Raw genomic sequence first — 288,358 nt, 5'->3', positions numbered from 1 at the left:
AACATGCAAATTGGTCAAGAAGATGTAAAAGGCAGAAACTATAACCAAGTGAAAATATAATTCTGATCAAAGATCACAAGGTTTGTCAATAAAGACTGTAGGCTTTGAACAAAAATAGAAATCGTCAGGGATCTCCAACAGGTCTGTGATGAGAGAAACAGAGTTAATGTTCTAGGTTGATAATGTTTCATTCAGAACATTTCATTGTCATTCCCTTTCTTTCAGATGCTACCTGACCCGCTGTATTATCTGAATTTTTCTGTTTTTAATTCAGATTTCCAGCCGCTGAAGTTTTTGCCTTTTCAAAGACTTGCAATGGTCTTCCAGGGACACAGTGGATATTGTGTGCCCCCCGTAGCACTTTTGTTTTCCTCGGATCATATCCTGCGATTGTATACATCCAAGTAAATGGGCAACCTGGAAGAGTCATTGCGCTAACCTGTCTGAAAGGTGCCGGTTCCAACAAAGCAGAACTCCATCCCTTTGGTATTCAAGCAAGTGGAGAAGTTTGTTGGCCTTCTATCTTTAGGCAAGGAGGTGACATTTGGAAAAAAACCTAAGACCTGCACCTTCATGATACTTTAGAATGTCTCGAAGTGCTTTACGGTCAATGGATTGAGAGTGTAGTCTCTGCTATATTGAACATGGCAGCCACTTTGTGTATAACTAGATCCTACCAAAAGCAACATAATAACGACCAAATAATTTGTTAGTCAAGTTCATGTACAAATATCTACTGTGGGATCTTTCACAGCCGTATGGAAGACCCGATAGAAAGCCCTCTGATTTGAAAAAGTGAGAGATATCACTAAGCCACACAGTGCAAGAACTGTAAATTGTAGTGAGTTTCCTGGTAAAGCTTGGAGTAAAATGGAGCACTGTGTGACTGGATAAAATCTTCACGGTGTGAAAAATATCTCTGAGGGATTCCAACGTCGCAAACTCTAATAACAATCACCATCACAGCATTGGACATCCCACAATCGTTTTAAATTCTCTTTCACTTAGTTTGGGGAAGTATACAAGAATTTTTCCATTTTATTCCAAGTGTTTTTCACTTGATTATGTGCCCCTGCCTTTTACTGATCCTTTTGAAGATAGATACTGTTATGATCTATGATCTATGTGTGCTTTTGGATGTTCTGAAGTATATAAGGGCATTGGAAATAGGAGCAGGAGGGGGTCACTTGACCTTTTAAGGTTGCTCTGACATTCGTTAAAATCTTTTCTGATTTAATACCTCCGCACCGTTTTCCTCCAGTATCCTCGGATCCCTTAAATAGCTTTACCAGGAGATTCACTGCAATTTACAGTAATTGCCCTTGGAAAGCTGTGTAAGTGATCCAACCAGTTAGCACACATTTTACATATAACCAAATGGTTGTGGTTTAGCTGTAGTGTACCTTTGATAACTTGATACGTTTATCACGATGGGGTTGTGTTTGTAAATTTATGATGGAAATGTCAGTTAATTCACAATCACACTGCAGAGTCAGCCTCTGGATTATCTAACTGATACTGGGATATAATTGCACATAGCATCTAAACCGATGACACCACAGGTATTCACGTGTGCTTCCCGCCTATGTTATTCCATTACTGTGGTCAGCGAGTCCATTATGAAAAGTGATGCGCTCTTCCTTTTTTCCTGACCTGTAATGAATTTCAAATCTGCACATTTACATCAGGTGACTATGAATGTTACAGTCAATGTCAGGTGACCACCAATGTGACACTGTGTCAGGTGACCACCAATGTGACAGTTGTGCCAGGTGACCATCAATGAGACACTGTGTCAGGTGACCATCAATGAGAGTTGGATGAGTAAGGACAGGATTAGTGATTTAGTGCTTAAAAGCAAATTTGTTTCAATGATTCAGGCACAAAATGTAAGCAGAATTATTCTCACCAAAATATGAAAATCCTCCTAGACCCTCGTCAAAAGATGCAATTAAATACGACAGTACTAAAGTAACAACCCTCCTTTTGCCCAGCCAGCATTTTCCCATCAATGCTACTTTAAATATTTTAGAAACATAGAAACCTACAACACAATACAGGCCCTTCGGCCCACAACGCCAGTGCCGAACATGTAGTTTCTTGCAAGTGCCTGAAACCTTCAATTGTTTCTAAAATAAAGCGACAATAGGATTTAGAAAAACACTCGTACACAAAGCACTGGAAATATAAGCTTTAGTTAACCTTCATAGTCAAATCAAAACTGAATAAATGCCTTCTCCTTTTCTTTCTCTCCGTTGTTAAATTAACATGATGGTCTGAAATATACAAGTATTGGAAATGTGGCTGAAACTGTCCATTTTGTTCGCAAATTTATGGTCTGTGATTTACTGCTCAACAGCACCAAGCCAATCGGGCCTTGTAGCTTCCAGCAGCTAAACAGGAAACCAATTAATTATAATGACTTCTTACTCAGAATAAGGATGTGTTTGTGTTCAGGGAGAATGGCAGCATTTCTGGGGGGTGAAAGTGCGTCGGAATACTGGAAACACATTTAGTCATTAAGCTTGCATTCAAAGTCACAAAAGGATGCTTTAATGCTGAAGTGGCCTCACAGCTGTGCAGTCAGTATCAGTATGTACAACCAGCCCTGAGGTGGCAGCATTCTACTTTCTCCAGTTGCCTGATAGGACCCGCTCCCTGACTTCAGTTAGTGAAGCAAATAAGTGCTGAATGGACACATTGGGAACTATCTTTAATTTGCAGAGGTAGCACTTCAGAACTTGGAGTTTGATACAGATCAGTAAGACTACAATGTGGGGACTTTAATTGAACGGCAAAACTGTTAAATCTTATACGATTTGTGAATTGTGTTGTATCCAATAAACGGCAAAAGACTATCTAGAGTAGACATTAATAAAGAGAGCGAGAGAACCCAAAGGAATCACATGACTAATTATCAGATGCATGTCATTCATTATGCATGCTGCCATAAGTCAAAGAGGGAGAGAAGGGGGAGGGGTGAAGAGAAGGCCCCGGATTTACCCAAGGCAAGCCCACCTTTTCCTGATGTAATAAGATAAGGTTAAATCCTCGACTGATTACATCAGTAAAAATGGATTGGTGATCCAGGAAGTTAGTTGCTTTTTGACTCATTCGTCACAGTTAATCAAGTATCAGAAAGACTCAATATTACCGTAGTTGTATGATCTGTGAAAAAATTAGAGCCATATTTTATGTATGAGTCACTGATATAAGAAAATCCTCCTAATCTCCATTCTGAATGGATGTCCTTGTTTCTAAGGCTGTGCCCTCTGGTCCTAGACTCTGCACACCCATTATAACCCATAAGTTTGGCAGGAATCCCCAAACCCTAAGGACTTTCTACAGGGGCACAATTGACAGTATCCTGACTGGCTGCATCACTGCCCGGTATGGGAACTGTACTTCCCTCAATCACAGGACTCTGCAGAGAGTGGTACGGACAGCCCAGCGCATCTGTAGATGTGAACTTCCCACTATTCAGGACATTTACAGAGACAGGTGTGTAAAAAGAGCCCGAAGGATCATTGGGGACCTGAGTCACCCCAACCACAAACTGTTCCAGCTGCTACCATCTGGGAAACGGTACCGCAGCATAAAAGTCAGAACTAACAGGCTCCGGGACAGCTTCTTCCACCAGGCCATCAGACTGATTAATTTACGCTGATGCAATTGTATTTTTACGCTATATTGACTGTCCTGTTGTACATAGTATTTATTACAAATTACTATAAATTGCATATTTAAATGGAGACATAACGTAAAGATTTTTACTCATGTATGTGAATGATGTAAGAAATGGTCAATTCAATTCAATATCTAAGCCTTTCAATATTTAGTATGTTTCAATAAGATCCCCCTTTAATCTTCTAAACTCCATCGAGTACAGGCCCAGAGCCAGAAAATGCTCCTCACACATTTACAGTTTAATTCCTATGGTCATTTTTGTAAAGTCCTCTGGACACTCTCCAATGCAAACACTTTCTCTCTTCGATATGGGGTCCAATCTGCTCACAATACTCCCAGTGTGGTCTGACCAATGGTTTATAAAGCCTCAGCATTACTTACTTGCTCTAATATTCTAGTCCTCCTAAAATGAATGCAAACTTTTCATTTGCTTTCCTTACGATGACTCAATCTGCAAGTTAACCTGTAGGGTATCCTGCATGAAGACACCCAAGTTCCTTTGCATCTCTGAGTCCTGAATTTTCCCTCCATTTAGAAAATACTCCATGCTTTGACTCCTTCTACCAAAGTGCATGACCATACACCTCCCTACACTATATTCCATTTGCCCAGTCTCCTCATCTGTTGTTCTACAGACTCCTTCCTCAACACTACCTGCCCCTCCACTTATCTTCATATCATCCATAAACTTGTCCACAAAGCCATCAATTCCATCATCTAGATCTTCTTCATGTGCCTTGTGTGTTACACGCTTGGGGATCAAACAATCCCTCGCAGCGTCAATGATATCTCGCGCACTTAGGTCTGTTATTTCTTTCACAGTGTCCATATATTTTCTTCTTTGCCTTCCTCTTCCGCGTTTCCCAGGCATATGGTCTTGTAACGTAAGGCATTCTATTTCTCCCTTTCTGATGACATGGCCCAGAAAATTAAGTTTCCTCTCATTTAATGTTCTCATTAAAGATCTTTTTGTATGGGCACGTTGGAGTACTGTCTCATTAGTTACCCTATCTCTATATGATATTTTCAGCATTTTTCTAAGAAACCACATTTCTGTTGCTTCTAAGTTTCTTTGTTCTGCTGTTATAGTCCAAGTTTTGGAAGCGTACAGCAAGACTGACCATATGTGACATTTTATTAGCCTAAGCCTTGTTGTCATAGAAATGTGTCAGTTGGTAAAAATGTGTTTCATTGTTTGGAAGTTGGTTTTGGCAATGGCAATTCTTCTTTTTATTTCTACTTTACTTCTAGCATCTTGTGATATAAAGCTACCAAGGTAATTAAAGCTGGTCTTTTGTTCAGTCTCTTGGTTACCGATGTACAATTGGCAGTTGGGAGTATGCTGCTGTTTTGATATAATCGTACATTTTATTGTTTTGTTTTACAGTTGATGGTTAGACCAAAATCAGCACTTATTTGTACTACTTTGTCTAGAAGGATTTGTAGGTCTTCTGCAGCTCTTGCTTTTAGGGTGGTATCGTCTGCATATCTTATATTGTTGATGTTAACACCTCCAATTTTTATTCCATCTGGGTCTTCTATTTCTCCGAGAATCATTTCACTATGGATATTAAATAATTCTGGAGAGGCAACGCATCCCTGTCTAACTCTGCTTTGAATTTTAGTCCAACTGCTTATACTATCATCAATTTTTACTGCCGCCATTTGATTCCAATATAAACTTTGAAGCAGTTGTTGGTCCCTTCCGTCAATGTTTAGTGAGAATTTGAAATAATTTTTCATGTTGCACTTTATCGAATTCTTTAGTGAAATCAATAAAACATAAAGACATCATTTTGATATTCAATTGCCCTTTCTGAAAGCATTTGTAATATGAAAATTGCATTCCTAGTTCCTCTATCCTCAATAAACCCATATTGCAGTTTAGAAGTTTCTGTCCTTAACTTGTTTTTAATTCGACTCAGAACAATTCTCAACAAAATCTTTAATTTGTAATTCATAAGACTGATTGTTCTATAATTTTTGCAGTCAGTAGTTCCAGGAATTTTTGGCAGAGTTATGAATTCTGATTTCAAGAGATCATCAAGCAATACACCAGACTCATATATGCTATTAAACAGTTCAAAAAGAATATCTATGCCCAGATCTTCTAGGGTGGTGTTACCTAAAATCACTGAAGTCTTCAGCAGCAGGGAGATGGATTCCAGGCTTTGGTGGAGGATTGTCTTTGTACAACAACAGCAAAGGTTGGGCGATGTCTGGAGTATGATTCCCAACTGGGAACACCAGTAGAGGTCAAATGCTCCAGTTAGATGAGCACTGCAGCAACAGAAGGCAACGGCAAACCACTGTTGAAATTTCTGCCTAGTCAGTCGTGGAAAGAAACAATAGAAGGAAAGCAGAACAGCGTGAATGGGGTCGATTCTAATCAACAGAACAACACCTTGCTCGGTAGAGGTAGGCATGTGCTACAGGTGACACCAGACCATCATCCAGAGACTGCAAGCAATAGGGAAAGGCTAAGGGTAGCAACATGGAACATTCGTACACTTTACCAGAAAGGGAAGTTGGACAACACATTAAATGAAATGAAAAGGTTGGAAGTTGATATCTTAGGCCTGTCAGAAATTAGATGGACCGACAGTGGCAAATTCACTAAGAATAGTTCTCTGATAATGTATTCTGGAGGTCAACAGCATGTATGGAGTTGGAATTATTTTAAACAAACAAGTATCAAAATGTCTTATGGGATATTGGGCGATATCCGACCGGCTGCTTTTAGTTAAATTAAGGAGTAACCCTTTTAACATTAGCATAATCCAAGCCTCTGCACCAACAAATGATGCGGATGAAGAGGATATCAATAAGTTTTATGAAGATCTCGACAGTGCTTATGAGCAATGTAAATCTCAGGATATGAAACTAGTCATGGGAGATTTTAGCTCCAAAGTTAGACAGGAAAGGGTTGATAACATCATAGGACCTTTTGGATTAGGGGAGAAAAATGAAAATGGAGAAAGATTTACTGATTGGTGAGTCAGAACCAACCAAGTGATCACCAATACTTGGTATAAAAACCATCCACGTAGATTGTGGACGGATTAGCCCTGGAGATAGAACAAGGAATCAAGTAGATTTCATTACCATCAATGAACGTTTTAGAAATAATATCACAAATTCTAAAGCCTACCCAGGAGCAGACTGTGGTTCAGATCACTATCCAGTAATAGCGACCATCAAAACAAAATTAAGGAAACTGAAACGTGGAAAAAAGAGAAAGAAGTATATGTTGAGAGAACTTAAAAATGATAGCACACTTAAGCAACAATATGAAACAGCTGTAGAAGAACACCTCAAAGAAAATGAAACAATGCCTATTTGGGATAGATTTAAATATGCGATACAGCAATCAGCAGAGGAGATAATCCCAGTACAAGAAATCCAACACCCCAACAAGGGGTGGATAACCCACGAAATTCCAGATCTGATGGAACAAAGGAGGTTAGTGATGAATAATGAAGTGCAATACAGAGAGCTAGACAGACAGACAGACCAGACAATTGTGCAGTATTGCAAAGGAAGAATGGCTGAATCAAAAATGCAATGAAGTAGAAAGCCATATTAACAACAGCAAAGAAATGCACAAGAAAATTAAGGAAATTACTGGAATTAAGAAAACCTCCTCCACAGGATGCATAAGATCAGTAGACAGATCCAGACTAACAGATCCAGATAAAGTATGTGAGAGGTGGATTCAGTATATGGAGCAGCTTTTTGAAGATAATAGAGTGGAACCCCCAGATATTAAACACCCTAATTCTGGCCCACCTATTACCAAAGAAGGAATAACTAAAGCAATGAAAAATCATCTAGATCATTAACATGTAACACGAAAGGAAGTGGACTCAACACTGAGCCTTGTGGAATACCACAGGTCCCGATCAGCCAACCAGAAAAAGCCCACCATATTCTCACTCTTTGCCGCTTAACAATTTTCTGTCCATGCTAGTATGACTCCTGCAACACCATGGATGTTGTCAATAATATTTGAGTAATCTTGAGCGTGCGTGTGTGTGTGTGTGTGTGTGTGTGTGTGTGTGTGTAATCTTGGGTGCTTAGACTGCACAGCCTAAACATTCTTGTACTCTTGTTCCTTTAAAAAATTCATTTTGGGTTTTATATATATATATAAATATGTGAATTGCATACGTCATCGCATTATCACGTGATAGGTGCACGCCTTGCTTAAAGTATATGTGAAGTTAGACCCGCATTTTGGACTTCTGTGTCTTTCTTTGAGTTAGTTTAATGTTTTGCAGTTACAAAACATAACATTGCCAACGAGATATTTTTATGACAAACCTGAGGTGGCTATCGACCTGTTGAAACACAGTGAGATGTTCAAACTTGAAAAAAATACAGTGGGGGAAATAGTGCATCCCAGCACACGCAGAGATCATCAAGCTTCAAGCAAAAAAGCAACGTAGTTCATGTTATTCAGAAGGGAAGACACAATCGAGTTTAAAAAAAGTCAGAAAACTGAAGAACTCACAAGTTTATAAAGAACAAGGAAGAATTCATGGGTTCCATAAAGAGTGAGTACTGGGTGATAATAGTCATTTTGAAAAAGCAGAAGTGACTGGCTATGATGGAAAAATTGGTGCATTTTATAACACAATGAGTAATTGGCTTGCATATTTAGCTATTGGAACAGTATTTTGAAGCAAATGAAATAGCCGATGTGGAGAGAGTGCCAATTTTGCTAAGTACATTGGGTTTAAAGACATACACTTTGCTTTGAAGTTTAACTACTCCAACCAAACCAGCAGAAATAAGAGGTGTCAGAGGTTACAGTGGGACATCGATAGGATGCAAAACTGGGCTGAGAAGTGGCAGATGGAGTTCAACCCAGATAAGTGTGAGCTGGTTCATTTTGGTAGGTCAAATATGATCGCAGAATATACTATTAATGGTAAGACTCTTGACAGTGTGGAGGATCAGAGTGATTTCAATTACTCTTTTGAATGTAAGTTGTACTTCAGTTAGGAGCCGTTCTTGAATGCTTTCTTCTAATATTCCACAAACCAAGTGATCCTACATTGCATCATTAAGCCCATAATGACAATCCTCAGATGATCAATTCAGACACATACTCAAAAATGGACTCTCCTTCTCTTTGAATCTGCTTATGAAACTTAAGGTGTTCAGCAATCAGCAATGGCTTCAGCTCCAAGTGTTTCTGCATTACTTTTACAATAGCACCAAAGCTTTAAGCTATTCCTTAATCCTGTCCACCAAGGCCTTCTCATGGCCCCTTCTTCTGGCTCTCCTAATTTCATTCTTAAGCTCCTTCCTGCTAGCCTTATAATTTTCTGGATTCCTATCATTACCTAGTTTTTTGAACCTTTCATAAGCTCTTCTTCTCTTCTTGACTAGATTTACAACGGCCTGTGTACACCACGGATCTTGTACCCTACCATCCTTTCCATGCCTCATTGGAACGTACCTACTAAGAACCCCACACAAATATCCCCTGAACATTTGCCACATTCCTTTGGTACGTTTCCCTGAGATCATCTGTTTCCAATGCATGCTTCCAAGATCCTGCCTGATAGCCTCATATTTCCTGTTACACCAATTAAATGTTCCCCTAACTTCTCTGTTCCTATTCCTCTCTAATGCTATGGTAAAGGAGATAGAATTGTGATCACTATCTCCAAAATGTTCTCCTACTGAGAGACCTGACACCTGACCAGGTTCATTTCCCAATACCAGATCAAGTACAACCTCTCCTCTTGTAGGCTTATCTATATATTGTGTCAAGAAACCTTCCTGAGCATACCTATCAAACTCCACCCCATCTAAACCCCTCACTCTAGGGAGATGCCAATCAATATTTGGGACATTAAAATCTCCCACCACAACAACCCTGTTATTATTACTCCTTTCCAGAATGTTACTATTGAGTGGTCTATAAAAAACACCCAGTAGAGTTATTGACCCCTTCCTATTCCTAACTTCCACCCACAGAGACTCCATAGACAACCCCTTCATGTCTTCCACCTTTTCTGCAACCGTGACACCATCTCTGATCAACAGTGCCACACCTCCACCTCTTTTGCCTCCCTCCCTGTCCTTTCTGAAACATCTAAAGCCTGGCACTTGAAGTCACCATCCCTGCTCCTGCACCATCCAAGTCTCTGTAATGGCCACAACATCATAGCTCCAAGTGCTGATCCACGCTCTAAGCTCATCCACTTTATTCATGATACTCCTTGCATTAAAATAGACACATCTCAATCATCTGGTCTGAGCACATCCCTTCTCTATCACCTGCCTATCCTCCCTCTCGCACTGTCTCCAAGCTTTCTCTATTTGTGAGCCAACCTCCCTTTCCTCCATCACTTCAGTTCAGTTCCCACCCCCCAGCAATTCTAGTTTAAACTCTCCCCAATAGGCTTAGCAAACCTCCCCACCAGGATATTGGTCCCCAGTAATCCAAGTGAACCATAAGACATAGGAGCAGAATTAGGGCATTTGGCACATCGAATCTGCTCTGCCATTCAATCATGGTGATCCTTTCTTTACCCTCTCCTCAGCCCCACTTCCCAGCCTTCACCCCAGAACTGTTGATGTTGTGGCCAATCAAGAACCTATCAATCTCTGCCTTAAATACACCCAATGACCTGGCCCCCACAGCTGCCTGTGGAAACGAAGTCCACAAATTCACCACCCTCTGGATTTTCTCCCTGCTTAGAAAATAGTCTGCACATCTATTTCTTCTACCAAAGTGCATGGCCATGCATTTTCCAACGTAGTATTTCATTTACCGCTCTCTTGCCCATTCTCCTAACCTAAATCCTTCTGCAGCCTATTTCCTCAATGCTACCTGCCCCTCCACCGATCTTCATATCGTCTACGAACCTGGCAACAAAGCCATCTATTCCGTCAGCGAAATCATTGATATACAGCTTAAAAGGAAGCGGTCCCAACACTGGCCCCTGTGGAGCAGCGCTGGTCACTGGCAGCCAACCAGAAAAGGATCCTTTTATTTCACTGGCTGCTTCCTACCAATCAGCATCCACTGACTCTCTATTTCTCACCTGCCAGTTATTTCCTGAAAGAATTTCAACAGTTTTGTCAGGTAAGCTTTCCCTTTGAGGAAATCACGCTGCCTTTGGCCTACTTTATCATCAGCCTCCAAGTTCTCCGAAACCTGATCCTCATTGATGGACTTTAACATCTTACCAACAATTTTCTATCTTTCGCCTCCCTCCCTTCTTAAGGAGTGGAGTAGCACTTGCAATTTTCCAGTCCTCCAGAACCATTCCAGAATCTAGTGGTCATTATTAATCCCTCACAATCTCTTCAGCCGCCTCTGACAAAACCCTGAGATGTAGTCCATCTGGTTTAGGTGACTTACCCACCTTCAGACCTTCCGCAAACACCTGTGAAAAGACTCTTCACCTGCGGAATCTGTCAAGGTCAATTATTGTATCTGGTGCTCCCCCGCGTACCCTCCTCTACATGGGTGAGACCCGATGTAAGTTTGGGGACTGCGTTGCGAAGCACCTCCCCTGCATCTGTCTGAAGTGAAATTTTTCAATGGCCAACCAATGGCATCCAGTTCAAGATGGCCATAAAGCCCTTTGAGTACGAGTCTTCAACTTACAAAATAGTTTTTCACTCTAATGAACAGGGGGCCATGCTCCGCATAGATCAAAACACAGTATCAAAATCCTTCATAATGTTTTGAACTTGATGAAACATTTTTCAAGAACACTTTACTTTGGTAAATCAAGGTACTCTACATTGAATGACTTGCAATTCCCTATTTTGCTTAAGTTCAATAGAGTCAGAGAGAAGTACAGCACAGAAACAGGCCCTTCGGCTCATCCAGTCCATGCCGAAACCATTTAAACTGCACCAGAACCACAGCTCTCCACATCCCTACGATCTATCCTAACTTACATACACATACTGATATACGTGCCTATCCAAACTTCTCTTAGGCATTGAAACCAAGCTCGCATGCACCACTTGTGCAGGCAGGTCATTTCACACTCCCACAACTCTCTGAATGAAGAAGTTTCCCCTCATGTTCCTCTTAAACTTTTCACCTTTCACCCTTAATCTCGGACCTCTGGTTGTAATCCCACCCAACCTCAGTGGGAAAAGCCTGCTTACATTTACCCTATCTATACCCCTCATAATTTTGTAAGCCTCTATCAAATCTCTCCTCAATCCCTACATTCTAAAGAATACCTTCTTAACCTATTCAATCTTTCTTTATAACTCAGGTCCTCCAGTCCCAGCAACATCCCTGTGAACTTTCTCTGAACTCTTTCAATCTTGTTTACGTATTTCCTGTAGGTAGGTGACCGAAACTGCACACGATTCTCCAAATTAGGCCTCAGCAACGTGTTATACAACTTTAGTATAACATCCCACCTCCTGTACTCAATACATTGATTTATGAAAACCAATGTGCCAAAAGCTTTCTTTACAACCCTATCTATAATACCTCTTTCACTGAATTATGGACATGTATTCCCATATCCCTTTGTTCTACCATACTCCTCGGTGCCCTACTTCTTGACCAACCTGCCATCGGGGACCTTGTCAAATGCCTTCCTAAATGCATGCAGACAAGATGCACTGCACTGCCTTCATCCACTTTCCTAGTAACTTCTTCGAAAAACTCTATGAGATTGGTTAGACATGTCCTACCACACACAAAGCCATGCTGACTACCTTTAATCAGTCCTTGTCTATCCAAATACTTACATACCTGGTTCCTTAGAATACCTTCCAATAACTTTCCCGAAACTGATGTCATACTCTGTAGGGTAATGTAATTGGTGGAAATGTACAAAATTCATGATCACTGATATTGAGTTGGGGTTTCACTTTAAGAAGCTGATCTGATGTGATGATGTAATTACGTAAAGGCTTTTTTAGCACGCTTTGCGCTCAGTTTTTTGGTGTTCAATAAGTATGTTGCTGCGGTTTTTCTGAAACCTGAAATAGCTCCACTGTTTTATTTGCGAAAACCTACATTGGTGACCCCGATGCTCTAGGATGATTCCGGAGTTATTGAACATGTCGGCCAACACAATCGCTTTGAAACTCTGGAACATTGGGTCAAAATGCCATCGCTTGGTTTGTACAAGCCGAGGCTCAATTTGCACTGTGAGAAATCTCCGCCAACTACAAATATTTCTATGTTATAGTGTTGCTCAGCAACTCCACAGCTGCGAGAGTGGTGAGTCAACTAGAACAAGATAAATACTGATCACTGAAGGTTCACCTTTTACAGATTTTTGGGCTGTCAGAGTCTGAGCATGCCAAACATCTGTTCTCCTTGCCTGGCCTTGGTGATGATAAGTCTTCAGAGCAAATGGACCACATGCTGACTATCCTGAAAAATCACCATTCTTGTTTTATTTTTAAAGAACTCTTCGTGTAGCAAATGCCTGATCAAGTTCACATAACCCTCACTAATTCAGCAAGGGAGCTCACCAAAATGGCTGATAGTCTACATTTAGCCCCAGACAGCAGAGCATCACCCCTCCTCCTTTCTCTACCTCAATAAACCCGGTCTGCAAGGCCCCTAGCATAATGACACCCACTGCTGCAAAACAAACAAAGCCAGATCTGTGCTTTTACCACGCTCGCTCTGGTCTGAACGTTAGGAAGCGCTGACAGCCTTGCAGCTTCGACAGTGCCAGCACAGTGAATACTGCGGGTTTCAGCTGCCAGGGATGTCTACTGTTCATTACGGACACTCTTTCAGGGCGACGCTTCCTCTGTGACATGTGTGCTCAAGTGAGTGTGCTGCCAGCATCGCCTGTTGATGAGAAGGTAAAGAGCAACGAAACCTCGTTGGTGGGTGCCAAAGTCAGTAAGATCCAGACTTACGTGACATGATAGGTGGCACTCTGCTTCAGTGGGTGACGTTACACATGGCACTTCGTCCTGGCCAAGATGGTTAGCCCTCTGCTCGGTGCAGATTTCCTGTGTGCCCAAGGACTGTTGGTCGACTTTAAGAACTGCCAGCTTGTGGATATCAGAGACTTTGGGTCATTACCCTGCTCCCGCAGCAAGTTCCCCACAACGACTCTGTCAAGCCCGTGCACCACCACATGTGAGTTTACTCAACTTCTGGATGAATTCCCAAACCTCACCAAGCCCACATTCTACACTACAGTCACAAAACATGGGATTGAGCACCACATCTCCACAACTGGCCCACCAGTCCATGCTTGCAAACATAGACCACATCCAGAAAAGCTGGCAACTGCGAAGACTGAGTTTGCCAACATGGAAAGACTTGGCATTGTACGCCAGTTCAATAGCCCCTGGGTTTCACTCTTCCATATGGTCCCGAAGTCCAGTGGTGGTTGCCGCCTGATTTTTGATTTCTGATGACTTAATGAGGCCACCACCCCCAACTGTTACACGGTCCCACACATCCAAGACTTTCAGTGCATTTAGCCAAAAAGTCAATTTTTTCCAAAGTCGATTTAGTTAGGGGCTACCATCAGGTGCCTGTGTGCTCGGAAGACATTGCCAAAGCGGCTGTGATAACACCATTTGGCTCCTTTGAGTTTCTATGCATGCCATTTGGGATGAAAAATGCAGCACAGACTTTCCACAGGCTGATGGACTCTGTATTAAAAGATTTAGATTTTCTTTTTGTTCAGCTGGATGACGTATCTGTTCCCAGTGCATCCTACTCCGAACACGTATCTCATCTCCGCACACTTTCGAGTGCTTAAGCCAACACAGTTTGATTATTATTAATGCCAGTTTAACCATTTACTTTCTTGGCCATAGCATCTCAGCAGAAGGTGCAAAACCCCTCCCATCAAAAATAGTTGTTATTATGGATTTCCCATTGCCCTACACTACCAAAAACAACAGAAGTTTTTAGGCATGGTGAATTTCTATCACTGCTTCATTCTGTGAGCTGCGGAACTTATGCTTCCCCTATGTAGTGTGCTCAAATGTCCTACCCCTAATCACAGGCTCAACTGGTCAGTGGACATGAGCAGGGCATCTGATGATATTGAGCGAGCTCTATCTGACTGTGAGCTTCTTGGCCTCTGCCTGGCCTTCTGCCATTTTCCTTTTCTTCCAGACAGTTGCTTTCTCACAGGCCCCTTGTGCACACAATGGCCGAAATATCAGACCCTTGGTCTGCTCCGCAGCAAAGACAACTGGCCTACATATCAGAGTTCGCAACTGATATTCAACATATCAAGAGGAAAAGCAATGCCATGTCTGACGGGCTCTCACAGCCAGCCGGTGAGGCCATACACATCCGACCTAGCTACTGACCCAGAGGTCCGGGCTTACAGAGCCACAGTTATGGGCCAGCAGTTGGCTGACCATGGAAGTTGGGGTTTTTCTCCTGTCGCCCTTGCCCTATCATGCCTACAAACCAGAGGTGGACTGTTTTTTTACTCCATACATAGCTTCTCACATCTGATGCACCATCAATAACTCACTCTGAGACGTAAGGCGAGATATCGGCTTTTATTAACTGGAAGAAGAAACAAGCAGTGAGTGACCATCATACTACATCCTGGAGACTGAGAGGCCGGGCTCAGGCCTCGATCGCCTTTATACCGGGGTCTGTGGGAGGAGCCACAGGAGCAGTCAGCAGGGGGCATGTCCAGACAGGTATATGTAGTTCACCACAACATCTGAGCAAGAAGGCCTCACAGAAACTGCTTGCGCTAAAGTTTGTGTGACTCGGCCTTTGAAAGGACATGCTTGATTGGACTGCATCCTGTGTGGAGTGCTGGCGGGCACCTTTTGAATCCCTGAGTGATGGTTTGATCATGTCAATGAGGACCTTCTTGGTCCTCTTCCCTCCTCCTGTGGTTTCACACACCTCCTTACCATGATGGACCACACCGCCATGTGGCCGGAGGTCATACCCATAGGAATTATGATGGCCACAGATGTGACTTGGGATTCATCAGCACCTGGGTTGCTCAGTTTGATCTGATATTTCCTCTGACTCCTGTCCCCAGTTCATTTCAAACTTCTGGGCTGTGATGGCCCATAAACTTGGAGTTAGGCTCCATCACAACACAGCTCATCACCCGCAGTCCAATGGCCTCTGCGAGCTGTTTCACCGCCCCTTAAAGGCTGCCCTGAGGCTTCCCTGACCGATGAGTGTTGGCATGATCATCTCACTTAGGTCCTGCTGGGGCTCAGAACAGCTCCAAAGGAGGACCTATAGTCATCTGCGGCTGAGTTGGTGTACAGACAGCCAGTATGAGCGCCATGTGATTTCATTCCTGACACTACTATGGCCTGGTCAGCCTCTCAACATTAATCACCTTCCTCAGTAAATTCAATTATTTTTCCCTTATTCCTACCTCCCGTCATGGCATTCAGCACTCTTGGGTTCCAATTGACTTACATCCCATCGTTCGTTTTCATCCACCATGATGCACACTAACATCCCCCTAGGCCCCCTTACAATGGCCCATTGCACATTTTGGAATGGGGAGTACAGAATTTTTATCATAGGTGAGAGGAGTAAACCTGAATGTATTTTGGTCAATTGCCTTAAACCAGCCCGCTGAGATTTAGAGGATTCCGCTACCACACCCCTGCTCGCACAACTTGACCATGAGCGCCAATGCACCTCTGGACGGGCCAGTGGCATCTGCTGTTCCTCCACCCTCGGAACATCGGACCTGAGCCGGGTGGCTCGTCCAGGCTCCGAACAGGCTCACAATGCTGGTTTTAGTGAACTCTGGGGGGGTGGGGTGTTTGGGTGTGTAGGGTAATGCAATTGGTGGAATTGTACATAACCCACAACCATGAACATAGAGTTCGGGTTTCACTTTCAGAGGCTGATCTGATGTGATGCAGCTTTCGGTGTTCCATAAATGAGTTGCTACGTCCTTTCTGAAACTTAAAACACCTCCGCTGTTTTATTTGTGAAAACCTACACCAAAGGCCTATAACTTAATTTCCTGGGTTATGCTTAGAGCCTTGTTTAAACAACAGAACAACATTGGCTGTCCTCCAATCCCCTGGAACCTCTCCGGTCACTAAGGATGATTTACATATCTCTGCTACGGCCCCGACAATTTCTGCACTTGCCTTCTGTTGGGTCTGAAGGAATATCTGGAGGTTTATCCACCCTGTTTTGCCTCAGGGTAGCAAACACCTCCTTCTCTGTAATCTGTACAGGGTTGATGAAGTTGAGGCTGCTTTACCTCACTTCTGTGGACTCTGTGTCCATCTTCTGAGTAAGTACAGATGCAAAGATTCATTTAGGATCACCCCATCTCTTTTGGTTCCACACATGGATTACCAATCTGATCTTCCAGGGGACCAGTTTTGTTCCTTGCAATCCCTTTGCTCTTAACCTATCTGTAGAATCCCTTAGGATTCTGCTAGAGCAATTTCATTCCTTCCTTTAGCCATCCTGATTTCTTTCTTAAGTGTTCTCTAGTATTTCTGGTAATCCATGGGCATCCCATTTGCCATTTGTTAAAAATTTAATATCATTAAATTTTTATCACCAACTCATTTAAATTGGATACAGTCCAAAGAGACTCACCAGATTAATGCCTAGAATGAGAATAGTGCTTGTTCATGAGCAGCTAAAGGGATTCAATCTATGTTCTCTAGTGTTTAGAAGAATGAGGTTTGACCTTATTGAAACATATAAGATTGTAAGGAAGTATGGCAGACAGAGAAGATATTGAGACATTTCCACCGGGGGGGGGGGGGGGGGGGGGGGGGTTCCAACGAGGGAATATAGTTACAAGATGAAAGGGCATTTCAACGGAATCATGTAAGAATTTCTTCTCACAGAGGGTGATGATTACCTAAAATACTTTATCACAGAGCTGGATGACTGGGGTATTTAAAGAGAAGGTAGACAAATGTTTGAAAGATTGGGAGAACTAGGGTCCTTAGGGAGCAGTTCAGCAGAGGAGATAAGATCTGGGGCACATTAGCCATGATCATATTGAATGGTGGGGCTGAACTGAGGGACCGGGTGACCCACTCCTACCATATTCCTGTGTTCCTGTCTATCTCCTTGTTTCCTTCTCAAATAAAAATCAGTCAGTTTCATCACACCTTATTTTCCCTCAACAATTCTGTACTGAATGCTCTTAAACTGATCAAAGTGAACAAATCCATCAAAACCTTCTGCAATAATTTGTTCACAATTGGCATGGAGCTGTTCTGGTGCAGTTATTTGGTCTAGTCCTTTTTAAACAATGATACCACATCAGCAGTAATACTGTCCACCACATCTGTAACCAACAGCTAGAAAATGATGTTCAAAGTCACCTCTAATTTCTTATGTGATTCCTTTCCAGCACTTGGTTACATCTTACCTGGGTATTGCGACTTTCCCACTTTCAAAGATGTCAAACACTTTAATATTTCTTTTCTCTCTACGTTCTTTACATTCAGTCCTCGACGATCCATCTCCCTCCATCTCTGGATCATCACCCTTCCTGTGAATAGAGATGTGGAGGATTCATTTAGAATCCACACCTTCCATTTTCAATTCAGCTTTTCAATCTCTAATCGATCCTGTCTTTTCTTTAAAAACCTCTTTCCTTTGATGCATTTTTTAAAAGTACATAAAGTTTTTTTTAATTTTAAAATCTATTTTTTAGATTTCCTAATTTGGCTTTAATCCTACCTCCACATTACCATATTCCTTTCAATAATTTTGAACTATTTGTCTTCTAGTTTCTTGATTGTAAAGCAGCCATCTTAATTGCAGACCCCACCCACCCCGGGCATTCTCTTTTCTCTCCTCTTCCATCATGTGGCATTATCGCAAACCCCACCCACCCCAGACAGTCTCTCTTCTCCCCTCTCCCATCATGTGGCGTTATCGCAGACCCCACCCACCTCGGACAGTCTCTCTTCTCCCCTCTCCCATCATGTGGCGTTATCGCAGACCCCACCCACCTCGGACAGTCTCTCTTCTCCCCTCTCCCATCAGGCAGAAGATACAAAGGCCTGAAAGCATGTACCACCAAGTTCGAGGACTGCTTCTACGTTGCTGTTAAGCAGTTCCCTGGTTTGATAAGACGGACTCTTGACCTCACTATTTACCCCAGTATGATCTTGCACTTTACTGTCTACATGCACGACATTAGCTGTTACACTTTGATGCACCATCAATAACTCACTCTGAGATGTAAGGTGAGATATTGGCTTTTATTGACTGGAAGAAGGAACAAGCAGTGAGTGACCACCATACTGCATCCTGGAGACTGAGAGGCCGGGCTCAGGCCTTGATCGTCTTTATACCGGGGTCTGTGGGAGGAGCCACAGGAGCAGTCAGCAGGGGGCGTGTCCAGACAGGTATATGTAGTTCACCACACACTTAGCTATTGTTTTACCTTCAATCCGTTCTGTAAGAATTGGACCTGTATGAACAGAGTGCTAGGCAAATGTTTCACTTTACCTCGATGCAAGCAAACCAATTCCAGTTCTAAAGCCATTCTGTTTTGGCTTGTTTTACCCTGTATCTTTCAATTGGCCTAGATTTGGGAGTTCCCAACCTTCTTCTTAAAAGGAAGTTGTTCATTATAAGCTTTTATTATCTATTTTGGAATGTCTCCCAGTAATTTGACATTGATTTACCTTCAAGAAGCTTCCATTTATCAGCTCTTGCTAAAGCGCATTTCAGCTTCGTAAAATTGGTCTCCCACCAAATCAGAAGTTTTATTCCTGGTCTGTTTTTGTCTGTGCCCATGATTCAGACATCCAGAAGATTATACTTTTTCACTCGTCCAAATTCATTCCTTAAACTAGGCCCAGGAACACCCAATTGGACTTTGTCATGAATTCTTTACAAAAAACTTGGACGTATTTCAATAATTCTGTACTCTCTTTAGCTCTATCAGGGTTTCTTCTGAAGTGATGACATTGAAATCAATATACTGGGCTAGAAATTGTTTGAAAACATGATCTCTGCTGAATCCAATGCTTCAAGTTAATGTTAAACTAACTTCAAGTTAAACTAACTTATGGAACTAACTTCGTTAGTCAGTCTGAGGTAGGTTTTACTTTGAGCATTAGATTGGAAATGAGACAGATGGTACAGATCTCTGATGGATTTGGGTTTCTAGGACAAGCCACTAAATGATTAGACCCCAGTTCCAATAAAAGCCTTATCTGCGTATCATATCCATGGAAGATAAGATGCTTTATTTCAGGAGCTAACTCCCAGCCAGCAGTTCATATGAGAATAGGCCCTTTAAGTGATGTCTTCACTCTTTAAGACCTGCTCTTGAAGATCCATGCTGTTCCTTAGACAGATGTCTGTTTTTAAATGATGCAAAAGCCAATTAGTGATACTGTGGCTGCACAATAGTTTCCACATGTAAGGACACTGTCTATTGGGGTGGGTTTCCCAGTTCAGATTAATCCACTGTGCAACAATGTTCCTAGGCTACTGTGTCATTACTGTGTCAGCCAGTGGTGTAGTGGCATCTGCACCGGACTTCGAGGCGAGTGGTCCCGGGTTCAAGTCCGGCCGGCTCCTTGCACACTTCCCGTTTGGGTTGAGCGTCGAGCGAGCAACTCAGCTTTGTAAAAACAGACAAATTGCTAAAGAAACAGCAAGGTTGCCACCCGATGTGCCAGAAGGCACATTACCTGTCTCATTACCTGCCTAAATGGGATTATTCCTGGTGTCTGGACGAATAAACGGTTCTCTTGCATTCATCACACTGCTGTTGGTAAGACATCATAGGACACAATTTTTAAAAAAAAATTAATTGCTAAAATAGTTGTAAATTTCATCAACTTACCAACATTATGTTTTGTAACTCCAAAACATAAAACTAAGCGAAACAAAGGTGTTCAGAATGAGTTTAACTCCATTCTTTAACTTAAGCGAAGACCCCTCGTATCATATGGTAGCACCGTGACGTATGCATTTAATTGATTTTACATATAGCCTATAATATATTATTAAATGAACAAGGATGCTTAATCAAGCAATATATTAAATATATTACTCAAATAATACTGAAATATTCAATACACAACACTCCTCCTTGCTTAGTAATAAACTCCAACTCAATATGGAATGCATCTCAATTATATACACAGTATACTATAAAATACAACTATTATACAGATATCCAGAACATGGTAAATTTTGAATTGGCGCATTCAGGCTTGAAGACTTAATTCCTGTGGAGGTTTTCTTACTCTTGTGGGATATTGTCTTTCCTGACGAGGAGGATCGCTCTGCTTGACAAGTGAGACTTGTGGCTGTGAAACAACCTCGAGTTCTGGGGCCTCCTGCACTGTGGTTGTAGGAGTTGACCCTGAAACTGCAGGAAGTGGTTCTGACAGTGGTAGCCACCTTTCTTCTCCTTCCTTTTTCTTAGTCTAGTTTGTGCATCTTGATCTTGGGAAGAGCCATTTAGTTCACTGGAGTATTCTCTTATTAATCCTTCTTTTGCTTCCTTTACAATCTGATCTCTCCTCTTGATTTCCTCGTCCACAACATCATCTGGTGAATTCTCTGTTGTCGTATCTCCATTGACTCCTTTCTTTTAGGCCTTCCGCTCTTTATACTCTCAAAAGCCGAATGTTGGCAACTTTCCTGAAATTCCTTCAACTCTCTTCCAGCTTGAAACCAAGCCACATTTCACAAGTAACTGCCTGATTACAGTAAACTGTTCTAGTCAGATCACTGCTTTCATCACTTCCATGATTCCTCTGAGCAGCATGGTTCTTCCTTTTTCCAATATATTTTCCAACCAAACACTCAGATATTGGCACCAACACCCATTTGCCATTTATTGGTCAACAGTCCATGGTGTACAGCATAGAAACAGTTGTAGCATCATCCGGTACCTTTCCTAATTTGCTTTCTGTTGACTCTGTCGCAGGTGATGTGACATGCAAGTGGTGGATGGATCTCCAATCAAGTTGTAGTTGTCTCAGCCACTCACTCACAATGCTGGTTCTCTGGTTTTTTTTCCTCATACAAGCCCAATGTGATTTAAAGGGTGTTGTATTTCACTGATACAAACGTCATTCCCGCAGGAGTTATCTTTTCTCCAGTGTAAGTTCTTAGTTGGATATCTAATTGCTATTTAGAAGAATGTGGGGTGGGGGGGTATCTCATTGTAACCTACTTAATGTTGAAAGGACTAGACAGAACGGATGTGGAAATGATGTTTCCGATGGTGGGGGTATCCAGAACTAGAGGGTACAGCCTCAAAATTGAGGGGCGACCTTGTTAGGACAGAGAAAAGGAGGAATTTTTCAGCCAGAGAGTAATGAATCTGTGGAATGCTCTGCCACAGACTGCGGTGGAGGCCAAGTCCATGTGTATATTTAAAGCGGAAGCTGATTGTTTCCTGATCAGTCAGGGCATCAAAGGAAATGGCAAGAAGGCAGGTGTATGGGGTGGAGCGGCTGTGCAGTGCATTTATTTTTGTCTGCCTGACATGCTCTTTGTATGTGTCCCACTTTGCAGCATTTTCTGCTCCTTTAAACCTGCTTTGGCCTGGTGTATGTGACCCCCTGACACACCAGCAGCAGAATTTGTTTGGCCAGGCCTGTTTCTGTTTAAATGTAGCATTCCTGTTCACACTCACGTTCATTCCTGACCACAACTCAATTGTGTCTCTGCGGTTTCCACTGATTTCGACTGCTCTTTTAAATGTAAGTTGTGCTTCAGTTAGGAGCCATTTTTGAATGTGTTCATGTAAGATTACACAAACTAAACAATCTCTCATTAAGTCCATTACTGAACTGACAACATTCAGACAATCTCTTCAATTCAGCCACATACACTGAAGTGGACTCCCCTTCTTTCTGATTCTGCTTACATACACCATAACAGGTGTAATTTTTCTTAATTCTTCTAAATAGTAATTGGGTATCCATAATTTTACAAGACCATAACACATAGGAGCAGAATTAGGCCATTCAGCCCATCAAGTCTGCTCCACTATTCCATCATGACCGATCCCGGATCCCACTCAACCCCATACACCTGCCTTCTCATCATATCCTTTGATGCAATTTAGTCCTTTCAACATTATGAAACCTAAAACATTTTCCAATCAATTAAATGTTCCTGCCTTACTTTCACAATATCAACAAAGCTCATTTTGGCTAGTTTGGTTGGTGCAGTTAAAGTTCGATGCAAACTGTATACTTTTAAACCTAATACACTCATCAAAATTGGTACTGTACTTGTTTCTCACTGGCTATTCCATTTGCTTTAAAATACTGCTCAATCCATTCAGTATATAAAATCCTGTTATCTGTTGTGTAATCAAACACATCAAACTTTCCGACGTAGCCAGCCAATTCTGGCTCTTTATTTATGATTATTATCACCCAGCATTCACTGTTTATGAACCTGCAAATTCTTCTGTTTTCTGCCTTTTTTTTAAACTCGACTGTCCCTGCACATGCTGCGCTGTTTTTTTGTTCTACTGTTCCTCGCTGCTCTTCAACAGGCCAGTAGCTGTCTCGGGTTCATTTTTAAAAATATATTGTTGCCACTGTTATGTCTTGTAACTCCAAAGCGTAAAACTAATTGCAATTAAAAAAATGGGAGTAAGGAATGTGAGTCTACATATCACATGTTGTGTCATGTCGTAAGCAATTCATGTATTTTTACACAAACAAAAACGCTTAATCAACTAATATATTTACAATATTACTCAGATATTACTGAAATATTAAGTACACAATAGCTGAAATTTCAGCTTCCATGCCAGATAAAAAATCCCTGGGAATAGATTCTTCAAACTTCTATTGTACATTCTTTTTATAAAACTTGATTTAGCAAATATGATGCAACGTCTGGGTAATAGGAATAGATCACAGCCAAGCTAAATAATTTAATTAGATTTTGACAAACAGAGTCATGACTTATTTTGGCTTTGGACCCTGGCAAGGGTGGAAAAGGCATTTACTGTGGGTGTTCCTTGCTTTTTAAAAAATAGTTTTTATAGAAAAATCTTTTTATGATTTTAGAAACTTTTGTAGGTAAGAACTTAATATAGCAATTCCCCATACCCTTTTCTGTACATTATAGAGTCATACAGGATCATACAGCATGGGAAAAGACCCTTGGCTCAACCATATCACCAATCCAATGCACTTACATTGATCCCACTTACCCCAATTATGTTCATAGCTTTCCGTGCTTTGTGATTCTAGTACTTGTCCAGACACGTCTTAAACGTAACTTAATGTCAATTATGTATGTCAAATGCATTTTTTATTTTGAAATCATTTAACTATTAAATGAGCCACCCTTAGTCGATTACTTCAAGTCAAGTCGCTTTTATTGTCATTTCAACCATATCTGCTGGTACAGTACACAGTAAAAATGAAACAACGTTCCTCCAGGACCAAGGCGCTACATGAAACAACACAAAACTAGATTAGACTTCAGACCTACACAGGATTACATAAAGTGCACAAAACAGTGCAAGACAGTACAATAATTATTAAACAAGACAATAGGCACAGTAAAGGGCAAATTACAATATAATAATAAATAATGTAAATGTAAATATAAACAATGTAAACAACACTTTAGCAGGAATTGAGAAGGAAATGAGCAAAAATTGCGAAGGGAGTGGAGCGGTGTTCAGTTGAGTGTGTAAGTTGGTGTCAGAATTCCTCTGGGAATTGAGGAATCTAATGGCTTGGGGAAAGAAACTGTGACAGAGTCCGGTCGTGAGAGCCCGAATGCTTCAGTACCTTTTGCCAGTTGGCAGGAGGGAGAAGAGTTTGTGTGAGGGGTGCGTGGGGTCCTTCACAATACTGTTAGCTTTGCGGATGCAGCGTGTGGTATAAATGTCTGTACTGGTGGGAAGAGAGACCCTGATGATCTTCTCAGCTAACCTCACTCTCCACTGCAGGGTCTTAGGATCTGAGACAGTGCTAATTTCTGAACCAGGCAGTAATGCAGCTGCTCAGGATACTCTCGATACATCCTCTGTAGAATGTGGTGAGGATGGAGGGGTGGGAGATGGTTAAAAAAAACTTAGCCCAAGGTCTCCTTCAAAATTCCTTCCTCTCACCTTAAACCTATTGCCCTCTTGTTTATGATACTCCGCCACGGGAAAAAGATTCTGACTAACCATCTGTAATACCCTGGTTTAAGACCTTGCTTTATGTTATTAATAATACTGTGGATATTTTATTTTCTGCAGATTTTTCTCAAAATTAAATTATAAAACTGAGTATTTCATTTCTACTGTTCAAAATAAAAATTCAGTTGATTGATAAGTAAGGCATGTTGAATTAGCCAATAGGATTTTCTTTGGAACATTCTAGAGAGAGCGCAAGAAAAGGACACAGAACCCATTTGGAAGGACAGTTACTGATGTCATGTAGACAATATTCTCACGGAGAATGTGCAGATAAATTTTAGTTAGCTAATTAGCAGATGACATTGAAGAAAGTTCGACGTTTTTCCCTTGGATGTTGTGTGAATATTGGTTTCCTGGGACAGGTTCTTCAATGCAAAATTGTTTCATGCTGTGAGTAAACGAAGTGAAGTAAACTAGATTAATTATGCAACAACAGGTTCCAACGATTACATGCATGATATAGATTATTATTTATATATAGGGTGGGCCTTTTCCTTATTTTGTATTATATGGTATTATTATGTTTGTTATAGTTTAAGAAATTTGTCAATATGTTTTGGATCTAAGTTTTTACTGGTGTGAGTTAAATTATTGTTTCCTGGCGAATGGTGAATTTGCATGGGTTCATACAGGAACAGCCTTTGTTTTTCCTTGGCACATACAAACTTTTATATTTGTTTATACCCCAGACATGTTTATTTCATGGAAATGGCCTCCTTCACCATTATTCCCATGCAGTGTAGAGTTATGTTGCTGTTAGGTTGAATTCACAGCAATAGCTAACTCATTATGCGCTTATGGTGAGAGGGTTACACACCCTATCTATGCCCCTCATAGCTTTATATATCCTTATCAGGTCATCCCTCAATTTCCATCGCTCCAGAAAAACAAACTCAGCCTGTCCAATATTTCCCCATAACTGAAGCCCTACACTCTTGGCAACGTTCTGATGAACCTCACCTGCACTCCCTCTACAGCAACCTTTCCCTAGTGCAGTGACCAGAACTGCACACAATACTCCAAGTGCAGTCTAACCAGTTAAAGCATTCAGTAACATCTCAACTGTCCCATGAAGACAAGCACGCCCCTAGGCTTCATCACCACCCCATCAGCCTGCAGAGCAATTTTCAGGGAACTATCGACCTGAATCAGAAGCCCTTTGGTTCATCAACATTCCTTAGACTCTACCATTTACTGTACATATCCAACCCCATGACTTCCCAAAATACATCAGCTCGCACTTAGAAACAGAAAAACTACAGCACAATACAGGCCCTTCAGCCCACAAAGTTGTGCCGAACATGTACTTACTTTAGAAATTACCAGAGCTACCTATAGCCCTCTAGTTTTCTAAGCTCCATGTACCTATCCAGAAGTCTCTTAAAAGACCCTATCGTATCCACCTCCACCACTGTCACCAGCAGCCTATTCCACCCACTCACCACTCTCTGCGCAAAAAAACTTAACCCTGACATCTCTGTACCTACTTCCAAGCAGCTTAAATCTATGCCCTCTCATGTTAGCCATTTCAGCCCTGGGAAAAAGCCTCTGACTATCCACATGATCAATGCTTCTCATCATCTTATATACCTCTATCAAGTCACTAGCCTGTCCAATATTTTCTCTGTCGCTCCAAGGAGAAAAGGCCGAGTTCACTCAACCTATTCTTATAAGGCATGCTCCCCAATCCAGGCAAGATCCTTGTAAATCTCCTCTACACTCTTTCTATAGTTTCCACATCCTTCCTGTAGTGAGGCGACCAGAACTGAGCACAGTACTCCAAGTGCGGTCTAACCAGGGCCCGATATAGCTGCAACATTACCTCTCAGCTCTTAAACTCAATCTCTCGATTGATGAAGGCCAATACACCGTATGCTTTCTTAACCACACAGTTGATCTGCGCAGCAGTTTTGAGTGTGTTATGGATTCGGACCCCAAGATCCCTCTGATTCTCCACGCTGCCAGGAGTCTTACCATTAATACTATATTCTGCCATCATTGTTGACCTACCAAAATGAACCACTTCACACCTATCTGGGTTGAACTCCATCTGCCACTTCTCAGCCCAGTTTTGCATCCTTGACAGGACTGAATTCCTTCTGTTCACACATCACATAACTTTCCATCTGTTCTATATCCCACTGTAGCCCTGGACAAACATCCTTGCTCTCCACAACATTAGCAATTTTCTTATCATCAGCAAACCTACTAGTCAGATCTCATACATTCACATCCAGGTAATTAACTACATCATATCCTCGTTATGTGCGGCTCCAGACTATGCTGGCTCACAGTTATGCGAGCTATTTCTACCGTCTCTTTATATGCGTCTAAAACTCGCAGTTACGCGAGGAGCGCTGCTTTCCCACCAATACAAGTCAGGTGCGCGCGCCTCACAGTCTCATTGGTGGGATGAGAAGCGCAGCTTTCCCGCCAACACAAGTCACTTGCACACGCCTCACAATTTCACTCCCGCCAGTCTCGCATTGGTTTTGGCAAGGTGTGGATGTGCGATCATGTGCTATTAAACTTTAGTTCGTTTTACCAACGGTACAGTGATTTTGTGCTTGAAATATTTAACTAAGCCTCCTAAGCGTCCGATGTCATGTCCTGGGCTATCAGCCGAGCGGCAGGGAACCGCTTTAACACTTGAAAAAAAGTTGGAAATTATAAACAGCGCGGCATCAGGAGAAGGTAACACAGCTCTGGGACACTACTGCCGGGAACAGAATCTTGTCTTTAATGTTCTTTTGTTGCTTGACATTTTGCCAGCCCATCCTAAACATTTGTACAGCATTCATCCTAACATAACAGTGCGTTTCCTGCCACCTAACACAACATCGCTGATTCAACCACTCGACCAAGGTGTGATCCACATTCAAGGCATATTTTTTTTTAAATGGCGAACTATCTCTCAGATGCTGCAAACAACAGACGATTTTACCAGTGGTGGAAATCGGAACACTTGGCACAAATAGCGGTGGACATGGACCCAGGTTTAGAATGGGGTCAGCATTTCAGTCGTTCCCTCCTTCCCTACGAGCAAATTTATGCTGAAAAACAAAATGCTGGCAAACAACCCTCAGCACTTTCTTCAAACCGGTGTCATCTCCTGCTGCCGGCGGTTCTAAGAGCTCTGTGAGTCTTCCTTCACCCCGTGCTGTGCTTGACATGATCCCGACGACCACAACCATCCACCTCATCCTTGCGAAGCTGCCCGACACCACAGCCACCACGCATCTCCCGGAGCGTTGGTGAGTACTGTACACTCTGGTATGTTAACTTTCTATGATTTATTACATTGAATATTACCTTAAATTGATGAAATATAATAAAAATGTTGCCTTGTGGTATTGCTTTTGTGTCGTATTGGTATGAAAATGTGAATAAATTACAGATAAAACATATTTAGAAAGACCGCTGGAACGCATCCCTATTTTCTCCATTTAAATAATTATTCACATTATGCATTTTCACATTGTGCGTCAACTGCGAGGCACGTCCCCGCATATAACGAGGATAGGGTGTATATTATGAAGAACAAAGGTCTGGCACTGACCCCTGCTAAACCATTGATAACAGACTTCCCATTAATAAAGCATCTTTGGGGATGTGGGCGACATGTTGATGGTGGTTTGTCAGACTTGTTCAAGCTGGCGTGGTTGACCCCTCCATGATGTTTGGGATGGCACTGGGGTCTTGTGACTTTTGATCATGGTGTTCTACTCCTCCTGTGCCAGCCTGACGTTTGCCAGGATGGAATGTACATCTCTACTAAGATGATGGCCAAAAACTCCCTCGGTAGGTAGAATGGATGACACTTAACTGCCAGTTGCGCCAAATCAGGGCAGTAGGACTTTGAGTTAATGAAGCAAATACTGCCTCCTCTGCCTTTACCTGATGCTGCCATCTGGACCACACAGTGGATGGTGAAGCCCCTGGACTTGAGTGCTGTGTCTGGAGTTCTGGGGTGAACTATATCTTTGTGATTATCTTCATGGGTTACAACTATGTAAGACCCTGGTCAGACCGCACTTGGGAGTACTACATTCGGTCCTGGTCGCCTCACTACAGGAAGGATGTGGATACTGTAGAAAGAGTGCAGAAGAGATTTACGAGGATGTTTCCTGGATTGGAGAGTGTGACTTATGAGAATAGGTAGAGTGAACTTGACCTTTTCCCCTGGGAGCGACAGAGGATGGGAGGTCACCTGATAGAAACGTATAAGATGATGAGAGGCATTGATTATGAGGGTAGCCAGAGGCTTCTTCCCAGGGCTGAAATGGTTATCACAAGAGGACACAGTTTTAAGGTGCTTGGAAGTAGGTACAGAGGGGATGTCAGGGGTAAGTTTTACACACAGAGAGTGGTGGCACTGCCAGCAGCGGTGATGGAGGCGGATACAATAGGGTCTTTTAAGAGATAGGTACATGGAGCTTAGAAAAATATGGGCTGTGCAGAACGGTAATTCGGGGCAGTTTCTATGGTGGGTTACATGGTTGACACAACATTGTGGGCCGAAGGGCCCGTAATGCTCTATGTTTTGTTAACTGTGAAGCAAAGTACACGACAATCAATGATGTCTCTTTACTATCCTGTGCAGCTACTTTCAGGCAGCCATGGGCTTGGACACTAAGATCAAACTTCATGTCAATACTGTTAAAGGTGCTGTGCTGTCCCTTTACAACAGGTCAACAGCAGACACCATTTTATTGGCTCTTCACTCAGCTCTGGAACACTTGGAGAGTGAAGGTACATACATCAGGATTGACTATTATTCAGCATTCAACACCTCAGAACCACTCAAAACTCCAAGACCTGGACCTTGGTATCTCCTGGTGAAACTGAATCCTCAGTTTCCTCAATGTCAGACCCTAATTAGTATGGACTGGCACCAACATCTCCTCCACACTCACTGTCACCACATGAGTAGAGTCACAATGAACCTCTTATTCAATGTCAGCAAAAGCCAAAGAGCTGATCAACAATTTCAGGAGGAACTAATCAAAATTCCATGAGCCAGTACTCATTAGGGAAGGGTCAGTAGTCAATATTCCCTGGCATCAACATGTCAAAGAATCTATCCTGTGACCAATGCATACACCTGTAAATGTCATCACAAAGAAAGCACGATAACGCCTCTACTTTCTTAGAAGAGTGCATAGATTCAGCAAACTTCTATAGGTGGACAGTGAAGAGTATCCTAACTGGTTGCAACACGGTCTAGTATGGCCAAGAATGGAAAAGGCTACAGAAGGAGGTGGATACTGCCCAGTCCAATATAGGTGAAGCCCTCCCCACCACTGAGTATATTTATGTGGAGTGCTGCTACAAGAGAACAGCATCTGTCATGAGAGACTTTGGGTATTTGATGGTTTTCTTTTTTTAATCAGTTCTATTAGGTTTCTTTATTTTGTGACTATCTGTAAGGAGACGAATCTCAAGGTTGTATACAGTATACATATTTTGATAATAAATATACTTTGAGCTTTGAACTTTTATTGGTGTTTGTCATTCTTTGTGTTTACGTGTAGTTTTTCATAAAATTCTGTTGTATTTCCTTTATCCTATAAATGCCTGCAAGAAAATGAATCTCAAGATATAATGACATATATGTAGTTTAATAATGAACTTATTTTGAACTTTGAACACTGGACAATGGATCTCCCAAAGCATAACATTTCAGATTTGACCAGATTAAGGATGGCGCGGTAGTGTAGCGGTTAGCTTAACGGTATTACAGTGCCACTGACTCGGTTCAGTTCTACTGCTGTCTATAATGGGTTTGTATGTTCTTCCCATGAATGTGTGGGTTTCCTCCAGGTGCTCCAGTTTCCTCCCACATTCCAAAGACATAGAGATTAGCAGGTAACTTGGTCACATGGGTGTAACTGGGTGGCATGGGCTCATTGGGCCAGAAAGGCCTGCTACATCTCTAAATCAATATGTAAGTTAACCTCCATCTGCTACTTCTCTGTCCACATCTACAAATGATCTATGTTCTGCTGTGAACTTTGGCAGTCTTCAACACTGTCCACAATATCACCAACCTTAGTACCACATGCGAACCTGCTAACCCACCCATCCTCATTTTTATCCAAGTCACATACAACAGGGGTCCAAGCACATATCCCTGTGGAAAACCACTGGTCATGGACCTCCAGCCAAATAAGTTCAATCGAGCATTGAGGGAGCTTGTCAAACACCTTACTAAAACCTGCGTGGGCAACATCTACAACTCTACCTTCATCACCTCCTCGAAAGACTCAGTCAATTAGCTAAGACGTGATTGCCCCTAAACAGATCATCATTTTCCTATCCTTATTTCCCTTCTTGAACAAAGGAACAAAATTAGTTAATCAGCTGTCCTCTCGGGCCTCGCCTGTGGTGAGACAGGATGCAAAAATCTTGGTCAAGGTCCAGCAGACTTACCTATTGGCTTTATCAATAACCTGAGATATATCCCATCAGGTTCTAGGGACTTATCCTCCTGAACATTCTTCAAGGACCCTACACTACCTTTATCTTTGTCTCAAAATGCCCTAGTATATTAGCATGTTCCACATTGGATTCATTATCCTCTACGTCCTTCTCCTTGGTAAATACTGATGCAAAGTACTCATTAAGGACCTCGTCTAAGTCCTCTGCCTCAAAGCACATGTTCCCTCCTTTATTCTTGAGTGGTCCTAACCTCACCCTAGTTACCCTCTTGCTTTTGATGTACATATCTATAGAATTCTTTAGGATTCTTTTTAATCCTATTTGACAAATATTTTCACAGCCCCTGCTAGCTCTTCGGTTTCCCCTGCAGAGTTATTTTCTAATTTCTTTATAACTTCAAGGGCTTTGTTTGATTTTAGCTTCCTAAATCTTACATACATTTCTTTTTTCTTCTGGACCTCTTTCTTCACCACCACTTTCATAATCCATGGTTTCCTTATTTTGCCATCCTCCTCCTTCTTTGTTCCTGTCACGTACTTTATGCAGTTGGTCTTTAAACAGCTTCCACATGTCAGATGTGGACTTGCTCAAAGGCAGCTGTTCCCAATTAACTCTCCTTTGTTATTTTCTCTGCTCCAATATTATACCATTTCAATGGTTCATACTTATCCTTAATAAAACCATCTTAAAACTTTAGGAGTGGAGATCACTGTTTTATAAATATTCTCCCACTCAGTTACCTGGCCAGGCTCATTACACAACGCTATGTCCAATATGGCCCCACCTCCCATTGGACTATCTACATATGGGATTTAAGAAACTGTCCTAAATGCACCTAACAAATTCTGTCCTGTCTAAACCTTTTGCACTAGTAGGTCCCAGTGGAAGTCTCCCACTCAACCCTTTTGGTTTCATACCTGATGCACCATCAATAACTCTCAGAGACGTGAGGCGAGATAAAGGCTTTTATTGGCTGGAAGAAAGAACAAGCAGCAAATGACCACCATACTACATCCTGGAGACTGAGGCCGGGGCTGTGTCTCCAATCGCCTTTATACCGGGGTCCGTGGGAGGAGCCACAGGAGCAGTCAGCGGGTGGGGGGGGGGGGGGCGTGTCCAGACAAGTATATGTAGTTCACCACAATACCTTTCCCTAATCTACCGAAATATCTCTTCTCAATATCCCAGTGGTCTGTAATATAACCCCATCAGAGTGAGTATAATACACCTTTCTTATTTTTGAGTCCCACCTCAGTGGTTGAGCCCTCCATTATGTCCTCTCTGAGTGCAGCTATGACATTGTTTTACTAATTGATAGCACAATTGTTGCATCTTTTTAACTCCCACTCTATCTTTCTTAAAACATGGAAACATGCAACATTAAGCATCCAGTCCAGTCCCTCTCTCAACCTAGTCTCTCTAATGGCCTCAACATCATAATTCAATGTAATGATCCATGTTCTAAGCTCATTACCCTCACACATAAATGTCCCAGCAATAAAATAAACACACTTCATCATGTCCATCCCATCGTGCCCATTTCTTCGCTCCTGCCTGTCCCTCCTTGGCATTCACCTTCCTCTCAATCCCTCCTCCTTCTGACCTCGTGCTTTGGTCCCCATCCACCTGCCAAGTTAGTTTAAACCCTCACACGGATTACCTTATAGTCTCTTAGGGTCCCACCTTTCCCATGACTACCCTCGATACATGCTTTGCTTTCTGAAAAGGAAACAAAATTCGTGCAATAAATAGTAGGATTTTTATCAGAACCCAATCTCAGAAACTTTTGGCGTGCTAATGGAACTTCAACAAATATACCACAGAAAGTTGGGAACGCATTTGCAATGTGCTCTTGTATTGAATTGAATTGAATTGAATAATCTTTATTGTCATTATACGTAGGTACAATGAAACTCAGTTTGGCTTCCTCTTTGGCAATTAAATAAAGTGGTAGATTAAAAACAAGACAGTAATAGAAAAACAATATTAAATAGATAAGTAGCAGAAAATAAGTTGCAGCAGCACCAGCATATCACAGTAATGCACAAAGTGCCGTTAGTGCAAGTAATTGAGTCCTTGTTGCGGTCACAGTTTCAGTCATTGTTCTGTGGGAGTGGTGTGATGGAGGCCACAGCTCTGGGGTAGAAGCTGTTCCTCAGTCTATTTGTTCTGGCTTTTAGTGTCTGAACCTTTTGCTGGACGGCAGTGGGTCAAACAGGGAGTGGCCGGGGTGTGTGGTGTCCCTGTAGCACTTTATTCTACCTTGACTGCAATATAAGTAATCATTAAGTATTTGATAGATCTATGGTTTCATTGTGCTTATCATTCCATTTTTAATTTGCACCCTATCTCCACAGCTGCTGAAGAGGCTACTGAAAATATGAAATATTTGCAGCTTTGTTTTAAACTTCTGGGCGATTTTCTCTTTCTATCATTTATCATTATGGAACAAAGGGGAAATAATTCATTTGCTCAGTATGAAATTAAGGAAGTTATTTTTTGGTGTTGTTACAAATAAACCATAGAGGCAGTCTCCCACCAACGGCAGTATCAGGGCATTCTGAGAGAGATGTGCATTAAATTGTTACCATTTCTCTCACCTCATAAACTATCACCAGCTCTCCTCACTTTTCTACTGGCTGCAGAGGCTGTTCTCTTCACAGGTTCGCGGGATGCTCACCACCAACAGCGGGTTTGTGCACCCTGGAGAGCGCCGTTAATTCTGTGTGTGCACTGAGTTGAGCACAGTCGGCGTAGGTGATGTGCCTCCAGTTCTATCAATGCAAAGCTCAGTCCATTCTCCTCACACCTCTGAGTGTGCAAACTATTATGCTGGAGTCATGGAATATCAGCCCGAGAAAGGTCAGCAAGGGTAACTTCTCCAACTGAGCCAAAAGTACTTGCTGCTTCAGGTTTGAAGGTCAAAGGAAATTGACCATGATATTATGCAGACTCTATAACTAGTGATACAATTCAATTGGTCAGCTGGGATCATTTTATTGATTTTTTTTATATTCATAATAAACTGAACATTGAGCTTTCCCAAGTACTAATGATCTAAACTCATTCAGTGGTAAGTGAATCCATGATCTTGGAGTTAAATATGACTTTGTACATGGACAGGAATAGTTTAGAGGGAAATGTGGCAAATAGGGACAAATGGAAGCAAGAACAACAAAAAAAAACAACCTGCTGATGGAACGCAACATCGAAGCAACATCTGTGGGAGGAAAGGATTGTGAACGGTTTGGGTTAAAACCCGTCATCAGAACAAAAAGTGAGTATTGAGAAAGGACGTGTGGGTGCAGTAGTAGGTCTTCGAGCAAGGAGTGGAAACCACAGCGAGGGAGCAACAAGACAGGGTCTCATTGAACCAGCACTGGAGCCAGGAGAAAAACATCTTCAATGTCAGGTCCTTCCTCATTACTTGTCTTTACCTACCAAATTAGGCTGAAGGGCCTGTTTGTACTATGCCTCTATAACTGGAGACAACTTACTTATCAACATTGTGTTAGAGAGCAAGTTTTCTTTAGGTTTACATCTTCACATATATCCTATATCTTCAGAGTATGACTGTATGCCATAAATAATGTAAATTGCTTTAATTATTAGATCCATTAAATCACTGTGAAGCCTAGAATTTAAATGTACAGGTTTATCAATTAAAATCTGATTGCTATTACATAGTAAAAAATTTTAAAAATGAGGTGAAATGTTAATTATTAAACACATTGCACAAATGTCTTCTTACAATATTTATTCCCTCTTTGAAAATTAGGAATCAATTAATATTTATTACTGATAACCCACGGTTAATAGTGGTGCTCAGCTGAGTGGGCAGCAGATGCAGGCTGTGCAAGGGGGTAGCAGAAGTGTGGCAAGAGAGCCGGCGGACTAACCGGGCCAGCAGCACCCTCACTTGTTCCTGGCCAACCTTTGCTCACGAGAAAATAAAATGGATGAACACACAGAAGGAGATGAGAAACTGCTGCACTCTTCTTTTCGCCGAAACATGGTGAAAGAACAGTGCGCCCAGCTCGGCATTTCAACCCGACCCAATGACGGATTGAAAACTCTCAGCTGGCAGAATCCAAAGGAGGTAGACTGTGTGTGGACGTTAACAAAGGGTGGTGCATAAACTCATCTGTAGTTAGCAGTCACTGTTCTGGGGCAATTGAGCATCCTACAATTAAATGCTGGCCACAGTACCAGCTCTGGAGTTTACTGTTGTGTTCATCATCGCTGTCTATATTCTCCCACGCGCGAACAGCAAGGGCACACGGGAAGAGCTCACAGTAATTACCAGCTCTCTACAAAACAAGCATCTGGACAGTCTCTTCATAATTGCAGGAGACTTCCATTGGGTCAACCTGCAGGACATTTTACTCAAATTCCACCAACATAGGCACAAGGGGAACCATCATAGGAACGAGGGGAACAAACAGACTATACCATGTTTAGACAAATAGAATCAGTACTTGCAAAGCCATCCCACACCCTCATCTTGGCCTCTCTGATCTCATCTCCATAATGTTAAGCCCACTGACCACTGCTGAAAATGGAGAAACCAGTCAAGAGGACCGTCACTATATGGCCTAATGAGGCGACCTCTATGCTACAGGACTGTTTTGAATGGACTAACTGGTAGGTGTTCAAGGAGAAGACACAGACTTCACCGAGTATGTCTCAACTATCACCATTTATATCTGTAAGTGTGTAGACGACGTCGGTACCTCGGGAACAGTCATCTCACAGCCTGGTCAGAAGTCCCAGATGAACGCAGAGGTGCATTCACGGCTAAAAGCCTGGGAGACAGAACAGCTCTCAGAGAAGCTAAGAGAAACCTATCTTAGGCATCCAGAGGACAAAGACCACCTACTACAAAAAATCCAGGTAGACCTGACCAATCATGATCCCCAGAGTATGTGGTTCAGCATCAAGAGCATTATGGACCACGCAAGTGAAACAGCATCGACTGTGCCTGTGACACCTCCCTCATCAAGGCTCTACACAACTTCTATGCATCCTTCAGGGCACACAACGCAACACCAACCATGAGAGCTACTCCTTTCCAGGTGAAAAGCCACTGTCTGTAACAGCAGGAAGCACGAGAAGATGAGAAGGACTCTGCAAAGAGTCAAACCCTCCCCCCAAAAAGGCTGCCAGGCCAGACAACATCTCAGGCTGAGTACACACTAGCTCACTGACATCTTTACAAAAACACCTTCAACACTTCACTCATCCAGTCCCCACATGCTTCAAATCAGCCACCTGTACCAAAGAACTCTACACTTTCAGAACTAAATAACTACCACCCAGTGGCACTGAAGACAATCATCATGAAAAGCTTTGAATGATTGGTAATGACACACATCAAAAACTCTATTCCTGCCACACACCGGATACTGACTGAAATGCTTACCGAGATGAGAATCACTGCGACAGATGCCACAGCACCTGTTATATACCTGACCCTGACCCACCGAGAAAACAGAACACATGTCAGAATGCTGCTTCTGGATTTCAGTTCAGCACTCAGTACTACTGTCCCACAGATCTTGGTGAACAAACTCCTACGCCTTGGTCTAAATACACCACCGTACAACTGGGTGTTGAATTTCCCAGCGAACATAATTATTCAGGATGCACAACCACTCCTTCCTCCCCATCATCCTCCACACCAATGCCCCCATTCCCCGGGGCTGTGCGCCCAGCTCACTGCAGTACACTCTGCTCACATACGACTGCACGGCCAAACACATTGTCGACATCACCGGACATCACCATCAATAAAGAGTCAGCCTACAGAAGAGGAGGTGGAAAAGCTCAAGGCTTGGTGCCAGGCAAATAACCTGTTCCTCAATGTCATATAGCCTATATATATATTTACAAAATCTATTTACAAATTTATTGTGTTTTTTATTATTGTGTTCTTTATCTTAAGGTGTTTTGTTTTTGTGCTGTATCAGATCTGGAGTAACAATTACTTTGTTCTCCCTTAAACTTATGTACTTGAAAATGACATTAAACAATCTTGAATCGTGAATCTTTTCTCTAAAATCAAGCTTTTAAAATTATCTCTCCATCTGTTAAAGCAGAGTACAAAGTAACTGGCAGGATACTTGGTAATGTGGAGGAGCAGAGGGATCTGGGGGTACATGTCCACAGATCCCTGAAAGTTGCCTCACAGCTAGATAGGGTAGTTAAGAAAACTTATGCAGTGTTAGCTTTCATAAGTCGAGGGATAGAGTTTAAGAGTCACAAAGTAATGATGCAGCTCTATAAAACTCTGGTTAGGCCACACTTGGAGTACTGTGTCCAGTTCTGGTCACCTCATTATAGGAAGGATGTGGAAGCATTGGAAAGGGCACAGAGGGGATTTACCAGGATGCTGTCTGGTTTAGAGAGTATGGATTATGATCAGAGATTAAGGGATCTAGGGCTTTACTCTCTGGAGAGAAGGAGGACGAGAGGAGACATGATAGAGGTGTACACGATATGAAGAGGAATAGACAAAGTTCATAGCCAGTTCCTCTTCCCCAGGGCTCCACTGCTCAGTACAAGAGGACATGGCTTTAAGGTAAAGGGTGGGAAGTTCAAGGGGGATATTAGAGGAAGGTTTTTTACTCAGAAAGTGGTCGGTGCATGGAATGCACTGCCTGAGTCAGTGCTGGAGCAGATACACTAGTGAAGTTTAAGAGAGTATTAGACAGGTACATGGAGGAATTTAAGGTGGGGGGTTATATGGGGGGCAGGGTTTGAGGGTCGGCACAACATTGTGGGCCGAAGGGCCTGTAATGTGCTGTACTATTCTATGTTCTATCTCTGGAAGCCCTCCTCCAATGAACAATATAAATAAATGAGCAAACACGAGGAAATCTGCAGATGCTGGAAATTCAAACAACACACACAACATGCTGGTGGGGACTAGACGATGAAGGGTCTCGGCCCGAAACGTCGACAGTGCTTCTCCCTATAGATGTTGCCTGGCCTGCTGCGTTCCACCAGCATTTTGTGTGTGTTGTTATATAAGTAAATGAACTGTGTTCAGTAACAGAAATTCCACATAAGCAACATGATTACCATATAATCCCACCAAGACTGGAAGTATTATGTGCAGAAAGATTTAATGACAGACATTATGTGCACAAACTCGAATGTTACTCTACAAATGTGCAATTCCAATGTGCATTTTCCACCCCTGCCGGGAGACAGTCAGATTACAATTCCAAAGACTGAACTGAAGGCAGACGGTATTACACCAGAATGAGAAGATAAAGTAATATCTGTAGAAACATCAATATTGAGGGCCTGAAGTACATGCAATGGCTTCTGCATATTCTTTCATACAATCTGATGTAAGTCCATGAAAAAAAATGCACGTAGAAGCACCACACAGGACGGAAGGGCAAGAGAATGTTAATGGGGGAATCTGGAGCAAATAAAGCAAGCTACTGGAGAAACTCAGCAGGTTAGGCAGCCTTTGTGGAGGTAAAGGGTTAAGGGATGTTCCAAGACCAGAGCCTGCAGCAGGGCTGGTGAATGTTGCCCTGAACAGTAATGAGGAAATTGTTTAATCATGCTGACCAAATATCTTAAGCAATGAAGAACGTATGTGCATGCAAACTTCTTGTCATCAATTCATTAATAAAAGTTGAAGTTTTGTAAGAAATGTATTATTAACCCAATTCCTAAGACCATAGAGGCACAGTAAAGAAAACTAACAATAATTTAGAACAAGTGGGTTATAGATGCCTTTTTCAAGTAAGTCATGCAAGAGTAAAAATACAAGGTTCAGCGGGAACTGGTATATTACTGAAGTCTTTACAGAACTCAATATTTCGTACTTCTGTATAACTATGGTGATGGAAGAAGAAACTAGAGCTTCCTGGATTCCATTTAAGAGTCCATTTAAAACTATATTTTAAAGGGAGCTTTAAAAATCAAGATGATTGAACATCCAGGGCAATGGGTAGCCTGTGATAGGTGGAGTCAAGCAATCCCACAAACAGCAGATCAGATCTCAGCTCTGCGGCCCTGCCACATCCAGTCGCGAATGGCGGTGAACAATGAAACAACTCACTGGAGGAGGAGGAGGAGGCTCCACAAATAACCCCACCCTCAATCCTAGAGGAACCCGCAGAAAAGAAAAATACCAGAGCATTTTCAAGAATCTTCCACCAGGACATGGAAGATATCACATAAAACAGTACAGCACATGATGTGCTGAATTAATTAAACTAGTAATTAAATCCCTAACTAATCCCTTCTGCCCGCGTATTATCCATATCCCTCCATTGTCTGCAGTTTTATGTGGCCATCTAAGCATCTCAAATGTCTCCGTTGTATTTATATATACATGTGTTCTTTAATAATCAGGTTGTTTGTATTCTTCGCTGTCTCTTGGTTTGATGGTCTGTTTTTGTTGCATCAATTGTATTATATCTTCAGTTCTCCATTTCTTCTTACTTTTCCGCTCTTTTCGTGGGGTGGTCTCTTTTGCAGCTTCAACCATGGATTCCCTCAGTACATCCCAGGAAGGTTTGCCTCCTTCATCCTGCAGTAATTGAAAATGGTTTTTCACCTTGACTGGTTCTACAGGAGAATGTTAAAAATAGCATGGACTGCACACATATCAAATGAAGAAGTTCTCAGAAGAGCCCAAGCAGTTAGACCACTCAGACCAACAATAAGAAAAAGACAACTCCAATTCCTAGGACACATGCGGAAAGATGAACTAGAAAAACTCATACTCTCTGGAACGATCGAGGGGAGCAAAACTAGAGGAAGACCTTGGCTTACGTACATCAAAAGCTTAGCCAGGTGGCTACACATCGAGGAAATGGAAGTCATCCAAAGAACAAGGGATAGTTCTGAATGGAAAACCATGGTCACCAATGTCCGCATCCGATATGGTACCTAATACCAGACTTTAATAATAACTTTACTTTGAACTTTAATCTTAATCAGTTCTCTGGAGCAGTACCTGCTTATTGAAAGCTATGGATTTATCCGTGTAAGGAATGTTGCCGCTCCTCCCACTTAGCTGATGACATCACGCACCAGTAGAGTTTAACTCTAGCACTTGGTAAACATGTGGCCTGTTTTCGGTCTCTAGGTGGCCGTGGACCAGATAGTGAGGGTGATACAGAAAGGTAAATGGTGGGAGTGTGCTGAAATGAAGAGGGCTCAGGTGCACACTATAGATTGTTATTTGCCACTGTTTGTGTGTGTGTGAGGTATCTGTTTTGTCCTGCCACTTCACTTGCTCAGTTTAGGGAAGTATCTGAAACCAAGTGTAACTTGAAGTGTTTACTGAATGTTTTGTGTCTGTTTTGTCTTGTAAATAAATAATTAACCTACTTACCCATAGTGAGTTTCTTCAGTCCCCACTCACCAAGCCCGCAAACCTGATTTCACACAATTGATGCAGTGAGCAGGATTCAGTGATTGAACAGAAGATGAAAATCTTTAGCAGTGACACCCCCCCCCCCCCACCTTGAGTAAGGAGTGGTAAGTCCTGGACTGGACCAACAACGGTGCAGGATTTGGGAGTCTTGTCAACCTACTGACATACTATGGGACACCCACAGACTGGTCGGACAAGTTGGACTCCCGCAGGGTGAAAAATAAGACACCACATCAGGTCCTTAATTAATGAGATACTCTTCCCCAAAAGCAAGGGGAGCCAGGAGGGAGCTTTCTGGCTGCTGGTGGCCACAGCAAGCCAATGGCATCAGGTGATCGCACAAGAGGAAAAGGCCAATAGTTTGAGGAAAGAAGTGGAATTGCTAAGCCAGCAATGAGTTACCATGGAGGTCATTGCCCGGTCAGCACAGCCCTGGTCCAGAAAGGTAGAGGATAAGAGCACAGGGATGGCCTGTTAGCTAGTAAAGGAGCAGCAGTCAGAGGCTACCCACAGGGCTAACTGGCAACCAGATCCCTTTAAGGTCCAAGCCCTGATGCTGTGGGATGGCAGATGGGGACATTTGGCTACATAGTAAGGATAGGAAAGAGAGGTTAGAAGAGACCCCCGGGGCTCCCCCTGTAAGTGAGTACAGGCCAGACTGTTGGCCATTGCCCCTCCAGCATCCATGGAATGCAGTCAGGAAGAGCATCAGGCTGGGGGAGGGGGACCTGGGGTGGATAACACTATGGGTCTCTCCAAGGTGTTTACCATCAGGGAGTTCTCCGCTAAGGAACCGGCCTGGGGAGTGAGGGCATTCGTGTGGAGGATGATGGGGAGGGAAGAGTGTTGTGCATCCTGAATAACTATATTCATTAGGAATAATAGAAGAGCAGATTATTATTTAAGTGGTGAAAGATTGCAGCAAGCTGTTGTGCAGAGTGACTTGGGAGTGCTTGTTCATGAATACCAAAAAGTTGGCTTGCAGGTACAGCAGGTTATTAAGAAGGCAAAATGTTGGCCTTCATTGCCAGAGGGATTGAATTCAAGAGCAGGGAGGTCATGCTGGTGAGGCCGCACCTGGAGTACTGTGTGCAGTTCTGGTCTCCATACTTGAGGAAGGATATACTGGCTTTGGAGGCGGTGCAGAGAAGGTTCACCAGGTTGATTCCAGAGATGAAGGAGTTAACCTATGAGGAGAGATCGAGTCACCTGCGACTATACTCTCTGGAATTCAGAAGAATGAGAGGGGATCTTATAGAAACATACAAAATTTTGAAAGTGATAAGATAGAAGTAGGAAAGTTGTTTCCATTGGTAGGTGAGACTAGAACTAGAGGACATTGTCTCAAGTTTCAGGGGAGAAGATTTAGGATGGAGATGAGGAGAAACTGTTTTCCCGGAGAGTGGTGAATCTGTGGAGTTCTCTGCCCAGGGAAGCAGTTGAGGCTTCTTCACTAAATATATTTAAGATACAGTTAGATAGATTTTTACATTGTAGAGGAATTAAGGGTTATGGGGAAATGGCAGGTAGATGTAGTTGAGTTTACAGACCAATCAGCCATGATCTTATTGAATGGCGGGTCAGGCTCGATGGGCCGGATGGCCTACTCCTGCTCCTATTTCTTATGTTCTTCTGAGCCTCTGCCCGAGTGGTTGCTGAGTCTATCCAGCAGGGAGATGGGTGTCCAGTGGAGGAGTTGGCTGTCGTCCCACCACACAATTAGCAATGCCCTGAGAGTGCAAGCAGGTTTCCAAGGGGGTGAGCAGTAATAGCAGCTGTGAAGGTCAGATATCCTTCACTCTTCGAGTAGGATTTGCAAACCCCAGGGGGAGTGGAGCCCTTCGGGAGTGGCTCTGTTGTAACAGTGACAACTCATCAGAGGATCATAGCTTAACCTCAACCATGGTGGGGTAATTAGTTAAAGCAGCATCTCACAGGAGTGGTGCAACGCAGATGCAATATGCCTTATTCCATTCATTTTTGTGAATGACTGAAATTGCTCTGCAACAAACTGTGGCCCGTTATCACGAAGTGTTCTAGAACACCGGTCCTTGAGAAGAGGCTTCTCAATACATCAGCAGTGCATGACATTGTGGTGGAGGTCATTAGGAACATTTTTGGTCACTTTGTGGCTCCATCCATTACTATCAAGAAATATCTCTTGAATTCTCTGCTCGGGCAATGCAGGCCATTCCCAGAGATGGAGAGGCATTGCTCTTGGAACCACCTGGATGTGTTGGCATCCGAAACAGTGCATGGTGAGCGCTTGATCTGCTGACCTATCCCAGACCACTAACAAAGCGTTGAGCCAACACTTTCACTTTGACCATTCCTAGATGACCTACATGTAGCTCCTCCAACACTTGAGCCCTCAGCTTGGATGGTACAACAACTCTCAATCCCTGCATAAGGCAACCTGAGTCAAGGCCAAGTTCATCTCGGCGCTGGTAAAAATGAGGGAACTGAGATTTCTGCTGCACATTCCAGACATTTTTAGTGGCCATGTAGACCTGAGATAGTACAGAGTCATTGCTGGTTTCCCTTTGATCATTGCTCCCATAATAGAGAGACTTTATATTTGCATTAGGATGAATATGTCAAGAGGAATGTCCACTTCTATAATTTTTTTCAGGTAATTCCCCTTCCAAGGGGAAACGGGATAATCCATCAGCATTTCCCTGGTTAGATGTCTTCTTGAAATCGATCTTGTGTCTGTGTCCTCCAAGTAACAGAGCCCATCTCTGCATTCCTGCTCCTACTGTTGGTGGAGCAGCTTTCCGTGGATTGAAAGCGGATACTAGTGGTTGATGATCAGCAATAAGGGCAAACTCTCTCCCCTAGTTGAAACTTTTTACACTCCAAACCTGACGCAAGGCCTCTCTGTCCATCTGTGCATAAATTTTCTCTGCAGTGGTAAGGGAGCATGATGCAAAGGCAATGGGGCATGTCTGTACCTGTACCATAAGGCAAGGCATCACAGACAAGCTTCCCTGGATGATATGGATCATAATGTGTGAGTACAGAATCTGATATCACTATTTTCTTTAATTTTGGAAAGCCACCTCACTGCTTTTTCCATTGTGATTTCTCTTCAATCAGTAGTAATGGGTTCAAGGAGTAGAGCATAGTAGCCATGTTTGGCAGGATCCTGTTATGGTATTTTAGAACAGCTTGAATCTGGTTTGGGGTGTATAACATTTCAACTAGTACTTGTATGGGAGAGAGTTTACCCTCATTATTGATCACCTAGCACTAGTCTTTTGGCCTTGAGGCATCCAGCACTGCTTGAAATTTCTAGGCACACTTGTGTAATACTTGTACATCAATGGTGTGACTACAGTATGTGATGCTTGGCTTAAAGAATTTACACGTGTTGCATTGTGCTCTGAGCCCATAATCTTCTAAGTTTTTTAACACTGTCTTGAGAGTTTGGAGATGTTCTTTGCCATCCTTATTGTTGACAATGATGTCATCCAGATAACACTGAGTGCCTGGGCAGCCTTGCGGCACCTGGTCCACAGCTATCTGCCAGAGCGCAGGTGCAGATGCTACCCCAAAAATAAGCCTATTATAGCAATAAAGCCATTTGTGAATGTTTGTTGTATTTCACTATTATGAACATCATTCCCACAGAGATTATGTTTTCTCCAGTATAAGTTCTTAGTTGCATAGCTGCAGGCTTCAGACTTCATCTTTGATATGCCATTTAAACATTTTGTGTACTGACTGAAACAGCCAAGCCACGATCCTATTCCATTTTAATTAATTTGCTGTTCACTTCTGGTGTAATCTATATTGTTTCGCTGATGTTAGTTTTCACATTGTAAATCTCAAGGCTACGCAGGAGTGTTTCACTCTCATCATGATTTTTTTCATCAACAGCATGCAGATTGCTGGACTTTTGAACTTGTCTTTTTACCCTTTTCTCTTCCCTGTACATTCCATTTACTTCTGTCTGCCCAACCTGCTCTTTTGTATGTGTCCTACTCTGTTGCATTTTCTTAAATTTTCACCTTTAAACCTGGTGTATGTGAGGCCCTGCCACAATGGTAACACAATCTGTTCAGCCAGGCAGCTTGCTGTTCAGACTTTGCAATTTTGTTCACTCTCACTTTTATCCCTGACTAGAACTCCATCGCACCTCTGTCTGCTGTTTCTATTGATACAGCTATTTCAACTGTTCTTTTAAATCTGAGCTGTGCTTCACTTAGAAACCATTTTTGAATGCTTTCTTGTAAGGTTCCACAAACCTAAAAATCTCTCAGTGCGTCATTAAGCCCATCACTGAATTCTCAAGCTGCTTTGGATTTCCTTTCCTTCTGATTACACTTATGAAACCTGAAGTATTTTGCAATCAACAATGTTTTTTGTTCTAAATGCTCTTGCAATACATTCACACTAACAGCAATTTTGGCTGGTTTGGTTGGAGCAGTTCAACTTCTAAACAAACTGTATGCTTTTCTACCTTTTGCACTCAGCAGTCCAAATGTATACCAGATAGGGTAATTGGTTATTGTAAATTGTCCCATGATAAAGTTAAGGTTAACTGGGACATTATTCCATCAGGCAGGCTTCGCCATTCACTTGCTTGTTACCATACTCCCGAATCAGACATTATATTCCAAGCTCTGTCACAGGAAGATAAACATCAGACGGATGAAAAGATCCACAGGTGTGTTCAAAGCCTCCTTGAAAACATGCATCCTCCCAGCTTCTTCGGAAACTCTGGCTCAAAGTGGAAAGGGAGCACTTGGGATGGTTTTGAGCTCTATATGTTGGGAGCATGCTGAAGTTCTGTGTAAACAGCAGAAAGTTGGCACCCAGATAGTAAAGAGACCTCACAAACCACCTCATTGGACATCTCCCTCCCCATCTATTGCAGAGACCACCATTCCAACATCAGCCTCATCATTCACCTAGGAATCCACAAAGCCAGATTGGAAGTCTTCCACAATATCCTAAATTGTAGAGGTAAAATACTTCTGTTGTGAAGTTACAATATATAAATATATATTTATATCAATTATTTATATTTAATTACTACAAACTATATGTTAAATGAATGAAATAACATTACATCACATTATATCATGGAGCCTTAATGTAAATTCATTTGCATTAAGGAAATTGAAATGAATATAATGCATTTTATGGATAATTTACTGAAAATACTTGTGTTCCTGAGAAGATCTTCTAAAAGATAATGTGTGAGCTGAAGGCAATAAAACAAGAATTATAGCCTTGAATAAAAATATTGTGTTAAAATTTAAACAGCATCCACTCCCCCCGAAGGAATTTGGTTGTAATCAAAGTCAAAGTTAAGTTTATTGTCATATGCACAAGAACATGTATGTTTGGGTGCAATGAAAAACTTATTTGCAACAGCATCTCAGACCAACAGCATCATATAAGCAGCATTCAAGAGAAAAAACGTAAATTATACACAAATTATACAGTTATTTACAAGAAAGAAAATAATTAGAGCAAAAAAGTCTATTTTAATGCAAAGTAATCAAAATGGTCTTAGTATTGCTAAGCTGCACTGATTAGGGTTTCACATAGTGATCAGGGTAAGAGTTACATTTGATTTATGCATCTGATTACATGTTTATAATCAAGTTTATGTGCTATAGTACAGCAACGCGCAGACTGCCTTTAATGCCAAAACCTTATAATATTTCCAATCATCCTTTAGCAATTTTCATGCACAACTAATATATTTTTCAGCTAACTCCTGAATTTCCTGCCATTACAGAAGCCAGACTTCTGACAATTTGATTCACTTTCTCTGATATCAAGAAATGGCTGAAGCCACTTCTTGAGGCAAAGAAATTACACAAAAACCTGGTGATAATGCTCCACATGACACACAATTCTCATCAAGCTGCAAAAGGGTTCAACCAGGCAACATGGAAATGTTAACAATTAAATGCAGCAGATGATAAAACACACCAGACAACAACTTTGCCCATCAACCATACTTCTTTATTAATCACGATTGATTGAAATATCTCACAGATTCACCATGTATTTTCAACCAAGGCTCATTAACTCTTCAGCTTCAGAACTTTTAGTTACTTGCACAGATTTTCAGCTTACATTCACGACTTCCAAGCCCTACTACCTGCATTCAGATATTAAAAGTTCTTGAAGAGCCTGGCCTGGGTCAGTCGTGGTCTCCAGAATCACTGCTGATGGTCATCTTATTACATATATATATCCTCACGTACTTCCAATACTTTACTTAGTGGTTTATTGCTTTTATACAGAAGTTGGTCTCTGTACCTAAGGAAGATTGTACTTGCATTAGAGGGAACATAGCAAAGGTTTGACCAGATGGATTCCTGGGGTGGAGGATATTAACCAGACTGAGCTATACATCTTAGAGTTTAGAAGAATGCAAGTTGATCTCATTGAAATATTCAAAATTCTTAAGGGCCAAGAACATTGACGTTTCTCCTGGTGGATATGTCTGGAACCAAGAGTCAGAATTCATAACAAGGAGTTGACCATTCAGCGCTGAACTAAGAGGTTCCTTAGTACAGAGGATAATGAACCTTTATCGAAGAAGTGTGTGGAGATTCAGCAGCTGAGGATATTAAGTTGATTTATCATTATGTAATTATTAGTATTTCCATTTGAAGAGAAATTCTAACAGCTTTCCAAATACCTGCCAGTCAAGCAGCTGCACTCAATTCATATTTATATTGTCTCATAGGTTTGTGATTGTGATTCTCGGTAAATGCTTGGATTCATTATTCTAAACTGTCTAAAACAAGACAGTAATCCAGACCTTGAACTCATACATCTTTCACAATTGCACCCCAAGTTTGGTGCAGGAAGACGTTGGCTCCATGTATTATGTGAACCTGACACATGCACTTCAGGACAATCCTGATTTATCTTTCAGCTATTTACCTTTGAATTTGACAGAGTGTGACTACTAGCTAATCGATTGGCTGTAAGTGGACACTTTTCAAAGGCTCGACTTCAGCTTTCAAGATTTCAATTCTCAATGGTTTTCTACACAAGGCTCTCAGAATATAGAGACAAGCGATCAGTGCTTTAGAAAATATACAGACACATTGCTCTTTATCAGTGAGTTGGTTCATCCTTCTCTTGTCTGCAACACCCTTTTTCTCAGCATGCAGTCATTGTTGTGTGAAGTTAGGAGCTTCCACGTTGATGTGACACCATCATAGCAAGAGAAGCCCTTTTAAATAAAGTTACACAGTGGATTCTGGTTTATTGGCCCATTGGTTAATTGGAGCAGCAGCATATTTGGGGCAACTCTTAAAGAACTAAAACTAATTGAGTAAATAGCTGCACCTCCCTGCATTTATTTGGGACAGCAGACTGTTGCTGACCAGGTTCGAACTAGTGTCAGTCGTGCACACTTGTGTGGCCGTTAGACACGCTACACTGTGCTAAGAGCGAACAGTCTTTAAATAGCAACAGTTGTGTGTGTTTGTGTTCAGAAAGCAGTGATTTATTTAGGGGACTGCTTTGTCGAGCACCTCCACACCATCCGCCACAAACAGGACTTTCTGGTGGCAAAACGTTTTAATTCCCATTCTTGTTCTGACCTGTCGCTTCGTGGCCTCCTCTTGTGCTAAGACAAGGCTACCCTCAGATTGGCGGAGCAACACCTCGTATTACATCTGAGTACCCTCTAACCTGATGGCGTGAATATCAATGAACAGGTTCGTCCCTCTCCTCTATTCCCCACTCTCACCTTTCACTTCTTCCAACCGACCTATTACTTCTCCCAGGTCGCTTCCTCCTGTTGTTCACTCTCCTCTCCTGTCAAATTCTTTCTTCTCCAGCCTTTATCCTTTCCCACCCACCTGGCTTCACCTATCACTTTGCAGCTGGCCTCTTTTCCCTCCCCCCCTACCTTTTTATTTTGGCACCTTCCTCCCTTCTGCTCAGTCCTGAAGAAGGGTCTCAGCCCAAAACGTCGAAAGTTTATTCTTTTCCATAGATGCTGCATGACCTGCTGAGTTCCTTCAGTGTTTATGTGTGTTGCTTTGCATATCCAGCATCTCCAGACTTTTTCATGTTCGTGATGTTTTTGTCAATGATAGTTGGCGAGAAGTAGGCAGTAAGACAATTCTGAGCTGTGTTGCTCACTGTGGTGTCAAGCATTTAAGCTTAGAGATGGCAGAAATAGCAGGGAGTGAAAATTAAAATTTCAACAAGTTACAAACTCCAAAGAATTTGAAGGTATCAACAATCATCTTGAATGCTTCAATGAACATGAAGATTCGGAAGATGCAGTCAGTCGTTGATCGCACTGTATGAAGGCAGTCCATTACCTACAGATGCTGGAAATCCAAAGCAACACACAGAATGCTGGAGGAACTCAACATGGCACCCACAGAAATGAACAAACTGTCAACTTTTTGGTCCTGAAAGACAGATCTTGGCCTGGAATATTGACTGTTTCCATGGTTCCTGTTTGACCCGCTGAGTTGCTCCAGCATTTTGCATAAGTCCATTATTCGCACTGAATTTGTTTGTTGCGTATACTGGAAGAATTGCTCCGATGATAACTGTCAGGAACTAATACACTGTTTTACAATACTATAGTACTATTGGCAGTGTTCTAAATTTGTTCTATATTTCATTCAAATAAATAATTTGTTACTCAGTCCTGATGAAGGGTCTCTGCCCGAAACCTTGACTATACTTCTTCCTATAGATGCCTGCTGTGTTCCACCAGCATTTTGTGTGTGTTGCTTGAATTTCCAGCATCTGCAGATCTCCTAGTGTTACTCAGTTTGTCTTTTTATACCTTTTTAACTATTTCCGTAGGTGTTCAACTAATTGGGGCAGCCACTTAATTGGGCCAAAACGTACTGGTTGCTGATGTATCCCGATTAACTGGAATCCACTGCATGCTGTCGATTGTGAGGTCTTCGATGTATGCCTACCCTGGAGAAGTGTTTATGTGCGTGTTGGGCGGTGGGGGACACGGCTGCATTCTTCTCAATGGAAGAGTGTGCAACAGCCACTCGAGCACATACAAGGGCTCTGTAATACCTGAGTGTGCAATGGCCATAGACACATAGGCGCGCACTCACACACACGCGCGAGCGAAGAGCCCGGGTCCCGGGGTGACGTCACGCGGCGGGCGCTGCGTCAGCTGCGCGCAGCCTGAGCCATGGCTTCGCCGGATCCTGAGGTAACCAGCAACTTTTCCCTCTCACCCTGCACCCTTTCCCCTCACCCCCGCCCCCACTTGCAAACGCCGCCGCCGGGTATTTTCTTACGGGGCGGAGGCCCCGGGCTCGGAGTGCGCCGCCTTGTCGCTGGAAAATACCAGCCGGCGGATCGGGTTTTGTTTTAATTAAAAGTTGGCGCTTTGTGTGTCTGTGTGCGCGTAAAAAAATAGGCTGAGGGGGTGGCCTGTTGGCCGGAGGCGGCGGCCCCGCACCCTGAATAACGAATACGTACTCGGCGTATGCGGATACGCAGCGCAACCGGCAGGCTGGGTCCCGGGCGGTGGTTAATAGAGGGAACGCAAGTCTGACTCCAATGTCGAGGCGCCTGAGGAGATTTTTGTTTGGGTAGGTGACTGGGAAGCGTGTAGGGGGAGAAAGAGAGCATTAGCTAGAAAAAAAATGCAGAAATACCTCACCATTGAGTGAGAAGAGTGCGTTCTTGCCTCTGAGGTACGAGTCTGCCCGATAGTTGCCATCACATTGAGAGGAAAGGTGATGATTTTTGTGTGGGGGCGAGTGGTTGGTGGGGAAGCGGAACATGGAGGATGGATGGACGGACACCTTGCCCAATGGTCAACAAGAAACCCCTACGAAATTCAGTTTCTGCACGCTGAAATAGTGGTCTATTGCCCAGTCCACGCATTGCTGTACTTTTTGTAGTTTTATTTGTTTACACTATGGCGATTAATGTGTAAAAGAATTTCTTTTTTCCCAAAACCAGCTTCTTCCTCCAATCTAGATTAAAAGACATTTTTTTGTTGTTGGGTTGTGCTCAGTCTGGAGTGGATTAGCTCTCGTGAGATGTCTGAGATTGTTTTTCATAATCTAGTGGTACATTAAATTGGTTTAAGGTGTGTTGTGATCTGCTCTATTGAGTTCTCAAGTCTGCTTGAATAGCTTATTGTGTTGCAAGTGGACGTCAGAGGAAATTTTACCAACACATGTTATAGATCTTGTGTTTGCTTGTTATAAATTGACGATCTTCAGGACTGAATTTCCTTTGAGCTTTTGCTCATTTGACAATAGTTATAAGAATGAATATAGGAGGGGATCCATGTACCAGATTCTGGGGTTTTAGCACCTTGTCTTCTAATCCTTTTATTCTTAGGTTTGTTTTCTTGTTCATGCCAAAATGTTTTTTTCAGCAATTCACTTTCTTGTCATCAATCAGTCTAAAGTTGAGGACCTTTGGAATATGGCATAGCATTGGATTCTGATACTGGATCAGAAAATTACATTTTTTGGTGGTGGTTGAACAGTTGTTGAGCCAGGAACATTTGTATTTCATATAGAATTTGCTTCCCTTTTGGCTGTTTACAAATTTGTTAAAGTTTGCATTCTTAATCTGCATAAAAATGCAGCACTTTATAGTTTTTTAACATGGTGAACCACTAGAATCTTAAGTTGTACTGCAACAAAATGGCAAAGCGGTAAAAATATTTTTAGAAAATATTATTTTTGATATTCATATAGGATAAAAATCAGACTAAGCAAGATTGTGGAAGTCTCATTTTTTTGTTACTGATTTTTGACTGAGTCCTTCAACTGATAGAAACAAATCATCAAAACTGATAAAGATGTCAATTATTTCTGTAGCTATAATTGGGTTTACTTATGAAAATTGGTAGTAACTGGAAGTCAGTTGGCATACATTTGGACATTAATACATATTTGTTCTTCTTCATCCACTCTTTTTGATTAACCAGAGGAGTTTATTTTTCAGAACTGAAAGAAAAGGATGTATTGGCTTGGGCATGTAGCATTGTACTTTTGGTAAATGTTGAGCCTTTCTTTTATGTTGTCAGTTAAATGCTATCTAGGTTAAGTTTTAAGTGTTTCTGAGTAAATTGGAGTTGGCATTCCATTAATATAGGATACTTATTGGTGGCTATATGAGTGTGTGCAGTTACAAGTATAATTTGGGATTACTCAGGACTAGAAATAAAGATATAAGATCTTGTTGAAGGCTGGGACATTACTATGCCTTTTAAACTGGTAACCCTATCTGGTGGACAAATTTTAGCTGCTGATGCAGGATTAGAGATAATCTTTTACCTAGTTAACAGAACCTCAATTGTTTTGAGTAATTTACTGACATCCAACCATTTCACCTAGTTAACTCAACCATGTGAACTACTGTGTGACCATTGTTTCAGGCAATTGTCTAATTTTTTTCAGTTGAGTCTGCAGAGTAAAAGATTCTTAAAATAAGCTTGGGTGTTTTAAAGTAATGTATAATTTTTCTTTTACATGTACAGGAACAAAGAGAACAATGTAGCTCTACTTAGTTATGGAATAAAACCTGGTAACTAGATAAATTGTGTTAATCCATAATGTGAATTTGCGTTCATTTTTTTCTGAATTCTAATATAGAAGTAAACTTCATGATGTCATTTGCTTGCACCTTGGCCTTTGAGGTGCCATTGATCTTTATCTGTATGTGAGATAAAACTGTAAATGAAGTACGTCTAGATTCTTCATTGTTTTTGCTTTGCTTTGTTTAAATGATGCTTCTACTTAATCTGTTGCACCACATTCGTTGATGATGTCCAATTTGTATTTACACTGAATTCAGTTACTATTCTGTATTAAAATGCTGATACAGGGTATTTACATTGGACCAGATGATTTTAGCAGTGAATTAACATGGTTTATCTTGGTAGGATGAGAGATCTGAATAAGACGTTGGGTTTCAAAATTGTATGAAGCATTGTAGTGCAAATATATAGACTGTATTCAGATCTTAATTTACAATTATATTTTCATTTGTCAAATTCACTGGAAAATGTTGGACTTAAAATCCTGAATTTGTTGATATAAAATCAATTAAAGATGCTTTTTAAAATTAAAAAAAGATTCAAAATAGTGCAGTGTATTAGATTCCAAATGGCAGGCCTTCATGTCTGCCAGCAGCTTGGACCATGAAATGGCTGAATCTGCAGTGAATTTATATCCAATGAGCATGCTCAGAATGCTGTAATTGAACCAATAGGGGGGGTTGAAGAGTTGGCTTATACACTGTATTTAGATGTAGTTGATCAAACACAACTAGAAAAATATTATCGTTAGTTGAGTAATTTGAACTTATTTCTTCCCAAATTCTTCACCTGCTGTGGTTGCAATGTTCTAGTGAGTTTTAGGTGTATTCTTCTGGTACCTTACTGGATTGGTGAAGTGGGACAATGCCAGCCTTTTAGTTGCTATTAATTCAACTTTCTGTAAGGCATATAGTGTACTTTGTTGCACCATTTCAAAATGTTAAATTGTTGAGAATTTGTGTGAAATACAGTTGTCTCTTGCAACTCATCAGCCATCTATTAAAAACATGATTGTATCTACTGAATATAACTGGTGAAATAAACTTTCTACCAAGATGTTGTCATTTAAGATGAAGCTCACTTATCCATTTTGCTGAAACACATTTGCCAGTAGTTCTGAGAACATACGTTGTACAGATTGGCAAAATAGATGGAGAATGTGATCCAAAATGACACTTTGAACAGTAGCTTGATAAACAATGTGTAATGAATGATCTTTATGTGTCATCTAGGACTTCAGTGTTTCTTGGTCAAAGACTGAAACTATATTTGATGGCAAGAATACCATTAAATATGGCTTCAGAAATTAAATTTGTTTTATTGTAGATTGATATGAACATTTTTAAACAATAATTAATTTTATAAGCCATACAAGAAATGGACTATGAATACCACTTTATCGAAAAGTCGCAAAACCATTGACTGAAGGGCAAACAATGAAATTTGGAATTTAGATTTTTTAATATATTTATAAGATATGTCTGTAAAGCTGAAGTTATCAGAATTTTGCCTGATTAAGACTCCAATTTGTTTAAATCTATTAAGTTTTTCTTTCAGGTTGAGTAGTCTCATTAGTCTCAATGGTCATGTCTTCTGGTAAAGTTGATGTTTCTATTTTATTTCATTAAACATAAGTTAAAGATTTTAGGATAAAAACATTTTGGTGTTTAGCAACATGTTTCTTGTGAACGGATTTGTTGATTTTTTTTAGCAAAAGACATTGCTGGGGAAATCCATATACTTGGAAACTTTGATTTACTTGATTTGTACAGTAGGATCATTGGATTTGTGGGGAGCACTTCCAAAATCAGAATGATAACCTGGTGGTGTTTGTGGTCATCCTTAATTTGTATTCTTGGTTGATAGATTATGGGTTTGTTGTATAGTTGCTTTGATCAAAATACTTAACCAGTAACAAACAGGAGATCATTTAGCTTTTGGGTCCTTGCTCAATTTTATTAGCCTCGCTTCCCCTGTAGCCCTACAGCTTAGTCTCTTAAATGGTCAGCATCCCCCGTTAAATCTTTTGGCATTTAAAGGAGCCATATAATCTATCAGCATATCTTTGGAACATGGGAGGAAACTGGACATATAACTGCATAACCATAAAATTCCACAATGAGAGAATGTGCAAACTGAACCATGTAGTATTTGCTTGAAACAGATATGTTTAAATTTTAAGTATCTATGTACATGATAAGGAATTGTTAAAAGTTTTATTCAAAACTGGCATTTCAGTTTTAAATATTCTGTACAATAATATGGAATGTTTTCTAAATTTAACAACCATACTTGGTGCAGCATTGAGCATCATTTTACTGTTTTCAGCTGGTTTATTTTTATTTTAGAGATACAGTGTGGAATAGGCTCCTTCTGGGTCTTCAAACTGTGCTGCCCAGCAATCCCTAACAACCCCTTATTCAAGTGCAAAATCCAAAAGCACTATGAGTAAGACATTATTTAAATGTAGTTCACTTCTATCAACATAAGCAAGGTAAAAATTAATGAAAAAATGTGCAAAAACAATAATTGAAGGAAAGCAATGACAACAAGACATCTCAACAATGAGCTTTGTTAACATATTAGACTCTTTCAGATGCTTATTTACAGTGACCAATTAATCTACTAACCGTTATATCTTTGGACTACGGGAGGAAATTGGAGTACGCATAGAAAACCTACGCATTCCACAGAAGATCCAGGACTGAACTCCAAGCTATAATAGTGTTGTACTAACTGCTATGCTACCATGGCACCCATTTTTGCTATATTTAAATGCCTACCAAAGAACATTTAGGTTTAGATTTTGGACTCTAAAGTGAAAAATGGTTTATTGGCAAATTTTGTTAATGGGACAAAGTGCCTTATTTCTTCAAAGACCAAATATGAATCATTATGTTTTGAATTCAGTGTTGAGGAACTGTTTTTGTGCTTTACTCTTGGCATCTGTTTTTCAATTTTAGAACTAAGCATCTGAAAGAGTCTGATTTGATATCAGAACTCATTGCTGAGATGTCTTGCTGTCATTGCTTTCCTTCAGTTTTGTGCACCTTTTTAATTAATTTCCACCTTTCTTTTTGGTTTTCATAATTTTGATTTAAGTGAACCATATTTAAGTAATATCTTGCTTATAGTGCTTTTAGATGTATCAACCTAGGAATAGTGTTTATGTTTGCAGCAGCTTGGAATACAAAATGGCGGTATCTACAGAGAAGTAATCTCAAAAAAGTATTCTTGTAAACACCATCTCAACCAGAAGGGGGAGTTACTTATGAAGGAAGAATAAAAATGTCCTGTTAATCATGCTGTATAATACTGCAAGTTTTTTTAATAAGTCAGTGCAGAATATAGACTCTGATGTTTGGAGTATAATACTCTGAATTTGCTTTTAGTGCAGTAGAAGATAGCCTTGGTCATTTATCTAATCTTCTGGAAGAGGGAAGGTATAGGAAGTTTCTAAGAGAAAAGCCAAAGTAATAGTGCAGGGTAGCAAAATGATAGCCAGAGTTTTATTGGGAGGAAATAGTGCATAAAAACATGAAAGGAATTGGATTTAGATCTAGAAAAATAGAAATAGACAATGTTGAAGGCTCTAACTGAGTACTTGCAATGTTTGTTGCAAAATACATGAATTAGTGGCACAAAACAGAAATTAATGTTTACAATCTAATAATCGAAGTGACCAGATTGGTAAATTAAATATTTTTGTATACTGACTTTCAGAAGTGAAGCAAAATGGAAATTGTGGTGTGGTAGCACAGTACTAAAGAATGGCATGAATGTATCAGAGAGGGAGGATCTTAACTTGGGAAATTAAAAAGTGAATGAGACTTCATGGAATTAAGAGACGATAAAAGACAAATGCATGGTATAAATCAGGAAATTGACGGGGCACATACCTGGATCATTATAATTGCAAAGACTTTGGATATAGACTTGGTAAACTAAATTGGCAATGATAGTGTGAAGGATGACTTGATAGAGAATATAGAGGAATAAGATGAATTCCTTTTTTTTTAGAACAGTATGTTGAAGAGCCAACAATTTCAGATCAGTACTGTGGAATGAGAAATTGTTAATCAGCGATCCACTAGTTAAGGGACTTTCAGGGAACAATGGAAGAACTTTAGATAAAATTTGAAGATAATTTGGTTCAATCTGAAATCAGAGTCTTAAATCTGAATAAATGAAATTATAAAATCATGAAGTTGTGAGTTGGCCAAGGTCTTTTAATCTTTTATTAAACGATTGGATAATAAGCAAGCAAAGGAAAACAATATTTAAATTTACACACACACATATATATTCTCTTTATATGGCAACAAAATAAATACAGGAAATGTTGTGTTGCTTGGCTATCAGGAAGCTAACAATAGTATTAGGTCAAAAGAAAAGGCCTTTATTGCCAAAAAAGTAGTGAGCCTGAGGATGGGGGAAATTTCAATTTTTAACCAAGAAGAACCAAAGCATCAAAAAAGGAGAAAGCAAACTACCAGTGTAGTGAAAAACATAAACAAAACTGAAAACTTAAAATCAAAAGCAAATGATAGACAAAAGTTCAGAAGAAGAATGTGATTCTTGCCTTGGGAGCCACCAGTTCTTCTGAGTTATTTGAAGTGAATATAGAGTTTCCTTTTGTACTGAGCTGGAAAAATTATATTGAGAGATAAAGAAAGAGCAGTTAAGTATTATCTGTTTGTTTTTGTTGAAGGAGACAAATCAGACCTCTTGGCATGAGGAGCTCAAAGAAATTAACCTTATCAATTTTCCCCAAAAAATAATTTTTGGCTAGGACTGAGGCAAAAAAGATTCGGATAATCTGCAATCTAGGATTTTGAAAGAAGTGGTAGTAGATATACACTGATAGTCATAAAATTCAAATTCTAGAATGGTTTCCAGAATGGAACATAGAAAGGAGTAAAAGGTATATCATGTGGAGGTATATCAAGAAGGTTAAATGAATGGGTAAAGACATGGAATATAATGTAGAAAAATGAGGTCATTCACTTTGTTTATAAAAATAGAATTTTAAAGAATGCAAGTTTGAAAGTTGTTCAGAGAAACTGGGTTGTCCTTAAATGAATTGCTGAAAGCGAATGTGCAGATACAGTAAACAATTAGGAAGGCAGCTATGATTTATTGCAAGATAATTTGCAGAAAAGAACACAGATGTCATGCTTCAACATCAAAAGCCCGAGTGACATTGAATCTTGAATTTTACTTGTAGGAGCTGGTCACTCTTAAGGAAGGATATAATTTTGATTGAAGGTATATATTAAAGATTAAGCAAGATGATTGCTGCAGTGGTGAGTATGTCATATAGAATGGTTAAGCAAGCTAAGTATTCCTTCCTGAGTTCAGTTGAATGAGAGAGATTCCTATCTAAGTGTACACAATTCTAAAGGGTCTTAATGAAATAGATACAGTAAACTGCAGGTGCCAGAGATCTGGAACAACACAGTGCTGGAGGAACTCGGCAGATCAGGCAGCAGCATCCAAAGAAGGAAATGGACATTTGACAGGCAGCATCTAAAGTTGGAAATGGACAATTGATGTTTTAAATCATGACACTTCATTCCAACTGGAAAGAAAGAAAGGAATAGCTAATACAGAAAGGTGGGAGGAAGGAGTGTTTTTTTTAAAAAAAAGTAGATGTGGGATGATGCTTTCCTAGCTTAAAATTTCTAGAAGTAGAAGTGACAGTCTTTGTATATCTTGAAGGATTCTAGGTTAGTCTGGGCATGTGACACTGAGGCAGAAGATCAGCTGCAGAGTAATTGAATGGTCGAGTACTCAAGAGGAAACAAATGGCCTTGTTCTGCTATTATGTTTTGTAATTTAGATATTGTGATCTAAATGTTCCTAGAAGAGTTGTCTGCCATAACTTAAATTTGTAAAATAATATGGTGTTCAAATGAACTCTTCAAATTGGGGCCTGAATTAAAATGAAAATGGGAAGAGTACGAATGGTTAACATGTTTTAAGAGTTTTAGACAACTAATCTTAAATGACCATTTATGTATGTGTAGTTTCCTTTAGGTTTAGGAAATAGAGGCAAGAGTAAGTTGATAAAGGAAATGGAAAACTGAATGTTGAAGTTAAACACCCAGGCAAATATATCTTCAATGGCTTACATAAATTGTTCATCCAGAAATTTCTTAAAATTCTTTTGCAGATGTTTTGTACATCATAAACTCAGTTAACATTGCCCATTGAATTAATGAATGATAATCATGGTCCTCAAAGCATGGTAGTTTATTGGAAACATCTTGGAGTTTACAACTTTGAATATGATTATCCAACTAAACAATAAAATGGTTACAAAGAGAAAATGCTAGAAGCATTCAGTAGGTCAGACAGTAGGCCCTTGGTCTAAATACTTGATGACTTACTAACTGGGTTATATTTTACCTAACTATATTTGGATAAGCTGTAGCGATAGCTTTGGTAACTCGTGCATTGTATGTTACATTATTGCTGCCTTATAAATGTAATCCAAAGCAAAAATGAGTTGTTACGCTTGCAGTATGAATGTGTTTATAAATACTCAAGCATTCATATCTTAGCTCAATTGATAGCTTAAATAAATTTTTTTGTGTTTTTTAGATATTTGAAATTTGATAGACTACTAAACAGCAGAAACTTCCCCTTCCTGAAGTCCACAATCAATTCCTTGGTTTTGCTGACGTTGAGTGTGAGATTGTTGTGATACCATTCAATCAGTTGATCTATCTCACTCCTATACGCCTCCTCATTACCATCTGAGATTTTAATGACATGTGAGTTATAATTTCGGTTGCTTGTGTTGTATGTGCAGTATCATAGTGATTTTGTGCTGTACTCAACTTCTGAAATTCAGTTTAATTGAAATCAATAGGACTCCAATTTTCATAGCTTCGAATATATTATGTGATTGGCCCAAGCAGCCTAAGATAATTTCTGGGCCTGTAATTCGCAATTATACTCATGAAGCTTTTAGATTTTCCCATCATTGTTTTCTGTAAAACTGGTATCAGCATCTGATTAAATGCATTTATGCAGTTAAATATAGAAATCTGAAATATCTGTAATATCTTGGATCTCCATATGTTGTGCTGTTGCAGTCTTCACAGAATGAATGGTTTAATGTGGACCTCAACTTTGTTATGCGCCACTCACACTTCAAAACACTGCAAGAATCACCCAAAATTGCACTTAGATATATAGTTATTATTTAGTTTAAGGTTAATAGCTTTTTATGATTTCTAATGTCTCAGTCTGTATTTCACTAGTATTATGCTGGATGTTGGAGAGTGTCAAGGGACAGAAGTGAGTGCAATTGCTATTACCAGGGAGATGGTGCTTGGGAAACTGAAATGTCAAAGTAGATAAGTCATCTGGACCTGATGGACTACATCCCAGGGTTCTAAAAGAGGTAACTGAAAAGGTTCTGGAGGCATTAGTAATGACTTTTCAAGAATCAGATTCTAGCATGATTCCAGAGGACTGGAAAATTGCAGATGTCACTCCACTCTCCAGGAAGGGAATGAGGCAGAAGAAGGGAAATTATATGCCAATTAGTCTGACCTTCGTGGTTGGGAAGATGTTGGGGCATAGGCTCAAAGCACAGGGACGTCCATTTAGAACAGAGATGAGGAATTTCTTTAGCCAGAGGGTGGTGAATCTGTGGAATTCATTGCCATATACGACTGAGGGGGCCAAGTCATAGAATATATTTAAAGAGAAGGTTGTTACGTTTCTGATTAGTCAGTGTGAAAACCTATGAATGAGAGAAGGAAGAAGAATGGGGTTGAGCGGGAAATGGATCAGACTCAGTGGGCCGAATGGCCTAATTCTGCTCCTAATGTCTTATGGTCTTACTATTGTGGTAAAATATTTTGAAAGTGCATTTAATTTGACTTAAATAAGTTAAGTGCATTTCACTTGTTTTCAGTTTTAAGTATGGTTGAGTATTTAGTCAGGCTGATAACATTCCTGCTGAATGTCATAGATCATCTGCAGAGGGCAGCTGATTTATCTCTAAGGGGCAATTTCTTGGAAGTTATTGCTAAGCACCTATAGATTAGGATATTTGCATTGCATGCTTTTTATTTAGAATTCCTTTTTTTTCAATTTACTGGGATCTGGGCATTGCTGCCAAGGTTAGCATTTATTGCCTCAACTTACCTGCCATTTATTAGCACATGTCTACAGTTTGCTGTCGAAAGGCATGGACTGGTTCATTTATTAATGAAGTTTGCAATTATCATCCTCAATTCTGAATATATATTTGAAGGAAGGTCATTGCTCAAGTGTTTAAGGATGGTTGAATACGAGTGATGTACTGGGATTGAGCTTCATCAATCACAACTGTTTTCTGTAAGCTATTCAAGCTACTGGAATGTTATCCCCTTGATGTTCTTAGATTTGAGGGAGAAAATTCCTGCCACCTTTGCCAAGACTGGGCTATGGGCCATCCCTGGGTAATGAATAGGTTCAATTTAACATGTGCATAAGTTGATTAACCCAAAATGACTCGATTATAGTAACCTTACCTCTATAGTACTGTAGTGCATCATAAGCATATAGGACAGATATGAAAGAGCAATTACTAAAATTTTGAAGAAAAAGAGAGAAAACTGCTTTGTCTTTTGTAGGGATGTACATCAGACTTCTAAATTTAATAATATTTATTCATTGTATGTAAGGGGTATCAGTAAATTGGGGTTTGTAACTTAGGGATGGCCTGTATTTGTGACTCCAGGTTAACCATAGAACATTACAGCACAGAAACAGACCTTTTCGCCCTTCTTGGCTACGCCGAACCATTTTTCTGCCCAGTGCCACTGACCTGCACCTGGACCATATCCCTCTCATCCATGAACCTGTCCAAGTTTTTCTTAAATGTTAAAAGATGAGTACCACTTCATCTGGCAGCTCATTCCACACTCTCACCATTCTCTGTGTGAAGAAGCCCCCTCCCCAATGTTCCCTTTAAACTTTTCCCCCTTCACCCTTAACCCATGTCCTCTAGTTTTTTTTTTCTTCGCTAGCCTTAGTGGAAAAAGCCTGCTTGCATTCACTCTATCTATACCCATCATAATTTTATATACCTCTATCAAATCTCCCCTCATTCTTCTATGCTCCGGGGAATAAAGTCCTAACCTATTCAACCTTTCTCTGTAACTCAGTTTCTCAAGTCCCGGCAACATCCTTGTAAACCTTCCCTGCACTCTTTCAACCTAATTAATATCCTTCCTGTAATTGGGTGACCAAAACTGCACACAATACTCCAAATTCGGCCTCACCAATGCCTATTACCGTAACATTCCAACTGTTATACTCAATACTTTGATTTTTAAAGGCCAATGTACCAAAAGGTCTCTTTACTACCCTATCCACCTGTGAAGCCACTCTCAGGAAATTTTGTATCTATATTCCCAGATCCCTCTGTTCTACTGCACTCCTCAGTACCCTACCATTTACCTTGTATGCTCTACCTTGTTTTTTCCTTCCAAAGTGCAACACCTCACACTTGTCTGTATTAAACGCCATCTGCCATTTTTCAGCCCATTTTTCCAGCTGGTCCAAATCCCTCTGCAAGCTTTGAAAACCTTCCTCACTGTCCACTACACCTCCAATCTTTGTATCATCAGCAAATTTGCTGATCCAATTTACTACATTATCATCCAGATCATTGACATAGATGACAAATAACAATGGACCCAGCACTGATCCCTGTGGCAGACCACTAGTCACAGGCCTCCACTCAGAAGCAATCCTCCACTACCACTCTCTGGCTTCTCCCATTGAGCCAATGTCTAATCCAATTTACTAGCTCACCATGTATTCCTAGCGACTGAATCTTCCTAACAAACCTCCCATGCGCGACCTTGTCAAAGGCCTTACTGAAGTCCATGCAGACAACATCCACTGCCTTCCCTTCATCCATTTTCCTTGTAACCTCCTCGAAAAACTCTAATAGATTTGTTAAATATGACCTACCACGCACAAAGCTGTGTTGACTCTCCTTAATAAGACCCTGTCTATCTAAATACTTGTAGAGCAATCTGACTCTGTAATTTCTTATCAAGACACTTAATTACTACATTACTGCTGCAATGAAATGAAAAGAATAAAGGAAGACAGATTGCCTGCCACCATGAGGTACTAAATTTGGAATATCAAAATTGCTTCTAGCTTAGCAGACGTTGCAAAGTCCTCCTCACAAATATTGAGGATTTGTTGGGAAAGCTGTCCAATATGGCAACGTTTGCAAGCTGCCCCCAGCACATCCTTAGGTTGTGTTGTTTGTTAACGGAAACAATGCATTTTTCTGTATGTTTCGATGTACATGTAATAAATACACTTGGTGGCTAGTTATTAGGTACTTCCTGGATCTATTAAAGTGGCCACTGAGTTTATGTTCGTGGTCTTCTGCTGCTGTTGCCCATCCACTTCAAAGTTTGATGTATTGTAGGTTCTGCACACCTCTATTGTAAAGAGTGTTTGTTTGAGTTATTGTCGTCTTCCTGTCAGTTCGAACCAGTCTGGCCTTTCTCCTCATTAACAAGGCAATTTCCCCCACAGTACTGCCACTCACTGGATTTTTTTTTGTTTTTCACACCATTCTCTGTAAACTCTAGAGCAGGGGTTCCCAACCTGGGGTCCATGTACTCCTTGCTTAATGGTATTGGTCCATGGAATAAAAAAAGATTGGGAACCCCTTAAGAGACTGATGTGCATGAAAATCCCAGGAGATCAGCAGTTTTTGAGAAACTCAAACCACCCATCTGATACCAACAATCATTCTGTGGTCAAGGACATGTCTTCCCCTTTCTAATGTTTGGTTTGAGTAAAAACTGACCCTCTTGATCAAGTCTGTATGCTTTAATGCATTGAGTTGCTGCCACAGGATTGGCTGATTAGATTTTTGCATTAACAGTAGGTGTACAGGTGTACCTAATAAAGTGGCCACTGAGTGGAAATGAATATGAATCTGAATATTCAAAATTGTACCTTAAGACAATTTGACAGATTTAATCGTAATCCTTAGGCATGCTATGATGGCAGCATTAGCTCTGGAAATTATTAACGTTAACTTGAGATGTCGTGAAATGTCCTGGCATTAATTCAAACTTGAGCAAAATTACTTTCTGTTTATCACATACCATCCTCTCTCAGCTGCTGAATCAGTGTTTTACATATTGAATAAGAATTGGAAGAAGCCAAGGGTGAATGGAATGAGTAGGTTCTCAAGATTGTACTCTGGATGGATGACTTGGTAAGAGCATGGTAGCATCTCATAAGTGACAGGTAGTGAATGAACCAGTATGAGAAATAAACCTCATTGTTCTTAACCTCGCCAGTCTACCTGTGACAGGTGCATTGATCGAAGTAGCCATTATGTGGAGGAGTGTTGAACTGCTTTCATTTCTCTTCTGTTAAGTGTAGGATTCATTTTCTTCATTGTGTTTTCTCTTGCCTATAACTTTTCTCCATTGCCATGATCTTTATTTCATTTTAGCATGTATTTTCGCTCCTTTCTATCTTTTCCTTGTTATCTTTTATTGCGCTGCATGCACTTGATACAACCTGTCCTTTCCAGTTTGTAAATATCTTTTTATACTTGTGTCCTTCATGCTTTTTTCATTTTTGCTCTTGTGATTATTTATTTTGTCCCCCACTTTTTCATTTAGCAACTCTTAATTTCACTAATTCCCCTTGTGCTTCTCCCCTTTTCTTAACTCTTATTTATGCTCAGTGCTCCATTTTGTTTCTTTTGGAATCTTTAACCCTAGTTTCCCTCCTAATTTTCCCAATTACTTTGAAAAATAGAGGGTCACAGAGCCTGAAGCCTACCCAGCCATTCAATATTATTATGAGAGACCCCAGCTCCTCTTCTTTGTAGGTTCCTCATAATTTAAATTCCCTCATCTTTTTATATATATATCTCCTCTTACAATAACTTCAATTCTGTAGCCTTAACAACTCTCTGGGGTTGAAATTTCTAGAGACTTGCCACCATTTGCAGTAAGAAATCCTGGCACTTTGATTTAAAATAATTGCCCCTCATCTTATATGTCCCCTAATGGAAACATCTCAATATTTACCCCAGTATTATCCCACAGGATCTTGTATGTTTTCATAAGTCAACTCTCTTGCTTGATTTTTATTCTGATCCACTCAGATTTCTGTTTTTTCTCTTGATGCATAATTGTGCATTGTTCCTTAAGCTGTCTTTGTCATCTTGGGCAAACCAAGTTATTCTGCACCAAATACTATCATGACCCCACTCACACCATTGCCTGGCTTGCTGACATTACTTCGTTCTCTTTATCCTGTCTTTTTGCTAAATTTTGTCTTGTTAGTTATCTATTTTGAATTGGTTAAGGAGGCTTTGGGAAGTTGTACAGACTGCTGAATTTCGCAAGTTCTCAAGGACATTAGAGCATCAAGTATGTTAAGTATAATTTTAGATGTGAAACATCCCTTCTCTCAAGGGCTTTCCCTATTGGTGAGACTAAACGCTGACAAGGCAACTACTTTGTGTAATATTTGTTCTCGGTCTGGCATGACCATCAAAAGCTGGTTGCTAACCATTTTAATTTTCCTTCACGTTACCAGACTGATCTGTCTGACCTCAGTCTTCACTGTCAAGATGACACTAAACACAAACAAGAGGAGCAGCAGCACATAAAATTGCTGGAGTGGTTCAACATGTTGGTCAACGTTCATGAAGGGAAATGGACAATTGACATTTAAGATCAAGACCTTTCATCTGGACTGGAAAAAGAGGGGCTTTTGCTAGTATATTGATGGCAGAGGGAAGGGAGGAAGAAGAGATGAAAAGTTGTAGGTGGATACAGATGAGAGGGTGATAGTGATGATGGAAACATGGGAATAATGTCAGAAACTGGATAGTGATTGGTGAAAGTGAAAAAGACTTGAAGAAAATAGGATGGAGAAAATAGGTAGGAGAGGATGCTGGAACATGCTGCAAAGGGAGGAAACCAGCGGGAGTGGGTGATGGGCAGACGGAGAGGGTAAGGGAGGGGGAAGAGAAAGGGTGATGGGATCAGGTGCTGCGAGGACAAAGAAGTTTGAGAATGAAGTGTTCATACCATCAAACTGGAGACTTAATTTTCCTCTGATTTGTCTTTAGCCTCAACTTAGCAGTGGAGGAGGCTGATGATTATATGTTGGAGTGTGAATGAGAAGCAGAATTAAAATAGCTGGTCAATGGGTGATACTGGCTAGCACAGTGGATGATGTAGAAGTGCTCAGTAAAGCAGTTGCCCATCCTGCATCACCTTCACAAATGGAGAAGAGCCCATAATGGAAGCACTGGATGCATTAGTAACACCACAGGGCTCACATGTGAAGAACTGCCTCACCTGGTAGTGATAGAGCACTGGATGGCGGTGAGAGAGGTGGTGTAGGGGCAGGTATTACTCTCTGCAGTTACAGAGGCACATATCTGGGAGGAGGGAGTAGGTGGATGAGGAATCACAAAGAGACAGATTCCTGTGAGGGGAGGGGAAGATCTGCCTGGTGGCAGGATATACATGGGCTATGGAAGCTCTCTATATGTTATGACTGGGGAAGGGGTTGGGGGGAGCAAGGTGAGGGCAAAAAATGCAGGAAATGGAGATGTGTGCTCAGACTATCAATAGCAGTCATGGGGGCAGGCATTTCGTTTCCTGAAAAAGGAGGAAAGCCTCATCTTTTTTGGAGACAAAGGAAGTTGTGCCCTTGCAAGTAACAGAGTGAGTGGAGGTGTAGTTGAGGTAGCTACAAGAGTCAATGAGTTTGTAATAGGTATCAGTAAGTAATTCTACCTTCTGAGATGGAGGCGAGAGATCAAGAATGAGCTGAGTGATATTGGAGATGGACCAAGTGAATTGGGGTAGGATGAAAGTTGGTAGCAAAGTTGTTGAAATCGATGAGCTCCATATAGGTGCAGGAAATGGCACCAATGCAACAGTTGGTGTAGCAGAGAAAGAGTTGGGGAGTGTTACTCATGTAGGATGGGAATATGCATTGCTCCATGTAGGCAACAAAAAGGCACGTATAGTTGTGGCTCATGCAAGTGTCCATGACTACATTTTTGATTAGAAGAAACTGGCAGGTACCAAAAGAGGAACAGCACCTTGTATTTTATTTGCATAATCTACAAACCAATAGCATCAACCTTGAAATTTGCAATTTCATGTAACGTGTTCCCTCTACGTCCCTTTTTTCCTCTCTCCTCTTGATTTATCCAGTTCCACTTATAACCACCCCAGCCACCATCACTCTGTTTATTCCTCCTTCTCCACCCATTCTGTCTACCCATCATTCAGACACTCCTCCCATTGGGTCTCATGCTATATTGTTCCCACCTGCCTTATTTGGTTCCCTGCTCCAAATTCATTATCAGATTCCATCATCTGTGACCCTCCGTTGCTTCCACATTGCCTCCACTTATTGCCTCCCAGTTTCTGTCACACTTAATCATCTTCTATTCTCCACCCACCCCCTCCAATCACCCCTCCTCACTTGAATCCATCTGGCGCTTCCCAGGTCTTACTACACCATTTTCCCTCACTCCTTTATACTGGCAATCTCATCTCTTATGTTTCAGTCCAGATGAAGTGTCTCAATCTAAACTGTCCATTTCCTTTCAGAGATGGAGTTCCTTCAGCAGTTTGACCCCTCACCCCCTCATTGATCTCCCTCTATTTGCATCTCCTCCAGACAAATAACTTATGACTGTACCACCAGAGTTGGGTTGTAAGAGATGTAGCACCTTGAGCAGCAAGTGTACTTCTGAAGGAGTTCCTCCAGCAGACTTTGTGTTACCAACAGAATAATATTACTTAGATTTCTTGGTCTTGTCTTTGTTCACTCCTTCTCAATTTAAAACATGCTTGGTTTCTCACTTCCTGGTCTGATGGAATATCATCAACTGGAAAAATATTGCTTTTTGTAAATCTGCTAGATTTCCTAAGTATCTGTATCATGTTTTAATTTCAGATCTCTTATTGTGGTTGAGTAATTGTAAATTATACTTGTTAATATGCAAGAAATAAAATTTAACATTTCGATGTGAGGACGTAGAGGATAATGGTGTTTTTCTGACTGAGTCTCTTAACAATTTGTGCATTTCTGTTTTGGGGCATTTCATGTTTTGATAACATATACAAATTACTTGAATAAGAATGAACTTGACCAAATTAGTGAGTATGCAGACAACATGAAAATTGGTAGATTCATAGATGGTGAAGAAGGTTGTCTTAACAACACAGATCAGCTGCAGAGTTTGGTGGAGTAGAAGCAGACTGAATTTGATCCAGACCAACATGAGGTAATCCACTTTGGGAAGACAAATTCTGATAAAACATTTCAAGTAAAGGTTGGGAATATTAGTGTATGGACAAACCTTGGGGTGCAAGTCCAAGGTTCTTCTGTCCATCAATGTTCCTGCCCTTATTGGAAGTGGCAACACATGGATAGAGTAGATTATGTTTTCTTCCACTGGAACATAGAGTTTCTGAAATATTCAAAATGTTAGCTTGCTGCCCGTAGCTTTTGTTACCTTTGTGAACAATGGGAATCTTTTATGCAATAGATCATCTCCATGCACTTCAGTGAAGAATAAAAGAATATTTGATGTCAAATCACAAAAAGAGATGGTTGAACAGCAAACCAGAAAAAAATCGTAAATTTAAAGTTCAAAACAAATTGCATAAGGAATTGCTTAAGCAAATAGCTTCAGAAGTGAAGTTTTACGAAAGACACAAAACTGCGCATCACTGCAGCTGGAGCAGGACACAGCATCAATTCATCACAAAGCTGAGTGAACGTTGTGAGACTTCAGGCATGAAGCCAGGCATCACTGCAACTGGAACATGCCTCTGCCTCAGTTCAGCACAGAGTAAACTTTACAGAGCAGCAAGCAGAAAAAGCCCTCCCCTTGTCTCCAGTCTCAACACCTTGGCACAACCTGGCCCGGCACTTAAATTGTCCAAATTTTGATCATTCCTTGCTCTCAGACTGCCATGGGGTCTGAACCCTACCGCCATGATTCAGCCTGTACCAATTTGACCCAGCACTGAAATTGATCTGACATTGAGACTTGCCTCACTCTCAGGGATACCATGACTCTGCTTCAATCCCTCCTCCGCCTTCAATTGCCTCAACCTTTCCCCTGCCTCCACTACCGCTCGCCTCTACTTTTAATCATTTCTTGTACTTGTCACAACTGCCACTAGCCTTTCCATTGTTAGTGTTGATTGTCATCAACAAGGTATTTAGTAGCTTACTGTGTTTAGTTTTGCCACCAAAAAGTAGTTGCTGGACGTCACCAGCATCATCTTAAACTGAAAGCAAATGAATTAGAAAACATAGGGCCTGATAGCGTACAGAACATTTTTGGGGGGAATTATTAGGAATGGGTATGAAGCAATTCGGGGAGTAATTTGAAAGCTAGGATGTGATTTGAAGAACTGGCTCTCCATTTCCCAAGCAATTCTACATTTCTTTAAATGTTTAGTTTGAGCAATCCTTCCAGAAATATCAACCTAACTCATGAAGATGGCTGGAATTTTTATTAATGCCATATTACTTTACCAAAGCAAAAGAGAAAGGGTAAGAAAGATGAGTTTAAGAGAATAATAAAATAGAAAAGGTTTAAAAAAATTGATGAAAACTTATACCAGGAATTGAAACTTGAAAGACTGAAAGCAAAATGCTGGAGGAACTTAGCAGGTCAGACAACATCTATGAAAATGAATAAATAATTGTCATTTGGGTTGAGACCCTTCTTGAGGATTAAAGGAAGGGGGAAGATACCACAGTAGAAAATGTGGGGGAGGGGAAGGAGGACTAGCTAAAAGGTTAGAGAGCTGGAGAGAAAGGAATCTGATGGGAGAGCAGAGTGGACCATAGGAGAAAGGGAAGGAGGAGGGAACTGGGGGGAGATGAGTAGAGTCAAGAGGCCAGAGTGGGGAATTGAAGAAGTGGGGAAGGGGAGGGAAAAATGTTTTTACTGGAAAGAGAAATTGATACAGGTTGGAGGTTACTCAGGTGGTGGTGCTCCTCTATTGTGAGGGTGACCTCATCATTGCGCAAGAAGAGGCCATGGACCGATTTGTTGGAGTGGGAATCAGAATTAAAATGTTTGGCCACTGGGAAGTTCCACTTTTGGCAGATGGAGTGGAGGTGCTTGCTGAAGTGGTAACCCAATTTACAACGGGTCTCACCAATGTAGAAGAGACTGTTTCCAGAGATGGATATAGAGAGAATGAGAAAGGAGAGAGGTATCAGAGATAGACCAAGTAAATTTGAGGGTAGGGTGGATGTTGCAGGCAAAGTTAAAGAATTTGACATGCTCAGGATGGGTGAAGGAAGTAACAGTAATGCAGTAGTCCTGTAGTAAAAGTGCTACACAAGTAACATGGCTTTAGAAGATTGACATCTTGATAAGTAACCCATCATTGAAATGTTTGTCATGTAAAGTTGGTACAGTCGGCCCTCCATATTCGCGGATTCAACCAACCGCGAATCGGGAAAACCTGGATGTTCTCTCTCCAGCACTTGTCGTTTGAGCATGTACAGACTTTTTTCTTGTCACTATTCCCTAAACAATGCAGTATAACAACTACTTACATAAGTAATCTAGAAATGACTTAAAAGTACAGGCAATCCCCGGGTTATGAATGAATTCCATTCCTGAGTCTATCTTTAAGTCGGATTTGAAGTCGGAACAGGTACATCTGGTATTATTTAATGTCGGTTAGTCAAACGTTTTTCTTAGTATGTAGTACATATTTTACCTTTCTATGCATATAAAACACTTAAGAAACATAGGTATTTCAATAATTAAACCACTGGATTGCTTAGTAATAATTGTAGCTTTCATCGGGGCAGGGCCTTTCACGTGCTCCATTAAAATTGTTCCGATTGTTGAGTGACTGTAGCCTAATGCTTTTCCAATGACCGATGGTGTTTCACCTCTTTCTGAGCGCTTTATTATATAACCATATAACAATTACAGCACGGAAACACGCCATCTCGGCCCTTCTAATCCGTGCTGAACACTTACTCTCACCTAATCCCACTGACCCGCACTCAGCCCATAACCCTCCATTCCTTTCCTGTCCATATACCTATACAATTTTGCTTTAAATGACAATACTGAACCTGTCTCTACCACTTCTACTGGAAGCTCTTTCCACACAGCTACCACTCTCTGAGTAAAGAAATTCCCCCTCATGTTACCCTTAAACTCTTGCCCCCTAAGTCTCAACTCACGTCCTCTTGTTTAAATCTCCCCTACTCTGAATGGAAAAAGCCTATCCATGTCAACTCTATCTATCCCCCTCATAATTTTAAATACCTCTATCAAGTCCTCCCTCAACCTTCTACGCTCCAAAGAATAAACACCTAACTTGTTCAATCTTTCCCTGTAACTTAGGTGCTGAAACCCAGGTAACATTCTAGTAAATCTTTTCTGTACTCTCTCTATTTTGTTGACATCTCTCCTATAATTCGGTGACCAGAACTGTACACAATACTCCAAATTTGGCCTTACCAATGCCTTGTACAATTTTAACATTACATCCCAACTCCTATACTCAATGCTCTGATTTATTAAGGCCAACATACCAAAAGCTGTCTTCACCACCCTATCCACATGAGATTCCACCTTCAGGGAACTATGCACCATTATTCCTAGATCACTCTGTTCTACTGCATTCTTCAATGCCCTACCATTTGCCATGTATGCCCTATTTGGATTATTCCTACCAAAATGTAGCACCTCACACTTATCAGCATTAAATTCCATCTGCCATCGCTCAGTCCACTATTCTAACTGGCCTAAATCTCTCTGAAAACTTTGAAAACCTACTTCATTATCCACAACACCACCTACCTTAGTATCATCTGCATACTTACTAATCCAATTTACCAGCCCATCATCCAGATCATTAATGTATATGACAAACAACATTGGACCCAGTACAGATCCTTAAGGCACACCACTAGTCACTGGCCTCCAACCTGATAAACAGTTATCCACCACTACTCTCTGGCATCTCCTATCCAGCCACTGTTGAATCCATTTTACTACTTCAATATTAATACCTAATGATTGAACCTTCCTAACTAACCTTGCATGTGGAACCTTGTCAAAGGCCTTACTGAAGTCCATATAGACAACATCCACTGCTTTACCCTCGTCAACTTTCCTCGTAACCTCTTCAAAAAATTCATTAAGATTTGTCAAACATGACCTTCCATGCACAAATCCATGTTGACTGTTCCTAATCAGACCCTGTCTAACCAGATAATTATATATACCATCTCTAAGAATACTTTCCAATCATTTACCCACCATTGATGTCAAACTGACAGGCCTATAATTGCTAAGTTTACTCTTAGAACCCTTTTTAAACAATGGAACTACATGAGCAGTACGCCAATCCTCCAGCACCATCCCCGTTTCTAATGACATTTGAAATATTTCTGTCAGAGCCCCTGCCATTTCTACACTAACCTCCCTCAAGGTCCTAGGGAATATCCTGTCAGGAACTGGAGATTTATCCACTTTTATATTCCTTAAAAGCGCCAATACTTCCTCCTCTTTGATCGTCATAGTTTCCATAACTTCCCTACTTGTTTCCCTTACCATACACAATTCAATATCCTTCCTCTTAGTGTATACCGAAGAAAAGAAATTGTTCAAAATCTCCCCCATCTCTTTTGGCTCCACACATAGCTGTCCACTCTGATTCTCTAAGGGACCAATTTTATCCCTCACTATCCTTTTGCTATTAATATTACTGTAGAAACCCTTTGGATTTATTTTCACCTTACTTGCCAAAGCAACCTCGTATCTTCTTTTAGCTTTTATAACCTTCTTAAGATTCTTCATACATTCTTTATATTCCTCGAGCACTTCATTTACTCCATGCTGCCTATATTTACTGTAGATATCTCTCTTTTCCTTAACCAAGTTTCCATTATCACTTGAAAACCATGGCTCTCTCAAACTTATAACCTTTCCTTTCCTTTATGTTCCTAACAGGAACATAAAGATTCTGTACCCTAAAAATTTTACCTTTAAGTGACTGCCATTTCTCTATTACATCCTTCCCATAAAACAAATTATCCCAATCCACTCCTTCTAAATCCTTTCACATCGCCTCAGAGTTGGCCTTTCTCCAATCAAAAATCTCAACCCTAGGTCCAGTCCTATCCTTCTCCGTAATTATATTGAAACTAATAGCATTGTGATCACTGGACCTGAGGTGCTCCCCAACACATACCTCCGTCACATGACCTATTTCATTCCCTAACAGAAGATCCAACATTGCCCCTTCTCTAGTCGGTACGTCTATGTATTGCTGCAAAAAACTAGCCTGCACACATTTTACAAACTCCAAACCCTTTTACAGTATGGGCTTCCCAGTCTATGTGTGGAAAATTAAAATCTCCCACAATCACAACCCTGTGCTTACTACAAATATCTGCTATCTCCTTGCAAATTTGCTCCTCCACTTCTCGCTCTCCATTAGGTGGTCTATAATACACCCCTAGAAGTGTTACGACACCTTTCCCATTCCTCAATTCCACCCAAATAGCCTCCCTAGACGAGCCCTCTAATTTATCCTGATAGAGCAGCGCTGTAATATTTTCTCTGACAAGCAGCGCAACACCTCCCCCTCTTACCCCTCCGATTCTATCACACCTGAAGCAATGAAATCCTGTAATATTTAGTTGCCAATCACACCCCTCCTGCAACCATGTTTCACTAATAGCTACAACATCATATTTCCAGGTATCAATCCCTGCTCTAAGCTCATCCACCTTTCTTACAAAGCTCCTAGCATTAAAATAAATGCATTTAAGAAATTCTCCACCTCTTCCTCTCTGTTTATCTCTTAACAGTACAAAGAACTTTACTGTTTTCTTTTTCTTCCTTCTTCCATCCATCTGTCCCTACACTCTGGTTCCCCTCCCCCCTCATATCTAGTTTAAATCCACTGGAGCCTCTCTAGCAAATCTACCTGCAAGAATGTTAGTCCCCTTCAGTTCAGATGTAAACCGTCCTGCTGGAACAGCTCCCACCTTCCCTGGAAAACTGCCCAATTATCAATAAATCTGAAGCCCTCCCTCCTGCACCATGTCTTCAGCCATGTGTTAATCTGCACTATCTTACTATTTCTAAACCCACCTGCACATGGCACTAGTAGCAATCCTGAGATTGCTATCCTGGAGGTCCTGTCCTTTAACTTGGCACCTAGCTCCCTAAACTCACCTTTCAGGACCTCCTCTCTCTTCCTACCCATGTCATTGGTCCCTACGTGGACCACAACATCTGGCTGCTCACCCTCCCTCTTGAGAATACTGAGAACTTGATCCGAGATATCGAGCACCCTGGCACCAGGGAGGCAACAGACCATCCAGGATTCTCGATCTCTTCCACAGAACCTCTGTCCCCCTAACTATCAAATCCCCTATCACTACTGCTCTTCTCTTTTCCCTCCTTCCTTTCTGAGCTGAGGGTCCAGTCTTGGTGCCAGAGATGCAACCACTGCAACTTGTCCCTGGTAGGTCGTCCCCACCAACAGTATCCAAAGCAGTATACTTACTGTTGATGGGAACGGCCACAAGGGTGCTCTGCTCTTCCTGTCTATTCCCCTTCTCTCTCCTGACAGTCACCCAACTACCTGTCTCCTCACTCCTAGGGGTGACTATCTCCCTGAAACTCCTGTCTATTTCTGCCTGTGCCTCTTGAATGATCCGAAGTTCATTCAGTTCCAGCTCTAGTTCCCTAACACAGTTTGTCAGGAGCTGCAGCTGGATGCACCTTTTGCAGGTGTAGTCATCAGGGACAACAGTGTTCGCCCTGACTTCCCACGTACTGCAAATGGAGCATTCAACTGTCCTAACTGCTGCCTCCATTACTTACTCCTAAGCTAATTAGATTAATTAAAGGAGCTTACCCGGCCTTACCTCACCTGAAGTGAAGCTCGTACTCAGCCTCTGCTCGCTATTTAAATTCTCCCGCTGCCTCACGGGCCGACTTTCACGTGCTTGCGCAGTTGTGCCCCATTCAAACCTCGCCTCTGCCTGTTCTCGCTGAAGCCTGATTGAGCCAAAGCTGACCCACTCTGACGATGGCCACTGTATATGGTGGTCTTTCTTTTTAAACCTTTGGTGCGCTACGTCACACGCCTGCGCAGTCTAGCCTCTTTGCCACGATCTGTTTAAAAAAAAAAATAGCTTCTCTACGAGCTTCTCCTCTTCCCTCTCCGCCTCTTGCTACGATGATTACTTCCACCTTATTTTCGATGGTGATTATTTTTGTGAACAGAAAGACTGCGGATTCAGAGCTGCGCTGGGTCCTAATGTCCACCACACTGAGACATATTAAATAAAGTCTAGGTTCCGCTGGGTCCTAAAGACCACTGCATTGAGACAGGCTAAATAAGGGACTTCAGCATCCGTGGGGTGTCTCGGAACCAATCCCCTGCGGATAAGGAGGGCTGACTGTATATTAGCATAACACCTAGTAAATAAGCATGTTCCAGAAAGTTAACTGTCATTTCACTTGTTAAGTAACTTAAAATGAAATGAGTAATGTTCATCCTGCTAATCGATCTTTCTGGCATGAAAAGGAGCTTTTACCAAGTATTAGGTTTCATTCCTTAGTGGTAAGAGATTTAAAAATAAAATGAAAACCTGTCAAAGTTTACTTTTCCTTTAATTTCTCTGCTTCATCCTAGTATTAATTTTCCTGTTTCTTGTTATAGCATTATGTTCATCTAATCTTCATATGGATTTCTCATCTCTGACACTTATTTCATAATTCTGCAATTTGATTGGTTAAGCGGTCACTTATTTTTCAGGTCCCCCGATACCTTTGCCAACCTGTTGGCAACATGTACTTTTCAATAACCTGCATTGCAAAAGATTTATAAACCTGCATGTCAGTCCAAGTAGCTATAGATGCTGTCTACTGCTGTACCTCATACTGTTAATTTTGGATCTTGGAAAAAATCTTTAATGCAGAAGCTTTGTCATCTTACTCTGATCTTTATTTGATTCTCCATTTTTCTAATTGCTGAAGGTAAGTGGCACTCTTGTGTTGGAGGAGAATGCAAATAGGTGTAAGAAAGGGACCAAAAGAGATCTAATCTAAGATTCGACAGATGTTCTTTTACCAGTGCTAGTTTCTGGGAATTTAAAATAAAAGGCAGAAAGTAAAGTTACTTGTAAGCCGAATTAGAAAAATTATGTGTATCAAAATGTGTAACTTTATTGCCTATATGTAATTTTGGTGTTAATCAGGCGATCATTGATAAATGAGAAGTGAAAAGAAATAGATTTAAAACATTTTCAGCAAATTTGGTTTCTTCATAATATAGAAGGTCTAATTTTTTAAGAAACTTGTTAAAATATCTAGTAATTTTAGGCAGACATTATTTTGGGTTACCTGAGTGAGAAAGATTACAGGTGATTAAATGATTTGTGGGTGATAATATTAGAACCAATTTGGAAAATAATTTTTGTCTGATTCCACTTGCACATTGTGAATTGTTGCACAATAGCAAATAGCTTTATGTGTAACAGGTATTTGGCCAGTTTAGTTTACTTTGCCCTATTTGTTAGTTTTGTTTTTCTCAGCAAGAGTATTTAAATCTATACAGGTAGTACCCGAGTTACGAACGTCCGACTTATGGACAACTCGTACTTATGAGCCGAGGAAGGAGAACGTTGTCCGCCATTTTAAGTCGTTGCTGTTGACACTGTGTTGAGTGTTTAACTTCGTATTTGGCTTAAAATTTTCTTAGGAAGATTCACCCTGACCACCCCCCCCCCCCCCCCCCCATTCTGGTGGCGTAGTGAGATCAGTGCGGGGCTGGAGAACGGAGGTTTCCGTGCCGGGTTGATGTTGATCCAGTGACTCCTGTACCATCCGTGCCAGGTGATATCGAGCTCGCAACTCGACCTCATAAAAAAACACTGCCACCTCCAGTTTAAATTCCCACGTGGAATACTGTGGATGATCAAAAACGCAAACCCAGCACAATCCCCACTTGTCCTATTCAGCTTGTCTCAGTGCGGTGGTCATTAGGACCCAGAGGACCTCGGGACCCGCTGCCCGCAGTGTTTCTGTTCCGTTCACGGTGTGCGGTGGTCCTTAAGACCCAGCGGAGCTCGGGACCTGCTGCTCGCAGTGTTTCTATTCCGTCGATGGTGTGCAGTGGTCCTTAAGACCCAGTGGACCTCGGGAGCCCGAGGTCGGGACCTGACACCTGTAGTGTTTCTGTTCCATTGAAGGGAAGCGATCGTGATTGAAAATAAAGTGGAAATAATAAAGCGTTTGGAAAGAGGTGAAATGCCATCGGTCATTAGAAAAGCATTAGGCTACAGTTGGTCAACGATTGGAACAATTTTAAAGGATAATGGATAAAGTGAGAATAATGGAGCATTTGAAAGGCCCTGCCCCGATGAAAACTACAATTATTACTAAGCAATGCAGTGGTTTAATTATTGGAATACAAACGTTTCTTAAGTGTTTTATATGCATAGAAAGGTAAAACATATACTATATACTAAGACAAACGTTTGACTGATGCTAAATAATACCGGATGTACTTGTTCTGATGTACGTACAAGTCTGACTTAAATACGGACTCAGGAACGGAACTCATGCGTAACCCGGGGACTGCCTGTAATTTATGTATGCAACGATTACTCTAGTTTATTATTTGCTGTTTGATAAATTTGTTAGTTTCTACCTCAGTCAATCACTTCTTTCAACCTCGATGATCTGCATTGAATTTATGGAGTATCCAGAAAATGGAAACGGAGTGACAAATATTTTTTTCAAAAACCCTAAATTGGCCAGCTACTCACAATAAAACTAAACTTCCCATAAGAACGAAGTACTCGCCAAAGTTCTGAATGTGAGGTATCAAATGAAAATCCTAAAGCTTCTTCTCTAGGAAAGTTTAAGAAATTAGAATTATACTGTATGGAAATTTATCCTTTGGCTGAACCTGTCCAAGGTACCAACCTGAGCTAGTCTCATTGCCTGTGTTCAGCCCATATTTCCTGTCTATGAACCCCTGTCTAAACGTCTTTTCAATGTTGTATGGGTACCTGTATCTAGCACTTCCCCTAGCAGCTTGTTCCATACCTTAGTACCTGTGTTGTGGAGGAGCTTTCACGTCAAGTGTTATATGTGTTATAAGGAGAGGCTGAGTAAGTTAGTGTAGTTTGTCTGGAGTGTTGGAGGTTGAGGGGCAACCTGATAGGAGCATAATGGATTTGGTTAATTGGGTCATATCAGGACCAGTATATTTTGGCCCAATTAAGCAGCTGCCCCAATTAGTTGAAGTTTCTTGGAAATAGTTAAGAATATATTTTTAAAAAGCCGAACTGCTGTTTAAGTGATTAGCAGAGTATGTATTTAAGTGAGTGAATAACAGAATAAATCAGAACACTACTAAAACTACTAAGTACTGTAAAACTGTATTAGTTCCTAATAGTATCGACAGAGGATTTCTTTTAGTGTATGCTGACATGTTCTTTGTTGATACCTTCAAAATCTTTGTTGTTCTGAACTTGAAGCAGTGAAATCATTTCATTTTTTACTGTCTGCTGTCTCTGGCATCTCCAAGCCTGAACACTTTAAAAAAATTTTTTTTTATTAGTTTTTCAAAACATTTTACAAATTAAAAACCCCAAATCCCAATGAGGAACATTAAAACAGTGCAAAATTAAGCATACAATAACAATATGCTACAAAGGAAGAGAATTTAGCAAAAAAAAAGCACCTGAATTAAAGACAAGTAAGCTTAGTGTCCTCCCCAAGCCCCACAACACAAGAAAAAACAACAGCAACTCCAGACCAACCACAACACAATATAGAGAGTATAAGTCAGGACAGCCAAACTCCCAGACTGTGAATACACTCAGCAACAGAGGGTAATAATGCCTTTTACCAGAAAACAAGCCTGAACACTTGAAACTGCAGTGAGCAAAACAGTTCTGAATTGACTTACTGTTTATTACTTGCCCACTATCAGTGACAAAAGTCACTGCTTTTTGAACACGAATATGGAAGTGACACTGTTTAAAAACTTCATTTTAGTGTCTAATGGCTACATGATACACATGTAACTGCCGCAGTCTCCAAATGACTGTTGCCATCTATAAATTTGCTGATGATACAACCATTGTTGGAAGAATCTCAGTTGGAGATGAGAGGGTATATAGGATCGAGATATACCAGCTAGTTGAGTGGTGTCGCAGCAACAACCTTGCTCTCAATGTCAGTAAGATGACTGTGGAAGGGTAAGGCAAGGGAACATGAACCAATGCTCATGGACGGATTAGAATTGGAGAAGTGAATAATTTCACGTTCCTCGGTGTCAAGATCTCTGAGGATCTAACCTGGTCTCAACATATTAATGTAGCTATATATCATTAGGAATCCAGGTTTCCCTGCTATCTGAAAGTAGAGCATTCCTATGAAACTATAAGCCAAAATGTCGTAAAGCGAAGAAGCGATTACCATTAATTTATATGGGAAAAATTTTTGTGCGTTCCCAGACCCAAAAAATAACCTACCAAATCATGCCAAATAACACATAAAATCTAAAATAACACAAACATATAGTAAAAGCAGGAATGATATGATAAATACACCGCCTATATAAAGTAGAAATATTGTATTACGGTGTCGTTTCACTTATCAAAATCGGGAGGACAGTGAGCCAAAATCGATTTAGAGGAAAAAAAATCAGCATGTACACGCATGCACACACAATTGCCCACATAAGGCTTCACGGTTATGGTAGCTTTTCTCGGGGTAAACACACATACAAAGCGGGCATCTTTTTTTTGTAAAAGCGAAAATCCTCTTTGGTTAGCAGAAACAGGTACTATTGTAGGTCTTCAGTAACAGTGAGCTGTCGTAAAGCAAACGTTCGATAAACAGGGGCCACCTGTATGAAGAGATTTGGTTTGTCAACTAAAATACTTAAACTTCTACAGATGTACCAAAGAGAGCATTCTAACAGGTTGCATGACTGACTGGTATGGGGTTGGGTGGGGGGGGGGGGTGGGTGGGATGGGGTTCTACATCACAGGACCAAACGAAGCTACAGAAAGTTGTAAAATTAGTTGGCTCCATCTTGGGTTACAAGCCTCCATAGTATCCAAGACATCTTCAAGGAGTGGTGCCTCAGAGAGGTAACATCCATTATTAAGTACCTCCATCACCCAGGGTAACTTCTTGTTAGCATCAGGAAGGAGGTACAGAAGCCTGAAGGCGGACATTCAGGAACACTTCCTTCCTGTCTGCCATACGATTCCTAAATGGGCATTGAATTTATGAACACTTACTCACTTTAAAAAAAATGTATTATTTGTTTTTGTACTATTTTAATCTATTCAATGTACAGATATACTTAATGTAATTGATTTTTTTCTTTCTATGTTATGTATCGCATAGTACTGCTGCTGCTAATTTCATGACACATGCAGGTAATAATAAATCTGATTCTGATGGTAACCCAGTTACCTTCATTCTGCACCTTGGGTGAAACTACATTGATTATAATACATAATATATAATCCAACATATTCAAGGGAACTGTGGCACACAAAATTTTCTGACTGCTGTGACCTCCATAGTAAATAAAGATGACAGGTATTAATCTAAGTCCTTACCCATCACCCATGATTTTGCATATTGATGACCACATTGATTTCTCCCTGGTTGACCTTTGCTCTTAATATACTTATATAGAATCTTTCAGAGTTTTATTTTGCATTATCTGCCGAAGCTGTTTCATGTCTTAATATCTCCTGATTCCTCTCAAGTGTACTCCTACGTCTCTTTTTTACTCCCCCAAGTCTATACTGGGCAAATGACATTTTTTCTTCTCAAAGCCTCAGTATTCCTCATCAACTAGGGTTCCCTATTCTTGGCCTTCATTCTAAGTGGAATATGATGGTTCTGAATGTTTTCGATCTCACTTTTAAAAGCCTCTCATTTGGTGACATCCCTTTTCCTGTTAACAGCCTTTCCTGATCGACCTTCACAAGTTCTTTAATTTGTGGACCAGTTCTCTATTTATACATAACTGTTATAAAGTTGTATGGTCACTGGTCTCAAAGTGGTTAAATAATGATACTTCATCCATTTACTTAGTCTTATTTCCCCATTAGGACGCTAAGCATTGTCAGCTTTCTAGTAGGCTTATCTACATATTGCTGGAGAAAAATTTCATGGAGACACAAGTTCTGCACTGCCCTGTCCCTTAGCACAGTGGTTGTCCTTGTTGACATCAGGAAAGTTATATCAACCCTATTATTACTACACCTTTTAGTTATTTCCCTGCATATTTGCTCCTCTAATTCCTGCTGACAATGGGTGGTCAAAAGTGCAATTTCATCAAGGTGATCACCCCCTTCTTATTTATAAATTCTATCAATATAACCTTGCTGCCCCAAAATATCCTCTTTTCAGTAGTACTGTGATGTTCACCTTTATCAATATTGTAACTCCTGGGAGAGTACTACCCTTCCTTTTCATCTCTAGAACAGTTCTTTTCCTGTTGATAATTATTTTTTTTCAATATCTGAAATTTCTCCATCTTGAGATTTTTCTGACTATAAGTAATTGAACAAATACTTACAGGAACATTGCAGTTCCAGCTTTTTAAACCCATGTGTTGTAATTCAGTGACAAACTAATTTTGATGTTGTAAAATACCATTTTATTCATTAAAGGAAACCTTAAATGGTAAATTGAATTGTAGAGTCTGGAATTAATAAAGGCAATTCTGTTTGTATGTATGTGTAATGATGTAACGTAGCATCATAACTCAGTTATGCAAGCAAATAGAGCTAACTCGGCACTTCAGGTGACAGCAAGAGGCTTTTAATCTACTAGCTTGACAATTAGTTATCTGCTTTGTTTGAAAACTGGTGATTACCTCCTTTTTAACTGAGTGATGGCAAAAGGTAATGAATCTGAATTTGATGGGAGCTTCTTCAAGTAAAAATACCTTGAGAAGAAATTAAGACAGTTACATGAAAATCATGGAATTTGTGTTAGAGTAAGGTGTCTTGTTTCAGCCAAGTTACGTTTGGCGAACAATGTATTTTTTAATTTCACTGAAGCCAGATTATGCTATTATATACTTCAAGACCATTCAGCCAATTCATTTTTTTGTGGAATTGTACATTTTAGTTTTATAAATTCCAAGATTTTTATGTAACGGCAATCCTTGAATAGTTGGCTCATCAAAAGATTTTGCATTATTTGACTTTTGGTACACTTACAGATCTTAACTATGAAAGTCTACATTTACATTTTTTTTTGCAGTATTAGTTCTTAACTGTTTCTTAGGTGCTGGCATGTTTGGTGCTTTCCAGATTATCCAAACCTGAGTCTTCTCTGATCAGAAGCTTCAGAGTCACCTTCACACCCTGGTTGATGCTAATAACCTCGTTTGCCTAGATTTCTAGTTTGCAGTGATCCTGCCATTTCTTTGGTATTTGACAATCTCAGCAAATTCGAGAAATGATGTCATAGTGGTGTCGAACAACTATGCTGTGGTTCCCTGCAAAATTTGAGCATAAGAGAAAGTATCATTTGTCTATGAATGTGAAGCTCATAAAGTGGTTTTTACTTAATTCGTGTGCCATAGATTTTATCTTTGGTCTTTAAGCAGGAGCATGAACAGAATCAAAACTCAGTGATCATTGTTAAATATCTTAATAATGAAATATTCCTGTGATAGGTCATCTACCTGAAATAATTTTTGTTCTTTCTTTTCTGGAAAAGGATCTTTGTCCTGGAACATTAGCTTTGTTTCTCTTTCTAGGAATGATTCCAGAATTTTCTAATTTATTTTTGATTTTGTACATCTGCAGTTTTATTGCTTTTTGAGATTTCTGGTCTTTTTAAGTGTGACTCGAGCATGTCTAGGGCAGTATAGTCATCGTTCACCTAATTTGATTTAGTCATATTCGGCTTGCTAAGATTTTGCCAAATTTTGAAACCTCCAAAAAGAGGTTGGATGTTCTGCACATACAAACAAGCTGGATGAACTTAGCAGATAGGGCATCATCCGTTGAAATGAACAGTCAACGTTTTGGACTGAGACCCTTCTTCGTCAGGACTGAAGAAGGAGGGGGCAGGTTTGTATGTGTTGATTGGACCACAGCATCTGCAGTGTACTTTGTGTTTACTGGATGTTCTGCAGCTAGTCACTTATCTCCTGACACCCCAAATTATTTGCATCATCAATGTTGAGCAAGTTGAAGTTATAATAGAATGATTTTTTGCATTCTTGGCAGTAGAATGCAGTTGCTCTAATGCCCAATCAAGATTATATGAAACAGAATTAAACAGTTTTTTTGATGAGCACACCATATATAACTCTAAACCAATGGCTCTCAGCCTGTGGTCTATGCGCCAAATGCAGCTCAATCAGCATATGCTATGGCTCATGTGATGTGGGAAGCTGGAAAAGAATTTCAGAGCACTGGTGGAGATAATCTTATGTCAGGGTGAAATACCAGAAGTCTAGAGGATGGCTAATATTCCCTTATTTAAGAATGTACTTATCTAAAGTTTTTTAAATATTGAAATTGTACCTACCCACTTTTTTGGGTAGTTTGTCCTATATATCCAGCACCTTCTGTGTGAAAAAGTTTCCTCTTTGATTCTTGTTTAATTCTTTTAAGACTCAAGATTACTTACTGTCATTTTTCAATGAATAATTGTGAAGGAGAACAAAATGATGCAGCATTAAGAAAAAGACAATAAGCATAAAGAACCCAAAATACACAATAAATATAAATGATGAGATTGGCTTATATACATAGTCTTAATTGTATGTACCCTCTGTCACCTTAGATCAATGTCTCTGTGCACATAGACACAACATTCATAGATACTGCCCTATCTGTCAAACCAATTTCAGGTTCTGACACTGCTGCAAGCATGTTTTTCATTTTACCTTAACTCACTGTACTTGATTATTGCATTTGACAATAATCTTGATTTCCATCTCTTAATTGTTAGTAAGTTAAAGCAGATGCCATGCAAACGTAGTGCAGGGATACAAGGAAATATTTCCCTGAAAGTGATGACGCTGATAGGCTGCTGAAGAAGGCATTTGACATGCTTGCTTTTTTGTTCAGTACATTGAATAGAAGATTAGGGATGTCATGCTACAAACATAAATTTATTGATAAAACCACACTGTGGTATACAGTTCTGGTTATCTAGTTATTGGAAGAATGTAATTGAGAAGGTAAGGGTATAGAAAAGATCTACAAGAATGTTACTGGGACTGGAGAGCTTGAGTTATAAGAGACTGGTGCAGTTTTCTCTGGGTGACTTTAGAGGTATACAAATTCAATAGGGGCTTGGGTAAGGTGAATGGTCACAGTCTTTTTACCAGAGTAGCAGAATTTAAAATTAGAAGGCATAGATTTTAGGTGAGAGGGACCTAGAGAACAAGAATTTCCACAAGAGTTATTGGGTATGTGGAATAAGCTACCAGAGGAAGTGATAGAGGTGGGAACAATTACAATGTTTTAGGCAGGCCCAAGGATAGCAGAGGTTTAGAGGATATGGGCCAAATGTAGGGCATGGGACTAACTCAGGTAGGCATGGATGAGCTGAACTAAAGAGCCTTTCACTATGTAATGTAATTCCATGATCATGTGAAGCCTTTTCCAATGACAAAAACAACTTAATCCATGAGGCAAAAAAGCAACTTCATTTGACTTCAGGATCGCCTTTGTCTTTGTGTTGCAAAAGAGCTCTAAGCTGCAAACTGGTCTAAACTCCAGTGACTGATGTTAATACTACCATGTTGAAAGTGGTTATGATTATTGGTGACCAGTTATTTCAACTTCAGGACTTGCTGCATGAATTTCTCAGGTTAGTGACAGTTCACTTGGATTCAGATTCAGATTTAGATTTATTTATCACATGCACATCAAAAGATAAAGATGAAGATAATCGTTTTGCGTTAACAACCAACAAAACTCGAGGATGTGCTGGGGGCATTGCTGAAGTGTCACCCTGCATTGCAGTGTCACAAAAGCATGCCTGCAATGCTCAACAGATAAAAAGAGCAGAACACAACAAGCAACTGAACTACAACAAAACAGACCCACTTCCTCCTTCCCATCCACCCCACGGTCCTTCAACTGCAGGCTAAGCCTCCAGTCTTTCAGCTTCCTGTGGATTCATGAACTCCCAGTCAACAAGCCCCTGATTTCCGCAATAGACTTTTGACTCGTAGATCCAGGGCTTTGGCCATCAGACTTTGACCTCTGGACTTCAGTTGAACTTTAGGCTTCTAGCTTTGACCCCAGGACTAGCCAGTGACGGGACCCCAAACTTTGTGCTCCGAATTCTGGATTTGCCAACTCATGTACCTAAAGGGGTCACTGGCCTGTGTGCCTCCTGCTCGCACGGATGTTTGATCTCAGGACCCACTGACCTGGGGAGACACGCTGACTCAGTAGGACACCAGTCCTTGCCTTTGCTGGTCCTCATCCACAGTGCTTGACAGCCCAACAACCATGGATGTATTTTGTCACCTGTCCACATCACTGGCCTTCAAGCGTGGAGCGAAGTCTAGATTCTGGCCTGACCTTTAACTTCCCTACATTTCTGTCCCTAAACCCTATTCTGACATCGGACTCTCCCACACCCCTGTATCTAAACTTTAAGTTGACCCATAACTCTCCTCTCTGTTCCCAAACCTACCCATCCCTGGGTCTCGGCCTAAAACATAGACTGCTCATTCCTCTCCATAAATGCTGCTTGACCCGCTGACTTCCAGCAGCATTTTATGTTTGTTCCTCTGGATTTCTGGCATCTGCAAAATCTCTTGTGTATCTATTATTAATGGATAAAACATTTAAGGTTCTGTATCAATGGAATTTAACTATGTAAATTTTTTGTCTAGAAAGTGGAAATTACCTAATGGAATTACCTAGGTTTTAGTAAAGTTGAAATGAATATGCTGTGTTTGGGTTTGTTGTGTTTATTGTAACAATAGAATTGTTTGATCAGATAATTCTAAGTTTAAATTTCTTTCATTTGCAGAGATTTGCATTGGTCTGAAATCAATAAATAATCTTACTTTTAGGAATATGTAAGACATTTTGCTTATTTGTTCAAAAAAACACAAGTTATTTCAAGAAACTGGCTTTTGAACAAATGACCGAACCAATTTTAAAGGTTGAAAGAGTTTGCATTAAATTAGATGGCCTTTACCAGATATGCTTGAGAAGCATAGCTACAGTATTTAATATTAATAGATAATTTCTAATCTGAATGATTTACGTGCTGCTCAGGTGTACTCCTGTCTTTGCATTGATCTTGAGTTGCGATTTGTAGTCAAATAATAAAATCCTGTATTTTTAGATCAATAGACAGAAACACCTACACTTCCTTGGACCCCTGATCTTTGTGCTATCTTTTCCGGAGAATGACTTTTCATCAGAACTGGAAATAGAAACAACAGGTTTTAAGCAAATAATATGGGCAAGAGAAAGACTGAGGTGGGGAGAGAGGAAAGAACTAAGGTCTGATGCAACTGAAGGATGTTGGTGTAATGTAAAAGAGAATGTCACAATATAACAACATAAGAGATAAGAGTTGTAAGTAGGAGTATTAAAATAGTAATAATTGTTAACAATACACCCCCTCCGCAATTATTCTATCATGTTCCTGAAGTTGATATGCATGTTTTCCTTTGTAGGTCATTGGCGGGAAAAACATGGATTCAGCAATTATAATTGATTTTTGTTTGCCCAAGCTAAAATGTGCCAGATCATTTAGTGACCTGACTCAGCTGAAAAAAGACAATTTATCACACATCAGAAATAAAATTTATGTTTTTGCTCTATGATATGTAGCAACACTTTTCCTTTGCTCAGTAGTTATTGAGAGCATGTTACAATAGTTCAAATCATGGTCTTCACAGAAAAGGAGTCTACATTTTAATTATAACTTTCTATTGTTAATAAACCAGCCATGATGGAATGGTGGAGCAGACTTGATGGGCCAAACAGCATAATTCTGCTCTTATGGTGTTAGGTTCTAGACAGTAGTTTGAGACCCAAGTTATATACTGCATCTTTAAAAATCATAAGCATGCTGAAATTGAGTGAACAGAATTCTGTTTTTAATCAATAATAACATAAAACTTCCTTAAGCTTTCTTTGGTTTAGAAAAAGTAAATCCATAAACAGTGGCTGCTAGTGAGTTTAAAATTAGAAATTTTGGAAAACACGAAATTGCTTTTCCTGTTTTGCTAAAGCTTATATTGAAGACACGAGCCTCAGTTTTAAGTACAGTTTGGCTGTTGTTGACTAGATTAAATGAATGTCGCCTTCTAAGTGCTAATATTGCTCTCCATGTTGGGGGGTGGGGGGGAAATAAGTTACCATGCATTCAGAGATGTCAAATAAAAGGAAAAATGCTTATAGGGCTGAGCTACATTTTGTATATTGATATTAAAATAGACTATTGTAAAATAGAACCTTATTCTTAATTTTTGTTTTTGTTTTTCTTATATAGAGTTGTGACCAATGCTGATAAAATTAGGTTTGTGTTGACTTGCAGTGAATATCTAATGGACTGTTTTATTTGAAATAGAGCATTTAAAATATTTTTGCCTTCCTTCCCCATCTATTGGAGAGTTTGCAATTGCAACATTTGCCTCGTCTGTCACCTTTGTATCCACAAAACTAGAAGTCTTCCTTGATATCCTAAATAGTAGAAGATGATCATGAAATAACATATTTCTTTGTTCCTCAGAGGGTAATGAAAATAATTTTTAAAGTCAGAGGCAGATAGATGCTTGTTAAACAAGTGGGTATAAGGTTACTGGGATAGGCAGGAATGTGGAGCTGGAATTACAGTCAGCCTATCATGATCTTATTAAATAGCAGGCAGGCTTGGGAAGCCAAATGGCCTATTGCTCCTGGTTTGCATGTTGGAATGCTGGATGCTACTTTAGGTGGAAGCTGACAGGACATTTTCTGACAGAATGAATGGATTCCCCAACAGACTAAAAATGTCTGCAAGCATTACAGATTCAGATCACATAAAAACAATTTGTAGTTGTAACTTAATGTTAAACTAACTGGACCATAAAGTCCTCCTTTTAGTCTGTGTACCTCACTTATATTAACATGGAAAAATGTGAAGGTGGAACAATATAATGTATAGAAAGATGTTTGCTAATTGCATGCTTGGTTTTGTTTTCGGAGAATTCAGTTCACTGAGTGGAATTGGAAGAGAGTGATATTACATAAGTAATACAGTATGCAAGAGTATATGTTTGTATTGTCTTGATTTAGTAGATGGCTGGCTGATCTAATTAAACTGAAGAATTGTATAGTATGGTGGTAATGTCATATTATGGTCCAGATTCTTCTAACACAACAGAATGCTACAATAATCATAATCATGCCAATATGATTGTTGTGTTAGTGTAGCAAATTGCAATTCCAGTTGAAATTAAAATGCATTCTGCACTAGCAGATTGCTACTTGTTTTAATATTTCTGAGCTATTGTTAATCTTCAACTGTTATAATACATTACAGTTTGGTTTGATGTATTCTGATAATTTTTAAACAATCAGTTTCATTCATCATGCAAAATTTCATACACTTTAAAATATTTATCTTAAGTTCAGGTTTGGTATAAATGAGGTAATCGGAGAAATTTCGTGATACAGAATGATATCATATGACTGTCGATTGAAAAGAGCCTACCCCGCCTAATCTCATTTTACAGCTCAGCTGTGTCCTTCTTCATTTTTTTATACATTATGAAAAATTCACACAGGTTAATGAGGTATATTTAACAGACTTCTAAAATACTTGTATATGAGTAAAAATCTTGTCTCCAGACTTTTCTGTGTTCTTGCTAATTTATTCACACAATTCCAAAAGGTCTCTTTGTTATTTGTGTGGAATGAGAATTGAGTATTATTGGATTTATTTTTTTGCCAGCTGGAGTAATTTGATTAGATGTTTACATTTAGAAATTATTGAACTAGGTTATTTCTCTGAGACAATGGTATAATTTTCATTTTGGGAGTAATAACTTAATTCCTTAATAACTTGATTAATTTTTGATTTATTGAGACTGCGGCATATATAAAATGATGCAAATTCCTAGTTTGTTGCCCCAACTGATTTGGTGGAAAATTAGTGGAAAATTATTGAACATATGTCTGCATGCAAATAGTTTCCATAAAGGTGCAAATTTCAGAGCATTGTGCATTGAGTTCCATTTGAGCATGCTCACTTCAGTGAATTAAGCCCTAATATGAAGCTGTAGCATATGATCACAATTCTTTGAATATGAGGTAAACATTAGTGATTTTATGAAAAGAAAGGACTTGAATATTAATTGTAATGATCTAATTATTTTTGTTAATCTTGATGATTGTGTATAGCCACAGCCCACTGGAATTCATGTTTTTTTTATCATGAGGGAAATTTTCTTTGTCTATGGATTTTTGTACATGTCTACATATACTGACATTTGAAAGAGCACATTTTATGTAGATAATTACCACCTGCAATTTGACTATCGTTTAGGTGCTCTAATTATGAAAGACAGTGAATGGATATAAATGTTGTGGAGCAAATGAATAAAATTTCTTTTGACACATTTTTATAAATGAGGGCTGATCACGTCTAAAGAATCTCATGCATTGACATGTTCAATGATTGGTTTATTACCACTGCATTTCACTGAGATGCTAACAAAATCTTGGCTGGTGGATTTTCTTATCAAAGGCAAAAGAATGTTGGATACAAAATTATTTCATTGTTTTTAATAAGTGATAATAAAATGGCTGTGATCGTGATGTAACAGTACTGTCTGGGCTGCAGTGCTTTCAACAATGTGCATTAGAGTGTATTGGTATTTTAGATTGGAGAACATTATCCTTTCGTCCTTCTTTGTCTTAATTTATGAATACATAATAGTGTTGTATGTTTACAACCTATATATGTATCACCATAAGATAACACCATTTTTCCTCCTTTAATGTTATTTTCAATTGCTCTCATGCACCTTAAGTGGTTTCAGGGGTGTTTGTCTTTGTAATCATTGTTCATTTCAAATTTTTGAAATTAAATACTTGTAAATTTTTGGAAAATGGGAAAGCTGTAGGAAATCTAGCTGGAAGATTGTATTTACTTGAATTATTTGAAAATCTGTGTGTTGCATAAATGGGAAAATGTGTCAGTTTCATTTAAAGTAGTGTATTTTAAAAATGTGTGTACATTTTGCACAAGGATTAAGATTAAGATTCTTCCCCCCCCCACAAAATGTTGTCATGGATTAGAACCTTTTGCCTCATATCTGCAATCTCCATTTGGATAAACCGTAACAGTTCTTCACATTTCTGCCTTATTTATAAATTGTACAATATTCTTAAGACCAACCATATCAGAAGTTGATGTAAATTTTAGGGTTAGTACAGAGGTATCATTTTGCTGTCTTTTAATGACTCGCTGGAATATTGTTCCAATTAATTATTGGGCTAATTGCAGTTTATTGGGGAAATAGGCATAGATGAAATACTTTTTGGTTAACTATTAATAATGTGGTCTATATGTTAAAAATTAAATCCCTATAACTTTTGGTGATTCAGTTGTACCATCTTTGCAAAAGTCTTTTGCCACTCGAAATTTCAGCACTTTTTAATCTATTTTATTTTAAAGCTAGTGACTTCATTTAAACTCTTGTTGCTCTCAACTCCATAGGTTTCGTATATAATTATGGCTAGGAGTGCTGGGAGTGTGAATCTCATAACTGAACTAGATTCTGACTTGCATCCATATGAAAACCTAGATCCTAAGCTGATTTTTGTCCTCCCTTGCCCATAGGTACTGGGAGGACGTTTGTAAAAACCAGCTGCTGTCATTGGCTGAAAATCACAATTCAAGTTCTCTATGATTCTGCTTAGAAATAAATTGAGTATGACAAGGTCTTTATTGTAATTACATAAATTCGTTACACCTTGAATGCCTTTTGAATGGTTTATTGTTCAAGAGAGGATTCAAGAGAGAAATAATAGTCAGATTGCATTTTCTTGAGGTTGTCTACATATAAAATGGCTGAAGGTCAAAATTTTTTTTAAGATTAAAAATATTGTGTATAGTTTAAATGGGAAGTGACCTTCAAGTATTAATTAAATGAGTGGCAGTTGGATAGACTAAGAATCTTCATGAAATACAGAACTACAAAACACAGGTCATAGTTTACTTCTGTGTTTGAGATATGAAACACTGGATAACAATGTTGTTTTCCCTTGTTATTTGATCCTGATTTGTTTGAGAGCAATAAACTTATTTTGAAAAGACCTGATTTTTTTTTGTGCAGACGATGGTTTTGCTTCATCCATTTGTTCTTTTCTTTATTGTTTTGAAAAGTCTTCGCATGGCTGAAATGCTGTCATTTTATACATGGATATTTCTATAGAAGGTTCTTATTGATATATGTAATTTATTTCAGATAAAGTACATAATCTGTAAAACATTCTTTTTACAGTTCAGTTGTACAGTATCCAGCACTGAGCTAGTGTAGAATTAATGCACTTACACTTTAACATTCATAAGCAATGCCGGCAACATTTGGAATTTGTGAGTGGTTAAAGACTTTTTTGTGTTTTAATTTTATATTGAATGACTACTTGGCTTGACAATCTAAAATCAATAAGGTATCATGGCAGTTCCTTCCATTGAATTGTATTTTGGTCATTTTGAAAATAGATTTATTAAATTATAATGAGTTCTGAACATTTTAATGAAACAAATTATTTGGAGATGTGTGAATTATATTTCATTTTTTAAAATCCCAAAAGATGGATTAGTTAAATAAGATTTCTGGAATAAGCATTTTATCAATCTTTAATGGCTAATGTTTAGAGGCTGGGTGTATTTATTCTTTTCTTTTGAATCACTCTTACGGATCTGGGATTGCGCATTTGTCACTGAAATCGTAAATTTGTAAGGAAGCTTTGCTGCTTTATATCTGGAGAAGTTACCCAGTATGTCTTGTATGTATTTTTTATTATTATGAACTGTTTAGAATTGCCATAAGAAAAAATGTATTTTGTTTGCAGCATCCCACTTTTGCAGTTCTGAAGCAAAGATCAATCTGTGCATTGCATTTTTCTTAATATGACTAGTTTCATGAACTTCCTGAGACTGTGGAGCATTCTAGCCCAAGAAGTGTGGGATAGTCAGTCACAAAATGGCAGATAATCGAGCCTGCAAGGAAACATGTTATGAAATGGTTGAACCTGCATTGAAGAACCTACATTGAGCATGCTCAGATTATTGAATTATAGCCTATAGGGGGAGATGAAGAGTTGAAGCAGCAAACTGTCTTCAGCCACAAGTAGGGTTTACAAATGCTAGTCTTTGTCCAAAGAAAGGCATCAGAATGACCTGTAGAACGCCTTTGCAGATAATTACTGCCTGCTGCTTGTGCTCTAACACTTTGAGCTTTCAAATTGGACAATAATATGCACAGGTTGTTTGTACTAAAATTATCCTGTCCTAAATTTAAAAATGAAAAACATTCAGTACTTTGAAGTCAGGTTGAGTAAATGTATAAAGTAACTTTTTGATGGAGAAACTTTATACAAGTCTTAATGTTAAATCTACATTTAAATGATTGTGTTGCTCCATGTAAGAAATATGCAACATTGATTTTTTTCTTCAAGAAGCTTTGAGAATAGAATAAGCCTCTTTTGTTTGAGATAACAGTAGATACTTGTGGATTCCCAAAATCTATTTGGAGAGACTCTAGGGACTAAGTAGATCTGTGATTTTAAAAAGAAATACAGCAAGTATGTTTGCACCTGGTTTCATAAATAATGTAACAATTGCTAACCCTATAAATTATCAGGGTATGTATCTTAGAATATTTTGTCTTGTAATAAATACATTTTCCTCAAATCCTGAGTTGCGGACATTGATGGGGCATTATGTATCTCATGGTTGAAATTGCACGATTCCTAAATCTTGCAGTGACTCATGATGTGATGGGTGACATATATTGGTTGTCAAGTGACAACATCTTTCTAGATTAAGTTAAAGTTTAAACTCATTACTTTGTTGGATCTGGAAGATGGCATATTTATTGTTTTGTTACTTAAGAAGATGCATGTTGTTTGCAATGTGGACTTAGAAGAAACCTGATCAAACCCCTCAATTGTCTGTGATTTTTTTTGCTGTGAGCAATTGAAGTAGGTCAACTTGCAAAATGCTGTTTTTAATTTTTGTGAGTTTATCATGCTTCTAGATCTTTTCTAGTTTCCAAACACATGGTCTTATTTTAAGAAACTACAGTATGTTTGCTAGATAGAGGAGAATAACTGATTTGATAGTCATTTTGTTGAGAACCCATTTTGAAAGTAGTTTAAATTTACAGAAGTGTCATGGGGGCATCTTGTATATGGGAACATAGGAATTTTATATATTACTAACAAATGATGTCAGAAGTTTACATAGAAAATTGCATCCAAGGCTTTATGTACTTGTGTTAATTTACAAATGGCACAACAATAAGCTTGTTCAACCATTAAATTTTAAAGGTGTCACAGTAACTTGTACTTCAGGTAATAAAACTGTCCACTGTTTAATTTTGATGCTTAAATCTTCAATAAATGAGCAATGTTGTGCATGGCATAAACAGCAATTCTTCATAAATAGCATTCCTGTGATTTCTACTCTGGAGTATTGGGCAATCTCTTGGGTATATTTATTGGATCAGTTAAAAATATTTTGAATAGGTTGGCAATTTGGCTGCAGTTACAGTATCCAGTTGACTATAAGCATTTCAGTGTGTGATGCCATTATTTTCCTATGCTAGTTTTGCAGATCTTAGTGCATGAATGCCTTTTTTTCTGTAGTGTCAATGGAGCCTACAGAACTTTTATAATATACAGTTCTTTGGTAATATATTCTTTGTCATATATATGCCACAATTTAAGAAACTAAAGCCTGAGAGGAACATGAGAGGCATTTCACTGACATACAAGCATTGTGGATTAAGGAAGGGTTTAAGAAGGAGAAAGGTGATGTCACATTCAGAGGGATAACGTGTTAAAGTGTAGTGACTTAGTGGAATTGGAGTAAAGGCTGAGGAAAGACTAGAAGGAGTTAGCCATGGCTACTGCAGCTTCCCACAGTGCAATGTATCAGTAACAATGTCTTGCAGAAGAAGAGTGCAGCAATGCTGCACTCTGAGACGTTTACTTACACGTCCTTGGGCTGGGAGGGCAAGGCAAAGGGAGGGATTTCATAGCGATTGCCAACCCAATCAACACAGTGACGGCATATATAAATCTTATTGTCCTACTGTAATGAGTGACTAAAAATAGAAATTTGTTTCTTGCATAGTTAGTGTTTATTTTTTTTTAACCTATATTAATTCTGTAAGAGTGGAATTGTATTCTGTATCTCAAATTTTGGATTGGTGATTTCTAAATTCTGCAAAGGCAAATTTCCATACTCCAAACAGCCACTGGTGGTTGCTAGTAATTAACGTCTTTGCATTCATTAAACTATCCATCAGCCATTGCACACTGCTTTCTCCCAGTGAGACATCAGCCCTCTTTGTGGGTGGTGTAGTGGAGAGTGAAGAAGGATGTCTACATTACAGCAGAATCTAAGGTGGAACTTAACTTGGACAAAATTGAAGTGACACATTTCAGGAAGTTACACATGTAGAAATGCACAGTGAATGGTAGGCCCTTGGGGAGTGTTGACTAGTAGTTGTAGAAAAGATTCACAAGAATAATGCTGGGGTAGTTGAGTTACAAGGAAAGACTGGATAGGCTGGAAATAATTTCCCTGTTGTGAAGGAGGCTAAGAGGTGACCTTGTACAGTTTATAGAGAGTTGTAAACCTCTTGTGGATGCAGTCTTCTGCAGGGAGGGGAGTCAGAATTAGAGGATACAGTTTTAAGGTGAGAAGGGAAGAAACATTTAAAGTTGACCAGAGGGACAGCTTTTTCACATGATGAATATATGGAACTAGCTGCCAGATAAAATGGTAGATAATTAATATCAGGTTTATTATCATTGACATGTTGTGAAATGTGTTGTTTTGTGTTAGCAGTACAATGCATTACATAAAAATTACTATAAATTGCAATAAGAAATGTATATAAAAATAGTGGTGTAAAAAGAGGGCAAAATAGTTAGCTGGGGCTCACGGAACATTCAGCAGTCTGATAGCAAGGGAGAAGAAACTTCACAAATATACTCAAGAGGTTTGGAAGCTTGAGGAGATTATGGTTTTGAACACTGAGCTGTAATTAGTCAGGGGCCTGACATGGTATTACTGTTGTCCAGGTGGTCCAAGGCCAAGTAGAGAGCATCTTCTGTAGACTCGTTGAGGCGATACAGTTACAATGCTTAAAAGGCATTTATTCAGGCATGTACCTTTAGAGCAGGGGTCACCAACCTTTTTTATGCCATCGACTCCTACCATTAACTGAGGGACATGGCCAAATGCAGGTAACTGAGACTAGCTCAGCCATGCACCTTGGCGTGGTTGAATTAGCCATAGGCCATGTTTCCATGCTGCATAACTCTGTGACTAATGTTGGTGAAAGCTGGTTTGGTTTAATAACTGAATCTGATTTTTATGCACTTTTGTCTATTGTTATCAACCTATTACATGCCCTCTTGCTTTCACACTTTCTTTTGATTATTCTTGCTCAGTTTTCATTTGCAAAGTTTAATTAAAAGTCCCCTTGTGCTCATGCCCCTGTTGTCATATAAGAACAACATAAAATATCACAGCACAAGTTTTTATGGCACATCATTTCATGTATTCCAGCAATTCAGAGAATTATATCTACTCTTAACATCTTACGTTTGTCCCCCATCCATCTCTCTATCCACACTGCTATTTTTCAAAGGTGGAACATTTTACTAAGGCAAGAATCATTTTTTGTGAGTCATCTGTGATACAAATGTTAATCTGTTTCTATTTGTTTTAATTTTCAGAAATATTTTAACATCTTAGGAAATAATTTCTGAAAATTATGTTGTTTTTCTTTTGAAAAGATTATTCTTAATCAAGAATAACCATTTAACTAAGCTCATGTTTTTCTAAGACCCTAATTTTTTTTCCCTCTCACTTGACAAGACAGGAGTGTTAACCAAGAACTGAAATGACATTAGTTAGATTTAATTTTCTCCACTATCCTCTTGAACAGAACTGTCTTAATCCTTGATTTAAGTATTTTCCAGATTGTTTTCCAAAACTTCTGTTCTTGTCTTTACCATCCTTTTTTCTGACTTCAGGTTATTCTGAATGTTCAACTTTTTTGTCATGTATCTTATTTCCATTAATATCACATGATATAAAACTAACTGTGTTTTGTTTGTATTCTGTGTGGCATTATAGGCTACAAAATATTAAATAAGGGTCACCATTTTCTATTAAGTAAAGTTTTGTTTTCATCTGTAAGTGGTCTTTTATGTATTTGTGCTAATTTCCATATGGTTTGAGCAGCAGTCATATTTCATATTCCTGTACTTCCTAATTTCAAATTTGTTTTTGTTTTCTGTAGTTTTATAATTTTAACAGTAAGCAAATTATCCTTGCTAGAATTTATGCAAGGCCTTCCTTTATAGAAGCTGTAATGATTTAATGGGAGGATAACATTTAGAGCAACAATGGGAAGCATTGAAAGAACAGCTGAAGATGGAATATATGTATCATTATCCTGAAAGGGGGAGAAAGGGCAATGGGGTGGGGGGAATACTGGAGATGTGAAGTTAAAGCAGTAAATGTTGAATAACCTCAGGTTGGGTAGCATCTGTGAAAAGAGAAGTAAAATTAACATTTCAGGTTGAAGATGCCAGAACTCAAGAGAAACAAATTAGTTTTAAATTGCAGAAAAGGTATGGAAAGATGGCTGGGACAAAGTGATTACCTTTGTTGGGTGAAGCCATCTGGTTGATAGGTTAATGAAGAAAATGAGAGAGAGGAACAGAGAAACATTAATCCATGAAGAAGGCTGCAGAGTCTGTCAATGTAGTTAAGGCAGATGAAATACACAATAATAAAAAACTAAATTAAGATCTGAAATGTATATTGAATTTTAAAATTAAGTAATGCAGTAAGAGAGCAAAAATGTGAGGTGGTGTACATGGATTCATTGTCCATTCAGTATTCATTGAACATAGTACAGCACAGGAGCAGGTCCAGCCCATGCATTTTTGCTGAACAGGATGCAAAATTAAATGAATCCCTTCTGCCTACATATGATTCATGTCCCTCCATTCATGGCATATTCATATGCCTATGTAAAATCCACTGCCGCATCTGCTTCTGCCACTATCTCAGTGCATGTTCAAGGGGATGCATCCTTGTATGAGAAAGGTCTGCTATATATTAAAAAAAAATGTCCTCTACATCTCTAAAATCCCTGCCCCTCTGCCAAGTACTTGACATTTATAACCTTGGAAAAGTGTTCATCTAATTTAAGGTGATAAATCTATGGGGATTTTGTTCTGTCTGGCAAGCATTTGAGGAGCTATACCATGAAGAAAGTATCTTATTTAAGTTCAGGCTTGTTACAGACAACAGAGATTTTTTTCAGTAATTAAGGATTGTTCAGAGTAGAATTAGGAAAAATGGGCTGTTAGAGTACTGGTGTAGAAGGGTAACAAGGACGGATGATGAGTTCAGCAGTGACTGAGCTGACCGTGTTTGGAGTCATGTGATTCAATAAAGGTGAAAGTTCAATGTCAAAGTAGTGGAAAGAATATGTGCTGCCATCACGAAAGTTACAAATCGTCTGGTTGAATTTTGAATGGATGGGAAGGTATGTAATGGAATTGATTGCTGCGGAGCAGAGTTCTGGAAAGATTTTGGATTCAAGGTAACTAATATTGAGGAAGAGCAGATAGATCTTACAAAGCTCTGCTTGTGCTATCCCTAATTAGCCCCAGCCTTTCTAAATAAATATAAATCCTGCCACTTAGAATTTTCACAAATAATTTCCCTACTTCCAATCTACAGTAACCCGGCTTATCCCAGCTGCCTTTCTGAAATCAAGGAAATCTTCCAGTCTTCGTGTACTTTGCTTTTCACTAATGAATGTGCAGAAATCTTCATTATGGCCCTAGCAATCTCTTCACTGCCTTTTGTCACCCAAATTTCCTTAATTTTGCAATCTTTTCACCCTTACTGGAACATGCTATCTCTGAACTTGATAACTCTTTAAGACTGAATTATCAAATGCTTATTTTGCTAGCATCTGCTCCCAATGCACCTTTGTCAGGTCATCTTGTGCTATTGAATTTGGGAAAGGCTGATTTAAGATTGTAATTTGTGGGCCTGTGTCCTTTTTTTTGACTAGCTTTGAAACTTACAGAACAGTGATAATAAATTTTCTTTGAATTTTGAACTTAGAAATATTAGTAGTAAACAATTTTAGTTACAATGACTAAAGTACATAATGTCATCATATGCAATACTGAGATTCATTTTCTTGTGGGCATACTCCCATAAGTCCATTAACCATCATAGAATGAATGAAAGACAACATCAACAGGGCAAACAATCTGTGTGCAAAAGACAACAAGCTACAAATATAAAAAGACATAAAAAAGGAAGTAATAATAAAAATGTAATAAATACCAAGAATATAAGCTGAAGAGTCCTTGAAAGTGAGTCCATAGGTTGTGGGAACAGTTCAGTGGTGGGGCAAGTGAAGTTGAGTCAAGAGATTGTTGTTGTTGTGGCACCACTCAATGAAATTTTCGATCTCCTTCCTATATGCTGATTCATCACTTCCTTTGATTTGGCCTACTGTGGTGTCGTTGGCAAACTTAAATATGGAATTGGAGCTGTGCTTTAGCCATACAGTAATAAGTGGAAAGCGAGTAGAGCAGGGGGCTAAGCACATAGCCTTGTGATGCATCTGTGCTGATGGAAATTGTGGAGAAGGTGTTGCTAATCTTAAACTGACTGAGGTCTGCAAGTGAGGAAATCCAGGCTCCAATTGCACATGGAGGTATTGAGACTAAGATCTTGGAGCTTACTGAATAGTTTTTGGGGGATGATAGTTTTGAATGCCGAGCTGAAATCAATAAAAAGCGCCCTGTGTATGCATCTTTGCTGTCCAGATATTCCAGGGTTGAGTGAAGGGCAATGAAATAGTATCTGCTATGGACCTGCAGTGACAGTAGGCAAATTAGAGCAGATCCAAGTCACTTCTCAGGCAGGAGTTGATACATTTCATCGCCAACACCTCACAACACTTCATCACTGTGATGTTAAGTGCTGCTGGATGATAGTCCTTGAGGCAGATTACCATATTCTTCTTAGGCACCGGTATACTTGAAGCAGGAAGGTATCTCAGACTACCAAAGTGAGAGGTTAAAGATCTTGGTCAATACTCCAGCCAGTTTCATTACCTACTGTTTCAGTTACTTGGATAAGGTGGAGTACCACTTCCATCAGTTTCATGAGTGCATTTAAGAAATCAAAGTCCTTTGCACTAAAATAATTCCAGCTAATATTTGGAAAATTTTGATTCCTCACCACTAACCACTTTTCTCTCATACCTTTAAGATTTGTTTACATGTATGTTCCTCTAATTCTTGCATACATTTGTGAGTTCTGTAGTTTAACTGCAGGAATGTGATCACCCTTATCTTATTTAGTTCCACTGTGGGATATTCTCTTTGGATAGTACTGTTATGGTCTCCCTAGTTAGCAGTGTGACTTCCTCTTGCATAGCCCTCTCATCTCAAACCACTTTTCTGGGTTACAATAATATTGTAATTTTTGCTTTATCACTCTACTTGATATGATTTTCGTAGTGGAGTACGATTGAGGGCCTACTCTCTTGTTTCTGATGTTTTTATTTCAGTAATTTTTTAAACTACTATTACAGAACTTTCCTGCCATGATCACTGGGTCATGACTTTTTCTATCGGCCACAAATAATAGTGTAGGTTACATTTCAAGTAATAGACTTGTATCAACCTGAATTACAAAGGGACTATTGAAAATGGTGAATTAGTCCCTAGATCTGAACTTCTAAAGTATTGCACTAAATTTTGATGAGTTTTTTGTTTTCAAGCAGCAGATCTTCTTTTGAGATAATTTTGCATTGTATACCAAGATATGCCAGTCCAACAAATCTGCTGCGTAGAATATTTGCACCTCATTAATACAAAGATACGTTGAGAATACATCTACGTAATTTCTTCTGTGTGAGTTCCTGTCTGTCATTCTATCCTGTTTGTCTTATTCTGTTAATGGTAATCCACTAACTTAGACAAAGTTAAGTGGATGTATTAGTAGTTTAGGAAGGAGTTACAACTGCATGCTTGAACGGTGATTTCAAAATAAATAGTTTCATCAGCAAGCTTATACTGAACTCCTTTGGCAAGAGCTCAGGAAATGCGTGTTTATATTAATGCATGTTATATTTTCTACAGATTTTATGTACTTGATCTAAATATAAAATACAGGAATAAAAACCTGTAAATTGATTTCTGCAGTAAATATCCATGTTGTTTCATGTACATATTTGTTTCTCAGTCTGCAGGCATGACTGGGGCAGACACAGCCGTAGAAGATGGGAAACGGGAAGTAGCAAAGGAATCATCCACTACTGAAGACAAAGGTGAATAATTATGCTGGCCCAGCCTAGAGGCTTTGCTGTTTTTTGAATGTTTTGTACAAACATTCAAGTTGATAATTAACAAGATTGAATGTTATTTTAACTGAAGCAGTTTGAAATTAAGTCGATTAAAGAATATGGATTACTTAACTGTTTTGTCAATTTGATAGACTTGAAACTCTGCAAAAGCTATTCCACTCCGAACTTCCTCAAGTAATCATGAGTTCTATATCTGCTCAGCAACGCTGTTTGGGATCTTGCTCTTACAATTGTTACGTACCCCGTAACTGGGTCACTTACCAGCAAAGATAGAGAGGTCCGTTGAAGTCTGATGGTACTATTTTTAACAGTATTTATTGATAAAAATACACAAAAATAATATCAATGCAAACATACAGATAATATACGTCGCCAATACTAAATCTAAAAGCGCGGGTATAATAATAATCGATAAGGAATAGCTCTATCATTGTCTAGGGCATAATGTATTGTCCGATGGAAATATAAAAGTCACTTTAGTTCATTCAAGCTGCAGCTTTTTGGTTGGAGAGAAAGACAGGTTAAAACTTGCCCATTCCTTTTATGATGTGAATCCTTCGAGAGTCGTTGGGAGTTGATTTCCCTGTTGTTAGCTAAAGACCGTAAAGGCTCACCGATTCCGGGGCAGATGGAAATGGACGTACATGGCCTTCCCACCGGCTTTTGCTATTACGGGATCGCTAGCGTTTCTTCTGGTGCGTCTGAGGGGCTGTTCCCACAGACCCTCTTTTATCCTGACTCACAGGGTCTCAGATGTCAATCAGGTTGGGATGATGCAATCCCTCCACCAACCAGTCCACTTTGCCTGAGGGTTTCCACGAAGCACAGTATTTTAATACACAATTCTGTCTCCAAGAGACAATGGCCGTTTCCTGTAGCTTTATATCGCGGGGGGGGGGGGTGGTCAAGACATTCCAAACGTCTCTCTCTCATTTCCTGGGTCTCCTGACCCAAATCAATAGCGATCCTGCGATTCTCAAAAAGGAGGGGGCTGCAGGCATAACACAATGTACATTTGCCCTATCGAGATGCAGCACCTCACATTTATCTGGATTAAGCTCCATCTGCCATTTCTCAGCCCATATCTGCAACTGATCTATATAGTGCTGTACTCTTGGCCAGCTTTCTACACTCCATAACTCCACCAATTGTGGTATCGTTCGCAAATTTACTAACCCAGCTACCTACATTTTCATTTGGTCATTTATATACATTACAAATGGCAGAGGTCCCATCACAGATCTCTGGAATTATACTAATTTCAGACCTCCTTCCTAAAAAGCCCCTTTGACCACTACCCTCTGACTTCTAGTTCTGAGTTAAAGAACTAGTTCTGAATTAAACCAGTTCCGAATTAAAGAACTAACTCACTGTGGATCCCATCCATCTTAATCTTCTGGATTAGCCTCCCATGAGGGTCTTTGTCAAATGCCTTACTGAAATCCATGTGGACAACATCTGCTGCCCAACCCTCATCAGTATCTCATTATCTGTTCAAAAGCTCAAATTAAGTTGGTAAGGCACCACCTGCCGCACACAAGTCCATAGATTTCCAAATGCTGATATATCCTATTCCTAAGAATTTTTCTCCAGCAATTTCCCTACAACTGACGTGGACTCACTGGTCTGTAGTTCCCAGGATTTCCCATGTTCCCTCCTTAAATAGAGGTACAATATTAGTCACTCACCAGTCCTTCAGGACCTTGCTTGTGGTTACAGAGGACACAAACGTACTGGTCAAGGGCTCAGCAATTTTGTTTCTTGCCTCCTTCAATAACCTGGGGTAAATCCCATCAGTACTGGAGACATCCATCTTGATGCTCATTGGGAGGCCCAACACTTCCTCCTCCTTGACCTCTAAACACCCTTAGTTCAGCATTGATCTCCTGGTCCTCCATGTCCTCTTCTGTGGTAAATACTGAAGCAAAGTATTCATTAAGTACCTCACTCACGTTCTCTGTATCCAAGCAAATGTACCCCCTCCCCCTTTATCCTTGGGTGGTCCCACCCTCTCCCTGGTTATTCTCTTACTTTTGATGTATGCGTAGAATGACTTAATCCTACTTGTCAAGGACTTTTCATGGCCCCTCCCGGCTTTCCTAATTCCCTTCTTCAGTTCTTTTCTGACTTCTTTATATTCCTCATGTGCTTTGTTTGATTCTGACTTCCGAAGCTTTATATACTTTTCCTTTTTCTTCTTGACTAAATTCATCATCCCTCTGGACATAAAAGGTTTTCTTATCTTTTCACCCCTGTCCTTCTTTCTAACAAGCATACCTTTCCTGTACTCTGTACAATTGATCTTTAAACACCCTCCACATGTCTGATGTGGACTTGCCAGAGAAAAGGTGTTCCCAGTTAACACTTCTTAATTCCTGCCTAATGCCCTCATAATTTGCCCTACTCCAATTTAAAACTCTCCCACAAGGACTATACATATACTTATTTGAAAGATAAGGAGTTATGGTCACTATTCCCTAACTGTTCACCCACTGAAAAGTCAGTCACCTGGCCAGGTTCATTACTCAACACCAGGCCCAGTATGGTACTTATATGGTTTTGTACTTACAGGTTTCTTAAAATACATATACTTAACAAATTCAGCCCATCTAAACCCATTATGCTAAACAAGGTCCCAATTTATATTAATGAAGTTGAAATCCCTCATGACATCAATTTTTACACATTTCCTTAATCTGATTATTTATCTGTCTTGGTGGCTATTACAGGGTCTGTAGTACAATTCCATCTGTGTGATTGCACCCTTACTATTCCTGAGTTCCACCCAAATGGACTCATTGCCTGACCCCTCCATTATGACTCCTCTGAGTGCAATTGTGATACTGTTCCTGAACAGTAGTGCAACTCTACCCCCTCTTTTACCTTCTGTAGCTTCTAAAACTTTGAAAACCTGGTACATTTATCACTCATTTCTGTCCCCCTCTCAACCAAGTCTCAATAATGGCTACAACACTGTGGTTCCATATACTGATCCATGTTCAAAATTCATCTCTCTTGCCCATAATACTCTTAGTATTAAAATACAGACACACACTCAAACTATAGGACACATCATTCCTGTTGTTATTGATTTTGTGTTTCAATATTTACCTTTCAATACCTTTTGGTTTGACCCTTCCTTTATTGACCTGATGCTCCTGAGTAGCATTAGCAAACCTCCAGGATGTTGGTTCCCTCCATTTCAGGTGCAACCCATCCCTCTTGTATTGGTCACCTCTTCCCCAGAAAAGGTTCCAATGATCCAAGAACTTGAAACCTTGTCCATCTCTGCAGCAATTTATTCATCTCTGCTGTCATCCCATTCCTAACTACACTAGCCCATGGCACAGGGAGTAATTTGAATATTACAATCTTGGAGGTCCCACTCTTCAGCCTCTTTTCTAACTCTATATACTCATGGTGTTGGACCTCCCTTTTTCTGCCTATGTCATTGGTGCCAATATGCACAACAACCTCTGGCTGTTCCCTCTGCCCTTTGAGAATATCCTGCAGCTGCTCCAATACACCATTGACCCCAGCACCCAGGAGGCAATGCATCATCCGGTTTCTCTATTTTGGCCATAGAATCACCTTTCTGTCCCCTGAACCATCAAGTCTCCTTTCACTACTGCACTGCCCGACTTCCCCTTTCCTGTTGAGACTCCGAGCTGGCCACAGTGCCACCAGCCTGTCAGCTGCTCCCATCAGTCATCCCCCCAGCAGTATCCGAAAGGATGTACTTGTTGCTGAGGGAAATGGCCATAGGTGAACCTTGCACTGACTTGTTTTCCTTAACCTTTCTTTTCCTGGTGCTCACCCATCTACTGTCCGAAGCCTGTATTCTGGATTTTACACTTTGTGTGTTTTCCAACACTAAGGCTGTTTATAAGTTAGGGGACGAGCAGCTCTATTTTGTATGGAAGGTGAGATCCTTCAGTGTGTGCCGCAGGATGTTGGAGATCTTTTGCCAGTATGCTGTAGTGAGTGCAGTTTTCTATGCAGTTTTATGCTGGGGAGGCAGCATTGGTGCTGGTAATGCAAAAAGACTAAATAAGCTCATCAAAAAGGCTGGATCCAAATTTGGCTACAACCTGGGCTCTTTTGAATTAGTGGTGGAGAGGAAGCCACTAAACAAATTGTTTTCCATTATGGACAATCTGGCACATCCTCTCCATGGTCTACTGACTAAGCAGTGGAGCACCCTTTCGAACAGACTCATTCAGCTCCTCTGTCACAAGGATTGTTATTGAAAATCTTTCCTACCAAATGCAATAAGCATATACAACCGTTCATCTCTGTGCAACAGGAGTACACACATCATAGTGCAATATATTATTATTATTGCACATTGGTACGTTATTATTGTGCATGTTATTCTGTACTTTAAGTCTGTACACTAAGTGTTTTTAAATGCTGCTGTAACAAAAGAACTTCCCTCTCGAGATCAATAAAATACTTATTATCTCTTCAAAAGTCTTGTCTATAATATCTTTAGCCTCCTGAATACATCCACCTCTAGCTCCAACTCCTTGACCTGGTCAGTCAGACGCTGAATTTGGGTACACTTCCTGCAGATGTAGTCATTGGGGAAACCTTCAGGTATCCCAAATTCCCACATCTGACAGGAGGAGCAATCCATCCTGATGACTCTATACCAAAAAGGAAAAGGCTTGCACCCTCTTCACACTCTATCAGAGGTACATTCAAGCAGTGGGTGCTGCACTACCCTCCTTTTATTTGCAGCTGAGGTTAGGCCTTTTATCCAAAACTTTCTGTGTCTGTGCAGTCTTGCCCTTATCTGCTCCTTTTATCAAGTCAAGTCAACTCAAGTCACTTCTTATTGTCATTTCGACCATAACTGCTGGTACAGTACACAGTAAAATCGAGACAATGTTTTCAGGACCCTCCTGCTCCCGCTATCTTTCTTCAAGGTCAAAATTTAAAATTAAAATGCCATTGTATTGTAAGTGTCCGTTGTATTGGACATTTCAACCCTGGGAAAAATATACTTACTGTCTAGTCTAAACCTTTAAATTTGATAAACCTCTATCAGATCTCCCCTCAGCCTCTGCTGCTCCAGAGAAAACACCCCAGTTTTGTCCAAACTCTCCTTACAGCACATGCTGTGTAATCTAGGCAGTATCCTAGTAAACTACATCTGTACCCTCTCCAAAACCGTCATATCCTCCCTATAATGGGGTGACCAGAATGGAATGTAATATGTAGTCTACAATCCATAATTCAGCTTTAAGGCTCCCAGACCTGAAATTTTAACTGTTTCTTTTTCCACAGATGCTGCCTGACCTCTTGATTTTTTTTAAATTTTAGAGTTCCTTTTGATTTTCATTTACAATTTTTGTGTGATTGGGAAGTAATGAAGCTGTTGTGACCTCTTCTACAGGAAGTGACCTCACAGCTGCTAATTTGAGTGTCACCGAAGCGCCACTGGAAATTTGTGAGATGTTTGCAGATGGTGAAACCAATGGTTCTTGTGGAGAGAGTGAAGAAGCATCTTCAACCATTAATCATCAAATGTCAATTAAAAACACTCAGGATACTGTGAAAACTACATTGCAGGATTTAAATGAACTGAAACAGATCAATGAAAATGGAATATTAGAAGACAGTAAGACAGTTAAAGCAACTAGTCATATGAATTCAGATGATTTGACACTAGCATCTGTGACCGGAAGTAACGGATTTGTTTTAAATAATAAACCCTTATCGCAGGTACAGACTGGGTCTCCTCCCTTAATTGGACATGCTGCCAAAACACTTCCTTCATCTCCCAGCAAGGCTGGGGGAATTAACAAAGTAAAAACCTTAAGTTCAGTGTTAGCTGCTGAAGTTCTGCAAAATCAAGCCATGAAACCGCTTACTCTGGCATCAGCCAGATCAGGAGAAGAAAACCTCGAAGAAAACACATCTCAGGCTAAAATATTCTCACAAGGCCTCAATACTGAGGTCAAAGTTCATAGAGCAAGGAAGACAATGCCCAGGCTCAATCCAAATCAGGTAAGAAGCTTCATCTTCAAAAGTTATTGGTACTGGTTATACTTTTCTGCACATACCCTCTCAAAATTGCTTAAGTTACTCAGGATTAACAACAGTACTAATGAAGGAATTGTTACTTGTGGAACAATTTGGCATTTTGTTTTGGAAAAGAATCTAACTATCCATTATGCACATATCTGAAGCCTTGGAATCTTCAGTAAGATTTATCTTGATATCATTTTAGTAAATTTTAAAATTAGTCTATGAGCCTCCATAAAGTCTGTTCAACCAAAAATCAAAATTGGTGTGTGGAGCAGTTCTAAACTGTATTGATGGCTGTGTGGATAAATAAGGTTAACAAAAGTTGAGCACACTTGAGTTGCTTTGATTCAGATTTGCATAGCACAGAATCGGGTCCTTTGGTCTATCACATCCATACCAAACCTTTTGCCCACTAATTTGGGCGCATTAGAACCTTGTCCTTTATACCTTACATATGGGTCTAAATATCTCAAACATGGTGATTGTGTCTGACTCCACCATCTCCTCTGCAGCAAGTTTCAAATAATGACTGTCCAGGTGGGGAAAATAAAACAACCACAGATCCCATTTAAAATTCTTTCCTCTGACCTTAAGCCTGTGTCTCTTGTTTTTGATTCCTCTTCTGAGAAAAATAATTCTGGATCTTGTGTTACATCCCTTGGCCGCCTCCTCTCTAGGGTAAACAAAGGCAGCCTATTTAATCTCTTCTTCCCATAGCTAAAGTCTACCAATCCAAGCAACATCCTCATCTATTTCTTCTGAATTCTCTCCAGTGCAGTCCGATGCTTCCTGTAGTATAATGAGCTCACAATACTTCCAGTTGCTGTGTAATTAGTGTTTTGTGGCATAAAATTCATCTTACAGCTTAAGAGGGAGAAGCTAAAATCAGATGTATCAATATTACATTTGAGTAAAGGTAACAACAGAGGCATAAAAGAGGAGCTGGAAGGAGTCCCTGACAGATGATGGTAGAGCAGTAGTGACAAGAGTTTCTGGAAGTAATTTGGAAACTGCAGGATCCTTTCATCCCAAGGAAGAAGAAATATTCTAAAGCCAGGATGAGGCAGCCGTAACTGAAAAGGGAAGGCAAGACAGTGCAAGTTCAAATGTCATTCAGCCAAACACGAATACCCATGAATATTACCAAATGAAACAGCATTCCTCCAGGGCCAAGGTGCCAAACTGCCATCAGTCATACATAGCATAAGGCTCATGTAGCACATATAAAGATTGCAGTAAACATACAGTTGCACAAAAAATATAGTGCAAGTCCCTGAGTGTCATGTCCTGTAGAGACTGATGGTGCAGGATATGTAGAGTAAAAGAGAAGCAAAAGTGAACAATGAACTGCTGGAAAATGATGCTGGAGAGTTATTAATAAGGAGCCAAGAAATTGCACGCAAACTAAATAAGTATCTTGCAATAGTTTTTACTGTGGAAGATAACAGCAATGTGCCATCAATTTAAGAGAAGAGGCAGAACTGAGTGTAGTTGCTATTACTAAGGAGAAGGGAGCTGAAAATTCTGAAGATGGATAAGTGACCTGGACTGGATGGACTTCACCCCCAGAGTTCTGGAAGTGGTTGTGAAGGTGTAAGTCGTATTTCTCAGAATCACAAGAGTCAGGAATGGTTACAGAGGACTGGAAAATTAAAAATGTCACTCTTTCAGAAGGGAGGGAGGCAAGAGACAGGAAATTTTAGACTGGTTACCGGACTTCAGCTGTTGGTAAAATTTTAGAGTCCATTATTAAGGCTGAGGTTTTTCAGTACTTAAAGCACATGAAGTTATCATACATGAGGAAATCTGCAGATGCTGGAAATTCCAACAACAACACACACAAAATGCTGGTGGAACACAGCAGGCCAGGCAGCATCTATAGGGAGAAGCGCTGTCGATGTTTCGGGCCTGACGAAGGGTCTCGGCCCGAAACGTCGACAGTGCTTCTCTCTATAGATGCTGCCTGGCCTGCTGTGTTCCACCAGCATTTTGTGTGTGTTGTTTGAAGTTAGCATGATCTCCTTAAAACCATGGTTCCACTAATTCTGATATTATGTAAATGAACTGGACAACAGATCTGATGCCTTTGTGCCACATTTGCAGATGATTAAAAGATAGGTTGGTGGGGTGTGGGTGGCATGCCAGGTATTCTGCAAAGAACTTTGACAGGTTGGGAGTATGGGTGCAGAAATGGCATTTGGAATACTGTGTAAGGAAATGGATAGTCACGCACTTTGCTAGAAATAATAAAAGGCATAGACTATTTCTCAGTGGGGAGAGAATTCAGAAATTGGAGATGCGAAAGGACTGCGAAATCCTAATGCAGGCTTCTATTTAGGTTAACTTGGAGGTTAAATTGGTAGTAGGGAAGGTAAATGAGATATAAATATCCATTTTGAGAGGACTCTAGTGTAAAAGCAAGGATGTAAAACTGAGGCTTTATGAGGCATTGATCAGACCACATTTGGGGTATTGTGAGCAGCTTTTGGGCCCCATATCTAAGGATGGATGTGCTAGTGTTGGAGAGATTCCAGAGGATCCCACAGATAAGAGGGTTAACATGAGGAGCCTTTGATGACTCTGGTCTATTCTCATTGAACCCTACTGAATGTGAGAAGTATTGTAGGAAAGGCAGATGAGTTCAGGGCATGGATCAACACCTGGAATTATGATATAATAGCCAGATTGACAAGTCAGTATTCCAGGATTCTGTTGCTTTAGACATGACCGAGTGGGAGGGATTAAAGGAGAGGGGTGGGATACTAGTCAGGGAAAATCAGGGCAGACTGGAGAACTCGTCTTGTGAGCAAGACTGAGTCTTGAGATCCGCTACCCAGAGCAGCCAGAGTAGGCCCAAGCCTCAATCTTGGTTCATTATATTAGTGGGGCAAGAAACATAAGTTTGTTACAGTAGGTGACACCAAGATTGGGGGTGTAGTGGATAGTGAGGAACACTATCGTGACTTGCAGAAGGATCTGGATCAGCTGGAAAAATGGCAGATGGAATTTAATGTAAGCTGGTGCGAGGTGTTGCTCTTAGGTAGGACCAACCAGGGTAGGTCTTACACAGTGAATGACCAGGGTACTAAGAAGTGTGGTAGAATGAAGGAATCTGAGAATACAGGTTCATAATTCATTGAAAGTGGTGTCACAGATAGATAGGGTCGCAAAGAAAGCTTTTGGCATGCTAGTTGTCATAAATCAGTGTATTGAGTAATTGAGTTGGGATGTTATGTTCTATAAACATTGGTGAGTATTGTGTGCAATTTTGGTCATCCACCTACAGGAAAGATGTAAGTACAGTTGAAAGAGTACAGAGAAAATTTACAAGGATGTTGCTGGGTCTGGAGGACCTGGATTATAAGGAAAGATTGAATAGGTTAGGTCTTTATTTCTTGGAATGTAGAAGATTGAGAGGAGATCTGGTAGAAGTATACAAAATTGAAGGGTATACATAGTAAATGCAAGCAGCCTTTTTCCATTGAGGTTGGGTGAGACTACAACCAGAGGTCTTGGGTTAAGGGTAAAACGTAAAAAGTTAATGGGGAATATGAGGGGAAACTTCTGCACTCAGAGGGTTGTGAGTGTGGAAAGAGCTGCCAGTGCAAGTAGTGCATGCAAGCTTGATTTCAGTGTTTTAAGAGAAGCTTGGAAAGTTACATGGATGATGGGGTATGGTGAGCTGTGGTTCTGGTGCAGGTCGATGGAAGCAGACAGTTTAAGTGGCTTGACATGGATTGGATGGGAGGGTCTCTTTCTGTGCTCTACTTTTCTAGATTCTATGAATATTGAAGGATGTGGATAGAGTGGACGTGGAGAAGATGTTTCCATTTGTAGGGGTGCTGGGGGAGAGTCTAGCTCCAGAAGGTACAGCCTCAGAATAGAAGGATTCTCCTTTAGAAAAGATGAAGAATTATAAGTAACACTATTACTATAGGATAGAGAATGTGAGGAATTTGTTGCTACAGCTAGCTATGGAGACTGAGTAATTTGGTATACAGGTTCCCTCCGCTATCCGAGGGTAGAGCGTTCCTATGAAACCATTTGTAAGCCGAAATGTCGTAAAGCAAAAAAGCAATTACCAGTAATTTATATGGGGAAAAATTTTGAGCGTTCCCAGACCCAAAAAAATAACCTACCAAATCATACCAAATAACACATAAAACCTAAAAGAACACTAACATATAGTAAAAGAGAAATGTTATAAGTATACAGCCTATATAAAGTAGAAATACTGTATGTACGGTGTAGTTTCACTTATCAAATTCCAGAAGACAGCGAGCCAAAATTGATTTGGAGAAAAAAAATAGGCACGTACAGGCATGCGCACACAACTGCCCGCACAAGGCTTCACGGTCATGGTGGTCTTTCTCAGGGTAAACACACATATAAAGCGGGTGTTTTTTTCGTAAAAGCGAAAATCCTCTCTGGGTTAGTGAAAACAGGTACTAATGTAGGTCTTTCGTAACAGCAAGCTGTCGTAAAGTGCACGTTCGAAAAATGGGGGCCACCTGTATTTAAAGTGCTGGTTGATAGGTTCTTGGTTAGTGTAGGTGTCAAAGGTTGTGGGAAAAAGGCACTATAATGGGCTTGAGAGGGAAAAATAAATTAGTGATGATTGAATGGCAAACCAGGGTTGCTGAGCTAATTCTGTTCCCATGTTTTATGGTTTGCAGATCGCTGGCTTATCCCTGCTGCACTTATTAAATAATGGAACTGCATTTGCTAATCTTCAGTCTTCTGGCACTTTAATTGTACTTAATGATCATTTGCAGAATTCTCTTGTCAGAGCCCCAGCAATCTCCTCCTTTGTTTCCCATAACAGCCTGGGACAGATGTTGTTAAGCCTTGAGGATTTATCAACACTTTTCTGTGTGCCCATGGCATGCAACTGATTCTTAATAATAACCACGAAATTATCCATGTACAAGAACATAAGAACATGGGCACTTGGCCCCTCAGCTCTGTCCCACAGTTTGATAGTTGCATGGTTGAGTCTTGCAGGTCTGAATTCCTCAGATGCCAGTTACATATACATAATCCTCAGGTGTTTAATCTTTCACATTTATCTTCACTCTTAAGCATATCTCTATGTACTCAGTATCTTCAATGAATATAGATGGGAAGTATTCATTTAGGTCCATGTCCATATTGCGTGTCTGCACAAATCCAAGCATTTACCCATGCTTTTTCTTACTCTCCTGTTGCTCCTGATATAATTAAGTCTTCAGATTGTCATCTTACTTGGCAATGATATTCTAGGACTTTCATCCCAGGCACTACCATGCCACCATAAAGAGGTGGTGCTTCAAGAAAGTAACATCCGTCATTAAGGACCACCATCCAGGATATGCACCTTGTCTAGTTTAATCAAGTGCTTCTGTTAGAATGGTGCGTAGAACTGCATACGGTACTCTGTGCTGTCCAATTAATTCAATTATATTCAATTGTAACTTGACGTCCAAACATTTATACTCAGTGCCACGGTTGATGAAAGTAAACTTCACCACCCTGTCCACTTGTAATGCCACTTTCAGGGAACAAAGCATTTTGCACCTTGAGGTGTCTCTGATTTACATCCATCCCCAGTATCCTGCCAGCCACTGTGTCTTGGTTTATCTTCCCAAAGTGTATGATTTTGTAGTTGTCTGAGTTACGTTCCATTTGTCATTTCTTTGCCCATTTCCCGTTGTAGTCTTAGGCATCTACCTTCACTTTCCACTGTACCATCAATTCTGGAGTCATCTGCAAACCTGCTAATGATGCCAACTACATTCTCATCTAAATCAATATATGACATACCTCTGCGTTTTTTTTCCTTTCTATTTTTCTCTTTATCTGCTATACTGCTGTTTCACTTCCTGGCCTCCAGGCATATTAATTAATTGAAATTGTCTTGAATAATGTGAGAGGGTCTCCCTGTTGGATATCAGTCCCCTTCTGTTAGGACTGTTCATTTCTCTCTCGGTGGCGCCAAGTCTGTGAACTGCTCTGGCAGCTACCGTCTCTGCAACTTTCGCAGCATTTTTGCCCCACTAATATAATGAACTGAGATTGAGGCTTGGGCCTACTCTGGCTGCTCTGGGTAGCGGATCTCAAGACTCAATCTGTGGTTTGGAGTGCTGTCGTTTGCTTTTATTGTTTGCATGATTCATGTGTGTTTTTCTTCCCTCTTTCAGCACAATGGTTGTGGTCTTTTTAAAATTGTTCTTCGGATTTCTTGCTTTGTGGCTGCTCGTAAGCAAACAAATCTCAAGGTGTAATTTATGCATTCTTTGATAATAAATGTACTTTGAATCTAGGGTGCAGTATTTCCTCCTTGTACAGGACACTCCTGCCCCACAAGCTATTTCAATGATCTAAGTATCCAAAGCCGACTATCCTGCATTAGCTTCCCCACCTACTGCTTGCTTAGAGTTTTCCCTTAACTGCTATGCAACAGTGCTAACTGTGGCACCACAAATTTGTCTTCTGTTGCTGCCGTTGCTCCTAACAGTTACAAGTTGTATGTCGAATTCTTTTATCTCTTATAGCACTGAAACTTAACATGAAGTAATTCTGAATCGTGGCTCTGCTTTTTAACTTGTCTAAACTTCTTAAATTCGCTTATAGGACCACCTTCCTCCTTTTATTTGTGTTTTCAGTACTGTCAACTTCTATGACCGCTGGTTGTTCTCCCACCACCTTCAAAAAATTTTGTACTGGATCCATGATACTTCTGACCTCAGCACCCGAGAGATAATAGGCAATTCTGGAATCTTACTCTTGGCTGTAGAAGCACCTGTTTGTTCCACTACTGCTTTCTTAGTTTTTTCCCCACTCCAGCTGTGTAGCAGTGCCAAATGTGCCATAAATGTGTTATTTGTTGCTTCCGTCCCTCTTGACAGTATCCAGAATGGTATGCCTGCTTGAGAGGGCAAAGAACCACAAGGGACACAATATTTTTGGAAATGCTGGTAGTTTTGCACTAAGCTGCTTGTGTTGTTGCCGATAATAAAGTAAAATAACTAAAAATAACTGGGCCCAGAACATGTGCTCTCTTACAACTCAAACAATTTATATTGACCAATTAGCCTACCAATTGGTACATCTTTGGACTTTGAGAGGAAACCGGAACACCTGGATGAAACATCTGTGGTCGCAGGGAGAATGTAACAACCTCCTTACACAGCAGTGGCATTGATTATTTGGTAAACTGTATGTGTTTGAATTCACTTGCTAGATCAGTTGCCATTCACAATAGTGTTGTTAAAAAATCAATCAAATCTTCAAGCTGACAACCAATGATATTTTGAAGTTAGTAAGTAAAGCAGATGTCCCTTCATTGTTGGGTGTATTTCACATCTTTCTATTATTACTATATCACCTGTCTCTGATACGCTCCTCTGAGCAAAGGGAACCTAACTTCCCAATAGGCATTTTCACCTATCTGTCTGCAATGGGCAAGATTGATTCCAGTGGTTTCATTTCAAAGGTTTCCCTTGTCTGGATTTGACTACACACCACTGCAGTTACCATTGCCTGGATGTTGTCTTTAATCCTTGCCTCACTGTAACTTCAACAATGGCATTTTGTTTAACTGGCAGTATTCAGGATTCCCATATAAAAGTGGATGTCCTGGAATTACTTAGCACTTCCCTGTGCTCTGTCATTGGAAACCAGCAGTAGAGCATGAGCCTGTAACATTTCCCATGCACTAGTTCTGGGTAATGCACTAATTCCCATTGAGCCTGTGCCAGAGGAGTTGGTAGAGGAGAAGCTGGGATATAAATTAATGTGGCAAAGGAGAGTTTTGAGGAATATGAATGTATTAATTTATTTTCAATTTTATAGTTAATTGAGATTGGTTAAACATTTAGGGGCAACACGAGTGAATCTGCAAATGCTGGAAATAAATAAAAGCACAAAATGCTGGCAGAACTCAGCAGGCCAGACAGCATCAATGGGAGGAGGTAGTGATGACGGTTAGGGCCGAAACCCTTCATCAGGAGTGATGAAAATGCCTATTGGGGAGTTTAATCAATCTACAAGAGCATAGGTTCCCTTTGCTCAGAGGGGCGTATCAGAGACAGGTGATATAGTAATAATAGAAAGGTGTGAAATACACCCAACAACGAAGGGATATCTGCTTTACTTACATCACTCCTGATGAAGGGTTTCGGCCCGAAACGTCGTCACTACCTTCTCCCATAGATGCTGTCTGGCCTGCTGAGTTCTGCCAGCGTTTTGTGTTTTTTTTATTAAAAATTTAAATTGGTTTTGAATTTAAATTTTTAGTTCTAACTTTTTTTTTATATACATTTTACAGATTAAAAAACCCCAAATCACAATGAGGAACATTAATACAGTGCAAAATTAAGCATACAATGACAATATGATACAGAGAAAGAGAATTTAAAAAAAAAGCACCTAAATTGAAGACAAGTAAACTTAGTGTCCTCCCCAAGCCCCATAACACAAAAAAAAAACTCCAGACCAACCACAACACAATATAGAGAATATAAATCAGGACAATCAAACTCCCAGACTGTGACTACACTTAGCAACAGAGGATAGTAATGCCTACTACCAGAAAAAAAAAGGAGCTGAAAGCAAGGGACCAAAAAGAAAAAAAAACCCTAGTCAAGAGGAAGGTTATGAAAGTACTCGATAAAAGGTCCCCAGACCTTATGGAACTTTAGGTCCAAATTAAGAACTGAATAATGAATTTTTTCGAGGTCCAAGCAGGCCATAATGTCGTTAAGCCATTGAGCATGAGTGGGCGGGGCAGCATCTCTCCATCTAAGGAGGATCAAGCGTCTAGCCAGGAGAGAGGCAAAGGATAATATTCGGCATTTGGTCGGACTCAGACGTAAATCGAACAAAGCAATTAAGGGGTTTGGTTCTAGGTGCTGATTCAGAATATGCGATAACGTAGTGAAGACATCTTTCCAAAATTTCTCCAAGCTAGGACAGAACCAGTACATATGAATGAGAGAGGCCTCGCCCCTCTTGCATTTATCACAGAGCGGACTAATGTCAGGGTAGAATCGAGATAGTTTAGATTTAGACATATGGGCTCTATGAACAATCTTAAACTGTAAAAGGCAATGGTGAGCACAAAGAGAGGTTGAGTTAACCGATTTGAGAATCGAGTCCCAGCTCTCATCGGACAAGAAGGTATTTAAATCATGCTCCCATGCCATTTTAATTTTATCCACAGGGGCCCGTCGTAAGGCTGCTAATTTATCTTGGATAATTGATATTAAACCTTTACCTAGTGGATTAATGGAAAGAAATAAGCCTATAGCATTTTTCGCAGGCATTTCAGGAAAGTTAAGAATTAAAGGAATAAAGTGTCTAATTTGGAGATATCTAAAAAAAATGAGCATTGGGCAGATTGAACTTTACAGAGAGCTGCTGAAAAGAAGCGAAGTGATTATCAATGAAGAGATCTTCAAAACGTCTAATGCCCTTCAGTTCTAACATTTTAATAGTTCCCTTTATTTTAATTGGTTTGCAAATGTCTTTGAATGTTTCTGAATGCTAAGGATTTCAAAAAATAGTCCAAGCCTTTGAAAGGTTTGATAGCCAAATAAACATGGATATATAACTTAACCAGCAAAATATCACCTGTTTCTTGGTTCTTTATGGGTACTCACTTTCATTTGACAGAAAATTTTATCTCCAGATTACTTCAGAAAAGTGACCAACAGTTGTTTACTTGATTTTTTTTTAGAAAACATTAAAATTTTCACTATTCTATTTATTTTTCTAGAATTCTTTTGACTTTTCCAAATAATAATAGCTAAGTTGCCACAAAGTTAATAGTGAAAACATTGAAAATCGTAAGACTGAACAACTTTGCCTCAGATTTATTGTAAATGATTTTGGTGCTTAAAAAGCTCATATTATTTTTGGTGACACACTATTAAAGGTACTAATTTCTTATATGCTGTCCTTGGAAATCACTATTTAAATGGGGAGTATATAATTTTGATCAGTTAATCTCACTTTGAAAGATCTGTTGGAGGCATTCCATTGTTGGTGAGTGGTAAACTTATTAGCTGGTGCTGTAGTGGGATCAGTACTGGACTTCAAGGCAGATGATCCTGAGTTCAAACCCAGCCTGGTCCCAACTTGGGCAGCAACAATATTTGTGCAGAAGAAAGGCCTACTTCGGTATCTTGCCATGAAAACTTATTGATACTATAATAAGTTTTCAAAAAGTTCCCATGAGGTCGTGAAGAGTCAGACTTGACTTAACAATTGAACAACAACAATCCTACTAGATCAATTTATTTAGTTACATACCTATAATAATCTGGCTAATTCACAAGTTCTGATTGTCATACAACCTCTTTAAGGTTGCGTTCAAGGAACGAAAAACTGCAGCATTGTTTTAAATCTGCAAAGAAGAAGCTTGAAATAGACAGACAGTAACGCTACTTGTTGGAAAGAAAGAAACCAGTTAACATTTCAGGTCTTCTTTAGCCTACTCCATGATGAGGTTATGTTACACGTGAACAACTTAAAATGATTGATTCAAGGAACAGAGGAAAAGAGAAACAGAAACAAGAAGTTGAACTACCTTTGAAATTAGTTGGACCACAGTTGATTACGTGGGCATTTAGATTTTAGCAGGAGAGATCAGAGGTTAAATAGTCAAATCATACAGGTAGAAGGAGAAGCTGCAACATATGACAGGGCCTTTGGTGGAAGGACCAAGAACAAAATGACAGCAGTAGTACAGATCATGCTTTAGAATTAGGAACTCAGAAGGATAGTGTTTGTTTTGTAATGTCTGTGTGTCATTTGAGGAAACTCTTGGTTAACTATCTAGCTTATAGTAAGTGCTCACCTGACTACTTTGTGCCTTTATATCCTATTAAGTGAAAATTCATTTCCCCAAATTTGTCCATTATCCTAATCCTATGCCCTTTTTATTATACTCCCATAATTTTGTGAATCACAGTTGTGCAAAAGAGGAGAAAGATTCTAATGGGATTGTTCTGACACGAATCTAGAGGGAACTTGAAGGAATGAATGGCTTCCTTTCATGCTTATTGGTTCAAGGAAGTGTGATTTAGATTGGCCCTTCCTCAGTTTTAATTTTTCTGCAAAAATAATATTCTTTCATGTTTGCATCCATTCCTTTACACTTGTGTATGGGAAATGACATTAAATAATCTTGAATTCTGTGATAGTATTATAAATTATTCTTTGCAGCCCTTCTCTTACCTTGCCTCTATATCCTGTTTGATCTTCTAAAACACAAACACTCCAATCACCATTCTCTGCCAGGAACAAGAACTGCAGTGAAAGTCTGAAGTCATTGTTGAGGGCAAGAAAATTGTACAATGCCTAGTGGAAGAATGAAGTGCTATTTCTGAATTTACTCTGAACTCAATGGCATGTTTTGGAAAAGTGTAGATTTCATTAGTTTGTGAGTGGTATGGTGAATTTACAGTCAACTAATTACTCAGGGTTGCATTTAACAACAGAATGTAAGTGGATGTCAAATAATCACATCCATTTTTGATATTCCTCAGTGTGGTGAAGATTACACAGGAAGTAGTATCACTTGATTAGAGGACCTACAAATAAGTTGCTGCCTTGCACTATGGGCATGGGGGGGTGGGGGAGGTGTGGTTAGCTCCTAGTAAAACTTAACAAATCACTGCTGGAGTTGTGTGCTTGAATGTAAGTTACGCAGTTTGCAAATGTCTGGGGAGATGTTGAGCAACAGCTTGTGCTTTCCTACAGAGAGAAAAAAGCAGCTTGTATGCAAATTGCATGCCATTTCTGTGTTAAACAAGGCATTTGCCAAGAGTTTGATAATGTAAGAGAATTGCATTGAAGTAGAATGTTTCCCTTGAACTGGGGTTCTATGGGGATATGAGTGATAAAGAAATTGTATATTTTTTAATTGTTCACAATTAATTTGGGCAACAAGGTGTTGCAGTAAACATTTCCAAGGTGTTAGTTTTTAAAAGGAGCAAAGGAGCTTAATTTGTCGTTCAGTGATAGCACCAAACCTAATCAGCTGGGAATTTTGCATTGTTTGCAGTGTTGGCTGTTCTATTTCCAGTGCTCTAATCTCATCTGTATTTGAAATGTACCTTTTTGCTTTTAAAATGTTTAGGAACATCCTGAGGGAATGAGTTGTGCTATATGAATACAAGCCTGGGTTGTTTTATTTGCTAATAATGATGAGAAAAATGTGAAGTTAAATAAAACATTTAAAGAAAGTTATTTTGTGTTTCATTTGCTATTTTTAACAACATAATGTAAAGCTATAGAAGGAACGAGTAGAGGAAATATTGAATGTTTAACAGTTACTTGGACAGATTCATGGATAGAAAAGGATTATAGAGGGCTATAGGTAAGCCTAGTAATTTCTAAGGTAGAGACATGTTTGGCACAACTTTGTATTGTGCTGTAGGTTTTTCTGTGTTTTCTATAATAGAGGGTTATAGATAAGGATTATTGGGTTATGGGACAAATACGGGCAAATGGGACTGGCTAGATTGGATTTTAAGTCTGCATTGACCAGTTGAGACAAAAGGCTTGTCTTGTGCTGTATGACTCTTCAGACAATAACACAGAACAATAAACTTCAAGATCTGTCCATTCAGCACAGGGTTTGTGTTAATTATGAATGCCAATCCAAACTAAAACCATCATGGACTGTTTCCCTTCATTCCCTTCCTATGTATTTCTCAATGCCTTTTTAAATGTTGGCCTAATATCTGTTCCACCACTTCCCCTGGCAGCATGCTCCAGGCATTTAAAATTGCCTCATAAATCCCTGCCTTACCTTAAACGTTATGTCCTGTAGAATTTGATATTTCCACCAAGGGAAAGAAGACTACCTTGTCTATGCCTCAAGTAATTTTACATATTTCCGCCAGGTTGCCCCTTAGCCCCTGACGTTCTAAAGAAAATGATCCAATTTTGTTTAACTTCTAACTAACATCCTCATAACCCAAGCATTCTGGTGAAGCTCTTGTGTTCCCACTTAAAAGCCTTCATATAACTTCCTACAATGTGGCAACTGAAACTGCACACACTACACCAGTCATTCCTGGGTATTGTTCTGAGAGGGGGATAATTATGTATAATCTCACAGACCTTTTGAAACTTAGTACGTTTACACATAGGAAGTAGTATACAGCATGTAACAGGCCCTACAGCTCACCTCATTCATGCTGACCAAGGTGCCCACCTGAGATAGTCCTATTTGCCTGAATTTCACTGATATCTCTTTAAGCCTTCCCTATCCATATATCTTTCCAATGTCTTTTAATTGAAATTGCAATTGTATTTGCTAACCTTTTGCAGGATTGTGCAGAAAAAATTGCACAAGGGAATGAGGATAGAAATTGAAATGATTGGCCACCGGGAAATTTTTCTTTTTGTGGATGAAGCTGAGGTACTCAACGGAGCTGTCCCCCAATCTACATCGGATCCCACCTACGTAGAGGAGGCCACACCAGGAGCACAGGATAGATTAGATGAACCTCAGCAGATTCGCATGAGAAGAGTTGCCTTACCTGGAAGGACTGTTTGGGGCCTGATTGGAGATGAGAGAGGATGTAAATAGGCAGGTGTAGCACTTATGCCACACACAGGGATGAATGCCATGAGGTACGAATGGACAAGGGCACGATCCCTGTAGAAGGTGGAAAGTGTAGGAGGAGGGAGGTTTAGTAAAGATGTGTTTGGTGGTAAAATCTCATTGAAGATAGTGGAGATTGTGGAGAATGATGTGTTGGATGCAGAGGCTAATGGGGTGGTAGATAGGGCAGGAGGAACTCCATCCCTGTTAACTCTATCTGACGGGCAGATGGAGTGAATGTGGATGTCCAGGAAATAGAGGAGATGTGAACAAGAGCAGCATCAGTTGTGGAGGAAGCAAAATAAACATTTTTTGAAGGAGGACATCTCTAATGCCCTGAAATGGAAAGTGTTTTCCTGGGAACAGTTATGCTGGTAATGAAGCAACTGAGAAAGTGAATGACATTTTTACAGGTGAGAAGAGGTATAGTCAAACTAGCTGTGGGAGTTGATGGCTTTATTAAAGAGATCAGTAGACAGTTTGTCTCCCATGATGGAGACAGAGATCAAGAAAGGATCGAGAGGTGTCAGAAAGGGACCAAGTGAATTTAAGGGCAGGTTGGAAGTTGGATGCAAGGTTATTGAAATTGATGAGCTCAGCATGGGTGCATCAAGCAGCACCAATGCAGTTGTCAGTGTTGCACAGAGATTACCAGAGAAGGCTTGGAACATGGACTGTTCATGTGGCTAGTGAAAAGACAGCCATTTCTCGGGCCCAGGCAGGTACCCATTGCAACACCTTGAGGTTGGAGAAGAGGGAGGAGATGAAAGAGAAATTGTTGAGTGTTAGGATGGTGGTGGTGGAGGGGAACTGGTTGGGTCTGTTTAGAAAGGAACAGTGAGCTGTAAGGCCTTCTTGACGGTAATAGAAGTGTATAGGGACTGGACATCCATATTGAAAATGAGGTGATCAGGCCAGGGAATTGAATATTTTTGAGAAGGTCGAGAACATGTGAAGTGTCGTGGATATAGGTGGGAGGGGACTGAACCAAGAGGGATAAAATGGAGACAAGATATGTAGGCATGAGTTCAGTGGAGCAGGAGCAGGGAGGAACAGTAGGCTTACCTGGACAGTTAGGTTTGTGGATATTAAGTAGAAGGCTGAAATGAGCAGTGTGGGGTAAGGGAACTCAGTTTGGTAGTTGTGGATGAGAGAGCTCCAGAATTGATGAGGATGATGATGGTGTTGGGAGGCAATTTTCTGATGGTCCTGAGTGGGGTCCTCTTCAAGGGGCAAGTAAGAGAAGGTGTCTGAGAGTTGTCGCCTGGCCTCAGCAAAGGAGAGGTCAATCTCAGTAGCTCAACACAACTACAGTAGCCCCTTCATATGCGGGTTTGATGCTGAGTTTGGGATTGGCATGAGTGGGTCGAGGAGAGAAGAATGCTGGTCGAGCCTGAGGTGAGTGTGGATATCCAGATAATGGAGGAGATTCAGGTGAGGGCAGCATCAATGCTGGAGGAAGGGGAACCCTGTTCTTTGACGAAGGAGGACATCTCTGATGTCCTGTAATAGAAAGCCTCATCCTAGGAACAGATACAGTGAAGATGAAGGAACTGAGAAAAAGAAATGGCATTTTTATGGGAGACAGGCTTAGAAGAGATATAGTCAAGATAGCATGGAAATCAGTGGGTTTATAACAGGTATCAGTAGACGTTTTGTCTCCATCGCTAGACAGAGATTGAGAAAGAGAGATGTCTTCCTGTACAGTGACCTGACCTAGCTACTCCAGACCATGGGTCTTGCTGTCTCCAACTCTGGTTTGGATGACCTTGGATACCTCCAGACTGTGCATCCTACTGTTGACAACTCCATTTCCAACAACCCCAGATTCCTTCAAATCACAAATTATACGGCTTCCAATACTGGCTCCAGCCCCGATCTTGGCTGTTCTCACCTCCAGGTTGAGACTTTACTCACTACCGCTGCACCCTTGGACTCCCCTTGTCCCCTCACTACTCCCCAACCCCAGGTGCCTCAGGCAACCTCATCATCTCTTGGGTCTTTGAAACCTCCACCTTCCTCCCACCCTATCTTCCGTGAACACTCCTATCATTCTCTCTCTCCTCTAATGCCACTGTCTTTTATCTGCTCTCCCCCCCCCGACCCCAATCATTGCCATATCTTCACCGTTCCCTCTGACCTTCCCTTCTCTGAGGCAGAGCATTCTGCCTTCAGCAAGGGCCTTTGTCCCCCTTTGTCCACACCTCAGTGAGTTCCATACCCACTCTTCTATGTCACCTCTGGTCCAAGCCTACTTATTTGGCAAAGATTCCACCCCCCCCCCCAATCAATAACCCACTTCTCCCATCTGCAACCCTCCTCCTCTTGGAAACCTTGCTTTGGGTCTCTGCCTGCTCTGGATCTTTCTATCTCCAATTGCCGACAAGGCCAACTGGCTCAACTTCAGCATTCCTCTGTCCTCTTCTTCCTCTGAACAAACTGCCTTCCACTCTCTGCACACCAATCCCAAACTCAGTCAAACTGCAGACAAAGGTGGTGCTGTTATAGTGTGGTGGACAGATCTGTACCTTGCTTCCAGACAACAACTCTCAGACACCTCTTACTTGATTCTTGAAGAGAACCCCACTCAAGACCATTTAAAATTGTCTCCGACATCATCAGCAACCTCATCGACTCTGGAGATCTCCACAGCACCAATCTCATTGTTCCCTTGCCCCACACTGCTCATTTGGTCTTACTGCTTACTTCTGGTAAGTTAAGATCCAGAAACTTAACTTACCAGGTAGGCCTGATGTTCCTCCCTGCGCCTGCCCCACTGAATTCATGCTCACATGCCTTGATTCCATTTTATCCTCTTGGCTCAGTCCCTTTCCACCTGTACCTGTAATGCTTCATGTTCTTTTTCCCTGGCCCTGATCGCCTCATTTTCAGTATGGATGTCCAGTCCCTATACATGTCTATCCCCCATCAAGGGGGCCTTAAAGCTCTCTTCTTTATTGAAAACAGACTAACTAGTTTCCTTCCACTACCCACCTTCCTCTATCCTTACTGATCCTTACCCTCAACAATTTCTCTTTCAGCTCTACCCACTTACTCTAAATTTAAGGTGTATCCATGAGAGCACACATGGGTTTCAGCTATGCCTGTCTTTTCACTGCTATGTGGAACAGTACATGTTCCAAAGCAACACACACAAAATGCTGAAGGAACTCAGTCGAGCAGACAGTATCTATGGAAAAGAGTAAACAGTCAACATATTGGGCTGAGACCCTTCATCAAAACTTCCAAGTCTTCCCTGGTAATGCTCCCCAATGCTTTCTGTGCTACATTGACGACTGCAGTGGTGCTTGCTGCTTCACGCACACAAGCTGAGCTTGTCAATTACATTAACATTGCCTCTAACTTCCACACTACTCTTAAATTCACTTGGTCCATTTCTGGCACCTCTCTCCCTTTCTCAATCTGTCTCGGGCTGAAATGTTGATTTTTTTTTATTCATTTGCATAGATGCTCTCTGACCTGCTGAGTTCCTGCAGCAATTTTTGTGTGTTGCTCTGGATTTCCCGCATCTGCAGGATCTATCCTCTTTATGGTCTTCCAAGTAGGCCTGGTACTTCTGCTGTTTTGTACGAGAGGAAAGTTTGCATTTATTAAGATGAAGAAAGAGAATGATCAACAATAAACTATTTCCTGTTTGGATATCCTGTGTAAATAGCAGGTACTCTGAGTTTGATGTGGGGTAGGAAGCCACAGTGGTGTAATGTTAGTGTGATGCTGTTACAGTTCAATGAGTCAGAGCACCCTCTGTAAGGAGTTTGTACATCCTTCCCGTGGAATATGTGGGTTTTCTGCGGGAGCTCCGTTTCCTCCCACATTTCAAAGGCGTGCTGGTTAGTAAGTTAATTGATCAATATAAATTGCCTGGTATTTAGACTAGGGTTAAATTGAGGATTGCTGGCGGTGTGGCTCAAATGGCCTGTTCTGTGCTTTATCTCTAAATAAACTAAATAGTTCATCCTGGTTCTAGTGGATTTCCGAACAATTCAAGTATGTTCAGGTAGGGCCTTCTGACTGAGGTCTTTGACTTTATCTGTCTGGGTCAGATTTAAAACTAATTGCGTTTATTTTACAAAAAAAACTTCATTGTCTTTTATTATCATCAGTGTTGTTTGACTATTGTATTTGTGTGTTGATGGGGTCAGAGACCACTCTCATTTGTTCCAAAATTTTAGTATTTGCCATTTTACAAAATATGTTGGCTGTCTGAACATCATATGAATGATGCAATCTCATTGAAGATATTTTAAACAAATTAGTTTCCGGAAGAAACAAATTTGACAATAAAGTTGAAATATATAAACTATATAAACCACGGTGCAAACTATTAATTGGATTGTCATCACAACGCAATCATTGAAATAGGCAGTTAAATAGATTTTCCAGTAGTAGTATTCTCCTTTGTTATTGCCAGCAATGTGTGGCTGATTGTGGCTTAATTAGTAGAACTGCTGCTTTACAGATGTAGTGACCTGGTTTAAATCTTGACCGTTTGTCCTGTCTGTATGAAGGTTTCACTTTCTCCCAATGATTGCCTGGGTTTCTTCATGTTCTTTCCTTCCATATTCTTAAAGGTAGTCATGTAGCACGAAAACGGACCTTTTTCTCTAACTGGTCCATGCTGATCAATATTACCATCTGAGCTAGTCCTGTTTGCCCATGCTTGGCCCATATCCTTCTAAACCTTTTCTGTTATTTGGTCTTGAAGTTGCCTATATTGTGTGAATGGTAGAATATATGGAATTTGATGGGAATATGGGGAAAGTAAAGGGGATTAATGTACAGTTATCATAAATGGATGCTTGATTACTTCTCTGGCGCCATTAAGAAGGCAATGTGCAAGTAGCTCCAATAGAAATCATCAAGTATTCACTTTTTTTTACTGCTACAGTTGAATTCCTCAGCTACAGCCACAGACAATACAGTAAGTGACCTGGTTTTAAGGTGATTAAAAAATCTATTGCTACTCAAATGTTGATGAATCTTGGACGGTCTCTGGTTGCTAGTGCAGTTCTCATTTAAGACTGAATCATTCTTACAGGTTTGATCAAAATTTTGTTTTAAGGAGAGTTCCAGGTAGCATTACCGTCTATTCTGGCAAATGTTTAGTCTCTGGAGAATAAAATCTAAGACCTCAGAGAAAGATTGCTGATCCAGAGGGACATTAGGACCTGTTGTGTTTTATGTTTCACGGAGTCTTGAATATCCCCCACAACTCTGGACGCAGCAATACAGCTTGCTGGCTTCACAGTTCATCGCTGAGATTGGACGGAGTCTTTCAAAGGAAGAGGAGGTGGAGTACGCTTTATGATAAGCTCCTTGTGGTGTACAAATGTGGTGTTGCTGTCCCAATCCTGCTAACCCAACCTGGAACATCTTGTAATCAAGTGATGTCCATTTTATCTGCCGTGGGAGGTTTCAGCCATCATCTTGGTAGTGGGTTCATTCACCTCAGGCCTGTGTCAAACGAACTGAGCAATATAGTCAACAGGCATGAAATCATGAAGCTGTCCCTATCATTTTGGGGAATTTTAACCAGGCCAGCTTGAAAAAGTCTCTAAGTAATCATTATCAACATATCACACGGAACCAGCGGAGCCAACACGCTGGACCACCGTAATACTACCACCAAGAGCACTTTTTGTGACATCCCAAGGCCACACTTTGGAAAGTCTGATTATTTGGCTGCACTTCTACCTCCTGAGTATAGGCAGAGACTGAAGACCACAGCACTGGCAGTGAGAACCAAGAAGGTATAGACAAGGGAGTCACAGGTGAGCTTGAAGGACTGCTTTGAGTGGTGGACTGGACTGTATTCAGGGATTCATCCTTGAGTCCAGATGTGTGTGCCTACGAGAACATACTGTACATACAGGAATCAAAAGCCGAAGATGAACCAGGAATTTCATAATCTGCTGGCATTCAAGTCTAGTGATCCAGGACTAAACAAGATGGCCAGGTATGATTTGTGGAGGGCTATCTTGAGCAAACAAACAATTCTAAACTAGGCTAGGGATGTAATCGGATGCATGTCAACTCTGGCAGGGTTTGTAATCTATACCCTTCCTACAAAGCAAAACCTAACATCATGAATGGCAGTGATGTTTCACTCCCAGATGAGCTCAACGCTTTTTATGCACACTTTGAAAAGGAGAATAAAACTGCAGCAGTGAGGATCCCTGCAGCACCTGGTAACCCTGTGGTCTCGATGTCTTGGAGGCTGACATTAGATTGCCTTTCAAGATGGTGAACTCGCGCAAGGTGGCAGGCCCGGATGGAGCACCTGCTGCGGCTGTGAAAACCTGTGTTAACCAACTAGTGGGTGTATTCAACTATAGTCGAAAGTTTCTACCTGCCTCAAAAATCTGACAACTGTACCAGTGCTCAGTAAAAGCAGAGTTGAGCTATGGTGATGAATTGCTTTGAGAGGTTGGTTATGGCTGAAATCAACTCCTGTCTCAGCAAGGACTTGGACCCACTGCAGGTTGCCTGTCGCCACAATGTGTCTACAGCGGATGCGATTATCTGGACAATACTAACATTTATGCCAGGCTGCTATTTATTGACTATAGCTCAATCAATCCTACAGGTTTGATCAAAAAACTCCAAAACTTGGGTCTATGTACCTCCCTCTGCAATTGGTTCCTCAACTTCCTCACTGAAAGACCACAGTCTGTGCGAATCTGAAATAACCTTGCCAATAATCAACTCTGATGCACCTCAAGGATGTGTGCTTAACCCAATGCTCTACTCTCTACACCCATGACTAGGCACAGTTCAAATGCCATCTATAAACTTGCTGATGACACAACTATTGTTGACATAATTCCAGATGGTGTTGCAGCAACAACCTTGCACTCAGTATCAGTGAGACAAAAGAATTGATTGTAAACTTCAGAAAAGGGTAAAACAAGAATATTTCATTCGGAGTTTGAGGAGATGTATGTCACCAAAGATATTTGCAGATTTCTACAGCTGTACCATGGTAAACATTCTAACTGACTCCATCACCATTTGGTGTGTGTGTGGACACTGCACAGGATTGAAATAAGCTACAGAGTATTGTAAACTCTGTCAACTCTATCATGGGCACTAGCCTCCTCAGCATCCAGAATATCTTCAAGGAGCAATGCCTCAAAAAGGTGGCATAGTCATTAAGGATCCCCATCCTTAGGGCATGCCCTCTTCTCATTGCTACCATCAGGAGGTGGTACAGGAACCTGAAGGTACACACTCAGTGATTCAGGAACAGCTTCTTTCCTTTTGTCATCTGTTTTGTGAATGGGTATTGAATACTACTTAATTACTTTTTTGCACTAACGTTAAATCTGATTCTGATTGATGGTTGGCACAGACTTGGCAGAAGGTTCTGCTTCTGTGTTGAACAAGTTTAACTTATGTGATTAAGATCAGCTTTTTCTATAATACTGAGCGCCAGAATATTCAGAGTAAGTGAAATAGGATCTAGTGCATTCTTGCGTATATGATGACTAAATTCTTCTTGGGCTTCTAGCCAGGTAGAGGTATCAATCTTAACTGACGTTTCAATGACAAACTCTGCCATCTTCATCAGGGATGATGCCTAGGAATGTCTAGTCTGGTAGTATATATACCTCTGTTGTCCGTCCCTCCTGATTGATTAGTCCTTATCCAGTCAGGCTTCCACTGTTTCACCTTGTTTCCAATTGAACTCCAGTTCTTAGTTAGAGTGAGACCTTTGTCTTTGTTAATATTCTTTTTCTCTAGTTTTAGAGACTGACAACGGTGGCTATATATACCACCGAACTAGACATCATCCTTGATTAAGATGCCCGAGTTTGTCTTCGAAACGTCAGGTTAAAATCAGTACCTTTACTGGGCTGGAAGTCCAAGTAGAGTTTATTCTTCATTTAGAATAAGTCGTGAAATTTGTTATTTTGTGGAATTGTATAGTGCAAGCATAATAAATAATTACAAGTTACAAATTAGGTAAAGAGTGTGAAAGAGCAATAGCAAGATAGCGGTTATATACTGGAGTCTGATGGTGGATAGTGCGAGTCTGAGATGATGGATGCTGCCATTTTGCAACACAGCCTTTGGAAGATGTTCTTGCCAGTTCTACATGTTGTGACTAAATTTTCTTGAAAAAACAGTGTTGCTTGCTTCTGACCACAGTTGCATAGACAATACAAGGAACTGACAGCTTTAAGGTTGATTGTTTCGGAAGCTTGTAGCTGGATTGCTGAGTTTGGTGTCTTCTATTACGTCTGTCTGTAGCTATGACTGTAAAACAGCTTGAAAGAGCACTTGCGATTATAATTGAAATTATGAGTGTTGGCGTGATAATTGAAGTTGTTAATTAATGAAAAGGAAAAATGAAATTGAGCTCAAATGTGATCAGAATGGCCAGCAAATGCTGGATATTTCACAGTCATAAAATGGATAATAGTCAAACAGTGAGATGAGCAATCAGCTTGTATTATTTTTGGAATGATATGGTGTGGAGGAAATAAGCCCAGCTTTCCTTAATATTACTGTCCAGTTAATCACAGTCAAGAGCAATGTCTGCTCTTTTCTTGAAACATCAGATTTTTTTTTCCCTTTAAAATAAGCTCTTCTCTCTATATTAGCAAGAACATGTAGAAGATTGTTGCAAGAAATGTGACAGTAGGTGTTTGTAACTTTACTCATATATTGACTGGAACTCACATATTGTAAAAAGGCTGAATGAGATAGAATTTGTCATATGTGTTCAGGAAAGTTTCCTTAATAGGTACATAAGAAGTCCCAACTGGAGATTGTGCAATACTAGATCTCCTATTAGGGAATGAGACATAGCAGGTGACAGAAGTGTGTGTAGGGGAGAACTTTGCTCCTAGTAAACCTATTGCCATTAACCATATAACCATATAACATATAACCATATAACAATCACAGCACGGAAACAGGCCATCTCGGCCCTCCTAGTCCGTGCCGAACTCTTAATCTCACCTAGTCCCACCTACCCGCACTCAGCCCATAACCCTCCACTCCTTTCCTGTCCATATACCTATTCAATTTTACCTTAAATAACACAACTGAACTGACCTCTACTACTTCTACAGGAAGCTCATTCCACACAGCTATCACTCTCTGAGTAAAGAAATACCCCCTCGTGTTTCCCTTAAACTTCTGCCCCCTAACTCTCAAACTCAGTGAGTTTCAAGATAATTATGGAGAAGGATAGGTCTGGTCTTAGATTTGATATTCTAAATTGGAGAAAGGCCAATTTTTTAATTATCACTAATTTTTATTGCAACACCAACAAATTACATTCAATACAACCAGTTGCCGATTACATTTTGACTGTTTAACCCAGCCACCCCCAACCCTCATCCCCACCCCCTCCCCCTCTCTCCCCCCACCCCTCTTCCCTCCACCAAACCAACTGAATAGTAGTGCATACACAGACAGAGCATTCCTATTTTACTAATTTATCTGTGTTGCTCATCTTCACCTGGATCTGTTGTTGTAAATTGGTGGTGGAGCCCTGAGCTACCCCTTCCCATTACTCTTCCCATTGAACCCTTTGTAACATCTTTGAGTGTCACTTAGCAATGTCAGACATTGAACATTAACCGCACTCCCCTCTAGCACCAACAAATTAGAAAAGCAAAGCGGTTCTCATAGACAATCATATCAAAGAGACAAGAAAAAAAACCTGGTCAAATCCATTAACCTATATAATTAAAACCATTCCCATCTCAAATATAGTATAAAATGTAATCAAGACCCCAACAGCTCTCTTGCAGGAGACTGTTGCTTTAATAAACTCACTTAGCGATGACGCCAGTGACTTCTTATCTCGTACCCAGGAACGTAAACAAGTCTACTGGAGACGTAACTTGAAATTAACTTATACAACTAAAGTTATTCAGAACAAACTGCTGTTTTTCAGCTTGATTCTTGATGAAGTAGACATTTGGGTGTGTTGAATATCACCTTAGAAAGTAAAGATAAAAAATGTATTCTAGGCGGACTTGTATCACATTACCATGTTATCCTTGTACTAATAAGTTAACTGAGCCATTGCCTTAAAACTCTGACCTGCAAAACTCAAATGTACTTAATTAACTAAATACAAAAGTGCATTGAATGACTTCCGAATAAAAGAATGACCTGAAAACTTCACACCTAGGACGTTAACTTGCCTGTGCCTGTTAGATTGCGCATACAGGCTGGTCTGAGCTCTTAATGCGGTTCCATCTCCTCCTGAGGGGTGTGTGGACTTTGCCCAGAGTCATCTTCCATATCTCCCAGCACCAATGATTTCAGGGATTCTTTCGCTTCCTCTGCTGAGTTAAACGACATCTTCATGCCCTTGATATTCACTCTCAAAGTCACTGGGTCGATGAGGAACGAGTTGATCCCCTTTTGTTGAAGTTTAGCGCGGATCCCCTTGTATCTCTGCCGTTACTGCATTGCACTGGGGCTGTAGTTGGCGAAGAACTGCAGCTGGATGCCATCAGGGAGAGTAAGTGTGGCTTTCCTCGCGCTCTCCAGTATAGCCTGCCGGTTGGTGTACCGTAGAAGCCTAAAGACCATGGTCCGCGGTCTTGAGGTGTTGTTGGAAAAGATCCTATGTGCTCTATTGATGTGGGAGTTCTTGAGCACTGGAATCTAATTAGGCAGCATCTTCTGGAGATAGCCTCTCAGATCGTCGCCCTCAGCGCTGTTGTTAAGTTGACCAACCGTACATTGTTTCTCCTGGATCTATTCTCCAAGTCACTTAACTTTTTCCGTACCATAGTCACCTCAGCAAGACAGGAGCTAGTATCTTTCTCATTCTTGTGTAAGCTAACCTGAATGTTGTCTATTTTGTTGAAGACCGTGCTAAATTTTTTAGCATGAATGTCTGAACAACCAGAGAATGTTGCCATTCTCTGCCATATACTTCTGTATGGGGTTGAGAGCCTTTTCCAGCACTTACTTAGCAAGTGGGTTACCGTTTTCTGCAGCGATTCTATCTCCATTGCCATTATTTGCTTAATTAGCATTGCTGTTTCCTCGGATGAATCACTAGCTTGGTGTCGTCTGCTGGTATCTTGTTTTTTGGTTGAATTTGGATCTTTTTTTGAGGTCATGTCTTTATTTAGATCTTTCTCCAACTGAAACTTGTATTAAGACCGTCTATGAGCCCTAAAGAACGTGGAAAAGGAGGGTTATATGTCAGCGCTCAGTGCTATGCTGCATCTTGCCTCGTGCCCCACCAGAAATCGAGAAAGGCCAATTTTGATGATATCGGAAAGGGTCTTGCAAGAATGGATTGGGATGGTTTTCTGGCAAAGTTGTGCTTGGTAAGTGGGAGGCCTTCAAAAGTGAAATTTTGGGAGTACAGAGTTTGTATGTTCCTGTCAGAATAAAAGGCAAGAGTACCAGGTTTAGGGAACCTTGGTTTTCAAGTGATGTTAAGCCTAACATGCCCTGGAAGTTCACAAACCCAGATGAAGCTTCCAAATGTGTCTTTCTCATAAGTTAATATAAATGAAAGGTATTCAGTAAGACTCCAAAGTTGGTTTTCAAGAGATATTGAAGTCCTGGTTATGAAAAAAAAGGAGGTGCATAGCAGGTACAGGCAGATAGGAACAAATGGGGTACAAATGGCGTATAAGAAATGCAATAGAACACTTAAGGAAATCTTTTCTGTTATACACCTCTCTATATCTTATTGACTGTAAAACAGCTTGAAATGACACTTGTGATTATAATGGAAATGGCAAGTGTTGGGGTTCAGGTTGAAGCTAGAAGTTGCAGGGGAATCGAAACCAGAGTGCCAGACAGTTGATGGAGAGGTTGCAGACGCAGATGTTGGTAAAACCTCAGACAAAGTTGGGATTCGAAAGGTTGAGCATGGTGCGACTAGTGTCCTGAGCTGCGTATAGCTCAGTGCAAGAAGTATTGTAGGAAAGGTGGATGTTAATGTTGAAGATCAAATAGCTGGTTTACAAACCGGGGCAGTGCGTAGTAAAGAGAGGATGAGTTGCAATGTAAAAGGCGGACCAAATCGAAAAGGGTGAATACCCTAAAGGGGTTATATTTGAATGCGCACAGTATACGGAATAAGATAGATGAACTTGTAACACAGTTGCAGATGGCAGTATGATGATGTAGGCATCATGAATCATGGCTATAATAGAACAAAAATTGTGGTAAGCTAGAGTTTTGGGAAGGTTTTAAAAACCAACAGAAGGCAACTAAAGGGTCATTGAGAGGGTAGATGGAATACAAAAGTAAGCTAGCCAGTAATATTAAAGAGGAGACCAATAATTTCTTCAAATACATTGTGTAATAGAGAGGTGAGAGTGCATATTGGACAGCCGGAAAACAGTGCTGGAGAGGAAATAGCAAATGAACTGAATAAGTATTTTGCATCAGTCTTCACTGTGGAAGACGCCAGTAATATGGTGGAAGTTCCAGTTGTCCGTGGTCATGAAGTCTGTGAAGTTACAATTATAAGGGAGAAGATTCTTGGGAAATTGAAAGGTCTGAAGTTAGATATGTCACCTGGACCAGGTGGTTCTACATCCCGTTGTTCTGAACGAGGTGGTTGAAGAGATTGTGGAGGCATTAATAATGATCCCTCAAGAATCACTAAGTTCTGGAAAGATTCCAGAAGACTGGAAAATTGCAAGTGTCACTCCACTTTTCAAGAAGGGAGAGAGGCAGAAGAAAGGAAACTATAGAATATTTCATCTGACCTTAGCGGTTGGGAAGATATTGGAGTCAATTATTAAGGATGAGGTCTTGGAGTACTTGGAGGCACATAATAAAATAGACCACAGTCAGTGTAGTTTCTTAAAGGGAAAATCTTGCCTAACAAATCTGTTTGAATTCTTTGAAGAAGTAACAATCAGGATGGACAGAGAAAAATCATTTGATGTTGTGTACTTGGATTTTCAGAAGGCCTTTGACATGATGCTGCTTAACAAGTTTCAAGCTCATAGTATTACAGAGAAGATTCCTACGTGGTTAAAGCAGTGGCTGATTGACAGGAGGCAAAGAGTGGGAATAAAGGGAGCCTTTTCTGACTGGCTGCCAGTGACTAGTGGTGTGTCACAGGGGTCTGTGTTGGGACCAAATTTTATGTTACATGTCAGTGATTTGGATGATGGGATTGATGGCTTTGTTGCAAAGTTTGCAGACGATATGAAGACAGGTGGAGAGGCAGGTAGTTTTGAGGAAGTAGAGAAGCTACAGAAGGACTTGGACAGGTTAAGAGAATGGGTAGGTAAATGACAGAGGCAATAGTGTTGGGAAGTGTATGGTCATACAATTTTGTAGAAGAAATAAAAAGGTTGACTATTTTCTAAATGGAGAGAAAATCTGAGGTGCAAAGGGACTTGGGAGTCATTCTGCAGGATTTCCTAAAGGTTAATTTGTACGTTGAGTCTGTGGTGAAGAAGGCACAAAGCATTCAAAGCATTCATTTCAAGAGGACTAGAATTTTAAAGCAAGGATTTAATGTTGAGACTTTACAAAGCACTGGTAAGTCCTCATTTGGAGTATTGTGAGCAGTTTTGGACCCCTTAGAAAGGATGTGCTGAAACTGGAGAGGGTCAGAGGAGGTTCACGAAAATTATTCCAGGATTGAATGGCTTGTCATATGAAGAGCATTTGATGGCTCTAAGCCTGTATTCATTAGAATTCCGAAGAATGAGGGGTGACTTTATTGAATGGTGATAGAGTAGATGTGGAGAATATGTTCCCTATGGTGTGAGAGTTCGAGACCAGAGGACTGTGGAAAACTGGATGAGCCATGATGAAATGCTGGAGCAGACTTGGACGAAATGGCCTGATTCTACTGCTATATCTTATGGTCTTATGGAAATCAGGAGGGCTAAAGGAAGTCATAAGGTTGTCCTAGCAGACGGTGAAAGAGAATTCCAAGGCCTTCTACAGATATATCAGAGCAAAAGGATAGCAAGGGATAAAATTGGTCCTCTGGAAGATCAGAGTGGTCACCTATGGATGGAGTTGAAAGACAAAGGAAAAGATCTTAATGGATTTTTTTGTATTTACTTGGGAAATTAACACGGCAGTGTGATCATGAACCTTTTAAAAATTCCAGACGGGAAGGTGCTTGCTGTCTTGTGGCAGATTAGGATGGATAAGTCTCCAGAGCCTGACAAGGTGGCCCTTTGGACTCTGTGGGAGGCAAGTGCAGAAATTGCAGGGGCTCTAGCAGAGATATCTTTAGTCATGGGTAAGATGTTGGAGGATTGGAGGATAGCTAATGTTGTTCCATTCTTTAAGAAAGGCTGTTAGAGTAAGCCAGGAAATTACAGGCCAATGAACCTGTTATCAGTAGAGAATAAGTTATTGGAAAGTATGCTGAGGGACCAGATTTCTAAGTATTTGGATAGACAAGGTCTGATTAGAGCGGCAATGTGGCTTTGTGAATGGTAGGTCATGTCTTACCAGTGTTGCAGAGTCTTTCGAGGAAGTTACCAGGAATGTTGATAAAGATAAGGCAGTGGATGTTTTCTACATGGGCTTGAGCAAGGCCTTTAACAAATCCCCACATGGGAAGTTGATCAAGAGAGTTCGGTTGCTTGGCATTCAAGATGAGGTAGTAAATTGGATTTGACATTGGCTTCATGGGAGAAGCCAGAGAGTGGTAGTAAATGGTTGCCTGTCTGAATGGTGGTCTGTGAATAGCTGTGTGTCACAGGGATTGGTGCCAGTTCCATTGTTGTTTGTCATGTATATCAATGAATCTGGTAAACTGGATCAGCAAATTTGTGGATGACACCGAGATTGGGGATGTAGTGGACAGCGAGGAAGGGCTGAAAATGGCAGATGGAATTTAGAAGTGTGGGGAGTTGCATGTTGGGAAAACATACCTGGGTAGGATTTACATGGTGAGTGGTAGGGCACTGAGGGGTGTGATAGAACAGAGGGATGTGACAATCCAGATACATAATTCCTTGAAAATGGTGCTACAGGTAGCTAGTGTTGTAAAGAAAGCTTATGGTACATTCATAAATCGAAGTATTGAGTACAGGAGTTGGGATGTTTTGTTGAAGTTGTATAAGACGTTGTTGTGGCCTGATGTAGAATATTGTGTATAGTTTTGGCCACCTATCTACAGGAAAGATGTCAATAAAATTGAAAGAGTGCAGAGAAAATTTATAAGGATGTTGCTAGGACTTGGGGATCCGAGTTATAGGGAAAAGTATGGAATATGTTAGGACTTAATTTCTTAGAGCATAGAAGAATGAGGGGAGATTTGATTGAGTTTGTACAAAATTATGAGGAGTTTTGATAGGGTAATTGCAAGCAGGCTTTTCCGACTGAGGTTGTATGAGACTAGAGCTAGAGGTCATGGGTTAAAGGTGAAATATTCAAGGGGAACATGAGGGGGGACTTCTGCACTTGGAGTATGATGAGAATGTGAAATAAGCTCAAGTCAAGTCACTTTTATTGCCATTTCAGATTCAGATTCAGTTAATTGTCATTTAGAAACCACAAATGCAATGCATTTAAGAAATGAGACAATGTTCCTCCAGAATGATATCACAAAAGCATATGACAAAACAGACTACACCAGAAAATCCACATAACATTTGGCAATCCCCAATGCAGAGTCCGGAGAGGCTGCTGTGTATTAATATCGCGCTACCGTCTTAGTGCGTTCCCTGGAAAGGAGCTCCAAATCCACCAGACAAACAAGACCAAAAACTAAAGCTACAAGACCTGCACAAAACCATATAGTTACAACAGTGCCAACAATAGCATAATTGATAAAAAAAAAACAGACCATGGGCACAGTAAAAATAGTCCAAAGATGTTAAAGGACCATAACTGCTGGTACAGTACATAGTAAAAATGAGACAACGTTTTTCAGGACCATGGTGTTACATGACACAGTACAAAAACTAGACTGAACTACGTAAAAAAGCAACACGGAAAGTTACACTAAACTACAGACCTACGCAGGCCTGCGTAAGGTGCACAAAAACAGTACTGGCATTACAATAAATAATAAACAGGACAGTAGGGCAAGGTGTCAGTCCAGGCTCTGGGTATTGAAGAGTCTGATAGCTTGGGGGTAGAAACTATTACATAGTCTGGTTGTGAGAGCCCGAATGCTTCGGAGCCTTTTTCCAGACGGCAAGAGGGAGAAGAGGTTGTATGAGGGGTGCATGGGGTCCTTCATAATGCTGTTCCCTTTGCGGATGCAGCATGTAGTGTAAATGTCCGTGATGGTGGGAAGAGAGACCCCGATGATCTCCTCAGCTGATCTCACTATCCATTGCAGGGTCTTGCAATTTCCGAACCAGGCAGTGATGCAGCTGCTCAGGATGCTCTCAATACAACCCCTGTAGAATGCGATGAGGATGGGGGGATGGGAGATGGTCTTTCCTCAGCCTTCGCAGAAAGTAGAGACGCTGCTGGGCTTTCTTTGCTATGGAGCTGGTGTTGAGGGACCAGGTGAGATTCTATGCCAGGTGAACACCAAGAAATTTGGTGCTCTTAACAGTCTCTACCGAAGAGCCGTCGATGTTCAGCAGGGAGTAGTCGCTCCGTGCCCTCCTGAAGTCAACAACCATCTCTTTTGTTTTCACATTAAGAGACAGGTTGTTGGCTGTACATCAGCCTGTTAGCCGCTGCACCTCCTCCCTGTAAGCTGACTCGTCGTTCTTGCTGATGAGACCCACCACGGTGGTGTCATCAGCGAACTTGATGATGTGGTTTGAGCTGTGCGTTGCAGCACATCCGTGGGTCAGCAGAGTGAACAGCAGTGGACTGAGCACACAGCCTCCCGTGCTCAGTGTGATGGTGTTGGAGATGCTGCTCCTGATCCGGACTGACTGAGATCTCCCAGTCAGGAAGTCTAGAATCCAGTTGCAGAGGGAGATGTTCAGGCCCAGTAGGCTCAGCTTTCCAGTCAGTTTCTGAGGGATGATTGTGTTAAATGCTGAACTGAAGTCTATGAACAGCATCCGAATATATGTGTCTTTTTTTGTCCAGGTGGAGGGTGGTGGCAATGGCGTCATCTGTTGAGCAGTTAGGACGGTATGCAAACTGCAGGGGGTCCAGTGAGGGGGGGCAGCAGGGTCTTGATATGCCTCATGACGAGCCTCTCGAAACACTTTATGATGATGGATGTAAGTGCAACAGGACGGTAGTCATTTGGGCAGGACACTGAAGACTTCTTTGACACAGGGACGATGGTGGTGGCCTTGAAGCATGTTGGAATGGTGGCGCTGCTCAGGGAGATGTTGAAGATGTCAGTGAGAACATCTGCTAGCTGGTCTGCACATCCTCTGAGCACTCTACCAGGGATGTTGTCTGGTCGAGCAGCCTTCCTTGGGTTGACCCTAAACAGGGTTCTTCGCACATCAGCACAGCACTTGGCCATTTGTAGGAAGGGTGGACTTCCTCGCCGCCACGTCATTTTCCGCCTCAAACCGGGTGTAGAGGTTATTCAGCACATTTGGGAGGGAGGCATCACCTGCACAATTAGGTAATGTTGTCCTGTAATTGGTTATGTGCTGGATGCCTTTCCACATGTGCCGCGTGTCGCCGCTGTCCTGGAAGCGGCTGTGGATTAGCTGGGCATGTGCACGCTTTGCCCCTCTGATGGCTCGGGACAGTTTGGCCCTCGCTGTTGTTGGAGCTGCCTTGTCGCCTGCTCTGAAGGCGGAGTCGCGGGTCCTCAGCAGCGCACGCACCTCCGCGGTCATCCATGGCTTCTGGTTAGCGTGCATAGTGATGGTCTTGGACAGAGTAACATCATCAATGCACTTGCTGATGTAGCTGGTCACTGATGCTGTGTACTCCTCTAAGTTGGTAGAGTCGCCATTGGTTGCAGTTTCCCTGAACATATGCCAGTCAGTGTGCTCAAAGCAGTCTTGAAGAGCAGAGATGGCTCCTGCTGGCCAGATTTTCACCTGCTTCTGAAATGGTCTGGAGCGCCTGACGAGCGGTCTGTATGCTGGGATTAGCATAACAGAGATGTGGTCTGAATAATCAAGGTGGGGGCGGGGTTCTGCCCAGTATGCGTCGGGGATGTTTGTATAAGCAAGGTCGAACGCATTCTCCCCTCTTGTTGCAAAGACCACGTACTGATGGAATTTGGGGAGCACTGACTTAAGGTTTGTGTGGTTAAAATCACCGGTAACAATAAACAGTCCATCAGGGTGTACGTTCTGCAGTTCGCTAATAGCCCCGTACAGTTCACAGACTGCCTCCTTAGCATTAGAGCTGGAAGGAATGTAGACACCGAATATAAGAACAGAGGTGAATTCCTGTGGCAAATAAAATGGTCTGCATCTAACAGCCACAAACTCCACTAGCGATGAGCAGCTGCCAATGGAAGTGGTGGATGCGGGTTCTATTTCAGGATTGAAGAGCATTTTAGATAGATACATGGATGGAAGGGGTATGGAGGGCTATGGTCTGGGTGCAGGTTGATGGAACAAGGCAGATCAATAGTTTGGCACATGTGATCAGTAACTGAATTTATGATGCAAAACAAATAGATTGAAGTGAATATATTAGTGAATAGATTGAGTGCATTTCGCTGTTCAGAGAAGTCATTTTTTTAGTAAACATTCTGGATAAAGGGCAGGTGAATTAGAGGGAAATCATTTCACTTGAAGCAGGAGGAGGGCATGAATTAGAGGGTTGGAAATTGTTAGTGGAAGTGGAAGCATATATCACTGTGCTGTGATCCGGAAGGATGTTGGGAAGTATAATTAATTTGTATAGTTCTTGGCTGGCATACGTACATGAGCCAAATGGCCTCTTGCACTGTAGTTGATTTTGTGATTTTTTTTAAGCCAATCTAATAAATCAGCCTTTCCTGGTCACATAAATTGTGACTGGAAATAAACCGAGAGTATCAGCTTCGATGAAATTTGCATTGTTTAACCAGGAAATTATAAGGCAGCAAATGTTTCAGACCAGTTTACCTATTGGAAATCGGAAACAGCAGTAGACTTTTCATCAGAAGTGAGGTTAGGAATCTGAAACATTAAGTGCTTGTACAGATTTTGTCTGAACTGCTGGACATTTTCATCTTTTTCTAATTTTATTTCAGACTTTTAAGTATCTGCAGTGTTTTAATTTTGTTTTATTATTTAATTCACATTGGAATCAATCCTTTACACAATTTCTTTTAGGTATCAGTGAGTATAGAATATTAATTCAGAATATCAGGAATGCTAGTATTTTCAATAGTCTATACACTTGTACTGGTTTATTAATTTTGCATGCAATCCAGATGGTTATATTTTGTATTTTCACAAGTTTGTCACAAGTCTAAAGGTTTAAATTATTTTCTAAACAGAGAAAATTCAAAAATCAGAGGTGCAAAGGGACGGGAGTTCTTGTGCTGAATTCCCTTTAAATTAACTTGTAAGTTGAGTGGATGGCAAGGAAAGCAAATACAATGTTAAAGTACTCATTTCAAGAGCACTAGAATATAAGAGCAAGGATCTGATGCTGAGGCTTTATAAGACATTGATCATACTGTATTTGGAGTAATGTGAACAGTTTTGGATCCCTTATCTAAGTAAAGATGTGCTGACATTGGAGAAGGTGCAGAGGAGATTCACGAGAATTATTCCAGGAATGTTGGGGTTAACATATAAGGAGCATTTGATGGCTCTGGTCCTGTACTATTTGGAGTTTAGAAGACTGAAGTGGAATCTCATAGAATCCTGTCAAACATTGAAAGGCTTAGACAGTGTGGATGTGGAGAGGTTGTTTCCTTATAGTGAGTGAGTCTGGGACCAGAAGGCTCAGTCTGAGAATGAAAGGATGCCTGTTTAGAACAGAGATGAGAAATTTCTTTTGCCAGAGGATGGTTAATCTATGGAATTCATTCTCTCATATGGCTGTGGAGGCCAAGCCGTTCAGTATATTTAAAGCGGAGGTTGATATGTTCTTGATTAGTTAGGGCATCAGGGGTTATGGGGACAAGGCAGGAGAATGGGATTGAGAGGGATAATAAATCAGTTATGATGAAATGCTGGAGTAGACTTGATGGGCTGTGTGGCCTAATTCTACTCCTATGCCTTTTGATCTTATGGTAATAAGATAGCTTCATATTAGATTGCTACTAGACACAAGGATTACATAGCATTTTGACGTTTACTTCTGTTTTAGCAGCTGAGAAGGTTTTTTTTGCCAAAAAAACTTATTTCAAAATCTTTTGAGCAAATAATATAAGATGTAGTGCATCTTTTTAGAGAGCAATTTTATTGATCAAGTACTAGTTACATTTTTTTTTCCTTGATTGGAGTGGGCTTTGATTAGGTTTGTATTTATATATAGATTGTGCAACAGGTTTAGCTGGGAATCTTTGTTATTGTATGTGCAGTGGTACCTTGCAAACCATAGTGTTAGAAGACATTAATTTTCTACTTCTACTTTTAAAGCCACCAAACAAAGACCCAAAGAGTCTAGAATGTGGGAAAAATCCACCACCACCATCACCACAACCAACATCACCACAGAAACTGATACTACCTCAGAATCAGAACAATTCAACCACTAGTAAGCCACAGTCAGGTAATAACAGTAACTGAACTGGAATACAGTAAGTTTTATTTTAAATGTGCATTCATTGTCACGAAAATTCAAGTGATGATATTATAATTAATAAATTAATTAACAGTAACTATTTTAAGGCTGCTAATTTAGAGGTAAATTTCCAATAGTAAATTTAAAATTTCCTAACAATACAATAAAATATGCTATGGCAGAAATGTTTTTAAATATAGTATTTTATTTTAGTGTATATATTTTGATTAAATAGTTCAGATTGATGTATGTCTTTAGATAGTGTAGACATTTCCAATTTGAATGAGTAAGTCTCAGTGCAATTATAATTGAGATAGTAACACATAAACATGAATGGCAGCCATACCCTTGTAGACCATACATTTCTTATTAAATATTCAAAATAATTAAAACTTTGACAGTGGCTAGGAAGAAGAAAAGGAAAATGGGAACTTATAGCCTGGCTCCTAAGAAGAAGACCAAACTGTTAAAACAGCGCACCGTACTTGAAATGTTTCAGAACATGTCACAGTCTGCATCTGACATGCAGGTGGGTCTAGAAAGTGTAAGCCTTCTACTCAGATTTTATTTTCCATTTCCACTTCAGAAAAAAATGTTATAGTGTAGTTAAGAATAGGATTTCTATTTCAAACTTTGTTTTTTGCTTTGGTTAGGTGTTTTATTTATTGTCCATTTTAAGGAAAAAAATCTGATATCAATTGAGTATTGGTACTGGTCAAGCAAAGCTGTACTGAGATCATCCTTTGTCCTTTTTTAAAATCGTGCTGAGGTTAGATTTTGCTTGGCAAAATGCATCCTGCAGCTTCAATTAAAATATGATACAGTGCCATGCAAAAGTTTGGGCACCCCCCCCCTCCCCCCCCAGTCAAAATTGCTGTTTTTGTGAATAGCTAAACGAGTAAAAGATGACCTGATTTCCAAAATGCATAAAGTTAAAGATGACACATTTCTTCAATATTTTAAGCAAGATTACCTTTTTAATTTCATCTTTTACGGTTTCAAAATAACAAAAAAGGAAAAGGGCCCGAAACAAAAGTTTGGGCACCTGCGTGGTCAGTACTTAGTAACACCCCCTTTGGCAAGTATCACAGCTTATAAACACTTTTTGTAGCCAGCTAAAAGTCTTTCAATTCTTGTTTGGAGGATTTTCGCCCATTCTTCCTTGCAAAAGGCTTCTAGTTCTGTGAGGTTCTTGGGCTGTCTTGCATGCACTGCTCTTTTGAGGTCTATCCACAGATTTTCTATAATGTTTAGGTTGGGAGACTGTGAGGGCCATGGCAAAACCTTCAGCTTGTGCCTCATGAGGTAGTCCATTGCAGATTTTGAGGTGTGTCTAGGATCATTATGCTGTTGTAGAAGCCATCCTCTTTTCATCTTCAGCTTTTTTACAGATCGTGTGATGTTTGCTTCCAGAATTTGCTGGTATTTAATTGAATTCAATCTTCCCTTTAACAGTGAAATGTTCCCCTTGCCACTGGATGCAACACAAGCTCAAACCATGACTGATCCACCCCCGTGCTTAACAGTTGGAGAGGTGTTCTTTTTATGAAATTCTGCACCCTTTTTTTCTCCAAACACATCTTTGCTCATTGCGGCCAAAAAGTTCTATTTTAACTTCAACAATCTATAGGACTTGTTTCCAAAATGCATCAGGTTTGTTTAGATGTTCCTTTGTAAACTTCTGATGCGGAGTTTTGTGGTGAGGACGCAGGAAAGGTTTTCTTCTGATGACTCTTCCATGAAGTTTATATTTGTGGAGGTGTCGCTGCACAGTAGAACACTGCACCACCACTCTAGAGTCTGCTAAATCTTCCTGAAAGTCTTTTGCAGTCAAACGGGGGTTTTGATTTGCCTTTCTAGCAATCGTATGAGCAGTTCTCTTGGTCTTCCAGACCTCAACTTGACCTCCATTATACCTGTTAACTGCCATTTCTTAATTACATTATGAATTGAGGAAATGGCTACCTGAAAACACTTTGCTATCTTCTTATACCCTTCTCCTGCTTTGTGGGCATCATTTATTTTAATTTTCAGAGTGCTAAGCAGCTGCTTAGAGGTGCCCATGGCTGCAGGTTGTTGGGACAAGGTCTGAGGAGTCAGGGTATTTATAAAGCTTTGAAATTTGCATCACCTGTCCTTTCCTAATGTTGACTGTGAACAAGCTATAGCCCTAACAAGCTAATTAAGGTCTGAGACCTTGGTAAAAGTTATCTGAGAGCTCAAATCTCTTGGGTGCTCAAACTTTTGCATGGTGCTCCTTTTCTTTTTTTCACTCTAAAATTGTACAAAACAAAAATAATACACTAATCTTGCTTAAAGTGTTGAAAAGAATGCTTCATCTTTAACTTTATGACTTTTGGAAATCAGTTCATCTTCTACTCACTTAACTATGCACAGTAACAGAAATTTTGACCGGAGCTGCCCCGGTAACCCATGTAACCCATTAAAAAGCAGGTCATTTATTTTGCATTAATATGTTTTAATTTGAGGAAGAAGTTACTTCATATGTAAATCAACTATCTTGTTAGATCTGGAAAGTTTGTATTAGAGCTAAAAGTGTTGCATTAAATAAATTTATTGATGTATTTGAATGTAGATTTGAGAAACCATGTAGCTTGCAATTTATCTTTGCAAATTCTGAGTAAACACTGAGTTTTATCAGAATTAGTTGGGAGTAATTTTAGGGAAGTTGTGCAATTGGATAAACTACAGTAGAATTTAGGTGACAAAGCAGTGATACAGCAAAGTGGGCTTGCAAACTTTCCGGCATTTGATCTCTCATACAATCTTTTTCACAAGCCCATCATTTTTTTTTCCTCAGTACTGATGAAAAATAACCGACAAACCTTTAATACTTCTGTTCTCTTTTTGTGGAAGCTGCTGAAGAGAAGAGCATTTCAAGTTATTTCTATTTTTATTTGCGATCTCTAGTATTTACTATAGTATTTTTTATGAACTTCATGGCATAACTGATACTTTTTTTTACCCTGGAGCATCATTTGTCTGAATCTTGCTGGACAAAACTTTAGGACAATCCTGGATCTACCCCTTCCCTTTTCTGCTTCATCAGACTGAGCAAGACTAGTTTCCAGGAAGACTGCTTAAAATACAAGACTTTTCCACATTTCCCTTTTTATAAAATTTGGAAATTTCTCTTAAGTAACCTAGAGTGATGTAAACTCAAAAGAATATATATTCTTGTTCCAATGGTTGCAAGAATTGGCCAGGTAGACAATATTCAGTATACTACTGTCCTTGCATTTGATCATGAATGCTGGAGCATTGCTTTAGTTGCAGTTCCCTCTATCATGGATTGAATTGCAGAACTTTAAATCTTAACAGGTGAAAAAATTTTGTTAATCAGATTTAAATTTCCACAAAGATTTGTAGTGAGACTTTTGATGCACCAGAGGGTGCTGTGCTGTGCTGGAAGTTTGCATATATTGAATGATAGTGCGAAAACACTGATGTACCAAAAAGGTACATGAAAGCTATAAGGAAATTATTTTTTCTTGGAAGTAGCACAAAGTAAGCTGTCAACTGGTTTATCATGTGTGGGAAATACTAACATGAATACACTTGTGCAATTTATAGTAAAAATATTTGAATGTTCAGTACTTGTAAATGTTTGCTACCTATATTTACCAAAGCATGATTTTCAAGTGTATAACATGATGCATGATAATTCTAGAGATGATTTATTTTTATAAAAATTGAGCGAAGTTTAGAGATGTGGGCAAATGTATTCAGATGAAACAAGGCACAGCAGACTACAAGACAACATATGATGAATCAAGAGTCTTTTGGTTGGATGATGCTGCACTTGACATTTTAAGATCTAATAGTCCAGATCAATGAATCATGCTCTTCTGTTTTCATGTCTGAGATATTGTCCTGACCTTTGTCTTTTTCTTATATATTGAAGGAACAGACTAACCCCTCCAATGGTGTTACCCAGAACGTAAATGGAGAAAGTATTGACACATCTCAAGGTATGGAATCTGAGGATGATGAAGAGGAAGAGGACGAAGAGGAGGAGGAGGAAGAAGAGAAGTATAGTATTGTAGACCAACCAGATTCGGAATTATCCATGGACTTTAGGGGGCTTGAACACATTCGCAAAATGGAGATTTCTAAGGAAGTATGTACTTGGTGCTGCTTTGCCAGTTAATTTTCACAGTCTAAGACTTTTTACAGCTAATGAATGTGAATATTTGCAACTTTGAGAATAAGAAATTCTGGTTATGTTTATCTTCCAGCCCTGATATCCATAATTACATAACAGAACTAATAACCAGAATTTTTTCTGATGGTCCTCAGATTGCTATTTTAACAATCAGGGTCTGTTTGCAAACTTTGTAAGCTTCTGATTTGCATAGAAGTTTTTCTTTAACTTTCAAACAAATTTATGTTCCTGTTGTTCATTTGTTTTCCATGGGGTTTCTTATCAAATTTACCTGTTGCTTTAATTTCTAAACAGACTTGAACATTTAATTCAATTTATTCATGGTTGAAATTGCAAATGTACTTAAGAGAGTCCATCAAAAATTATTTTTTCATGCAAGCTGGCTTTCTGATAGTGTTAAAACAATTAATTCTCTACAAATAATTGGAAAACTATAACAAAATAAGTTGATTTAAGTTGTCCTTGACTATGTAGATTTGTGAGGAATTTGTGTAGATTTGATTATCCTGTAAATAGAAATTAATGTGTTCTTAAAGCAAAAAAAGCTACATTTATAAATTGCCTTTGTTTCCTTCTGCAGAAATCCAGATATCCATTGCACATCTCCATTAAATGTATACTGTCTATGTTCTGCTAAAATATGACAAATGAAGTATTGAGATGTGAATAATTTTATTGATTGATTGAGATACAGCATGGAATAGGCCCTTTGAGCTGCATCACCCAGCAAACCCCTGGCCTAATCATGGGACAATTAATAATGACCAATTAAACTACTAATCAGTATGTCTTTGGATTGTGGGAGGAAACCAGAGCACCTGGAGAAAACCCCACATGTTCCATAAGGAGAATATACAGACTTCTCATGGATGACATTGGAATTGAACTCCATATTCCAAAGCCCAGAGCTCTAGTAGCGTTGCACTAATCACTTTGTTACTGTGGTGCCAGTAGTAGTAAATTCCTCCCATTTTTCCACTTGCTTTCCAATGAACCCAGAATTATTTTATCAGTTACCTTAGCCACAATTACTTAATTTTTGTTATTTCTTTCCCTTGAGGCTCATGATACCTACAAATTTACTGGCTGTAGGTTGCAGTTTGCTACAGAAATTTTATTTCTCCATACAGGCTAACTACCAGCAGGAAGAATATGATCTTGAAGAGGAACAAGATTCTGATGACTTTGATGATGATGATGATGATGATGATGATGATGAAGACTTTGAATCTGATGTGGTGAGTCATTTGTGCTGGATGTGTATACACTCTAGATATTTGACTCAGGACATTTGGCTTCTGAATATCATTATCTGTACATTGTTATTCTTCTCAGCATGTTGTGGTGCATTGGATGGCAACCTTGCCATTTCTTCAGCATTTTGTCTTGATTTTATGAGACCAGGTTCTAACTCGATGCTCAACCCAGGATGGATGGAAATCCGAACCTGGGACCACTCACCTCAAAGTCCAGTGTTGATGCCACTACAACACCGGGTGGCTATCTGTGCATTGTTATGAATCATTTCTTAAAATCTTCTGTTCTATATTTTAGTTTCCTGGTTCATGTTGTGGTTATTCTCTAGAACAAGGACCAATTGAGGCAACAACTTCAAGGAAGATGGCTTACTCCTTGACCTGTCATGTGTATTTGTGAAATAGTGATTAGATGTGAATGGGTGCAATGAGAATTTGTGAATTAACTTTTATATTCAATGGACATTATTGATTTATGCTCCTGATTGTTGATTTCAGATTTACTGTGATACAGGCAAGTTAATGTTTTTCATCTAAGAACAGATGAGCAAACACACTTGCCAACCACAAAAGAAAAATTCACAATCCAATAAAGAAAATGGAACCTTCACAAAAGTTTGAATTAGAATGCCCCCTCCTTCATTTGTAGAGTGTCAGTGGGGACAGTGGCATGATTAGGTCAATAAAACCAATCTGATTTTGTTGTTGGAGGTAGTGGGATGTGAAATTGGTCTTGTAGCTAGGAAGAAGAAATGTACATTTGAAAGACTATGTTTGGTGGGTGTCAAAAGGGCAGTTACCTTTTCCTTGCAATTCTCTTTGACTCTTTGTCTTCTGGGTTTCCAGAAGACTGCAGTATATATACATACCAGTGAAATGGGCTAAGCCAAAAAATAAGTTTACTGCATGTTCTTGTTGCAACAGAGAAAAATAAACACATCATGAAATGGGAAGAGTGGAAGAAGCCTCTAATATCATTCCCACTTTCCCCTCCTTACCCAGAGCAACCTATCCCTTGCTCTTTTGCTCCCTCACACCTTTTTATACTATCTTCCCTCTTTCTTTGTAGTCCTGCTGAAGGATCTCAACCTGAAATGTCAGCTGTTTACTTCCATCCGAAGATAATTGCCTGACCCACTGAGCTTCTCCTGCTCTGTTGTGTGTTGCTTTAGGCTTCCAGAATTTGCAGTCCGTCATGTCTGTGTTTATTATTATTGGACTGTAGAAACCTGAGGAATGATGTTATATAGGTTTATAAAATATAAGAAGCAAAGCTTAGGTGGATAGTCACAGTCTCTTTCACAGCAGCCTTGTAAACCTCTTCTGCACCCTCTCCAGAGCCTCAACATCCTCCCTATAGTGGGCCAACCAGAACTGTACGTAGTACTCCAGATGTGGCCTAACCAGAGAGTTTTTAGCAAGGTATCTGTTAACATCCCTTCTGGCGGAATGACCCGGAAAGAGAAAGCCAGTGAGGTCTAACTGTAATTGACAATTTGATTAAATTATTCTTCTCTGTGTAAAGTCTCATAGCTCACTTCTAGAATATCCAACTAGAAGAAGAGGCCTCTTGGAGCTGACCATGCAACTCCTTCACAGAGTCTGGAATATCCCAGTGTCACTGGAGAGTCATGTTCTATCTGATTGGCAAGATAGTTGAGCTTTAGGTGTTGGGGACAGGGCTAGTAATCAAGCTGTTGCACTCCTACTCCCTTAAGAAATGTAGACTGAAGATGTGTATAGTTCTGTTTGAAACCAGAGTTAGATAATCAGAGTGATTGATAGTGTGATTAGTTTTAGAGAAATCTCCAGAGAGTTTATTTTGCTCCTGTGTAGTGTTGATATGGTTTGCTTTGAGCAATGTTCTACAGTTCATGTATAAGCTGATTTGTATTTTGTTCAATTGCTCTGAGTAAAGTAAATAAACCTGCTAATTTGTCATGAGTTCATTGGACTGCATTTCGTGAAACTTGTGTATTTGGAAGTTTTTCTGGATAATTGATTTACCATGAGCTTTCATCATTTGCTTAAATATAGGACATTGGTAGTCTAGTTCATAATGGTTGAGAGGTTGGTGTCTGAGAGATGAGTGGTACTTAAACATGTGAGAACATTTGCACTCAGTGTTCACTTTATTAGATATAGGAGTGTATGTTCATGGTTTTCTGCTGCTGTACTCCGTTCACATCAATGTTTAACATGTGCGTTCAGAGATGTTGTTTTGCACACCACTGTTGTAATGCATTACTGTTGCCTTTCTGTCAGCTTGAACCAGTGTGGCTATTCTCCTCTGACCTATTTCATTAACAAGATGTTTTCGCCTATAAAGCTACTGCTCACTGGAGGTGTTTTGTTTTTTGCACCATTCTCTGTAAATTTAGAGACTGCTTTCTGTGAAAATCCCAGGAGATCAGCTGTTTCTAAGATATTCAAATCACCCCATCTGGCACCAACAGTCATTCCACGGTCAAAATCACTTATATCACACTTATTCCCCATACTGATGTTTGATCTGAATAATAAGTGAACCCCTTGACTATGTATGGATGCTTTTATTTGTTGAATTGCAGCCATGTGATTGGCTGATTTGAAATATGCATTAATGAGGTGTACAGGTGTAACTCTCTCGCCGTAGACTCATAGTGAGTTAGCTTGTACTGCGAATGTAAGTTAACAATAACACTACCCTGCAATGCTTTGGGAATAATGATGAAAAAGCCATTTCCAATAAATAAACATGACTAGTGTAAATATGATTGGGTAAATACAAAACCTCAAAGTTTGAATGTTCCTTTAAGGGAAAGTAGGACATTTTCTTGTATGAATATTGACACACCCATGCATATGTACTGTTTGCCAGGAAGCAATAATTTAACTCACACCAGTATAAGCTTAGATTAAAGTTGTATTGACAAAATATTTTAAACTATAATAAAACAATAAAGAAAAGGGCCCATTACACATATATAAATAGCCAACAGTGTGCACATTATCGTTGGAGCACATGGTTGCATAACCTATCTGGTTTGCTTCACTTCATTTACACACGGTACTGAACAATTCTGCCTGAAAACTCCGTTGAAGTGGTACATAATATCCATGCAACGTCCAAGGACAAAGCATTGAGGTCATGTCATAACTAGCTAACTAAAACTGACCTGCACATTCTCTGTGAGATCATTGTCTGCATGATGATTTTCTGACAGTAGTATCTGTCCTTCCAAATGAGTTCATGTTCTTCTGTTCGTTTGTTGTCTGCTTTCATTTTTCTTCTTTCTCCTTCTTCCAAAATTCCTCCACTCTCCTCCGAACCCTCCAGAATGTTCTGGGGCATCTTGTTGGCGAAATACTAACAAGACAAATCCTGTTGTCTAATTCAACAAGCTTAACTAACTGAAATGCATAATTTAATTAAAGGAACACATTGGATTTATAGAAAATATGCAAAAATAAAATAACCAATAGCATAAATGTGTGTATAAAATACAGCATGGTCTTAAACAAGGTGTATTACACAGTTGTACCTAATAAAGTGGCCACTGAGTGTAGGTCAGGTGACAAATTTGGGTTTGTTTTATATGGTTATAATTTTTCTTTCATCAATGTAATTAAAATAAGTGCTCAGAGTCTAGACTGACATCTACATCATTTATTATTATATTGTAATTTGTCCTGTACTGTGCCTATTGCCTTGTTTATTAATTATTATACTGCCCTGTATTGTTTTGTGCGCTTTATGTAGTCCTGTGCAGGTCTGTAATCTGGTGTAGTTTTTATGCTGTCTCACATAGTCTAGTGTAGTTTTGAGTTGTTTCATGTAGCACCAGGGTCCTGGAGGAATGTTGTTTCATTTTTACTGTGTACTGTACAGCAGTTAATGGTCGAAATGGCAATAAACTTGACAAATAGATGGAACTCATTTAACCCTTTAAATCTTCATCAGATCTTGTAAAACAGTGGATTTGGTCTAATTTTCCAGCCTTTTTCTACTAGCTATCTAGACTATATTCCACAAAAACAATTAGCCAATTGCCTTTTGAAAACCTTAATTGAATGTTCCACCATAATCACAAACTTTGTGAAAGTGATGCCAGGAATTTGAGGCAGCCTGTTCTGAGGTTGGAGATCTGCCTATAGGCAGAAAGGTGGGAAAGGAGCTTGTGTTGTTGTTAACACTAGATTCTGTAGATGCTGGAAATCCAGAGGAACATACCGGATGATGGAGAAGCTCAGGCTGGGCAGTTTCTGTGGAGGGGAATAAATAGTTGAGATTTTGGATGGAGACTTTTCATCAGGACTGTTTTGTTGCTGCTGCTAGAGATATTTTGCTAAACGTTGTGAGTGCTGGAATGTGTGGCGACACTTGCACACTACCTCTAGCACATCCTAGGGTATGTTGGATGGTAATTTCATTGTATGTTTGTGTCCATGTGGATAAATAAATCTGAATGTACTATTGGGGATCTGTCTCAAAGTTCAAAGTCCTTTGTTATTTGGTGCCTGCATGGCCTTTGGGTTCAAAGTTTTATAGGAAACTTGTCATATTTGCTAATCTTTGTGAAGCTAAATTTATAGTTTCTCTCTGTATAATTGTCTTTTTGAAAAAAAGTAGCAAAGGTAAGTTTAATTGTTTTGGTTCTAAATCAGAAATTGAGTAGTATTTTTATTGAAATTGAAATGTTACCCATGGAAGGGTGGTTCAAAGGGTGGTTTAGTTCGCTGTAACAAATAATTTTGTAACTGCTTTTCTTTACCATTCAGAGTTCTGAATCTAGTTTGAAAAGGAAATGGAAGAAGAAAGGGAAGAATGACAGCCCTTGGATTAAGCCAACCAGGAAACGAAGGCGGAAAAATCGACCAAAACCAAGTAATAATGCAGGTAAAAAAAATCATCTTGGATATCATGCTTGGAAACAGTTGCCTACTACACATTGAGGCCACTGTAGTTACAACTTCAATATAGTTAAAGTCTAATATAGACTAATGTGTGAATTACCTTCCTGATATAAGATGATAAAACATAGGATTAGAATTAGGCTACTTGGCCCATCAAGTCTACTCTGCTGATCCATAATGGCTGATTTAATATCCCTCTCAACCACATTCTCCTACTGCCTCCATGTAACCTTTGACTCCCTGACTAATCAAGAATTTATGAACCTCCACTTTAAATATACTCAATGACTTGTCTTCCACAGCTGTCTGTGGGAATGAACACCAAGAAATTTGGTGCTCTTTACCATCTCTACTGAGGAGCCGTCGATGTTCAGCAGGGAGTGGTCTTTCCGTGCCCTCCTGAAGTTAACAACTATCTCTTTTGTTCACATTAAGAGACAGGTTGTTGGCTCTGCACCAGTCCGTTAGCCGCTGCAACTCCTCTTTGTAAGCTGACTCTTCGTTCTTGATGATGAGACCCACCATGGTGGTGTCATCGGCGAACTTGATGATATGGTTCGAGCTGTGTGTGGCAGCACATTCGTGGGTCAGCAGAGTGAACAGCAGTGGACTGAGCACGCAACCCTGGGGAGCTCCCGTGCTCAGTGTGATGATGTTGGAGATGCTGCTCCCGATCTGGACTGACTGAGGTCTCCCAGTCAGGAAGTCTAGGATCCAGTTGCGGAGGGAGATGTTCAGGCCCAGTAGGCTCAGCTTTCCAATCAGTTTCTGAGGGATGATTGTGTTGAATGCTGAACTAAAGTCTGAGAACAGCATCCGAACGTATGTGTCTTTTTTGTCCAGGTGGGTTAGGGCCAGGTGGAGGGTGGTGGCAATGGCGTCATCTGTTGAGCGGTTGGGACAGTACGCAAACTGCAGGGGGTCCAGTGAAGGGGGCAGCAGGGTCTTGATATGCCTCATGACGAGCCTCTCGAAACACTTCATGATGATGGATGTAAGTGCAACGGGACGATAGTCATTTAGGCAGGACACTGAAGACTTCTTCGGCACGGGAACGACAGCCTGCCCACTGGGAAGGCACCAGGATTGGATGGCATTCCACCAGAGGCCATTAGGTGCACAAAGGGCGTCTTGCTAAACCATCTGCACGAACTACTGTGTCAGTGCTGGATAGAGGGAGCAGTGCCGCAAGACATGAGACACTGCAAAATTGTCACCCTATATAAGAACAAAGGGGACAGAAGCGACTGTAACAACTACAGGGGAATCTCCTTGCTGAGCATTGTTAGGAAGGTCTTCACCCGCATGGTCCTAAACAGACTGCAGAAAATAGCTTAAAGGCTATATGCCGAGTCTCAGTGCAGTTTCAGGTTAGAACGCTCCACAATCAACATGATCTTCTCCCTTCGACAGCTACAAGAGAAATGAAGAGTGCAAAGAGAACCACTCTATGTTGTTTTCATTGACCTCACGAAGGCCTTTGACCTTTTGAGCAGAGACGGCTTGTTCAAAATCCTTGCCAGGATTGTTTGTCCCCTGAGGCTGCTCAGGATAGTTCAGTCATTTCACACAGACATGAAGGGCGTCGTTCAGTTTGATGGCTCTTCAAAGAAGAGGCCTTCAACATCCACAGCGGTGTGAAGCAGGGCTGTGTGCTTGCTCCCACCCTTTTTGGCATCTTCTTCGCAATCATGCTGAAGCACGCCTTTGGAACATCAACTGATGGTGTCTACCCCCACACCAGATTGGACAGGAGGCTGTTCAGTCTGTCCTGGCTGAGGGCGAAAACCAAGGTTCGAGAAGTCTCATCAGGGACGTGTCGTTTGCAGATGACGCAGCACTGTCAGCACACTCTGAAGAGCAACTGTAACGCCTCATGGACAACTTCTCAAGAGCATGCCAGGACTTCAGCTTGACCATCAGTCTGAAGAAGACCAACGTGTTGGGCCAAGGCATTCTGCACCCCTCAGCCATTACCATCAACAACTATGAGTTGGAGGTAGTTTGAGTTTACATACCTTGGCTCCACCGTCAAGGACAGTCTCTCCCTAGACCCCGAGATCAGCAGGCGGATCGAATGAGCAGCCTCAACATTTGCCAGGCCTGACAAAGAGAGTCTGGGAGAACGGAAAGCTGACGATGCACACCAAGGCTGCAGCCACAACAGACGCTGTTCAACCAACACAGACTGAAGCAAGACTTTCCAGGCGCAGATCCATGGTCTCGCGAAACTAGCGGGTGCCTCGATGTTAAAGTAAGGCTCTTGACAGTGTGGAGGATCAGAGGGATCTGGGGGTCTGAGTCCATAGCTGCTACACAGGTTAACACTGTGGCTAAGAGGGCATACAGTGCATTGGCCTTCATCAACCGTGGGATTGAGTTTAAGAGCCAAGAGGTAATGTTACAACTATATAGGAACCTGGTCAGGCTTCACTTGGAGTACTGTGCTCAGTTCTGGTCACCTCACTACAGGAAGGATGTGGAAACTATAGAAAGGGTGCAGAGGAGATTTACAGGGATGTTGCCGGGATTGGGGAGCATGTCTTATGAGAATAGGCTGAGTGGACTCAGCCTTTTCTCCTTGGAGCGGTAGACCATGAGAGGTGACCTGACAGAGGTGTATAAGATGATGAGAGGCATTGATCGTGTGGATAGTCAGAGGCTTTTTCCCAGGGCTGAAATGGCTAACATGAGAGGGCAGTTTTAAGGTGCTTGGAAGTGGGTACAGAAGGGATGCCAACAGTAAGTTTTTTATGCAGAGAGTGATGAGTGCATGGAATGGGCTGCTGGCGATGGAGGTGGATATGATAGGGTCTTTTAAGGGATTCCTGGATCCCTTAGAAAAATAGAGGGCTATGGGTAACTCTAGGTAATTCCAAAATGAGTACATGTTCGACACAACATTGTGGGCTGAAGAGCCTGTATTGTGCTGTAGGTTTTCTGTGTTTCTATGTAGTAAGTTCTAACAATTGCCAATTAAAATGTCTCTACTTAATGGTAGTGTTTGGTAGTGTTTGGTAGTGTTTGGTAGTGTTTGAAAGACATATTTTGCTAAGGATTTCCTTTTCTGCCTTGAACCTCAGTAATCCACTAGATATTACAAACAGTTCTCCACTTTAACCTCATGCAAGATTTGTTATTTGCAGAACGTAACAATATGTTCTGTCACAGAACGTAACAATAAAATGTAAATGTAAGTGCCAGGCCCGACAATTATGCCTATTTGTAGAGCAGATGTGAATCACAACCAATAGATCTGGAGTTTAAGAACTCTACCAGTGAACCAAGCTGCCAACTAAATGAACTGATTGTAATTATTTTATATATTTGAGTGTTTTGTTCTTTTCACAAGGCAGTTAAAAGTTAAACTGTTAAACTGGAGTCATGTATAGGCTAAAGCTTAAAAAAATCACACACTAGTCTTCATATCCTGACAAGCATGGGCGAACCAGGTGGGTCAGTTTCCAGAACTGTCAGAGGCTATCTTAGTTTCCAGAACTGTCAGAGGCTATCTTAGATAAACAGTTCAAATCGATTGTAATTGGACCGATACAGTGGTATAGGCAGTGGAGCTGCTGTCTCACAGCTGCAGTGACTGGTTTCAGTACTGGTCTTGGGTGCAGTCTGTGTGGAGTTTGCACAGTTCTCTTGTGGGTATATGATTTCCTCCAGGTGCTCTCACTTTCTTCCACTGTTGACGATTTAGGTTGAAATATTGCATTAATCCTGATTAGAGGCTTTGACATCAACAGTTCACTTCCTGCCATAGATGCTGCTAAACTCACTGAGTTCTTCCTGTAGATTGTTGATCCTGCATTTGCTGTGGTTGAAGAATGTAAGTGGCGTGCTGAGCTCGCACCAAGTGATGTAGGTATCCAGACATAGGAAATACACATTACCTTTACCTCTCCAGTTCACCTGTAGCAATTTTGAATCTCTCATTTAGCAGAAAACTAGGCATCCCTGTCGTCCTATGGACGATTTGCATCAGTGCAATGACATTTTGCCGAAGTGCAATTTTGTGACATAACACATCTCTCATATAATCATTATGCAAATTCATCTTGGAAGGCATGGCATTATAAGCATTGTTAAAGCATTAAAGAAAATGTTTTGGACTTAGAGCTAAATATATCAGATGATCAAGGTTTTTGGAAAGATGAGAAAGTACAATGGAGAAGTGAACCATAATTATTAATTATTAGATCACTTCCACTGATGAGTGCCTAACAAGCACTGGAGACATTTTTTGGAACTGAAACTTAGAAAGCATTAAAACCAGTGGAACTACAATGTGAGTGCCTTACTGGCAACCGTGAATTTGTAGCATATATAAATATTTGAAGATAATTGCAGATTGGTTTTGGTGGATTGTTTTTAGTTCTCATAGATTTGGAGAAACTGGACTGGCTTGTCTCAAGACTGATAGTTTCTGGAGTAGCCTTTGGGTGGTTTCTGCATCAAAGTGTTATAGAACCAACAAGTGAGCAGACTACACTAAATCTTGTAATGAATCAAGGGAATCTGGATTTTGCACTGGATGTCAAGTTGCAGGCTTCAAACATGATGTCAGGTCTGCTCAGTCTTACTACCCAAATGATCTGACACATCTGTGACCCAAGTTGCTCAGCTTCAGCTTCACGGAGGGGTGCATCCTGTATTGTGGCATGTGAGGATTCCATGTGGATAGTCTGAAAATTCCTGATGTAGTTTTCTTGGTGCCGTTGTACTGTACTGTCAACAGCAAAGGTGCCTATCCCTACAAAGCAAAATCTGTCATTTTCCTCATGCCCAATCTGAAAAGCTGACTTTAGCTGAGGGATAATGCTGTAGCAAAGGGTTGTAATCCTCCCCTCATGAAGTCATCTATGTGACAGGTAAGTACTCCAATCACATGATATCCTGAATCTTGCCAGTAAAAAAAGACAGCTGGATCCACTCGAGACATCTTCCCACCTGTTTCCAACATAATTTTCTTGACCTTTATGCCAGCAGAGTGATGCATCTGATAGATCTTCCACACACTTTTTGAGTTTCCACATGGTTCTTTCGCTTATGGCTTCAGATGGGGTTTTAATGTAAATGTCATGTATCAGCTCCATTCCTTGTAAGAATGCGGATTTTATGTCCATGCAGTGGGGTTGCCAGTGCTCTTGACGTATCTCTGAGAAGTAGTCGGAGAGACTCTGGTGCACATGTTGTTGAGTCTTTTTGGAGTTCTTTTATGTTCAGTTCCTCAAAACTTCTAGTCACCAGGAGTGATTCTGGTATAATTCCTGCCTGAGTTTCTTTCAGGGTGTGCACCCATCTAGTAGACACTGTCTTCTGGCCAATGTTTCTGGCTTCCTCAAACACTCCATTATTTCTCCAATGTCTGATTTCATCCTGTTTTGCTGATTCAAACAACACCTCTTTTGTTACTAGGACATCTGTGTTCACCAGTTTTTGCACTTCATTCTGGTTCTGTTCACTTACATAGCTTCCAAACCATTTTTCTCCACACACTGTGTGTGTGTGTGTGTGTGTGTGTGTGTGTGTGTGTGTGTGTGTGCATGCTGTATGAATAACAGCAGATCTTACAGATTTCTATCATCAAAATCTCTGCCTCAGATGTCTCTGCATTACTAAGTGATTTCTTCACAAGCAATGTGATATGATACTGTTCTACATTTTCAGATTTGTTATGTTTTTCAGTTAGCCTAGCTTGTTTGGTTCTGTGCAGACAGCTTTTTGCCCAGTGGTAAATACTTTGACATACTGCACATTCTGATCTCCTACTGTACTTGTTTATTGGATTTGTGCCAGGTAATGGAACCCTTGTCTGGTCACTCTGGGATCTACGCTGGCTATACTCTTCTTTCTGCTCAGTGAACTATGCCATTTCCTGACTCAAACTAATTCCGACTGTTGTCTTAGTTGCCTTTTCTGCAAAAATCCTCTTCATTGCTGGTTTCATAGATGCAAATGTAAATTCCGTACATGCAGTTAATGGTACCTGTCTGTCCTTTATGTCTAGACATGGAGTATCCAACAATTTAAAAGCTAATAACAGTGCCAGGTAGTTCCATTTTGTATTAATGCAAGCGACTACATAAAAAAAAATCAACAGTATAATCAGCCATATTTTTAGAATTGTCTCTAACTTTTGTCAAAGTCTGAATATGCCTCGTACGTTCAATCCTTCCTTCAGAAAGAAAACTGTCAAGCATATTTATTAGCATATTCATACAGTCATCTTTGTTCAAATCTTTCTCTGAAATTCCCATGGTAATCTGTCTCGTTTTTCCCAAAAGCACCAACACAACAGCCAAGACTTGCTTGCTTCTTCTGTAGTTCTGTAACATGAGTCCATGTTCCAGTTTTATATTTCCAGCTTTCATAAGGCTTGCTCTCGTCAAATGCTGGTGGTTTCCTTTAATTGTAAAATATCCTGTGCCACCACTGTAAACTGCCAAACAACAAAGACACATTTTTCTTCTGTTTAAACAACTTTCAACGTTTCAGTTCAATATATGAGGGCCGCCACGTTTTTATCCTGCAATTCCCCCTCTTCCTTCAGCACACACACGCGTAACAAGGAAAGTACACATGCCTACTAAGTATTTATATAGAATAAATGAACAGAACTCAACATTAGGGACAGATAGCATGGCTTTTAGTAAGGTAGGTCATGGCTTACTAACTTGATTATTTCCATGAGGTGACCAAGGTGATCAATGAGGATAGAGCTGTATTGTATTTTTATATAAATAAATCAATAACATCAGAGTGGATTTGTAACTTTGCCCATGAATACAAAAATAGATAATGCAGAAGGTTGCCAGTGGATATTGTAGGTACTCGATCATTTGTAGATATGGGCAGAGAAATGGCAGATAGAGTTTGATCTGGCCCTGTGCGAGGTGTTGTACTTTAGGAGATTGAATCTAAAGGGACAGTATACAGTTAATATAGCATCATTAATATTGTTGATTTATGGAAGATGCTGAGTCCAACTCAATATCTCCCTAAAAGTGACTGCAAAGGTTGATGGGGTGATAAATACTACAGTGCCATGCAAAAGTTTGGGCACCCCAGTCAATATTTCTGTTACTGTGAATAGTTAAGTGAGTAGAAGATGAACTGATCTCCAAAAGTCATAAAGTTAAAGATGAAACATTTTTTTCAACATTTTAAGCTCCTCAAATCTTGTCCCAACAATCAGCTCCTCTAAGCAGCTGCCTAGCACTCTGAAAGTTAAAATAAATGATGCCCACAAAGCAGGAGAAAGCTATGAGAAGATAGCAAAGCATTTTCAGGTAGCCGTTTCCTCAGTTCGTAATGTAATTAAGAAATGACAGTTAACAAGAACGGTGGAGGTCAAATTGAGGTTTGGAAAACCAAGAAAACTTTCTGAGAGAACTGCTCGTAGGATTGCTAGGGAGGCAAATCAAAACCCCCATTTGACTGCAAAAGACCTTCAGGAAGTTTTAGCAGACTCTGGAGTGGTGGTGCACTGTTCTACTGTGCAGCGGTACCTGAACAAATATGACCTTCATGGAAGAGTCATCAAAAGAAAACCTTTCCTGCATCGTCACCACAAAATTCAGCGTCAAAAGTTTACAAAGGAACATCTAAACAAGCCTGATGCATTTTGGAAAGTCCTGTGGATTGATGAATTTAAAATAGAACTTTTTGGTCACAATGAGCAAAGGTATGTTTGGAGAAAAAAGGGTGCAGAGTTTCATGAAAAGAACACCTCTCCATCTGTTAAGCACGGGGGTGGATCGATCATGCTTTGAGCTTGTGTTGCAGCCAGTGGCATGGGGAACATTTCATTGGTAAAGGGAAGAAAGAATTCAGTGAAACACCAGCAAATTCTGGAAGCAAACATCACACCGTCTGTAAAAAGAAAAAGCTGAAGATGAAAAGAGGATGCTTCTACAACAGGATAATGATCCTAAACACACCTCAAAATCCACAGTGTACTTTCTCAAGAGGCACAAGCTGAAGGTTTTGCCGTGGCCCTCAGTCCCGTGACCTAAACATCATGGAAAATCCGTGGATGGACCTCAAAAGAGCAGTGCATGCAAGATGTCCAAGAATCTCACAGAACCAGAAGTCTTTTGCAAGGAAGAATGGGCGAAAATCTCCCAAACAAAAATTGAAAGACTTAGTTGGTGACAGAAAGCATTTACAAGCTGTGAAACTTTTGTTCCGGCCCCTTTTCCTTTTTTGTTATTTTGAAACTGTAAAAGGTGGAAATACAAAAAGTAATCTTGCTTAAAATATTGAAGAAATGTGTCATCTTTAACTTTATGGCTTTTGGAAATCAGGTCATCTTTTACTCGCTTAGCTATTCACAGTAACAGAAATTCTGACTGGGGTGCCCAAACTTTTGCATGCCACTGTATGTTGCCTTTATAAGTCAGGATACTGTGTTCAAGAGTATTCAAGAGTAAGGAAGTTATGTTTTCGTTTGGTAAAACTTCGGTTCAATTCCGATTGCCCAATTATAGGCAAGATGCTGAAGTTCACCAGGATGCTGCCTGGATTAGTGGGTATGTACTGCAATGACAGATTTGGGTTTCCTCTGGGGTATCAGAGGCTGAGGGGAGACTTAATAGAAGTTTATAAGATTGTGAGAAGTATTGATGTAGATAAATTGATACCTTTTTCCTCCATGTTGAAATGTCCAATACTAGAGTGTATGCATTTAAAGTGTGTGTGTGAGAGTGAGAGAGAGAGAAAGAAAAGACTGCCCAGATTAGGACCATATCCTTCCATGTCTTGTCCATCTAATTATCTGTTAAACACAGTGGTTGAATCTAATTCTATTACTGCTGATGTTCCTGTTGATCCTTGCCAATTTTTATTGATGCTTTATAGAGCACATTTTACCTGGATACATAATGGCTTGGTTTGGCAACTTCTCTGTCTGTGACTGCAAGAATCTGCACAGAGCTGTGGATACAGCACATCACTGAAATCAGACTTCTATCCATGGACTCTTTATTTCTCGCTGACTGTGAAGCAGCCAGTGTAATTAAAGACCCCTACCCACCCCAGCATTCTCTTTTCCTCCTTCGATCAGACAGAAGATACAAATCCTGAAAGCACAGACCACGAGGTTGAAGGACAACTTCTACCCTACTGTTATAAGACTAATAAATCATTCCCATGTACAATAAGATAGATGCAACTTGAGAATCTACCTCATTATGATCTTGCACCTTATTACTTACTAGCACTGCAGTTTTTCCTTAGCTGTTTCATTTTGTTCTGCATTGTGTTATTTTATCTTGTTCCACCTCTAATACACTATGTAAGGACAAGTTTTTCATTGTATCTCAGTACATGACAATAATAAACTAATCTGAATTCCATTTCAACCCTTTCCTCAACAGCACATTCCAGATATCATCTCCTCTGTGTAAAAAAAATGTGAGAAATTAAGGTTCCTATCTCAATTTAAAACTGCCATTTTGTTTTTGGTTTTCCTACTTTTGGGAAAAGATTTTGCTTGAAAAATGTTTGAGGTGGAACTTGGGGCTGACCTTGTCAGTGTGCAGATCAGTGGATATCAATTCAGCATATGGGAGAAACTATATGTCTGCTGTCCATTCCAGTAATGTTTAATGTAGGATACTCTGCCACCAAAGTTTGAACACAGCCACCAAATGTTAGATTATTTAATCCTGATATCCTGTCCTCATCAGAAGGTTCAGAATTCTTTAACCAGTAAAAACCATGGAGAAAATGGTTTATAATTTGTCAAAGACAAATGTCTCTCTGAATCAATCTGTGTTCAGGCTATTGTGTGATTACCTTTCATAAACTTCTCAGTGTAAATTTAATTAATTACAGGTGCTGACACAGAGACCCAAACTTTGACAGATAATAATGAGTATACCGAGGTTCCCCTTGACTCATTGGATCTGCCTACAGGTGGTCTGTTTTCTTCACAGTCTACAGGTAAAGATGATATGGTGAACTTAAGAATACCTATATACAGGAACTTATTTCTGAATGTGCAACTTGGATAAAATAATTATTTGTTGTTGGGTGGAAACATTTTGGACTTGTATTTGACTTAAAGGATTGGTCCATTTGAGGTTTTGCATGATCTGTATGAGTACTTTTGACAATACTTTATGTAATAATAAAAGTTAATTTTGAATTTTGCTATTTCAATGTAGGTATTTCCCAAAGCTCTGACTCAGTGGAATTAGATAAACTGCAGGAGTTACCGCTTTGTAGCTGTCGGATGGAAACACCAAAAAGCCGAGAGATAGTTAAACTGGCTAATAATAAATGTATGGCCACTGAGAATATAGATGAAGAGGTAAGGAGCTCTTGCTTAAATTTGACAAAGTAATTAATTGGGCAGGTATCAGTTAGTGGATACATTGTTAGGACTGGATTGCATAGTTAATTATGCTAGAAAACTAATTCTTAATAGTGAAATTGCATGAAAATTAGCTTTTTTAGAAACCCAATCAGATAAAAGGAGCCAAATTAACTAAATAACACAAAAGGCAATATACTTATTAATTTATTTATTGAGAAAAATAATCCAATATTACATGTATATGAACCTCTGGGGTAATGCCTTCTATAAAAGCTATTTGGAGTCAGGCATCCCAATCAATGAGATGAGATTAGTGGCATAGGTTGTAGAGGTGCCATGCCCTATTTAAAAAGAAAAGACACGAACTCAGTTTACAAACAGAGTCTGCCATTCTCAGGAAATAGCTGTTTATGCCTCAATCAAAACAGCTTGCAAAAGACCTTAGAAGAAGAATTGCGGAGATGCATGAAGCTGTGGAAGAGGCTACAAAAGCATTTCTAAAGGCCTGAGTGTTCATCAGTCCACAGTAAGAGAAATTGTCACAAATTGGAGGAAACTCAGTACTGTTGCTACTCTTCCTAGAAGTGGGCATCCTGCAAAAATCACACTAAGAGCACAATGTGCAATGCTGAAGTAGGTAAAATACGACCCAAGGGTAACAGCAAGAGACCTGCAGAAATCTCTAGAACTTGTTACAGTCTCTGTTCAAGAACTACACTGAACAAGAACGGTGTTTGTGGAAGGACAGCACAGAGGAAACCACTATTTTCCAAAAAAAATCATTGCTGCACATCTCAAGTTTGCAAAAGACCACCTGGATGTTCCACAACTCTTCTGGGACAGTGTTCTGTGGACAGATGAGTCAAAGATTGAACTTCTTGGCAGAAATGCACATTGCTATGTTTGGAGGAAAAAGGACACGGCACACCAACCCCAAAACCTCATCCTAACTGAAGCATGGTGGAAGGAACATCGTGGTTTGGGGAGCTTTGCTGCCTCAGGGTCTGGACAGCTTGCAATCGTTGAGCGAGCAATGAATAGAAAATTGTATCAAGGCATGTCAGGGTAGCAGTCTGTCACCTGAAGCTTAATAGAAGTTGGATAATGCAACAAGACAATGATTTGAAAGACAAGACTAAATCAACAGCAGAATGGTTTAAAAAGAAAAAGCTTCATGTTTTGGAACGGCCAAGTCAAAGTCCTGACCTTAATTTGATAGAAATTTTGTGGAAGGATCTGAAGCAAGCTGTTCATGCAAGGAAGCCCACCAGCATCCCAGAGTTGAAACAGTTTTGTATGCAGGAATGGCCTAAAATTCCTCCAAGCCTATGTGCAGGATTTTTCAACAGTTACTAGGCATGTTTGGTTGAAGTTGTTACTGTATGAGGGAGTCACACCAGTTTCTAAAGGAACTTTTCTCAGGAAATAAATGTATAATTTTTCTCTGTAAATAAATGAGCAGATGTAATGTTTTGGTGTTATTTATTTACTCGGGTTCTCTATCTAGTTTTAGGACTTGCATGAAGATCTGATCACATTTTAGATCATTTGCAGAAGTATAGAAAATTCTGCAGGATTCATGAACTCTCTAGCACTACTGTATTTACTTGTAATTTGTAATTTCTTTGCACTGATTGTTGCTGCAAATCAACGAATTTAATGACATACACGGTAGAGATAGTAAATCTGATTCTGAGTAGTTGATGGTCAGACTTGGTTGAGACAAAGTGTGCATTTACCTACTGTGCCTCAAGCTCTTTTTCAGAATGATGCTTTGGAGTTCTTTGTTCCTGCATGAGAGGGTTGAAGTTCCTCAGTCAGATGATCAATTCGAAAGATGCCTGAACTATACCTCTTCCCACTCTGTTAATTGTAAAAATGCCATCCCTTCTCTCAATTCCTCCGTCTCCACTGCATCTGCTCTCAGGGTGAGGCTTTTCATATCAGAGCAATATTCTTCCAAGACCAACTCTTCCCTCACCCCATCCTCCTGCCATCCTAGCAGCGATAGGCACCTACCACTCCACTACAATTCTCCACGTCCCAACACAATTCTCCATAACCTCCAGCATCTCCAACAGGATCCCACAACCAAACAGATCTCTCCCCCCACCCCCCTCCACACTTTATGCTTTCCACAGGGATTGCTCCCTCTGTGACTCTTTTGTCGACTCATCCCCCTGCACTGATCTCCCTCCTGGCATTTATCCTTGCAAGCGAGCAAGTGCTACACCTACCCCTACAACCTCCTTCTTCACTACCATTCAGGGTCTCAAACATTCCTTTCAGGTGAGGCAACACTTTACCTGTGAGTCTTTTGGGGTCATCTACTGTATTTGGTGCTCTCAATGTGATGTTCTGTATATCAGTGAGACCCAACGTAGATTGCTGAGTACTGCTTTGCTGAGCACCTACGCTCCACGACAGAAAAAGAGGGAACTCCCACCCATTTTAATTCCACTTTCCATTCCCATTCCAACATGCCTCTTCTGTTGTAATGAGGCCACACTCAGGCTGGAGGAACAACACCTTATATTCCGTCTGGGTAGCCTCCAACCTGATGACCTGGACATTGATTTCTTTAACTTCCAGTAATGCCTGACCCCCACACTCCTCCCCTCACCTCATCATTCCCCATTTGCTTTTTCCTTTCCTCCTTACCTGCCAATCACCTCCCTCTGATGTTCCTCCCCCTTTCTTTCTTTTATGGCCTTCTGTCCTCTTCTATTATATTCCCCCTTCTCCAGCCCTGTGTCTCTTTCACCAATCAAACTTCCCAGTTCTTTCTTCGCCTCTCTCCCCTCCTGGTTTCACCAATCACCTCTTGTTTCTTCCTCTTCCCCACACCTTCTGACTCTTGACTCCTCATCTTTTTTCTTCAGTCCTGATGAAGGGTCTCAGCTCGAAACATGGACTATACTCTTTTTCATAGATGCTTCCTGGCTTGCTGAGTTCCTCCAGCATTTTCTGTGTGCTGCAGATATTTCCAATATCTGCAGGTTTTCTCATGTATGCGTCATGAAATTTCTTGTTTTGCGGCAGTGGTGCAGTGCAAGACACAAAAAATTACTGTAAGTTATAAAAAAAATAAAAGGTGCAAAGGAGAAATAGCAAAGTAGTGTTCAAGGTATCATGGAAGAACCTGTTCCTAAAATGCTGAGTGTGGGTTTTTAAGCTCCTGTACTTCCTGATGGTAGTAATTCAATGCTTTGTTGTTGATTTTAAAAATAATTCAGTGATAATAGTTTAGAACATAACTTTGTAAATAAGAAGCTGATTGCATAATCGTTTCTTCTAGTTAAGTAGCTGCATTAACACAGTGATTAAGCAAGAGTTGATGCGACCTTCCAATAAGGTGCAACTAATGGTGTTATGTGAGGACCATAGATCCCGGATGGTTAAGCATCAGTGTTGCCCAGGATGTGGATATTTCTGCACCGCCGTAAGTATAGAAAGCATCAAAGCATTTAAGTACAAATATCACATCAAAAATATTTTCTCATTGATTTAAAATTCAACTTATGTATTTAATATTGGACAAAATTTGAAATGGTATCTTGTGATGTGTGAAACATTATTATCTTTTTCTTAGAGCAGGTTACCTTGAAAGCCATGAGGCATGCTCATAAATGGCAGCAAGCATGTAAATATTATTTATTTTTAAATAGCTGAATGTCTCAGAATAATAGAATATTTAGAGTTGGCTTGCTGCTTCATTTCCAAATAAAGGAAAGAAAATAGCCTGGTTCCAATTCTAGGCACTCTGTGTGGGAACCAGATAGATTGTCCACCAGGTGACACATGAGACTTCAAACTAAATGGCTGCATTTTTGATAGCTGTGGCAGGGCTATTTAGATTTAACTTGCTGTCATTTGTAAAATCCCTTTACACATTGCACGTATGTTATTTGGAGATGTAGCTCTTCATTTTTGTTCTTAGGAATTTAATTTCTTTGTAAGTAGAAGAGTGCGGTGTTTTATAACTGGGGGCATGCCTCTTGGATGCATTAAAAGTAATCAGAGACAAACATTGTTGAAGGATTAGATTGAGATGCGACAATTTTGATCCTTTTTTTAATTAGTTGTTTCCGTATAACTGATTGTGGGCATGACATTACATTGCATTATCAATCATCCTTAGAAAACAACCTTGCGTATGTTATCGTATAGTTGTATAGTCCTTTATTGCAAGTCTATTAGTGTTTCATCTCCAATAATTGTTTAGACTGGATGATTTACTAGAAATTCAGTAGGGTAATAAAGCTACTACTTACATGGTATGAGTTAAACTTGGGTTTAAAACTAAGGATTCCTGTAGTCAATTTCTTTATTTCAACTAGAGTTAGTTAGGTAGACTTGATCTCTTTCAAGTGGAAAAACTATGAACAGTCAGCAAAGATGGCCAGTACTATCATTAAATTTATTGAAGAGTTTGGTAAGATGCTGATATTAGCTCCTTCACTCACTCGTCATGCTAGAAAATTTTGAAAAAATAATACAATTATGCTCAATTATTGTATGTTCGTAAAGGTATGTAATAAAATAGGGTGCCTTTTCCAGGGGACGTTCATGGAATGCCAGCCTGATAGTACCATTTCCCACCGTTTTCACAAAAACTGTGCATCATGTATAAATGGCTTATCTTTCTGCCCACACTGTGGTGAGGATACTGCTCAAGCAAAAGAAGTGACGATAGCAAAAGCAGACACTACTTCTATGGTACCTCTTCCAACACAGGAGAAGATGATTGCTATAAATGGAAAAGCAGACACTACAACAGCAAGGTGAGTCTCTGAGTCTCCTTTAGTGAGCTGATAAGCACTCTTGTTGAAAATAATTGTCAACATTTAGAATCTGACTACTTGACAGGTCATTAATTACTTGAGTGACTGAACATCACATAATGGTATGTCAAATTTGAATCTAAATACGGAGTAGAAATAATTTTTTTTTATTAATGTGTTTTTGACTTTGTTAAAATTGTTAACTTCAATGTTTTTATGATATCTTTTTTTTAAGTTAGATGTCTAACTAGATGTTACTGTATAGCTATCTAGTAGCTTGGACTATTGATTTTGTGACATGAATTCAAATCCCATTTAGGTAGCTAGGAAGTTTAAATGAAGGAGAATTATTTCTGTGTTTAAGAAGCTAACGTCATTGAAGATAGCCGTGATTCTGTTGGATTGTTGTGAACATGCACCTGGTTTAACTAATGTCCTTCCAGGAAAAAGGATCCTTGTATTGCAATGTTGGTGTGTCACCTGGCCTTTGGCCCTTCTGAATTGCACTTGAAATTGCTTTCCAAAGAAATTGGAGATGGGCAATAAGTTTAAAAAAAATGTACAAAGGTTGTGGAAATTATTACCCAAGAACAAAAATACTGCTGCTGTTATAAAATATGAAATAAAAGCTGAAAATACTCAATATTTATAACTAATCCTTCAGGTCTTTCATTAGTTGTGAAGGAAGTTAATAACCTGAAGAATTAACACTGTTTCTTTCCTGATGTTGCTTGACCTACAGATTACTCCCAGCATCTTTAGCTTTTATTCCAGGTTTCCTGCACCTACTGCAGTATGTTAGCATGCATAAAAATTTCCAAGTAGATCACTCTTGCATTGTGTGTAGTTCTGATAATTAAAAATGACATTAAGCTGCAGGGGATGCAGAAAAGATTCACAGAATTGTTAGTGGGACTGGAGGGTTTGAATTATAAGGAGAGACTGGATAAACTGGGGCTGTTTTCTCTGGGGCATCGGAGGCTGTGGGGTGACCTTATAGACATTTTAAAAAACACGAGGAACATCAATAGGGTGAACATTTAGGTTTTTTACCCAGAGTAGGGGAGTATACAATGAGAGGGCCTAGCTTTATGGTAAGACAGGAAAAGTTTAATAGAGGCGTGAGGGGTAACTTTTTCACATAGAGGGTTGTGGGTATATGGAACAAGCTGCTAGATAAGCTATAAAAGACATTTGGATGGATACATGGTTAGAAAAGGCTCAAAGATGTATGTTCCAAATGCAGGCAAATGGGGCTAGCTTAAAATGTTTGGTATGGAAGTGTTGGGCTTGTTTCCATACTGTACAATTCTCTGACTTGATGATTGAAAATTCTTGTTGATTAAAATTTAATGAGATATTGATATTCTTATAAGGCAGTTACTTAAATTGCTGTTTATTGATATTCTTATGAGGCAGTTACTTAAATTTGTTTATCTGCAAGTGGATTTGATGTTAATTGCACCCTTAAGTTGAAATTTTTTACATGAAGTACTGACTTTCTCTCAAGACTAGAAGTATTGTCATGCAGTAAAGATGCATGACAATTTGTTATTGTCAAGATTTATGATCTTTGGAGATAAGTTTCTTGATAGAGTTTTAACAATTTATTTTCTCTTTTACATATTTATGTTCTGCTCATGTAGTAGAGCACTTGAAATGATGTGATTTAGCATTTTTTTGCTCTGCATATATTACTTTTCTCTTTCATATTTAAAAACAAATTGGTGCTGTTTACTTGGATTGCCAGTTTAAGGTTGAATGATGGCATGCTGTTTCATTTCACATTGTTGGTTTTTCTGTAACCATGTTACTCTTTGGGAGCATGTGTAACTGAATATTTTGAAAGTCTGACATGAAAATATTTATTGGTACATTTCAGAATTTTATTTGTAAATGTTCATCTTGCATATTTAAGCTGACATGGTCCACTTATAGAACTAGGTGCTTTCAAAGCGGTGGCTATTAAAAATATGATCTTCAGAATTGCCATTTAGTACAATACATAATTAATTTTTATCAAGTTAGTATAAATGTTGTCTTTTTACAGCAGTGCTCGGATGAGGATGTCAATGGAAAATAAGCCCGAAAGTGCCGTTTCCAAGGTGGCTGATAGTTCAGACATATATAGCTCATCCACTACTTTGAAATCTGGAGCAATCTTACCAGTTACAGGTCTGTCAACTGCGCCTGGGAAAGAGACAATGGAAAGTATTCTTATTGCTCTTGATACGGAGAGGTAAGCATTCAAAAAGGATGTGTTAATGATACAACTACAATTTAAAAGCAATACATTAAAGAAAATTTATCTAAATTACTGACCTGAAACAAAAACAGCAATTCTGAAGGTTCTAAAGTGAAGTTAATATATTTATGTTCTCTTGACACACTATGGATACAATTTCTGTGAGATTAAGCAGACAGACCCATTACAATTTGCCTATCACCACAATAGGACGACAGCAGATGCAATCTCAGTGGTTCTCCATGCGGCTTTAGACCACCTGGACAACACAAACACCTATGTCAGGATGCTGTGCATCAACTATAGCTCAGCATTTAATACCATCATTCCCACAATCCTGATTGAGAAGTTGCAGAACCTGGGCCTCTGTACCTCCCTCTGCAATTGGATTCTTGACTTCCTAACCGGAACACCACAATCTGTGCGGATTGGTGATAACATCTCTTCGCTGACTATCAACACTGATACACCTCTACTCTCTATATACTCCATGACTGTGGCTAGGCATAGCTCAAATACCATCTGCAAATTTGCTGATGATACAGCCATTGCTGGTAGAATCTCAGGTGGTGCTGAGAGGGTGTACAGGAGTGAGATATACCAATTAGTGAAGTGGTGCTGCAGCCACAACCTGGCCCTCAGCATCAGTAAGACGAAAGAGCTGATTGTAGACTGCTGGAAGGGGAAGACGAAGGAACACATACCAATCCTCATAGAGGGATCAGAAGTGGAGAGAGTGTGCAGCTTCAAGTTCCTGGGTGTCAAGATCTCTGAGGATCTAACCTGGTCACAACATATCAATGCAGTTATAAAGAAGGCAAGACAGTGGCTATATTTTATTTGGAGTTTGAAGGGATTTGGTATGTCAACAAATATACTCAAAAACTTATATAGTTGTACCGTGGAGAGCATTCTGACAGACTGCATTACTGTCTGTTATGGAGAGGCTACAGCACAGGACCGAAAGAAGCTGCAGAAGGTTGTAAATTTAGTCAGCTCCATCTTGGGTGTTGGCCTACAAAGTACCCAGGACATCTTCAAGGAGCAGTGTCTCAGAAAGGCAGCATCCAATATTAAGGACCTTCAGCACCCAGGGCGTGCCCTTTTTTCACTTTTGTCATCACGTAGGCGTTACAGAAGCCTTGAAGGCACACACCCAGCGACTTAGGAGCAGCTTCTTCCCCTCTGCCATCCGAGTCCTAAATGGACATTGAACCCTCAGACACTACTTCACTTTTTTTTAAATACAGAGTATTTCTGTTTTTGTATGATTTTTAATCTATTCAATATATGTATATGTATATAATGTATACTGAATAAGATTTATTTATTACTATTATTTTTTTCTTCTATATTATGATTACATTGAACTGCAGCTGCAAAGTTAACAAATTTCACGTCACATGCTGGTGATAATAAACCTGATTCTGACTCTGGAAAAAAAAGAGCTGTGTCATTATTGTTTTGGAACTGAATGCTTACAGGTGCACAAAAATAGGAGGTGGTTATTGTACTCAATTCCGTATCTATATCATGAAGTAGGATGTCCCTTTTAAGCCATGGTTAGCAGTCCAGGAATCTAAAACTTGGGAATCGGAGTTCCCTTGGTTGCACAGCTTGTATTAGGATATGTTGTATATTTCTCACATCTGATATTAATAATTATTTTGAAATTGCTTTAAACTTTTTAAGTATTTGAGTTGGTTCATAAAGTGGAAAGTGATTTTTAGTAAAACAGTAGTCCTAAAATACTTAATCAAGGGTTCAGTATTTTTGATTTTGGTGGGATTTTTGTTTTGATCAAGCAAATACTCATCAAACTCACAGAGTAAATGAAGATGAAAAATGACTGCAGTGTCTTGAAATCCTGCAAGAAAACAAATCTCAGGGCTGTATGTGGTGACGTATGTACAAACCCCATTTCCAGAAAAGTTGGGATATTTTCCGAAATGCAATAAAAACAAAAATCTGTGATATGTTAAATCACGTGAACCTTTATTTAACTGACAAAAGTACAAAGAAAAGATTTTCAATAGTTTTACTGACCAACTTACTTGTATTTTGTAAATATACACAAATTTAGAATTTGATGGCTGCAACACACTCAACAAAAGTTGGGACATAGTTAAAATAAGATTGAAATGTGCACAGAATATTCAAGTAACACCGGTTTGGAAGACTCCACATTAAGCAGGCTAATTGGTAGCAGATGAGGTATCATGACTGGGTATAAAAGTAGCGTCCATCAAAGGCTCAGTCTTTGCAAGCAAGGATGGGTTGTGGCTCACCCCTTTGTGCCAAAGTTCGTGAGAGAATTGTTAGTCAGTTCAAAAGGAACATTTCCCAACGCAAGATTGCAGAGAATTTAGGTCTTTCAACATCTACAGTACATAACATTGTGAAAAGATTCAGAGAATTCAGAGACATCTCAGTGCGTAAAGGGCAAGGTTGGAAACCACTGTTGAATGCGTGTGATCTTCGAGCCCTCAGGCGGCACTGCCTAAGAAACAGTTATGCTACTGTGACAATTATAGCCACCTGGACTCGGGAGTACTTCGGAAAACCATTGTCACTTAACACAGTCCGTCGCTGCATCCAGAAATGCAACTTGAAACTGTATTACGTAAGGAGGAAGCCATACATAAACTCTATGCAGAAACGCCGGCGAGTTCTCTGGGACTGAGCTCATCTCAGATGGACCGAAAGACTGTGGAGCTGTGTGCTGTGGTCAGATGAGTCCACATTTCAGCTAGTTTTCGTAAAAAAACGGGCGTTGAATTCTCCGTGCCAAAGATGAAAACAACCATCCTGATTGTTATCAGCAAAAGATGCAAAAGCCAGCATCTGTGATGGTATGGGGGTGCATCAGTGCCCATGGCATGGGTGAGTTGCATGTATGTGAAGGTATCATTGACTCTGAGGCGTCAATTAGGATTTTAGAGAGACATATGTTGCCATCAAGGCGATGTCTCTTCCCGGGACATCCATGCTTATTTCAGCAGGACAATGCCAGACCACATTCTGCACGGGTTACAACAGCGTGGCTTTGTGTGCTTGACTGGCCTGCTGCCAGTCCAGATCTATCTCCTATTGAAAATGTATGGTGCATCATGAACAGGAGAATCAGACAACGGAGAACACGGACTGTTGAGCAGCTGAAGTCTTATATCAAGCAGGAATGGACAAAATTTCCAATTGCAAATCTACTACAATTAGTATCCTCAGTTCCAAAATGATTAAAAGGTGGCATTAAAAGGAAAGGTGATGTAACACAATGGTAAACAAGCCTCTGTCCCAACTTTTGTTGAGTGTGTTGCAGCCATCATATTCTAAATTTGTGTATATTTACAAAATACAATTAAGTTGGTCAGTAAAACTATTGAAAATCTTTTCTTTGTACTTTTGTCAGTTAAATAAAAGTTCACGTGGATTGACATATCACAGATGTTTTTATTGCATTTTGGAAAATATCCCAACTTTTCTGGAAATGGGGTTTGTAGAAACGTACTTTGATAATTTACTTTGCACTTTGAACAAACAAAAAAGTGATAGAAACAATTAGTACATGCCGCATCCATGGAATAAGAAAGAGAATTAGCATTTCAAATTGAAGACCTTCTTTACTTCTTTAGTGTTTCAAGGAGAAACAGATATACCTGGTGTATGTTCCCTGCACTTCCTGCTTTGTTTCAATGTGTTTTACACAGTGTGTTTCAATTTTACCCATTAAAGCAAAGTTCTTTCATTGTTCCATTAATGGCTATGGTTTAATACTGTAGCACTGCTGTAGCAATGCTTTCTTTCCAATATTTTTATTAATTTATATATATATAAGAATACAGAGTACAGGAAAAAATATATATACGTCAATACATTAAACTAAATCGCATATAAAGACTCCTTACCCTATATTCTAACAAGTCAATTAGTTTGTAACATTGAAAAATAATAATTTTATTATATATTAAAAAAACTAACCCACTCCCAAGACCAAAGCTGATTAGTAGAAAAAAAAGAAAGAAGATAGTTAGTCATCATCTGTGCTTGAACAGCAAATCAAAGGCTTTGAACATAATTCAGTAAATCTTGTTTCCAAAGATTTTTAATTTTATCTAAAGGAAGCCTTCTCATTCCCAACAGCATATAATAAATATTAATATAGATCCATTATATAAAATGGTTTCAGATTAAAGAATACATATAGTAGATTCTTATCAGGACTTTTAGGAAATATATTTACTTGAGACTGTAAAAAAAAATCTCTTATTTGTAGATATCGAAAAAATGCATTTTGGTAAACTATATTTAGTTGAGAATTGTTCAAACGAAAAAAGACTTACCTCTACAAACAAGTCCTGAAAGCATTTAATACCTAATCTGTCCCATTCTTTTAAAGCCACATCACTCGTAGGAGGGTTTAAGAAAAAAATTAGAAAAAAATGGGATTCGAAAGAATCTCAGTAAGCCAAAATATTTTTGGAATTGCATCCAAATCCTCATAGTGTGTTTAACCACCAGATTATCAGTTAACTTACTCATAGACAAAGGAAGTGAGGATCCAAGAAGAGAAATAATAGAGAATTTATTAACAGAAATAGCTTCTAAAAAAACCCACATCGGGCAGTCCTCACAATTTATATAATGTAACCAAAATGTAATATTTCTTATATTAACTGCCCAATAATAAAATCTAAAGTTTGGGAGGACTAATCCTCCATTCTTTTTATCTTTCTGAAGATAAATTTTATTTAATCTAGAACGCTTATTCTTCCATATATAAGTAGATATAATAAAGTCAAGAGAATCAAAAAAGGGTTTAGGAATGAAAACCGGTAATGCCTGAACAAAAAATATAAATTTAGGTAATATATTCATTTTGATAGAGTTAATTTGACCAATTAACAATAATGAAAGATGCAACCAATTTGTTAGTATTTTTTACATGATTCAATAGAGTAAGAAAATTTTCTTTAAACACCCATTAGTATCAGAAATTACTTTATGTTGAACAAAGGGAACTTTATTATCTATGGGGATCAAAACCCCTTTTGCTTTGGCTTGAAATGAAGAGTGAAAATGAGATTCTCTCCATCGAAAAACAATGCATACTTTAAGTTTTTAATTTATGCAAAAATCTTTTTTTTCCATGGGGTGATTTAGTCCTTTTACATTAAAACTAAGTAAATTAATACTTTTATCCATTTTAAGGTTCTTTGTAAGAAAGATTAAAATAACAATCAGAAAAATGTATATCAAAACCAAATAATAAACCTTGAAATATATTAACTGAGCAACAGAATTGACTAGATTCCCAAATCAGCTTCAAGGAAAAAAGACTCCCCATCCCTCCTCCCCCTCCCAAAGAGAGCAACTTGGTCATAGAGCAACCAATATCTACTTCCCCTAAACACATTCCCTTAGAAGGCCTGTTGGAACCACTCCAAGAATTCAAGGTTATTTAGTATTCCAACCAGATTAAATGAAATACAGTGAGAAACAAGCTTGGACAAGTTTATAAAAAAGATATAACAATTATTCATACTAAAAATATTAAACAGTCATTTTTTAATACATAGTATTTCTGTGTTTGCAAGATTTTTTAGTCTATTATATATATATATATATTCATTCATTTTTAAGTCTAAAAATTCTTGTGCATATTCCTTCATATAAAACCATTTAAATGATCCATTTTTCAGTGTAATCCTCAGTCGAGCCGGAGAATGAAGAGAGGGTTTAAAACTTTGACTGTATAACTCTGTCATAACTTTTTTGAAATTAGCACGTTCTGCCATAACCTCTGATGAAAAATCTTGAACAATATGTATCTTTTGATCTTGGTAGTCAATCATACCTTTTCCACGGGCAGCTCGAATTAGACAATCCTTTATTTGAAATTCATGGAAGCATATAATGACTGATCTTGGTTTAGATTTTGAAGGTGATCCATAGATAGGTGACCTGTGAGCATGGTCAATCAAAGGCAGAGACTTTATAATATCAAGGAATAGTTCCATCAGAAGATTTGCAAAGAATTCTTTAGGATTATCTCCTTCCATTTGTTCTTTAAGTCCCAAGATTCGTATGTTGTTACTCCTACTTCTGTTTTCCAAATCAATAATCTTCTGTCTCATCAATTCGTTGGTTTTAAATTGTTTTTCATATAGCTTTTCCTTATCATCCATTCTCCTGTCCAGTAAAGTAATAACATCTTCATGTTCCTTTTTCTTCTTATTCTTCTTATCCAATTCTTCCGTTAGAATTGCTTGAATATCTTCTAGTTTCATACCTATTTGTTTAATTTCAGTGCTGATTTCTTTTCTAAACTGTTGAAACTCCTCAGTAAGCTTTTGAATTGAACTTGTAATAGCTTCCAAAGCTGTTTTAGCGGTCATATTAAATAATATCCTGTCTAACAATAGTATTTCAAAAATTAGGAGCAACAGTAGAGAGCTGTTACTCCATCAGTGGCCTACAGGCAGTTTCAGCAACACTTTGAATTGGAAATTGGCTCTGGGAATTGTGTGCCTACTATAACATATTTGGTCTTTGCACACTTCCATGAAAAAGAGAACCCCAAAAGAATGAATGGCAGAAAAATGTTAGAGCCCCAAAAAAGCCCCCTCTCCCACACAAGCAGCAGCAAAGCACCAACACATTAATCCCCTTCCCCCCCATTTCAGCAAAAATTGTTGGTGCTCACCACCCACCATGTAATAGCAAAGCACCCAAAGAGAGACCATGATCTGCAGTCAACAAAGACAATTATTTGCCCAAGAGTGGGCCACTTACTCAGTTTCCTGCTCCCTCTCCTCCTCCCCCTTCCCTTTTTTGCCTTTTCACTGTTGCTGAATCTCTATGTTAACTTCCGGTGATTCGCAAATGTAGTCAAGAAGACTAAAGCCACACTGAACATAATAATGTTGTGCGTGAAAATCCCAGGAGATAGCAGTTTGAGATGCTCAAACTATCCTGCCTGGCACCAACAATTATTCCACGATCAAAGTAGTTTAGATCACATTTCTTGCCCATTCTGATGTTTAGTCTGAATAGCAACTGAACTTCTTGACCTTGTCTGCATGCTTTAATGCATTGAGTTGCTGCAATATGATTGGCTGATTAAATATTGGCAGCAATTTAGTGCCATCATAATGGGGTTGTTTTCTGCTTAGACATAAGCAAGCTATTCTCACTTCAGTAGTCTTGTTGGGAATTTTCAGAGAAAGCTGAGACAGCTTTCCATGGTATGCTCTGACACATGAAAAGGGCCTTTTGTTACGTCTGAGGTAGTTAGAACAAAGCTTGCCCATCAATTTGACTGGTGTCACAACACCATTCAATTCTGAAACTATACTTTAAAGCTTTTAAATTATTTTAACAAGGTTGATTATTTATGTGACGTTCAAAATAGTTTTTTAAAGAATCAAATCTTAAAAATTAAAAAATAAGAATAAATTGGGAACAGATGTTCTCAGCAAAATGTATGGAAGAAATGTGGCAAATGTTCAGGGGATTTTGCGTGATGTTCCAATGAGACAGGGAAAGGATGGTAGGGTACAGGAACCATGGTGTACAAAGGCTGTTGTAAATCTAGGCAAGAAGAAAAGAAGAGTTTACGAAAGGTTCAAAAAACTAGGTAATGATCAAGATCTAGAAGATTATAAGGCTAGCAGGAAGGAGCTTGAGAATGAAATTAGGAGAGCCAGAAGGGGCCATGAGAAGGCCTTGGCGGACAGGATTAAGGAAAACCCCAAGGTATTCTACAAGTATGTGAAGATCAAGAGGATAAGACATGAGAGAAGAGGACCAATCAAGTTTGAAAGTGGAAAAGTGTGTATGGAACCAGAGGAGATGGCAGAGGTACTTAATGAATATTTGGCTCAGTATTCACTATGGAAAAGGATCCCGGCGGTTGTAGGGTTGACTTACAGTGGACTGAAAAGCTTGAGCATGTAGATATTAATAAGGAGGATGTGCTGGAGCTTTTGGAAAGCATCAAGTTGGATAAGTCACCAGGACCAAACGAGATGTACCCCAGGCTACTATGGGAGGTGAGCGAGGAGATTGCTGAGCCTCTGGCGATGATCTTTGCATCATCAGTGGAGATGGGAGAGGTTCCAGAGGATTGGAGGGTTGTGGATGTTGTTCCCTTTTTCAAGAAAGGGAGTGGAGATAGTCCAGGAAATTTAGACCTGTGAGCCTTTCTTCAGTGGTTGATGTGTTGATGGAGAAGATCCTGAGAGGCTGGATTTATGAACATTAATATTTGGAGAGGCATAATATGATTAGGAATAGTCAGCTTGGCTTTGTTAAAGGCAGGTCTGCCTTAAGAGCTTGATTGAAATTTTTGAGGATGTGACTAAACACATTGTTGAAGGTAGAACAGTAGATGTAGTATATATGGATTTCAGCAAGGCATTTGACAAAGTACCCCATGCAAGGCTTATTGAGAAAGTAAGGAGGCATGGGATCCAAAGGGATATTACTTTGTGGATCCAGATATAGTCTGAGGCTTTTTCCCAGGGCTGAAATGGCTAGCATGAGAGAGCACAGTTTTAAGGTGCTTGGAAGTAGGTACAGAGGAGATGTGAGGGGTAAGTTTTTTTTTAATGCAAAGAGTGGTGAGTGCATGGAATCGGCTGCCAGCAGCAGTGGTGGATGCAGATATGATAGGGTCTTTTATGAAACTCGTGGATAGGTACATGGAGCTTAGAAAATTAGAGGACTATGTATGGGTAACCCTAGGCAATTTCTAAGGTTAGGACATGTTTGACACAGCTTTGTGGGCTGAAAGGCCTGTATTGTGCTGTAGGTTTTCTATGTTTCTAAAACATTTACGTAAGTTATAAACATTTTAAAGTAACAATATTTTAAACATTAGAACCTCTTTTGAACATATATACTTACCCTCTGGCATCCATTGTGGTGTTGTTGCAGGGAGAGGGAGATGGAATTGTTATTCTCCTTCTAAATCTGGGCCAGTAGAAAAAGGTACATTTTGTTTCTTTAATCTGGACTGGAGAGGCAATACAGTGGGTACACTCCATGAATCATCTGGATGAGCATGCAGAAGGCTGTGGATCAAGTGCTGTTGAATGGGATCAGTGTTGATACTAAATAATTAGCATGAGTGGGGTGAGCCAAAGAGTCTGTTTCTGTAATGCTTGCCTCTGTCTCTAATATTGAAATCTTTTTTTCCTGACAGACCCAAGAAGTTGCGGTTTCATCCAAAGCAATTATATATCTCTGCAAAGCAGGGGGAGATGCAAAAAGTTCTTCTAATGCTGGGTAAGTTTTCATGTGCATCTAAATATAGAATATAAACTCAGTGTCCACTTATTAGGTATAGGAGTGGAATGCTGTGTGGTCTTCTGGTACTGCAACCCATCCACTTTAAGGTTTGATGTGTTGTGCGTTCAGAGATGCTTTTCTGCGCACCACTGTTGTAACCTATGGTTATTTGAGTTAAAGGTCATCATTCTGTCAGCTTGAATTAATCTGGCCATTCTCCTTGGACCTCTCATTAACAAGGCATTTTCACCAACAGAACTATTCTCTATAAACTTTAAAGACTGTTGTGTGTGAAAATCCCAAGAGATAGCAGTTTGAGATGCTCAAACTATCCTGCCTGGCACCAACAATTCTTCCATAGTCAAGTCATTTAGATCACATTTCTTCCCCATTCTGTTGTTTAGTCTGAATAACATGCAGACCATGTCTGCATGCTTTTATGCATTGAGTTGCTGCAGTATGATCGGCTGATTAGATATTTGCATTAACAATTAGGTGTGCCAGGCAAAATGGTGACTGAGTGTATATCAAACAGCTATAAAAATGATGGAGGGGTCTTGTATAAATGGAGTTATGCTGAAGGGGTATAAGAAGGGAACATCTAGCTGTTGTTCATCCAGTTAAATTTCAAGAGTTTTTACAATCTATCCTTGAGTTTATAAGTTTTGTATTAGAAAACTGAAATACATATTTTAAAATGTTTCAAGAAAGTATGATTCAGATTCAAGATGATGTATACCATTTATGGATAATGTAGCTTGCTAGTGCCTTAAATGTAAGATGATTTGTTGCCATTGTGGATGTGCGAAAGGTGCAGAGGAGCTAAAATTGAATTGACCTTATCTCTTACATCCTTAACATACATGAGGAGTAAAAATCTTTGTTTTGTCCCAATCTGAATGTGCAATTATAGTAATTTATAATAAATAGAACGGTCAATGTAACATAGAAATACACTCAAACCTGCGTGAGTTAATCTTCTGATGGCCCGGTGGAAGAAGCTGTCCCGGAGCTTGGTGGTCTAGGCTTTTATGCTGCAGTACCGATTCCCAGATGTTAACAACTGGAGTAGATTGTGGTTGGGCCCTTTTTTCACACCTGTCTTTGTAAATGTCCTGAATTGTGGAAGGGAATATACAAGCTAGATGAATTGGCAGAAACAGAGCAGAAGGAATATATTGTGGAAATTTGGGGTTGTCCACTTTGGTACATGTATATAAAAAATCAGGAAGGCAGAATATTTCTTAAGGTTTTGGTCTTCAGTGTGACTTTTGTCTTCTGGTCTGCATTTACAAATCATCAAAAGTTAACATAGCAATTTAGCAACAGTGAAAAGGCAAAAAAAGTATGGTTTTATTGTGATATGATTATATATGAATTATTTTGATTAAGGTTAGGTCATATTTGAAAAAACTGTTTGCAGCAGTTTAATCTTGCACACCCTATCTTTAAAAACAGGATTTTAAAATATTGGCAGTAGTTATTGAAGACCAGCAAGCATGATTTTGGACCCTGGACCGAAACTTCAAAAATTGGGGACTTCTAAATTAGAAACAAAAATATTAGAGGAAGCAATTTTTGAAGAATAGTATTGATTGCTGAATCACATGATTTGTGTATACATAAGCAAACTATTGAGCTGAATCTTTACATCATTATGTCAGATTGAAGATGTTTAGGATAGATGTTGCTTCAGGCATTGGGAGGAGCTTATTTCAGTGCTTTTGGAAGCAAGGGAGGAAATGTCTTTTATGAAAACTAATGCCGGAAAATTCAATCTTTGATCGGAAATGGATATTTTAAACATGGGCCTAGAAGTCTGAGTAAAGCAACAGTTTGCATTTGACTATTAATAGATTTTCAAAGACACTTTACAAACGTTGTTTATATGGAGCAAATGTTAGGGCTGAAAGTTATATTAGTACTATTTTCTTTGTCTTTATGTTGGTATAAATTGAAAAGTAATTGTGTAATAACTTATTATTTGGTCTACTGGCATGAAAACAGATCTAAATTAAACTATATACCTTGAGAAATTTGCTCAAAGCTTACAGTTTTTCAATTCTTATTTCCCTAGTTGATGGGATCGATCCTAACTTCAGAGCTGAGCACCAGAATAAGAGAACACCTCTCCATGCAGCTGCTGAGATGGGCCATGTAGAAATTTGTCATATGCTTGTACAGGTTAAAATGTTTTTGTGTTGCTATATTTTAACCTTTTAAGGAAAAATGTGTATCCTTATTCTACAGTTTAAAAAGTTGGGATAAAAGGTCATCATACTCATCATTGAATCAATCTCCTTTTAAATTTCAGTATGTGAAATTGATTAGCAGTGTTGCTATTTGTTACTTTCAAGGAGGTCATGATTGAGTCCCTGCAGTCTGAAATGTTGTAATTTTAACTTCTGTTTCATGCTGTAAACAGTACTGTTAGAAAATATTATGGTCATTGGGAATTTAGATGGCAGTTTAATTAAGAGGAAGTAGGCTGTTAATTTTTTACCAAAATTATCAGACCATTTTACTGAGAAATTAATTCATGAATATTTTGATTTTTGTGCATTAGGAGCAGGTTTATTATAACTGACTTGTATGATATGATATAGTTGCAAGTAAAAGTTTTTTGAGTAATTAATGCAGAAAACCAGGTAATTGCAAAGGATTCACAAACTCTTTATTGTAACTGTGTGTTTTGTAGCGGCAGTACAATGCAAAGATATAATTATTTTAAAGCCAGTTGACCTCTTTTGCAGGCTGGTGCTAATTTGGATACCTGTGATGATGATCAGAGAACCCCGCTGATGGATGCAGCAGAGAACAACCAGCTTGAAACAGTAAAATACCTCTTGAAGGCTGGTGCACTGGGAGATCACAAGGTTAGAATTGAAGTAATAATTCAAATGCTTGTAGCATTAATTTCCATATAGATTATCTTTTTTTTCCAAGTTGGGTGTTTCCTTATTGTTCTTGATTCCCTGTATTGTAGGATGAAGGGTTAAAAGAAGGGCTGGAAGTCTTTTTCAGTGGATGTAGAGGTCTTATGCTGGGGTTCCCAATCTGTTTTATGCCATGGTGCCTGGCCAGTTTCCATGTGGAGTCCATGGACCCCAGGTGGGAAACCCCTGGTCTAAAGTGAAAGTAATTCAAAGATACATTCCAACAGATTTGTGAGTGAAGTGAGTCAATGGAAGCAGATGTATTTTTAGTACTAAAGGAGGTATCCTTCTGAGTGTGGAGTGGAAGCATGATATTGAGAAATTTATGGTTGAAATTGGTGCAGGCTGGCAAGCAGCATTCTGCTTCGTAGTGCTGTTGAATGTCATTTGAGCTTTAACAGAAAATCTCAGTACAGTGAGTTCCAGTTAATTGGGACAAATCAGGACCTGTACCTTTTGACCCAATTTAAGGAGCTGAATTAGCCAAGGTTTCTTGAAAATAGGTTAAAATAAAGCATAAACAAAGACAAATTACCATTGAAGTGTGTACAAAATTGTATTTTAAATGAAATACAGAACAAAGTAGAATTAATACAGTAATGTAAAACTGTATTAGTTCCTAATAGTTATCGATGGATGAATTCATCCAGTATACACTGTCGTGTTTTTTGACTGATTGTATTTAATCAAAATCAACACAGACGTTTGGTGTGGACAATGGACTGCCTTCATTGAACGTTTTCAATGATTGCATCCCCCAAATCTTCATTTTCATTTTAACATTCAAGATGATTATCCATATCTTCGAACTCTCTGTAGTTACTAACTTGTTGAAGTAAAAGATTGTTTCATTTTCACTCCTGGCTGTTTCCAGCATTTTCAAGCCTGGATACTTGAAACAACAGTGAGAAAAACAGTTCTGAATTGTCTTGCTGCTTATTTCTCGCCAACTATGAGTGACAAAAATCACTGATTTTTTTTTAACTCAAACACACACAGCTGATGCTATTTATAAACTGTTTGCTCTAAGCACAGTGCACTGTTGAACGACCACGCAAGTGCAAGTGACTGATGTTAGTTAGAAACAGTTTGGCAACGAGCGGTCTCTTGCCCCAATTAAACGGCAGTGTCCAAAGTAAAGTAAGGGAATCCTGGGTATTTCCTTGATTAGTTTTTCTTCTTTAGGAATTGTCCCAAGTAAGTGGCTGCCCAGATTAACTGATAGTCTAATTTACCGGAATCCATTGTATTTATAATTTGATCCTATTTCATTCTCTAACCTGGTATTTCAACAATTGCTAACTTGCTTAATCATCTGTGTATGCCCATACTTGATAATTCCATTCCATGTAGATTTTTTCATGGATTAATTACAATTTTTGAACATAAATTTTTAAGTAATTATTCATTAGTCATCCTTCAGAATCATATATAGTGCAGGTAATTTATGTTTAATTATGTCTGCAAAAGAAAGAAAATGTCAAATTTAGTTGGATGGTTTAGGAGCACTGTATGCTGTACCATTGGGAATAATTACAAAATCTGAGTATTATTATGTTATGATGAGTATACAGCCATGTTAGTTTAGTTTAATGATTTCTTTGAAATCTAATTTCAGTAAGTTATTTGATGGCAGTACACACAGTTGCAAGAAAAAGTTTGTGAACTCTTTACAATTACCTGTTTTCTGCATTATTTACTCATAAGATGTGGTCTGATCTTCATCTAAGTCACAATAATCTGCCTAAACTAATAATACACAAACAATTGTACTTCTCATCAGTACTGAGTACACCATTTGAACAATCACAGTCTAGGTTCAAAAAAAGTATGTGAACCTAGGAATGGGTGTTCTGCAAAGATCACACCAACAGCACAACGTGCAATTCTGAAGGAGGTTAAAAAGAACCCAAGGGTAACAGCAAAGGATGTGCAGAAATCTCTAGAATTTGCCAAAATCATGTGTCCACTATAAGAAAAGCACTGAAAAAGAATGGTGTTCATGGAAGGACAAGACAGAGGGAAACCACTGCTCTCCAAAAGAAAAATTACTGCACCTCTCAAGTTTGCAAAAGACCACCTGGATGTTCCACTATGCTTCTGGGACAATGTTCTGTTGGACAGATGAGACTGAAAGGAAATGAACACCACTACGATTGGAGGAAAAGGGGCACTGCATGCCAACACCAAAACCTCATCCAGCTGTGAAACATGGTGAAAGGAGCATCATGGTTTGGGGCTGCTTTGCTGCCTCAGGGTTCTACAGCTTGCAATCATTGAAGGAACAATGAATTCAAGATTGTATCAAGACATTTTACAGGAGAATGTCAGGGTAGCAGTCCGTCACCTGAAGTTTAATAGATGTTGGATGATGCAACAAGACAATGATTCGAAACAGAAGAGTAAATCAATAACAATAATTTAAAAAAAAAGAAAATTTGTGTTTTGAAATGGCCAAGCCAGAGTCCAGGCCTTAACCCAGTTAAGATGCAGTAACATGATGAGAGTTGTTCAGGTAATGTGTCTCAGAAATATTGATAAACTGAAACAGATTTGGATGGAGGAATGGTCTAAACTTCCTCCTCACTATTGTGCAAATCTGATCAGCAGCTACAGGAAACATTTGGTGGAAGTTATTGCTGCTATAGGAGATTCTACCAGTTCATAAATACAAGGGTTCAGATAAGCTTTCCAGCCTGGACTATGAATGAATGATTAAGTCATGTATTCAATGAAGACATGAAAAGTACAATTTAGGTAGATTGTGTTCATCTATTACTGTGACTTAGATGAAGATCAGACCACATTCTATGAGTAATTAATGCAGAAAACCAGGTAATTGCAAAGGGTTCACAAACATTCTTGCAACTGTATGTATAGTTGATTATTAGTGAATCTACAGGAGACACTTCAATGCCACAATGCTAACAAAAATAAATCCTCTGACAATATGGAACCATTCTTTAGTTAGAACATATAATGCCATTACCTCTTGTTATCTCAGGTTATTATTTTAACATGTACCAGACTAATGTTAGGCCAAGTTTATTGACCTCAAAGTTTCAGAATGACATCATTTTATGTAGTTCTGTTCTGCTCAATTGAAGAAAACAAATGATAAAAATTATTCCAGTAGTTACATTGTTTTAAATAATAGAAAACATCACTACGTGTGCCATTTACAAAATGTGATTCTTATATGATGTAAGTAATAACTATACAAATTTGTTTGGAACACCAGAAATGCTGTTAGAAACCACTAGAAGTTAGAAGCCCACAGGAAATGAGAGGAAGGATGGAAAACTCCAAACAGTATTTCAAAAAAATAAAGCTGAGAATGGTTTGTATTAGACTTACATCTACAAATACTAAGCTTCATTAGGCATCAAATGGTATTGCAAAATGGAACCCTGTCTCACTCTGGGTAGCCAGCTTCACTATCAGATAGCTTTGACACAGATGTGTAAACAAATCTGTCAAAAATAGCCTCACTTTCAAAGAGAGAATTTGAAATCCACTAACTTGTTTGTCTAAGATTGTGAAACTAAGGTAGCTTGTGCATTGGGATCTAGTACATTGGCAACAAGCTTAAACTATCAAAAGTTATATGATTTTAACTCTTGAAATAAATTAGAAAATAAATTGATTCTGTTAATTTGGGTTATATTTAAGCTCAATATCTGTTAAAAGGGGGCACCTATCCACTGCTGCCCTTTATTCTTTGACTTTGGGGATCATTTAGTGTTTTCAGTATTAAGATTAATGTGGAATCATAATGTATTAAACAGCAGGGTTCTTGGTTTGATGATCGTTGGCAATTGAAGAAAGAGTAAAGGTTTTATTTTTAGAAACTGAATACATTAAACTTCTGTGTCGGCATATTGAAAATATCTCATTTGTATTTATGATTTTTGAACTGTTTGCTTTTTAAACAGCAAAAGGTCTAAACAAAAATATAACTTTTGGCTTGTCCACTGCATAGAGTTTATGAATCAGAACTGGTGCTAATTTTCTGCTTATGGCTTTGTATTGGAAATGATTCCTGAAATATGAATCATCTTATTTGGTTTAAATGATAATTGTCTATGTATCTATTGATTTATTCTAAAATCATTGAGAATTATTTTTAGATTGTCTAAGCTTGCGGCCAACAGACTTAATCCCAAAACTCAAATCTATCTTAGTTTTGTAGTATCAGAGAAACAAATTAGTGATGTGAGAACTCTTCCCTTTGAAACTGAGGATTAGTCTTGACAAATCAGACTTCTATGGATCTCTGCAGTTTAGACTTTAACTTGAGGTAATTGTACTGTGCATTCCTAAATGTTGATGAGGTCAAAATATGGGCATTAGAACTCCATTTATCTAACTACGTATCTTTATGTTCTAATATACTTTTTAACATCAGTTATAATCCTGTTTTATAGGATGTTGAAGGTTCAACTTGCCTTCATCTGGCAGCTAAGAAAGGACATTATGATGTGGTTGTACATCTTCTGTCAACGGGATTAATTGATGTAAACTGTCAGGTGAGTAAGTGTTCCATAAAGATATTGTCACATCTTAACAACTATCCTCCCCTCAGCTTTACCAGGGTTGTGAAGGCTAATTGGATACATTGCTGGGTGCTTCACATGGCCAACCTCAAATATCATGCCTTGTACTTCCATCATTAGCTCTATACTAATTGGAAAAGAACAGTATCTGTTACTCAACTGAAAATGAGGCAGTTTTTCCTGCTTTTTGAATGTTTATTTAAGAAATTCAAAGGTAATGCAATGAAACATCAAGAATGTATTTAATATTTTTAAATTTGTGGATTGATGTCAATTCTAATGAATTTATCCCTACTACGTGTTACATCTAGATTCCTCAGTAAAACTGATAAAAAGGCTAGTACTAAATTGTTCTCAATCCAGAGACCTCATTGTGAAATAACTGTGAACTAGTGAGAGGATAAAAGGTGTAAAATTCCAGAAAATATTGATGTTTTTTCCTAAAAATAAAAGGGTATTAATGTTGAGCCTGGTACCACATCATGTAATTTAAAGTGCATAATAAAATTGAAAGGGTACAGAGGAAATTTACATGGCTGTTGCTGTGATTTGAGAACCTGAGATATAGGGAAAAGGTGAATACATGAGGACTTTTTTTCCTCTGGAAAATCGGAGAATGAGTAGAGAGAGAGGTATACAAAACTATGAGTGGTATAGATGAGGTAAATGCAAGCAGACCTTTTCCACTCAGGCTGGGTGAGTCTAGAACTAGAGGTCATAGGTTAAGGGTAAAAGTTGAAATATCTAAGGGGAACTTGAGGGGGGATGTTAGGGTGGTAAAAGAGGAAGTGATGTATGCAGGTTCATTTACAATGTGTAAGATTTGGGTAAATGCATGGATAAGAGAGGTATGGAGGGTGTAGTTCAGGTGCGAGTCGATGTGACGAGTCAGAATAACAGTTCAATATGAACTATATAGGCTGTAGTTCTCTACTATGTGTTTAATGCTGATGCTGAAAATTTGAAATAAAAACTGGAAATGCTAGATATGCTCAGTAGATGGCAGAGTTCAGTTCTTATTCCTTTTCCATGTTCTTGTTTCACTTGTGCACTTACTTATAATTTAATTTTTTTGAAAAGGACGATGGCGGTTGGACATCCATGATTTGGGCCACAGAATATAAGCATATAGATATTGTAAAGCTGCTGCTGTCAAAAGGTGCTGATATCAACATTAGGGACAATGTAAGTTACTTAATCTCTTATGCATAAACAAACTTAATGGGATAAATCTGGAAAAACAAACTGCTTTAACATTTTGAAGCATAAACAAGAGAGTTTCTAATGTGCTTTCTAGCTATGTTGTGTCCTAAATTTTGGTTTAAAGTTGCACAAGTGAAGAAAATCTAAATTAAACTATTAATTGTATTCTGATTTTAAAAAAAACATGTGGTCTTTGCTCATAGTGATGACTTTTCTGGTGCCAGACTACAGTTAACTGAGATATTTTAATAAATACACATTGATTTATGGGATTTGGTTACAGTTTAGCATAAGTTTGATGAAATATAGTCTGCCTTTTATTCCCCCATAGTTGCAGTCAATACATTAGAATTGAATTTGGTCTGTATTGACACAAAACCTTTGGATGCTGATGTTTAGACCATATTGTTGCTACATTGGCACTTTACCTTGTATAAAAAAGAGGTGGCTGGAGAAGATTTTTGTTGATGCTTTAATTGTAGTTCTTCCCTCAGTTTGGCCTATTGGACAAAGTGAGGGAAGCATTATTGTGTATTTGGTTCATCTTGTCAAGATAAAATTTTGCTGCTAAAAATTGTTTAAGCAGGATCATTTCCTTTGTTTCTGGATGTCTCTATAAAGCAGTTTGCATTTAAATTATTTAGTCTTGGTAGGAATAACAAGTGTCACTTTGAACATTTGTCAAAGTTGGTATTTATGTGTAGAAGGTGAAACATATGGCAAACTCAACTGTGTTTCAGGATACAAGATCAAAATAGATAAAACCCAATTACTTTCATATAACTATAGCCCACCAAGAGAAATTGAAAGTAGATATCCCTGGGCATGGCAAACAGAGTCTTTCAAATATTTGGGCATCATTATGCCACAAAATTTGGCAAAATTATAAGAATGCAAGTATCAGCCTATATATAAAAGATTAAGGAAGATATAACAAGATGGAACCTAATTCCTTTTTTTAGTCTCAGTTCAAGGATTGAATCTATTAAAATGAATATACTGCCCAGACTATTATATCTCTTTCAGACCCTACCAATACAGATTAATCAAAATCAATTCAATGAATGGAACAAAATGTTATCAGGATATTTTTGGCAAAGTAAAAGGCCTAGAGATTGTCTCAAAACTTTGCAATTAGCCAAGGAAAAGGGGGGATGGGGCCTATCTTCTCTTAGAAATAATTATTTTGCATCACAGTTGAGAGCTGTGACGTGTTGGTGCAACCCATCATATATGACGCTCAATGGAAAAACATTGAGGAGGGGATACTTCCCATCCCCAGACAGACAATTTTGGCTGATAACAACCTACAAAGGTACATAATTACTATTGATAACCCATGGGTGAAATGGACTCTTAAAATATGGAAAACTATTATAAAAGAATATAAACTAGAGGGAAATATTCCAATTCTTAAATGGTGTGCATATGGCTCAGATTTTACACCGAATAAACTGGATGCTAGATTTAAGGACTGGACAACTATATAATGAAAGAAGGAACACTGTTCAGTTTTGAAATGCTTAAAGAGAAACGCTTATTAGAAAAACAAGAGAGTTATCGGTATTTACAGATGCAACAATATGTTAATAGGACAGTTAAAAATGTAACCAAGGCAAGCACATGTTTGATAGAGCTATTTAGAAATGCATATAATTCAGATAACGGTAGTAGAATCATTTCAAACGTGTATAAGGGTTTGTCAAATCTTAAAACACATTCAACTTCATATATTAAAACAAAATGAGAGAAGGAAAGAGGGATAATTATATCTGAGGAAGAAATTACAACAATATGGAGATGTCAATGGAAGTGTACTAGTTCACAGAAATGGAGGGAGTTCGGATGGAAAAACTTGATAAGATATTTTATTACACCCTCTCAGAAATCCCATTATGGTAGTAACCTCCCTGTTTGCTGGAGAAATTGTGGAAATCAAAATGCAAGCCATTATCATATTTTCTGGGAATGTTCCGTTATCAAAGACTATTGGAGTAGGATACACAATGCCCTACAAGACATCTTTAAATGTGAAATACCCTTAGAAAGTAAGACCATATATTTTGGGTATATACCTCAAGAATGGTTGAAAATGAATATACTGCTGGTGGCTGGTAAAAAGACTTACTAGGAAATGGTTATCACAGGAGAGCCCAACCTTAAATGCATGGATGGAAATTACAATGGACATTTACAAAATGGAGAAGATAACAGCATCTATTAATCATAAGTTGGAACAATTTGATTCATACTGGGAAAAATGGTTTAACTATTGAACACCTTCTCAGCCTGATTTTATTCTCACAAATCAATGAATATGTTGTTTTTAAAAAAAAAGATCACTCCCTACTTGTACGTAGGTTACTGCTTTCAATTGTTCTTTCTTTCCTCTCTTCTTATACCTCAGATAAATATTATGCGGAGATTTGTGGCATATATGACTATGATATACATGTACAATATCTGAAATACATCTTATGGAAATGTTTGTTTGATGATGAACTTTAAAAAATAAATTACAAAAAAAAAGGAAATGGTAAAGATTGAATTTTAATATTAATGCAGCACACTATGTTTGGTTGTTCTAAATTAGCAAACTCTGTAACACCCATGCCATCTTCAAGGAGCTGTGCCTTAGGAAGATGGTGTCCATCATTAAGGATCCCCACCACTTAGGACATGCCCTCTTCACACTGTTACCATCGGGAAGGAAGCCTGAATGCACACACTCTGCGATTCCGAAACAGCTTCTTCTCTGCCTTCCTAATTTCTAAAAGGACATTGAGCTTATGAATACTACCTCACTATTTTTATTTCTGTTATCTTGTGCTACTTATTTTAACTTAACTATTTAAAATACATATATACACACACATACTTAATGTAACTCAGTTTTTTGTTTTCTCTATATTTATTTAACATATTTCATTGTTCTGTTGCCGTAAAGTTAACAAATTTAATGACATGTCGGTAATGTTAATTCTGATTCTGAACTTTGTCTCTCTCACTCCATAATTTGTCACATAAACCTATTTTATAAAGGTAACTTCATTTCTGGGTTTATTTAACTTCAGAGAATATTTTCATCTCTCTGAATGGACCTAGTACATTATTGACCTTGCACTTGCGTACATACCGTTGTGAATATTAAAGTTGGTAGTACTTAATTTCAAATGATATTTGTAGAACCAGTTTAAGACTTTTTGCCAAAAATTGATAAATAATTGAATTTGTAGAATTTGTTTTCTTTCTTTGAAGTTGGAAAAGAATTTAAGCTTTAAAATTGTTCTCTTCCTATTTTTGTGGCACAGGAAGAGAATATTTGTTTGCATTGGGCAGCTTTCTCAGGATGTGTGGACATTGCTGAAATATTCCTGAATGCAAAATGTGATTTGACTGCAGTGAATATGCATGGTGATTCTCCTCTACATATCGCATCAAGGGAAAATCATTATGAATGTGTCGTGTGAGTATTAAAATACTTTTGTGTGTGACTGGTATATGTAATAAATATTTGTGAATTCTGAACTCGATAATATTGACATAAATTATCAGAGCAAGTTTCTGTATGATAGGAATTCAAGGTTAATTTTTACTGTCTGCACATGCCCAGAGCTGTGGCACATTTTCATGTAGCCCCTTTCAGCATACACCTCGTTGACCACACTCACCACACCCATAACATACGTAACTGCAGCATTCAGGATAGGGAAGATCCCAGTGCACTTTTCATTGATTGGTAGTGAGCTTTATGATGGACAAAAATTAATTCTTCCAAATTCTGTGTGTTTTCTGATCATCATTCTTATAGTCCCTGCAGTAATATTGTGCACCAGTACTGCAATTGCAGTCAGATAACTTGCAGAAGTTTGACGACTAAGGTATGAACACATTGTTTTGGCAGATTGTATCCTTTTGAAGTAAATTTGGTCTCCTTTGCAGTGGCCCTTACTTCATTACACGTTCACTTATTCTTACCCAAATACATCAAAGTTTGCTGTTTAATTTTATAATTATATCATAGCTAATCCTTTCTGGAAGTACAAGATAAATTGAATAACAGTATAACTTCTTAAGACCATAGTAGTTTTATCTCTAATCTAAAAGTATCAACAGTAACCAATTTTTTCTTTTCTTTTCCACTCAGGGAAACTATTCTTTACTTTACACTGTGCAAAGTTTATCTGTTTTTGTAGTCCTTTGGGAATATTTTCATAGAAATTATCTCTGGTGGCTTGGGGGGGGGGGGGGGGGGGAGAAAATAAAAGTTGTTATTTGAAGAATAACTCCCAAGACTCATTCATCACTAGAGCCACTGTTCTATACTTTTACAATTCTTGGTGCAGAAAAACTCCATTTTGAAAAAGTGTAGAATATTGAACGTTACAGCATAGTACAGTCCCTTTGGCCCACAATGTTGTTCTGCCTTTTTAACTTATTCTAAGATCAATCTGACCCTGCCCTCTCAGATAGCCCTCCATTTTCTTAATATCCATTTGTTTACCTGAGTCTCTTAAATACCCCAAATGCGTCTGCCTCTGCCATCACTTCTGACTGAATGTTCCATGTACCCAACACTCTCTGTGTAAAGAATTTGCCTTTAACATCACCCCCTGTATGTTTTCCTCCATTCACCTTAAAATGATGTCCCCTTGCATTATACGTCAGTTTTTCTAATCTGGTGAAATAGCTCCAAATTTTGTTAAGCACCAAACCAGTTATGGGAAATCAAATTCAGGGTTATATGGTTTATAAATATTGATTTGTAACTAGATAACATGGGTAATACTTGTAGAATGATGCATTATATAAATAATTCTCCATGGAAATATACTTAATTGCAATTGAACTGTATTTCAAGGATATTCTGGCAATAAATCTGCTTGCAATTGTACATATTTAGGCTTTTCCTTTCACGTGGTGCTGCTGTTAACATTAAGAATAAGGAAGGTGAGACTCCACTTGAATGTTCAAGCCTGAATTCACAAGTCTGGGTTGCATTACAAGTGAACAAAAAACTGAAGCAAGCATCGGCTAATAAGCTTACCCAGGTTGAGAAGCTAGTTAGTAGGTATGATATAGTAAATTTCCCTATTTCTTTTGTAATTTTCTTTACATATTTTAATATGAATGTATTTGAGTTTCCTGTTTGAAAGACCACTGTCTGTACATTCACCTTATTAAAGGCCACTACATGCATACACCATATTTGAACTTGTCTTGGGCACCACCACCAATATTATGTTAATTCTTAACTTGCAATTTTGGACAAAGCCTACAAAATAAATTAATTACATTAAAAGTAAATCTTGTTTATTTGTGATATTGTATTCTCTATTGTATGTATTTGCATTGAATATTTTATTTAAATAGTAAGGAGATAACAGGCAGGATTGATGAAGGAGAATCAGCAGATGTTATTTACTTGGATATTCAGGATGCCTTTGACAAGGTGCCTCACATGAGAGCCCATGCTACTACAGGATAGATATTAGCATGGACAGAAGATTGGCTGACTGGTAGAAGTCAAAGAATAGGAATAAAAGGGGACTTTTATGCTGTATACATGAATTTCAGTACAGCTATCAGCCTGGTCACTTGTGATAGGCTGGTCCAGAAGATTGGTATCTTGGAGACTTGGTAGATATGATTCAGAAGCATCTAGACCTTAGACAGGATAATGGTGAAGAGATGTTATTCTGACTGGAGCTCTGTGGCCAGTTGTGTTTTGCAGGGCCAAGTAAGTACTGGGTCTTTTGTCTGATAAATCAGTATAATTAGTTTTGATGAAAATGTAGACATGAGAGTCTACAGGTACTGTAACCTTATGTTAAGCTGGGTGAAAATGTAGGTGGATTGATTAGTAAGTGTGCAGATAAGTATATTTGGTTGACTGTAGAGAGGAAGGTTGCTAAAGGATTTGGCAGGATATAAACAACTTAGAACTGTAGGCCAAGAAATGGAGCTTAATCTTGACAAGTGTGAGGTGTTGCATGTTGAGAAATCGAAGTTAAGATGGAAGTTTACAATAAATTGCAGGACCCTGGGGAACATTCATGTACAAAGGAATCTCTGAAATTACTAACATAAATAGATGGGGTAGTTGAGAAGACTATGGCATATTTTTCTTCATAGGTCACGGTCTTTAGTACATGAAAGTTGAGAGATCATTGTGCAGTTGCATGAAGCTTCAGGTCATTATCTGGATAGACAGCAAATGTAAAAGTGTTGCTTGGATATTTTAAGTTAATGCTATGTGATTTGTTGTATCACGTCTTTCGGCAGAGTGTGAATCCTCTGCATCTTGTTTTTCCAGGTAGTATTTTCACTTCTTTTCATTGTTCACATTGTTTATTAGTCAGAGTTCTTTTTGTAAAAACAATTGCTTTTTGATCCTTAAAAACAGAGATATTGGTAGAGGATATGAACCTGTACCAATTCCATGCGTCAATGGAGTGGATGATGAACCTTGTCCAAATGACTATAAATATGTTTCCCAAAATTGTGTAACCTCTCCAATGAACATTGACAGGAACATCACACATCTGCAGGTATGTCCAAAGGAAGATGAATCTCTGCAATGTTGATCTAAAGTGTTATATTTCTGAGACATGCTAAATAATCGTGGGATTAATGTAAGCCACTAGCTCGTTTAATTACCGCCATGGCAAACAATGAAACTAAGTTCAGTAGAAATCTGCATTACCTGCAGAATATAAATGATTTCTCAACTGGGAAATAAAGCAGACTGGCTTAAGTGTGATTTCTGTCACAGTTTGAAGTTGACTTAATGTTTTGGGATACAAAAGATGGACAGTACAATTTGCCCTGTGATTCTTAGACACAGCTGATATTTAGAAAAGACAAAATAATAATAAGAATGTTAAAAGGCATAAATCAATCAGCAGCTTGTAGCAAAATACATGCAGCTGGAGGAACTTAAAGGTCAAGCAGCATCTATACAATAGTCGACATTTCAAATTATATCAGGATCTGAAACATCGAGTATCCCTTTTCATCCACAGTTACCATTTGACCCACTGTGTTCCTTGAGCAGAGCATCTGCAGTCTCTTGTGTCTCTTCAGCTTCGAGTAAACTAATAGAAACAAATTCTTACCCAGTCATTTGAGTTTTATATAGATTTTGTTAAAGGAGTTCTCGATACAGTGTTGTTCTCCCAATGATCTGCTTTCATCATAAGGTTAGAAATGAGAATATTTCCTGTTGACTGACTCTGTTCAGTTCCATTTATAATTTCTCGGATATGAAGCAGTCCCTGAATCTCTGCATCTATCACTGAAAATTGAGCTAAAAGTGGGAAGTAAAATCTATAGCGCACAATTTGGTGTACTACATTGAGCAAATAATTTTATCAAATAATATAAAATTTGACTGGCACCTCTTAACCAGTAAATAGCATTACTGGGGTTGAATTCCCCACAATCAACATCTAGTATGTTACCATTAACTGGTCCAGCCAGATAAACATTATGGTGAGTGACTTCCATTTATTCCTTCCTCATTGCTGTCAACAATAATAATGTATCCATGTATATAGCAACTCGAGAAGCTCAGAAGACCTATCAACTAAATAAATTTGATGTAAAGACATTTAAGGAGATATTAAGGCATAAAAATTGCTTAAAGAAATATGGTTTATGCAGCAGCTTAAAATTATGAAAAGTGAACAGTTAGAGCTGTTTTGAGGAGCAGTTCCTGAGCTAAATACCTTGGTATTTGAAGACATGAAGTATGGAGAGGTGAAGTTCTGGAATGCGTGTGAGGGTTTAGGTTGCAAAGAATTGTAGTGTTGGGGGGGGGGTAGGGCAAAAACTTGGAGAAATTAGGAAGAGAATTTTAAGTACGAGGCGTTGCTTAATCTGTTCCCATGTGGATCAAATTCAAAGTGATTAATAAGCAAGATTTGGTATGAGTGTATGAGCATCAGATTTCTTTTATGACCTCTAGTTTATGAAGTGTTTTTGACTCCAAATTCACAGGAGTTGCCTGGGAATACATAGGAATAGTCAAGGCCCAAGGTAAGACAGGTACAGCTGAGGTTTACAGTCGTGAGACAGGGTGAATGTTGGGCGGTATTTCAGAAGTGGGAATGTGTGTGTTGGCACACAGTTGAATTTCAAATCTTAACTCAAGGTCAGATGTGAGTTGCTGATTGTGCAAAGTCTGTGGTTTGTAAGGGACACAGAAGAGTGGCTTTGAACTTCCCAGACATTGTCTTGGGAAAAATTGTACTCAGAAACTATTAGGTCTTGTATAATAGTTTGATAGTTTACAGGCTAAAGAGGTCAAGCAAGCTGTCATCAAAATGTACGTGCTAACAAGTTCCATGTTTTCAAATGAAATTTCTAAGACCCAGCAAACAGGTGGAGGGGGGTGGGTTGATTCTTGGGAACACCAGCAGTAAATTTATGGATGCAAGTTGAAAAAGAGGCCATTACTGAGGATTTTTGTAGATGGGTCTAATGCTGGGACTAATTTTAGAAGTTTAGCCTGGAAGCATGATTTGTGGCTAAAGACCATGAGTACCTCACATCTGATGTTACTTGTAAGGGTAGAGGAGATGGAAGAGAATGATTAAATCAGTTAGATTTTTTGATCATGTTAAACCAGTTGTCATTATTATTCAAACCTGCTACCTTTTGACTTAAGGGATTAGTGATCCCTTTTAGCAAGAGTAGCAGCCGAGTAAGAAAATCATGGTTTCTTAAGGGAACCAAGACAACAGTGGTAGAAACAAAGTTTAGATTTTGGCAGGTGGAGATCAAAGACTAGACTCCTTAGATTTTGAAATCACACATCCCTTTGCCAGCTGGCAAACGTTCAGGTAAGGAAAAAACTGTTGGTGGTAAAGGGTCTGTGTGTGACAAGCAACACTAGAAAGTGAACAGAGATAAACTGTAAGTGATTGAGGTAATGGAAAAATAGCCACATGATAATGTAGCATCAAGTGGGTGGCAGTCAGAGGATAGATTTACTTAGAAGATTGAGGAAGGACAAACTAAAAGAGCAAGCCAGCTGTAAGAGTGTGGAATGTGAGTGAATGTTTTTACAAAACTAGGACGTAAAACCCACTTGACTCTTAAATGTTAAGTCTTTCACTGGTGCATCATATCAGCACTATGCAGCACATCAGGATTTCTTCAACAAAATCTCTCAAACTTGCACCCTCTACTAACTTGAGGGACATAGGCATTAGGCTTCTCCTTAAAGTCTCACTGTCATGACTTGGAAATGCATTGTTTTTGCTTTGACACAGTCAAAAATCCTGAATCAACTTGCCTGACAATATAGATTGTAGTACCTTTACTAGAGAAACTGCATTTGTTCAACATTATAGTTCCTGTGAAGGAAAAGCAATAATAGTTGCACAGCTTGTTTAGTAGATCACCAATATAATAGCACGTTATGTCCATGTTTACTCCTGAAAATTAAATGTTAATGAAAAAGATGGCGGAAATAAACTGTCAGCAGTTGATGTAATGCATCTTCTCACTTGATTCCTTAGCTCCAATGGTGTTCTTGGGTAGCTGAAACAAAAATTCATGGGAAGAAAAAATATTTTAATGGTCCAGTCTAGAATTCAGTATCAGAGTTATTGCTGTTACAAACTTTCCAAAGGTGCTACTTGATATGCAAAAATGTACGGTGACTTTTTTTAATAAATCACATTTGGTACTATTGAAGGTCATTATTGTATCTGTCTAAAGATTGTGCTTGAAACCTACTGAATTTTCTGAAGTTTAGCTAATTATTGATTTTCAAAGGTTCAAAAGGTATATTTAATATCAGAGAAATGTATACAATATACATCCTGAAAATGCGTTTTCTTCGCAACCATCTACAAAAACGGAGTACCCCAAAGAATGAATGACAGTTAAATGTATGTGCAAAAATAAAACACACCCGCTACCAGCACTCAAGCGTGAGCAAAGCAAAAGCAAAACCACAGACTTGCAGTTAACCCAGAAACTACATTGTTCACCTGATAATTTGACATGCTGCAGTCTCTCTCCCCCTCTCCCCCTCCCCCTGCCCCTCCCTCTCCCAATAAGGGAGAAAGAGGTGACTCCATACCATTTTCCAACAAGCAGGAGAGATAAACAACTTGCTGGTTTACGATGTTAAAAGTCCGTTATGTCACTTTTTTCAAGCTCTGTGCCTGGAGATTGCAAAGATCCCGGGTCCCCAGGCACACAGCAGATGTTCCGACCCCCCCCCCCCCCCCCCCCAAAACGACAAACGGATCCTTGATTCGCCCATCATCAGTTACTCGAGATCCTAAGCTTCTGACACCGTGCCAAAATATTAGGCCGAGACTTTGGCATGCCGAATAGCAGCCGATTGCGGAACCCCGAGAGCGGTCCCATTCCCACAAAGAACCGCAGTCAGCGTGTAACTCCAGGTCAGGGTCTTCAAAAGAACCCTGAAAGGAAAAAATATAAGATATTAAAGATGGAAAAGGACTGTTTTCAAAGATGCAAGTAAAGGAGTTGCTGTTGGGTGCCTTAACTACTTAGCTCTGCAATGATTTCAAGTATCATGTCAGAACAAGGATAAAGATAATTTTATTTTCCATTAATTAATTTTAGGCAGAGCTGACTTTAATTGCTAAAGACAATAATTGGGTTAAAGCTAAATCTTTAAATAATATTTCATGCAACTTAAGTAACAATGAATTTTTCACTTCATGTGCATTTGCACATTTTTGACTTTGGTAGAGAGGTTTTGAGATGGATTTTATTATCTCAGCTAAAGAAGGTTCAGATCCCATGCATTTGAAGAAAGGTTGATTGACTATTGTTTGATTTACAAAGTAGATGTTCATCACTTTTTAATTCAGAAGTGGTACCACCTTGGACCAATTTGTTAATAAAATCAACACAAATTTGAATTATTATTTCTTCAAAGTTACACTGTAATACTCCAAGCAGTCTGAAATAAAATAATATATAGGTCCTTAGTTTTCCAGTCTACTGTTTGAATACTATTAAGCTTTTATGCTCTTGATGTCTGTAGAACCACCTCCATTGCAGGGTTGAACAATCTTTTACATACATCTCACATTGATTATTATTTGTTATGGGGAAAACTGTTACCTCTTTTCCTGCATCATGCATAGCTGTGCAGTGGATTTAAAGATCTTTCAAGATGAAATTCTAGTCTTTTATTTTCTTTTGGAAGACATTTTCACACTGGCAGGATAAGTCGGTTCATGGTGGAATAGCTAGTAGCGAGTTCTAAGTTTTGTATTCTTAAAACGTTAGGGTAGGGAGTGCAATAGAAATTGATATTCAAAATATTTTCAGAAATGGATCATAACAATTACAGAAAATTAAGTGTCATCCTATGGTAGAGGCCACCTAAAGATTTGTGGCTAATGGTAAATTATTTTATTATTATGTATAATTATGTATTATTATGGGCATCCAGGACATCACCAATTACAGGACAACATCACCTGACTCTGCGGGTGATGCCTCCCTCCCAGATGCGCTGAATAACTTCTACGCCTGTTTTGAGGTGGAAAATGACGTGACGGCGAGGAAGTCCACCCCTCCTACAAATGACCAGGTGCTGTGTCTCACTGTGGCCAATGTGAAAAGAACCCTGTGTGGGGTCAACCCACGGAAGGCTGCTGGACCAGACAACATTCCTGATAGAGTGCTCAGAGGATGTGCAGACCAGCTAGCAGATGTTCTCACTGACATCTTCAACATCCCCCTGAGCAGCGCCACTATTCCAACATGCTTGAAGGCCACCATCATCGTCCCCATGCCGAAGAAGTCTTCAGTGTCCTGCCTAAATGACTACCATCCCATTGCACTTACATCCATCATCATGAAGTGTTTTGAGAGTCTCATCATGAGGTATATGAAGACCCTGCTTGCCCCCCTCACTGGACCCACTGCAGTTTGCCTACCGTCTCAATCACTCAACAGATGATATCATTACCACCACCCTCCACCTGGCCCTAACCCACCCGGACAAAAAAGACACATATGTTTGAATGCTGTTCATAGACTTCAGTTCAGCATTCAACACAATCATCCCTCAGAAACTGATTGGAAAGCTGAGCCTACTGGGCCTGAACACCTCCCTCTGCAACTGGATCCTAGACTTCCTGACTGGGAGATCTCAGTCAGTCCAGATCGGGAGCAGCATCTCCAACGCCATCACACTGAGCACGGGGGCCCCCCAGGGCTGTGTGCTCAGTCCACTGCTGTTCACTCTGCTGACCCCCGACTCTGCTGCAACACACAGCTCAACCCACATCATCAAGTTTGCCGATGACACAACCGTGGTGGGTCTCATCAGCAAGAACAACGAGTCAGCTTACAAAGAGGAGGTGCAGTGGCTAACGAACTGGAGCAGAGCCAACAACCTGTCTCTGAATGTGAACAAAACAAAAGAGACGATTGTTGACTTCAGGAGGACACAGAGCAACCACTCCCCGCTGAACATCGATGGTTCCTCGGTAGAGATCGTTAAGATCACCAAATTTCTTGGTGTTCACCTGGCGGAGAATCTCAACACCAGCTCCATAGCAAAGAAAGCCCAGCAGCGTTTCAACTTTCTGCGACAGCTGAGGAAAGTCATCTCCCAACCCCCCATATTCATCACATTCTACAGGGGTTGTATTGAGAGTGTCCTGAGCAGCTGCATCACTGCCTGGTTCGGAAATTGCACCACCTCGGATCACAAGACCCTGCAGTAGATAGTGAGGTCTATGTAACAGTTTCTTCTCCCAAGCTATCATACTCCTCAATATCCAAAGCCTGGACTGACACCAACTTACTGCCCTCTACTATGCCTATTGTCTTGTTTATTATTTATTGTAATGCCTGCACTGTTTTGTGCACTTTATGCAGTCCTGGGTAGGTCTGTAGTCTAGTGTAGTTATTTTTTTTTCTCTCTGTGTTGTCTTTTACGTGGTTTAGTCTAGTTTTTGTACTGTGTCATGTAACACCACGGTCCTGAAAAAATGTCTCATTTTTATTATGTACTGTACCAGCAGTTATGGTCGAAATGACAATAAAAAGTGACTTGAGTTGATACTAAGGTACAGTGGAAAAGCTTGTTTTGCATACTATTCAAACAGGTTGATTCATTAGAATGGCGCATCAGATAGTACAGGGTCAAATAATAAGTGTACACAATGAATAATGGGGCGCCGAAGAATGTAATAGAACAGAGGGATCTGGGAATACAGAGCCATAATGCCTTGAAAGTAATGTCACAGGAAGATGGAGTTGAAAGAGAGCTTTTGGCACATTGGGCTTCATAATTCAAAGTATTGAGTACAGGAGTTCGGATAGTACATTTATTTATTTAAAGATTCAGCCTGGAATAGGGCCTTCGAGCCGTGCTGCCCAGCAACCTCCCGATTTAATCACAATTTACAATGACCAGTATGTCTTTTAACTATGGGAGGAAACCAGACGACATAGAGAAAACCCACGCATTTCATAGGGAGGATGTACAGACTTCTTACGGAGGGCGCTGGGATTGTAATCTGATCTCCGATGCCCAAGCTGTAATAGTGTTGCACTAGCCTCTATACTTGAAGTTGTATAAGGTTTTGTTGAGCCATATTTGGAGTGTTGTGTGCATGGTTGGGAAGAGTATGGAGGGCTATGGTTCAGGTGTGGGTCAAAGGGAATAAATCGAATAACAGTTTGGCTAGATGGGCTGAAGGGATTGTGTCTGTACTGTACAACTATATGACTAATGAAGTATTAGAGTTACAGAGAACGTACGCTGCAAGTATACAATCTGTTTCAAGGTCATAATGAAGTAGATTATGAAGTTAAGAGTCCATATTAACGTACTAGGAAATCATTCAATAGAGTTAAATCAGTGGGATAGAAGCTGTCTTGACCGTGGTGATACATGCTTTAAGGTTTTTATATTTTCTGCCTCATTGTAGGAGAATGTGAAGAGAATGCCTGTATTGGCTGTGGTTTTCCATTATTTTGCTGCTTTACCAGTGCAGAAATAAGTGAAGAAAGAGTCCATTTAAAAAAGCAAACACGAGGAAATCTGCAGTTGCTGGAAATTCAAGCAACACACACAAAATGCTGTTGGAAAGCAGCAGGCCAGGCAGCATCTGTAGGAAGAAGTACAGTCGACGTTTTGGGCCAAGACCCGTTGTTAGTCCTGACGAAAGGACTTGGCCTGAAACATCGACTGTACTTCTTCCTGTAGATGCTGCCTGGCCTGCTGCATTCCACCAGCATTTTGTGTGTGTTGCTAGAAAGAGTCCATAGCTGGTTTCCATAATGTGCTGAGCTGTATTGACAATTGTCTGCAGTTTCTTGTAGCCATGGGCAAAGCAAATGCCATACCAAATCGTTGATGCATCTGGCTAGGTTGCTTTTTATGGTGAATAAATGAAAATAATGTTCAAAGGGGGCATGCAAAATTTCTTTAGGTTACTGAGAAAGGTGAGCTGATGACCTTTCTTGGCCATGGTGTCAACATGGATGGATCAGGACAGGTTATTGGTGATGTTTGCTCCTATGTAATGTTTTTGGAAATATGATGGTAAAATAATATTTAAAATTATGGTTATTTGAAGCTACTGTGACAAATTCCATCTGTTTATTTTTACTATTGTATTTACTATAGTTTTATGCAGGTTTCTGTGTGTAGCACACCTTTAAATTACAGATTGAAGAGTGAATTGGAATAAATTGTTCGTATTTTGCTGTAGTGTTGGGGATCTCAGGAGGAAATTAAGGTGTATTATCCACTGAGCATTTCTGGTGGAACTCAACATTCACTTGCATGCTGGATCCAGCTATCCTTAAGTCTTCTCCCATTAGCTATTTAATTGTGATCACAATTCCTGATGAGAAGCAATTCCTGATGATAGAGCTTTTGACTGATTCATTGATTTGGGGTTTATTAGCTCTGTCTGCTCACTACTATTTTTGATGTTTAGCGTGCACAAAATTTTTCATTGTGGCTTTATCAGGCTGCCACTTTGTTTTAGATGCCACTTCTGGTATATTTTCTGTATTTCTCAGTGAATGACTGTCAGTTGTCTAGGTTGAAAATAGAATGAGGGATATGTTGGGTTGTGAAGCTAAAAATTAGTGAAACATATTTCTGCTTCTCTTGGTGATCCACAGAGCCTCCTATCTAGATGGCTAATTTTGAACTATCATGTCTGTCTATCTCATTAAGCATTATTGTACTGCTACATAGAGGGGAGAGTGACCTCGTCTCCATAAGGACTGTGTGGTAGTCACTTATATCAGTCATCATCTGCAAAGGTAGATTATTGTGGACAAAGTTAATTAGAACTGAGGCTATATTTGAACCAAATGTCTGAGGAAAAAGTTATTGAAATACCTGATGCTATGCAATAGAATTTCCCAGATAAACTTAATTAGTAAATATGTAAAATTTAAAAATTCAAATGCAAAATACAATAGCCTAACTAACTTTTTACCAGATGCTGGTACATTTTAATAGATAATGAAATGTCTGAGAAAGATTAGAGTTTTAAAAAAATAATTAAATGTTTTCATCTTATCTCATTGAGGAATTCTAATAATTAGTTACATAAGAATTTCATTTTTAATGTATTTATTTTCCCTGTTGAAATCTTTCTAACCAGTTGTCTCATTTCAATGTACAGTACTGTTTTTGTGATGATGACTGCTCTTCCAGTGCCTGCATGTGTGGCCAACTAAGTATACGTTGCTGGTATAGCCAGGTAAGCAAGATAACTTCAGCTGTGAAAACTGATTTTTTTTCCCAGTCTGTAGAATCCCTCAGAGCATGGTTTCTCTAAAAGGTAAATGGAAAACACAGTATAATTCTCAATGCTATAAAGAAATTTAATTAAAGTTAATTTTTCACCATGAGGCAGTTTCTTCAGTTGAATAACTTGGAGCATTCAACTTAGTTAACAAACTCATTAAAGTTAAACAGTTAACACACACAAAATGCTGGTGGAATGCAGCAGGCCAGGCAGTATCTATAGGGAGAAACACTGTCGACGTTTCGGGCCGAGACCCTTCGTCATGACTAACTGAAAGGAAAGATAGTAAGAGATTTGAAAGTAGGAGGGGGAGGGAAAAATGTGAAATGATAGGAGAAGACCGGAGGGGCTGGGGTGAAGCTGAGAGCTGGAAAGGTGATGGGCAAAAGGGATTCAGAGCTGGAGAAGGGAAAGGATCATGGGATGGGATGCCTAGGGAGAAAGAAAGGGGGAGGGGAGCACCAGAGTGAGATGGAGAACAGGCAGAGTGATGGGCAGAAAGAGAGGGAAAAAAGGAGAGGGGGAGAAAACTAAATATATCAGGGATGGGGTAAGAAGAGGAGGAGGGGCATTAACGGAAGTTAGAGAAGTCATTGTTCATGCCATCAGGTTGGAGGCTACCTAGCTGGTATATAAGGTGTTGTTCCTCCAACCTGAGTGTGGCTTCATCGTGACAGTAGAGGAGGCCATGAGAGTTAAACAGTTATCTTGTTGTTAGAAGCACACACAAAATACTTTTGAAGATGGTATGAGACATACAAAATAATACAACCAAGAGTTAAGGAGAGGGAGCATGGTAAGGTTTAATGATTCAGTGGGACGAACATGCAATAAATGCAGGGTTAGGTATAGCAGGAGTGATCATTTTGAAAACAGTATAGACGTACATTTGTGAGAGGGGCAATAGTCAGGGGGATAAACAGACATTTTTGGATATGTGTGAGATTCTAGTGTTGTCTCCCAGGTGCCAGGTTCAAGGATGTCTCAGTGGCACTAAGCATTCTGAAAGGGGAGGGTGAACAGCCAAACATTATGGTCCATATTGATATTAATGACGTGGGTGAGAAGAAAGTATGGTCCTGTGTAGAGTATTTAGAGAGTATGGTTGGGTATTTTTAAAATCTAGAAAAACTGCAAATCAAGAGGAATTGGTAATTGGTGCTATGAAAATAAAATGTATTTTTTACTGATCTTTCTAATCACAGTATCCTGGTCCTTATTCAGTCGAATGTGAAAGGTGTTTTAAGCAGTTAATGTTCTTCTCAGTTTTACAGAGTTTAAGCTCAACGCAGTGAATCTGACAGTTGTCATGGTTTGTATTTTAAGGATGGGCGGCTTCTTCCGGAATTCAATATGCTGGAACCACCACTCATCTTCGAGTGTAACCATGCCTGTGGATGTTGGAGAACATGTAAAAATCGTGTGGTACAGAATGGAATCAGGTAAAGTGGAAGTTCCTGTTAGGACAGTGTAATACAGTGGGTGCCACAGTAGCATAGTACTTTGCGCAATGCTTTGCAGCTTGGGCGGTTCCAGAATTTGGAGTTCAGTTCTGGCACTGTTCTGTAAGGTGTTTCTGTACGTCCTCCCCATGGAATACGTGGGTTTTCCCCGGGTGCTCCCGTTTTCTCTGCAGTCCAAAGACCTACTAGGTAGATTAATTGGTCATTGTAAATTGTCCCATGATTAGGTTAAAGGTAAATGGGATTGTGGGTTTTACTAGAGTGCTGTGGTTTGAGAGGCCGAAAGGACCTATTCCTTGCTGTATTGTTAAACTAAAAATAGTTAATGGTGTGGACGGCTTTTAAGCAAGTTTGGTAAGGACGCAGAGTACATGTAAAGTTGAGGGTGGGTTACATTTCCATCTGGAAGAGGAAGTACTTCAGTCAAGTAGGCATGGGTGTGATATAGCACATGGGAGGACTGGAAAACTAAACAGCATCTAGTTTAATGCAAAGGGACTGGTAAGAGAGACTAACTTAGAGCATTGATCAGTACATTGGAATGTGATATTTTTGTAATGGCTGATATATGATGACTCAACATTATGTAATATAGAAGTTTCAAATGGTGACAGGTTAATGTAAAAGAGGAAGGGGAGTTCAACACTGGTTATTGTTGTCTATCACTTTATTGGTGAGGGAGGAGGACTTAACAGGCTGTTCAGATGAGATTATGTATAGAGCTTAAAAACAAGGTGGTGTAATTTTGTTGGGGGTCTACTATAGACATCAACAGGATAAACTGACAAATCAGAGGTTAAGAAGGACAGGTTGTAACAGAAGATTTCATCTTCTCTCTTATTAATTGAAATCACCTTTGTGTGAAAGGATTAAACAGGTTGGAATTCTTAATGTGCATTCAGGAGAACTGTTGTTGTCTTGGTACATAGATAGTCTGACTAGAGATGGAGTGGTGCTAGTCCTAATTCTGGGGAGTGAAGCTTGGCAAGTAGATAAAACTCAGAATATGGGGTAAGCCTTTGGGCAGTACTGACCAGAACTTGGTAAGTTGCAACATAGTTCAGGAAATGGATAGGATGGTTCATAAAGTCTGAATTGGGGAAAGACTTAATGTAGTATCATTAAACAGGACCTTACAAGCATAGACAGAGAGCAGCTACTTGCAGGTTAAGGGAAGTGGGAGTCTTTCAAAAGTGAAATAGAATTCATGGCCAGCGTGTTGCTGTAAGGATGAAGATGGCAAGTTCAGGGAACCCTGCTTGTCAGGGAATACCAATGGTTTGATAAAGAAAAAGAAGGCATATAGTAGTTGTGGAACACTGAAAATGGGAAGTTCTTCAGTGTTATGCACTGCTTAAAAAGGAATTAGTGTAAATAGGGCCGTGAAGTACTACAGGCTGGTAACAGAACATTACAGCACACTACAAGCCCTTCAGTTCAGATATTGTGCCAACCTTTTAACCTACCCCAGGATCAATCTTAACCCTTCCCTTCTACATATATAGCCTTACATTTTTTTTCTGTCATCCATGTACCTATCTAGGAGTTTTTTAAATGCTCGTAATATGTCTGCCTCTACCATCCCCTAAGTCCTTTGGCAATGATTGTAGTTTTCCTCTCTGGTCAATCACTGTTTTATCAGACTGTCATGCTCCTTTGTTTCTGACCTTGTATGGTGATTCCTCTGAACATAGTAATGTAGTTAGAAGGTTTTGAACAGGTTATTTTTAAGGTACCATTTCCAATGCCTTCCCAGAGTGGGGTGAACAGAGTGAATCCTAAATAGGGCTGCTCATTTGAGGGTTCAGCAAGCCAAGGGCTCTTTCTGCCTCAGTCCAAGAGTCCAGTGACAGAATCAAATGCCCACTGCCCAATGTGCTAGTTCATGACAATGGCCTTTCAGACCTCACAATCCTACCCCCCTATAGCACTTGCTGATTTTCATGGGACTTAATCCAGTATGTTATGGTAGATTCTCTTAAAGGAGAATGTCTGTATCTGACTTTATTTAAAGTGGGGAGGTTGAAGCCAGGCAGCAACCACCTGGTCCTTGACAGCTTGTGGTTAGGGTCCAAAGGCATGGAATACAAGATGATTGGGAGCCCTTCACTGCTGTAGCCTTCCTCTGGCTTCACTGCCATTGTGGTGGGTCCACCATCTTTTGCCAGCTCCACCATTGAAGTCTTTGTTGGATCACTCTTTGTTTGGAGCCTCCCCCTGGAGCTTACCACCATGGGTGACCCTAATAGGAGCTAAACTCCTGATAATATCACTTTCGAGATCTCAGGAACTCCGAAATCTCTCCATCATGACAATGTGATAATCCTTGGAGAAGTCCATCTGGAGGAGAAGGCCGGTTGCACCTTCTGGAAAGGGAAGGCAGCTGACAAGCCCAGGATAAATGGTGTTGGGTTTGCAATAAAGAACCAGCCTGTCAGTCAACTCTCTGAGCTTCCCGTGGGGAACAGTGAACGTCCCATGGTGCATGGTGCTTGCCAACAATCAGATGTCAATTAACTCTGATCCTACATAGGAATGAAAAAGAGGCCTCAGTGTTTGCCTCGATGCAACACTGTCAAGCATCCTCAAGGAAAAAAGATAATTCTCTTAGGGGACTTCAATGCCAGGGTCAGTCAGGACTTCAGCCATTGGAAGGGTACCATAGGAAAGGAAGGGTTCTGTTCAAATCCACCATCCTCAATACCTGCAAAAGCATCCTTGGGTACGTCCAGAATTGGTTTGATGATAATGACATTGAGATGGAACAAATTTTCTTCAAGAAAAGGAAAGCCTTTTGTGCTGGACAGAATAACATCTGCAGCAAAGCTAAAGGAGAACCTTACCCCAGAGCCAAGGCAAGTGTGCAGCAGAGAGGAAGCTAAAAAAATTCTTGGTGGACTGCAAAAGCTGATTAAACCAAAGTTCAGAGGATGGGAAGAACTTGCCAAGGGATCAGAAGGATATCAGCAGTCGGAGAGAGCACTTTCAAGAACTTAACCACTGTTGAACCAAAGGCTACTAACTAAATTCTTCAGATACTGGTGAAAGAAGACTTGGGGAAACCCCTATGATGCTGTCAGGAGCCTGCAAAGTAAAAAGCCACTGGTCCTGACAGGATCCCAGCAGAGATCCTCAAGGAAGGTGGACCAGCACTCCTGCACCTCATACATGCCCTGCTTCTGAAGGTCTAGGAAAGGGAACAACTGTCTTCAGTTCATTGGGATGCTCTAATAATGACCATATTCAAAAAGGGAAATGAGGGAGATTATAGTAGTTACAGAGGCATCTCCATCTTGTCAACAACAGGGGAAGTTCTTGCACATATCCTTGACAACCAACTCCTGTTATCTGAAGAAATACTTCCTGACTCGCAATGTGCTTTCTGCCCATCTAGCAGTACTGCAGACATGATCTTCACAGCATGCCAGTTATAGGAAAAACGTGTGAACAAAGGAAGCCCTTGTACTTGGCTTTCATAGATTTGACAAAGAGATTTGATACAGGAGATTAAGTTCTCAGGCATATACTATCAAAACATGGCTGCCTGACAAGTTCTTAGGAATACTGAGACTACTGCATACCAGCCACAGTGTTGAATCAGAACTCTTCACTGCCAAGACAGTCCAACAAGACTATATAATTGTGTCCTATTTGCCACCTTTATCACTGCCCTCCTTCACTTCATTGGCCAAGACCTGCCTGAGGGAATCCCAATCACACATAGAATGACAACAGGCTTCTCAACCTCGACTGCTTCAGGGCCAAGAACAAGTTCAGCACCACCACTATCATGGAATGCAGATGACAATGCCATTACATCACACTCTGAAGAAGACCTCCAAAAATATCCATGAATGCCTTTGCCCAAACATATAGGGCACTGGGTTTTCTTTTGAATATAATGCAGACAGTTTCTATATCAGTCACTGCTCAACCTGCAATGTTTCCAGCCCTCCATAAAATTTGACAATATTGTAGTTGCGCACAAAGCACTGCGAACGGAACACATGCAAGCAGAGAGAGCTGAACTCGGAATGACTTTACTGATTCAAACTCGCGCTTAAATCTCTCTTCCCATGGGTCCCTGCGACCAGCGGGGCGGATGTGACATCAGACCGTCCCTGGAAGGTCCACCCCAAGCAGGCCGCACGTCTGCCTGTGACTCCCAATGGCGGTTCGAGTCCCATGTGTGCAGACTGCCACATCACCCCCCTCCCCCCCCGAAACGTCCATCGGGGGAGTGGAGCTCCCCAGTCTGGGTGGCTGGCCTTGCCGGTGTGGTGCGGGTACTCTCACTGGTTGCTCAGTGTCCAAGTGCACCGGTTTGAGGTGGTCCACTGTAAAAGTCTCTTCCCGGCCACCCACCTCCATGACACACGTGGATCCATTGTGCCAGATCACTTTGAAGGGTCTCTTGTACGGCCGCTGTAGAGGTGACCTGTGCATGCCCCTGCGAATAAAAACATACTCACACTCTTGGAGGTCTTCAGGGGTGAAGGATGGCATGGGACCAATCCTGGAGGTCGGGACTGGTGCTAGGGTCCCTACCTTGTCCCACAGCCATGTTAGCACCGCTGCTGGAGTTTCATCCGAAACTCGGGCCTCTGGTACAAACTCGCCCGGGACTATCAGGGGGGTGCTGTAGACCAATTCCGCTGAGGAGGTGCCCAAGTCCTCCTTGGGGGCTATGCGGATGCCCGGTAGGACCCAGGGAAGCTCGTCCGTCCAGTTGGGGCCCCTGAGGCACGCCATCAGGGTCAATTTGAGATGCCGGTGGAATCACTCTACCAAACCGCTGGTCTGGGGATGGTACGCTGTGGTGTGATGCAGCTGGGTACCCAGGAGCTGTGCCAGTGCTGTCCACAAACCAGACGTGAACTGAGCCCCTCTCTTGGAGGTGATGTCCATTGGGAGGCCAAACCTGGAGATCCAGTTTGCAATGAGCACCCTGGCGCAGGACTCAGTGGACATGTCTGCGAGCGGTATGGCTTCCCGACATCTGGTGAACCTGTCTACCATGGTAAAGATATACCTGGCGCCCTGGGAAACTGGCAGAGGGCCGATGATGTTGGATGTGTTGGAACCTCCTTTGCGTTGGTTGGAACTGCTGAAGGGGAGCCTTCATGTGCCGCTGGACTTTGGCGGTCTGGCAGTGTACGCAGGTCCTGGTCCAGTGTCCGACCTGTTTGCGCAAACTGTGCCAGACGAATCTGCCCACCAGCTTGATGGGCGCCCGGATGGATGGGTGGGCCAGGTCGTGCAGCATGTCGAACATCCTGCGTCTCCATGCCGCTGGTACCACGGGTCGGGGTTTGCCAGTAGACATGTCACACAGGAGTCGATCCACTGCCGGGCTGATGGAGACGTCCTCTAACTGGAGCCCAAAAACGGCAGTGTGGTAAGCCAGGATCTCGGTGTCCAACCGTTGTGCTTCCGCCAGTACTGCGTAGTCTATTCCTGTGGACGGTATGTCTACTGAGTGGAGGCAGGGGCGAGACAGTGTGTCGGCGATGGTATTGTTCTTCCCTGCGATGTGGCGGACGTCCGTGGTGAATTCTGAAATAAAGGACAGGTGCCTTTGCTGCCGAGCTGACCATGGGTCCGATACCTTGGCCATTGCGAAGGTGAGGGGCTTGTGGTCCATATGCACAGTGAACTCCCTTCCCTCGAGGAAGTACTGGAAATGCTGGACAGCCAGGTAGAGCGCTAGCAACTCTGTCGAAGGCGCTTTACTTCACCTCTGGTGGCCATAGGTGCCGGCTGAAGAAAGCGAGTGGTCGCCACTGGTCCTCTACGAGCTGCTCCAGGACTCCGCTGAAGCGTCGACTGTGAGTGCCGTGGGTACATCGACTCTCGGGTGCACTAGGAGGGCTGCCTTTGCCAGCGCCTCCTTGGTCTGCTCGAACACCTCCGTGGACTCTGCATCCCCTGCCACTTATTTAGATTTGCCGGCCATTATGCGGAAGAAGGGTCTCATGATGCAGGCTGCCGCCAGCACGAACCGATGATAAAAGTTGACCATCCTTATGAACTCCTGCAGGCCCTTGACCGTGCTGGGCTTGGGGAACAGGCGGATGGCCTGGACCTTGTCCGGTAGGGGAACTGCGCCATGTTGGTTGATTCTGTGGCCCAAGAAGAAGTCGATCTCCGTCAACCCAAACTGGCACTTTGCCAGATTGATTGCCAGTCCATGGTCACTCAGGCATTAACAGAGCTAGCGCAAATGTGCCACGTGCTCTTGGTACAAACTGCTGGCCACCAGGATATTGTCCAAGTAGATGAGAACGAAATCCAGGCCGCGTTGTACTGAGTCCATGAGCCTTTGAAAAGTTTGGGCTGCATTCTTGAGAAAGAAAAGCATCCTCAGGAATTTGAGCAGGCCGAACGAGGTGATGAGGGCTGTCTTGGGCACGTCGTCAGGGTGCACTAGGATCTGATGGTGTCCCCTGACCAGGTCGATTTTGGAGAAGACGGTCGCTCCAAGCAGGTTCGTCATGAAGTCCTGGATGTGGCGTACCGGGTATCTGTCGGTCGTTGTGGCATCGTTGAGCCTTCTGTAGGCAGTCTCCGCAGGGTCTCCATCCTCCTGCGGACTTGGGCACCATGTCTAGCAGGGATGCCCACAGGCTGTCTGAGCAGTGTACAATTCCCAGCTCTTCCATTTTATGGAACTCCTCCTTGGCGAGGTGGAGCTTGTCGGGTGGGAGCCTGAGAGCTCAGGCCTGAGAGTGGCGGTCCTTGCTTGGGGGTTCGGTGCTGCACGCTGTGCTTGGGGTCGGCCGTGGAGAACTGAGGGGTGACTATGGAGGGGAATTCCGCCAACACCCTGGCGAATTCGTTACCCAAGAGGGTCACGGAATCCAGGTGGAGGGCTGGTAGCTTGGCTTCTTCAAGCTGGAAAGTCTGGAACGTCTCGGTGTGGACCAAATACCCGCCTTCAAGTCGACCAGAAGACAGTTGGCTCGTAGGAAGTCTGCCCCTAGTAGTGGCTGTAACACCACTGCCAACGTGAAAGTCCAAGTGAAACGGCTGGACACTAAATGCATTGCGATAGTTTGCAGGCCGTTTGTCCGAATACTGGTGTCATTTGCGGCAGTGAGTTCAGAGCCTGAGACCGTGTTACGAGTGTCCATGTTGGGGGGGGGGGGGGGGGGCAGTACGCTGACTTCGGCCCCAGTGTCTATCAGGAAGCGCTGCCCGGAGTGTCAGTCCCGGAGGTACAGGAGGCTGTCTCGGTGGCAAGCCTTCGTAGCCATTAGCGATGGCTGGCCCCGGTGTTTCCCGGAAAAGCACATGGTGGATGGCAGCGGCATGCGCCTGAGCCCTATCTTTGGTGATAGGAACACCATTGTTCCGAACTTTTGTCTTTTCCCCCCCCCCCCCCCCCCCGTCTTTTCTCGGCGGCTTCGGTTGCAGAGCCTGAGCTTTGGGGCGCGCGATCGTGTCTAGGCCCATGGAGGCTGCTCTGCGTTGCTTGCCCTGCATGGGTTGCTGAAATCCTCACTCGTGAGGAGGAGGCGAATGTCCTCTGGCACTTGCTCAAGGAACAACTGTTCAAATAAAACGTACAGCTTATGGCTGTCCATGAGCGCCAACATGTCATTTCATGAGCTCGGATGGTATGCATTCGCCGGGCCGTCCATGTGTAGGAGCCGCGCAACAGGGGAGTCCGAAGGTACAGATCAGGAGCGCCTTAAGCTTAGTGTACCTGTCCTCAGTTGGTGGCTGGTGTAGGAAGTTGATGATCTGGCCTGCGTCCCCTGGTCGAGCGTGCTGACCACGCAGTAGTACCGCGCAGCGTTGGTTGTAATGTCTCTGATGTTGAACTGGGCCTCAGCCTGCTCAAACCAACCGTGGGGCTGAGTGGCCCAGAAAGTTGGAAGCTTCAGAGAGACCGCGCTGTGTAAATTGCTCGGATTCATGGCTGGTTGCAGAGTCGCTGGTTCCAGATGCTGTCTGGAACGTCGGGGTCACCAATGTAGTTGCGCACAAAGCGCTACAAAAGGAACACACGGAGGCAGAGAGAGCTGAACTCGGAATGGCTTTACTGATTCAAACTCACGCGCTTAAATCTCCCCTCCCATGGGTCCCTGTGACCAGCGGGGCGGACGTGATGTCAGACAGTCCCCGGAAGGTCCGCCCCGAGCGAGCCACACATCTGCCTGCGACTCCCGATGGCGGTTTGAGTCCTGTGTATGCAGATCGCCCCCCCCCCCCCCCAAAGAAACGTCCATCGGGGGAGTGGAGCCCCCAGTCTGTGTGGCTTGCCTGGGTGGTCGGCCTTGTTGGCACGGTGCGGGTACTCTCACTGGTTGCTCAGTGTCCAAGTACGCCGGTTTGAGGCGGTCCACTGCAAAAGTCTCTTCCCGGCCACCCACCTTCATGACACACATGGATCCATTGTGCTGGATCACCTTGAAGGGTCCCTCATACAGCCGGAAGCCAAACTCACATCTTCCCAAACAGTTTAAAGTTCATTGTCATCTGACTGTATATGTTTGCAAGCAAACGAAACAACATTCCCTCGAACCATGGTGCGTCCACAATACATATATCACACATAGCAAATAAAACAAAATATTACCTGAAATCAGTTAATAAAACATAATTCAAAATGCAAGTAAAGTGAGCAGCACAGGTAATCAGTTACAGTAAACAGCTTGTTGTCCAAGTGACAAGAACTCAGTGGTGGCAGGGTATTTATATTCTCATAGCTTGGGGGAAGAAGCTGTTACTGAGTCTGGCTGTAGTAATCTGATTCTCCTGTAGCTTTCTTCCTGACGGTAGTGGGTCAAAGCAATTGTGGGGTGGGTGGTATATATAGGTCCTCAACAATGTTCGAGACCTTCCTATACAATACTCCCAGTAAATGTCACAAATAAGGAGGAAGGGAGACACTGGTGATTCTCTCTACAGTTTTTACTATCCTCTGTAGGGTTTTGCAATCTGATTCTTTTTGTGAATAGATCCTTTACTTCCAGTTGAAGGAAGGTCAACGAGCCCTTGTTGGGCAAAGAAAACGCTTCAAAGACATCAAAATCAGTCTGAAGAAATGCAACATTACATCTAAAATCTCAGAAGACATTGCACTCAGTAGATAGACCCGAGGAAATCTGTTCAAGAAGGAGCTCTGCTACATGAGAATGATCACTGTGCTGCAGAGAATAAGTGGCAGCTGCAGAACAAGAGTCTGAACAGCCAAAAGACCCAACCACTAACCACAGCCACCACTTACTCTTGCCCACATGCACCAGAATGAGAATTCCAGATCAGCTTCTACAGACACCTGAAGACCCACCAAGAGACAACCCCTTAGTCGAGTATGATGCTATTCACACTATTACTACTATTGTCTGCCTCTACCAGTACCCCTGGTAGGGTGTTCCACTTCTGTGGAAGAAAGAGCTTGTCTCTGATATCCGCCCTTATACTTTGCTCCAGTCTCCTTAAAATTGTGCTCTCCTGGTTATCCTCTTGCTCTTAATACACTTACATAGTGAAGGAAAAGGAGAGTAACAAGGTAAAGAGACCAAAGGGTTGGTGTGTGTATGTGGAACCAGAAGATATGGAACATTGAGGCATAGGAAAGTACAGTACAGGAATAGGCCTTTTAGCCTATCTCATCCATGCAGAACCATTTAAACTGCCTAGTCTCATCAACCTGCACCTGGACCAGAGCCCTCCATAACACTGCCATCCATGTATCTACCCAAACTACTCTTAAATGTTGAAATTGAGCCCGCATGTACCACTTGTGCTGGCAGCTCATTCTGTACTCTCATGACTCTCTGAGTGAAGAAATTTTTCCTCGTGTTCCTGTTAAACTTTTCACTTCTCTGCCTTAATCCATGACCTCTAGTGAACTTTGTGATCTACTGATCATTGACTTCCAGTCAGAAAAGCAACATCCCACCATATCCTGCTTCCTATTATCAGAATCAGGTTTAATATCACCCACATCAGTCATGAAATTTGTTAACTTTGCAGTAGCAGTACAATGCAGTACATGATAATATCAGGAAAAACTGTCAATTACAGTTAAGTTTGTGTATTTTTTTTCTCACCCCTTATGGGTGGTGTGTGTGTGTATTTTTCCCTCAATCTCGGGTCCTCGACCAGAGGCCTGGGAGCTTGAGCGTTCAGTGCAATATACTTGCTACTCCTAGTACTACTCTCTTCTGGACCAAGGTCTCAGATGTTGTTCCGGCATTTGTTAGACAAGGTGTCACAGCTCCAAATGCTCTTACCGCCACTGGGATTACTTTGGCTTTAACCTTCCACATTCTTTCTTCCTGATGTTGCTGTCATTCAAGATTGCTACATCTATTACTATTGCTTTCTTCTACTCTTTGTCCAGTATTACTATATCTGGTTGGTTGGTTGGCCAGTACCTGCTTTTTTTTTGTAATTTATTTTTTTTATTGAAGTTCACCATCAAACAAATATTTCCATAAGATGTATTTCAGATATTGTACATATATATCATATAGTCATAAATGCCACAAATCTCCACATAATATTTATCAGAGGTATACACTTATAGAAAAGAGAGGAAAGAAAGAACAAGTGAAAGGAGAAAACTACGTACAAGTAGGGAGTGGTCTTTTTTACAACATATTCATTGATTTGTGAGAATAAAATCAGGCCTATGAGGCGTTATGTAGTTAAACCGTTTTTCCCAGTATGAATCAAATTGTTCTAATTTAGGATTAACAGATGATGTTATCTTCTGCATTTTGTAAATGTCCATTGTAATTTCCATCCATGCATTTAAGGTTGGGCTCTCCTGTGATAACCATTTCCTAGTAAGTCTTTCTACCAGCCACCAGCAGTATATTCATGAAATATTTATCTCTTTACAACCATTCTTGAGGTATATACCCAAAATATATGGTCTTACTTTCTAAGGATTTTTCACATTTAAAGATGTCTTGTAGGGCATTGTGTATCCCACTCCAATAGTCTTTGATAACAGGGCATTCCCAGAAAATATGATAATAGTTTGCATTTTGATTTCCACAATTTTGGCAGCAAACAGGGAGGTTGCTATCATAATGGGATTTCTGAGAAGGTGTAATAAAATATTAAGTTTTTCCATCCGAACTCTCTCCATTTCGGTGAACTGGTACACTTCCATTGATACCTCCATATTATTGTCCATTCTTCCTCAGATACAATTATCCCTCCTTCCTTCACCCATTTTGTTTTAATGTATGAAGTTGAATGTGTTTTAAGATTTGACAAACCCTTATACACTCTTGGAATGATTCTACTATTGTTATCTGAATTATATGTTTCTCTAAATAGATCTATCAAACATTTACTTGCCTTGGGGGTTACATTTTAAACTGTCCTATTAACATACTGTCGCATCTGTAAATACCGATAAAAGTCTTGTTTTTCTAATAAGTGTTTCTCTTTAAGCATTTCAAAACTGAACAGTGTCCCTTCTTCATTATATTGCAAAGAACCGTCTTTCCTTTAGCTGTCCAGTCCATAAATCTCGCATCCAGTTTATTCGGAGTAAAATCCTAGTCATATATGCACCATTTAAGAATTGCAATATCTCCCTCTAGTTTATATTCTTTTATAATAGTCTTCCATATTTTAAGAGTCCATTTCACCCATGGGTTATCAATAGTATTTACGTACCTTTGTAGGTTGTTATCAGCCAAAATTGCCTGTATGGGGATGGGAAGTATCCCCTCCTCAATGTTTTTCCATTGAGCGCTATATGATGGTAGTACCTGCTTTTCAGACTGTATTTGGAAATCCCGCAAGATCTCAGCTCTGTCATTCTCCACTACCTTCTTGAGTGTTTCCCATTTGGACTTGGGAATGTCCAAACCATACTCAGCGCAGATGTTCCTGTACACAATTCCTGCAACTTTTAGTTATGCCGTTCAGTATGTGCTGTCCCTGCCTGTACCCTGCTACTATGTGTTGAATGATTTCAGCAGATTTCTTGCACAGTCTGCATCTTGGGTCATGCCTAGTGTGATGGACCTTTGCTTCTATTGCTCTTGTATTTAGTTTCTGTTTGTGTGCAGCCCTGCGCAGCATCTCTGTGCTGTCCCTCAGCCCTCCCATTTTCAACCATTGGTAGGACTTTCTTATGTCAGCCACCTGTGCTATCTGTTGACAGGACCAGCTTCACCCACTTCCATTTTCATGTCCCCTGCCTGCTGTCTGAGGTATTCTCCTAGAAGTTGTCCTTGGGGGCCATCTTCCTGGCATAGGCATGGATAATTTGCATTTAACTATCGATCTATCTATCTATATATATAGTTAAATTTGTGCAAAAACAATAGAAATAAAAATAGTCACTTTTGAATCCAGTTAGCCAGTTTAAGTTGGATCCTGAGAGCACTTGTCTTTTGGACCAGCCTTTCATGCAGGTCTTTGTTGAAGACCTCACTAAAGTTAACATAGACACTATCTGCTGCACTATTCTTATCAATACACATTTTTTTTGTGCGTGCCATACTCTGCCAGAGCCTTGGCGACCTCTTATTTCAAGTGGTCGTCTTGGAGGAAAGATTCTGTGAGTGGTCCCTCCCCCCCGCCCAACGTCCTTCTCACAACGCAGTGTTTTTTTTTTAACGAGGCCTAGTTGTGAGCTCAACACTTAACCCGGCATGGATGGAAAGCGTGTCTAGGTGCGGCCCGACTGGATTCGAACTCGGGAACCTACACTCCAGAGTCTGGTGCTGATGTCACTGCGCCACCAGCCGGACTATCAATATATACTTAGTTTCCTCTTTGAATATTCAATAAGACAGGATTTTTAACCCTCAAGGCTGTGCTGATAATCCCTGCCTTTCTGATTGTAAATATATCTTGTCTGTTGTAATATTTTCCAATAAGGCTCACTGCCCTGAAGTAATCTGACTTATCTCTGCTGCCCTTTTAAATTAAGAGAAACACATTAGCTGTCATCCTGTCATCTGATACCTCACCTGTGGCGAGCATTGGTGCCAAAATTTTCATCCAGGGCCCAGCAATCTCTTCCTGTACTTGTAGATTTCTTGCCATGGCAAATTAGCTACCATTATATATTTTAAAATATCGAATGCCATCTCTTTAATATTAATGTTTTCTAGAATATCTCCAATCCTCTGCCTGAACTCTCCATCTATGTCTTTCTCATTGGTGAATACAGCTGCGAATTATTAACCTAAAGCCTTGCCCACCTTCCTTGGCTCCACACATAGTTTGACCCTTTGGACCCCAAAGGAACTTATTCTTTCATTGGACACTGTCTTATCCCCTTAATATTGTCTGCTAGTGATATTTCATGGCCTCTCTTTAACTTTATTTATTTTTAATTACTGCCCATACACTCTGTATTGGGTCTCTTCTGTTTTGTAGTCATAGAGGTGCACATCAAGTCAGTCAACCCTTTGCAAATTTATTGATGCATTTGAGCTGTGCCTAGCCACTCAGTCATGGGTACAGAGAAAGTACAGCAGTTAGCTAAGCACACATCCCTGTGGTGCACCAGTCATGATTGTCAGGTGTTATTTTCGATCTCCATAGGCTGTGATCTTCCGGTAAGCAAATTGAGGATCCAGTTGCAGAGAGAGGTATAGAGGCCCAGGTTTTATCTTTTTGATCTGACCTATAGGGGTGGTTGTATTAAGTGCTGAGTGTAGTCAGTAAACAGCAGCCTGGCATAAGTATTAGAATTGTCCAGTGAATCCAGGGCCAAGTGAAGAGCCAATGAGGTTGTATCTATTGTAGACCTGTTGTGGCATAGGGAAATTGCAGTGTGTCCAGGTCCTTGCTGAGACAAGAGTTGATTCTAGCCATAACCAACCTCTCATAGCACTTCATCACTGCAGATGTGAATGCGACTAGATAGTCTTTTATTTTTAAAACAAAATATACTTTATTCAAAAATAAAATTATGTACAAAAAATTATTTGATGACACTCAATCCTTTACAGATGTTTCCATTATGTTCTATACATTTCCACACCCTCAGCCACTCACGTGGCACTATGTTGGTTCATCTTTATACATCATTGTTGAGGGGTAAACTCCCCGCCACCGGACCCCTCAACTCCCGCGGGAGAAGAACCCTAAACTGTGGTCCTTCCCCACTGGGCCTTTGCGGTGGCTGCACCATGTTTAAGTGCGTCCGTCAGCACGTACTCCTGCAGCTGAGAATGTGCCAGTTGGCAGCATTCTCCCACGGACATCTCCATATGGTGGTAGACCATCAAGTTTCGGGCCGACCAAAGAGCATCTTTCACCGAGTTGATAATCTGCCAGCAGCACCGGATGTTGGTCTCCGTGTGCATCCCCATAGTCGATAAGGCAGCTCACCCTGCCCTCCTTGGGCACTGGTATGATTGTGGCCCTTTTGGGGCAGGTGGGAACTTCTGAATATAGTTGAACACACCCGCTAATTGTTCGGCACAGGTTTTCTACCTTTAAGCTTCTTTAGAGTTCTTATTGCTGTGCTGATTGAGATAATTGGTGAGTATTCCACCATCGCTCTGACATGTGTTTTGTAGACAGAAGAAAGGCCTTTGGTTTGGTGGTGCAGCTGAGCTGCTGCTTAGTGATGATCAACATTATTGATGGCAGTGTCATTAAATGTTACTGATGTGTGTGGTTAGACATTCTTTTGTTGAAGATAGTTATTGTCTGGTATATTAATGGTGCTATTGTATAGACCATTTATTTGCCCATGTCTAAATATTGTTTAGGTCTCTTTGCATCCAGGAATGGGCTGCTTCATTTGCTGAGGAGTTGCAATTACTACATATATTAGTAAAGATGGTTGGGTCCAGGATACTGGACAAAGGAACACCTAGTGATTTCCTGGGACTGGGGTGATTGACTTCCACTTGTTATAACATTCTACCTTTATTTAAGGTCTGACTTCAGCCGCTGGATTGTTTTCCCTTCAGTTCATTGGCTTCCGGTTTATAAGGAAACAGTGCTAATGATTTGAGTATAGTCTGTTGGAATCAAAGCTATGGTTTCTAACCCATTGAATAATTAATACTAAACAATATGAATTTTATAGGTTTGAATTCTCCATGTTACTAGCAGTAATTTTGCAGGCTTAACTTCATTTCGTAGAAAATTCCACTTGCAAGTTAATAGCAATTATCCATTCAAGAAAAACTAAACAAACAACTTATGTGTGGTATCGGAAGGGTTTCCTCTGAAATATTATCCCCATGATTTGTATTTACATATGAAGATCAGAAGATTTGCTGACATTACCTGTATTATCTATACATATTGAATTATTTTGAAATGCACAACTTGCCATATGGGACAAGCGCTGTAGTCAGTTTTCATGCAAAGTAAAAATCTTGCAATTAACGGGGAGGTAAGTGACTAGGTAATAACTGGCAGATAACCTGTGTTTAAAAAAGCAAGTTTTTTCTCAACAACCTGCTTGGAACCATGGTGTAGTTACAATTTATTTTGTTGTTTATTCTGTCTGCTTAGGGTTCGACTTCAGACGTATCGTACACACAAGATGGGCTGGGGCGTTCGGTCACTGCAGGACATTCCCAAGGGTCATTTTATCTGCGAGTAAGTGTTTGACTGCACTATGGTGTTGGAACAATGTATGGCTAAACTGATCGTACCATTGTACCAGCCTCTCCTGTCCATCAGATTGATCTTAAATTGTTACTTACAGTTTCCTGTAGTGCCAACTGCCCACATAATTCACATTATCCACTTCAATACCCTAAATCCTTTCTGTTTTGCACAAAAATATTCAAGCTGTATTGAGATGCAGTCATACAGCAGGGAAACGAACCCTTTGGCCCAACTGATCCATGCTGACCAAGTTGCCCATTCAGACTGGCCCTGTTTGCCAGTTTTGAGTCATAGCCTTCTAAATGTTTCCAATCCATGTACCTGTTCAAGTGGATTTAACGAATTGTTATTGTACCTTCTTCAACTATTTCCTCTGGCAGCTCATTCCACATATGTATTATCACTTTTAGAAAAAAAATGCTCTTCAAATTCTTATTACATCTTTCCTCTCTCACCTTAAACCTATGCACTCAAGTTCTTGATTCCCCAGCTCTGGGAAAATGACTGAGTGCATTCACCCTTCTAATGCCTATCATAATTTTATACTCTACAAGAACATTTCTCTGTCTACTGTGCTCTAAGGAAAAAATCCTACTCTGTCCAGTCTCTCCCTGTAACTCAGAACATCAAGTCCTGGCAATGTCCTGGTAAATATGTTCCGCAGTATTTCCATTTTAATAACATTTTTTCTATTACAGGGTGACCAAAGGTGAACTTAAAGTGCAGCCTCACAAATGCCTTGACCTCATAACCTATGTTCAATACCCTGCCAGCATGCCAAAAGCCTTCCTCAATACCTTGTTTACACTGTTTGGGAACCATATTCCTGAGCTTCCAGATCACTCTGTTCTGCAACACTGCCTGGGGCCTTGCTGTTAACTGTAAAGAATTGCTATGTTGATTTGACTTTCCAAAATGCACTACATCACACTTATTATAAAAGCACTCTCATTTGCCTTTCCTCAGCCACTTTCTCAACTGATCAAGAACATTCTGTGATATTTGATACACATTGCTGTGTGCTGTACCACTTTTTTCCCCCTTTTAGTGTCAACCATGCCTTGAATATTCATTGATATAGACAACAACAAGGTGCCCAGCACCCCTGAGTGACCCCATTAGTTACAGACTTCCAGTCCAAAAAAATGTCTTCCACTACCACCCTCAGCTTCCAACCATCAAGCCAATTGTGAGTCTAATTAGCTAGCTCTCCCTGGATTCCATGCAATCTAACTTTCCAGAGCAGCCTACCATGTAGAAACTTATCAAAGGTCTGACTAAAGTCCATATAGACAGTGTATTGCACACATCAGCTTTCTTGGTTACTCCTTCAAGGAACTCAAATCAAATTTGTGAGTTATGCTTCCCATGCACAAAGCCTTGCAGCCTACCCTGAATAAATCCCATCTTTTCAGATAATTGTGTATTTTACCCCTCTGAATCCTCTCTAGTAACTTAACAACCATGGAATTTAAATTTACTGGTTCTAAAGTTCCCAGGTTTTTCTTTACAGCCCTTCTTAGATAAAGGCACAATATTTGCTACCCCCTCAGTCTACAACACCTCACTTGTGGTTAACTGTAATGCAACTATCTCAGCTAGGCCTCCTGCAATCTCTTGAGTAGCCTCCCACAGTGTTCTTGGATATACCCGGTCAGGCCCTGGAGATTTGTTTATCGTTTCAAGATTTCCAGCAGCTCCTCTATCATTATGATCTGGTCTACTGGTACTGAGTGAACAGTAGTGCATTTCAAGTTTTTTTCATGTTTGTTACGTTTTCTAACTCCAAGAATGTTGTATGTTTTTATATACAAGAACTTGTATATAAAAAACATTTAACTAGTAATGAATTATGTAAACAATAAAGAATACTTTATTAAACAGTGTATTTTAAAGTTCAAAGTTAAAAGTAAATTTATTATCAAAATATGTATACTGTATACAAATGAGATTGGTCTTATAGGCAGCCATGAAACAAAGAAACCCAATAGAACCCATTAAAAACAAAAGAAGACTGTCAAACACCCAGTGTGTAGAGAGAGAAAAAAACAAATTGTGCAAACAATAAAAGCAAGCAAACGGAATTCAGAACTGAAGTTCACAAAACCAGGCATCACAACAGTTGATCCAGAGTCCACTAGTTGCAGGCCACATTTACAATATTATTCAAATATTACTGAACTGTTAAGTACACAACACTCTTTCCTGCTTAGCTATACAACGTGTATATAATATACTATATAACACAAGTACTATATAGACATCCACAGAGTAAATTTTAAATGATCCCATTCAGGCCTAAAGATTTAATCGCTATAGTGGATTTCTTTCTTTTGTTGGATAATGTCTTTCTTGACTAAGGGGTCACTCTGCTTGGCTGTAAAACAATCTCGGGTTCTAGGGCTGAAACTGTTCTGCAACAAACTGTGGTCCTTTGTTACTGACTACATGTTCTGGAAGACCAGTCTTTGAGAACATCAACAGTGTGCAAGGTTGTGGTGGGGATCATTGGGGACACTTAGTAGCTATATCCGCTACTACCAAGAAATTTGTGCGCATGAATGATCTGGCAAAATCCACATGAATCCTTTGCTGGGGCGATACAAGCCATTCACGGGGATGGAGAGGCACTGCTCTTGGCATCTTCTAGGCATGTTGCTGGTTTGACTTTCCAAAATGTCACTCACACTTTTAGCTGATCAAGATCCCCCTGTAATCTACAAAAACTTTATTCATTTATGACCAACTCCTTTTAATTTTTTGTCATCTGGAGTCTTATTGGTTAATCCTTGTGTATTTGCACAACAAAGGTCCCATCACTGATATCTCTGGCATATCACTTTATAGCAGTCTCCATTCCAAAACAGAACCTTCAACTACCACTCTGCTTTCTATTTCTGAGTCAGTTTTGGATCCACCTAACTAGCTCTCACTGGATTCCATAGGATCTAATCTTCCAGATCAGGAAGAAACAGTTAATGTTCTTCAGAGGTGAGTTCTGGACCTGAAATGGTAACGAGACAATGGACTACAGGTGCTGGAATCTAGAGCCAAAATACAGACTGCTGGAGGAACTCAGTGGATCAGGCAGCACATGCAAAGGGTGATGGGCAGTGAGCATGTCAAGTCAAGACCCATAATCTTGATTGAAAGATTGAGGGCCAGTATAAAGAGCTGAGGGGTAGGTCACGAGCGGACAAATGATTGGTGGATCCAGGGTCAATAAGCAGATGGAGTAGTGAAGAGTGGAAATGGTGAGAGGGTTGGGATGTGATAACTAAGACAACAAAGGGCTGCAAATGATAGAGTCTGGAAGGACACAACCTAGATAAGCAGCATATCATGTTTTACCTGGGCAGTCTACATTGAATTGTCCAAATTTAGGTAAGTTGATCTCTCTCTTTCCATTCTGTTCAGTTCTGCTTACATCTGCCCACCCCATCTCCATCAGCCCCCAATCATTCATTTTCTCTCCTCCAACCTTTCCTTCTGCCCATCAGCCACACACTCCCCCACCAGATGCCTTCCTTTCACTGTTCCGTGCTCCACCCTTTCCCCTTTGTCTGCCATTCATCCTTTGTCACCTGAAACAACTTATCACTTGCCATGTCTTGCTCCACCACTCCTCACCTCTTTATACTGACTACCCTCCACTCTATAAGTCCAGGTGAAGGGTCTTGATCCAAAATATTAGTTGTCTATTTCCCTCCGCAATGCCTGATCAGCTGAGTTGATCCAGCAGTGTATTTACATCTGAAGTATTCTCTCTTTGCACAGATGCTGCTTAACTTATTGACCATTTCTAACATCTTTTTAAATTAAATTTGTTGTCTCTTTTAATGCTGAAGTTAATGTGTTTTCCATCTAAATGGTACAACACTTAGAAATTTCTATTGAAGATAAAAGCAGAAATAGCTGCTTTGCATTTATATTTGATTCTTCAAATTTTATTCCAAGATCAAAATCAACCTGTCTGTTGTACCGGTGGATTACATAGGAGACTGATGTATTTATCTCAGATACTTTGTTATGTGAGGTACTGGAGCACTTGTATTGTCAATTTGCCTCTGACATTAATATTTTGCTTAAAAGTTGTTAAAGGAATCATATAATTATCCCTGGAGACAAGAGGACCTGTAAAAGTTGATTTTCAATCTTCTAGTGTGTTTGTCTTTAAATATTGGCAGCCTGGTTCATGGTTTTGCTTCTTATTTGGCAAAAAATGACGTATTTGGGTCATTCTTCAAATCAAAATGTACATTAGCTTGTAACTGCCTCCATTAGCCTTGAGTTTGGATATCCTGATAAAGCATACTTCTGTTGAAATATTCCAGTGGCAATATGCATAGTGTAATGGGCTGGATTAAATCCTGGGCTACTTCACATATGCTGTGAAGCACAAATACTCAGCACTTGCTGACAAATCCTATGCCAGGTCTGACTTTGTGCATGATCTGAGACTCAGTTCATTTAGCTGGGGATAATGAGTTTGGAACCAAAGTGGAAAAGAAAGCTAAATTGGAAGGTAAATTTTATTTTTAAATGGATTGTGTTAGTTCAGTTCTTTATTTGCATTTTAATTTTCAATTTAAAAAAAAATTAGATTTTAAAAATATTTTACTTCAACAATTTTTAACTGTTTAAATGTCAGAGACTTTAAAGTCATTGAAATCAGGGCAGTGTTCACAGCTGTCGAAGCTCATTGCTTCCTTTGCTGTCTGCCAGAATGTTTTGTTGGTAGATCTTGGCTTTGTAACATCTGAAGCCTTGGTGTTGTCCAAACTGCCCCTAAGTACTCTGGGATGTGGAGAGTCAGCAAAACAGGCCTTTCATAACCAGCCTATGTAATTGGCAGTAGGAAATGAGGAATGGGCATGTTAGCCCACAATTTAGAGGTTGTTTCAGCTAGCCTCAGCACTGGGATTTTCAAAGTCCAGACACAGCCCTGGAATCTTTATTGGATTATTGATGAGTGTTAATGTATACTGTGGATTGCCCTGTAAATGAGCTGCTTCTCACAATCACTGTTGCCACATTATCCTCATGATTACCTTGTAGAATACCATACATTGAATTTGAATAAAATTGATATTTATTCTTCATGTATTGATAATGGCAAACATTTCTCAATGTGCTCAATGATTCACCTTTTAAAATTTGTGTTGGAAAATAAATAGTTTTTAAGATTCCTAAAAAAAGAAATCCAAGATCAAATATTGTTCCATCAGTCAGGCTGGTTAATGGATTTTTTACTAACACTATACAAGATCAATTAAAACAATTCAAATACATTCTTTTTTGTGCAAGGTATGTGGGGGAACTTATAACAGATGCAGAAGCAGATGTACGAGAAGATGACTCCTATCTTTTTGACCTTGATAATAAGGTACTCATTATTCTATTAATATTGTCATTTTGTGTCAGATTAACTGTATCTTCTGTGTTATCGTGAATTAGACTAGACTTTAATTTGAGAACTAGTTTACTTCCTTAAATCCACAGAAGTTTTTGTTGATGTTCTAACAAAAATCCTACCTGGTAATCGGAAGTGATATAAAATGAAAACTTCTCAACAAAAGCTTTGAATAAATTAATTGGACAAATTGGACAGAAAATGTGTTTTTAATATCACCAAATGTACTTATTAGCGTTTTTAACATTTTATTAAACAGTACTATTGCGCTGCTGTGGGAAGCTGGGGAGGAGATAGCTGCACCCCTGTACTTCTGCGTCTTCATTAATCACAGCTGAAGGCTAGAGGGCAGCTAATGTAGTTACTTTATTTCTGAAGGGCGCCAAAGATAAGCCAGTTAACTGCATGTTGGTGAATCTTATACATCAGTGGTAGGAGAAAATCCAATGGGAAACACAAGGATAGGCCTCATGGCTTTGTGTTGCAAAATAACCCTTTTTCACCAATTTGAATGAATCTTTTCAGATGGTAACTAAGAAGATTTAACAGTGTAGTAGATGTTCTCTATATGGTGTTTAGTAATGCATTTGCCAAGATTTTGCATGGTTAGGCTGGTCCTTAGATAGGGTGTCTGGGACTTGAGGTGAGTTAGCTAATTGGATTCAAATCTGGCCTGATGATAGGAGGCAGGAGGCAATGATGGGGAGATGTCTTACTGATCAGAAGTGCATGACCAGTGGTGTACAGCAGGGTTTATTGGTGGGATATTTGTTCGTGATTATATGTCAGTGACTTGGATGTGAATATTTGAAGTATAATTCTCAAGTTCGTGGAATAATGGGTAGTGAGGAAGGTTGTCTAAGGATAGAGGAATTGTAGATCAGGAACTTAACCCCAACAAGAGTGAGATGATATATTTTAAGAGATGAAATAGGTGTGGGTTCTATACAGTAAATAGAAGGGCAGAAAGAAATGTTGATGAACAGAGAGGCCTAAGTCCATGGTCCCCATAAGTGGCAAGACGAGACATAATAGTGAACAAAGGTATATGGCATTCTTGTCTTCATTGGTCAGGATATAGCATACAAAAATAGAATACAAAAATTCAACTTCACAAAACACTGGTCAGATCACGTTTAGAGTATTGTGTATAGTTCTTGTTTGCACACTTTATGAAGGATGCAGTAGTGCTTGAGAGTGTGCAGGGGAGATTCACCAGGATGTTGGTTGGTTTGGAAGGTTCTGGATCAGGAGAGATTGGATAGGCTGGGTTTGTTTTCCCTGGATGGAGTAAAGAAAGTGACCTGAAGGTGACCTGATCAGGTGATATAAATTATAAAAGACATAGATAAGGTAGATAGTCAGAATGCTTTCCCAGGATGGAGTTGTCAAAAACAAGAAGATAAGGTTTAAGATGAGAAAAAGGAGTTTATGAGGGGATCTGAGTGGAATGGTTTTTATACAGACAGTGGTGGGTATCTGGAACTTGTGGCCAGAAGAGGTGGCGGAATCATACATAATCACTGTGTTTAAGAGACATCTAGACAGTTGCAAGGCATAGGGGATCCAGACCTAATGAAAACAAACGGGGTGAGTGTAGATGCACTCAGGTTGGTGCAGGTATGGTGGGCCGATCCTTTACAACTCCATGCCTGTGAACGTGGATAGATGCACTGGAATATGGAAGACAAAGCTTTTTCAAAAAACAATTGGCCCTGCTAATTTTGGTGTGCAAAAATAACGTACAATCAGATTCCAATGGCAACCTTGAAACTAACACTGATCAATTAAAAAAAATACATAATTATTTTCTGTAGACAAAGTTCTTTGACCAGCTTGTGAAGAAACCCTCTGGCAAGGGAACGATAAGATACATTTTAATTACTCTCTTCTCATCTTGTTGGTCTGATGGGCTGCTGTCAGTACAACCAAATGATTCTACTGGGAAGTTTGCATCCAGTGCATATTGACTTGGTTCAGGACTTAGTACAGAACTTTGCAGGCTCATTGGCTCCAATTGAAGGCTGAAGATCCCAGGATACACAATTCCATATGATTTCTCTGACAACCGTTGCTGTTGATGTCAATGGAGTCTTCAGTCATTGTCATATCTTACTTGGCTTATTTTCCATTCTATATCTATCTAAATTAGTCCCATTGGCCCATGTCCCATTAAATCTTCACTATCCATGTACTTGTCCAATTACCTTTTAGATGTTATTGGTAATTAATGTACTCCAACATAGTAATTCTCCACAGGAAGCAAAGGACAATTGTGACGGTCAGCTTCGAATGCTTTGCAGGTTATTTAGCTCAAGAAGAATTTGAGTTTGAAAGTATAATTGTTGCTTCAGATTCTTTAAAATTGTTCTTAACAAAGTACAATGTACTTTGGATCTCAAGAGATTAAACAAATTCCCATTTTCTTCAATGGCTAACAGTTAAATTTTATATATACTATGCTTTTGGACGAAGTACAGTGGCAGGCAAAAGTTTGGGCACCCCGGTCAAAATTTCTGTTACTCTAAGCGAGTAAAAGATGACCTGATTTCCAAAAGGCATAAAGTTAAACACTTCTTTAATATTTTAAGCAAGATTGCTTTTTTATTTCCATCTTTTACAGTTTGAAAATAACAAAAAAAAGGGCCCGAAGCAAAAGTTTGGGCACCCTGCATGGTCAGTACTTAGTAACACCTACTTTGGCAAGTATCACAGCTTGTGAACACTTTCTGTAGCCATCTAAGAGCCTTTCAATTCTTGTTTGGGGGGATTTTCGCTCATTCTTCCTTGCAAAAGGCTTTTATTTCTGTGAGATTCTTGGGCCGTCTTGCATGCAATGCTCTTTTGAGGTCTATCCACAGATTATCCATGGTAAAACCTTCAGCTTGTGCCTCTTGAGGTAATCCATTGTGGATTCTGAGGTGTGTTTAGGATCATTATCCTGTTGCAGAAGCCATCCTCTTTTCATCTTCAACTTTTTTACAGACGGTGTGAGTTTGCTTCCAAAATTAGCTGGTATTTAATTGAATTCATTCTTCCCTCTACCAGTAAAATGTTCCCCATGCCACTGGCTGCAACAGAAGCCAAAAGCACAATCGATCCACTCCCGTGCTTAACGGATGGAGAGGTTTTCTTTTCAGTAAATACTGCACCCTTTTTTCTCCAAACATACCTTTGCTCGTTGCGGCCAAAAAGTTCTATTTTAACTTCATCGGTTCACAGGACTTGTTTCCAAAATGCATTGGTCTTGTTTATATGTTCCTTTGCAAACTTCTGATGCTGAATTTTGTGGTGAGGACGCAGGAAAGGTTTTGTTTTGATGACTCTTCCATAAAGGTCATATTTGTACAGGTGTCGCTGAACAGCAGAACAGTGCACCACCACTCCAGAGTCTGCTAAATCTTCCTGAGGGCCTTTTACAGTCAAACGGGGGTTTTGATTTGCCCTTCTAGCAATCCTATGAGCAGTTCTCATGGAAAGTTTTCTTGGTCTTCCAGACCTCAATTTGACCTCCACAGTTCCTGTTAACTACCATTTCTTAATTACATTACGAACTGAGGAAAAGGCTACCTGAAAATACTTTGCTATCATACCCTTCTCCTGCTTTGTAGGCATCATTTATTTTAATTTTCAGAGTGCTAGGCAGCTGCTTAGAGGAGCTCATGGCTGCTGATGTTAGGACAAGGTTTGAGGAGTCAGAATATTTATAAAGTTTTGAAATTTGCATCACCTGGCCTTTCCTAACGAAGACTGTGTGCAAGCCATAGCCTTAACAAGCTAATTAAGGTCTGAGACCTTGGTGAAAGCTATCTGAGAGCTCAGGTCTCTTGGGGTGCCCAAACTTTTGCATGGTGCTCCTTTCCTTTTTCACTCTAAAATTGTGCAAAACAAAAATAATACACTAGTCTTGCTTAAAGTGTTGAAAGGAATGTTTCATCTTTAACTTTATGACTTTTGGAGATCAGTTCATCTTCTACTCACTTAACTATTCACAGTAACAGAATTTTTTACTAGGGGTGCCCAAACTTTTGCATGCCACTGTATCTTTTATACCAAAATGATATATCCAAGAGTATTTATAATTTAGTGAGTTAGATAATTATGGTGGATGAAATAGTTAATAATTTCTATAGTCCTTTGTGATGCTTATGAAAATGTATTGAGCAAAGAAAAATGGGAAGAGATGTTGTTGTATCAATATTAGGGGGTAGTCTTAAGAGCTAGAAGTATAGGGCATGAGGCCTGGAATGTGGTAAATCAGGGAAGGAACACTGAGGGATATTCTGTTTATGTCTTCGAAATACTGGAATGAAAATCTGCAAGCTTGTGAGGTAGGTTTTTAATATCTTGAAACTTTTGTCAGTTTTTGAAATAGGAATTCTGATTAAGGTGTTTCTGAGCAATTACTAAAATTCTAGTGCATTCACGGGAGTCCTAAGATTTTGGTAGGATTTAGAAAGAAAACTTTGTGACCTAATAGGGCCATTCTACAGTAATTTTACATATTAGTTAAAAACTTAAAAAGCTAGAAAGAAGCACTAGGTGAATCAAGTTGACTACATAGTTCATAATTCCAGTGTTAAAACCTTTCAGTTCTTAACTTGACTAGAAATACAGCATTTTCAAAAATGTTTAGAATTGTTTTTCCAAGAATTTAACTTTTTCCCCTCACTGAGCAAGACTTCCTGCTTATTATGTCTGCCCAGGCATTTTCAACCTTAAATACTGACACTGAAGCTGAAAATTAAGAGACATTTAGGATTGGGGACAGGAAAAGTGAACCCTGTGCAAGAATTTATATATGTTAATATGTAGAGGTATTGTATTTCACACAGGAGAATATCTATTTACCTACTTGTGCTTGTTTAGTTTTTTTTGTTTTTAATCTGAGATCTTTTTGTGAAAATGTAGCTTCTATGGTTGTTGAAGCCCTCACCCATATCTTCTCTGTTTCTTGTACTTCTACTCTTACCTACCTTTCCACCTCACTCCAGACAAAATATGGATAAGAGTTCCCTTGGTCCTTGCCGTTTACCATGCCAGCCTATGCATGAAGCACATAATTTGTAAACGTTTGCACCAGCTATGATGTGATCTCACCAGCAAGCAGATCTTCCTTTCCACCTTTCTGATTCCCACAGTGTCCCCGCTGTTCTGACAACCTGATTCACTCATCCCTGTCCATCCACCTTCCTCCCGAGACTCTTCACCCAGTAACTACAGGAGGTATAGGACCTTTTGGTATACTTTCTCCGTCGCCACCATCCAGAGCTCTTCATAGTCCTTCTGGGTGAGGCACATGCACCTCCTCCAGCCTCATCTTGCATCTGGTGTTTTTGACATGGCCTGTTGTATGTCAGTGATACCAAGTGCAGACTGGATGTCTGCTTTCCTAGACCTTTTTCTCTATCCACCATGGCCATCTGGTTCCCCTGGTTGCCTCTACCTATTACCATACCCACATCTGTCCTTAGCCACCTCCACCACCAACATAAGGCTAAGCACAAACTAGAAGAACAGCACCTCACATGCCGCCTTTGTGGGCTGCAATGATCAGTGGAATAATTCAATTCAGCTTTGTCATTTAGCCATATATGAATACAGCCAGTTGAGACAACATTGCTGTGAGGTCATGGTGCAAAGATACATTACCAATGGTCACTCTCAGCACACACAAGAACACAATCATGTAATAAGAGTGCTGGCGCCCACCTCCCCATGCCCCCCCCCCCCAGAGATGCTTCAGCTTGATGCATACAGGTCAACAGACCCACAGAGAATATCAGTAAAAGCACAATGACCATTGCATATATATAGTCCAGAACCCCCAGCCCATTGCTATCTGTCGACTGGCCCCCGATGCCTGTTCAGCGACACCATAGCTTTGAAGCCCTGAACTCGCCCCAATGCCCAACTCCTGGTAGGCGAATCCGTGACTTTGAGGCCTAGTCCTTGCTTATATAAGTGCATATCGATTAGTAAAAACACAACCCGACAAATGTCTGCATATATACATGTAGTCCAGACCCCTCGGTCGGGCCATTTTAAATCATCAATTGCCACAACTGCACTACACCGCCCCCCCCACCCCCCGTAAATGCATTGGCTCAAATGCATCTCCTGCAGCTGAAAAGCAAGCAACCCCACAGCTTGAGGCCCAAGTCCACTGAGTGCCGCTAAAAAATCTGCAGTCAGCCACAACAGAGCTTGTCTTCTGTCGACCAAAAGCAGCTCCAACTCCATTCTGGATGGTGTACCACACTGACTCTGGAGAAGTGCAATGGCTTCGTCTCCTTACTTCAAGTGCAACAGGCAACACCATGGCTTCATGCCTAATCCTGGCTATGATCGAGGACTAGGCCCCTTCCATCTGCCCCTGCTCGCATCTGATAAATTATTGAATTGAACTTGTGGCATACAAGGTTAACAATGCACTCTTCATTGGATTCTTCGATTTCAGATACTCTGATCCACCTTTGCCCCTTTTCTCTCTCCTCCTGATTTACCTGGTTCCTTCTACACTTCTCCCCCAGTTTCTTTTCCCACACACCTTGCCTCCAACCCCGCAGTTCGCACTTGCTATACTCAGTGCCCTGACTGAACACCACCTTCACTCCCCTGTCTATCTGTGTCAACACTTTTAATAAATTATGTGTTCCTAGATCCCTCTGTTCCATTACACTCTTTAGGTAGAAGTTTCTTCAGGTCAACATTTTCATGCAAAGGGTGGTGAGTATGTGCAACGAGCTTCCCAGAAGAAGTGGTTGAGGCCGTGGCAATAGTATCATTTAAGAAGCATTTGGATAGATACTTGGAGGGAAATGGACCGAAAGCAGGAAACTGCAACTTGCTGGGTCGACAACATTGTTAGCATGAACTCAAACCTGAATGGCCTGTATCCCTGCTATATGCTCTAAGCTCTACTACTGACCATGCTGATTATCATCTTAAATAATCTATTAATTTTTCAACAAACTTGAAAATGGAATTAGAGTTAGGAAGATCTTTGTTCCTCATGTTCTTCTACCTGGTTTTATGCATAAGGAATCAATGACAGAAAGGAAACAACATTGCAAGAAATGATAAATATGCATGCAATATTATGTTTGGAATATTTGGGGTAAGCTAAGTTATACAGGGTGCTAAATTTTAAAAATTACAGCTGGCTTAAAGAGAAAATGCAATGTAAAGTGTGAAAGTAAAATCCTCAAGGCTAATGTCAACAGCAAGGATGGCTGAGAAACTGGCACAGTAACAAAAAAGTATTTAAAAGGGGGTAAATCATAGGTAGGGGTTCACTTTTTATAAACTATCATTTCCTTTCATTTCCTCTAGCAATTCATTCTATATACGTCCATTGTGTCCCCTTTAAATCTTCCCCTCTCACTGTAACTTCAGATTTCTCTACACTGAGAAAAAGACATGGTTATTTATCCTTGTCATGATTTTATAAACTGATAAGGTTAATTCTTGGCCTCATTAACTCCAGGGAAAACATATCAGTCTTTCCTTAGAATGGAACCCTCCAGCCCCAGTCCCTTGTTAATGTTTGCTGCACTTTCACTAGCTTAATCACATCCTTCCTATAGTGTGGTAATCAGAACTGCATACAGTGTAGCTGTAGCGTGATGTTGCAGCTCCTGAACACAATGCCCTTACCCATGAAGGTAAATGTATCAAATTCCTTCTTCACCACCATGACTACCTATGTCGCCATTTTCAGCAAACTGCACAGCTTTGTTATTCAGTGTGTATATTCTGTTCTGGTTAAACATCCCAACATGCAATATTTCACACTCAATAAAAACTTTGTTTTTGTTTTTATTGGAGCTAACAAATTTTATTTAACACATCTTAAGGAAAAAAGCATTTAAAGCATAGAACATAGAACAATGTAGCACAAGAACAGACCCTTTTGCCTACACAATGTCCATATCCTTACATTTTCTTCACATTCATGTGCCTATTTACATGTCACTTAAAAGTTTCTTATGTTTCTGTCTTTACCGTCGCCGGCAGCTGAAAGATTTTCATCAGTACCCTGTACCAGCCCCTACATGTAGTGTTACTGACTCTGAGCCATGGGTTTGACAGAGCTTTCAGTAGATGTTATTACTTCAGTTTCTTGTTTTAGATTGCATCGACAGCTAAAGGGAAAGGGTGTGGATATTCTTGTTGTTTACATAGGAAAAACTGTATAAATCTTCTAGAAGTCAGTCTGTTAGTGATTAAAACTGATCTTGTGAATGAGACTATGGCTTTGAAAATAATTACTTAGAATAAAATGGAAAGATATGGTTTAGATTCAAGTGAATGCTTGATTATTGATTGATATAGAACCAGGTAGATATAAATTCTTCAGGTAAAATGAATGAAACGTTTTTCCCGATATAGTCTAAATTGAGGATGATCAGTCATTTGGTTATTCTTGAATGTGGAGAAAGGATTCATCTTTTGAGGTTACTCTATGCTGAAACCTAATTATACTTTTACAGGATTCGATAGGCTAGTATTTTTTCCAACAAGTGAAGAAGATTGAAGGGTGTAACTTAAAGGTTTATAAAGTCATGTCAGGCATAGATGAGGTCGATTGTCAGTCTTTTTCACACTGTGGGCATGGACGAGTTGGCTCAACGACGTGCTGCTATCTTGTATTACTCTATGAAAATTGCGCCAATGAAAACATTTGAGATATTTCACCCTCTCTGATGCCCATTAATTAGATAAAAGTTATCATTTAAGGGGATGAAAAAATTAGGGAAAAATGGTATATTAATGGGGGGGAAAGAGAAATTACTAACAATAGGTGTATTTTTCAGATTATTAAAAGCCCCAAGAGTAATCTGTCCAAAAGCCATAATTTGCAATATTTTTGTAGATATTAGAAGGATTGATTGTACAGGTGCTGTTTGATATTTTAAAGTAAACAAATTGATGTATCTGTTCCAAGTAAAGAATGCCTTTTGACTTTGATAGCACTGGGTAAAAGTCAATATTTTACAAAACTATTAGTAGCAAAGCACTAAGAAGAAGGTGCTTGGATAGCTGAAAGATCTGTAAGTCAATTAGTCACTTGGCCCAAATAGACTACAGCCCAGGGTTCTGAAAAAGGTGGCTGAAGAGATTGTGGAGGCATTAGAAATGACCATTCAAGAATCACTAGACTGGAAAACTGAAAATGCCACTCTACTCTTCAATAAGGGAAAGGAAAGTATGGCCAGTTAGTCTGACCTCAGTGGCTAGGAAGATGTTGGAGTCGACGGTTAAAGATAAGTTCTCAGTATAAATTATGGTTTCCTTGAAGGAAAATCTTGCTTGACAAATTTGTTGAAATTATTTGAGGAAATAGCAGGCAGGATAGACAAAAGAGAATTGGTGCATGTTGTGTACTTGGATTTTCAGAAGGCCTTTGACAAGGTGCCTGAACATGAGGCTGTTTAACAAAATAAGAGGCCATGGTATTACAGGAAAGTTACCGGCATGATAGAGTGGGAATAAAGGGACCCTTTTCTGACTGGCTGCTGGTGACTAGTGGTGTTCCAAAGGAGTTGGTGTTGGGACTACTTTATTTTTACACTAGGTGTCAGTTATTTCGATGATGGAATTCATGGCTTTGTGGCCAAGTTTGCAGATGATATGAAGAGAAGTGGAGGGGCAGGTAGTGTTGAGGAAGCAGGGAGGCTACAGAAGAAGTTGGCCAGATTAGGAGAGTGGAGAAAGAAGTGACAGATGGAATACAGTGTCAGGAAGTGTATGGTCATGCACTTTGGTAGAAGGAATAAAAGTGTAACTATTTTCTAAAAGGGCAGACAATTTAAAGATCTGCAGTGCAAAAGAACTTAAGAGTCCTCGTGCAGGATTCCCTAAAAGGTTAATTTGCAGGTTAAATCTGTGGTGAGGAAGATCAATTCAATGTTAGCATTCATTTCAAGAGTATTAGAATATAAAAGCAAGGATGTAATGCTGAAGTTTTATAAGTTACTGACGAGGCCTGACTGGAGAGGGTTCAGAGGAGCTTCACAAGAATGATTCCAGGAATTAAGTGGTTATCATATGAGTAACATTTGATTGCTCTGTGCTTGTACTCACAGGAATTAAGAAGAAATGGGTGGTGGTGGGGAGAATCTCATTGAAACCTATCAAATATTTAAAGGCCTAGACAGAGTTGATGTGGAGAGGATCTTTCCTGTAGTGGGTAAGTCTAGGGCCAGAGGGCACTGCCTCAGAATACAGGGGTGTCCATTTAGAATGGAGATAAGAATTTATTTCTTTAGCCATAGGGTGGAGAGTCTGTGGAACTGGTTGCCACAAGTGGCTGTGGGGGCCAGGTCATTGAGTGTATTTAAGATGGAGGTTGATAGGTTTTTGATTAGTCAGGGAATGGAAGGTTTAGGGGGAGAAGGTAGGAGAAAGGGGTTGAAAGGGAAAATGGATTAGGCTGTGATGAAATGGCAGAACAGACTCAGTGGGCTGAATGGTATGATTCTGCTCCTATCTTTTATGGTCTTATGGAAATTCTTTTGTATAAGTTCATATATTTTAAAAAGAAGACCATTGTAAGTTGCTTCCTTGAAACTTTGAAATAAACTTCTTGGATTATTGTGCCTATCCATATTGTTGTTATTAAAATCTTTTATTCAATTTCTGCTCTAGAAAATCCTTCAATTTATCAGAATGACTTGATCAAATTTGATGTAGATTAATAGTTTAATTTACTATATATATGGCAAAATGTTAGTGGTAACTTTGATAATTCTGATGGCTAATGGCTTGAGTTAACTGCTGCTTTTAAGCTTTTACATGCATTAGTTGAACCAAGGAAACAAAATTGAAAGTAAATTTATTGTCTGAGGTACATCAAACTATTCAGTAAGTATAAACACCACTCTAATTGTATTTGCAGCATTTGTAACTGAGGAAACAAGTAATCAAATATGTATTTATCTATCACTTTAATTTTAAGGAAGGGGACGTATACTGCATTGATGCTCGATACTATGGAAATGTCAGCCGCTTTGTTAACCATCTCTGTGAACCAAACCTCATTCCGGTACGAGTGTTCATGTCACACCAGGATCTTCGTTTCCCAAGGATTGCATTCTTCAGCAGTAGAGACATAAAATGTGGCGAGGAACTAGGGTAAATATTTTTTGAGATTTCCTTCCGATATCCAAAACAAGATAATTTTCAGATATGGTATCCTGTGACGTGAAAAGGCTTTTCTAGGTACCCAGTGTAAAAATAGGCCATACAAGTGCCCAAGTAGGAGTACATGATTGGGAAATGCAGATTTGATGAATTGTCTTCAGTCCTTTATAAAATAACAATTTAGGTTTATAAAGAACATTAAATGGAGCAGAATGTCCCAAAGTAGCTCACATCTAGCAATTTATTATAAATATTGATTTTTATTTTTACTAAATATTAATCAACAAAGAAGATAGTGCTTTTGCCTGACCAGCACTTTTCTTGATTGTCTCCAATTTGGCCTTCTGAGATGTTTAGCAAACAGGATGGTGAGAAGATCCATTAACTGGGAGTTTGAATTATGACAAGGGACTGCAGAAGCTTGGGCTTAGCAGTAAAGACATTTAACAGAGAATATAGTTATTTAAAATGAATAATTAATGGTATGTTAGAAGTAAATTAAGAAAACTAGAGTCCCAATTTGTTATTGCCCATGTTACACTGAAAACGTTTGAAGTGTGATCACGCCTTAAAGGTAACACCAGAGCTACTCAGAATGCCAGATTTGGGTTCAGTTAGCATTATAGTGTGTCAGCTTTAGATGCATGCTGCAGACTCTGTTTCTTTGAACATTTTTTATTTAAATTTTTCCTGCCAAAATGGATTACTTCACGTATCTAGGAACTTTGCATGATACTCCAAATGCCCTTTTTGTTGCCCATTTATTTTAGCTATATAATTCCTTTTTGGTCTCTGTGAGTAAGTTCCTTTTTGTAACTTTTCTATCAGTCATTGTGTCATTGCTAATTAGGCAACAATGCACTCAGTCTCTTCCTCCCTCCATCTAAATTGTTGATGCCTGGCGCTAATCTGTATAGCACCCCACTAGTCGCAGCCTGTTGACCTGAAAATGATCTGTTAGACCTAACTTTATGTACAGTTAGTTAGCAAATCCTTAATCTATGCTATTATATCAGCTGCAATTCATGTGCAAACGGCTTTTTTATGGTATCTGATAAAATGTCTTTTGGAAATGCAAATACTACATTAATACAACAATAGTAATACAGCATCTACAGGTTTCCCCTATGTTCGTCCTCAAATAATCATTTATTAAACATTAGGTGCTTTGAATAAAAGATATTATCTCTGCTGAATTGTACAATAACATTGTAAATGTCTTACTACTGTTTCCATAAAATCAATCCAGCATTTTTCTAGCAACATGTGGTTGATTGGCTTTTAGTCTCCTGCTTTCTGCCTTTACTTCCATGAATTAGGATATTAAATTTGTAGTTCTCCAGCCTGCTGAAGATTTTACAGAATCTAAGGAATTCTGTAAGATCATTTTTGGAGAAATTTGGAATGGAAGGAATCTTTCTTGAAACTCAATTGCTTGATTTCTCTAGTGCCCTAAAAGTTTAATGTTACATAAATGTGCTCACCTCCTTATTCTTATAGGGTGAACCTGAATGCATGGGTAGCAGACTGCTCAATTATGTTCGGTTAATCCACTTCAAAAAGATCATCTTCATTGCAGGACAGTTGCTGTACTTTCTTTTAGTTCACTTTGCAGAAATTTCAATGTCACAGCCAATATGGTACAATTAAGGCTTATATATCAAGTGAATCTTGGCTATTCAGATACATGAAACATTCCAGAAAATTATGGAACTGGCCTTGTACTACTTTTAGTTTCATCCACTTCAAACAAACTGCTAGTAATAAACAGACAACTATAATGTAGTGGGGTTCAATTTATATTCAAAGAAAGTTGAATTGCAAATTTGTCAGCACTGTTAACCTAGAAAGTAATAATGAGAAGAGGTATCAAATTTGTATTCAGAGTACTTTTTTATGCAAGCTGTTTTAACATGTGCTGTATTTACTTCCCAGTTTTGACTATGGTGACAGGTTTTGGGACATCAAGAGTAAATATTTTACATGTCAGTGTGGTTCAGAGAAGTGCAAGCATTCAGCTGCTGCCATTGCTCAGCGACAAGCCACAGTATCTCAAATGGAAGCACAACAAAACAGACTCCCAGACACCAGTTCAAGCACATCTGCCAATGTTTCTTGACATGCTAGTTACCTGGACCACATTGAGCGGTATTAAATGGAATGCCTCCACTTGTGTGAAAGACTTCTTGAAGCACCAGCTCAGCTGTACTGACAAATTCTTCCTACAAATTGTCTGTCTAGTTATTGATGATAGGACATTTAATAAATTGAACTTTTGTTATAGTGAGGGCCAACAGTTATGGTGCTGATAGTGTGATTTTACTCCAAAGTTAAAGTCACCACAAGATTGTATAAAGGAACAACCTGTTTTTAACATGAATTTAAGTAAAAAATTTTTTACATGTAGTATTATCAGTAATAGTAAAAGTAGTAATAGTTTGTCTTTATGAATTTCCCATCTGCTGTTGATGCATGATGGTTGGACGTTAAAAACACCATTTTACATAAGATTTTTAAAGGTTTCCTTAGTGCAGGTCAGGTTTTTTTGTGCAAGTACTTCAAGAACTTTACAGAAACATTACTGTTAGCATTCATTATAATTTTCACCGGTTTTAAGGGCATTTATGCTTGATCCATTAGTGTTCTGAATTTGTATGCAAATCTTGCTCAGATGTTATAAATAAAAGCAGTTCATAATGGATTTGTAAAGTGTGAAAATGCTTATTCTAAACTGATGTGAACATGTGCTTTAGAAAATGCATAGACGTTGTGAAAGTTATAATCCGATTTTCAATAAGCTGTCGTACAGAGGTTTGGATACTGCCTGCAATGGAGTTACTTTTATGTGTGCCACAGCAGTGCAGCTAGTAGAGCTTCTGCCTTGCAGGGCAAGAGACCCAAGTTCAATCCTTAACAGGGGCTGTCTGTATGGAGTTTGCACATTTCTGGATTCTTCCTATATTCCAAAGATGGCTGGCTAATTAGCTGCTATAAATTGACCTGTGGGTGGGTGTGTGGTAGAATCTGGAGAGAGTTGATGGGAAGTGTAATTAATGTCTGATTTGTGTAAATAGGTGAATGATAGTTGCCATGGACTCAGTGGACCAGAGAACCTGTTCTCTCTCTGAACTTAATTTGAAGTTCAATTTGTGGCAGCTCAGCATAACATTTACTTGAGATCATATAAAGTCACACAAACAATTAATACAAAATGACCATCCCTGTTTGAAGTGTGCTTGGGGCTGCTTCTTTACTCAATAAATACAACACAAATGGTTTTTGTAATCTATTTTAAATGGACATTATTGTTTTAATTCGATTCAATGGCTAGAAATAAATCAGTGATCACCATTTATGCTATTGCTGAACTCCATGTATCTGAGATATGTAAGAAGGTGTGAGGGAGAAAGGTAAGATTTCAAAAGGCAGCAGGACTAGTGGTACCTGAGTTTGCAAGAGCGAGAGGGAGCAAGGAGAGGCGTACAAGAGCTATAGAAACCGAGGTAGGTACGTTGGAAGTTGACATTTTGAAGTGAAGTACTGTGGCTAAGATCAAAATGGAGAGACCTAGACAAGAAGACAATGTGGCAAAGTGGTAAGACAAGGTAAGATTTTTAATTTACGTCAATAGTTAGAAGGATTGGTGATGGCAGTCAGTGGAATGGTATGCTCCTCCAGTGAAAGAGATCAGAAAGATATCAAGAGTCTCTGATCACCATATTTACAGTATGTTGTCCTGCTAAAACTCCTCTCGAACTACACAGATTGGACTGGAGCTGCTGTTGACTCCCTGAGGCGTGTAGGGGAGGCAGCAAGTATTATTGATTAAAGCTTTAGGAAGGAGGCCAGATTAATGGGTGACCACCAGAAAAGACAAGTGTACTATTTTGGACACTGTTGGAGAGATGGTCTCTGAGAAAAGCAGCAATAGCCAGTGGTGGCTCCTGAACTAGCTCCTTTGTACAGCAGGGAAGCACAAGGTGTAGACGTGCATTAGTGATAGAGAACTCAAAACTCCAGGTGTCAGGGCAAGGGTGTCTCTGGGTAGATACAGGACCGTCTGAAAGGGAAGGGTGAGCAGCCAGAAGTCATGAACCATATTTACAGTATGTTGTCCTGCTAAAACTCCTCTCGAACTACACAGATTGGGCTGGAGCTGCTGTTGACTCCCTGAGGAGTGTAGGGGAGGCAGCAAGTATTATTGATTAAAGCTTTAGGAAGGAGGCCAGATTAATGGGTGACCACCAGAAAAGACAAGTGTACTATTTTGGACACTGTTGGAGAGATGGTCTCAATGACATGAGTCAAAAAAGACTCGTAGGGAAGTTAGGGAGTTTGGTAGGAAGTTGAAAAGCAGGACTTCCAGAATTGGAATCACAATTGGTGTGTGCCACATACTAGCAAGTACAGAAATAGAAAGATAGGACAGATGATTGGCTAAAGGGCTTGGTGTAAACGGAGAAAACCTATGGTTTTTGGATCACTGTACCCTGCATCTGAATGGAAGGAGATTTGCCGGTGCCGCTCAGGAGGATTTAAATTATACAGGCAGTGGGGTAGGAGTCAAGAGTGATAGTGCAGGTGGGGAAGGAGGCTTTTCATACAGAAGAAAGAACAGGCAAATCTATTAGGAAGGGCAGACATGCACAGCATGAGAGAGCTGGTATGTTTACCTGCATTTACTTCTGTAGAATAGAGAAATCCAGCAATGAAAATGGCCTTTACAGACTGCATTATCCATGCTGATTAAGAGGCCTATACACACTAATCTCATTTCCCTATATGAGGTCTGTGTATCGCAACATTTTTCCTATCCAAGTACCTTCCTGTTTATAATGTAATTTTGTCTGCCTCCACCACTTTCAATGGGAACTCATTCCAGATAATCTCCCCTTGAAAATAGCACTCATGTTTAAAGGGGAAATTTCTCTTTCCTCACCTTAAACCTATGCTTTGTAGTTCTGTACTACCCTACCATGGGAAAAGATGGTATCCTATCTATGTTCCTCACAATTTTATAAACTAAGGTCACACCTTTGTTCCAGTGAGAGCCTGATCTATCCTTGTAACATCTTGGTGAACTCTTTTGCACTCTCAACTGTTACCACATCCTTTGGTGATAATGGCAATCAGAACTGTATGCAATACTCCAAGTATGGTCCAAACAATATTTTGTGCAGCTGCAACATTATGTCAATGCATTGATCTATGAAGGCAAGTGTATGTAATGTCATTTTTCACAAGTGGTGCATCACCATTTTCAGAGAGGTATGGACTTCTCCCCTAAGGATTTTTGCAAGAACAACACTCTTGAGCTCTCTGCTGCTCACTCGGCCTCACAGGTAAGACAAGTGGGCTGATATTGCTGTAATTAAGGAAACATAGTTTAGTGACGGGCAGGACTGTTCGGTGCTGTGGGTTATACAAATGTATGGTATGCCAGAAGATGTGGCAAAATGTGGGTGATTTCCTGGAGGGATCTGTCAATGAGCCTCTATTTGCACAGAATTTTGGAATAAATATATAGGATATTACTGTAGGTCTCCCAGTGCTCTGGGAATTACAGATATGTAGGCAAATCACTGAGTGTAAATGCAATAGGGTTGTGCAATATTTTTGAAAAACTTTTCCAAAGGTGTATTTTGTGCAAGGGGCAAAAGATGGGGTGGAATTTATAAAGGGCATCTAAGGGTTTTCTGAAGCAGTTTATAGAAAGCCCAACTAGGGAGAGGGGAACATTGTTGGACAGTGATCTAAGTGCCAATGGAAGTGGTTGATGTGGGTTTGATTTTACCATTTTAAGAGTAATTTGGGTAAGTGCATGGATGGGAGGGGTATGGAGGCTATTGTCCAGGTTCAGGTTGATGGGACTAGGCAGGATGATAGTTTGGCATGGACTAGGTGGCCCTGTTCCTGTGCTGCAGTGCTCCATGACTCTCTTAATAGTCCTAAGGCACTGAAAGCAGCAGTCAGTATATTGTCTTGAATATAAGATTTTTATGTCTTTACATAGCTGCTGTAGAAAACAGTGTTTAGACTGCATTTGGAGTATTTTATACATGTAGCAATTAGAGACTGCAGAAGGGATTCACCAGAATATTGCCTTGAATGGAGATCTGGAAGTATAAGAGAGATTGGATAGCTTGGGAACTGGAATGTAGGAGGCTGAAGGATGCCTTTAGGAGTTAACATTGGCATGTGGCAAAGGTAATGTCGCAGTAGTTATGGGGGATTTCAACATGCAGGTGAACGGGGAGAATCAGGTTGGTGCTGGACCCCAGGATAGGGGTGCATACGAGATGCATTCTTGGAACAACTTGTACAAGAGCCGACCAGGGACAGGACTATTCTGGATTTAGTGTTACGTAATGAACAGGATTTGATAAGCGATCTTGAAGTTAAGGAGCCATTAGGAGGTAGTGATCATAATATGATAAGTTTTTATCTGCAATTTGAGAAGGATAAGGGCAGATCGGAGGTGTCAGTGTTGCAGTTGAACAAAGGAGACTATGGAGCCATGAGGGAGTAGCTGGCTAAAGTTAACTGGATGGATATCCTAGCAGAAAAGACAGTGGAACAGCAATGGCAGGTATTCTTGGGAATAATGCACAAGGTGCTAAATCAGTTCATCCCTCAGAGAGGAAGGATTCAAAGGGGGGAAAGGGGCCACAGTGGTTGACAAAGGAAGTCAGAGATTGCATAGCATTAAAAAAAGGAAGTATGACAGAGCTAAGGTGAGTGGGAGGACAGATGATTGGGACATTTTTAAGGAACAACAGAACTTAACTAAAAGGGCAATGCGGGGAGAAAAAAATGAGGTGCGAACGCAAGCTAGCCAGAAATATAAAGGAGCATAGCAAAAGCTTTTTTAGGTATGTGAAGAGAAAGAAGATAGTTAAGAACAATGTTGGGCCCTTGAAGAATGAATTGGGTGAAATTGTGATGGGAAACGGAGAAATGGCATAAGAATTTAATAAGTACTTTAGATCTGTCTTCACTAGGGAAGACACAAGCAATCTCCCAGATGTATGGATGGGCCAAGGACATAGGGTAACAGAGGAAATGAAACAGATTGACATTAGGAAGGAAACGGTGCTGAGTAGACTGATGGGACTGAAGGCTGACAAATCCCCAGGTCCAGATGGTCTGCATCCTAGGGTACTAAAGGAGGTGGCTCTGGAAATTGTGGATGCATTGGTAATCATTTTTCAATGTTCCTTAGATTCAGGATCAGTTCCTGAGGTTTGGAGAATGGCTAATGTTATCCCAATTTTTAAGAAAGGAGGGAGGGAGAAAACAGAACTATCATCCTGTCAGCCTAACATCAGTAGTGGGGAAGATGCTAGAGTCCATTATTAAAGATGAAATAGTGGCATATCTAGATAGCAGTGATAGGATTGGGCAGAGCCAGCATGGATTTACCAACAGCAAATCATGCTTGACTAATCTAATGGGAGTTTTTTGAGGATGTAATCAGGAAGTTAGACAAGGGAGATCCAGTGGGTGTAGTGTACCTTGATTTTCAGAAGGCATTTGATAAGGTCCCACATAGGAGATTGGTGGGTAAAATCAGAACTCATGGCATTGGGGGGAAGATATTGTCATGGATAGAAAACTGGTTGGCAGATAGAAAGCAAAGGGTAACAGTGAATGGGTGTTTCTCAGAATGGTAGGTGGTGACTAGTGGGGTGCCACAGGGCTCGGTATTGGGACCACAGCTGTTTATGATTTACATCAACGATTTAGATGAAGGCATTGAGAATAACATCACCAAATTTGCTGATGTTACTAAACTGGGTGGCAGTGTGACATGTGATGAGGATGTTAGGAGAATTCAGGGTGACGGATAGGCTGGGTGAGTGGGCAGATGACATTTAATGTGAATAAGTGTGAGGTTATCCACTTTGGGAGTAAGAACAGGAAGGCAGATTATTATCTGAACGGTGTAGAGTTAGGTAAGGGAGAAATACAAAGAAATCTAGGAGTCCTTGTTCATCAGTCACTGAAGGTGAATGAGCAAGTGCAGCAGGCAGTGAAGAAGGCTAATGGAATGTTGGCTTTAATTGCAAAGGGAATTGAGTACAAGAGCAAGGAAATCCTTTTGCATTTGTACAGGGCCCTGGTGAGACCACACCTGGAGTATTGTGTACAGTTTTGGTCTCCAGGGTTAAGGAAGGACATCTTGGCTGTAGAGGGAGTGCAGCGTAGATTCACAAGGTTAATTCCTGGGATGTCCGGACTGTCTTACGCAGAGTGGTTAGAGAGACTGGGCTTGTACACGCTAGAATTAAGGAGATTGAGAGGGTATCTGATTGCAACATATAAGATTATTACGGGATTGGACAAGATAGAGGCAGGAAATATGTTCCAGTTGCTGGGAGAGTCCAGTACCAGAGGGCATGGTTTGAGAATAAGGGGTAGGTCATTTAGGACAGAGTTAAGGAAAAGCTTCTTCTCCCAGAGAGTTGTGGGGGTCTGGAATGCACTGCCTCGGAAGGCAGTGGAGGCCAATTCTCTGGATGCTTTCAAGAAGGAGCTAGATAGGTATCTTATGGATAGGGGAATCAAGGGATATGGGGACAAGGCAGGAACCGGGTATTGATAGTAGATGATCAGCCATGATCTCAGAATGGCGGTGCAGGCTCGAAGGGCTGAATGGTCTACTTCTACACCTATTGTCTAAAACTGTGAGAGGGATAGAAAGTATAAATACTGTTAACACTCTTGGCCCAGAGGAGGGGAGTTGAGAACTGGAAGGCACAGGTTTAAGTGGGTGGTGTGGGGGTGGGATTTAAAGACCTCAGAGGTAAGCTTTTTCACCCAGAAGAGTGAGTAGGGATAGGCACTATAACTATCTTTAGAAGACATCTGGACAGGGACTTAAGTGGGAATGGTGTAAAGGGATATAGGCCTAACATGGCCAAATGGGATCAGCATTGGTAAGAATCACAGTCAGCACAGATGATGTGGGTAGAGAAGTCCCTCTTCTGTGCTGTGATTTATATGGTTTTATTCTGCTCCACTTTGGTAATGGACTAAATGAAGTATGTATTAATTAGTAGTCAGGAAGAAAAAATCACTTAAAAAGGTTTACATTCTTGAGTTTCCTGTTTCCTTATCTCAAACCAGTCTAACTGCCATGTAAAATGTGACCACATATCTAACTTTTGCTGAAGGTCACAATGATTTTCCTTATACATCAAGTTAATTTACCAAATTTGCTCAGTGTGGAAAGATTGAGACTTAAGTGCATATTTCAGTGAAATTATTTTCTACACTGGTTATATTTAAACATTACCTGTTGTTTTGAAGACAGACAAATCTATTTGATTGTAAAAAGGGTACTTAGAAAAAGTTTCAGATTATAAACTGAAATGCTGAGATATATATTTTAAGTCAGAAACTGATAAAAAATGTTTTAAATATTTTTCATTGCATTATTCTCTCCTGATAATGATTCTTGTAATGTGTATTTAATTTGACAAAGGGCTTTCTGAGGTTTAACAATACCTATCACTGAATTTTCTTTTCCTCTGAAATATTCTTTCCAAGTCAATCTGAGTGGATAACCATCCGGATATGAAATACATTAAACATACCTGAGAGGATTTTTACAACTTATGTAAGACCTACCATGTTCAGTTTTTAAACCATTTTCATTACTAAATCATTTGATCAGTGATTTCATTCTTTTGTCTATTTTATCACCTGTAAAAGATTCAAATTATTAGCTGAGTTAAAATAAAGCTATATATAGAATTCTGTAACAAAAGCAAAAAAAAAATGCTTGGAAAACTCAGGTCAGGCAAAGAAAAGTAAGTACTTGGGTAGCAGTGAGGTGTGGTGAAACGAAGGGAATTCCTTTGTTAGAGTGAAGAAGTGTGACCAATGGGAGAAGGTAGTCAGGATTGTGTGAATTGTTGATCTGGTTCTGGCACACAGGGCATGTTCAGCAGTGTTGGGGATCTAACTAGTAGCAATCTAGATTGAGGATTTGGATGAGGGGACCATCTGTAATACACTAAATACTTTATTAGGTACACCTGTAGACCTGCTTATTAACACAAATATCTAATCTGTCAATCGTGGCAGCAACTCAATTTATAAAAGCATGCAGATGTGGTCAAGAGGTTCACTTGTTTAGATCAAACATCAGAATGGGGAAGAAATATGATTTAATTGACTTTGACCGTGATGGTGTCAGTCAGGGTAGTTTGAGTATCTTAGAAACTGCTGGTCTGTTGGGATTTTCATGCCCAATAGCTCTAGAGTTTACAGAAAATGGTGAGGAAATACAAAAGAAATCCAATAAGCGGCAGTTCTGTGGGCAAAAATGCTTTAAGGGGAGAGTTTAGAAGAGACTGGCCAGACTGGTTTAAGTTGACAGAAAGTGACTAACTCAAAATAATCACGTGTTACAACAGTGGTGTGTAGAAGAGCATCTCTGAATACACAACGTGTTGAATCTTGAAGTGGATGGGCTGTAGCAGCAGGAGACCCTGAACATGCTCTCAGGGGTCTCTTTATGAAAAGCTGCAGAAGGTACCTTTTAAAGTGGTTGCTAAGAGATTATTCATTTTTTGTTAATGATGCAAAGCAGGGTGGTTGTGTAGTTCATAATGATGTAGTAGCAAGACGTGTGTGTGTATGGGTGGGGGAACCTGGATAAGCAGATGAGTAGTCTCAGCAAATTGACTTATCTGTGTTAAGAAGTTGGAGTTGGAACTGGATGAACTCTGGTTCATTTAGGGGCTGAGGGGGTGATTAATAGGACATATGGAGAGGTAGTTACTCCCCAGATACAGGAAGCAGGGAACTGGGTGACAGTCGAAAAGGGGAAAGGGGTTAAAGATCCAGAGCAGAGTACCCCTGTGGCCATCCCCCTCAACAACAGGTATATCACTTTGAATACTGTTTTGGAGGGGGGCTGGTGGTTGACTTAACAAAGGAAAGTCACCGTGGCTGGGTCTCTGGCACTGAGTGTGCCTCTGGTACTCAGAAGGGAAAGGGTGGGGGCAAGAGGCATGCTGTGGTGATGGGGGTTCTTTAGGGTTAGAAGGTTCTGTGGGCGAGAACAAGATTCCCGGGTGTTATGTTGCCTCCCACGTACCAGGGACTGGGATATCTTGGATCGTGTCCTCGGTGGGAGGATGAGCAACCAGGAGTTGTGGTCCATGTAGGGACCAACAACACGGGTAAGATGAGTGATGAGGTTCTGCATAGGGAGTTCAGGGAATTATGTGCTAAGTTAAAGGGCAAAACCTCCAGGGTTGTGATCTCAGGATTGTTACATGTGTCACATGCCAGTGAGACTAAAACTAGGTAAAATTATTTAGTTTAATTTATGGCTAAAGATTTGGTTTAGGAGGGAGGGGATAAGATTTTTGAATTATTGGTCTCTCTTCCAGGGAAGGTTGGACCAGTACAGAAGGGACAGTTTGCATCTGAACTGGAGGGAGACTAATATTCTAGCAGGAATGTGCAATAATGCTACATGGTGGGTTTTAAACTAGAGTTACAGATGGGATGGGAACCAGAGTGCCGGAACAGTTAGTGGAGTGGTTGTGGAAGCAGATGTTGGTAAGACCTCAGACAGAGTTGAGAAACAAAAGGTTGAGCATGGTGCGACTAGTGTCCTGAGTTGCCTATATTTCAATGCAAGAGGTGAGTGGGATATAGTTTTACTCGTGTGATGGGCTGAAGCAAATAGCTGACTATCTGTTGAACAATTATGGTGGGACAGTGAAAGTGCAGAGAAAGCGGGAAATATTGAAGATTTGGTCTAGTCCTTGCCAACCAAGCTCAATCTGTTGCGAGGTATGCGGGGTTCAGACCTCCACCGGCTCTCCTCCCCAGGGTCGCTGAAGTCCGACCAGGTGAGCGCACGTCCAAACCGGCTCCCGCCCCGCCCACCCACTCATGGTAACTCAGGTGTCGACTGTTGTGGGAGGAAAGCGGAGGGTTGGTCTCAGGACACCGCCTCGCTTCCACAACCTTCTCCAAAATCCGGAGTCCGTCTGCCTCAGTCAAAGGACAGCGGGAAAAGTCCACCAGGGTCCAGCCGTCCCTCCCTTTCGCCTACACTCCCCTCTCCCACTTTACCCTCACCCTTTCCACTACATACCCCTCGCCACACCACACCTCTTAATACGTCGCCTCCCAAATCGCCGAAAGCCGGACTACTCCCTCCCGGGACCTCTTCACCACTCCACCCCTCTCCCAGGTGCCCGCCCTCTGTGTCTGAGAGCGGCTGCCGTGGGTAGCCTTCACTCAGTGCGCCGAGCAGGTCTTGTCCCGGCAGAATGGCTGCGGCGCCGGCTGAGGAGGACTCGCTGTGGGAGCAGTGGATGTCGGCGGCGGTTTACGGTGAGCGATCGGGAACACAGTGGTAACTGGTTCAGCGTCGGAGTTCACCTACTTTTCTGTCCCATTCACCGCGTCTGGCTGTAGTACGGGGACGCTCTTGAAATGTCCATCGAGCCAGGTAGTAGTGGTGGAAAGGTAACGGCCAAACTTCTACGTGTAGGATGCAGTTCAGCGATTGAGTTACGCCAGCGAGGTTCTTCGGGCAGCATTTTCTAATTTTTTTTGTCAGATATTTAATTTTGCGATTTATAATTGTCCTACCAGTGCTGTAAATCACAAGAGTTCGCGGTTATTGTCCCACCTGGCTCAGACAGGTTTCCAGTCTTCAATGGGGAGCCTTTATTTTTCCAGAATTTCTCGGTCTCCCCAGCCTGGCTCTTTGTGCCCCTTCACTCCTTTGTCTTGTATGCCAACATCCGATTTACATTCTCGGCATTGCTGTGTTAAGAGACTGCGACTTCTGATGAGCGTCTCTCGGGGGAAACCCGCCCAGTTTCCCCGGTCCCGCCGTTATCAGTGAGGAACAAACAGGATACTGCTAATTAAACACACGAGAGATTCTGCAGATGCTGGAAGTCCAAATCCGACACACAAAGGGCAGGAGGAGCTCAGCAGGCTAAGCAGCATTATGGAAACGAATAGATGGTCAGCGCTTCGGGCCGAGAACCTTAATCAGGACCAGAAAGGAAGGGGGAACATGCTAGAATAAAAAAAGGGCGGGAGGAGGGGAAGGAGGATAGCTAGATGAAGTCAGGTGGGTGGGAAAGGTAAAGGGCTGGAGAGGCAGGAATCTGTGAGGAGAGTGGACCATAGGAGAAAGGGGGGAAGGAGGAATGGCAGCAGAGATGAAAGTTAGGTGAGAAGAGGTAAGTGGCCATAGTGGGGAATGGAAGGGTGTGGCGAATTTTTTTTACCCAGAAAGAAAAATCGATGTTCATGCCATCAGGTTGGAGCCTATCCAGATGGAAATTAGTGGCCTCATCGTGTTGAGGTGGCAGAGTAGTTAGCACTACGCTTTACAGTACTGGTGACCCGGGTTCAATTCCCACTGCTGTCTGTACGGAGTTTGTACGTTCTCCCCGTGACCGCATGGGTTTCCTCCAGGTGCTCCAATTTCCTCCCACAGTCTAAAGTCATACCGTCTGGGGGCTAATTGGTCGTTGTCAATTCTCCTGTGATTAGGCTAGGATTAAATCAGGGGGTTGCTGGGCAGCACAGCTCAATGCACATATTCTGCACTGTATCTCAATATTAAAATGGTTGGCCTATTGGAGAATGGAGCAGAGGTGCTCCACCTCGTATTCTGTCTGGGTAACTTCCAACCTGATGGCAAGAATATCAATTTCTCCTGGTTAAAAAAAATCTCTCTCCCTTTCTTCTTCTCCTACTTCCCACTCTGTCTTCTTACCTCCCCCTGGGTCCCCTCCTCCTTCCCTATCGCCCATAGTCCACTCTCCTTGCCTATCAGATTCCCTCCTCTTCAGCTGTCTCTGCCTTTCTCACCCACTTGGCTTCCCCTGTCATTTTAAAGCTAACTGCCTTCCCCTCCCCATACTCTTTTATTCTGGTGTCTTCCCCCCTTCCTTTCCAGTCCTGAAGAAGGGTCTTGGCCCCGAAAAGTTGACTGTGTATTCGTTTCCATAGGCGTTGCCTGACCTGCTGAGCTCCTCCAGCATTTTGTGTGTGTTGCAGGTGGTAATATTCAGCCTTTAATTTTTTAAAATAAAGTTAGAGATAACTTGGTAAATGGAAATCTGAAGCAGTAACTAAAACACTGGGAATACTCGTCAGGTCAGGCATCGTCTGTGCTGAGAGGGCGCCACTGCGGCGTAATGGTTAGCATGGTGCTTCTGGGGTTAGAGTTCAATAATGGTGTCCTCTGTAAGAATGTTTGGAGGTCAGGTGTCATCTGTGCTGAGAGGGTGTTACTGTAACACCCCAAGTGCTGTGCCAGCCATTACGCTAGAGTTCAGTTCCGGCGTCCTCCGTAAGAAAGTTTGTAGGTTCTTCCCATGAGCACTTTGATTTCCTCAGGGTGCTCCAGTTCCCTCAGGGTCAGTAGGTTAATTGGTCATTGTAAAGTGTCCTGTGATTAGGCGAGGATTAAATGGTGGGTTGTTAGGCGGTGCAGCTCATTGGGCCAGAAGGGTGTGTTCCACACTGTATCACTAAATATAAATAAATAAAAGCAGAATTAAAATTTCCTGAACATCAGACACATGGAGACATTTCAAGGGCATTGCTCGTGTGTCCATTCTTACCCTGTTTTCACCCCTCCGCTCTGTGTGTGGTGTGCTGGTGTAGTGTGAAGTGCTGATCCCGAGGTAAGCTGAAGCCCGAGAACCCCAGTAACATTAATCCATCACCAGCATCCCAACTTCAACCTGAACAGTTGAATCCAAACTTGCCGCATCTGGAAAATCACCTGGAGTTGTCATCCGGCCAGTGTCAGGTGGGGACGGTCAATGTCAGTGGCCATCCAAAGCAGAAACATCCAACACACACACACACACACACACACACACACACACACACACACACACACACACACACACACACACACACACACACACACACACACACACACACACACACACACACACACACACACACACACACCACCCCCCCCCCCCCCAGGTCAGGCAGCTTAATGAGAATAAATAAACAGTCGACATTTCGTGCCGAGACCTTTCTTCAGGTCTGAGAAGGAAGGGAGAATATTCTGGGAATAGTTCACAAGGTGCAGCTTAGATACGTCCCACAGAGGAAGAAGTTCTCAAATGGCAGGGGGAGGCAACCATGGCTGACAAGGGAAGTTAAGTACTGCATAAAAGCCGAGGAAAGGCATATAAGGTAGGAAAAGTAAGTTGGAAATAGGATGACTGGGAAGTTTTTTTTTAAAATCCAACAAAAGGCAACTAAAAATGCTGTAAGAAGGGAAAAGATGAAATATGAAGGCAAACTAGCCAAAGGAGGATACCAGAAGTCCTTTCAGTTATATAAAGAGTAAAAGGGAGGTGAGATCACTGGGGTTTGGATCACTGGAAAATGATGCTAGTAAGGTGGTAATGGGGGACAAAGAGATAGCGGATGAACTTAATACTTTGCATCAGTCTTCACCGTGGAAGACACTAGCAGTGTACCAGATGTCTGTGAGTGTCAGGGAGCAGGATTGAATGCCATTGCTATTACAAAGGAAAAGGTGCCAGGCAAACTGAAAGGTTTTAAGGTGGATAAGTTACCTGGACCAGATGGACTACATCCCAGAGTCCTGAAGGAGGTTGCTGAAAAGATAATGGATGCATTGGTTATGACCTTTCAAGATTTGATTCTGATTCACTTGATTCTGGTATGATCCCGGAGGATTGGATAATTGCAAATGTCACTCCATTCTAAGAAGGGAGGAAGGCAAAAGAAAGGAAACTATAGGCCAGTTAGCCTAACCTCAAGTGGCTGGGAAAATTTTGGAGTCTAGTATTAAGGATGAGGTTTGGGGTACTTGGAGACTAATGATAAAATAAATCGAAGTCAGCATGGTTTCTGTAAAGGAAAATCTTTTCTGACAAATCTGTTAGAATTCTTCAAGGAATCAACAAGCAGGGTGGACAAAGGAGAGGAAGTGAATGTCACTTGCCTGGATTTTGGAAGGCATTTGATAAGGTGCCACACATGAGGCTATTTAACAATATAAAATCCTATGGCGTTACAGGATAGATACTGGTGTAGATAGAGGAATGGCTGACAGGCAGGAGGCAGCGAGCGGGAATAAAGGGGCCTTTTCTGGTTGGCTGCCAGAGACTAGTGGTGTTCCTCAGGGGTCAGTATTGGGACTGCTACTTTTCACATTGTTTATCAATGATTTGGATAATGGAATTGATGGCTTTGTAACAAAATTTATAGATGATACGAAGATAGGTGGAGGGTTAGGTAATGTTGAGGAAGCAATGCGATTGCAGCAGGACTTAGACAAATTGGAAGAAAGGACAAAAAATGGCAGATGGAATATAGTGTTGGGAAATGGTCGATAATGCATTTTGGTAAAAAGGACAATAGTGTGGATTATTATCTGGATTATTAAATGGGAAGAAAGTTCAAACATCAGAGGTGTAGAGGGACTTAGGAATCCTCGTGCAAGACTCCCACAAGGTTAATTTACAGGTTGAGTCTGTGGTTAAGAAGGCAAATGCAATGTTGACATTCATTTCAAGGGGAATAGAATATAAAAACAAGGAGATAATGCTGAAGCTTTATAAGACACCAGTCAGGCCTTACTTGGAGTATAGTCAACAGTTTTGGGCCCCATATCTCAGAAAGGATGTGTTGTCTTTGGAGAGTCCAGAGGAGGTTCAGAAGGATGATACCGGGAATGAAGGGGTTAACATATGAGGAGCCTTTAGCAGCTTTGGGTTGGTGTTCACTGGAATTCAGAAGAATGCGGGGGGATCTTATTAAAACCTATCAAATGTTGAAAGGGCTAGATAGGATGGATGTGGAGAAGATGTTTCCTATGGTGGAGGTGTCCAAAACTAGAGGGCACAGCCTCAAAACTGAGGGGCTTTAGAACAGAGGTAAGGAGGAATTAGGGAGCTTAAGGTAAAAGAACCCTTAGGAACCAGGGATCACAATATGATTGAGCTCAACTTGAAATTTGATAGGGAGAAAGTAAAGTCTGATGTGGTAGTATTTCAGTGGAGTAAGGGAAATTAGAGTGGTATGAGAGAGGAGTTGGCCAAAGTAAGTTGGAAGGAGGTGCTGGCAGGGATGTCAGCAGAGCAGCAATGGCGTGAGTTTCTGGGGAAAATGAGGAAGATGAAGGACATGTCTATTCCAAAAATTAAGAAATATTCAAATGGTAAAATAGTACAACCACGGCTGACAAGAGAAGTCAAAGCTATTGTAAAAGCAAAAGAAAGGGCATACAACAAAGCAAAAATTGGTGGGAAGATAGAGGATTGGGAAGTTTTTAAAAAAACTGCAAGAGAGCAACTAAAAACAGCATTAGAAGGGAAAAGATGAAATATAAAAGCAAGCTAGCAAATAATATAAAGTGGATAATAAAAGCTTTTTCAAGTATTTTAAAAATAAAAGAGATGATAGTGGATATAGGACTGCTAGAAAATGAGGCGAGAGAAATAATAACGAGAGGACAAGGAGATGGCTGATGAACTACATGAGTAATTTGCATCAGTCTTCACTGTAGGAGACATTATCAGTGTGCCAGATGTTGTACTGTGTGACAGAAGAGAAGTGGGTGCAATTACTGTTACAAGAGAGAAGGTGCTGAAAAAGCTGAAAGACCTAAAGGTACATAAGTCACCCTGGGGTTCACAAAAAGGTAGTGTTAAAGATTTTGGTGGCATTAGAAATGATCTTTCAAAAATCCTTGGACTCTGGCATGGTGCTAAAGGAATGGAAAATTGCAAATGTCACTCCACTTTTTAAGAAAGGAGGAAGGCAGCAGAAAGTAAATTATAGACCAGTTATCCTGACCTCAGTGGTTGGGAAGATGTTGGAGTCAATTGTTAAGGATGAGATGATGGAGTACTTGGTGACACAGGACAAGATAGTACAAAGTAGCATGGTTTCCTTCAGGGAAAATCCTGTCTGATGAACCTGTTGGAATTCTTTGAGGAGATTAAAAGTCAGATAGATAAAGGGGATGCAGTGGGTGTATATTTGGACCTTCAGAAAGCCTTTGACAAGGTGCCACACATGAGGCTGCTTACTAAGTTAAGAGCCCATGGTATCACAGGAAAGTTACTAATATGGTTAGAGCATTGGCTCATTGGTAGGAGGCAGCGACTGGGAATAAAAGGAAACTTTTCTGGTTGGCTGCCAATGACTAGTGGTGTTCTGCAGGGGTCGGTATTGGGACCACTTTTTATGCTGTATATAAATGATTTAGATGATGGAATAGATGGCTTTGTTGCCAAGTTTGCAGATGATATGAAGGTTGGTGGAGGGGCAGGTAGTGTTGAGGAAACAGGCAGGATGCAGAAGGACTTAGACAGATTAGGAGAATGGGCAAGAAAGTGTCAAATGAAATACAATGTTGGAAAATGCACTTTGTTCGTAGAAATAAATGTGTGGACTGTTTTCTAAACGGGAAAAAATCCAGGCAGAGGGTATTGGGAATCCTTGTGCAGAACACCCTAAAGGTTAACTTGCAGTTCAAGTCAGTGGTGAGGAAGGCAAATGCCATGTTAGCATTCATTTCAAGAGGTCTAGAATACATGAGCAAGGATGTGATGCTGAGGCTTTATAAGACACTGGTGAGGCCTCACTTTGAGTATTGTGAACAGTTTTGGGCCCCTCATCTTAGAAAAGATGCTCTGGCATTGGAGAGGGTTCAGAGGAGGTTCACAAGGATGATTCCGGAATGAAAGGGTTATCATGCGAAGCACGTTTGAAAGCTCTAGGTCTGTATTCGCTGGAATTTAGGAGGATGGGAGGGAAGGGGGGGATCTCATTGAAACTTTTCGAATGCTGAAAGGCCCTGACAGAGTAGATGTAGAAAGGATGTTTCCCATGGTGGAGAGTCTAGGACAAGAGGGCACAGTCTCAGAATAGAGCACTACCCTTTCAAAACAGAGATGCGGAAAAATTTCTTTAGCTAAAGGGTGGTGAATTTGTGAAATTTGTTGCCAAGTGCAGCTGTGGAGGCCAAGTCATTGGGTGTATTTAAGGCAGAGCTTGGTAAGTTGTCTGACGTCCCGGAATGGAAAGGAACAGATTTGGTGGAGGTGAAGGAACAGGAAAGGGAATAGCGTTTTTACAGGAGATAGGGTGGGAAGAGGTATAACCAAGATAATTGTGGGAATCATGGGTTAGTAAAAGATGTTGGTTGATAGAGATGGAGATCAAGAAAGGGCAGGGAGGTGTCAGAGATGGACTACATGAATTTAAGGGCAGGGTGGAAGTTAGAGGCAAAGTTGATGAAATTGATTAGCTCAGTGTGGGTGCATGAAACAGCACCGATGCCATTGTTGGTGTAGAGGAGGAAGAGTTCAAGGAAGCATTACCAAATAAAGCTTTGAACAAGGACTGTTCTACATAGCCAACAAAGAGGCAGGCATAACTGGGGTTCTTGTGGGTGCCCAGGGTTACCTTTGAGTTTGGAAAATTGGGAGGAGCTGGAGGAAAAATTGTTGAGAGTGAAGACCATTCTGCCAGACAGACAGAGGAGGGTGGTGGTGGAGAGGAATTGGCTGGTTCTTTTGTCAAGAGAGAAGCAGAGAGCTTTGAAGCCTTCTTGATGGGGGATAGAAGTGTATGGGACTGGACACCCATGGTGAAAATGAGGCAGTCAGGACCAGGGAATTGAAAGTTAGAGGGGAGATTGAGGGCATGAGAAGTGTCGTGGATGTAGGTGGAAGGGACTGAACCAAGGGGGATGGAATGGAATCGAGGTATGAGGGCACGACTTCAGTGGGGCAGGAACTGGTCGACCCAGACAGCTGGTTTATGGACCTTGGGCAGGAGGTAGAAGCAGACAGTGCAGGGTAAGAGAACTATGAGTTGATGGCAGTGGATGGGAGTTCTCCAGAGTGGATGAAGTCAGTGATGATGTTGGGGTTTTCTGATGGCCCAGAGTGTGGTCTTCTTCAAGGGGTATGTTATGAGGAGGTATCTGAAAGTTGCCATCAGGCCTCAGCAAGGCAGGTGTCAGTGTGCCACATTGCAACAGCACCCCTTTTTGTCTGCAGGTTTGATGGTAAGGTTGGGATTGGTGAAGGGAGAGTGGAGGGTGGTGAGTTCCAAGGAGATAAGGTTTGAGGAGGAGAGAGGAGTGCTGAAGTTGATGTCTCAACGGCAGTTCAAGAAGAAAAGATCCAAAACGAGCAGAGAACCAGAGCAGGGTGTCCAAGGATAGGAGGAGAGTTGAAGAAGGGGGTCGTCTGTGCGGCGGGTGGAATTCTTGCCAAAGAAATGAGCTCAGACACAGAGGCGATGAGAGAAGAGCTCAACATCGTTGTGGGCGTGAGCTCTAAGGTCTGGGTGAAGGGTGACGAAGGTGAGCCCTGCCTCAGAGAGGAGAAGGTCGAGGGAATGTTGAGGACATGGCAAGGATTAGAATTGGGATCAGAGGGGTGGAAGAGTGTTGGTGGCTCCAGAGGAGAGAGGGATGTTGGGGTGCTCAAGGAAGGTGGAGTGGGAATAAGATAGAGGCTCCGAAGACCCATGAGGTTGTGGTGGGGTCTGTAAAACATGGGGTTGGAGAGTGGTGGTGGGGGAAGGGAAGACTGGGGTCCAGCAGCAGTGAGTAAATTCTTGGCCTAAGGGTCAAGGTCCAGGCTGAAGCTGGAGCTAGAGGCCATGCGATTTGCAGCCTGAAGGTATCCGACGTCATAGGAACTGGCATTGTCAGTGGTGGAATCTGGGTTGTGGATCTGCTCCAGGACGTTGGAACCAGTGTTGGCAATAGCAGAGTCAGAGGCCCAGGGCCATTGGGGCCGGGGATGGAGTTGGCATGATCCATGATCTGGGGACGTTGGATGGATTTGAGGTCCAAGCGGGAGGTAGCAGGAATCACAATCGGGGGGTGTCCAGGGCTATTGGAATGTGAGTTGGAGGTGGCAGGATCTGCAGTCTGGAGATGGGTGATCTTATGATGCTTACTGGATATAAGGAAGGTGAAGAACTGGCGGTTGAAGGTGTGGATCCAGCAGAGGATCAAATGTCACGGAGGTCCATGACAGGTGGTAGGCCTGGAGCTGTGGCAGAGACTGAGACAGGGCCACCAGTTATCTCCGCAAAGCGGAAAGAGTGGCGCCTAGAACTCGGAGGGAGAAGCAGTCAATTTTACCCGAGTACCCAGGGTCCTCAGTGGGTCCAAACTGGAACACTTGAAAATAGATCTGGAAGCCATGTGGAAGAAGATGATGGTGAAGACAAGCTTCCAGGAAGGATATGTGGCTATGGTGGCGGGCCTGGGTGAGCACATGATCAAAGAGTTGAGGGGTAAAGAGGTCGCCAAGGGGGAGCAGTGAGAGAGGGTGGGAGAGAAGATTTAAACTTCTTCAGGGAGGGCACCTCTCAAAGAGACTTTGCAGAGGAGCAACAAATCATAAGGAAAGAAACTCTCCAGATTCTGGAAACCTGAAGTAACACACCCAGCATGCTGGAGGGACTCGGCAGGTCAGGCAGCATCTATGGAAATAAACAGATGATGTTTCAGGCTGAGACCTTTCCTCAGGACTGGGGAGGGAGGGGGAAGATGCCAGAATAAAAAGGTTTGGGGGAGGGGAAAGTGATAGGTGAAGCCAGGTGGGTGGGAACGGTCAAGGCTGGTGACTGTCCACCTGCTGGAGCTGACTGCTAGGTCATGGCGCATTTTATCAGCCAGGAGGTTGCAGAAGTTAATCAAAGAAAGCTGTTTGCAGAACAAATGGGTGTGAGGTTTTGAAAAGTGAAGTTGAGAGTTGAAGATCTGAAATGTTCCTGTCCAGGGTAGCAGGGCCAGGGAACACTGTACGATCAGGGATTTTAAGGCTCTGCTCAGGCAAAAGGAAGCATGGGTCTGGTACAGGCAGCTGGGATGAGGGCTGATCTTGCAGAGGTATGAGGGACATAGAAAGGGTGAATGCACACAGAGTCTTTTTTCCAGGGCTGGGGAATCAGGAACTGGAGGCACAGCTTTAAGGTGTTGAGGGGAGAGATTTCTTTGGAACCGGAGGGCAATTTTGTCACCCATAGGGGGGTCAGTGTATGAAACGATTTGTCAGAGGAAACGTTTGAGGCAGGTGAGCAACAATTAAAGTGTGTGTAGTTGGAATGGTTTAAAGCTATATTGGCCAAATGTGGCCATGTGGGGCCAGCTTGGATGGGAACCTTGGGAGACGTGGATTAAGTTGGGTGAAATGCCTGTGTGACTCTGTAACTCCATGAACACATTGACCTTGGAGAGCATTCTGACAGGCTGCATCACTGTCTGGTATGAGGGGGGCTACTGCCCATGACCGATGTAAGCTGCAGACGGTTGTAAATTTAGTCAGCTCCATCTTGGACACCAGCCTACAGAATACTCAGGACATCTTCAGGGAGCGGCGTCTCAAAAAGGCAGCGTCCATTATTAAGGACCTCCAGCACCCAGGGCATGTCCTTTTCTCACTGTTACCATCAGGTAGGAGATACAGAAGCCTGAAGGCACACACTCAGCGATTCAGGAACAGCTTCTTCCCCTCTGCCATCCGATTCCTAAATGGACATTGAACCTATGAACACTACCTCACTTTTATGTATTATTTCTGTTTTCTGCACCATTTTTAATCTATTCAATATATGTATACCATAATTGATTTACTTATTTATTATTATTATTATTTTATTTTTTTTTCTTCTATATTATGTATTGCTGTTGCTAAGTTAACAAATTTCACGACATGTGCCGGTGATAATAAACTTGATTCTGATTCTCACCTTCAACCAGGGATGTTGACCAGGAGGAACCAATGGAGCTGGGGCATTAATTTAATTCAAATCCTTGATGCATTTTTAATAGTTTTAAATACCTGACACTCAAGAAAAATAAAGCTCATGTAAATAATTAAAGGGAAATAATTATTTAATTAAAAACTTAGGAATACTTTGAAAACATTAAACTAATTTTATTTTTAAAAATTCTGACCAAGATACCTGATAGAAATGATTCATAGTGACTATTCCCTAATATAGCACTGAGGAATCCCAGCAAGACTCCTTGCCCAGAAACAAGGCATTTGAACATAGAACATAGAAATTTACAGCACATTTTTGAGAGAGCCAGAAGGGGCCAATGGAAGACCTTGGTGAGCAGGATTAAGGAAAAGTATGTGAAGAGCAAGAGGATGAACCGTGTGAGAATAGGACCAATCATGTGCAATAGTGGAAATGTGTGCATGGAGTCGGAGGAGGTAGCGGAGATACTCAATGACCCACTTTGGCCCACAATGTTGTGCCGACCATGTAACCTACTCTGGAGACTGCCTAGAATTACCCTAACATATAGCCTCTATTTTTCTAAGCTCCATGTACCTATCTAAGAGGCTCTTAAAAGACCCTATTGCATCTGCTTCCACCGCTGCTGCTGGCAGTGCATTCTGCACACCCACCACTCTCTGTGTGAAAAACTTACCCCTGGAATCACGTTTGGTACCTATCACCTTAAAACTATGCCCCCTCATGTTAGCCATTTCGGCCCTGGGAAAAAGCATCTGACTATCCACATGATCAATGCCTCTCATCATCTTTTACACCTCTATCAAGTCACCTCTCATCCTCTGTCGCTCCAGGGACAAAAGGCCAAGTACACTCAACCTGTTTTCATAAGGCATGCTCCCCAATCCAGGCAACATCCTTGTAAATCTCCTCTGCACTCTCTCTATAGTATCCACATCTTTCCTGCAGTGAGGTGGCCAGAACTAAACACAGTACTCCAAGTGGGGTCTGACCAGGGTCTTATATAGCTGTAACATTACCTCACGGCTCTTGGACGGTTGATGAATGCCGGCACATCATACACCTTCTTAACAGCACTGTCAACCTGCACAGCAGCTTTGAGTGTCCTTTCGACACGGACCCCAAGATCCCTCAGATCCTCCACACTGCCAAGAGACTTACCATTTATATTATATTGTCTTCAAACTGCACCTGCTAAAATGAACCACTTCACACTTATCTGGGTTGAGGTCCATCTGCCACTTCTCAGCCCAGTTCGGCAACCTGTTGATGTCCCACTGTAACCTCTGGCAACCCTCCAGACTATCCACAACACTCCCAACCTTTGTGTCAACAGCAAACTTACTAACCCACCCTACTACTTCTTCATCCAGGTCATTTATAAAAATCACAAAGAGGTGGGGTCCCAGAACAGAACCACGCAGAACACCACTGGTCACCAACCTCCATGCAGAATACAAATCATCTACAACCACCCTTTGCCTTCTGTGGGCAAGCCAATTCTGGATCCACAAAGCAAGGTCTCCTTGGATCTTCTCCAATAACTTGCCCATCACTGAAGTCAGACTCACTGGTCTATAATTTCCTAGGTTATCTCTACTCCCTTTCTTGAACAAGAAAACAACATTTGCAACCCTCCAGTCCTCCAGTGCTTCTCCCGTCCCTATTGATGATGCAAAGATCATTGCAAAAGGCTCAGTCATCTCCTCCCTCACTTCCCACAGTAGCCTGGGGTATACCTCATCTGGTCCCGGTGACTTATCTAACTTAATGCTTTTCAAAAGCTCTAGCACATCCTCTTTCTTAATGTCTATATGTTTAAGCATTTCAGTCCGCTGTAAGTCATCCCCACAATTGTCAAGGTCATTTTCCCTGGTGAATACTGAAGCAAAGTATTCATTGGGTATCTCCGCTACCTCCTCCAACTCCATGCTCATATTTCCACTATTGCACATGATTGGTCCTATTCTCACATGGTTCATCCTTTTGCTCTTCACATACTTTTCCTTAATCCTGCTCACCAAGGTCTTCCATTGGCCCCTTCTGGTTCTCTTAATTCCATTCTTAAGCTCCTTCCTAGCAACCTTGTAATTTCCTGGAGCTCTAACAGCACCGAATTTCATGAACCTTTCATAAGCTTTTATTTTCTTCTTAACTAGATTTTCTACATACAGTACTTTGTACACCACGGTTCTTTAACTCTACCATCCTTTCCCTGCCTCAATGGAATATACCTATGCAGAACACCATGCAAATGTTCCTTGAACATTTGCCACATTTCTGCCATGCATTTCCCTGAGAACATCTGCCCCAAAGTTCCTGCCTAATAGCATCATATTTCCCCCTGCCCCAATTAGATGTTCTCCTAGATTATCTGCTCCTATCCCTCTCCAGCGCTATGGTGAAGGTGATACAGTTGTGGACACTACCTACAAAATGCTATCCCACCGAGAGGTCTGATACCTGACCAGGTTCAATTCCCAATACCAGATCAAGTACAGTCTCTCCTCCAGTTGGCTTCTCTACATATTGTGTCAGGAAACCTTCCTGAACACACCTAACAAACTCCACCCCATCTAAACCCCGTGCACTAAGAAGATGCCAATCAATATCAGGAAGGTTAAAATCTCCCATCACAGTAAGTCTAATATTACTGCACCATTCCAGAATCTGCCTCCCTATCTGCTCCTCGATGTCTCTGTTACTACTGGGGGGGGGGGGGGGGGCTCTATAAAAACATCCAGTAGGGTTATTGCCCCGTTCCTGTTTCTGACTTCCACCCATACTGACCCAGAGTCAGAGTCAGGTTTATTATCAACGGCATGTGACGTGAAATCTGTTAACTTAGCAGCAGTAGTTCAATGCAATACATAATCTAGAAGAAAAAAAAATAAAATAATAATAATAATACATAAATAAGTAAATTAATTACAGTATACATATATTGAACAGATTAAAAATTGTGCAAAAAACAGAAATAATATATATTTAAAATGTGAGGTAGTGTTCACGGGTTCAATATCCATTTAGAAATCAGATGGCAGAGGGGAAGAAGCTGTTCCTGAATCGCTGAGTGTGTGCCTTCAGGCTTCTGTACCTCCTTCCTGATGGTAACAGTGAGAAAAGGGCATGCCCTGGGTGCTGGAGGTCCCTTAGAATGGTCAACTGCTGCTACCTGGGTCGCTCCAGAGCATCCCTCCGTGACTTTCTGCTTTCCTGCAGCCTTGACACTATTCTTGATTAGCAATGCCACACCCCCATCTCTTCTGCCTCCCTCTCTGTTCTTTTTGAAAGATCTGAAGCCTGGCACACTCAGCAGCCATTCCTGCTCCTGAGACACCCAAGTCTCTGCAGTGGTCACAGCATCACAGTTCCACATATTGATCCATGCTCTAAGTTCATCTGCCTTGTGTATGATAAAATAGACACATCTCAAGCCATCAGGCTGACTGCATCTTTGCTCTAACATCTGCCTTTCCTTCCTCACAAACTCCCTACAAGCTGTCTCTACTTGTGCTCCAACCTCCCCAGCCTCTGCTTCTTCACGTCGGTTTCCACCCCTGCAAATCTAGTTTAAATTCTCCCCAGTAGCATTAGTAAACCTCCCTGCCAGGATATTAGTCCCCACTGGATTCAAGTACAACCCTTCCTTTTTGTACAACTCACATCTGCCCCAGAAGAGGTCCCAATGATTCAAAAATCTGAATCCTTGCCTCCTGCTCCAATCCTTAAGCCATGCATTTATCCTCCACCTCACTCTATTCCTATACTCACAGTTTCGTGGCACAGGCAGTAATCCCGAGATTACTACCCTTGAGGTCCTGTTTCTCAGCTTCCTTCCTAACTCCCTGTAGTCAGCTTTCAGGACCTCCACTCTTTTTCTACCTATGTCATTGGTACCAATATGAACCATGACCCCTGGCTGCTCACCCTCCCATTTCAGGATATGCGCTGTGAAACTTCACAAACCCTGGCACCTGGGAGGCAAACTACCATCCTTGTTTCTTTTTTGTGTCCACAGAATCGCCTATCTGTCCCCCTAACTATAGAGTCCCCTATTACCGCTGCCCTTTTCGTCCATTCCCACAGGGCCACACTCGGTGCCAGAGGCATGACCACTGTTGCCTCCCCCAGGTAGGCCGTCTTTCTCCCCCCCCCCCCCCGCAACAGCACTCAAAATAGAGGACATTGTTAAGGGAGACAGCCACAGGGGTGCTCTCCACTACCCAACGCCCTCCCTTCCCTCCTCACAGTCACCCACTTATCTGTCTCTTGAAGTCCCGGGGTGATTACCTGACAGTGGCTCCTGTCTATCACCTCCTCACTCTCCCTAACAAGCCAAAGGTCATTGAGCTGCAGCTCCAGTTCCCTAACTCAGTCTCTGAGGAGCTGCAGCTCGATGCACCTGCCGCAGATGTGGCCATCAGGGAGGCTGGAAGTCTCCCAGACATCCAACATCCCGACACCCGGAACAGAAAACTGCCCTCGCAGTCATACCCACTATTCTAATGCGCTGAGACCTGCGAAATGCTCCTTTTTTCCCCGACCTGTGTGAGGCTCGCTCTCTCTTCGAATCACCACATTTGCCCCTTGGTAGGCAAATTCTTTGACTTGCTTGCTGAGAGTGTGAGCTACTTGCCTTGAGAGCTGCTGGCCATGGTCAGGAACAGTTGGCTTCCTAACTCAGTTTCGGTCTCCACACATGCTGTTTGACCTGATGAGCATTCTCAGCAAGTTATATCCCCAAGAGGAACTCAGTGGCTCAAGCAACATTGGTGGAGTGGAGAAGGATACCAGCATATTTTGGACCTGAAACATTGACAATTCCTTTTTTCCTCGCATGTGCTGCTTGCCCAGCCCTCCTGATTCTAGAGTATAACATCTGCCGTCTCTTGTGTCTCCAGTTCACTCTGAATGAAATTGCTAACTGATTCTGTCATTCAAGGGGCAGCCTTCAGAAATGGGTCCCAAAAGTGCCAACAATGGTTTTATTCTCAGGGGGAAGCACTTGCCCCTAGTTTATTGATCACAATAATACTCATGTGATTTGCATGGGATGTTTTGCTGTTTCAAAGGTGCTTTGTAAATACAAGATTTTGTTTTCTCCTCTTCCTGACTGAACACAGCTAAATGAACATGGATTTGCACTCAGTCGCCACTTTATTTAATGCACCTGCTCAGCTGCTTGTTAATGCAAATATCTAATCAGCAACTCCATGCATAAAAGCAAGCAGACATGGTCAGAAGGTTCAGTTGTTCAGACTGATGAGCAGAATGGGGAACATCTGTCATCTAGGTGACCTTGACTGTGGAACGATTGTTGGTAGTTTGAGTCTCTCAGAAACTGCTGATCTGGGATTTTCACGGGCAGCAGTCTCAAGAGTTTGCAGAGAATAGTGCGAAATGTGAAAGGAAAGCATCCAGTGTGTGTCTGAAAATGCCTTCTCGATGACAGAGGTCAGAGGAGAATAGCCAGACTGGTTTAAGCTGAATAGAAGGTGACGGTAACTCAAATAAGGACACATTACAACAGTAGTGTGCAGAAAAGCAGCTCTGAAAGCACAGCATGTCAACCCTTGAAGTGGGTGGACTACAATACCAGAAGCCACGTAGGGTCCCATTCCATTCCTCTCCCTAATAAAGTGGCCACTGAGACAGGCACAAAGATCATGAACCTGACTGGCTCACCGGGCATTAAGAGGTTTGGTGGGTCAAATGTCGCACGGTTATGATGCAATTGGATTCTGCTTGTTAATAATGCAGCGCTAATGCGTCGTACACTGGTGGTGGTGTAGTGGCATCAGCACTGGACTTGCAGGCGGATGGTCCCGAGTTCAATCCTGTCTGGGTCCCAGCCTGGACAGCAGTATCCATATGGAAGAAAGGCCTGGCAATCTACTTCCGTATGTTGCCTTGAAAACCCTGTGGAAATCTACACTATCTATAGGGTCGGCAATGACTCAATGGCACTCAACACCTGTTGGGGTGACGGGGTGGTGTGACAAAGTCACTCCAGTTCCATTTCTAACAAGACCCCTGTTCCACAATAGCAGCACTTGCTGGCACCACCCTACACAGCCATAGGATCAATGAGTACTACATATTTTGCTGCACTCAAATGCCAGTTCCAGTTGGATTTTATTTACACCAGGATAGATGGTTGAAGTTTTGAGGCCATTTTTAGGCTGTCCTTTCCTTTGCTGTTCTTCTCCATGCTCATTGGCGAAGCTACCAGCAGGGGGAGCTGTCTGCATTCTTTGTGAAAGATTAATTCATCACAGGTTAGGTACAACAGTACTGAAGCATGTTCATACCTGGAGTTAATTATTGCGGGCGACACTAAGTGTCAAAATACTGTACATAGACATGATACTTTACAGTTGTTGGAAATCAGAAACGGAACCAGAAAATGACAAAATATTACTCAGGTCAGGCTGAATCTATGAAGACGAAAATAGAATTAGCATTTCAGTTCACAGATCTTTCAACACATTTGGGGATAGTTAAAGTGGTCTTGATGGAGAGAGAAAGGGGAAGGGAAGAAGAGAACAAGTGGGAAGTTCTGTGAAATGTTGGAAGGCAGGAGATACCCAAGAACAAGATGTAAAAATACAACATGAAGTATATAGTATTGAAGGTTACTAAATCTTTCTGGGAACTTGCAGAGAATGATCATATGAAACTACTGGGGGTGCAGAATGAATGCTGGAAATCTGAAACTAAAACCTGTCTGCCTTGTTGGAAGTGTTGTGTCTTGTGTTGATGTTGAGCTTTACTGGAACAGAATACAGGGAGTTAGGTAAGGCATTCATCCCTACTCCAGGATTACTCCCAGTACACGCTAGTCAGGGCAGGAATAGGAAGATAATATGGTTGAATGGGTGGCTGAGAGTATGGTGCAGGGAGCAGAGTTTCATATTTCTGAATCATTGGAAGCTCTTCTGGGGAAGTTATGACCTGTACAAAAGGATTGGGTTACATCTGAACCTAAAGGGGACCAATATCTTTGCGGGAAGGTTTGTGAGGGGTTAAAGTAATTTGGTAGGGGACCGGCAGGGCTGAAGATGGGCAGTTGGTGTACAACTAGATGCAGTGTGTAGCGAGGCTGTGAGGAAGGACAGGCAGATGACAGGGCAGAAATATGGTCAGTGGGATGAGTTAAAGTGTAACGGGGGGCCAAAATCAAAAAAGGGTGATGAATACAGGACTTAAGGTGCTATGTTCGAATGCACACTGTGTATGGAATAAGCTAGATGATGTAGCACAGTGAGAGATTGGCAGGTTTGATGTTGTGGGCATCATTGAGTCATGGCTGAAGGAAGATCATAGGTGGGAAATTAACATCCATGAACACACCTTGCATCAAAAGAGCAGGCAGATACACAGAGATGGTGGGATAGTTCTGTTGGTTAAGAATGAAATCAAATTCTTCAAAAGAGGTGACATAAAACTGGAAGATATAGGATCATCGTGTGTAAAGTTAAAAAGCTCTTTAGGAGGGTTTAAACTAATTTGGCAGGGGAATGGGAACTGGACTGATAGGGCCGAGGATGGGACAGTTGGTGTACAACTAGATACAGTGTGTGGTGAGACTGTGAGGAAGGACAGGCAGACGATAGGGCAAAACTGCAGTCAGTGGGATGAGTTGAAGTGTAACAGTGCTAAAATCAAAGAAAGGCGGCAAATGCAGGACTGAAGGTAGCAAAAATTAGTAGGAAGTTAGAGGGTTGTAAAGCTTTTAAAAGCCAGCAGAAGACAACTAAAATGTCGTAAGGAGAGAAAATAATATAAAAAGGATATCAGAAGATTTTTCAGATATATAAGGAGTAAAGAAGAGGCGAGAATGGATATCAGACTGCTGGAAACTGATGCTGGAGAGGTAGTAGTGGGGGACAAACAAATGGTAGATGAATTTGATAAAAATTCATGCTGGAAGAAACTAGCATTATACCAGAAATTAGAGAGTGTTGGGGGCAGAAGAGAGTATCGTTGCTACTACTAAGAAGAATGCTCTTGGGAAGCTGAAGGGTCTGAAGGTAGGTAGGTCACTTGGACCAGATGGACTAAACCCCAGAGTTAGCTGAAGAGATTGGTGGAGACATTAGTAATGATCTTTCAATACTCATCAGATTTTGGAAAGGCTCTGGATGATTGAAAATTGCAAATGTCACTCCACTCTCTAAGAAGGGAGGGAGGCAGAAGAAAGGAAATTAAAGGCCAGTTAGCCTGACCTCAGTGGTTGGGAAGATGTTGGACTCCATTATAAATGCTGAGGATTTGGGGGTACTTGGAGGTGCATTATGGTCCAATATTGGAAGTGCAATTTAATGTGACTTCTTTTCATGTTATATGTCAATGATTTGGATGATGGAATTGATGACTTTGTGACCAAGTTTGCGGACGATATGAAGATAGGTGATGTGAGGAAGTGTGCAGAAGAACCTACATAGATTAGGAGAATGGGCAAAGAGTGCCAGATGGAGTATAGTGTAGCGAAGTGTATGGTTATACACTTTATGATTGAAAGAATAAGAGCATAGACTATTTTCTAAACAGGGAGAAAACTGAAAGAAATAGAGGCGCAAAGGGTCTTCGGAGTCCTTGTGCAGGATTTCCTAAAGGTTAACTTGCAGGTTGAGTTGGTGGTAAGGAAGACAAATGTGATGCCAGCATTCATTTTGAGAGGATTAGACTATAAAAACAAGGTTCGATGCTGATGCTTTTTCAAGTCACTTTTATTGTCATTTCGACCATAACTGCTGGTACAGTACATAGTAAAAATGAGACAACGTTTTTCAGAACCATGGTTTACATGACACAGTACAAAAACTAGACTGAACCACGTAAAAAAAAACACAGAAAAAAACAAACTACACTAGACTACAGACCTACCCAGGCCTGCATAAAGTGCACAAAACAGTTCAGGCATTACAATAAATAATAAACAGGACAATAGGGCAGTGAGGTGTCAGTCCAGGCTCTGGGTATTGAGGAGTCTGATAGCTTGGGGGAAGAATTAATGAGACATCAGACAGACCACACTTGGAGTATTGTGAGGGACTTTGGGCCCCTTATCTGAGTAAAGATGTGTTGGCATTGGGGATGATCCAGACGAGGTTCACGGAAATGATTCTGGGAATGGAAGGGTTAACATAAGAGGAGCATTTGGTGGCTCTGGGCGTACTCAGTGGAGTTTCGAAGAATGGGGGAGGGATCTCATTGAAACCTATCAAACATTGAAATGCCTATATAGAGTGGATTTGAAGATGTTTCCTTTCCTAGGGGGAGTCTAGGACCAGAGGGTACAGACTCAGAATAGAGGGATGTCCATCTAGAAGAGATAGGAGGAGAAATTCCTTTAGCCAGAGTGTGGTAAGACTGTAGAATTTATTGCCACAGACAGCTGTGGAGGCCAGATCACTGGGCATATTTAAAGCGGAGGTTGTTAGTCAGGGCGCCAAAGTTTACGGAGAGTAGGTCTTCTGGTCTTATGGTCTAACAGTTTTGGAAGGTGAGGGCAGAGGTGGGAGTGGGAAAGGGTTGGAGAGTTGAGGTGACAGTGACTGAATCAAAGTGATCACATGTTCTGCATTCAACTCCCTGGAAGGCCATAATGTAAGCAGAAAATGTCAAACACTAAATTGTAAATTGCAGAATTATACCAGCTTAGATGATGTGATGGCTTCCCAGTGGAAGGCTGAGAGCTTGCAAAGGAAAATCTGTTGGATGTGAAGATTACAGAAGTAAAGAGTAAAAGAGGACATTTTTGACTTTGGGGAATTCCGAATTTTTGTACTTTTGAAAATGGATTAATCTTGAGTTTCTCCTGGGAGAGCTAGTATATATTTCTGGGGAAGCTGAGAATTTATTTTCAGAGCTCTTTACAAACCACATTCGTTTCTTACAATAAACACCTCCCTGAAGTTCTCCTTTTGTCTCAGGAGCTGAAAGGCCATTTACAGTGGGTGTATTAGTGCTTCTCTCATCACCTGGTGGGCGGTTTATTGCCACAATTTGCCATGTGTGTATTGGAAGAATGAAGATATCTATGCAAAAAAAAACTCTAAAATCAAAGTTCCTAAAAAAAAATCTCATTTTAAAATAACCGGTAATCAGCTGTTCTTTCTTTTTGGAAAAGATTGATTTTGGATACTTTAGAATATTCTGGTCATCAGTGAATTAAAAAGTAAGCAAGATCTACTTATCAGTAAGGATAGTGCCTGTCTTTGAACAGAGATGAGATTACCTGCTCTCTACTTTGTACTTTGGACTCAGTGAGACACGACGTGCTTTGTTACAATTGGCGCTGAGCAATGGGGCTGGTTACCTGATACTGATTGAGAGAACAGCACCGTAACAAGGTGTGAACAACTGTCTCTGCCTCCTGTACAACAGTCTTAATACACCACAGGTGGCATCTTGCAGCTGTCCCTGACAGAAGTTGCCCAGTGACAAGCTGAATGGTGGTGACTAAGGAGAATTGGTCATATTTTTATATCTGAAGTCGTGTTAGTCTTTCGTCAGGGAAACGTAAAAGGAACTGAATGGTATAAAGGTTATAGTGTACTAAAGACTGATTGGATCAGCCATAGTCTGCTGGTAGCTTAGTACCATAAATATACCCATTTCGCACTTCGCACAACTGAATTTAATCAGAATTTTATAATGAAAATGTATTTGAAAGTGCCAGTATATTCTCTCACTTACTTGCATGAGCATCTCTTCCCCATCTCAGACATAGAACAGTACAGCACAGAAACAAGCCCTTCGGTCCACAAGTTAAAACTAGTTAAACCAATGACACCTAAAATCCCACCTGCCTACACAATGAGCACAGGCCTCCATTCTCTGCACATCCGTGCATCTGAATCTCTCACCACCACCCCTGGGTGCACGTTCCAGGCACCCACCGCTCTCATAAATATCTTACCTGCGCGTCTTTGAACTTACCCACGCTCCCTCACTTTAAATGTATTAGATATCTTAACCCTTGGGGATAAAAGATCCGAGCTGACTATCTGTGCCTCTCAAAACTTTATTGATTTCAATCAGGCCCTCCCCCACCAGCTTGAGAGAAAACAGCCCAAGTTTCTCCTGATAGCACATCCAGAGCACCCTGGTTAACCTCTTCTGTACCCTCTCCATAGTCTTTGCATCCTTCCTATCATGGAGCAACAAAACTTGAAAGCGATACTCAAGGTGCGGCCTAACTAGCGTTTTATGAAGCTGCAGCGTTAATACATTAATATGCATGTGTATGTGTGTGATTGTCCCTCCCTTCATCCCTGTTACTGGGTCGCATTGTTACTGAAATGCACCAACTGCTACACAGCAAAAGCTATCTAATAGTAACCTCTGTATACACACTATGAGTGTTTTTATGAGTGTGGATAGACTGTAACGTGAAGTCTTTTAACAAATGCTTCTGTCTTTGCCATTCAGCTGTTCGCTTCTTTGGTCTGAATACCTGGAACAAGCTGAGATGGGGCAACGAAGCAGAGGGGGCCTGGTCCCGCAAGGCACTCACAGGGAGCAGGAGGTCCGAGGTTAATCTGGAAATGACTTGCAGTCAGGATGAACAGGATGCACCTGCCCCTCCCGAGCCCACAACGTATTATAATGCCATTTACGAGCTTCATGAGGGAGAGGAGAATAACAGTCAAAATCCACCATTTTTATGGGAAGATGAGTGCAATGCGAGAACAAATGAGCCAGTTAATGAAGAATTCCAGGACATCGATCAGGCCCCAAGGGGCAAGAAGCAGATTGTGCGACAGAACAGCATAATCACCACGCATGAAATCTACAAACACGACCTATGGTGGAGCAGTTCCCAACAATCTGTCCATGAGAATGAGTCACCAGCACAGACTTCACACAATAAAATACACAACAGCCAGAGTCCCAAGTCAAAGGATCCAGGACCGGGGTAAGCAAGCAAACACCACAAGCTTAAATAGCCGACTAAATCTGATTGGCTTTTGTCCGCTGTGGTCAGGTCTCCAGTGGCATGAGTGAAGGCTGAGGGCCTGAGGGTGGTGTTCCTGAACAAGCACCAGTGCTGAGAATTCTTTGTGCCGTGGATTCCTAGTCACAGGATCATTGCTACTCGTGTTTTCAGTAATCTTTATGTTTTTTTAAATTAGAAATCCAGATGAAGATTCAATGCCCTTAAAACCTGTGTGAGACTTCGGTTGAGCACACTGCTTTACTCTGATAGTCAGAGGGTGGTACAGCTCAGAAGCTGTCCACCTCACCCATCCTGTCTGTCCTAATCTCGTTTTCTTACAACTGACACATCCTTTTCCCTCCTATCTAAATACCCATTTAAATGCCCTTTAATTGGATCTGCCATCTTCACTTCTGTTGGCTGCTCTTTCCGGGTATTCCCCACTGCTTCTGCGTAAAAATCTTCTCCCTTGGAGCTCCTGTAAATTCCTCCCTTCTCACCTTGAACCTGTGCCCTCTGCTTCTATCTTGTGCCTTTCTTGATTTTATACATCTCTGTAAGGTCAGCTGACCTACATTCCAGTGAGAATTAACCCACCTTATTCAATCTCTCTTTGGAGCTACAACCCTCCATTCCAGGCAACATTATGCTGAGTCTGTTTTGACACTCTCTTGTCACTGTGTGGGGCAAGTCATGTCTTGCTAACTTGACAGATTTTCAAGAAGGTGGCAACGATGATTAATCAAGGTAGAACCGTGGATGTTGTCTACAAAGGGATTTGACATAGTACTTTATAGTAGACTCATGCAGAAGATTAAGATGCATTGGATCCATGGTTTGTTAATTACTGTGTCATATGATGTGGGTGATCATGGTCTTTTCATGGTGACTTGGCTATTTGGATCCAGAACTGGCATGCCCATAGGAGACAGGGTAGTAGCTGGTGGGACCTTTTTCTGGCGGGAGGTCTGTGACTAGTGGCGCCTGTGGGTTTCCGTACTGCTGCTTGTAATGAGGATGCATGGTTCAGCAAGTTTGGAGAGGAGGTTAAGGCTGGTAGTGTTGTGGATCATGTAGACGATTGCCGGAAGTTACAGCAGGACCTACATCAGCTTCAAATATGGGTGGAGAAATGGCAAGATGGAGTGTAATCTGGCCAAGTGTGGCAATGTTGAACTTCGGAGATCAAATGTAAAGGGATAGTGTACTGTACATGGCAGAACCCTTAACAGTGTTGATGGGTTCTTGGGGTCCAAGTCTGTACCTTCCTGAAAGTGGTTGCACAGGTTAATACAATGATAAAGAAGGCACAAGGCATGCTTACCTAATCTATTATCTAATGCACTGTGTTCAAGAATCAGGAAGGTATACTGCAGCTTTATAAAACACTGTTTAGACCACATCTAGAGTAATTCATTCCATACTGGTTGTCCATTAAGGGAAGGACGTGGAGACCCTAGAAAGGATGCAGAGGATGTTTGCAAGCATCCTGTCTGGATTAGAGAGCAAGTACTATTAAGGGGAGATTAGACAAACTAGAGTTGTTTTCTCTGGGGCAGTGGAGGCTACCGGGAGACCTGATGGAAATTTAAAATTTATGAGAGACATAGACAGGAGAGATATTTGGCATCTTTTTCCGTGGTCAGAACGTGTAATAGTAGGTGAGGGAGGGGATAAGTTCAGAAAAGATTTGTGGGACAAGATTTTGTACCCAGAGTGGTGGGTGCTTGGAATGTGCTGGAGTGGAGACAGTTCACCCAGAAGTGTTTATGTGAGAAGAGGAGAGAATGGAGGAATATGGGTGTTGTGTAGGCAGAAGGGATTCGTTTAGTTAGGCATTTAATTACTAGTGTAATCAGTCTGGTAAGCATCATGAGCTGAAGGTCTGTGCCTGTGCTGTATTCTGTACTGTATTACGTGGTACTGCAACCGCATTCCTCCCATTTCACTGTACACCACACTCCGTCTGAAACAGTGCTTCGTGGTCTCACTTCTTACACTCAATGCCTTAGCCTGTGAACTAAAAACGTACGTAATGCCTTTTTCACCTGCGTCATAACTTTCAGTGAGCTATAGACCTGGTCTGTCTGTCTACATCAATGCTCCTAAGATCCTTCCCATTTACTCTGTATATTCTACAAAATTTGACTTCCAGGAATGTATTGTCTCACACTGACCTGGACAGTCAGTCTTACACACACACACACACACATGCACACAGATATGTGCACACACTCACACAGATATGCACACAGACAGATGCACACACACACACACACACTCACAGACATGTACACACACAGAAAGTGTCACAGAGACAGACACACACACACAGAGACACCCACACAGACAGATACCACGCACACAGCCACAGGCATACACACAGATATGCACACACACTCTCACAGACACACACACAGTCTCCCTCTCACACACACACACAGACACATACCACGCACACAGCCACATGCATGCACACAGATATGCGCACACACTCTCACTGACACACACAGACACTCACACATTCCAACGACAAATATCCCAGCAATTATTTATTTTATTTTTACTGAGCTGCAGTGTGGAATAGGCCCTTTGAATCATAGCGCCCAGCAATCTACTTTCTGTTCCTGGGCACTGGCGTTTCCATACCAAGCTATGAGGTAACCAGTCATTATACTAGTCCACTGTGCGTCTATAGAAGTTTGTCAAAGTTTTAGATGATGTGTTGAATCTACACAAACTTGTAAGTAAGTAGAAATACGCTTTTGCCTGATTTATGATGACACTTACGTGCTGGTCCCAGGACATATTCCCTGAAAAGAATTGTTACTGATCAGCTCCACCCCAATCCCCTAATGAGGACTGGTTCACTGATCTCGGGCTTTTCCTCCTATAGTCAATAATCAATCAGTGCTTCAGTTTTGCTGACATTGAGTCAGAGGTTGTTGTTGTGGCACCACTCAGCCAGATTTTCAATCTCCACCTCTATGCCGACCTGTCACCACCTTCGATTCAGCCAACAACCATGGTGTCTCTAGCAAACTGAAATATGGCTTTGGGGCTGTGATTTTAAACCTAGTTCTGGAGAAGGGCCTTGACCCTAAAGTGTTAAATTTGTTTCTCTTTCTATAATTACTGCTTGACCTGATAAATACTCCCAATGTTTTCCTTATTTTTTGTTTTCGATCTGTAGTTTTTATTTTGAAGTATGGCAGTGTTGGTATGTCTTACTCCACTTCAGCAATTTAAGTCAATAGTCCTGAAATTTGGAAAAAAAATTACAAATATCGATGCTGCTATATCACTGGGAATAGAGGACAAATTGAACCTCCACTTCTGGTTCACTGTCTTAGTTCTTCCGAGTCAGTGGTTACTCAATAGCGCTTTAACAATTTTGCCCTGCAGATGGCGCCAGACTTCAACCGACTTCAGAGCAGGGCAAATCCAAACAGGTGCCCAATGTCTGTGGTCACTTTCCTGCATTGGTCTAAATTGGGATAGCGTGCTTGATAATTCTTCAGCTGAAATATGTTTAATAAAGATGGAAATCCTCAAATAAGAAGGGCATTTTAAAGAAATTGCAAAGTATATTGTAATTCTAAAGTATAATTTTAACTGAACTAAAAAAGAATTAAAAAATTAAAATGTTGTGGTTGACGGAGGATTTGAATTAAGTTAAAATTCTATATCTTTTGATTCATTAAATTCCCAAGCCTTACACTGTTTGATGCAACAAACTATTCTCATTGATATTTTTACTTGACTGGAGGGTCTAACAAGAGAAAATTAAATAAATTGTTAAAATTGTGTAAGGAGTTTTCTTTTATAATTTTGTTATTTTAGATCTAATTGAGAACAATTTATTTTCCATAGAAAATATATGTCACAGCATTTCATAGACACTTGGGCTGTAATTTACTGAAAGGGCAACAGTAATACCATCTTATTCCTGTCATACTTGGGCCAAAGTTGTTGATGCTGTCTGTAAAATATTTAAGAAACCAAGCGCAACAAGGTGGGCCAGAATAACAAAGCCCAGGCAGAGGGAAACTGCTGAAAGTTCTACACTGAAAGAGATAACTCATGGAACTCAATTTAATAACTCATTAAAAGTCTAGACAAATAACAAACTTTAAATTGTTCTGAAGATGGGGGAGGTGAGGCTGTGTGGATAAATCAGTCTACCAGTGATGAGATTGAGAGTGACCACAGCAACTAGGGCAAAATAGTAGGAATAAATCTTGGTCCTGAAGCAGCTTTAAACACAAAGGCATGGCTCACTCACAACATTGAGCTCACTCATATATCTGCCACTTCAAGTGAAGTTTATTGTCATGTGCGCAGGCTCTGTAGGGTACTGGTACAACTCAAACCTGTTTCAGCAGCATCACTGACACGTGGGTGCAGGCAACACACTGAATATAAATTATAGAATTATAGTGAAGCGAGAGAGAAGAATCTACACAAACAAGACAAGATTGTCTTTGTGCGAAAAAAGACAATCTGAGGCAATCCATGGCAGAGCAAGAGGTGGTCTATAGTGTTCCCTTGTTGAGTAATGTTGTTGGTTGTGCAGGTCAGCTCAAGAACCTGATTATTGTAGGAAAGTATCTGCTCCTGAATCTGGTGGTGATGGACTTTAGGCTTCTGTACCCTGCCCGATGGAAGAAGCGAGAGGAGGACATAATTTGGATAATGGCACTCTTGAATTTAAATGCTTCCAGATTGTGGCAAAGCTCAGAGTAAGTTTATAATCAAAGTACGTAAATGTCACCATATAAAACCCTGAGATTAATTTTCTTGCAAGCATTCACAGTAGATCCAAAAAGCACCATAGAATCAATGAAAAAACCTGTGCAAAGGACAGACAAGGGAATGGGGACGGGGATCGAGAGGAGGACTGACACAGGTTGGCGAGTGTGCTTTGTGGGAGTTTTGGCATTTGAACAGCAGCCAATCGGAGTTTGGACTTCATTAGTAAGTGTGTATTAAAATAAGATAGGGGCAGGTAGACCAGCCTTTGTCGGAGTGGGCAGTGTTAGAGCAGGGATTTTTGAGGCTTTTCTTCTTCAAACCTTCAGTGAGGAGAGGCTTGAATGAGAGAAGGTGAAAAGCTGTAGGTACTGTAACTGCAGGACCTTTTTCCAGTCTATTTATTTAAAGTTTCCTTCTTTATCCCATTATTGCACAGTTAGAGCAGTAGGGATGCCAGGCAGAATAGTTGAATGCTCCTCTTATGGGATGTGGGAAGGCAGGGAGACCTCCAGTGTCTCTGACAACTTCACCTGTAGCTTCTAACACTCCTCTTTAAGGAGTTGGAGCTGGAACCGGACGATCTTCAGGTTGCTAGGGAGGCTGAGGGGGTGACAGGACATATGGAGAGATAGTTACACCCAAGGTGCAGGGCACTGGAAACTGTGTGACAGTCAGGAAGGGGAAAGGGGTTAAACAGCCAGTGCAGAGTACCCCTGTGGCCATCCCCCTAACAGAAGAAAGTCACAACGTTTAGTTCTCTGGCACTGGCCCTGTGACTCAGAAGGGAGTGGGGAAACAAAAGGCAAGCTGTGGTGATAGGGGATCAGAAAGAAGGTTCTGTGGACCAGAATGAGATTCCCAGATGATATGTTGCGTCATAGGTGCCAGGGTCCGGGACATCTTGGATCCAGCCTTCAACATTCTTAAGTGGGAAGGTGAGCAGCCAGAGATTGTGGTCCATGTAGGTACCAATGACATTGGTAGGAAGAGTGATGAGGTTCTGCAAAGTGAATGCGGGGAGATAGGTACTAAGTTAAAAGGTAGAAATTCCAGGGTTGTGATCTTGGGATTGCTACCCATGCCACATGCTGGTGAGGCTAGAAATCAAAAGATTATACAGTTTAACTCATGGCTAAGGAGTTGATGTAGAAGGAGGGGAATAGATTTTTGGATCATTTGGCTCTTTTCCAGGGAAGGTGGGACTTGTACAGAAGAGACAGTTTGCAGCTGAACTGGGAAGATCGGTGTGCTGCATAGCGGGTGGGGAGGGGTAGGGGAGTGGATTGAAACTAGAGTTGCAGGAGGATGGGGACCAGAGTGCCAGAACAGATAGTGAAGAGGTTGTGGAGACAGATGTTATTAAGACTTCAGACAGAATTGGGAAACTGAAGGTTGAGCATTTTGCGACAGGTGTCCTGAAGCAGCAGATATCTCAATGCAAGAAGTATCGCAGGAAAGGCGGATGAGCTCAGAGCATGGATCAACACCTGGAATCATGATATTGTAGCCATTAGTGAGACTTGGTTCCAGGACTAGCAAATAAATAGTCTGGGGTTCTGTGGGTTTAGATGTGATAGAATGGTAGGGATTAAAGGAGGGAGGGGTGACGTTACCAGCCAGGGGAAATGTCACAGCAGTGCTCAGTCAGGACAGATCAGAATCTCATCTAGTGGGGCTTTATGGGTGGAACTGAGTAATAAGAAAGGTATGACTATTTTAATGGGGATATTTTATAGACCACCCAACGGTACGTGGGATTTAGAGGAACAACTTTGTAGAGAGATCGCAGACTGCTGCAAGAAGCGAGGTTGTGAAAGGGTTGGCCCTCTGGAAAATCAGGATGGTAATTTATGCATGGAGCCAAAAGAGATGGGCAAGGTGTTGAATGCAGTTTTGAGGATGGACTCAGGGTCCGTAGAAGTAGGCAAAGCAGCAGCAAGCTCATGGACCTTATACTGATTACAGAAGAGGAGGTGTTTGCTGCCTTGAGGCAAATCAAGGTAGACAAGTCCACAGGGCCTGACATGGTGTTCTCTCGGACCCTGTGGGGGACAGGTGCCAAAACTATGGAGGTCCTACCAGAGATATTTAAATCATCCAGGTGAAGTACTGAGGGATTGGAGGACAGCTAACATCGCTCCATTGTTTAAGAAAGGCTCTTAAGAATAAAGCAGGAAATTATCGGCTGGTGAGCCTGACATCAGTAGTGGGAAAGTTATTGGAAGGTATTCTAAGAGACTCGATATATGAGTATTTGGATAGACAGAGACTGATAAGGAATAGTCAGTATATCTTTGTGTGGGGTATGTAGTGTCTAACCAATCCTATAAAGTCTTTTGAGGAGGTTACCAGGAAAGTTGATGAATGCAAGGCAGTGGACTTCTGCAAGGCATTTGACAAGGTCCTGCATGGATGGTTGGTCAAGAAGGTTCAGTTGCTTGGCATGCAAGATGAGGTAAATTGGATTAGACATTGGCTTTGTGGGAGAAGCCAGAGAGTGGTAGTAGAAGGTTGCCTCTCTGACCAGAGGTCTGTGGCTACTGGGGTGCCGCAGAGTTTGGTGCTGGGTCTGTTGTTTGTCATCTATATCAATGATCTGGATGATAATGTGGTTAACTGGATCAGCAAATTTGCGAATGGCACCAAGAGTGAGGGTGTAGAGGAAGGCTATCATGGCTTGCAGAGGGATCTTGACCAGCTGGACAAATAAGCTGAAAAATGGCAGACTGAATTTAACGCAGACAGGTGTGAGGTGTCGCTATGTACCATGTCATGTGATGTGGGCGATCACTGTCTTATCATGACCATAATTGTTCTTGGCAATTTTTTCTATAGAAGTGATTTGCCATTGCCTTCTCCTGGGCAGTGTCTTTGCAAGATGGGTGACCCCAGCCATTATCAATACTCCTCAGAGATTGTCTGCCTGGGTGCAGGTTGATGAGGACTGACTCATGGATCTCCTGTGGTCAATAATTGACTCCTTGGTCTTGCTGATGTTGAGTGAGAGGTGGTTGTTGTGGTACCACTCAGCCAGGTTTTCAGTCTCCCAGCTATATGCTGACTCGTCACCACTGTTGATTCGGGCAATGACAGAGGTGTTATCAGCAAACTTAAATATGGCATTGGGACTGTGTTAGCATTACAGCCGATATGTATAAAGCAGGTAGAGCAATGGGATCAGCACACAGCCTTGTGGTGCTCCCATGCTGATGGTGATTCTTGTAGCCAATCCAAACTGACTCGAGTCTGCAAGTGAGGAAATCAAGGATCCAGTTGGGCAAGGGGGTATTGAGGCTAAGGTCCGGGAGCTTATTGATTAGTTCTAAAGGGATGATAGTATTAAATGGAGAACTGTAGTCAATGAAGAACACCCTGATGCATCTTTGCTGTCCAGATGCTCCAGGGTTGAGTGAAGAGCCAATGAAATGGCATCTGCTGTTGACTATGTTGTGATGGAAGGAAAACTGGAGCATATCCAAGTTGCTGCTCAGGCAGGAGTTGATGTGTGTCGTCACCAGCCTCTCAAAGCACTTCATCACAAAGGATGTAAGTGTTGCTCGATGACAGACATTGAGGCAGGTTACAATGTTCTGCTTAGGCACCGTTACAATTAAAACCTGCTTGAAGCAGTTGGGTACCTCAGACTGTTGACGTGAGAGGTTAATGAACACTCCAGTCAGATGATCAGCACAGATCTTTAGTCGGGGCCACATGCTTTCCGTGGGTTCAGTCTCCTGAGCTTAATGAGACTGTCCACGAAATTTGTCTTATATCTTGATATAGGGCTTTGACCCGTAATGGCAACTGTTTATTCTTTTCCATGGATGCTGCCTGGCCTGCTGAGTTCCTCTAGCATTCTGTGTGTGTTGGTTGGATTTCCAGCATCTGCAGATGCTCCTTTGTAGGAAAGAACTGGTTTTGTTTCATCCTGCAACAGTAAGAAGTTTGAATCGACAGAAATGACAAAAATTCCAGATCCTTTGCTGTCTTTGCAAATGAGTTCTGAAGCACTCATACGTTTACATCTGTGAATGTGATGCTCACAAGAAGTAGACAAGAAACTGGAGCTGGAGGCACAGGAGGCTGAGAACCTCACAGATGAAACTTCTACTGAGGTGGTCACACCCAGAGTGCAGGCCTCAGATGGTAGATGGGTGTCCACCAGGAGAAATGCAGTCCCCTCAGAAACAAGTATATCTCTTTGGATACTGTTCGATGGGCTGAGGAGGGGTGTGACTGCCTATCAGGACATAGCATCAGCAGCCAGGCCAGTGGAATTGTGGCCAACTTTGAGGCTCAGCGGTGGAGGGTAAAGTCAGGCAGAGCAATAATGATGGAAGACACTAGGGGGACAGACAGGAAATTCTGTCACTGAGAAAGAGATGCCAGAATGGTGTGTTCCCTCCCAGGTCCTAGGATCCAGGTTGTCTCGGAGTGGCTGCAGCTTATTCTCAAGGGGGAGGATGCACATTGGCATCAAAGACATGGGTAGAAAGTGGGGAGAGGTCCTGCACAATGAATATAGAGAGCCAGGGAAGAGGCTGAGGAGCAGATCAGCCAAGGTAATAATCTTTGGATTACTCCTGGTGTCATGTAATGAGTGGTTGAGGAACCGGTGCCTGTGGCAGGGCTTCAGGCTTTTGGATCAGTGGAACCTTTGGGCAGAGGTGACCTGTACAAAGGGACAGGCTGTACCTGAACTGGAGGGGAACCAATATCCTTGCTAGTGCTACTCGAGAAGGCCCGAACTTGTTTGGCAGATAGATGGGAACCAGAGCACCATTTCGGGAAGTGGAGGGATGTAGAGCAAGGTAGATATCAGGGCCAGTGAAAACAGGTCAAAGCAAAGTAATCGATGTGATGGGACGGATAGCGTGAAGTGTGTGTACTTTAATGCTAGGAGTATTATGGTTAAAGGTGATGAACTTAGAGCATGGATCAGTACATGGAATGATGATGTTCTGGCCATTACAGGGACACAGTTGAGACAGGAGAAAGAATGAGTGATTAATGTCCTAGTGGTTTCGATGTATTAGAAAAGGTAGGTGAGACTAGGTGAGAGTAAGCGTTTGGCATGGACTAGAAGGGCCGAGATGGCCTGTTTCCATGCTGTAATTGTTATATGGTAGAGAAGGAAGTTAAGGATTGGGGAGGCGGGGTTGGTAGTTGCTCTACTAATCAGAGATGATATCACAGCTGCACTCAGGGGACATAATGGAGGGTTCTCTTTGGCTAGAACTCAGAAATAAGAAAGGTGCAGTCATTCTGATGGGATTGTACTACAGAAACCCCCAAAAACCACCGGGACATTGGAGAACAGATATGCAGGTTGATTAAGGAAAGATGTCAAAAAACAATTGTTGTCATGGGGGACTTCAACTACCCTAATAGACACTGGGAATCTTCTTAGTGCAAGTGTTTTAGATGGGACAAAATTTGTTGGGTGCATTCAGGAGGGTTTCTTGAATCTATATGTAGAAAGTCCACCTAGAGAAGGGGCTGTACTGGATCTGGTGTTGGGTAATGAGCCTGGCCAGGTGACTGACCTTTCAGTGGGTGGGGAGTTAGGAAACAGCAACCACAACTCTCAAATTTAAAGATGGCTATAAATAAGGATAAGCAGACCTTGTGAGAGAGCACAATTGGAGCAGGGCAAGTTACGAGATCATTAGGCAGAAACTAGAGAGAGCTCATTGGGAGTGCTGTTTTTGGGCAAGTCCACATCTGACATGTGGAGGGTGTTTAAAGACCACCTGCATCGAGTTACAGGACGGGTGTGTTCCAGTCAGAGGGAAGGGAGCCTTGGATGTTGAGGGAGGTGATGAATTTAGTCAAGAAGAAAAAGGAAAAGTATGTAAAGCTTAGGAAGCTAGAATCAAAGAGGATTGGTGGTGTTGTGGATAGCACAGATAACTGGCAAAGAATACAGTGGGATATAGATCAGTTCAGATCGGGGCAGAGAAATGGCGAGTGGAGTTTAATCCGGTTAAATGTGACATGTTGCACCTTGGTAGGTCAAATGCAGAGACAATACGCTGTTAAATGCAAGATCCTTAACAGTGTTGATGAACAGAGTGATGTTGGGATCCAAGTTCATAGCTCAGTGAAGGTGGTTACACAGGTTGATAGGGTGGCTTGCCGAGGCATTGATTTCAAAAGGTCAGGAAGTTATGTTGCAGCTTTATAATACTCTAGTTCGGCTGCATCGGGAGTAATGTGTGTAATTCTGGTTATCCTATTATAGGAAGGATGCTGAGGCTTTGGAGAGGGTGCAGAAGAAGTTCACCAGGAATCTAGATCAGAGAGCATGTGCTATAACAAGAGGATGCACAAACTTGTGTTGTTCTCTCTGGAACAGCAGAGGCTGAGGGGAGATCTGAGAGAGGCTTATACAGACAGTATATTTATCCCAGGGTTGAAATATCTAATACCAGTGCACTTGCATTTAAGGTGAAAGGCGGTAATTTTAAAGGAGATGCGAAAGGCACGCTTTTTACACGGAGGGTGTTGGGTGCCTGGGGTGGTGGTGGGGTCAGACACATTAGGAAGTTTTAAGAGAGACTTAGATAGGTACATGAATGTGAGGAAAATGGAAGGAGCTGGACATTAGTTTAATCGGCCATTTGATCACTAATTTACTTAGATTGGCACAACATTGTGGGACAAAGCGCCTGTTCCCCTGTTGTACTGTTCTGTGCTATATTTTCTATCTTCCATGAATAAAATATGCATCACAATCCACTGGTTTTATCACAACCAGTTTGCAAAAGACAGAAAACTGTGCAAATGCAAAAAAACCCTAAATAATAATAAAAAGAATAAGAAAATAATACATTACTTGAGTTGTAGAGCCCTTCAAAGTGAGTCCGTAGGTTGTAGGTTCAGTTTAGTGTTGGAGTGAGCAAAGTTAGCTATTCTGGTTCAGAAGACTGACGATTGAGGGGTAATAACTGTTCCTGAACCAGGTGGTGTGGGACCTGAGGCTCCTAGACCTCCTTCCTGATGGCAGGAGTGAGAAGAGAGACCATGGGCTGTATGGTGGGGGTCCCTGAAGATGGATCCTGCGACATCACTTCATGTAAATGGGGCACCCCGGTAGCGTAGTGGTTAGTGTGATGCTATTACGTTGATAGATGATTAATAGGTTAATTGGTCATTGTACATTGTCCTGTGATTAGGATAGGGTTAAATCAGTGGGTTGCTGAGCAGTGAGATTTAAAGGGCTAGAAGGGACTGTTCCCTGCTATATCTCTAAATAAGTAATTAAATATGTGATTGCTCTATCTGCAATAGACTGGCTGTATCCAATACCTGTTGTAGACTTTTCCATTCAAAGGTATTGGTGTTTCTGTACCAAGTGGTGATGCAACCTGTCAGTATACTCTCCACTGTTCATCTACAGAGGTTTGTCAAAGTTCTAGATGGCATGGGAATCTTCACAAACCTCTAAGAGACTCGAGGCACTGCTGTGCCCTCCTTGTAATGGCAGATATTGTAGCAAAAACTGGTATGGAAATTAAAGGTTCCTTAAGGGTGTTGTATTGAGGATAAGCTCCCAATACCTGCTAAATGCTTCCAATGGCATGCATCTCAGATAGTCTGACAACCAAGTCCAACTTCTGGCCTTCATGTGTGGCTTAGCTACTAAATTCAGTGGAACTGTTTCTACTGACAGGAAAAGGGGCGGAAATGGGTTACTGGTCCCTTAAAACCAGTCGCTTTTGGGCAGATGGGGCTGGTTAGTCATGGCTGGCAGCTAATCTAGGAGAAGGAAAACGGATCTCAAACACTACTGTCTAGTGTCTTTACCACTCATGGGGAAGGTTCTGAACTGGAGTCCCTATGACAGTCCAATGTTTAGTTCAAAGCTGACTGGCAACTCCTGGAACACTGCTGGTGCCAAACTGCCATTCCTTTTGGATTCATCAGCTCGCACGGGCAGCAGCTTGTTCCCCTTGTTGTACTGCCTTAGGGTTGTGTACTGGCTCGCATATCACATAGACAGCTCAGACGCAAGACCCGTGGTTGACCGCAGCCAATGGAGGGTCTCATAGTGGGGAGAGACGAGAGTGGATGTTGGATCACTGGAGAGGTAGTAGTGGGGAACAAAGAAGTGGCGGATGAACTTGAGTATTTTGCATCAGTCTTCACTGTGGAAATGTCTTCAGTATGCCAGAAACTTAAGAGTGTCGGGGTAGGTGCTATTACTAATGAAAAGATGCTTGTGAAACTGAAAGGTTTGAAGTTAGATAGTCACCAGGACCAGATGGACTACATCCCAGGAAGAGATTGTGGAGGCATTAGCAGTGATCTTTCAAGAATTAATAAATTCTTTAATAGTTCTGGAAGACTGGAAAATTACAAATGTGTCTCCACTCCTTAAGAAATTATAGGCCTGTTAGCCTGAATTCAGTGGTTGGCAAAATATTAGAGTCCATCATTAGGAGGGAGGCTCTGGGGTATTCAGGTGGCACTGACACCGATAGGCTGAAGCCGGCATGATTTCCTTAAGCGGAAATCTTGCCTGACAATTCTATTGGGATTCTCTGATGAAATAACGGGCAAGATAGACAAAGGAGAGTCAGTGGATGTTGTTTACTTGGATTTCAGAAGGCCCTTGACAAGGTGTCACACATGAGGCTGCTTAACAAGATAAGAGCCCATGGTGTTACAGGAAAGATACAAGCATGGATAGAGCATTGGCTAATTGGCAGGAAGCAAAAAGTGGGAATGAAGAGAGCTTTTTTTGATTGGCTGCTGCTGACTAGTGTTTTACAGAGCTTAGTGTTGGGACTGCTTTTTTCACATTATATGTCAATGGTTTGGATGACAGAATTGATGCCTCTTTGGCCAAGTTTGCAGATGATAACAAAGGTAGGTGAAGCGGCAAGTAGTTTTCAGGAAGCCGGGACTTGGCGAAATTCGGATAATGGGCAAAGAAGTGGCAGATGGAATACAGCGTAGGGAAGTGGTCATCGGTTTGGTAGAAGGAATAAAGGTGTAGACTTGGGAGTCCTCCTGCAGTATTCCCTGAAGGTTAACTTGCAGGTGGTAAGGAAGGCAAGTCTAATTCTAGTATTCATTTTGAGAGGACTAGAAATAAAAGTAAGGATGCAACGCGGAGCCTTTTTGAGCCACTGGTCAGACCACATTCAGTTTTTGGACCCATATCTAAGAAAGGATACATTCGCATTGGAGAGGGTTCAGAGGGGTTTATGAGGATAATCCTGAGAATGAAAGGGTTAACACATGAGGAGTATTTGATATCCTGGCCCTTTATTCACTGAAGTTTAGGAGAATGAGGTGGGATCTCATTGAAAACTATTGATATTGAAAGGCCTGGATAGAGTGGATGTGAAGAGGATGTTTCCTTTGGTAGGGGGATCAAGGACCAGAGGGTACAGTTTCAGAATACAAGGACATCCCTTTGAAACAGAGATGAGGAGGAATATCTTTGGCCTAAGGGTGGGGAATCTGTGGAATTCGTTGTCATAGATGGCTGTGGAGGCCAAGTCACTGGGTATATTTATTAGGGATGTTGATAGGTTTTTGATTAGTAAGGGTGTCTAAGATTGCAGGGAGAAGGCAGAGGAATGGTGTTGAGAGGGATAATAAATCAGCCATGATAGAATAGTTATGCCTAAGTCTGTTGAGCTCTGTCTTATGGTCTTAGGCTGAAACCTTCATCCATGCTATGATCTCTCTGGATTCAACCATGCCAAACCATTCTTAATTAGCTGGAACTTTCTACCACTGTAAACTGAAGTGATGGAAAATCCAGTTGCTCATTCCCAATCTCACACCTGCTTACCATCACCATGAACTCATTGACTAACAATGGCTTCTATTTTTTTTAAAGTTACATCACATTGTTGAAACATTCATATAGTGTTCAAATCTTTCCCTGAACTTCCCCTTCCCTAAATCTATATCTCTTAATATATTTTTCTCTTGGTTAGTGTAATTTCAGCTGCCTCAGTTCTATTGTCTTAGGTTCTCTTCTTAAAATTCTGTGCCTCTTATTCTCCTCCCTCAGATTGCATTTCTCCCCCCTTCCTTCCCTCCACACCAATCCACCTCCTCACCTCAACTCTCTTCATGGAACGTAGAACACAGACAGTACAGCCCTAAAACAGGCTTTAACCCACCAAATCAGTTTGAAGGAACAACACCTTATATACCGGCTGGGTAGCCTCCAACCTTGATGGCATGAACATTGACTTCTCTAACTTCTGTTAATGCCCCTCCTCCCCTTCTTACCCCATCCCAGACATAGTTGTTTGTTTTTTTCTCTCTCTCTGCCCATCACACTGCCTGTTCTCCATCTCCCTCTGGTGCTCCCCCTCTCCCGCTTTCTTTCTCCTGAGGCCTCCCGTCCCATGATCCTTTCCCTTCTCCGGCTCTGTATCACTTTCGCCAATCACCTTTCCAGCTCTTGGCTTCATCCCACCCCCTCCGGTCTTCTCCTATCATTTTGCATTTCCCCCTCCCCCCACTACTTTCAAATCTCTTACTATCTTTCCCTTCAGTTAGCCCTGACGAAGGGTCTCGGCCCGAAACTTCGACAGTGCTTCTCCTTATAGATGCTGCCTGGCCTGCTGTGTTCCACCAGCATTTTGTGTGTGTTGTTTAACCCACCATGTTGTTCAAGGTTCAAGATTGTTTATTGTAATTTCCTGTACACGAGTGTAAAGAGAACAGAAAAAGCAGAATAAATATATAGATAGCTTATATACATAGATAAATTGTATGTCCGTAAAGTGACGCTAGGCTGTACATAAGCTGACTGATGGTAGAGTTAGTGCCAAATTAATTAACTTAGTAATTAAATGTCTAATTAAACTAATCCCTTCTGCCTACACAGTGTCCATGTCCCTCTATTCTTTACACATTCGTGTGCCTATTGAAGAGCGTCTTGAATTTCTCCTTTGTATTTGGCTGACAACCACCCCTGGCAGTGCTGGCAAAAAGATACCAGCTACATATCTGTGCCTTTCATAATCATTTAAACTTCTACCAGGTCTACCTCAGCCTTCAGCACTCCAGAGAAAACAACTCAAGTTTGTCCAACCTCTCCTGCTGGCATATGGCCTCTAATCCAGGCAGCATACTGCTAAACCTCCTCTGCACTTTCTCCAATGTCTCCACATTCTTCCTACAGTGGGATGACCCAAATCAAATGCAACACTTCAGCTGCAACCTAAAATTTCCTTTATCTTGAGCCCAGTGTCTCAGCTAACAAAGGCAAGTGTGCCACGTGCCTTCTTTCAGAGAGCTATAGATTTGGATCACACTATGCCTCTGTATATATACCGTACCTTTACATTTGATCTCCTAAAGCGCAACACCTCACATGTGGCTGGATGAAACATTATTTGCCATTTCTCCATCCACGTCCGAAACATATCTATATCCCACTGTATCCTTTGGCAATCTTTGTATCATCCGTGAAAACTTAATAACACATCCATTCACATTTTCATCCGACTTGTTTACAAATATCACAAACAGTGGAGGTCCCAGTGCAGATACTTATGGAGCACCACCAGCCTTGGACCTCCAGCCAGAAGTCGTGTCTCATTGACCACTACCACCTGTCTTCTATGAGCAAGCCAGTTCTGAATCCAAATACCCAAGTCACCATAGATCCCATGCATCTCAATCTTCTGGCTTAGCTTTTCACGAGGGATCTTGCAAACTGTAAATCTTCCTTCCCTTAGAATGATTCATCCGATCTCTCCCTATGTTCATTTGCCTTCTCAAATGTTGTTTGAAAACTCTTGCCGAGCACCAAGGGACGTGTCACTTTATCAAATGCACAATGATAAATACAAGTTGTTGTTGTTGACAGAAGAGCTGAATCAAACACCTCGGATTGGATAGCAGACTATACAGGTGTGACTGAGTTCTGTGGAATGCACCTCAGGTGGTTCATCTTTTACTCCTGGTTCATCAATTACCTGCCATCTGTTTTTGATCATAATAACAAGTTTACATTTGTGTGTGTTTTTAATAATGTTTTTACCAACCTTTCCCCACGCGTTTCCAGCCTATTTACTTTGGCTGCAGTCCAGATGTCGTACACGGTGCCTCTGTGATGCTGCTGTAAGCTGCAACGTAGAACTGATGCAAACCATTACACTTCTGTGGAGAGAGTACACACTCTCAGGTTAGATTGCCTGTGTACATTGTTCACTGGTGTTCATAGGAAGATCTTACATTTTAACACAGGGTCTTCAAACACTTGCTACATTGAGCAGGAGTTGTGGATTTACTAGTTATTTCTCTGCTACATATAGAACATCGAGCGAATTTCCACTGCTGTCTTGTACATTCTCTCCTTGACTGCATGGATTTTCTTCGGGTGCTCCGGTTTCCTCCCACAGTCCAAACCCCACTGGTTAGTAGGATAATTGGCCATTATAATTAGCCAACGATTAAATCAAGGTTTGTTCTGTGCTGCGTCTCAATAACTGAAGAAATAATCTACACATCAATACATTCCTGGAGCGGCAGTGGTTAGGGCAATGTTTTACAGAAGCAGCGACCCATATTCAAAAGCGAATGACTGGTATTCCATTCTTAAAGCATGTAAGCTTGATAGTTCTGATAAAGCACACGTTTCTATAATGTGAATTGATAATAACATGAATGATGGATTAGGAAACACTATCTGCATTAAACGGACCACATTGATTAGTATTTACATATATCTGTATGACTTTGTTGAACTTGAATTGTGAGGATACATACTGTAGATAACCTGATATTCTCTTTACAAGTGAGGTCACCACCATACAGTTGATTCATACTTCCGGTGTATTTCAGTGATTATGCTTCAGCCTTTCACAGAACCAGAAACATAGACTCTGTCAGGAAAATAATGTTAAATTACTTTCAAATCCTTTGTCATCACATTCCCTTAAATAACATCCCACTGCTTCGTGAGTGAACTATTCAGCTTCAGATTTCTGTTATCAGGTGAGTCCTTGGATCTGTTCTGAAGATGTGCTTTGATTTAGGCAACAATTTTGTGTGAGATATCATCAAATGCTTCCTCAGAGCTGATAATAGTATTAAACCATATCGCATAATCACTGATTTCACCATCTCTGAGTTGCTGTTCCGTGTCAGACAGAATTTGCTTAACTTACACCAAAGTTGTGCTTAATTATAAAACAAAGAAGTATTCTGACCAAGTCTTGCATTTTACCCAAAGTAAGTATAAATCAGTATAAATGTGAACACACTGTCATTACTAACACCATGCTATGAACAAGCATTTTTAAGAAAATTTTATTACTGATTTCACCTTTTACCAGGAACTAATAGAAATGATTCTCTGCTTTCTGCATGGTTGTCTCAGCAGTTAGCAAATTTACACAAAATTAAGTCTGAAAATGAAAAAATATTAAGGAACATAGTTATTGAAGTTGCTGGATTATGTTACTAATACGAATGTAATGAAAGCTATTGAAAGTCATGCTTTGATATGACCATTGAGATCTAGTTTGTAGGTTTGAGTTCCAGATGTGGATATGATAACATGGTTCAATATCCAGGGGACTTAGATTTAAACTCTTGGGGAAAGATA

At 40.6% G+C, this 288,358-nt stretch overlaps 1 protein-coding gene across 6 annotated transcripts; it reads left to right on the top strand.

Annotated features, from left to right (window-relative positions):
- Positions 1 to 49,781: 49,781 nt before the first annotated feature.
- LOC132407663 (histone-lysine N-methyltransferase EHMT1-like) lies at positions 49,782 to 237,955 on the top strand. 6 transcript variants are annotated; one of them, XM_059994487.1, is made up of 28 exons: positions 49,821 to 49,846; positions 58,811 to 58,983; positions 99,855 to 99,939; positions 105,377 to 105,990; positions 140,038 to 140,170; positions 140,584 to 140,711; positions 144,108 to 144,323; positions 145,499 to 145,606; positions 150,386 to 150,503; positions 160,367 to 160,474; positions 160,699 to 160,844; positions 164,149 to 164,292; positions 165,411 to 165,634; positions 167,685 to 167,873; positions 177,085 to 177,167; positions 179,248 to 179,354; positions 179,924 to 180,046; positions 184,534 to 184,635; positions 185,743 to 185,847; positions 189,177 to 189,331; positions 190,769 to 190,936; positions 192,272 to 192,416; positions 201,534 to 201,611; positions 202,986 to 203,101; positions 218,597 to 218,683; positions 224,003 to 224,081; positions 235,072 to 235,247; positions 237,192 to 237,955. In XM_059994487.1, the coding sequence occupies exons 3-28, from the start codon at positions 99,864 to 99,866 to the stop codon at positions 237,373 to 237,375; spliced, it is 3,912 nt and encodes a 1,303-aa protein (XP_059850470.1). In that variant the 5' UTR covers positions 49,821 to 49,846; positions 58,811 to 58,983; positions 99,855 to 99,863; the 3' UTR covers positions 237,376 to 237,955. The 6 variants fall into 6 exon arrangements, with proteins under 6 accessions (XP_059850468.1, XP_059850467.1, XP_059850473.1 ...); XM_059994486.1 differs by lacking the exon at positions 49,821 to 49,846 and adding an exon at positions 57,432 to 57,510; XM_059994485.1 differs by lacking the exon at positions 58,811 to 58,983 and having other exon boundaries at positions 49,782 to 49,846; positions 167,688 to 167,873.
- The last annotated feature ends 50,403 nt before the right edge of the window (positions 237,956 to 288,358 follow it).

Source organism: Hypanus sabinus, chromosome 18 (genome assembly GCF_030144855.1).
Source record: "Hypanus sabinus isolate sHypSab1 chromosome 18, sHypSab1.hap1, whole genome shotgun sequence".
NCBI lineage: Eukaryota > Metazoa > Chordata > Chondrichthyes > Myliobatiformes > Dasyatidae > Hypanus > Hypanus sabinus.
This window is presented reverse-complemented; position numbering and strand designations above follow the sequence as displayed.

What these genes read in the sequence shown, in the direction of transcription:
- LOC132407663 (XM_059994484.1), top strand. Translation starts at nt 49,826, where the DNA reads ATGGCTTCGCCGGATCCTGAG. An exon ending in CCAGGCTCAATCCAAATCAG is followed by an intron (nt 105,991 to 140,037) that starts GTAAGAAGCTTC and finishes CTACTTTTAAAG; the next exon opens with CCACCAAACAAAGACCCAAA. An exon ending in TAATTGATGTAAACTGTCAG is followed by an intron (nt 184,636 to 185,742) that starts GTGAGTAAGTGT and finishes TTTTTTGAAAAG; the next exon opens with GACGATGGCGGTTGGACATC.